The 288,358-nt window shown below is 43.1% G+C and overlaps 1 protein-coding gene across 2 annotated transcripts; it reads right to left on the bottom strand.

Moving 5' to 3' along the window:
- Window positions 1-46,670: 46,670 nt before the first annotated feature.
- Window positions 46,671-280,287, bottom strand: NEXMIF (neurite extension and migration factor). Of its 2 annotated transcripts, XM_079961208.1 has the most exons (6): window positions 279,362-280,287; window positions 147,505-147,613; window positions 129,711-129,769; window positions 101,093-101,249; window positions 53,055-53,179; window positions 46,671-51,710 (listed from the first exon to the last, which is right to left on the bottom strand). In XM_079961208.1, exons 5-6 carry the CDS (start codon window positions 53,140-53,142, stop codon window positions 47,425-47,427), a joined length of 4,374 nt encoding a protein of 1,457 aa, XP_079817334.1. In that variant the 5' UTR covers window positions 53,143-53,179; window positions 101,093-101,249; window positions 129,711-129,769; window positions 147,505-147,613; window positions 279,362-280,287; the 3' UTR covers window positions 46,671-47,424. The 2 variants fall into 2 exon arrangements, with proteins under 2 accessions (XP_079817334.1, XP_079817335.1); XM_079961209.1 differs by lacking the exon at window positions 101,093-101,249.
- Between the last annotated feature and the right edge of the window lie 8,071 nt (window positions 280,288-288,358).

Genomic DNA, 288,358 nt, shown 5'->3' with positions numbered 1-288,358 from the left:
TGGTTGAAAGACTGGCTACTTCTTGAGAACACTGATGTTTTAGATTTGGAAGGATTCAACAACGCGTTTGGGTGGCATGCATATCTGTGGTATGACAAGGCTAAAATACATAAGAATTTCAAGAACCATGTTGTCAGAAAAGCAGTATTTAATGTCTGGTTGAAATATAAAGACTTATTGGAAAACAAGACCCCAAGGTGGTTATCACCAATGGAGGCTAAGGCTGTGAAAAAACTCAATATGGAGGCCAAATGGCCGAAATATTGGGAAATAATAGAAAAAGATGGAGATAACTGGAGGTTGCAGAGTATGGATAAAATAAAAGATAAAGTGCGAGATTGGCTACATTATGCTCAGATTAAAGAAGTTTTTAAGTTGGATAAAAAGGTAGGATTCCAGGTGGAAAAATCAAAGTTAGAAACTGAACTGTTAGAACCCAGCTCTAAGATACTTTCAAGAATGTATAATTTGCTGTTAAAATGGAATACACAGGATGAAATGGTCAAATCAGCCATGATAAAATGGGCACAGGACATAGGGTACAACATCATGTTTGCTGACTGGGAAAAGTTATGGACCACAGGTTTGAGATTTACGGCATGTAATGCCTTGAAAGAAAATATTATGAAAATGATATACAGGTGGTACATGACCCCAGTCAAGCTTGCAAAGATATACCATGTGTCTGATAATAAATGTTGGAAGTGTAAAGAAGCTGAAGGAACATTCTTTCACCTCTGGTGGACTTGCCCTAGAGTGAAGGTTTTCTGGGAAATGATGTATAATGAACTGAAAAAGGTATTTAAGTATACCTTCCCTAAGAAACCAGAGGCCTTTCTCTTGGGCATTGTTGGTCAGAGTGTGCAAAAGAAGGATCGAACCTTTTTTATGTACGCTACAACAGCAGCAAGGATAGGTAAAGGTAAAGGTAAAGGTACCCCTGCCCGTACGGGCCAGTCTTGACAGACTCTGGGGTTGTGCGCCCATCTCACTCAAGAGGCCAGGGGCCAGCGCTGTCCGGAGACACTTCCGGGTCACGTGGCCAGCGTGACATCGCTGCTCTGGCGAGCCAGAGCCGCACACGGAAACGCCGTTTACCTTCCCGCTGGTAAGTGGTCCCTATTTATCTACTTGCACCCGGAGGTGCTTTCGAACTGCTACGTTGGCAGGCGAGCAGCAAGGATACTCATCGCTAAAAGCTGGAAAACCCAAGATCTACCCACACTGGAAGAATGGCAGATGCAACTGATAGACTATATGGAACTGGCGGAGATGACGGGCAGAATCCGAGACCTGGGAGAAGAACTGGTGGAGGAAGACTGGAAGAAATTCAAGGACTATCTACAAAAATATTGTAAATTGTACGATTGTTAAGAAAGATGTAAGATTAGTAAAAACATGGCTTCAACAAACTAGTTATAAAGAATATAAATTTAAATTCAATCGGAAGATGAAAAGATAAATTTGGGATAATTAATACTTTATGATTAAGTTTCAATAAGAGTATGTTAAATCCCAAAATTTGAGACATTAAATATTGGAAAATTATATTATATGAATTAAATCAAGTTAATAATTTGCTGGTAAAATTTATGTTTAGAAAGTAGGAACAAGAGATGTGAGGAAGTCCAAAGTTGAGAATGAAATGTGGATAATGGAAAATATTATGTTATTATGAATGTCTTTTATTGGTTATATAAAATTTAATAAATATTATTAAAAAAAAGTATAATTTTAAATCTGGTAGAGAGAAACCTCCTCTGTCTTTAATGTCAGTAAGAAGTTTCTATTTTATTCTTGGTTTCTTCCCTTTCTAGATAAATCTTATAATATCCTTTTGCCATTGTCTGAGATGCTTTTATGACAGGTCCTTAATGCCTTGCTGGCTTACAAAAGGGCATCAACCAGTCATAATTACAGCACCACCAGCTTACCTGCCTTGGTGTTCCCAGTCTGAAGTGGATCTTACCTTACACAGTATTCATTATTTTATTCAGTTTCTTCAGGGGGGGATAAATAAGGGGCCTGGATCTGTTGTCTTGTCATCTGATGTTTAAACATTTCCTTGCGGGGGTTGTGTTGAGAGCGTCAGTAACCATACGGATGGGGTAATTCGATACAGGAATGTGCCTTATATCAACTCAGACCAAAAGACTAATTTTTTTTTTCTAATTGGAAGTATATATAATTATACCTAACTGAAAGTGTAGTGCTCCATAAGTGGACATATTCGAGATTCTGTGCTATTCACTAAAGGGGTTAAGCAAAGTCACATTTTACTTCCTGTTTGTCCAATTTGTGTGAGAATGATATAGTTCAGCTTTTATCATCTCGTACTTGGCATGCTCTCAAATGAGCCATAAAAGCATTTCTGTGTTGTTTTGTGCAGGTGAGGCTGTTCATGCTTCCCAGACAAAAGGGGGCTTGAGCTGATTATTGGGAGGCATTTTCTGAATATGGTCCAAAATAACTCCTTACGGAGAATATGCCAAAGTTTGTTTGCTTGTTCCTACCCAAATCAGTACATTGGTGTAGAGAGAAGGCAGCTGGCTTGTCATGCTGTAGCACCCTGCTTGTGGTTAACGCTTAGCTGGAATGAAATATTCAACGCAGCAATACAGAAATTAAAATAATAATTTATTTGTCAGACAAATAAATGAGAGGCACAGTGGTATATGGTTACCAAGCTCTGGCCTGGCCTCCTGCCGTTATGGCCAGCACTTATATTTCCTTAATCCAGCCCCCTTGCTCCTCCTGTGGCTGCCTCTGTCCAATCAGCCTGGTTGAAATTCCTATTGGCTGTTTGCTAGAACCAATCACAAAAGATACACCCATTTCCTCTTGTCCTTTTATGGGAAACAAAAAGATATATATTCTTCTATCTATAAATGACAAATAAGTAGTAATATATCTTACATGTGTCTCAACAAGGAACCTTAATTACCAGCTCACCTTGCCCTATTGCCCTCCAAAACAGATGGTTTAATCTTAAATTTTTATCTTAAACAGATGTCAAGGATCTTGAGTTCACATCATCATTGAAAGATCTCCTTCTCTTGGAGGTCTTTTAAACAAAGGCCTGACAACCATATGTGTGCTCTAATGATGTTTCCTGCTTGGCAGGGGGGCTGGACTGGTGGCTGATGGCCCCTGTGATCTCTTCCAACTATATGAAATAAGAATCTAGCATAAGGATTTAACATTTCTTAGCTTCTAATTCCTTTGCATAATTACATTTAAGCCAATATATTTAATACATAACATAGATAGCTTTTTAGAAGAATAAACCTTTTCAAAGTAAAAAAGGAAGGAACAGTTTCCAGCCTCAAAATAAGATAGAAAGAAAACCTCTTCTCCAGCCAAGCCAGTTGCCTTTTTCACTGCTCTTGACCTTTCAACCTTAGGAAAATATGGCTCAAGTTTAATGGGAGGCACATGGTTTTATTTTACTATTTACCCACTCTTAATTATGTTTTTCTCTTTTTTTATCTTCTGTAATATGTAGGGTCAGTGTAACCTTGGCTGTCAGCCTGTAATTCCCTTTTTACAACTTTGAGAATTGTTTTCTGCCATAAATCAGGGGGCCCCCTTGTCCAGGAGAATAAACATCTTGCCAAGGTTCTTAGGCAGCTGGTCTTCTGCCTGGCATGAACATTTGAAAATCTTTAAGCTCATTTTAAAATACAGGCCCTGATCAAGCCTTAATAAAAATGCAGGCTATGATTAGATGTCTCAATGCAACAACCATCATTTGTGAGTGTCCAAGAGCCTGAACTTTGTGTGTAAAAGTAAAAGATAAAAATCATCACCACCTGTGAGCGGGAGAGCCTCAATCTAATGAACTGGCTGCCTGCCTGTGGGAAGACCTTCAGATAATAAGTTCACGGCAAGTGCAGCATCTGATATAGGTGTTTGAAGGCTAGATTGTATTTAGAATTGCTATTAGGGTAATGATGTAGTTAAAGAAAGAATAGCTGATGAGTTAAAAACAACTAAAATTCATTAAATTTACATAAATGTTCATATAAATAAACAGAATTTAAAAGAAATTTGAAAAGGAGGCTAGGATACTTTCATAACTAAGTAAAAGGCAAGTATTAAGCCTGATCTTTATTGTTGCAACAGGTTTCAACCTCTAAGCATGAAAGAAGAAGCCCTGAACAAAAGAGAGCAACTTCTTTTTAAAAGTTCCATTTCCCCCATCATACTCTCCCCCAAAGGTGTATTACCAATGTCATGCCATGTCACAAAAAACAGTGTTGTGGTAGACTGATAGTTGAGTCTCTGACTTGTCACCTGTCAGTCAAGCTAGCATTTACGTTTACGGTACTTTGATATTACAATTGTGTTAGTTTGATTCACTCAGTCTCTTGTCCAAATAGCCCCTTTTTGTAAGTCATCTTTCTTTATTTTGTTAGGTTAGGTTTTGCCCATTGACAGTTTTCAGGGCGAGGTCCAAGTATGAGTATGTGCTGTTGTGCTTCAGGGATTATGACTTCCCCTCACTTTACCAGCACTACTGCTTGGGACCACTTTATTTATGTCTTTGAGATTCTTGTTGTACAAATAAAACAATTTATTCAAACATTTACAGTGCTTTTCTATTGATTTCCATTCACAGAATAGGGTTCATAGGTTTAACTGATGACTTCCACTAGGTGTGTGTCTCCATTTTGCCCCCCACTGTTTGATGGATGAGGTGTTGTATTTTGAAGTGGGTTTGCAGAGCTGCTACTCTGCAAGGGGATTTAAAATTTTAAGGGCTTCAGTGTTCTGATTGGATGGCTGTCAAAGGAGAAGGGATTTGATTGGTCAGTTTTCGGGGCTATGTTGATAATGGAACTCCAGTTGTTAAGCCTTATTTCTGTGTGTTGGTGTGAATGCACTCATGTGTGTGTATTTTATGAAGAGGTGCATTTATGCACATGCACCTAATTTGTCCATAACAATGTTAGATCCAAATTTTTCTGAGAAGGGTTGAAATATGAAGTACAGTGGTACCTCGGGTTACAGACACTTCAGGTTACATACTCTGCTAACCCAGAAATAGTACCTCTGGTTAAGAACTTTGCTTAAGGATGAGAACAGAAATCACGCAGTGGGAGGCCCCATTAGCTAAAGTGGTACCTCAGGTTCAGAACAGTTTCAGGTTAAGAACAGACCTCCGGAATGAATTAAGTTCTTAACCCGAGATACCAGTATATGCAAAAGAGAATAGTTACAGAGAACAAGCAGGCATGCAAACACCCTCAGCACAAAAATTTAAATAGGAAGGTTGTACATTGTAAAACTCTTCATAAAGTGTTTTTATTGTATAAGGAGTAGGAAGAGAAAGACAGTTATAACACCCCTTAGCAGTGGATGTAATGTGTTTTCTTTCCAAGCTGGCATCATGAATCTGTTTTTCTATTCCCAAGGGGTTTTGCAAAACTGTTTATTTAGTATTCAGTAACAGATGGAGAAACTACGTATTTTTCTTCTGTCCAAAAGTGGATCAACATCCTGGGACAGCTCTTGCACTCTGATCCAAAGCAAATGTACTTAACAAGGCCTGTTAAGAAGAGCCCTGTTGGGCCAGAGGAAGAGTCCAACTAGTCTGGCATCCTTTCCCACAGAGGTCAGCCAGATGTTTTAACCAATTGAATTGCCTCAGCTGGTTTCAGTAGAATTTACTGCTGTGGGTTAAACCACAGAGCCTAGGACTTGCCGATCAGAAGGTTGGCGGTTCGAATCCCCGCGACGGGGTGAGCTCCCATTGCTCAGTCCCTGCTCCTGCCAACCTAGCAGTTCAAAAGCACGCCAAAGTGCAAGGAGATAAATAGGTACCGCTCTGGCAGGAAGGTAAACGGCGTTTCCATGAGCTGCTCTGGTTCGCCAGAAGCGGCTTAGTCATGCTGGCCACATGACCCGGAAGCTGTACGCCGGCTCCCTCGGCCAGTAAAACGAGATAAGCGCCGCAACACCAGAGTCGGTCACGACTGGATCTAATGGTCGGGGTCTCTTTACCTTTAACTGCTTCTAGAACTTCAAGGCAGTTGTCATTTTATCAAAGACATCCTTTTTATTGTGCAGTCAATAATTTGTGGTCATGATAGTATTGGTATCAGTATCAGTTATGCATGATTTATTTGCACCTTCAAAAGTTTCAGGGTGGAAACACTATTTCATTTCTAATCAGTGCATGTGCTGTAACTCCTTGGGTGAAATCTTATACAGTCGTACCTTGTTTTGTGACTGGGATCCGTTCTGGAGCCCCGGCCGCTAGCTGAAAAGGATGCAGGGCAAAGTACTGCGCCCGCGGAACGGTTTGCACTTCTGCGCATACGCGAGCGGCAAACCTGGAAGTAACCCATTCCAGTACTTGTGGGTTTGCTGCGGATGTTCACCGGAATAGAAGCTAGATGAGGTGGACGTTCGTGCAGGTATTACTGTACAGTATAATTTTATGCGATAAATGGGTGAGGAAAGAATGTTGCCCTGTTTTTGTGGTGCTATAGTGTAGGAGTGCCCCTCCAGACAGCAAATTTGTGGTAACATTGTAGAACTAATAATGGAGAATGATGTATGGATGGTCTGGTATAAATCCACCACTAATGTGCTAGTCAATGACTTGTTACTGAATGAATCAGTCTGGAGAGGACCGTGGTGATAATAATTCCTAAAATAAAGGGGAGGAGAAAGGGGATGGACTCAGGCCATACTGGGATAGCTCAGTTGGTAGAGCATGAGATTCTTAATCTCAAGGCTGTGGGTTCAAGTCCCATGTTGGGCAAAATATTCCAAGCATTCCAAGCTGTACAGCACTATGATTCTATGGTTCTCTTGTGAGCTACAGAGGCATTTTTTTTAAAAAAAAAAACTCTCAAAAAGTCAGAAGCAAGCTTGTTGTTGTTGTTTAGTCATTTAGTCGTGTCCGACTCTTCGTGACCCCATGGACCAGAGCACGCCAGGCCCTCCTGTCTTTCACTGCCTCCCGCAGTTTGGTCAGACTCATGTTTGTAGCTTCGAAGACACTATCCAACCATCTCATCCTCTGTCGTCCCCTTCTCCTTGTGCCCTCCATCTTTCCCAACATCAGGGTCTTTTCCAGGGAGTCTTCTCTTCTCATGAGGTGGCCAAAGTATTGGAGCCTCAGCTTCACGATCTGTCCTTCCAGTGAGCACTCAGGGCTGATTTCCTTAAGAATGGATCGGTTTATTCTTCTTGCAGTCCATGGGACTCTCAAGAGTCTCCTCCAGCACCATAATTCAAAGGAATCAATTCTTCGGCGATCTGCCTTCTTTATGGTCCAGCTCTCGCTTCCATACATCACTACTGGGAAAACCATAGCTTTTACTATACGGACCTTTGTTGGCAAGGTGATGTCTCTACTTCTCAAGATGCTGTCTAGGTTTGTCATTGCTTTCCTCCCAAGAAGCAGGCGTCTCTTAATTTCGTGGCTGCTGTCACCATCTGCAGTGATCATGGAGCCCAAGAAAGTAAAATCTCTCACTGCCTCCATTTCTTCTCCTTCTATTTGCCAGGAGGTGATGGGACCAGTGGCCATGATCTTCGTTTTTTTGATGTTGAGCTTCAGACCATATTTTGCGCTCTCCTCTTTCACCCTCAATAAAAGCTTCTTTAATTCCTCCTCACTTTCTGCCATCTAGGTTGTGTCATCTGCATATCTGAGGTTGTTGATATTTCTTCCGGCAATCTTAATTCCGGCTTCGGATTCATCCAGCCCAGCCTTTCGCACGATGAATTCTGCATATAAGTTAAATAAGCAGGGAGACAATATACAGCCTTGTCGTACTCCTTTCCCAATTTTGAACCAATCAGTTGTTCCATATCCAGTTCTAACTGTAGCGTCTTGTCCCACATAGAGATTTCTCAGTAGACAGATGAGGTGATCAGGCACTCCCATTTCTTTAAGAGCTTGCCATAGTTTGCTGTGGTTGCCACAGTCAAAGGCTTTTGCATAGTCAATGAAGCAGAAGTAGATGTGTCAGGGACTCAGCGGGAGCGCAGGGAGGAGAGGAGATGGAGAGCGAGGGGGAGCAATCCGAGGGCAGCGTAGGAGAAGATGACAGCAGCCCGATAGATTCCATGAGCCTCTCCAGCGAATCGGAAGATTCACAGAAGGGGGCGCCGATGGGCAGGGCAAGGGGGGACCCAAGGGGGACACCCCAGAAGCAAGGGGCCAGCGGGGACTCCCAGAGCAGCAGTTGGAAATCAGGACCAGCTTCCCCACCAGAGCGTAGTGCACCACCAGCGAGAGAAGATGAGTCAGGGTTGGCCACGCCTCCATCGGAGAGCGAGGGAACGGTCAAGAGGAAAGTTGCAGGCTGGGCGCGCGCGCCTAGTTCAAATGTACAGGCGAGCGGCACAGAAGGTAGCCCGGATAGGGAACCAGGTCCTAAAGCCCGCCGGAAGGAGGGGGAAGAATCATCAGGGTCAGCGTCAGAGGAGTCCAGAAAGGATGAAACCCTAGCGGGCAGGAGGGCCCAGAGGAGAAAGGAACTTAGGAAGAGGTGGAGCAAAGCGAGAGTGTTAAACTGGTGTGGAAGGGGCGGAGACTCAGACGGGACTTCGCCGGTCTAAGGTCGAGACGTAGAGCTGCGCGCTGCGGCTTTAAAATGGAAACTGAACCTCAATAAAGACTTTTGTACATAACTACAGCCTAGCGTTGGTCCTCTGTGAGCTGGGACCTGGAGGCAGCTCTGACAAGATGTCTTTCTGGAACTCTCTAGCTTTCTCCATAATCCAGCACATGTTTGCAATTTGGTCTCTGGTTCCTCTGCCTCTTCTAAATCCAGCTTGCACTTCTGGGAGTTCTCGGTCCATATACTGCTTGAGCCTTCCTTGTAGAATTTTAAGCATAACCTTGCTAGCGTGTGAAATGAGTGAAATTGTGCGGTAGTTGGAGCATTCTTTGGCACTGCCCTTCTTTGGGATTGGGATGTAGACTGATCTTCTCCAATCCTCTGGCCACTGCTGAGTTTTCCAAACTTGCTGGCATATTGAGTGTAGCACCTTAACAGCATCATCTTTTAAAATTTTAAATAGTTCAGCTGGAATACCATCACTTCCACTGGCCTTGTTATTTGCAGTGCTTTCTAAGGCCCATTTAACTTCACTCTCCAGGATGTCTGGCTCAAGGTCAGCAACCCCACTACCTGGGGTGTACGAGACATCCATATCTTTCTGGTATAATTCCTCTGTGTATTCTTGCCACCTCTTCTTGATGTCTTCTGCTTCTGTTAGGTCCTTACCACTTTTGTCCTTTATTATGGTAATCTTTGAACGAAATGTTCCTTTCATATCTCCAATTTTCTTGAACAGATCTCTGGTTCTTCCCATTCTGTTGTTTTCCTCTATTTCTTTGCATTGCTCATTTAAGAAGGCCTTCTTATCTCTCCTTGCTATTTTTTGGAAATCTGCATTCAATTTCCTGTATCTTTCTCTATCTCCCTCGCATTTTGCTTGCTTTCTCTCCCCCGCTATTTGTAAAGCCTCGTTGGACAGTCACTTTGCTTTCTTGCATTTCCTTTTCATTGGGATGGTTTTCGTTGCTGCCTCCTGTATAATGTTGCGAGCCTCCATCCATAGTTCTTCAGGCACTCTGTCCAGCAGATCTAAATCCTTAAACCTGTTCCTCACTTCCACTGTGTATTCATAAGGGATTTGATTTAGATTGTATCTTACCGGCCCAGTGGTTTTTCCTACTTTCTTCAGTTTAAGCTTGAATTTTGCTATAAGAAGCTGATGATCTGAGCCACAGTCAGCTCCAGGTCTTGTTTTTGCTGACTGTATCGAGCTTCTCCATCTTTGGCTGCAGAGAATATAATCAATCTGATTTCGATGCTGCCCATCTGGTGATGTCCACGTGTAGAGTCGTCTCTTGTGTTGTTGGAAAAGTGTGTTTGTGATGACCAGCTTGTTCTCTTGACAGAACTCTATTAGCCTTTGCCCTGCTTCATTTTGCTCTCCTAGGCCAAACTTGCCAGTTGTTCCTTTTATCTCTTGGTTCCCTACTTTAGCATTCCAATCTCCTATAATGAGAAGAACATCCTTCTTTGGTGTCACTTCTATAAGGTGTTGTAAGTCTTCATAGAATTGGTCAATTTCAGTTTCTTCCGCACCAGTAGTTGGTGCATAAACTTGGATTACTGTGATGTTAAAAGGTCTGCCTTGGATTCGTATCGAGATCATTCTATCATTTTTGAGATTGCATCCCAGTACAGCTTTTGCCACTCTTTTGTTGACTATGAGGGCCACTCCATTTCTTTTACGGGTTTCTTGCCCACAGTAGTAGATATGATGGTCATCCGAACTGAATTCACCCATTCCCGTCCATTTTAGTTCACTGATGCCCAGGATGTCAATATTTATTCTTGCCATCTCACTTTTGACCACCTCCAACTTACCCAGGTTCATGGTTCTTACATTCCAGGTTCCTATGCAATATTTTTCTTTACAGCATTGGACTTTCCTTTCGCTTCCAGGCATATCCGCAACTGAGCGTCCTTTCGGCTTTGGCCCAGCCGCTTCATCAGCTCTGGATCTACTTGTACTTGCCCTCCGCTCTTCCCCAGTAGCATGTTGGACGCCTTCCGACCTGAGGGGCTCATCTTCCAGCGTCATAACTTTTATATGCCTGTTGTCTTTGTCCATGGAGTTTTCTTGGCAGGGATACTGGAGTGGCTTGCCGGTTCCTCCTCCAGGTGGATCACGTTTGGTCAAAACTCTCCACTATGACCTGTTCATCTTGGGTGCCCTGCTCGGCATAGTTCATAGCTTCTCTGAGTTCTTCAAGCCCCTTCGCCACGGCAAGGCAGTGATCCATGAAGGGGCAGAAGCAAGCTACCATACCATACAAGGAACTTCCAGTGATCCATTGATGCATCTCAGAAGCCCTCAAGGAAGGCTGAAAGGCAACAGACCTCTCCTGTTTTTTTTATCCTCTTCACCCAATGTGGTATGTATGACTGCTGAAGATAAGTTCCATGAATACAGCTGTGTTAGCTGGGTCTGATGGAAGTTGGAGTCCAAAATCCCTGGAAGACACCAGGCTAGCAAAATCAGCCACAGAAGGAGAAAGTGTCTGAATGGGGAGGTGGTGGGGAGGGACTCATTCAGGGCATTTTTGCCAGGGCCACACAAATTGTAGTGCAGGCATGACCTCAAGAGTTCATGTACGATTATAATTGCGTGCTCTTGAATGTTTGTTTTTTTAATGCAATTTTGTGACTGTCTGTACCCACCCTGATGGCCTAATTCAAACACTGTTGCTGCATGAGGTGTGTTATGATCTGCTAACACCAGGTTGTATCTTTTGCCAAGCTAACAAAAACTACTTAGCTTTAAAACCAATGGAGCACAGACTCCTACAGTAGTGGAGAAGAGTCTTTGACCATGTGGGGAGGTAGGCACCAATCCTTGGGGTAGCCAGCATGCCTTTATTTCTAGCTGTAAAATGCTGGGTGAGTCTGACAGGGTGGCCAGTTGTATCTCACAAAAAAACAAAAAACAAAAAACACACACACACACACCAAAAAAAACAAAAAAAATTAGAGGCCAAGAGGTCATATAACTGGCACATTAATTAATTAATAAGATTTGCATGAAATTGGTTTGTGCTAATTTTATAGGTATATAGATAATGAATTGGAAACAATGGCTCTAATTCAAGTAGAAATCCTGCATATCTCACCCTAGAGGGGAAGACACTGACAAGGTGACTCATGTGTCTGATCAGTCTGTTCTCCAATTGCTGCTAACTGTTGATGGGCAACTTTAAAGCCCACTGCCCCCCACCCTCCTCCATTCTTGGACTGTGCAGTTCTTCCGCTACAGAGCTGCCCTTTGCAAATTAAGGTGCATATTGGCCACCTTTGGGCATGGTTATATCGTTCTAACTTTCTACTGTATTTTTATTGGTCTTCTGCTAAGAGCCTTGAATTGAAGTGTATCTTAGGGCAGTCCTCCCCATTTTGGTACTTTCCATATGTTTTGGGGCTCCAACTCCTGTCAGCCCCAGCATGTATAAGCATTAACCGGGCATTTGGAGAGCACCAGTCTAGGGAAGGCTGGCCTAAATATTTACAACATAAAAGCAATGGCTACTTCTTTTTTAAAAACACACATACACTTCCAGGACTGAGAATTCCCTATGCATTCCCCTTGTCTCAAGGATGCTATTCTACACGACTCATTTTTAGTGCAGGGTTTGGTGCTTCTGCAAAAATCAGGACTGGATTTTTAGATGGAAGCATTATGGTGGTTATTATATTAATATACATTATGAGCAAAAACACTGAAAGATGTGCTGCTATTACAAGTGTGATTCACAAACAACCTGTTAAGCCTGTGATCTTAGCCATAAAGTGATTTAGCCTCAGGGACATAACAACTCTGGCTCAGCTGGTTCAGCTTTAATGCTCTCTAGCAATTCTTCTGCTCAAACCAACAGCCCAAAGCTTTTCAGGCGGTGTCATATTTTGAGCTGGCAGCTTTGGGGGGGGGGGAGAGAGGGGGGCTGAGGGTGGTCTGTAGAGGAACAGATTATAATTGAAATGTGACTAGATATCTGGGTAAGTACACTAATACCAGGCTGCAAAGTGCTGAGAAGAGAGCCTGCCTCTGCTGTCATCTGCAGCTGTTCCATCAGAAGCTAATGATCTCTCTCTCCATTTTGTTCTTCCTGGGAGCATAAAAATAAGCAGCCTAATGAAGCAGCACCAAGTGTCTAAAGACATAGGAGTGAGATGCTTCTACTCAGCATGCATAGGCATTTGGGGTTGGGTGGCAGGTATTCAAATTAATGCCGAAAGGCATAGCAGTCCAAAAGGAATGGATGCTTAAGGGCTCATGGTTGCTGGAGGAAGCACAAGAACGAGCTCTATTAATTAACTTTGATATTAATGAGTCCCTGTTAAGGAAAACACTCAGCAAACAATCTGTTAATATGTTTAACTGCACCCCCCCCCTTGTGATTTCTTTAATACATGGAAAGGGTAACTGGATCATCTAGGTCCTTGCAGATTGTCCACTTTTTCACAAACTCTATAGGAATACAAGATACTGTTAATCCCTACCAATGACATGCTCTCACTGAAGCTGAAAGTTTGACCAAACAATGGCTCCAAGGATGGAAGTGTGAGTACAGGTCATGCAAGTCTTTCTGGAACACATTGAGTTTCAATATCATGACAAACTGTGCTTTCTCAGTATAGAAACATACTTCCTTTCTTGTGGCTGCAGACAGGAGATTAGAAGCTTCTGCTTCCTATTTCGGTTAACCGCAATGTAGCATTATGCCCACATCCTATGCTGTAGTTAATTATGCATTGTTGAAACTAACCAGCTTCATAAACCATTGGCTTTCTTCATGATTCAAACGCACGCAGGATTGCCACCATGAGCTGGGCATCAGCTGAAGACGCTCCAGCAAGGAGCCCACTGACAGAAGCCACATGGATCTGCACCTCTTTACCATTGCTGCCTGGTTGCTTCTTCACCCGTCTCTTCTTACTCTGGTGCCACTATCTGATTGCCCACTGGCTCTCTGCCAGGCAAGCAAGCAGGTGAGGAAGAGGAGCATTGGCAGCTAGTGATCATGGCAGGGAGGAAGCAGACTCAGGCCACATTCTCACCACACATTTAAAGCACAGTGATACTATTTTAAACAGTCACGGCTTCCCCCAAAGAATTTCGGGAGCTGTGGTTTGTTAGGGGAGCTGTGAGTTGTCAGGAGGCTTCTGTTCCCCTCCCAGACCTATAACTTCTAGAGCAGGGGTGGCCAACTCCCAAGAGACTGTGATCTACTCATAGAGTTAAAAACTGACAGTGATCTACCCCCTTTTGTTAAGGGAGGCGGAAGGCCCCCTTTTTAGGGATTCACCAGGGCAAAGTTGTTGAGCTTCTTTAGGGTGAGCCAGTGATCTACCGGTGATCTACCACAGACGTCCAGTGATCTACCAGTAGATCATGATCTATCTGTTGGACATGCCTGTTCTAGAGTGTCTGGGAAGATGGAACGATTGTCAAACCACTGTGAGAACTGTAGCTCTTTGGGGGAAATAATACAGGGCTCATAACAACTCACAGCACCATTAACAAAACACAGCTACAAGAATTATGGGGGAAGCCATGATTTTTATAAAACCCTGAATCAATTTAACAATAAAACATCAATACTAAAAATATATATTTTAAAAACAATGTCAAGTCCAATAAAAAATATAGATTTGTTTTCACTATGGAGCAGGATAGCAAGTCAGGCATAGCATAGTTTTCAATTATGAGTGTACTAAATCCAGCTAAGCAAACACACACCCTCACCTGGGAGATTAGTCAAACAGCTGCCTATGAATTTCATATAAATTCCTACATTTTATCTGTTCATTCTTCTAAATAGCCAATATCTAAAATACAAGATTGTACAGATATTACAAGCTTAATACACAATGAATAAAATATATAGTAAATAGGATCTAAAAATATATACAAGAACATTTAATATCCTTTTAAAATATTTGCTTGTGTTATAACAGCATCATGTCCACTAGAATCCCTCTTTTTATATATAGCACAGCTGGACTCCAATCACCCAACCTTTCTTTAAAATTTCGGTGTTCCTTTAGCACCATTGTCAGTTTAACTATGCCCATCTGCTCCCATAAACATCAAACCAGTTCCATTCATCTCTGCATGTCTCTCCAAATAGAATCCTATCTAATGTTAGTATGTATAGGACCTGAATGCAAAAAGTATTTAGTGTCATTTGGTCATTTACATGATTGTAGCAGGTTAGTAATCAAACACAGCTGAAATATTTCATTAATTACAACCTGAGTAATACCCCTCCCCACCTTCTCACTATATAGAAGGGTCTGGTGACTTCTGTTTCAGTGTATCTGAAGAAGTGTGCATGCACACAAAAGCTCATACCAATAACTAACTTAGTTGGTCTTTAAGGTGCCACTGGAAGGATTTTTTTTATTTTGTTTTGAAAATACAACCACTTTCAGCATTTCCACCAGATGTGAATAAACATTGGGAAACCAGTGTTTTCAGTTACTATTGTCCCCCTGCCATTTTGCTTTTCCATGTAAAAGGTGAAAGATTTATACGATCTGAAGAGAAACCAGAGAGATACGTGGAAGACCTGCAGAAAGGAATTGTAGAGGAGAAAGAACCACCTGACATTGCAAATCTATCATTTGGACTTTTACCACCACCATCGGAGGAAGAACAGAAGCTTGGAGCAGTCGGAGGAACAGGCACTTAAAAACAAAATGTCTCTGCAACTTCTTAATTGGAATTGTAATGGTTTGAACCTTCCCCGGAAAAGACGTCAAGTTTTTCATATTTTGAAAAGAGAACAATTAGACTTAATATGTTTGCAAGAAACCCACATTGCCAGGATACACAGGAAATTGCTGATAAACAAGAGACTTGGACAGGAATTTATTTCATCAGATAAAGTGAAGAAAAGAGGTGTTGTGATTTATGCAAAGGAAAAATTGGCTCCAAAAATGATATTTAAAGATGAACAAGGAAGGTACCTGGCAATTGAAATACAAATTCAAGGAGAAAAGATTTTGATAGTTGGAGTATATGCGCCAAATGAAGGGAAGGCCGAATTTTTTAAGAAGCTGCATGAGACTTTAATCAACTTTTTAGACTATAAAATCGTAATGATGGGAGATATGAATGGAGTCGTCTCTACAAACATGGATAAAGCACAGAGACAAGTGATTTCAAAGGAAGGGAGACTACCAAAGACTTTTTTTGAAATGACTGAAACTATGGACCTGATTGACATATGGAGAACAAGGAACCCTCTTGAGAGAGAGGGAACTTTTTTCTCTGAAGCAAAAATGACATGGACAAGAATCGACCAAATTTGGATTTCTAGTAGCCTGGCGTCAAGAACAAAAAAAGTAGAAATCTGCCCAAAAACCTGCTCCGACCATAACGCTGTGAAGATGGAGATGAAACTAACAACAACTGGATCCTTTAGATGGAGAATGAATGACACCCTATTCAGAGATGAAGAGATTTATAAGAAGGCCCTCAAAACATTGAAAGATTACTTTGAGATAAATTTGAGAACAGAAGTGGAGAAAAGAATAATTTGGGATGCGAGCAAAGCTGTGATGCGAGGTTTCCTAATTCAACAGAACTCTATAAAGAGGAAGAAACAAAATGAGAGGAAAGAAAAAATCTTAGAAAAAATGAAAGAAGGAGAAAAGAAATTGAGGTCTAAACCAAAGTCCCATGAGATCCTGAGAGAAATAAAGTTTTATCAGATGCAATACATGGAACTCATGAATCAAGAGATAGAATGGAAGATAAAGCAAATGAGACAAAAGACTTTTGAATCAGCTGATAAATGTGGGAAACTTCTGTCATGGCAATTGAAAAAAAGACAGAAATTGAACACTGTGACAAGTCTAGAAATGGATGGGAAAATTATCCACAAACCTAATGAGATAAGTAATTGCTTTCAAAGTTTTTTTAAGAAACTGTATGCACAAGGGCCAGTCAACGAACAAGAAATAGAAGAATTTATTAGAAAATATGGTTTACCAAAAATTTCAGAACAAAGTAAATGGATCTTGAATGAGAAAATAACAGAACAAGAAATAGAGGGTGCCATTCAGAATATGAAATTGGGAAAATCACCAGGACCAGATGGCTTGACGGCTAAATATTATAAAGTGCTGAAAGAATGGCTAATACAACTACTGAAGGAAGTTTGTAATGAAATTCTGGAGGGGAAAAAGGCACCTGAATCGTGGAAAGAGGCTTTCATCTCACTTATACCGAAAACAGAGACTGAGAAGAACCAGGTTAGAAACTACCGCCCTATATCTTTACTCAATGTGGATTACAAAATTTTTGCAGACATTCTGGCAAAAAGATTGAAAAGAGTGTTGATAGGGGAGATTCATAAGGACCAAACGGGCTTTCTCCCAGGGAGACATATGTCAGACAACGTGAGGAACATTATAGACATTTTGGAGTTGTTAGAAGTCGATATTAACAGGAAGGCTGTTTTGATTTTTGTGGACGCGGAGAAAGCCTTTGACAACATTTGTTGGAGTTTTATGAAAAAGAATCTCCAAGGGATGGGGGTAGGCCAAGGTTTTGAAAACGGTATAGGTGCAATATATTCTAAACAAAAAGCTAAGTTAATTGTAAACAATGTGGTAACGGAAGAAATATTCATAGAAAAAGGTACACGGCAGGGATGCCCAATATCCCCTCTGCTTTTTATATCAGTCCTGGAGGTTTTGTTAAACATGATTAGAAAGGACCAGTTGGTTAAAGGAGTTCAGGTCGGAGTTAGACACTACAAACTAAGAGCATTTGCAGATGACCTAGTATTGACTCTGCAACAGCCAGACACTAGCACTAAAAGAGTATTAGAACTAATTGAAATATTTGGTCGAGTAGCAGGTTTTAAATTGAACAAACAAAAAACGAAAGTGTTGGAGAAAAATTTAACAATGGAAGAAAGAGAGAGATTTCAGAATGAAACAGGCTTGGAAATAACGAAAAAAGTGAAATACCTGGGGATAAACTTAACGTCTAAGAATGTGAACTTATTTAAGGATAATTATGAAAAATGTTGGTTAGAAGTAAAGAAAGATCTAGAAATATGGTCAAGGTTGAAACTTTCCTTGTTAGGCCGAATTGCTACTATTAAGATGAATGCATTGCCCAGAATGCTATTTTTATTTCAGACGTTGCAGATTTTGGACAAGATGGAGTGTTTCAAGAAGTGGCAGAAAGACATATCAAAATTTGTCTGGCAGGGCAAAAAGCCCAGAATCAAATTTAAGATTTTAACTGATGCAAAAGATAGAGGGGGGTTTGCCCTGCCGGACTTAAGACTCTATTATGAATCGGCAGCCTTTTGCTGGTTGAAACACTGGCTACTTCTTGAGAACACAGACATTTTGGATCTGGAAGGGTATGACAATAGTTTTGGTTGGCACGCATACTTATGGTACGACAAGGCAAAGGTGTATAAAGGCTTTAAAAACCATATTGTAAGGAAAGCATTGTACAATGTTTGGATTCGATACAAAGATTTGTTGGAAAGTAAAACCCCCAGGTGGGTGTCACCAATGGAAGCTAGGGAAGTAAAAAAGCTTAATATGGACTCTAAATGGCCAAAATACTGTGAAATTTTAGAATATGATGGTGAAAGGGTTAAACTTCAGAGTTACGAGAAATTAAAGCCCAAAGTTCGAGATTGGTTGCATTATCATCAGATAAATGAGACATTTAAACAGGACAGGAAAATAGGATTCCAGAAAGAGAGGTCAAAACTAGAAACAGAATTGTTAGAACCCAATACTAAGAACTTATCAAGAATGTATAACTTGCTGTTGAAATGGAATACACAGGATGAAACGGTGAAATCAGCTATGATTAAATGGGCACAATACATCGGTCATGATATTATGTTTGCTGACTGGGAACAGTTATGGACTACCGGTATTAAATTTACTGCATGTAATGCTTTAAAAGAAAACATTATGAAAATGATCTATCGGTGGTACATGACCCCAGTCAAGCTTGCAAAAATTTATCATCTGCCTAATAATAAATGTTGGAAATGTAATGAGACTGAAGGCACTTTTTACCACCTTTGGTGGACCTGCCCAAAGATTAAAGCTTTCTGGGAAATGATCTATAATGAAATTAAGAAGGTCCTTAAGTGGACTTTTCCTAAGAAACCAGAGGCTTTTCTCTTGGGCATGGTTGGCCAATTGGTGTTAAAGAAGGATAGGATTTTCTTTATGTATGCCACCACAGCAGCAAGAATTCTACTGGCGAAGTATTGGAAGATGCAAGAACTACCTACTCTGGAAGAATGGCAAACAAAGGTGATGGACTTTATGGGACTGGCTGAGATGACGGGCAGAATCCGCGACCAGGGGAAGGAGACAGTGGAAGAGGACTGGAAGAAATTTAAAATATACCTTAAAAACTATTGCAAAATTGAGGAATGCTAAGATGTCATGGGGTAAGAAGCAGAGAATTGCAGCTGTAACCAAAAAACTAAAGGAAATTTAATGAAAGGGAATCAGGATAATTGACCAAAGGGTTGCTAAAGAATCACTAAACAAGGATGCAGGGATGGGGAGGTATGGGGAAGTCAAAAGAAAGAAGGGTATGAAAATATAATTTTGAAGCTATATTGGTTTAAATGTTTTGTATGTTTTTGTTTGTGTTCTGATTTTTTGTTTTCTGTTTTGTTTTGTTTTTATTATGTGTTTGAAAAACGAATAAAAATTATTTAAAAAAAAAACATTTTGCTTTTCCATGGTGAGCAGTGCCACTCTAATGCCATCTTAATATAATTTTCTCAGTCATTTGTGGCTGTTGTAAAATTTGAGCAGAAAATGAAAGCAGAAAAAGAAACTCCATACTTCTTTTGGGATTTCCATTTGTAAGCCATTTCCCCACATACCTATATTTTTGTGTTCTTGGGTCACATACGATATAATTTAGAGACCCATTCAACTTGCTTATACCTATGCTACTTACAGCAAAGCTTTCCAAACTGTGTTGTAACACATTAGTGTGTCAGCTGCAGTGTGTAGATGTGTTACACGAATGCTCTCTGCACTCCTTCCGGGGCTGGAAAGGGGTTAGGTTAACCTCTGGTTTGCTAGTAAAACTGAATTACTGTTTCGTGAAATGATGCATGTCCAGAAAGTGTATCACCAACATGAAAAGTTTAGAAAGCTCTGACTTACAGGGTCTGGTTTAAGCCACAGATGATCGATGCCAACTCCACCCAGTAGAGGGCAGTGTGTGAATGCATAGTAGCAAATATATTACCCCATATAAAGGTAAAGGTAAAGGTACCCCTGCCCGTACGGGCCAGTCTTGACAGACTCTGGGGTTGTGCGCCCATCTCACTTAAGAGGCCAGGGGCCAGCGCTGTCCGGAGACACTTCCGGGTCACGTGGCCAGCGTGACATCGCTGCTCTGGCGAGCCAGAGCCGCACACGGAAACGCCGTTTACCTTCCCGCTGGTAAGCGGTCCCTATTTATCTACTTGCACCCAGAGGTGCTTTTGAACTGCTAGGTTGGCAGGCGCTGGGACCGAGCAGCGGGAGCGCACCCCGCCGCAGGGATTCGAACCGCCGAACTTTCGATCGGCAAGCCCTAGGCGCTGAGGCTTTAACCCACAGCGCCACCTGCGTCCCCATTACCCCATATATTGTTTGCCTAATTGCATGGGTCTTTAAAATAGAACACCTCCTTGTGTTGGCCACCACATTAATAGTTCATTTGATTCCATTCTTCAGAGCATCTAGCAAGACAATTGGGACTCGTTTTCCATCCAGTTAGGATGGCATTGGATTAACAATGCCAAATCTTGCACCAGGATAAAGAGCTGGAAATTAACAGCATTTATTTGTGCTGGGCTGATTTGCCCTTTCTTGGGTGCCGTTAAAAATGCTGTCCTCAAGGAATCTGCCATTAATGGTTCAGAAATGGAGGAGATCAAGGAGTTGGTTTTCAATACTTGGCAACTCCAGGTAGGTCTGGAATAGAACCCTCCCTGAAATCCTGTTGCTGCCCGCCAGTGTAGACAATATTGAGCTAGGTGGACCAGTGGTCTGACTTAGTATGTCCCTGTGTGTGCCCCTATTGTGCCTAAAACAACATTTCAAAAACAGCTGGCAACATTGTTGAGGGGGAGATGAGACAAGAATGAACTAGCAGCTAGTTTAAAGCAGGGTTGGGTCAATCTGTGGTCCTGCAGACATTGTTGAACTCCCAGCTCCCTGTCAAACAACATTAATAGGGCCACAGATTTCATATCACAGTGAATGTTCTAGTGCAGAACATAGCTGTCAACTTCACCTGTTGCTGCCTCACCTGTTCCAGGTACTCCAGTCTTCCTGTCCTCCTGCAGTCTGGTCAAACTCATGCTGGGTAGCTTCAAGAACACTGTCCAACCAACTTTGTAACCAGAGGTTCAACTGAATAGAATCTGAATCACATGCACCACAAGGCCTATGCAGCCTCAACTTAAGATGGCTCCCCGGCCTGGCTTTGCACTGGAAAGTTTGCAGCAGCACGTGCAACAAAATGGCGTCCAGCATTCAAAACCCCCCTCAGCTTGCATTAACTAGCCACATACAAGGCATGCAAGCTGAATCCCCCAGTCGTTCTTAGACTTCTTACTGGGTGAGCAACACAGCCAAGCAACACAGTTGGAGCCTCCCTCCTCCCTGGCCGGCAGGGAGGGAGGGAGAGGAGCTGCTTCCTTTGAAATTTAAGGGACATCATTTAAGGGACATTTAAGGGACATCCATCAATAAGGGACAGCAGCGGGACATGGCGCTGGAATAAGGGACTGTCCCTTCAAATAAGGGACACTTGACAGCTATGGTGCAGAAGAGCCACAGCTCAGTGGTAAAGCATCTGCTTCACATACAGAATGTCCCGTGTTCAGCATCTCCAGGTAGAGCTGAGGATGTCTTCTGTCTGAAACTGTGGGGTTTCTGCCAATTATTGTAGGCAACAGTGAGCTAGCTGGACCAATGCTCTGACTCCGTTTAAGGCAGCTTCTCCTGTTCTCATGGCTTTGGAAGGACTGACACCCTGTGGATAAAAGCTGGAACTACATTAAGCATTGGTAAAAACGTGCTGCTTAGACACTCCTGCCTGTGATGTTGTTCCTCCAGTGCCACCCCTCCCCTGTCCCCCTCTCTCATATGATTTCATCCTTTCTCCTTTGCTGCTCTGTGCACTTGGAGCTGTGCCTAAGCCTTAAGATGTGTAGCTGAAACAAATGCATATCCTACAGCCTTTTAAATGTGTCTGTGGGAAGAGGGGGTTATTGTTTTGTTTTGGTTTAATTATTTATTTGCATTTACTTTATTCTGTATTTTACTCTGTGAACCACCCTGAGATCTTTTGATGAAGGGTGTGTATATTATTATTATTATTATTATTATTATTATTATTATTATTATTTCTTTCCAAATTGTCTATGCATCTATTCTCTCTTTGCCTTTGCTGTATCGAAGTTTATATTCTAAGCCGCCTTGATGCATGGACCTGCCCTCTTGTACACTTTATAAAGCATCTTGCACATTCATGGCATTATCTAAATAAACAATATCCCCCCTAATAAAGCAAATGAAAAAAAGTCAGCCTGGGGTAGGAATATCCAATGCGTTGCCTTCCAGGTGTTGCTGGAGTTCCAACTCCCAGAAGTGTGACTGCAGACTGCAGACTGCAGGCTGGGGGAACTTCTAAAGCTATTTTTATAATTCTCACACTATCAAAATTCACTGTGTCTTGCAGAATACAGAAGCATGGGCCTCCTGCCCAAAGGCACTCCCAGGCCAACGTTTGACACAGGGGAACACATCAGAGGGAAAGGCAAGGAGACCGAGACCTCCTCACTCTGGCTTCATAACACATCTTCCCTTCAGAGCTGCTGCAAGTCATCACTTTGGTAGCTGAAAGCATGTGAGTGGGGAACCTCCAGTCTATGGTTGAATCCACTCTGCAAGACACCCCTCTCTCACCAGGCCCTGCCCTTCACCAGCCCCCCTCTGCACCCTCACTGAGTGCTTTTGCCTTAGTGGAGTGTGTGCTCTTGAACTGAGATGCTTCTTGCCAGTAGGATGGGAAAATGTGGGAGGGTATGTATGTGTTGTAGGAACCCAAAGTGTGTGGTACTGCCCCGGGGTGTGTGTGTTAATCTAGGGAGTACTAAGAGGCAAGGGGGCGCTGGATGTATAAATGTATATCAGCCCTTGAATAGCTGGCATCACTGCATCAATGCCATCTGCTTTGTTGAATTAATTAAATTAAATAGAGCTAATTCGATTTTGAATAAATATGCAGTTGTTGCTCTTTTGAACTCCATTGTGTTATTATCTTCCTTAGTGGGTCATGCTGACAGCTATTCTGAATACAGTGGTACCTCGGGTTAAGAACTTAATTCGTTCTGGAGGTCCGTTCTTAACCTGAAAATGTTCTTAACCTGAGGTACCACTTTAGCTAATGGGGCCTCCTGCTGCTGCCGTGCCGCTGCCACACGATTTCTGTTCTCATCCTGAAACAAAGTTCTTGACCCGAGGGAATATTTCTGGGTTAGTGGAGTCTGTAACCTGAAGCGTCTGTAACCTGAGGTACCACTGTAATGTTGTTTATAAGGTAGAGTAGGGGGCCCTTATGGAACCAAGGGGGCAGTGGCCTGAAAAAGTTTGGGAGCCACTGCTCCAGCATTGGCGTGGCTGCAATGTAGTGCCCTTTATGAAAGAGTTGCAGCTAGTGCTCTGTCCAGTTTTTCTCCTGGCTCTATCCATTCGAGACCTGGCCCTGGCCCTGTTGGGATGTTCCATTCCACTGTAAGGAACAGACGTGGGACTGTTGTGTGTCACTTGTCTGTAACACATACCAGCATTGCACGCTGGGAACTTCCGTTTGTGTATAGCTTTCTGTTTTGCTTTGGACACGACGGAGATCAGACATGTTTCCTTTTGTCATGATCTACGCTGAATAAAACCTGCTTGTCAATATGCTCACACAGCCTCTTGTGCCACTTCTGTTTGCGCAGCGTTTACTCTGCTGAGTAGCGTGCTCAGTCTTCTAAAGCCCGGGTTGCAGATTTATGCTGTACCAAGGACGGGAGTTTGTCTAGCACACCGGCCGGTGGGCTGGAGCCAGCTGGGGACCTGCCAATTGCCCCCGTTCATTGGATGGTGTATTTTTTTTTTTAATCAGTTCATTCTGTAAGCAGTCATGAAATGTCATCAGCAGCATTTCCATAAAACAAAGAAGCTTTATTCTCCTGCTAACACTGCCAGCGTGAATGCCCACTGAGGTGTAGCCATGCCCTCTTGCTCAACACCCTTCTTCCTCATATCAAGGTCTGCCGGGCTCTAGCTAGAAACCTGCCTCTCCTCTCCTCTACTGGCTCACATTTTTGCATCTTGCAGATCTGTTCACTTGAGTCCCCACCCCCCTCAAGCAACTAATACATTACATTACATTAAACCAGTGAGTGAAATAAGTGGTGGTGGGAATCCGTCCTTTCCGTAGACAGCTCACAACACAGAACTCCTCATGGGCGATGACATGGCATGTTAGATTCATTAAAATATGTGGAGGAAGAGGCAGGCACTGATGCACTCACAGGAACCTCAGCTTACTTATTAAGAATGGCATGTGATTTATTGCGACATCTTTTCCAAGCCCACGGCTTAAAGTCTCTGCTCATAAACCCCCAAGGGAAGAATGCAGTGCAAGGAAAGGAAACACATTATGGGCCTTGCTCAGAGGTGCTGCAGCAGACTTCTCCAACCTGGTGCCCTTCATCATTATTTATTTATTTATTTATTTATTTATTTATTTATTTATACCCCGCCCATCTGGCTGGGTTTCCCCAGCCACTCTGGGCAGCTTCCAACTGAATATTAAAAACAATACAGCATCAGTCATTAAAAACTTCCCTAAACAGGGCCACCTTCAGTTGTCTTTTAAAGGTAAAATAGTTATTTAGTGCCTTGACATCTGCTGGGAGGGCGTTCCACAGGGCAGACTCCACCACGAAGAAGGCCCTCTGCCTGGTTTCCTGTAACCTCACTTATTGCAGCAAGGTAACTGCCAGAATGCCCTCGGTGCTGGACCTCAGTGTACGGGCTAGATGGTGGGGGTGGAGATGCTCCTTCAGGTATACAGGACAGAGGACGTTTAGGGCTTTAAAGGTCAGCACCAACACTTGGAATTGTGTTCGGAAACGTACTGGGAGCCAAAGAAGATCTTTCAGGACCGGTGTTATATGGTCTCGGCGGCCACTCCCAGTCACCAGTCTAGCTGCTGCAATCTGGGATAATTGCAGTTTCTGAGTCACCTTCAAAGGTAGCCCCACGTAGAGCACATTGCAGTAGTCCAAGCGGGAGATAACTAGAGCATGCACCACTCTGGGAAGACAGTCTGCGGGCAGGTAGGGTCTTAGCCTGCGTACCAGGTGGAGCTGGTAGACAGCCGCCCGCCCTGGACACAGAATTAACCTGCACCTCCATGGACAGCTGTGAGTCCAGAATGACTCCCAGGCTGCACACCTGGTCCTTCAGGGGCAGCTACCCCACTCAGGATCAGGGAGTCCTCCACACCAGCCTGTCCCCTGTTCCCCAAGAACAGTACTTCTGTCTTGTCAGGATTCAACTTCAATCCATTAGCTGCCATCCGTCCTCCAACCGTCTCCAGACACTTCAGCTCCTTTGGACTGCACCTCTCATCGTTCTCAGTTCAAAACATCTGGAGGGTGCCAGGCTGGGGAAGGCTGTGCTGAAGAGGCACTGTCCCCACTCTAGGTTTTTGAACCCACGGAATGTGCATGCAGCAAAGAGGATCACATAGAATCACAGAATTTTAGAGTTGGAAGGGACCTCAAGGATCATCTAGTCCAACCCCCTGCGGTACATGAATCACAGTTAAAATTTTGAAAAAACACTGGCTGTCACTATTTAATTACAGTTGTACCTTGGATCTCAAACGTCTTGGCTCCCGAACAAATCGGCTCTCGAATGATTGAAACCTGGAAGTGAGTGTTCTGGTTTTCGAATGATTTTCGGAAGCTGAACATCTGGCGTGGCTTTCACGGCTTCTCATTGGCTGCCGGACGTTCCTCCAGCCAATCAGAAGCCACACCTTGGTTTTCAAACGGTTCCTGGAGTCAAAATGACTCCTAGAACACATTCTGTTTGAGAACCAAGGTATGACTGTACCAGGCATATAGCCATGATTTTATGACACTTGTTCTTCTATTCTGACTTTTGTGGACTTATGTTTGTGGACTTATGTTTTAAAAACATAGATGTGGACACACCCAAAATCTTCTGGCATATTTGTTATCCTTCTGTCCTGAATCACTAAATCTTAGAATATCTCACTTCTAATGTGCATTCTTGTAAATGAATAATAAAATGTCCCCCAACCATCCAGAGAGGCAATGTTGCTAATGGATCGAGCCTATTATGATTGTGGTGAGGAGGGTCTGTGGCAGAGCTGCCATAGTTCCCTAAGCTTGGTGGGACCGCTTTCTCTTACATCCTCGATTTTTCTTCTCAATGGGAGAAGTCAATGGGAGGGAAATGGGGAAATGGTTTCAAAGAAACAATGGGGTTTAGGGACCCACTTGTCCTCTGCCATCCCCGAATGTCCTGTTACCTTGACCAACTATATCACAGGGTGCGTACAAACAATGATCACAGCCACAGATAAGGTGACTAGAGGGCATGGTGGCCTGGAGGGAGCAGGCTATGCAGAGCCACCTCAGTCTGGTTTCAGACCTAGTTTTAGTTCAAAAATAGTCTTGGTCCTCCTGCTTAATGACCTTTATTTGGGAGGAGACATGGGGCAGAATCTTATTAGTTCTATTTGTTCTCTCAACAGTTTCCAACAAAATTTAGCATGATGTCCTTCTGGAATGACTCAGTGCGCTGGGAGTTGACGAGTCATTTGGTCCCTCCCAGAAGCCACTAATGGACCATTAGACTGCCTGAATATCCTTGGAATATATTAAGAGTTGCACCTTCTAGGAAGTAGTTTCTTCAGAATACAAGACTGAAGTTGGTTACTAGTCCCCAGTTACTCATTTGGAGGAACCTTTAAACACATTCAGTAAATCAGAGACAGAGTGATGTAGTGGTTAGAGTGTTGGACTAGGAACTGGAAGAGACCAGGGTTTGAATCCCCACTCAACCAAGAAGCTCACGGGGTGTGACCTTCGGGGCCAGTCAGTGCCTTTCATCCCAAACTACCACACAAGGGGGATTGTTGTGGGGATTAAATGAGGACGCGGGGAGAACTAGGAGTGCCACCTTGAAGAAAAGGTGGAATATAAATGCAAATAATCATAATAACAACTTTATAACAAGTTCATTTCATGTATCTTAATGTCTGGGGAACTAGCCTCGTCAGGACGGAGAGCAATTCTCTCCAGTCAAAGCTGTCATTTTTGTGCAATGCTCATTAATGTGCCATACGTACCCTTGAGAACCCCCGGGGAAAAAGCACTGTATATAGTACATATAAAAGAATCAAGACCCATTCAGTGCTATATTTCTGCAGCACAATTTTTAAAGCATAAATACAAAAGTATTTTTATACAGTTTTATGCATTGCTGTATTTATTTGTTCATGTGCTGGTTTCTTTAGGGAACTTGGAGTGTATTATATTGTATGCACAGTAATTTGTGTGAGTGGCTCTTTTTTTGTATAACTGGTAAAAAAGTAAATTGCTTCTCATTGAGATCACAGAATGAGATGGGATGGGATTGTTTTTTTTAATTAAAGATTTTCTTGGTTTACAAAAGTATGTGCAATCTCTCTCTCTCTTTTTTCAAGTAACATTTTTTACAGATCAGTAAGAAAAGGGGGAAAGAGGTGGAGGGGGGAAAGGTGAGCGGGGGTGGGGTCGTGTGACAATATTTCTATTATACTTAATATATGTGGGGTTTTGTGTCAGCTTTGCTTGTGCAGGTTCTCTGCTATTCACTTGTGTTTCTTTGGTGGTGAGAGAGGTTGAGGTTGGCCTAGGGTATGGTTGTTTGTTTGTGGTTGGCTGTGGTGGTCTTTGTTTTCATATGTGACTGGGGTGGGTGGGTGTTTTGAATCAGGTTAGCCATATTGATTTGTATGTTGTTGGTGGATTTTTGTCATTGTCATTTTGGGCTGTGTATGTGATAAAGGGGAGCCATACCGGGGTGAAGACGTCTTCTTCTATTTGTTCCCGTGTCAGTTTCAGTTTATCGGTTAATTTTTCTAGTAAGGTTGTTTCCCATACTATTTGGTACTATTGGTCCATGCTTACTCCTGACAGGTCTCTTCAGTGTCTGGTTATGATGTTTCTGGCTGCTGAAAGTAGGTGGGTTATGAGTTCTTTGTGGTGTAAATGGGCATTATTGTCTTGGAAGATGTTTAGTAGAGCCAATTCTGGGGTGATTTCTAATACTTGCTTAGTTATTTTACATATTTCTTGTATGGCTGTTGTCCAGAATAGTTGGATTTTGGGACACTCCCACCACATGTGGGACACTCCCACCGCATGTATGTGCCTGTGGAGGTGCACCCTCTCCAGCATTTTGGTGAAGTTCCTGGGTGTATTAGCACTAGTTTTCTTGGTGTTAGGTACCACTTGTAGGTGAGTTTCCAAGTGAGTTCTTTTCTTTTCGTTGATATGGATTTAAAGGGGGGTTTAGACCACATTCTGGTCCATTGAGTGGGGTTAATCTCATAGCCTATGTCATCCTCCCATTGTTTTTTGATTGCGTCTAGGGGGTTCGTGGGATTTTGGAGTAGTATTTTGTATATTGCAGATACCATCCCTTTACTGTGTCCTTTTGTTGTTAGGAGGATGTTTCCGAAGGTGATCAGGGGCCTAGTTGCTGCTTTTACTGCTGGATTGTTTAAGAGGGCATTTAATTGGTGTTGTGCTAATCAGGGCATTTGGGTATCTTTTAGTTTGTCCTGTATTTCTTGTGTTGACAAAGGTTTGTTATTTTTATAGAAGTCTATTAGGTGATATAAGCCTTTGGTTTGCCAGGTTTTTATCTGGAGGTTTTGTGCTGCATGGTGGAATAATGGGTGGTACGCCAGGGGAGTTAGTGGGGATGGGGTTGGGGATAGTTTGCCTATTTCTGTTTTCCATGCTTTGAGCTTGGTCTGTGTGTACCTGTTAAGTGTTGTGGGAGTTTTCCTTTGTTTGTTTGGGAGGAGTGGGTATGCTGTGGTGCAGGTATTTTCAATTGTATCCCTCTCTAGGTGTATCCATTGTTTTGCCTCATCTTCAAGTATATATGACGTATTTGGTTGGCAATGTATTATGCTTCTATGTTGGGGATTCCCCATCCTCCCTCTGAGGTGGGGAGGTGCAGGTATTTGGGGCTTATTCTTGTTTTTTTCTGTGAGAAGATAAAAGAGTGTAGTTTTCTCTGCTATCTGCGGAGTTGGGTTGGGGAATCCAGACTGGGAGGGTTTGGAATAGGTAGGTTAGTTTTGGGAGGGTGATCATTTTGATCATGGCTATTTTGCCTGAGAGAGTGAAATTCATGTCATTCCACCTCTTTAGGTCTTTGTTAATTTGTCACCACAGGGGCTTGTAGTTGTGGAGGTACAATTTCTTGAGGTTTCTGGTTATTTGTACCCCTAGGTATCTGAACTTGGTGTGGCAAAGTTTTATCTTGGTGACATTAGTGAGTTCTTTTTGGGTGTGAGGAGGGGTGTTGAAGCACATAGCTTCTGACTTTGCAAAATTTACCTGTAGGCCTGACACCATTGCAAAGGTGTTGAGTTCTCTGATTAGGGAGGTTGCTGTGCTTATGGGGTCTGGTGTTGTGACCATTAGGTCATCTGCAAAGAGCCCTGATTTATAGCTTCTGCCTTTTATTTCCACTCCCTTGATGTCTGTGGCTGCTTGGATTCAGATTGCTAGGGGTTTCCAGAGCCAAGATAAATAAGAAGGGAGACAGTGGGCATCCTTGTTTCATGCCTCTTTGGATTGCTATAGTATTAGAGTCCATATTGTTAGTTCTGCATTTTGCTGAGGCTTGGGAGTATATTTGTTTGAGGATTTGTAGGAAGGTGAGTGTATGATTTTGAGTGGCCCAAAGCTTAGTTTGGGGACCATACCTCCAGCTCCTTATTTGTAATTTTCACTTGGAGCCATGTGTTAAAAGAGTTTTGTACAGAAACAATCCTTTCATAAAACTGGAGATAGCAAGGACTGAGTCAGGGGTCTTCTGCATGCAAGGCAGGAAACTTACTTTCTGGGGACATGCTGTGGGGAAGACGGCAGGACCCCAGTGTTTGGGGTTTGGATAAGGGACACCCTAGGCTTAGCCATGAAGGTAACTGGAGATTACTGAACCAGACCTTCTATGTTCAACCTACCTCACAGAGTTTTTGTAAAGAGAAAATTAGGTAACCCTCTCATCTGTCCACTTTGTCGCACTGGATACAAATTGAACTAAGAAGAACAGCTGGGGCAAAAGAAGACATACAAATCATCATTTGTACATTCAAAGATATTGCTTCCTTTTTGAATGAGAGTAATCTTAAGAAAGAATGTGAAACTGTTTCATTCTGCTGGGGTATGGCAAATATTCATAGTAGATGGGCTCGCTGGGAGATGAAGTGCTCCATTTGAATTCAGAATGGCCTGTTGTCTGTATGGTTCATGAAATTAAAATACCAAGAGAGAAATTGTTCAGTTGTTCTGCATTATATTTGAAGAAGTTGTCCAGAGCCCAAGTGAATTGGAAGAATAAATTTTAATAGGAAATATCGAGAGGCAGAAATTAAGAAATGAACTCTTTTAATAGAAACAGAGAAAGCACTTTATTCATTCCCCTCCCCAGCCCTTCTCCCCCCGCAACCCCATAACTTTTAAAGTACACCAATTGAACTGTGTTTGCAAGAAAAATAGAACCTCTCCTCTTCCCAAGCAGAGAACTCGTATATGACACAGAGTCTAGCAGCTGCTCCACAAACCTTCCCTAGCTGGGCAATATTGACAGAGACACGAGCTGCAGGAATACATTTGTAGGTGCTTTTGTGGCCAAATCCAGGCACTGCCTAAGGGGGTTTACATATAGGAAAATAAATGGTGGAAGATAAGGAAGGGGATATAATTCAATAGCAGGGACCTATTGCCATTACCTGGAGCACAGGCTTCCAAACACCTTATAGGTTTAGGTGCGTTCTGTGCACCTGTTCATATTCACCATTAAGCATCTGCCATCTCTTTTGATCTAATATTCAGATCACAGGGTCTTATGCCAGTGAGACTGCACATCTTGCTTGCTTCTTTCTTCCTTTTTCCTTGTTCTGAGGACAAGAATATTTCAGCCCTGGTCAGAGAGCAAGAGAAGGAGATTTCACACATCCCATTTGCTAAGCATTTAAATAGATGCATTCTCTTTGGTAGGCAGAGCATGGAAGAAAACCATTTCTCATCTTACAGAGGCTAGGATTATTAGAAAAGGAATTAAGGTAGCTTTGAGTAAAGGTACAGCAGAGTAGCCTTTAAGCAGAGGTAATCTCATAATGGGAAAACAGTATGGGGAATAGATGTGAAATTTAATCCTTCCTGGGATATGATGGTGCCAAGATTTAACCTGGAACCATTCAATATTCAGCCACCTGACCTAAGGGAAAAAACTAAATACTGACTAGGAGACGTTGTGTATTTGTTACTTATTAAAAATCTCTCCCCCTCCCCACCCCCGCACCCCGGTTGCTTACCGCAATAAAGCAAAGCAAACAGGTTTTTTTTAAAGATGGAAGCAGAGCATTTAAAAAGAAGCAACAATTAATTATCTAAGGGACCAGCAAAATAACAACAGCTTGGAAGGCCAGGATCATCTTATTATTATATATTGCACTTGTTAGTCACTTTTTAAAAAGATGAAAAGGGACTTAAAGGGACTTACCCCCCACAAAAAGCCTGCCAAAAAAGCAAGGTATTTTCAAGAAAAATGAAACATCTTTATGAAAATAAATCTAGTCTTAGTCATTTAGCTGACTGTGAAAACCAACAGTTCTGGCACAAGTTCCACCTGTTTTGCTATCTAAGAAAATGTTTTTTAGTTTAGATGTTTTTAAAAAATAAGATGAAAAATGCGTGTTCTTTGTAATTTTGCAAAATATGCTCATTAACCACATGAAAGGTACTCCCTGATGTTATTTTTTAATTTAACTTCCTAGTTTTCAAATGACTGAAGATTTTGACGGATATTTCTGAGCACTTGGGGTCAAAATTATTATTATTATTTATTAAATTTGTATACTTCCCTATACCGTCAGATCTCAGGGCAGATCAAAAGGTAAAATCTCAATATAAAAACACAAAATACACAATCAAAATAAAAACCAAAACAACCCAATAACACCCCCCCACCCATTTTAAAAGGCCATTGGATGTCAATCAGCTAAAGGCCTGGTTAAAGAAGAACATTTTTGCCTGGCGCCTAAAGGTGTGTAATGAATGCACCAGGCCAACCTCCCTGGGGAGAGCATTCCACAAACGGGGAGCCACTGCTGAGAAGGCCCTGTTCTCGTGTTGCCACCCTCCGGACATCTCGTGGAAGAGGCACATGAAGAAGGGCCTCAGAGGATGATCTCAGGGTCCAGGTAGGTTCATATGGAAAGAAAGCGAAAGAAAGCAATTTAAAACAACCGTTGTCGAGACATTTCATTCCGAATCTGCTAGATAGAGCCAGACAGAGGATAATAACAGGTGGGTGCTTTGCCCTCCCCCCAAACATAAATCCTGGCTATGTTCATGGGCCCAGATAAGCAACAAGCAAACACAGCTGGCACTGGAGCACCAGCCCTGGAGAATGGGAATGGGCAAAGGTGGGAGGGCTTCCTCCTGTCCCCTCAGCAGTTGCTTCTCCACTCCACCTAAAGGGAGGACCAGCTCTGTGGGATTGTTAAATCTGACGTAGCTGATTTTACCAAACACACATTGTTTTGCCTTTCAGTTTATATTTTTATTCAGTTTTATGAAGCAAACACACATATTTTAGCAGGAAATTAATAAAAGGAAAATTGGAAATATAGTTTTTAAAAATATCATCTCAAATAAATATTTTGGATCTTAAGATGGTGGGGTTTTTTACGCTAATACTCAATAAACATTGTCCAACTTGGCTTAAATGTGTTAAATTTCTGCCTTCCTTTCCCACTTTTGAATAGCTTGTAAACACTGCCATAACGGTGTACTAATATAGTTCTGCTTTATATTTTGTTGGATTTGAGCCTTTATGCCATTATTAACCACTATACAATACAATCTTACTGCCAGTTAGACTGGATATCCGTTCTCTAACAGAACCTGATGTTAAAAGGATTGTTTCCTTTTTGTTAGCAGTTAATAAAAATAAAACAGGCTCTAGGTCAAATTGCACACTCCTTATTCTCTCTAGTCTGTTTCACTGTGGAGATCAACATCCCTTGGCTACTGTAACTTGGCCACTATATGTGGATTTAGCTTGCAGTACTTTTTCTCAGTTAAGTTCCAGTTATATTAGGAAGTCTTTCAGAAGGCAGATACAATTTGGTCATCATCTTGGTCATCATTTTATTATAATAACATTTGAATATATTTTCCAAATATACTATTGTGTATTAAACACTATTAGAACTCCTAAACGTGACTGCATTGCAACATTTCACTCTTTACTGGTTCTTCCACACAATAAAATGTAAGAAAGGTTTTATAAAGATTTTACATAAGAGGCTTTCTGCAGCTAGAAAGATGTTTTAAAAACTTGTACAGCTTCTTAGATCGAATTATTTACATCTCAGTTGTCTATGACATTATCTCAGCTGCAGATATTCATAACGGAGAGGGAATAATTAGTATTGAGTAATCATTTTATTTATTCAAGTGACTGAAAATACATGTCTGAATAAATCCATATACCCCACCTCTCTCTCTCTCTCTCTCTCTCACTCTCTCTCTCTCTCTCTCTCTCAACAGATAGCAGTTTCCTAACTGAATATTTACTGAAATCTATGGGTTCAGCTATACAGCTGCAAATAAAACGTTTTACCGGTGTGTTTTAAGTGCAAGATACAATGTGACATTACATGGCAATGGTGAGCATTATGTAAAATTCGATGTATTTTTAAAAAATGCTTTTAAAAAGCACATGTTTAGAATGGTTTTTATATGTGTATAGATTCCACCTATATCATACATAACTACCGCTACTGGAAATTCAGCAAGGCTAATTCTTCCAGAATTGTCCCAGACCCTGAAAAATTTGCTAAGTACAAAATGCTGTTCTATATATTTTAATTTCTTTACTTTCTACCAAGTTTGCCATATTACAGCAAGGTTCCACAGGTATTCTTTATTTTTGCTCCTCCTCCACCGAATCTGTTATCATCTCCCTTTGTAATGCATTGGCTGACTATGGGTTATCCAGCTTAAAATCTTCCTGTTAAGTGTACTCCACTACGACAGCCAATGGGTTAGTGGGGATGAAGGCTTTTAAGAACACCTGTCTTCTCAGATAGCCCTACCTATCCTTCTAGGGGCAGAACTGCAGAGGAGGTGAGTAGAACCAAGTGTAGCTGTGCATGTGTGGGTGGAATGTCTCCTGTGAATGTAGGAGCCAACTCCCAGGGGCTGGGGTCCCTTTGCCCCTCCTCCAATAAAATAATTGAAGGGGCCAGCCCACTAAGTTGATGGGCATTGCTATTCAAATGGTGTTCGTGCACAGGATCATGTGATCAGTTATGTGGAACGGGGCTTACCCCCAATCTTTTACTCAAGGTGGCACCCCTGCTTGCAGAGGTGGGAATCTCAGAGGGCACTCCTTGGTGAGAGGAAGGAGGAACAGGGAGAGGGTACAGTTCCACCCATCTCTGAGTGGGCATTGCAACCTGGGTGGAAGTCAAATTGCTGCAAGCAACAATGAATGCTTTCATTCTCTCCTGGTATTGCAGTATCTTTTCAGTAGAGTGATTGATAGTTTGGCAACTGTGAGGGAGATAATGGATTAGGTGGATGGTATGTGAAGTGAAGGAGTAAAACGGAATGAGTTTGCATTGGATGAGTGGCAGCATTGTATGAATTGTGCAGTGTGATGGGGTAGGAGTCAGCAGGCTGAGTGCTGCATATTCCAAGTCTGGATGTGACTAGGCAAGAGGGAGGCTGAAGAGGGAAGAGTTCCCTGACTCTTGAGATGTCTTCAAATGGGCCGCTATGAGCTGGGGGAATCTCCAGATTTAATTACTGAATGGCTAAATTATTCAAACTAAAAATGTAATGGGGTCACTGCTGACAGAGAAAGCCAGCTCTGAAGCTGTACAGGCAGCACAGAATTATCTGATGAGTGTAGTGAAAGACAATTAAAAGAAAAACACATTGGCTGCATTTGGGCATGACACCACACCAAGCAAAGCCACTGTGGTACTTTCCAGACACTATTGGACTCTTGACTCCTGGCAATAGCTGGACCCAGACCCAGCCAGCATAGCCACTTGTCAAGGAAGATGGGAGCTGTGGTCCAACAATATCTGTAGCATACCATGCTGGCTATATCTGTACTAAAACATAGCTGAATATAACTTGAATGAGCCACAGTGAGGTTTGTGCACTCCGCACTGCCCCAACAGCTACAGGGAATGTGGAAGCTTTGGCTTCCATTTTGGCTTGTCGTGAAGTTCAAAGTTTCAAACTCTGGCTAATATTAACTATGGTTTATTTGAAGCAAGTCAACTTCAAACCACAGTTTGGATGACACTGCAAACTGTGGTTAGGCAGAAATGGAAGGAGAAGCTTCTAAACTCTTCCTTGTGGATATGCAGGAAGAAGATGCCAATCCAAGGCTCACCATAGCCTGCTCCGTTCATACTGAAGTTTGGTTTTCTAAGGGGACTACATACAACCAAATGTGAGCGATTTTTGTTCTCTCCCTGCCCCCTGCCATGAAAAGGCATTGCTGTTGCTGTTTTAAATTTAGAACTGGGAACATTTCGAACATGACCCCAAGCAAAAGTCTATGAAAAGAATGGATAACTCGAGCCAGAGACCACACCATGGTATCACTCACTTTGCCTTCTGATACTCAATAAATGAGAGTTTGATTTCTTCACATACATCATCTTAAAATGAGATTTTTATTTGTATTTATTCCATAAACAATATAACAAAACTCAGCAAGTTAACAGTATGACGTTTCCACCGTACAGAGTCAGTCACAAATATTTAAAACCTTTGCAACAAGAACAACGAAACCAAAAAAATCTTACAAGAATAATTTACAAGAGGATCTATAAAACAGCAAAGCGCTCACAATTTTTTTCCAGTTTCCTTTACACAATATCACTACACTCTTTCACGACAATTTCTTTTTTATTACAAAATTCCCAACAAAAAGTTTTAAATTTTTTTTCCTTTGTATTTTGGTTTTTAAAACCAGAAACCTTTTAAGTGTACATCCTTTTATTAGCACCCGGAGGGGGTGCCAAAAAGGGGAAACCTCACACATACAATCACTTCACAGCACTTTTCTAAGAAAAATATACACTTACAAAATATTTTACAAATTGGCACACTTAAAAATATACAAGATTTTGTAGGCGTCTTAGAGTGATCCTTAAGAATTATACTTCAATTCACTCTACAGAATATTTATAAAGCTCATTCTAAAAGAAGAAGAAGAAGAAGAAGAAGAAGAAAGGCAAATTATCCCCAAAACATGTTAAATTTGCAGTGTGTACACTGTTAAAAACAGAAATGGATATGTTACATTCATTTCAAGGGCCATATAGGGCTTCCATAATACTCAAGGGGAATAAAAGTTTTCTTTAGCACCATAAAACAGTAAGCAACTGAATAAAGAGGTGCCTCTCGTTCTATGGAAGTTAAACTTAAGGAGCAGTACATTCAAATCTCTGTAGGCAGCAATTAAAAGTGCCCACAGCCAGGGCTGTGGGTTACGAAACAGAGCATCTCCTTAGATTTCTACCCTGCTTCCTACTGGGAGTAAAAGACAAAAGGGAGTTTTAACTGGGTCTTCCCTTACCTATCTCACAGTTTCTAAATACACCCCCTTTGTGCTTCTGATTCTGTCTCTACAAGGGTAGTGGTAACTAAAAAAAAGACTATTTCTTTCTTCCCTTTCCCCGCACCGTGTTCAACATCTCAGTAAACTCACCTGCTAACTCTGCTCTCTCTCTCTCTCAAACATCCTTCTGCTTTGCTTCAGCTCCAGTTTATCCCCACCCCCCACCCCCCAATGGCTCTTACTCCATTGTCATTAGTGTCACTTAATTACCTGAGAAACAGATTTTTTTTGTTTTTTTAAGAAAAAGCCTTTGTTCAGCCAAAGATATACCATACTTTATTTTAATTCCACCCCCCCTTTTTTGCATCTTTTTATTTTTAAAAATGGTTAGCTCATTGAAAAGAAGAGAGGGGCTCATTCTCAAACTGATATTGTGGAGGCTCAAGCCACCGTTCCTCAGAGGTGCTTGGGGGAATTGCATCATGCAGAGCTGAGAATGCAAAGCTTTAAATGCTATAATCTAATGCAACCTATAGTTCATAGACTTGCCTCTTTCTTAAACACTGATCTCAGTAGCCTTGGTTCAGGCATAATGCAAAATGATTTTCCGTAGTTCCACTGGTACAAGTAATGCTCAGAGGGGCGGGGGCCAAGAAAAGAGAATGGGTGGGTTATATGACCTTTATTTATTTATTTAAATATTATATAAGAAAGTAGTTTTGCCATATGGGTGTGGACCCAAGCTTGTGGTGTGGATACTACTTCCATGTTCCCTTCTGGTAAACAGCTTGGAGTGTGTTTCACTGTTTGACCACAGGTAAATCTGGGTCAAAAGTAATGTGTGTAAGCCACCAGCAGGAAAGTCTCTCTCAAGCCACTCCTATCTCCTAAAACTACCCTCTCTAGCTTTGTTGAGCATTTCACATTTGGCAACCTGCTTCAAAGCTTCCTGGGGATTTGGAGTGTGTGCTAAAATGCCTTGTGGTAGCCACAATAATGACAGTTGTCACATTATAATGTTAAATGTGTCAGAATGCCAGAGTCCCTGCTCTTTAAACAATTCTGCACTCTGGCTCTCTGACATCTGCATTGAAAAAACATGCCACAGGGCAGCAGCTTTGAAGGGTCCACATGTCTACATTTCAGCTTTCCCTTCAAAACACTCACAATGGGTGGCCAGGAGTAGGTTGGGCTCTTATCTGCAAGTATGTAGAGGGGAAAGGGCATGGTTTTATATGTATGCTGCAACAGTCAAAATGGAGATGAACCTTGCATTTTTGCACTTGGATCCTAATACCAAAATCTTAAAAAGTGGCTCTAATCTTCACATTTGGAGGTTGAAAACACATGGTAGTTTTGGCACAGAGCTGAAAAAGGGACCACTGTTGGTGGTTTGTACACTTATACCACTTCTGCCTCTGGGAAATAAGTTCAGTAGGTTTTTGTATTCCTTGAAAAAATCTGTTTGAGCAGAGGGAACAGTGGGGAAAAAAGAAATGTGTGTACATATCATGGGGAATTCTATTTCTTTTCCAGCCCCTTTGAGCCCTTTTGAAAAATACCTGTCCAGCTTCAGTATAAAATTAGGTGGCCTCTCCTGTTTAGAGGCAAACCTCTCCCCAAAAAAGCATGGGAATAAATTCAGATGCTCTGGACTAGGGGGGCTAGGGGCAGCTTGCTTGAAAACAGCATCAATTTGGACTTCCAGCAGACAAAAACATTGCATTCTCACCCTCTACCTCATATACTTGTTGGCTTTTAACTCTGTTTAGAACCCTGCTTGACATTTGGTTTGCAAACAGTTTTCAGAAGGGTTGCTGGCCTGATAATCTTTGTATAGACATGCCAGGATTTGCTCTCACTTCATGTATAAATGCCACAGGAGTTTTAAGAGCAAGAACGAAACAAGAGCCAGTGGAAACCCAGGCACCACTTAAGAAGAGTTGTGAAGGAGAGCAAGTTAACCAGTTTATACCAAGATGTGGGGCAGCCGATACAAAAGGAAAAAAGAAAAGGAGAGGACACCAAGAAGCACGAAAGGATGTGTCATTGCAGGAATAAGCCAGAGGGTGGGCATGAGGGCTTCATGGCAAAGCAACAGGGAAGGAAAGGGAGATGTACAATGGCAGCAGACACCATAGCTGCAATGTTCCAGATCTCTAGCTTGGGGGTGGACAATGCAATGAAACAGAAAACACCAAATTGAGCCAAGTGATGGTAGAGATGGGGATGAGGTTTTTGGCAAATGCAGGAATGAGAAAAAAGGTGCTTATGACAATGCTAAATTGAGGTAGCAGTAAGGAAGGTGCACAGCACACAGGTTGGCTGTGCACAAATATGTTTGTTTGTTTGTTTGTTTTTCTAGGGGGGTTTCCAAGGGAAGGGGTGGAGAGTGAGTCTGAGAACTCTAGCAGTGCAAATGAATGTGGGGGTGTGAGAATTGAGTACAAACAACTTTTAACAGGGTGAGTGGTAAGACGACAAAAGGCTGAGAGAAATAGAGTGTGCATGGGAAGGCGGATACACAAGGAGCTAAGGGAGCAGAGGAGGCAGCACCTGTCTGAACTAAAAACAGGGAATGGGAAGAAGTTGCCAAGTGGGGAGGGCGACACCTGTATTAAGAGTGCAGGTTTGTCAATATGCTGCGAAAGAGAGAGCCACTGTGTCCTTACATCCTGTATACATGTCCTATTGCACATTTAGGAAACACAGTAAATATTGCTGCATGTTTCAGTACAACATACCTTATTAGGTGTTGAATGTATGGATCATGATACAGGTTTATGTAGGAACATGGGGTGCACTAAACATCGGTTCAGGGTCAGAGTGGAGGGAATCTGTTTTTGGCAAAAGACCTCAGCCATAGCAAGCCAAGCTTTCCACCATGAGGGAATCCTCCCCCCCTCTTTCCTCTCAAGATGCCCAACTGGAAGCAGAGCTGAAAAAGCACAGCTGTGTCACATTCACAGGACTGGGCATTTACTTCTCAGAAGGCTCCGCAGGTACATAATGCCAACCTTCCTCAAATCTAGTGCCAGGTTTGTGCAGGCTGGAGAGCAACAGTAACCAGCTCATATCCCAGGGCTGTCTCTGCAAAAGGTGTAGGGTGGCACCTTTGCTCACCTACACCTGCCTGCCCTGTGCAGGGAGTGGAAGCCAGCATTACTTCCACACATAGCATACAGGGTCAGTTTACATGTTAAGGCTCAGCTCCCCTGTGAGGTGACCACTTTAAATTAGGCAGAATCCACATATGCAGCGGAATGAGGTGGTAGAACAGATTTACCACTTCAGATTGCCAGCTGGGAATACTGTTTTGGATTGTGGGGGTTAGAGGTGGGTAGGAAGTGCTTCTTTTAATTTAAAAAACAAACCCTAGTGCATGATGTTTAAATTTCTACTATTTCTTGTTGTGCTTGTTTTCTACTTGCAGGGAGCTTTTCACATTGGGGAGCGTTAAAAAAAAATGTAATCCCTTCCCCACCTGTGGCCTGTAATGGTGCCATCCATTCTACCACCTTGTTCCAGGCTTTTATACCTCACTAGCTTTATGTTCACCAGCTCCCCATGCAGTCTGGGCCACACAGTGTTCTTCAGACCAGTGTAAACTTTTAAACTATTTTTAAAAATGAAGCCTGTGCAGAAGCCCCCACCCTGCACCCTGGTGCCAGCCATGAATGGCAGTGACACAAAGCAGTGTCCACATGCTTACTATATGTGAAGCAGCATCGCAGAAGTGCACTGTGACATGTTAATGGGCATGGGGAGGAGTAAGTATTTCAGGCAAGGGGTTGGACTAGAGGGGCCCTTTGGGTCCCTTCCAACTCTATAATTCTATGATTCTAAGTAGTTTTTATTTTATTTTGCAGTTGTAGAAATCAAACCACAGGGTCTCTCACAGGTACGTGGAATAAAGAGGAACACCTAGCATGAAAGTCAAGACAGGGTATTGGGTGGGTGTGGGTTTGTGCAAGCTATTTGATCATGCAGCAGCTGCAACAACACATCACAAGCACATCCCAAGACAGGGATTCAACATGGTCTGGCTCAATGGTTTGTTTCAAGTACATAGCAAGTCTTGAACTTGCTATGGGCCAATGGTGTGTTTGAAGCATCCACATCATCAGCAGCCATTGGCCCCAAAGAAATCCACTCTGCGATGGCATCAACATTATCCAAATCCCCCCACAGTGGGAGATTGTGCTGTGGAGTAAGACATGGGGCCAAGTATGTGGGCTGTGGTGGCATCTCCTGTCTACCCTGGCCAAAATTGCAGCCCAAGAATCAGAGGCAATCTCTCTCTGCTTTCAGTCACCGCAGAACTGAACTGACTCAGGAATCAGGGGAAGGGAAGTCACTGGAGCCAAATGAAAACTAGGTGAAATATACAAAGATTCTGCCAAAACGAGCACAACCGGTAGCAAGGGCTACTCTTTGAGTTTGCTTGTTAACTCTGTATTTTACAGCTGGGAGGAAGGTAATAAACATCAGTGGGGTTAGGCAAAGGGAGAAAGAGAAGCGCCTGCAAAATGCAAAATGCAAATTGAGATAGAGGATGTTCTTAAAACAAATAAATTTGCTGGTGGGGGGCACTTCGTATATGCACCAGTGAGATCCTGCCAGTGGAAAGGAGGTGAAGGTGGTGGAGGTTTTTAAACAGGTGGGGTGGCCATCTGTCAGGGATTCTTTAGTTGTGATTCCTGCATTGCATGGGGTTAGTTTAGCTCAGGGTTTCCCAAACTTGTGTCTCCAGATGTTTTTGGACTACAATTCCCATTCTCCATGCCTAGCTAGCAGGACCAGTGGTCAGGGATGATGGAAGTTGTAGTCCAACAACAGCTGGAGATCTAAGTTAGGGAAACCCTGGTTTAGCTGAAACTTGGGAGTCCCTTCCAACTGTACAGTATCATGATCATAGCATCCTACCAGAACCAGCCCACCCATTAGGCCATGTGAGACGTCCACCTCAGACATCAGGATCTGTCCAATACACAGGGGCAGCAGATCTACACCGCCCAACACATAGGTGCCACTTCTGCTTAAAACTACCTTCAGCTGCTGCCTCTCTCCTTCCTTGGCCTTGTCTTCTGGCTTGGCTCATGCTTCCTTTTCACCCAGAAGCCCCCCGTGAGGCAACAACTCTGCTGACTTTTCACCGAGGTCAGAGAGGGGCAGTAGTTGAGAGGACCAGGAAGGGGTGGAGGAGGAGGAGGAGAAGTCTAAGCCACTACTTTACCAGTGTTGATCTTCAGCCCTGCTTCTCCCCTGTGTGGATCTCCACTCCCTCCGCAGATCATTAAATGTATAAAAACCAGGTATGAAGACCGAACAGCTTGCCCTTGCTACCGGTTGTGCTCGTTTTGGGAGAATCTTTGTATATTTCACCTAGTTTTCATTTGGCTCCAGTGACTTCCCTTCCCCTGATTCCTGAGTCAGTTCAGTTCTGCGGTGACTGAAAGCAGAGAGAGATTGCCTCTGATTCTTGGGCTGCAATTTTGCCCAGGGCTTTGATTCTTATTGAACATCCATGGGGTTTCCTCTTCCTACCCTGCATGTAATTTGACGGGCCATTTGGATCTCGCCTGTTCAAAAATGGATTGGGCAGATTCCCTCTCCAAATACAGCCAGGCTGGTACAAGACATTTTGACCCTTGAGGAGGACTCCAAAACGGTGCTCCCTCTCCTCGCCAGGGAAGAAGGAGTCAGGGAAGATCTACAGCCGGAACAAGGGAAGGGTTGGGGGATAAAGATCAACCTTGGGAGCTGCTGCCCTAGGTGGATCCTGCCACCTGAGGTCACCTCACCTCACCTTTGCTCATGGACGGCTTGGTCCCACATGCAGCTGCCAAGCAAAGTTGTTTCTCCTGTTAAACTTAACTCTTTGCCCTCTTCCTGAAAAGATTGGTAGTAATGGGCTCCCCCCCCCAAACACATATACTAGGGAAAGTGTGGGACTTACAAGTAAACATGCACAAAAGTGGGTTGCACATGCAATCAAAACATTGCCTTTAATGACACTAACACCTTCATGCTTAATTAAGAGTATCATCTCATGTAATTTGATGGGATTTACTTCTGGGCAAGCATGCATAGATTTGAGTAAACCCCATTGATTTCCACAGAATTTATGTTTTTGTTTGTTTGTTTTGTTTATTGCACTTATATCCCATCTTTTTTTCCAAGGAGCTCAAGGTGGTGTACATGGTCCTTATTTAATCTCCTTATTTAATCTCCACAACCACCCTGTGAGGTAGGTTAGGCTGAGAGGCATTGGCTGGCCCAAGGTCACCTAGGGAGCTTCATGGCCGAGCAGGAATTTGAACCCTGGTCTCCCAAGGTTGCAGTCTGGCACTCTAACCACACCACCTTGCTGGCTCTCTACTTCCAAGTATTAGTTGTGGGTTAGGCTGTGAATTTAATTTAATTTAGAGGGGAAATCATGACCATGGCAGAGGCAAATTGGTTTCATTTTTAAAAAAATGGTTTTTGGTTGCTTGATGCTTATTTTAATTTTTCCTTTCTATGGTTGCTCTGCTTAGCAGGCATGTTTTTTTGTTTTTTTAAAAAGAAAACCTCTCATTACTGGGTCACCCTTAAAACCCTTGATTTCTAAACTTGTTGACAGTTCTCCATACTGTATTCCACAGCTGGAGCTAGCTTGGAGTGGGGAAATATATCCATTTCCCTTTCAGTTCTTGATAATCATGCAAAAGGTGGAGGCATGTGGATGTAGGAAACATATAGAAAACCATGTCTTGTTCAAATATTAGCGTCCATTATAAAATTTACTACATGCTAGCCAGTCTTCAGTACTCACAGCAAAAACCTATTAATCTCAGGGTGCATTTGATATCTGTGTGCACATATGTTGATGGGTGTGCACAGCAAGGCACCATGCAATGCAAAGGTGGCCATTTTGGATACTATGGGAAGATTATCTTGTTTTGAACTGTATATTGTATAACAATACCCCCCCCCAAACTATACCTATTTTAAATCTATTTCATCCCATTTATCTGTTGAGGGTGTTGTACACAATCCCTTCCCTCACAAATTTCTTTCCTCACAACAATCCTGTGAGGTAGGCTAGGCTGAGAGCTGAAGGTGACCATGTCAGCTTTATGAGAAGGTTGGGATTTGAAGTGGATATTCGAGTGTTTTACTGTATGCATTGAGCAGGCAGGGTGGGGGAAATGCAGGGCTCACACAATGATTCTTGGCATCGGAACTGAATGTTAAAAGCAGGTAACGGCTTCAAAGTTCTAGAGAGCACAAAACAACTTGATGTTTGTGTGCATCAGTGGGTGGTGGCTACAGTCATGTGCATTGGAGTTGTGCTTAGAAGTCTGGTCTTGTACTCTACCCCCCCCATAAAGTAAAATTTATTCCACAGCTAAACTGGCAGGAGAGGCACCATTCTGTGGTTTGCCTCAGGTGCCAAAATGTGCTGGGCCAGCTCACCCATGAGGCAAGATGAGGCAATTGCCTCAGGTTGCAGAGCCTACTTGTAGGGAGGAAATGGAGGAGGCTACCCACTTAGGCCAACTAGAGTCTGCTCCTGCCAAGCATAATTCCAAGCATGCCTCACCTCCCACAGTGATAGCCTTTTATTCACACCTCAACCTTTGTGTAAGGTTGTTTTGATTCTCCCCCTTGTTTCTGATACTGATCTCTATTCCCCTCTTATTCCTAATGTAAATCTTTATTCTCCTCTTGCTCCCAGTGTAGATATTTATCCTTGCCTGCCCCTGTTCCTGATATAGATCTTCACTCACTCCTTCTTCCCTGGTGTGGAAGCACCATTTTGTGGTTCACCTCAAGTGCCAAAATGTATTGGGGCAGCCCTATCAGGCTCCTATGTGATCTTAGAACGAAACCACCAAGTAGCACTAAGACTGACCCAGAGTCAGCAATCTGACACTTCCTTCTTCAGAATGTAAATCAGTTAGGGCTGATATCTCCAACCTGGTGCCCTCCAGATGTTTTGGACCAACACAGCTGGCTGCGGTGATGGGAGTTGTCAACTGGAGGGCACCAGGTTGCAGAAAGCTGTGCAAGTGTATTGCTTTCAGGGCTGCAGCAAAGCAGTCTAATGGTTAAGGTATCCTTTATCTTCCAATTTACAGGAAGAGGAACTTGGCTAAATATTCAGACAGCCCCAATGAATGTGAAAGAAAGGTCAGGTGCCAACCAGGCCAAAACAAACCTCTAATTACCCATAACTTTCCTGTATAGAACTATTAAATCACCAGGTTTTGTCTTTAATGCTCTTTCCACCTTTGCTATTAGTTGATCAGATACAATATCTGCCTGAAGGAGAAAGATATTAAAATAGGCACCACTATAGGTGCTTCCACATGGCAGCTTGTTGTGCTCATGCATGCAGGCTTTTTTTTTGGGGGGGGGGCAGAGTCCACATGATGGGACTCAAAAAGCAACCACCACCTTGCCCTTGGAATTTAATTCAGATTTCAATTTCCATGAGGTTTTTGTTTTTGTTTTACTTGCTAGATTTGTTGTGGAAATGGTAAATCCCGATTGAAATGTGAAGCAGTATGGGATGGCATCTTGATGAAAACGGTATTGCAAAATGTGAGCAGCAGCATTTCCACAATCAACTGCTGCATGGAAGCATCCTATGAGCCCCAAGGATATAATCTGGAGGAGTGGGAGTCATGACTGTGCCACACTGAAAGGAACAAAACAGGACTTTGTGATAAGTAGCTGAAGACCCTTGGTCACTTCAATGCTTTCCTTCCCTCTTTGGAAATGCCCTTAAACCCCTAGTCACTTTATCATTTCCCAGTGCAGCAGGTCCTAATCTTAGCTACATCTGCTTCCGAAAGGCTACCCAGCTGAGAGGCCTTTTCCATTATCAAGTTTTCATAAAAATCAGTAGCAAAATGTACAGGCTCAGGTTCACAAATGTATTTTTTTTTTCCTTCGAGGAGACTTGGGGTGGGGGGTAAGATTTGAAATAAGGCCTTTTGATAAAGTACATTGCCATTAAGCAGCCAGCACTTATTACTGTCCCCAGAATGCACTTACCCCCCTATATCTAGTCCCCAACTTGACAAGATCATAAAGAGTTCCACTTCCATATTTGTATGATATATGACGTCAACATACAAATTCGTAATTGCATTAGAAATTGTTTTTTAAAAAAACAAAACAACCCTTCAAACAATAATTTCTTTTAATCGTTTAGAAAACACCAAAGCTTGGAGCAGAGAGCTCTTCTAACAGGAGAAGCGTAGAAATGGCTACGAAACAGCTCAAAACAAAATACCAAAACAGTGTATATGAAATGCATTGGTTCCCATTTTCCCCCCATCACTATTTTTTTTTTTTTAGAATCTATCCCAAGTCGTATTATAAAATATAGAAAACTGAGTTACAAATATGAACAATACAACTTTGCTTTTGAAATAACCTTCAGCTACAGGTTTTGCTTGAAAGAAAACAGGCGACGGTTTAACTGTTGCTCTTCATTTCACTGACTAATGTACACACTTGAGTTTCCAGTAAATTTACCTAGAGTGATTTTGTTTGATGTCTAAAACCCTCCAATCAAACACTCACAGAATGAGGTTTAAGTATTTCATCAATACTTTCCAGAGGGCACTGTAATTTCCCAGTTTCCATTTTAAAGTCCTCCTGGCCTCCCTACTAGAGGGCAAAAATTCATGAAATGAGGTAAGTTATTTTGGCACACACATGTTTAGTCATGCCCATAAAACTTTTGGTACATTACAGTAAAAGTGAACATCATTTTCATAGTGGTTGCTTTTGAAGGGGGTAGCTAATCGTATCAGTGGAATGTTTACAGTAAATCAGAAGGCAAAAGAAAAATCAAGAAAGAAAGAAAATAGCTCCAGTAAACACTCACAACCCATTGTTGATAAAGAGTTGTAAAAATATGTACAGTACATCAATTCTTCAGAGTTTGGCACAATTTGTGTGGTTGTTGTCAGTAATAGTGCATCAACAACTGTACAACAGTATGACTTCTGAAACACAGGGAATACTATGTTAGATTTGCTGTTAAAGATGAAAAGTCCCACAATTTCAAAGTTTTGATTTCAGCACTTAAACACTTGAACATATTACAAGGCATTGTTATATATATATATATCTTTCTTGAGCAAGGAAGTGGTGGGGGGACAAAAAAGAAAAAAGGGAGGAACCCAAGCAAGCATCAAATGTCTTTCTAGAAAAAGGTGTCTCTTCTCCAAATACAGGTTTTAAAAAAATGCTCTCTGCTTTAAGAAGAATGTAGTCTGTTTCCCTGCAGAAAAACCAAACATTTTATGCCATCTTAGTTAGGTCAGGTGGTGTCATGTATGCTCTAACTTGGATAGATGAAGCTTTATGGTGCCAGTTAGGATATAAACAGCAGGAGGCTAGAATGCATACCCAGAAGCCACATGGTGCACAACTAGGAATGAGTTGTCATTTTGCAAACTAAATGCTGTGTTTGTTTGGCTTTTTTAGGGGGAGGGGGGATGCACCACCTCTCTTTTCTCTTTATTTTTCAAACTGAAAAGTTAAAAAAGTCTTTTCCTTTTTTGAAAGCGTAAGAAAAAGGGAGAGCACAAAACAAGCCCTTAAAAATAAAACAAATGAATACAAACTGAAGAAGCCAAACAGCACGAAAAAAAGGAGTAGCCTTGTTAATTTGTTTTTAACCCCAGCCAAGCCAGAGGAAAAAAAAGTTTGGTCATTCTTTTAGGTAGCTTGCAAGAAATAAGTATTTTCATGCACTTTTGAGAACATAAAGGAGAACAACCACCAAAAAATATTAGCAGGTAGTAGGGGGAGGGGGCATTCCAGCGAGTTTGGTGCAGCATTACCTCAGTTTCTCAAATGAAGCCGTCGCAGACGGGTCCTTACGGACCTGCTCACGCTCCGCTTGCTTTGCTTTACAGTTGTCATCTCTCAGTGACTTAGAAGTGGATTTATGCCGATACAGCTTTTTATGGGTGGGCTCGTTTTTGGCTAAAGTGCTCAGGTTACTATAGCTTTTATCAAAAAAGGGAGAGTGAACGTCTGGGGAGTACCCAGCTGAACAGTTGGGACGTCCAGGATCACAGGAGGCAGCTCGGCCGCTGGCTTTGTTCAAACCCTTGTTCCCTGGCTTGTGACTCTTTGCCGTTGCAGAAGAACCACCATTCACCTTTTTCTTGGACTCTTGTGATGTGCCAGCCAGGATCTTAAGAGTTTTCAATTTCAGGCTGTTTGATTCAGGGGGCTGGAATACATCAGAGGCATTGTTATGAGAAACGGGCCCCCACAGTGGCTCAATGGAGACCTTCATGAATCTCTGAACATCTGCCATTCCAGATGCTATGTTTGACAAAATGTTGGACGGCTCCTCAAATTCCCTTTGATCGTCATTGAGGAGGCTGTTAGCATTACCTAGGCTCACTTCAGACCAGCCTCCGCTGTTGTCCTTCCCCAGGGCCCATTCCCCAGGGAGCCCGTTAGGCTTCCCTATCTGGATGGAGGTTGGGCCACCACGGTGGATGGATTCCACCAACGCTTTTGTCGCTGATGCTGAGTTGTTCAGTGGAGCTGCTGCTCTCCCACCAACGCACAAAGCCTTTTCGTCATGAGCTCCAGCCACATTCTTCCCTTTCCTTGTTGATTTGGGAGGCTGTCTAGAATTTCTGCTTTGCCCCTTCTCTGTCCCTTTGCTGGCTTTGGGTGCTTTCTTCCGTACGGTTTTCTGTGGAGGGTTTGGGGTTGCACCCATATTTTTATTGGATGAACCTTTCCTCTTCGGTTTTGACACTTTAACGTTGCTGTTAATTTGGCCAGATGGCTCATCAAATGTTGACAGGCATGGGCCCTTTTCAAGAAGGCCGACAGAATCTTCGTCATTAAACATATGGAACTGGAATTGGTGATTATTTAAAGTAAATCCATTATCAGCCTGATCTTGGTGCGTCTGGAGGACCCCACATCCCCACTTGACTTTCTCAGGGTTATTCAGCACAGCCTGGGAGCTCTCCGGAAAACATTTCATTGTTCCCAGTGGTTTGACTTCCGACCCAGTTATCTGCGGGGAAAGGTTAGGGGTATCTGGGGGAGACATTTCTGAAAGAGATGATTGGCGGAACTTGTCAGGAGTGAAGTTGGAGATATCCAAAAGGTCCGTAGACTCTTTCAAAGGTGTTATTTCATCTATGCTTTGCTGAATCACTAGTTTGGGGCTGCAGTGGGCCAAGAAATCATCTGCAATGTCATCTTCACCATCCTTTTCACAGGACTTTAAACTTAGGGAACTGAAGTTGCTGGAACTAACCGACAAAGAGCCCACTGAATCAAAGTTAATCAGCCTCCCGTCATCTGTGCTTAGTGCACCTTGCTGGAACTGAAAATGCCCCTCTCTATTATTGAAATGACACGACTGGAAAGATTCCTCTGACTGCGACTGCTGGCTATCTGACATGTACTTTTTTTGGTATGGCAGTTTGCTACTATTCAGGTTTACTTGACTGTATCCAGAGGCTGGAGGGCCATCTGCACCTGCACAGCTCCCAAACTCTGCAGCCGACTGTGCAGGAGCCTCCTGCAAATCACTCAGAAATTCCTGGCTGCTGCCACCGGATGCTTTGCTTGCTGGCCAGAGGCCTCCAAAGCTGCTGGGCTCCATCTCCAAGTGGCTTGGTGACTGCTGCAGCTCTGACTCTGGCGGGGACAGGACGCAGCTCTGGGCAGGTTGCAGAGTGCAGAACGGCTTCTCTGCTTGAACAAGGCCAGGGAGGGGCTCCTCCTGCTGCTGCTTTGACTGCTGATGACTGAAGTAAGAGATCCCAGTGTTGTTTGACAAATCAGAGGCATCTAAGAGTGTCTGCAGATACCCTCCAGGGATGAGGGGCACACTGGCAGCAAGATTAGCAGATGTAAGGGCCTTGTCTGAAGAGCAGGCGGTAGCTAGGAAAGCCGGGGGATTTTTAGCAACCTTATCCTCCTTGTGCTCGGTAAGGCGAGAGCCATCTGCAGGGCAAGGACCACTTTCATCCATTGGAAGAGGCTCCTGGTTCTCCAAGGCTGGGGAGGCCTCTGCCAGGCTGGCCTTAATCTGCTTGCACTTCAGCCTGGCTTCGCTTTTGAACTTGATCCTGCGCAACACTTTCCTCTCGGGCCCTTTGAATTCCTTTGGTGAGGCAAGGCTCGCGATGTCACTCAGCTGCAAGCCATTTGCACAGCTGGGTGTTGCAACAGCCAGGGTCTGCATCCCTCTCGGGCCTGCATCACTATCTCCAATTCTGCGGCAAACCTGCCTTGGGTCTGAAGAACAAGAGCCAGGCTTGGCCATGGGTTGCTCAATGGCTTTGATTCTCTGAATCCTGTGCCTATTGGCCAATTTGCCTTTTCGCTTCCGTGGGTGAGGCAAGGAGGAGACCTCAGAGCCATTGAGATATAAACCTTGTTTGCTCTGAAGTTCTGATTTCAGTCGGTTCTGCCACTTCTCTTGCCAAAAGCTCTTCAGGGGGGCCATCTTGGCATATTTTTTCAAACGTTCTTCATTCAGGGTCACTGTCATTTCGCTGGGATCCACTTTGGAAAGCTTGACAAGCATTTGTTTCTGCCCTTTAAAACGGTTGGTAATGATGTATTTTATGATGACTGGGGGCTCCTTGCGAGAAACTTTTCTCCTTTTCTTTGGGCACCATTCATCATCATCCTCCTCCTTGGGTCCATCTGGGTGCCCCTCCTTCTTATCCACAATCTTCTCACTCTCAATGGAATCCACATCATATAGGTAATCATCGCTGTATCTCACTTTCCTCTTTGCTCGCAGGCCATAGTTCTGTTGTATGAAGGAACTGGAGTGGTCTCTGGGCAGGTACTTATTGCAGTCCCTAAGATTTTGGAGAACATCAAAAGAAGATTCGGTACAAGTGCTGTCATCACTGGAGTCCCCGGGATCCTCTGTGGAATTAACAAGTTCCAAGAAGTGGTTTCTTTTGGGAGAAATGTACTGTACCACTTCTGTACTGGTGCAAGATTTGTTTAAGGCAACTTTCTCACTCTCCTCGTCGTCATCCTCCCTTCCTCCATCTGTCTCCTCTTCCCCCCAAATGATGCTCTCCTCAGATTTGAACTGGGAAGTATCAGTAGCCCCTCGAGGCCCCCTCTTCAAGGCCATTCGGCCTTCCTTCTTAGGGCATCCACTGAGCACGTTTGGGAAGAAATTAAGCTGGGCATCATCCTGCAAAGAACCTGCCTTCTCCTTCACACTGTCTTGGAAGGACTCATACCGAATTTTTAAGGAGCAGACGTCACTTCCCAAGTTTGAGTCGTCATCAAACATGTAATTATCCACATCTTCCTCAGAAAACAGGTTCACAGAAAGCTCATTTTTGGAGCAAAGGTCAAGCAGCTCAATTTTGCTTTCACTGATGAAAGATTCAAAATAACCCCACTCCTGGCTGGGATTTGTTAGTAAAGGTTCCTCCCCATTGCACTTGTCTAAGAGTAATCCCTCATAGTAATTTTTCTGAGTGGGGTCCTCTGAATCGCTGTCAGATTTCTCTGCATCTCTCTTGTCTGCTGCCCTTGATTTATGCGCAGGGAAGCTTAAGAGTTGGTCTGAAAGCAGTTGATCCCCATATCTCATGGTTTCCCCTGTGCTCATGCAATGAATCCCTATATCAGAGACTGAACAGGTGTCATAATCCCTATTTATATCACCCACTTTCAGGCTTATTCCTGGCTCTGAATCAATGCCATCCTTTGATTCGATAAAGTAGCCCAGGCAGGTCCGGCTCGGCTGCATCAAGCAGTCACCGGTGAGGGCTGAGATGCTCCCAGGTTCCATAATGTTGAATGGAGCCTTCTCACAGTCTCCGGGCAGGGACCAGGTGCTCATGCCCTTGGAGACGCATGATGTGAGTGAAATGGCGTGTACAGAGGAGGAGTCATCAGAAATGTGGTCAGTTACATCAGCCAGCCTCAGGGGAGAGGGAGGGTTCAGCCAGCAGGACTTCTTTGAAGCCGGGGCCTGCTGGGTGCGGCTGCCCCCTTGGCTTTCTTTCAGAGCACCTGGGAATGACAGCGGTGGAGATGGAACTGCGGCCTCTGCATCCTGCGAAGCCTTCTCTTCCCCATCCAGGTCTTGTGACTCTGAAAGAATGAGAGGGAAAAGGAGGGGTGGAGAGAAAAGGGAGCAGGAAAAATAAGACCCTCGGAATTTTCAATCTGAATCTTCATCCCTCCATGGAGGGTGGAGCAAATGGTTCCTACGAACCAAATGATGTGAAAAATAGCATTATTATTATTATTATTATTGCTGTCAGTATACCGATGTTTATTCACTTAATTTATTTGATGTTACATTTAAAACACACACGCATATACACTCTCACTCACAAATTAAAAACAACCCTTAAACTAGCATATCGTGGCCATGTACCCATGAAGAACAGCACAGCTAATCCCTGTTTGGTGTTTAAATTTAAAACATGCTCTAAATTAATATTCTCACATCAAGCTGGCCACAGACTAGGTCACTGTACAGAGAAATTTTAATAACAACAACCCAGCTATTAGTTTGAAATTTAATTTCCATGTAGACAGACTCATGAACAATATTAATTATTTAACCTTCCCCTATAATGCTTGTTGATCATGCTCTGCACCAAAATTTCACTGTGGAGGAGGCTTTTTAATATATATATAACACCACTTTCAAACTCTCTTTTTTAACTCACTAAGCTTTGATGCATAATATGCAGCTCAGATCATTTCAAAGCAGACAGCTCCATACACAAACACATTGGGGGGAAAACCCCTTTTCCATCCCATTCTCCAGGGCTCTGGTGCTTTGGCCTATGTTTACCTGATGGTCAGGCTAATTACTAACCAATTGTCAAATGAAATGGAATGGAATGGAGTGAAAAAAGTCATAAATAAAATATTATGCATGTGAATTCTGGTGATTCCTGTGAGCATCATTGTAAAAAAAATATATTCAGAGCAAAGAGTACAATGTACTCTTCACAAAAGCTTTTTCACAAGCTGCCTGTTAACCCCAACCACTCTGCTTTTAAATCCTGCCAATTATGAAAATTAAAAATCGAAACATAAGAAAGAAGCCCAAACTTCCAAGCTTCCTAGAGAGTCTGGCGTAGCAAAGTGACCGAGAGACATAGCTACAAATGAAAAGGGCTCTGGTTCAAATCTTACCCCTGACATGAACTCATGAGGGATCCTTAGAAAAACCTCCATATGGTGATACTGATAATAATATTCACCCACCTTACAGGGTTATTGTAAGGAATGCAACTGATAATAAATGACTCATGGATAATGTGTGCACTCAAAAGCATTGCATGAACATGAAATATTTAATCTTATTAAGAAAATGTTACAAGGAAAGCAGGCTGACGTTCAGGGACAGATCTTGGAGTAAATCAGTTTCCATTAGGAGTTGGCAGTGGGTCCCTTGCTACAAATAGATTTCCTTACCATCCTCTTTCACCCCATTAATTGGGATTGGTTCTGGGTCTTCTGAGGCACGCTTATTATCTTCTTGGTCACCCATCAATTCAGTCATGAGTTCATGAATCCATTCTGAATTGAAGTCGGCCAGCCTACACATGTACAAAAAGAAAATTACAGGACATTAGAACCCCCAAACCAATTTGCAGCCCTGTGAGTGGAAAAAAAGCTCAGTTAAGAAGACTGAAATGTGGAAGCACAATAACTGGCCTATCTTGATGTCTACTGTATTTTTCAATCAGGTCAGAAGCAAACAATGTCTACCACAACCGCACAACACTTATACAGCCCCAATTGTGTGCAAAGCACTGCCCAGAACCCAGAGGCATATAATTCCAGGGCAATTATATTCTACACTGGGGATGCCTCCAGACTGGCTTTTATTGCAGGATGTATGCATGCTCATTTTCCATAGCATCCACACAATGCTGTTGGCATCAGAATTTCAGCCTGTATCCTCGCCAAACATTTAATCTGGCTTTACCCTTTCCAGAAAAAAATATTCTAAATTAAACAAATCAGTTGCCTAAGACACATTTGTTATATCTGAACGATGCTTTTACAGTATTCAGCCTCCACCTGGAAGAATACTAGGTGGACGAGACTGAGATGATCAGCATAGACTGGGAACTGACAATGGTTTGGTTTAGATGTCACAGCGAAACCATAGTTTGGCCCTTGAGGAAGGGATAGGCCAATCTGGCAATTTTGGCTTCTCTCAGTTTCTCAATCTGAAGTTCAGCCCTCCAGATTGGTTCACAATTTTCTTTTATTAATAACCACCAGCATTTTAGAGCAAATTATTCATTATATACAATTTTTTGTGTACAATTTCCTCTAATACACAGATTTGTTGCTTATTGTTTCAGAATGTACAAATCACCAGAATTTTAGTGCAAATTATTCATTATATACAATTTTTTGTGTACAATTTCCTCTAATACACAGATTTTTTGCAAAATGGTTTCCCCTAATATAATGCATTTTTTGTATGTTATCGTCAACATATGGATTTTTATGCACACTTTAGCCTAGTATATACATTTTAGTACACAATCCCGTGACCGTATTAATAAATTCATTCATTCATTGAATTGAATTTCTCTTCCATCCCTACCTTGGGGCTGTTCCTTAGACTCCCCCATCCCATCTCTCTTTACAAACTCCAATTCATTTTCTCAGTTATTGGTTCAAGTTGCATATTATTTGCTTCCACTGTTATCCAAAGTTTGTCTCCAAGCCAGAATCAGAAACCATAGTTTGGACTGGGTTCACGTTCTGGTCTGGAGGGAAGCTGCAGTTTATTTTAAAAATGCTTTATTGCTTCAGTTGTAGCAAACAACAAGTACTGCAAACCAGGAAGGAACTGAATCAAAGTATGGTGAAAGAAGCATCAAATGGCAACAACAGCAGGAAGGGTGGTTTTGATTTAAATCAAATCAATTTAAATCATGATTTAAATCACTAGTCAGTAAGACTTGATTTAAATCATTTTTACAGAAAGGTTCAACCTTGCTGGCATCCTCTTAATATTTACAACCAGAGGAAGGTTTCATTTTTGGAATAATAAATTTTCAGAGTACTTTACAGTTATATTAAAAATTACTGATTTGGTTATACTATCAGAAATATATAGGCAGATAATTATGAAATTATTGTTTATATTTGGACAACTTTTCTGCTGTAATTTATTGGAAGAATAATCATTTCCTTAGCAACAATTTAAACAATTTATTAAACTAAAACAATAACATTATCGCATATGTATCCATGTTTGTTAACCGATGTGGTTAAGTGACTTTCTTTTAAAAAAAAAACTTAGACTGAGTTTTAGCACACATGAAAAAGTTTAAACAAATCCTTATTTCCCGATGAATAGCCTTTGGACTATAATGTAAATTAAATAGAAAACTGTCTTTAGAAAGTTTTTTTTTCCTTCAAAAGCATTTTATTTTAAAAATCCGATTTAAATAAAAAAACCTGATTTTAACAAAAAAAAATCCAACTTTTTTGATTTTTTAAAAAAATCATTGATTTTTATCCACCCCGACAGCAGGTGGGGTGAGGCTAAGGTGAGCCAGGGATGCAAGAAGGCATCATATTCCATTCTGCTTTGAATTTTTTTGCATGTAGTACTGTTTGGATTCTGCTAGTTAGTCTTTCACTTATGTTATTTATCTTGCTGTCGGCTTTGGCAAAATTATGTAACTTATGTAACCAAGTTACATGAATTACATTGTCACTACGTTGTTCCACCCCATTCATTTCAATGCAAAGGAAAGAATGCAAATGGAGGCGAGGGGAAGCAATCCATTATGAATTGTTTGTGGTCCCAATCCCTTGCATTGTGCCCAGAAAGCAGTTGCATTGAATTCTTCTAGTACAACTTTACAGGGTTCAAATGCCTGGCTACATGTTAATCACTTCATAGCAATTCAATAATGATAATGAAATTTCAGTTCATAGATACTATACACAAAGCATAAAAGTGTAGGTTATAGTAGCTGAGACATAGCTAGAAACCCAAAAGCAGCTGGAGGAGGAGGAGGAAGAGGAGAGGGCAGAGGATGAAGAAAGAGCTACACATGGAACTGGATGTGGAGAGTGCAGTTGAATGGGACACAGCTATGGGCAGCCTAAGAAAGTACCATCTACCTTGGGCCTGCCCATAAAAAGCAAGTCTAGCACGAGAAACTAATGTGATGTCTGCTGCTTCCAGAAACTCTTCTTATTGTGAGACTTTTGTGGGTGAGCTGAGAGTTTGTCTGGACCCTGGGTGAGAACCCAGAAGCTGAGAGGGAGGGTGTGTGCCAGATGGAAAATGAAGTGACATATATATGTATGTGTATGGCTTTGTATTAATGTAACCTTTTTATATGCTACTGTGTATTTTTGTAATATTTTGTTTAAGTTGTCATTGCTTCAGTTTTCTATACACCGCTTAGAGATATTTTAAAAGTTTTAATAATCAATCAATCAATCAATCAATCAATCAATGTATGCGTGGAAAGTATGGAAGAAAGTGATCCTATTTAAAACTATTTTGTGCAATGCCCACTAAGCAGAGTAAAAAGGCAATCATGTCATGAACAAGCAATTCCTCACTAACCACCAGGGAGTGCCAAAGACCTCTTGGAAAAACAACAACTGTCTTATGCAGCCATCTAAAGACACGGAGCGAGGCTGCGTTAAGGAGCTTCTTCTGAGTGAGAGGTCCATAGTCTTGGTGTCACTACAGAGGAGAGCCTGTCTTGGATACAGAAGTCCCCCAGAACTAATGTCCTAGGATTCTCCAACACCATGGCAAAGACCTCCTTTGCCAGCTCAGTCAGGAAGGTGGTTGGGCCACAGGGTAGATAGTCCACCAACGAGATCCCTGTCCTGTCTTTGCCTCCCAGCACCGAGTACAAACCACCAAATCCATCACCCAAATGGACTGGCCTCCTGGTGAGGACGATGGAGTTTTTATGAGTTACTGCCATGCCCTCTCCTCATCCCTATGCCCTCAGACTTGTGCTCCATGGGATACCCAGTTGGGAAGGCTGGGTAAGAAAACACACACACACACACACACACACACACACACACACACACACACACGTGCCCAAGTCTCTGCAATGCACACCAGATAAACACCTCATCCACAAGCAATTATTGCTCAGTTTTGATGCAGCATGTTGACAACATCTTAAACCAAATATATCCTCCATTCCCTTTCAGGCATACCGTAAATAATACATCATGCAATTATCACAGAGTGGGGTGGTGCTGGTATCCCAGTTCCCAGATTAGTGTAGACTTCTGAACTAACAAAGCCAGTTGCTTGCATGCAGACCCAATATGATTAGGGGCCTCAATCTCACAGAAGTCTAGCCTGGATGCCAAGGCTGGATCTATGCTTTGGGGCCCTTGGAATTGTACCCTCTGTGTGCATCTTCATGTATCCATATCCCCTGCTCCTGTGGGTGGGATTCCCTGAGAGTCAGGGACTCTTCTGATTGGCACCAGGTAGCTGCCCCTGTAATCTGTGCTGGATTTTCACCCGTTTTCAATTTCCCACAATGTTCTGTAGCAAAAACTACATTGAGGCTTTGATGCATTCTGGAAAATTTAATATGGTGGCTCTTCATATCCCACCACTTGGTCATGCACCCCCAGGGACAGGTGGGGCCCTGTCAAGTCCTGGAACCCTGGCAGCTAGCCAGGGAATCCAAATGCTAGCACCAGCTGTGCTGGACACAACCGAAGCTGTGTGATGGTGCTCAGATCTGACTTCTCTAGGAAGGTTCACAGTGGACGCACCAACTGCAATTGAATACACACAGTCCTGCCCACAGTCACAACCTGCCTCTCTAGGAACTGGGCTGGGTCCAGACACATTGCCACATTGTGAACCTGGTATTTCAGAGTGAGTGCATCATCAGCCCAAACAAGGTGAATTTCCAGATGGGCTTTTCCAATGGCCAGAATCACCTCTGTTTTGTCTGCCAACATCCAACCCATCACTGCTTCCAAACCATAGTAATTTCCTAGAATCTGTGACGCAGCGGATTAGCTTGGCATAGGTGGGTTCCAAACTCTTATCCCATACTGGGCAGGTAATATTGAGTGTAAATGGGGACTAGATGTGCAGTTTTCCAGCCTGAACCAACAGCCAGAACTCTATGCATACTAGCCCTTGCAAACAAACAAAAAGCTAGACTCCTGCAGGCCAGCTGCTCAGGAGGCAAATAGCTGAATGTTTGAATTACAGCCTTTTGCTATATGCAGGCAGTCTTGGCTGCATCTTTGTATGCAAGCACTTTGTTGGATCAGAGCCACTACCTCCCTTCCATTATTTCCTTGCATGCACAGCCAACCTGCCAAATTTGGCTTGGAGGGCTGATTTAAAAAGAAATAAAATAATTCCCACTCAGCTGTGTGCACAAATTTGCACATTAGCAATTCACCCAATTAGCTGAAGGTGTCATCATTAGACATAAAGATGTATCGTTTAATTGCCTATTTAAAATAAATCAAGTTCAGTCATACTTTAAACTCTTATTTGTAAGGCGCAAAGTTCTGTGCTTGGAAGAGTCACTTGTAAGGCATATTCGGCTTTCTTTTTAAACCTGTATCCTGGTAACAATGTTAATGACAAAAGTATTTAAGGAGACCAAAGGCAAAAAGAAAAGAAGACACTATCTGGACATCTTTCCTAACTCCCAGGGAAAGCCATGTTTGCTTAAATCTTGGATAATCACTGACGGGAGATGTCACACTGCGGCTGAAGCATTTTTCTGAGGGCTGAATTATTCACCCATGAAATTCAGCTGTATAAGCCAAGAGCTCCCATTTATCTCTGGCTTCAGAAGTGTCTGACTACATTGTATGGCTCCTGGTCCACCTCCATCCTCTCCAGGAATATTAGTGAATGCTGGTACTGAATCCAAGAGAAATCAGAAACAAGTCATTATATCATAATGAAGGTAACTGCAAAACGCACAGCTGGGCAATAACATTAATGGGACCAACTAAAATGTCCCAAATAATTGACTTGCCAGGGAGTCCTCTGGACAATTTACTCCTTGGAAGGAAAAAGTAAGCTGACTGTGGCAAAATGCTTCCAAAATCAGCCCCACTACCTTGCAAAATGTTGTCTTTGCCTTCAACCTTGTTATCAAACACACATACCTGTTTTCCTCTGAAAAGAATGGAGTGAATGTCTCAAACGAAGGTGCCCGTCTGACTATCCTGCCTAGCTTCACTCGGTCAGAAAGCTCCAACACCTCTGCCTCCAATGAATTAAGACAGGTGTGTAGAGCCTTTTTCTGGATCAAAACTCTGCTGTGCTTAACCTTGTTATCTTCCATAAGCCGGAGGTAAAGGGCTGTGTGTGCTGTCAACACAGAGCTTGGGAGAAGGCTATCAGCTTTCTCAGATGCATCCTTGGCCAGCACAGCATCTGCACTTTTGTGTTGGTGGTGAGTGAGAGGCTACCAGATGATCTAGCAAGCAGCCTCAGAGTCCCCTTCTAATTATACCACCAGTAGGTTGCAAGAGGCTTCAGGAATATTGACAGCTAACACCGATATATCATTGGCCTTGAAACCATTCAAATAATATTCAAATAATAGATTTTAGGCAGAGGCAGATTTAGGGGAGTACGACCAATTCGCCTGCACTGGGGCCCAAGCCAAGAGGGTATTGCAGGGGGTACCACAACAACGATAAGCTACGGAAGGCAAGAGGGGGCACCAAATTTTTGTGTCACTGAAATTTTAAGGCCCAACGCCCACCACTGTTTTAGGGGGGTTGTGAATTTCTTTTCCTATCTAAATAAGGATGAAAGCAGCGGCATCTCACCACTCTTTTTACCTAGAAAAGATTCTGGCGTGGGTAAGGGGAACACCTATGTACAAAGGCATTAATCACATTGTGCTGGAGGTACTCGCTTTTGCATATTGAGCGGCTCAGCTCTAATTGTTTCATTAGAACGATTCTGGTTCTGCCCAAGGCTCCAGCAAACACAGAAGGGAGGCGGGTAGAAAACAACAGAGGAAACCCTAATGGGCAATACTACAGCAAAGATAATAAATTGATCAACGCTCCACATCTGACATTAGTTAATTCATCACAGTTTTGCTCACTTAAGGGCAACTACAGAACCAATTTCTCAGTAAAAATGAGCACAAAACACAAAGCAATAGAAATTTGTGCAACACTGTTTTCACAGTATAATGATAATAAAAGTGAAAGCTTCAGTTATTTAGAATTTCTGATAATCTTTGTTTGATTTTAGGCAGAGCTGGAGCCACAGAAAAGCCTGGTTCACTCATAATGCAAAGCCAAACTGTGGCTTAGCAAGTAAGCTTTGTAGGCACACAAAGAAAAATATGTCTTTTATGCCTCCCCTGGTTCTGCTGCCAACATCTTACCCAGAGCTAAGCCATAGTTTGGCTTACTGTTACATGGGAACCCAAGGTCATGGTTTATCTCACTCCCAAACAAGTTTCTGGCTGAAACCAAGGTGTGTTCTGGATTTAGTACTCATGATTTGGGGAAGACAAACCACAAGCCTGGGTTTGGACATAACACTAAGCCAAACCATCGTTTAGCTCTGGTTAGTGTGGCAGCAGCAGAAGTGGGGGATGATTCAGGCAGCCTTGATTTTGCCTCTGGGTTCCTACATGCTTGCTCATTCTCACAAAGCCATGCTTCTGCTTTAGTATTATATGCTAACAGGCTGAAAGAATGACACCATCAAGAAGGGCATAAGTTTTGCTAGTTTTCCTTAAGTGCTCTTTGACCTAAGCATGGAAGCGCTGAGTCAATAAGTTACATCACTGTTTATTCATGCCCTCTGATGAGAGCAGGCTGTGTTTAGCTTTCTTGTCAGGTACCATGACAGACCCTCCAAGTGTCCCTATTTTCTGGGATTTACAGAGGTTGTCCTGGTTTCTGATTTGATCGTGGAATGTCCTGCTTTTCCTTAGGATGTCCCTATTTTCATCAGAGAAATGGTGGAGGTTATGCCATGAAAAATAAATATTGAAATGCCAATACCCATTAAACTGAGGAACACCCAGAAAAGACTATTTAATATCTACCGTTGTCTCTGTAGACAAGACGAAAGAGAGAGGGAGAGGCTGTCTTTAATATGATAGTTGCTGGGAAAGGATCCTGTGAAGAGTCAGCTATGATGGGGAAATGAACAATACGACATCTTTAATTACAGTTTCTCACCAGGTGAGGGGGCTGGGTGTTTTCTCCTTCCCTTTCTCTTTCACTGTGGCAGAATTCACTCACTCACCCAGAATCAATGTACTTCAAGGGATTTAACGAAGTCCACCTAGGACTTTGATCTCTTCAAACTGCCTTTTAGACATATATTCTTGTTCCCCTCTCCTCGGTTAAAAGGCCTGTGACACTTATTGGAGGGCAGGGTGAGAATACGACAGTCGGTGTTCCACTTTATATAAATACTGCACCAATAGTTGAGGCTGTGAACCAGATTTCTTTTACAGCCCACTCACACAAATGTTTTTGGACAGGAATAGCAGGGTTTATGGGGGGGGGGGTATTCCACCTCACACATCTAGAGAAAGGTGATTGGCAAGCATTATTATTATTATTATTATTATTATTATTATTTGCAGTGGAAATCTAAAGATGAAAACAAGCCATGAAAATTGTGCAATTACAGTGAAGCTGGTAAGATTCCTGCTGCTGTTACAGACAGATGCGCATAAAAAAACCCACCTTTATATGGTCTATACAGGCACATTATGCCTACTGGACAGGGTGAAATGGGGGCACATTAAGTCAGGAGAAAAGGACACAGTTGGGCAATCAACAGCTAACCTTTCCTACGGTTCTTAAAAAAAGTTTAAATTTTATTTTTTATTATGCTTTTATTTTCTTGTAAGCTGCCCTCTGGACCTGATTTAGGGCAAAATTCAGAAACATCTCAAATAAACAAAGCAAATGTGATTACTTAAAGATTTAAGACACAAAGCAACCAAAGCTAAGCACTCTGTTGCTTTCGGTTTATGAAACAGGTAACACACATGTTAATCACTCCCAGTGAAAGTAATGAAACATAAAAGTGCTTAACTTTGGCTCAAACATTCCCTTTGTTAATTAACTTATTAACTAAGCCCCCTAACCCTAATTTTCCTGCTATCTAAATGTTTTAAATTTATTGTTATTCAGTAATACGTAACAGGGATGCACTAACAGATATTATGACTGGCAGCAGTTACTGCCTGGAAATTTCCTCACATTGATTGTGGCTTCGAGCCTCTTGCCAGGGGTTCATTATGTGGTCTTAGGAAAGTCTCAGTTTGTCACCTGTAAAATGGGAATGCCAACAACCTCCCTTACAGGATTGTTGCGATGGCAAAGGCAATAAGTAGTGTTTACCTTTGCAAACTGAACATCTCAATTAGTTAAACTAATTAAATAAAAATCAATTATACAAACATTATTATTAGTGTTAGCAATGTCACATATATAATATACACTCCCAGAGGGCCCATAATGTGGGATGAAACAATATATTATATACAACTCAAAGACATGTAAACATTCATATCAAGCTGAAAAGGAAACAAATCCTAATGCAATAGTGAAGCCCATTCTCAGTGTAAAGCACATGTGTGGACAGTCACTTACCAACAATGTGTCTGAAAATGTAATAAAAGAAGCAGGATGAAGAATTATGGAGATATTTACCTGAGTTGCTAAGCTGCAAATTCACTTCAGGTGTTTCAGTGCTTTTCAGGAGCGTGTATGCTTTTGTATTTTAAAGGACAACCTTGTTCTTTGTGGGGGTTTGTAATAAAAATTGCAAAAGGACTCTACAAAATTCACTCTAAGCCTCTGTGTTACCTTATGGCTTGACCTTCTGACATCCATCTTTTATTTGCCATGAAACAGGCTGGCAGGAAAGAAAAGCCTCCGCAAGAGGTGCTACTTTCAGCCAGATATAAATGCTACCGGTTCAGAATTACTATCCAGCTCTAGCCAAAAAAAGAAGCACTCGTGAAAAAATAGGGCAGCTCACCAAAAGAGGGCATATCTCAAGAACAGACTTCAGCAGTCATCTAATGGAACTGAAGAGCCCCATCAAACAATAGATCCGGCAGTTGTAGTCTCTCCTCTCTATACGGAAGGGTTGGCCTGACATTAAAGCCCTTACCGGATGCATCCTGACTGGTGTCAAAGCTTGCTATGAGGCCAAAGTTGGTCCCTGATTCCCAGTTCTTTACTTAAGGGTAGCCAGAATAAGAAGCTGACATTTACACACCATTACATCCCTAAATAAATAAGCTTTCCATCTGAAAATTAGAAAACCATGACCTGGAGACAGTACACACCAGCATCACCTCCATTTTAAAACTTGGTTCTTGCACAGTGAGCAAGAGGCCAAGATTTAGGAATAAGAAAGATAAGGTATGCACTGCCTGAACTGGAGTAGCCCAGCATTCATTTTAATGCTCAAAGTTAGGTAAATTTGTGTTTCTTGTTCAGGCAATTCCCTTAGTTGAGTGTTCAATAAGGAACTGGGTATCAGGAACTACTTCCAGCTGCATATTTTAGCTCAGTGGTTCCCAAATCTTTCGGGGTGCATGTTCCCTTGGTTTTATTCCCAGTGCTCCCTTCCCAACCTACCCTATAAAAAGCATTCAGAATGGTGGTTTGCAAAACCAACTAAGCAAGTGCTATTTTTCTAGAGAAAGAGGTGCTGGAACTCACCATGAACACCTCCTTTGTTCTCTTATAATGGCAATGGTGCCCACTTGAGAGGTGCCATAACTGAGTTCTGGTGAGTTCCAGCTGAAAAAAAGCCCTGCAACTAAGGCCGATAATAACAGAATAACTGGGGGGAACTGAAATTGACACATTTCTTCATCCCTAGTTGTTTCCAAGGGCTTGAATATTAGATAATTTTGAAATTTGGAGGCTAAACACAATTAAGGGTATAGCCAGTGCTGAAGAAGATAGCTTTACAGCTCTCTTGAACAGCAGAAGTAACCCCCTATAACAAATTGATGTGGTACTTATTTCCAAAGTCACAGCATTTCCCTATGTTTTGGAGTGCCAGTGGACTTCAACAAACGGAAAACAAATAACCTCTCTGCCTTCTTCAAACCACAAGATAAAGGTAAACACAACAGAGGCCTACCACAAGATCAACTGCAAGTTGTGCCTAATATGGGATACACTTTATAAAATGAGGGAGACTTTGCATGAAATGGCGATCCTAATCTTATGGATGAGTTTGCCACCCAGCTGCCCTCCATAAGAAACATAGTCCAAGAGACATGGAAACAACTTATGTCTGTAATGGAGGACAGCTGGGTGACTAAGTGCAAGACTTAACATGCTCACTGAGATGGCAAACTCTGCAAAGGAAATGGGCCTCAGGCACAAGAAGCAAGTACAATGCATCTTGAGATACAAGCTCAAAGAAGTTGAGGACATAGTCTGAAGGGCAAACCTGGAGGGTGCAGAGCTTAAAGATTTAGCCTCCTTTGTTATTGATTGGTTCAAGCTGCTGATACCTGACCTAGTTATGGAGACTAATGATTTGGAATGTATCCACAGGGTCTCCGTGTAATTATTGGTTGGTTGATATTCTTGCTATTTATTAAAGAAATATATACTGAATTCAGATGGAAAGGATCACAATTTCTAGCCAATCAATGTCAGGAGCAAAAAATAATAATACAGTATAATCTATCAGGGGGAAGGATGGAAGGAAAAAATACACCCCTAAAGGTATTTCCGCAGAATTGGCTTCCTTCTACAACTCCACAAACCCAGATACTGCTCAGATTAAGAACTTTTTACGATAACTGAGGAAGATGCATCCTTTTTGGACAGTAAAATGTCCTCCATAGAAATAACTCAGGTGCTAAAAAGATTACATTCAAGTAAAGCTCCTGGGTCGTATGCCTCTACAAATTGTTCTATAAACAATTTAAAGATTTTGATGCCTTATTTTCTTTGATTGTTCAATGATATCAGGGAGGTGGCATCTTTACTCACAACATGGCTTGAGTCAAAAATAGTAACTATACCCAAATCATACAAGGACCCCCTGTTGGTGAAATCATACAATCCAGTATCATTGACAAATCATGAATATTAAGCTGTTTGGGTGGACAGAATTAAAAGCTATTTGCATAAATTAATTAGTTCAGATCTAGCTGGTTTAGTCCCACTTCAGAACATTGCTGACCCATTTAGAAAATTATTGAATATTGTTTTTTCACTCCAGGTAGTTAGGCTCCCCTCTTACAATACAGTGGTACCTCAGGTTACATACGCTTCAGGTTACATACGCTTCAGGTTACAGACTCCACTAACCCAGAAATATTACCTCAGGTTAAGAACTTTGCTTCAGGATGAGAACAGAAATCGTGCAGCAGCGGTGCAGCAGCAGCAGGAGGCCCCGTTAGCTAAAGTGGTACCTCAGGTTAAGAACAGTTTTAGGTTAAGAATGGACCTCCAGAACAAATTAAGTACTTAACCCGAAGTACCACTGTAATTATTTAAGGCCTCTGACTGCCTGGAGTAGAAATTTTTGTTTGAAGCTTTGGAAAGGATGCAATTTGGCCCCAAATTTATTAAAACAATTCAGCATATCTATTCTATTTCCAAAGTAACAATTCAGACTAATAATAAATCGGAACTGATGGATATCCAACAGGGCACAAAACAAGTCTGTCCTCTCTCTCCCTTTCTTTTTATTTGAGCAATGGAACTGCTTATATGCATCACCTGGGTATTCATATTAACCTTCCTATGTTCTGGGTCTTTACGCAGACTATATAATGGTTACCACCTCCCACTCCTGTGGAAGGCTTTTAAAATGAGAGATGGATTGATATGCACATTTAAGGGAGTCCGTGGGTCAACTTTCCAAAATCTCAAGTAATGTGCTTTAATATCCCTCCTTCAATCCAGAATAAGGTATCAGTATTCCTCCAAATTAAATTGTGTCATCTACATTTGAGATATTTGGGTGCATATATCACAATGAATTTTAATAAGATTTTTTTAATGATAATTTTTATAAAACATGGTCTTTGTTAAATAAAGATATTAAAAGATGGGAAATGGGAACCTATTTTGTACTTGATAGATTGTATTGTTCTTCCTAAAATTACCTATCTTTTTCAAACTCTCCCTGTATGGCTCTCTCCAGAACAGCTGCAAAGGTAGCAGAAAAAAATTAATTCTTTTATTTTAGCACAAAAGAGACAAAGGGTTGGTAATAAATTGCTTTATTTTTCTATTAAAGAAAGAGGATGGGGGTTTGCCTAATTTAGAATTATGTTATTTGGCCTCTCAATTGAGACAAATACTTAAATTGGTATGATAAACAATAGACCCATATAGAGGCTGAGAAAATAGAGATTGGGTTCCCTTTAGCGTATTCTAATTTTCCAAAAAAGGATCTAGAGAGAATGGTATATGGTTCAAAAACAGGCCTTTTACAAACAATGTTTCAATGCTGGAACAGAAAATGTACATTAATAGCTCTAGTACATTCTCAATTGCCTTCCACCCCCTTTTTTATACTAAGAACCACACATAATATTATAATAGGGGAGGGTCAGGGAACTTTAATAAATATGCAAATTTTATTTTGAGAATGCTTCTAGTATGGAGTTGGAAAGGAAACACAAATTAAGAAACATTAATGTTCCATGGTTGTTATGGCGCTAAATTTCCACCTTTTAAAATAATAAAAAAAAACACCAGCCAAACTGCTGCCACCTATAAATTAACTGAATTTGAGAATTTAATTACCATCACCTTTAAAGGTGGTAATAAAATATACAAATTCTAAATACATAAACTTTTAAAATAAATACATTTTTACTTTTAAGGTGAACCTAATGGCCAAACAGGTCTAAGACTGTCATGGAGCTACTGTAAGATCTGGACTGGAACGTAGAATCATAGAGTTGTAGAGTTGGAAGGGACCCTTGAGGGTCATCTAGTCCAACCCCTGAAATGTAGGAATCTTTTGCCCAACGTGGGGATCAAACCCACAACTCTGAGATTAAGAGCCTGATGCTCTACATACTTGAAAAATACTTACGGCAAAAAAAGTGGCTTAAACATCATTTTCATATCATTTAGGCAAGATACAAAGAAATCATTCTACAGTATATAAATGCTAAATGATCCCCAGATGAACGCCATGTTTTGATGCATCCACCTTCCCAAAACATTAACGTGGATGTTCTGATATTGGAGTGCATTACCATTTGTGGCGGGAGTTGCATGAAGGTTCAAAACTTTTGGTCCACTGTTTTTTTCGAGAAATTAATGCAATTATGGGTTGTAATACTGTCCCCTCCCAATTTGCATTATTGTCCATTTATGAAGAGGCTGCCTTAAATATGCACATTAGTTAATTCTTCATTTATTAATTGCTGCCAGGGTTAATATAACCCATTTTCGGAAAGCCCAAGCTAGAGCCAAACATATTTATTGGTTCGTCCCATACCATACTTATTGGTATGGGACGTAGCTTAGAAAAAGTAGTAGTCTTAGAAAAATCGACACATAAATTACAAGTTGCAATAATACATTGTTTTACTACATATGAAAGTAAGAAGGGACACAGACAAGCCCCACCTACTGCTTATAAGTGAATTTGGTTAAGTCATTAATATAGATCCTAATATTTCTTTCAGGGTTAACCCCCCCACACCCTTGACATAAAAGGGACCTGTATTATGTTTAGTTACCAGTTTACAAAATATCTGCTATATAGATTTTGTAGTACTTTGTTATACCAGCCTTCTGTTTCTCTGTTATTACTGTATCGTCACAACAGACTTTTATTTAAACGGAGCTATAGAAACACCAAGGATTATATCTTGAGTATTTTAGAAGAGGGTGTTTGTTTGTTTTTAAAAAGTGAGCCTTTTAAAATATAATGGCCCAGCGGACTGAGACCATTTTGGCACCACTGTATTTCAGCTGCACAAGGACTGACAGCTTGAACCAAGTAGCAGTCCAACGAGAAGTGCCAGATCAAGATTAACTGTAGTGTTGCCACTAGTTACTATAATGATTTTAATCAAAGAGTATTGTGAGAAAAAGGAACTCTGGTTTGGCTGCTGCGGGTTTGTCCTAGTTATCACAATGTTCAGATTTCTCATTAGGCATTAACAACGATAAACACTTTTGACCAGAAAATTCCATACTGAATCTTCAGGTCTTGTGTCTGAGAGTAAAGAGCCCATATGCATAAAGTGCATTCTTCTCTGCACCACTGAAAATATTCTTTAACACTTGTAATGGGGGGTGGGGTAGAGGAGAAATAAATGAATGCTACTAGGAATTGTCAATCCACATTAAATTTCATAGGGAGCACTGCAAACAAAGATGGCTTTGTGTTCATTATCTGCGCTGAAAATATACCTTCACATTATCTTCTTTGCATTGGATACTCAATTGGAAAAAATATGAGGGGTGGGAGAAAGAAATACTGTATCCTTTATGTGGCATCATTTCATTCAAAAGCCAGAACTAGTCTGCCACTGGAAAGTGAGATTAAATATTTATTCATGTAGCCAGGATTTCACCATTTTGCTGTGGCTACTGAAATTACAAGATTAGAGGAGAGAGCAAAGGCAGAAAAAAACGGTACAACTGAGCTGTTTTGGGTATTTTGTACATCCATATTCTCTGTCATAATTCGGTGTCACCCCCTCCCTGTGCTGCACCAAGACTTTGAATATAGTTAAAATGTAATTTCATATGGCAGTGGAAAAACCACTCCTCAAAAAACCTTTCCTGGACTTGGAAAAGCTAAGTAACTACTGGCCAGTTGCTAATCTCCCCTCCTTGGGCAAGGTTGTTGAGCAGGTGGTCGCAGACCACATCCAGGTGCACTTGAAGGAAATTGGTTTTCTAGATCCATTTCAACTGGGGTTTAGACCTTGTTTTGGCACAGAAACTGCTTTGGTAGCCTTGTATGATGACCTCTGTTGGGAGAGAGGCAGGGGAAATGTGATGGGTTGTGAAGGGCACCGTTTAAGGATCAGGGACTACTTGGCCACCTCCACAGCCCATACTGGAGACCCCCAAAGCACGCATGAACCCATACATGGGCTACAAGTTGCCAGCATGTGCTGCAGAGTACAATGTCTAGACACACTAAAAGGCAATGGTTGTTACAAAGATCTGATTTATGAGAAGGCACAACAGATGGTACAACAAACAGATCCAAACGAATGTGGGTGTTTGAAAAGGAGTATCACTGATCATAATGTGTTTTTACATAGACTAGCTATGTGTATTGATTGATGGCCTTGAGTCATTTAAATATATTGGTGCAATATATAAATAAGTCAATATTTAATAATACCAAAAGCCCTCTAATGATGCTATAAAGGGAAGCAAAGGGGGGAGGGGGAAGATATCGAATGTATTGTTTTTAAAAAAATAGAAGTTAATTTAAAATGGAATTCCTGAAACTGTCTCTATTATGCAGCATAGTAGCACAATAAAAATGTTTATCATTTTACAAGTGTCCTATCAACTATTGACATTCTTGCATTGAGGTTTCTTGATTCCCCTCCCCCTGTGAAAAAACAACAAAAGCTCTGATTTTCGTGATTATAAGGTTTGAAAAAAACATGCAGAATCACATAAACTGCATGTTATCACAAGGAACTGACACTCAGCTGTGCATACACCCACACTCAAACACCTGTTTTTGGAATAATCATCACAGCATGGGGAAATCACTAACTGATCACTTCACATTCTACACCCTACATGCCCACTCAGATCTAGATCACAGACACAGGCTATGGCCTGCTTGACCAGACCAACAACCCATCTAGTCCACCCTCTTCCCACAGTGGTCCACCAGCACAAGAACCCTCTCCCTTCCTGTGGTTCCCTGCAACTTTTATTCAGAAGCATGACTGCTTCTGACCATGGAGGCAGAGCACAGCTACTGTGGCTACCAGCAGGTAGAGAGAAGCCCAAACAGATCCAGCCCAAGCCACATCCATCCATCCACCCAGCCCGTAATATCTATTATGGATCATGGCCGAGGGGAGAGATCTGCCATCCATCAAGTCAGGCCATAAGTCCAACTAGCTCACTATGGTCTGCTCTCCAGGTGTTGTTGGACTTCAGCTCCCACCATCTCTGACCATTGGCATTTCTGGCTATGGCTGATGGGACATTGGAATCCAACAGTAGACCATATAGTTTTCCCCGTGCTACTGACATCTATACAGAAATTATATTTCCCCAAAATCCTGGGAGACAACTCTATTCCTGCAGCTGTAATTTGTATCAATTGTTTTTAATTGTGAATTTTAGATTGCCATAACCTACCATGGGACCTGCTGGTGAAGGATGTTGCGGAAAATAAATATATTATTATTAATAACAGGGGTTTAATCTGGGGCTTCTTGTACACAGAGCATGTGCTCTACTACCAAGCTACAGAACTCAGAATAGCACAAATCAGCACTTTGGGATGGGGACCAGGAAGCCAGATTTAATCTCCTCTCTTGCATAGCCTTTTTTGTACTATTCAGAATAACTACCTGATCTTATATGCATGCAGTTCAGGCAGCTGCACACACTTGGGTTTCGACTAAAGCCATTATGTGTAAACTAGGAGTAGGGAAACTTCTGTTCCTCTAAATGTTGCTGAACTATGATGCCTGTCTGTTCTGGCCATTGGCCATGCTTGTTGAGGCTGGCATGAGTTTCACTTCAGCAATATCTAGAGGGCCAAAAGTTCCCCATCCCTGATGTGAATGGAATCTGAAGCACCCCTGAGGTATTTCAGAGCAGACGTTTTCACAACACATTTACTACTAAGAACCTGTCCCAGCCTTCCCTAACAGGGGGAGATATTTTGGACCACAACTTCTATCAGTCCTAGCCAACACAGTTGCAGATAGTTGTAGCACAAAACATCTGGAGGGCACCAGGCTGGAGAAGGCTGGACAAGACAGTCCTCTCCTTGCTCTAAATGCAGAAGCTGACTGAACACACATTTGAATCTTGCTTCAGGACTGAGGATGGGACAGCACCCCCACCATACCTTAGGGCAGGGTTTCCCAAACTTGGCTCTCCAGCTGTTTTTGGACTACAATTCCTATCCTCCCTGACCACTGGTTCTGCTAGCTAGGGATTATGGGAGTTGTAGTCCAAAAATAGCCGGAGACCCAAGTTTGAGAAACTCTGCCTTAGGGCATCAGGTGCAGGGCAGGTGACCTGGCACAGCCAGTTCTGTCATCTTGAACACCAGGCCACTGTTTATTCTCCACTCCACCTGGTGCCAGCTTGCCACCCACTCAAACTAAATGACTAGGTTGAGGAAGGTTAATTGCACCTCCCCCCCACCCAAGAAGTTCAGAGTTATATGAAGAAGGTTCCCAGAGTCCCCCCATCCAAACTCAGGTGACATATGGCATTTAGTCAGGTACGTTTCCTTGATTGTTGTTGTTATTATTTTATGAGAAGCACATGTGAGAGGCAGCAAACTTCAGCAGAGCTGGAGGGAGGTTCTTAACCCATTTATTCTCTGACTGATTTTTCCATTTAAAAATCACCTAACCAACTAAAGATGAGGGGAAAGATTCAGGATATGTGTTAGCAGCTTCGAAGGTTTTGAACCATTACCTGTAGGGAATGGACACAGCACATTGCACTGCTTCCAGAAGGTCCCAGGTTTGACCTTTGGCATCTCCAGATAGGTCTGGGATTGTCCCACCCCCTGATGGACCAATGTTCTGACTTGGTTTAAGACAGGTTTCTATTCTGTTACTTTCCATGTTAAAAGCGATGCCTTGCAACATATTTTGTGGCCTGAGACAGGAGGACAGCTTTGCTTTGCAGAAACTAAGCAGCACTCAACATCCACAACCAGCTTTTACAGACTGCAGCTGTGTATTGAGCTGCTCATCAGCTTCAAAATATATACAACACACACACACACCATCAAAATCTGTCTCAGTCCCCACCCTTAAAAAAAATAAAAATTCTCTGCAATACTTTCAGTTTCAAAGCCCAAATTACAGCCTAGTGCTTCGAAGTGATTCTGGATAGAAACTGACAGGCATCAAAAGAGGAATAATCAGCCCAATATTCATTCTCCCAACCCAATGAAGTGGAAATATAATCTATTAGCATCAGTGGTGAAAAGTAAATTAGATTTTTAACCTGTTCCAGTTGTTGTTGGGTTTTTTTCTTTTAAAGTATTTTGATCTTTAAAAGCTTGATTAGATGAATAGAAGCACATAGCCCTATGGAAGGCAGGAATTAAACCACAAGGAAATAAAATCCTAATAAGCGTTAACAAGCATGATTCATATATGACTAAATTATGCACCTTTCCCCCTTAATGCCTTTTCTAAACAAGTTTGCCCATTTTATTTAAATTTAAATATGTCTACTACATATTATAGCATTATTTAGTGCCAACAAGAGGAATGGCACAGAACAGTGTGCGCCACACTGGTTTGCTTCTTGCGGGTTTTTGACCCCATTTGAAACAAGCCAGGCTAGGATGGATGGAGGATTCAGATAAACCACAAGGGGAGGCTAGGAGGCAGTGATGCAGCTAAAGTGGATGTAAAGATAAAGCAATGCAGAAATGGCTAGCCTTGAGGACAGCAAAACAGCTTCTTTTTCCTACCTGGCGAAATCCAAGGAGCAGATAGGAGGGAGGGAGGGCCTGATGAATATATTTAGCTTACACAACTTCATTCAGGGTAATGGAAGGACCAGTCAGACCCAAGAGATCTACAAAGGCTCATGCAGAGCTAGGACATTTGCTTGTGCTCTGTCCAGGGTCCTGAATGACACCTCTAGTTGCATTTGTTCTCCAAAACAGAGTTCTCAACCCATGACTGTAGAAATCCATTCCTGCTCTTTCTATTTATTTCCTGCTCTCGTTGTCTGCATCCAACCCCTGTTGGCAAGCTTCTTCCAAACCCTGCCAGGGCTCAGTCTCCCTTTTAATTTTCTCATATTTTTCTTACGCCAGCCTTTGCATAAGAACATAAAAAACTGCCTCATGCCAAGTCAGATCACGGGACCTTCTAGCTCTGCATTATGATTCTCCAAGTCTCACTCAGGAGGACTTTCCTAGCTCTACCTGGAGATGCTGGGGATTTTCTGCATGCAAAGTGTGTGTTGCAGCAGATGTGCTGAGCTACAGCTCTTGGCTTTACACCTTCAGCAAGTAAGGAACATGCTAAAACAGGGGTGGGGTAACCTATGTCCACCTCCTTTAATATACCTACACAAAGAGCTCTCTTAGGTGGAAACAGAGCAGTGGCTTCTTTCTGGGACAACATGTAAGTGGCTAAAGCTTTGCTAGTCTGAAAGGAAGGAAGTGGGGTACAATAGGGCACATGAGATCAAGTGTCGTCATAATTGAAGAGCACCAGCTCATTTATGGTACCCAGAGTGGGCAATGGAGAAGAGAACCAAAGATGCTTAAGTGGCATGATAAAGAGCCTCTTTGATGGGTCACCTTTTAGCACAACTCTGCTGCTATGTGGATCTGCTGCACAGGATGAAGTTGCGCCCTCTAATTAGGAATCATATTTATAAACTAGCTACATGGCAGAATTGTGGAAGGATGCAGGGCACTGCCTCCTTTCATTTATTACTCTGCCATAAATCAACAAGACCACCATAAAAATGAGATTACTATAAAAATCTACGCCTGCACTTAAAAAGCCCTTCTTACAGAATTCAAAAGCTCAAACTGAGAAATGGAGGGAAATGGCTTGTAGCACCTCATATATCAGCAAGGCAGCTCTTCAATGACACAAGGACACAGCAAAATCCATTAAACCAAAGCCCATAGCCACACACTTTTACTATTATGCACATAGGTGTTACAGTGGTACCTCGCAAGACGAATGCCTCATAAGATGAAAAACTCGCAAGACGAAAGAGTTTTTCGTTTTTTGAGGTGCTTTGCAAGATGAATTTCCCTATAGGCTTGCTTCGCAAGACGAAAACGTCTTGCAAGTTTGTTTCCTTTGTCTTGCAAGTTTGTTTCCTTTTTCTTAAAACCGTGCATTCAGGGGGTGCAGTTGCGACTTGACTTCGAGGAGCAACTCATAGCACGCGGTGTGGTAGCCTTTTTTGAGGTTTTTGAAGACTCTGGTGATTTTTGAAGCTTTTCCAAAATCCGTGCTTTGCAAGACGAAAAAATCGCAAGACGAAAAAACTCGCAGAACGAATTAATTTCGTCTTGCGAGGTACCACTTTACTTGTATGGCTCAGACATGCTTCCCAAAAGCAAAACGTGGGCATTTACAACACTCCTCATTCTAAACTATGCTTATTATGGTCCTTGGAGGAAGGAGAGGTTAAAATCTTATATGAACAAGGGTTCCACAAAGATTCACCTGGTCTGAATCAAGCTGTCTCAATGGGACACCTGGAGACAAGTGTTGAGTATACAAGATGTGTGTGTTTAGCCTGGGGAAGAAGGCTCCACGTGTTGGGACAATGGTGAGTAGTCAGAAGGAGAAGAGGGAGCAGAGCAGGAAAAGGAGGTGTTGGAAGCTGAAGAGGTAACAGAGTTTAGTGAGTAAGAAGAGGCTGTAGCAGAGAGCAGAATTAGGCAGAAGTGGAGGCTGCAGAGGAGGGAGGATGGGAGGCAGAGTGGAGGCAGGCTGTGGAAGAAGACAGGGAGTCTCTCCCTCCTCCTGCTCCCCTCCTCCCTAGTCACCCAGAACATGAAGAGGAATGAAGAGGGTGGAGCAAAGAAAGAGACGAAGGCGCCTCAGATTGCTGGGGGGGGGGGAGTCTTAGAGAGCAGTGGGAAGGAAGGGGCCTTCAGTCCTTGCAACAGCCTCAACAGGGCAAGACCTACTGGGTCTTCCTACTGGGAAGAGTTGCTGTGATCACTAGTCCTGAGCTGTTTTTGTTTCTTTCAATGAAGTTTAATTTTATTATGTTTACATCCTGCCTTTCCTCCAAGGAACCAAAAGCATCCTACATATGGTTCCTAAGCAGCCTCTCATGTAGGCACTGGGTAAATCTAGACCTGCTTGGTTACAGCAAGGTGGTTGCATCAGGAGCATTTGGATCAGGTCTTTTGCTTGAAAAGTGGCTCAGCTCCATCAGGATTTGTTAGACAGCAGACGATAATATGCACAAAAGAGGCATCTTCTCTCCTCTTCCCACCATAACATCTTATGCAGCTTACAAAAGGGGTGGGTCAAAAGCAAAAGTTGGGAACTACTCGAAGACCTTTGCATGGTCCGCAGCAGAACGCCAAAGATTTCCACTCCCCGCCCCCATTTCTTAACAATTACAAGAACTGTTCTTCCAAAATAAGACTGGCGAAATGAAAAAAAAAAAGGCAGGGATTACTCACAGCTCTGTCCACCACATTACTGCTTGCTCAAGTGTCTGTCTGCTTATTGCTCACTGCCTGTTTAAAGAAGTGTTGCAAGACAGCAATGGTATCACCAACACGTGTCACACGAGAAGAGCAGTGCCTCCAATCACAGCCTGGGTGTCTGCCGTTCCATCAGGCGCTTTTCTCAAGTGTGCTCTTCATGAAATACTGGGAGAAAGTGAGGAGGTGAGATATCCAGCTCGCCCAATAACAAGTAAGCTTTAGTTCCTGCTTGCAGGCTTCCCATAAAGGGCATCTAGTTGGCTGCTGTGAGAGCAGAATGCTGGACTAGATGGGCCACTAGCCTGACCCAGCAAGCTTTTTTGTTCTAAAGTAGTTATTGTTGCAGGGGCACCAACTCAAGAGGAGTGGAGTGGGATGACCAATGATAAGTCTTAGGTGGAAAACACAGGGGCTGGGCTATCATTGCTACCACAGCCTACAGCACCTGTTACCAGAGATGGCCATGTCACTGCCTAATGGTAGGGTTGGTCTTGCACTTTGAGGAAGATCAAAAGAAGCAGGCACACTAAAATGGGAGCAGGCAATTTTTGCTATATGATCTTGTCAACAACTGTTTATGTTGCTTGTGCAAATGAACAGGTCCTGATGCAAGACTGGAAGTAAGTTTCACACTGAATGACCACAGCATCAACACAGACCTGTAGGCTTGTGTTATTTACTAAGTAAATCCCATTGATTTTCATTTGACAGTATGCCATTTTGAATGGCATTTGTTTATCATAAATAGTGTGCATGGGATTGCATCCTTAATTGCACAGATGCCATTAGCCAATCAATTTTAGCATTCTCCTTCCAGTAATTGCTTATCATGTTTAAACTCCTGAATGACACAGCCCCCAAATATCTGAATGACCACGTCCTTCCCTGCAGATATACTGGGTGCTGAGATTGGTAGAGAAGGACCTCTTGGTGGTTCCTCCACCCTCAGAGGCTCAGTGGGTTGCAGTCCAGGAAAGTGCTATGGAACTTCATTCCCACAGAGGTGTATCTGGCAAGCTCATCATACAGATTTGGAGAATGCTGAAGACACACCTCTTTGCCCTGGATTTTGATACTTGGCATGTATATTTTAAGGACACACCTTATTTTTGTGGTTGTAAATTGTTGTAAATTGTTTTTAATATTGTGTTGTAATTCTTGTAATTGTGTTGTAATTCATCATCATCATCACCACCACCATAATCTTCAACTTAAAAAAACTGTGCAGTCTGATCACTTAGCAAATGCAGGAACTGAATCTGAAGTATGCAATGCAATAACTTTTATGTAGGATTATTTATTACAACAGCAGTCATAAAGAAGAAATGTGAAACACAGAGAAAAAAATGAGATATACAGGTTAAATTGCTGTGTTGGCACTTTGCGATAAATAAGTGGGTTTGGGGTTGCAGTTTGGGCACTCGGTCTCTAAAAGGTTCGCCATCACTGCACTAGGCTGCTCCACTTGTGAGGCCCCTCCCCACCCCCCACCCTCACAACTAGAAGAAAATGGAAGAGTGTCATAAACAAAATTGAGTGAAGCCAAAGATGATGGCGGGTATTTAAAATTCTGCAATTCACAATTTCTCCTCTAAAGGACATAAGATGTTATTGTTAAAAATCATGGTGATTTTTTAAAAAATGCATAAAATTAACACTGAAAAACATTTGCAATAACTGAACTTTGTAAACCTTTTGTGGAATAAGCATTAATTTTTAGGAAAATAAAGTTGTAATGTTATTCTTAAAAAAACACACCTTGAGTTTACAAAATATATTGCCCGGGAAGTGTAAATAATATGACCATGATTATCTGACAGTGTGGCAATTTTAGAATCTACTTTATGTTGCCATTAAAAAGTCAGTTTTAAAATACATATTAAGAAGTAAACTACAACCCTCAAACACAGTAAAGCTAAAAAATTTTTTTTCTAGCCTTCCTCATAGCAAAATCACCCAAAACTTCATCAAAATTTGTTTGTCTAAGTTTGTCACTTTCAGTGTACATAATGCTCAGTGCGGACAACCTCTCTTGAGACATTGTGGCCCTTAATTCATTTTTAATTCTTTTGAGTCTTGAAAAACTCCTCTCTCCTGAGCAGTTAGTGACCATAAAGCTAAGAAATAGCTGCAATATTGTTTCCACATTAGGAAAGGCCATCTGAATTTTTTCCTTGTATATAACTTGATAAAGGCAGAGAGTGCTCTGTTGTAATCCTGTTGAAATAGCCGCAATATTGTTTCCACATTAGGAAAGGCCATCTGAATTTTTTCCTTGTATATAACTTGATAAAGGCAGAGAGTGCTCTGTTGTAATCCTATGTCTTTGTCTCACATACAGGTGAAAGTGCAAAAGTTCATCAAGACGTTTCAGGCCAGTATATTCTGAGTATGCTTCCATCAACAGTTCAACACCTTGCTTAATTTCTTGCTTAGATGCTGTCAAATTAGCAAGAATGGCAAACAATTGTGCAACATCACTTTACACAGTACTTTAAAAAAAACTGGGTTCAAGTGCATCTGATATAGGAATAAAGGATCTTATTCTAAACCTGTCTCTTGAAGATAGTGTATCTAAGGAATCAGGTGCACTTCTGTCATTTCTTTGCCGTTCCCTCACTCTTTGTCTCATTGTTTTGTAGTTGACATTTGGCAAGGTGGCTTTTGCTTGTTTCTCAAGCTCATCAAAATCATCTCTAATCTTCCTTTAAAAATCCAGAAGTGAACTGTACAAACTTGCACAAGAGCAGGTCTGATTTCTGAAGGGCTTTGTTGACCTTGTGAAAATGACCTAGCACACCGGTCCAAAAAGGCAGCATAAACACAGATTCCAGTTCTTCCATTTTCTGCAAAAGATTGTTAGCTTGGAGCCTGGTCTCCCCCTTCCCATTAACATCAGAGTACAAATGACTGAGGGCATCAGTGATAGCACTGTAACTTTCCAAAACAGCTTCTGTGGCTTTTGCGTGTGTGTCCCACCTAGTGTCTGACAAATATTTAGGCACTTTAGACTGAGGAGGCAAAAATGATTTTAGAACTGCCCATCTCTTTATGGAGGATGAAAAGAAGCTATAAATTTCATTGACAATGTCAAAACTGTTCACTGCATCAAGGCAGCAATCCACAGTTGAACGGCCCACCAGATTTAAAGAGTGACCTGCGCAAGGAATAAATTTTGCAAGTTGGTTTTTCCCCGATGATTTTTTGCTGCATACCATTGTACTTTCCAGCCATGTTGGCAGTGTTGTCATAAGACTGCCCACGGCATTTTCTAAAGTCTATTCCAAGCTCAGTAGTGAAATACCGTATTTTTCGCCCTATAGGACGCACCAGCCCATAGGACGCACCTAGATTTTTTTTGGGGGGGGGGGATAAAGGAAAAAATTATTTCCCCCCCCAGGCGCGGGGCTGGGGCGGGGGAAGCCCAAGCTTTCCCCGCTGCCAGCCCCCAGATCGGGACCCAGAGCGATGCCAAAGCTGCGTGCAGCTTTGGCATCGCTCTGGGAGCTTGCGGGGCTAGAGGAGGGGGAAGCCCTCCGCCAGCCTTCTAACCAAGTCGGGGGGCAGCGGGAAAGGCGCGCTGTGCCTCCCGCTGTCCCCCGAGTTTGCGGGGCTGGTGACGGGGAGGAGCAGGCTTCTCCCCCCCGCCAGCCTTCTAACCAAGTCGGGGGACAGCGGGAAAGGCGCGCTGTGCCTCCTGCTGTCCCCCGAGTTTGCGGGGCTGGCGACGGGGAGGAGCAGGCTTCCCCCCCCCGCCAGCCTTCTAACCAAGCCTTCTAACCTGAGCTTGTGGGGTTGGCGGTGTGGCTCTCCTGAAGCCTGGAGAGCGAGAGGGGTCGGTGCGTACCAACCCCTCTCACTCTCCAGGCTTCAGCGAAAGCCTGCATTTGCCCCATAGGACGCACACACATTTCCCCTTCATTTTTGGAGGGGAAAAAGTGTGTCCTTTAGGGCGAAAAATACGATAGTTGAACACAAAATCAACCATGCTTTCTCCTGAGTTGTCTTTTGGCTCAAGGAAAGTTAAAAATCCCTCAGTTGGCAAACATCTTCAGATGATACATATCTGATAATTAAAGTCAACTGATCAGTATGTGAAATGTCAGTAGTGGAATTTACTGAAAAGCTGAAATATCCAGGCAGAATTGCATCCTTAACTTTTTTTGCCATGAGTTGAATAATTTCCTCACATATAGTTTTTGACAAAGAAGAGGGATTGCCTGATCCACAATGTCCATATTGATATGAGCAAGTAAAAATGGATCAAATTTTGCCACTAGTTCTAAAAGACCAAGATAATTGCCATTATTTGGAGATCCAAAGTGTTCATTGTCTCCCCTGAATGGTAAGCCTTGTTCTACAAGAGTGCATATTACAGCAATAATTCTTTCCATGACATGCCGCCAGTATAGTTGCGTTGCTTTTATTTGTTCCTCTAGCTTGGAAGTTAACGTTTGCCCACACTTCCTTGTTAGCTAGGCCAACATGGCATTCCTATGGTTCTCTGAGTTTTCATGACTTTGGGTAAGACGGGTATTTCCCCCCCCCCCCAGTCATCAAATCCACAGCTAAAGCTGTGGAAGAAGATGCAAGGCCTGGAAAAGAGCTCTTGTACAAAACCTGGACTGCTTTTTGTACACTTGTTTGGAATCTGAAAATGGTCCACAATGATGCAGAACTTGAGAGAGACCCCTCTCTACTCAATAGGATACTTCCTCATGTGATAATTCTGACCGCAAACCAACATCTGGTATAGTAGGTGTATATTTGGCACCATCTTTATCTGCATTCGGAACACCTTGGACTTGGCCTAACTTACCAGGTGTGAACTGCAAAATCTGACTATTCACATTCTTTTCTTGTGGCTCTTTAGCCTCTCCCTGCCCAGTAAGTGACTCTTGAATTAGTTCTATATTTTCAATTTGAGCTAGCATCATGGCTGCCTCCTCATAATCAGTTTGCTGTTCCACATCCTGCTTCACTGTTTCTCTTTCAGGGAGGTTTTTGTCTGGTTGAATGCTTGTAGTTGGTTCAGACCGAATAGCTTCAATGAGTGGTTTATGCACGAAAGCAGTGATTGGTCTTAATTTCATTGTCATAGCATTTTCGAGTCTCTGTCTCTTGCATTTGCTATCACCACTTTCAAATCTTTTACTCATGCTTAGATTAGAATCTAAAAATAAAAATTAATCTTCAACTGGATAAACTTGGGCTTCTGTCACTCTTCAGTAGCTGCCACCACTCGCTGAGTTCCCTAAGCCTTTCTTGGGGTTTGGAGATGAAAACCCCTAAATTTGGGTTTCTCCTGGAGGGTTGGCACCTGCACATTTTTGGGCTTTTTTCCTCCCAGGACCTTCTTAAGGCACTGGTAGTGGGCAAAGTGGAAGAGACTTTGGTCACAGCCCAGACTGGGCTTTTAAACAAAGAACAAATATTTTCTTGACTATCTACAAGTAACAAGATTTTAAACACAAAAGGCAGTTTAAATTAAACACAGAAAAGGAAAACACCACCGGGCACAAATAAAATAAGACAAAACGCATTTCCTCTGACCCTGAACTGACCCCTATACAGTGGTACCTTGGTTTAAGAACAGTCCGGTTTAAGAACGATTTGGTTTACAAACTCCGCAAAACTGGAAATAGTGTCTTGGTTTGAGAACTTTACCTTGGTCTAAGAATGGAATCCGAACGGTGGAAGGGCACCGGAGGCGGGAGACCTCATTAGGGAAAGCGTAGCTCAGTTTAAGAATGGTTTTGGTTTAAGAATTGACTTCCAGAACAGATTAAGTTCGTAAACCGAGGTAGCACTGTACTTATTTTCCCTTGGGAAGAGGTCCAGTTACCAACCTGCAGCCTGGTCTCCTGCCTTCTACAGGTAGTCCTGGATCCCTCCGAGGATCCCATCCTACTACTGGTGGAGAAAGGGGGTGCGGTGGAGGCGGTCCCCCTTGGGTGTCATCCCTGAGAGGCGATTGCTGTGGGTGACGCCCCCCTGGGAAGCTTGCCACCACTGGTGCACCCATGCGGGATGCTCGGCGGTGGCGCACCCCTGTGGGACACTTGCCACTGCAGGCGCACCCCCGCAGGCGGCTAGTCTCAAGGACAGTGTTTCCGGAAATGATACTATTGTTTTGTGATAGTCTTCATCAGCTGAAAACACTGTCCTTGAGACTTTTGGGATGCCTTCTGTTGGAACTTTTGAAAAACATTTGAGAAAACCTTACTTTTTAGTCTTCTGAGACGTCTTTTGTTGAAACCTCTGAATAACCATTGTGAGACTGACCTTTGATGTCTATCTTGAACACATGGCTTGATGTTCTGTGCCACTAGTCTGTTACATTGTCTATATGAACTCCAATAGATTTATTTCTACCTTTTGATTTATATCATTATTCTATTACATATGATTTAAAAGTTATTAGCCTACGTGTTGTGTCTATATTTCTGTGATTGGTTACCTGCTTTCAGCAATACGGGTCACTGTTTGGTAGTACCCAATTGGTTAGCTGTCAGATTCTAGAGCTCCCTATTGGTGGCTTTTTGGTAATTCACAAAATACAGAGTCCATTCATAAAGCAGTAACATAAATCCCCATTGGTACATATTGGGTGTATATTTCAGCGGCTGAACGTACAGTGGCACCTTGGGTTACAGATGCTTCAGGTTACAGGTTCCGCTAACCCAGAAATAGAACCTCTGGTTAAGAACCTTGCCTCAGGATGAGAACAGAAATCGTGCTCCGGCGGCATGGCGGCAGCAGGAGGCCCCATTAGCTAAAGTGGTACCTCAGGTTAAGAACAGTTTCAGGTTAAGAACAGACCTCCGGAACGAATTAAGTTCTTAACCCAAGGTCTCAACTGTACAGGTTTATGGCCATGCTGTAGTGTAATGCTTATGCGACTGTGAATAAAAGGTGGCTAGGCTCATTGTCCCGGGATTTTTAGGAAAACTGATTTCCAATAAGTGCCCCTCCTTTTCCATAACAAGTCCTTGAGTCTGTACTCTGAATAGTGGCACCAGGGACCTAAAGGGGCAGGACTTGTCAGTCCAACCCCTGCACAGTCTCATCTGGGCTGGCCTTAAGGCAATTGGGCCAAATTGGGCCCCATGGGCCGCTCCTAAGGGGCCCCCCTCACCGGGGCAATCTAGATGGATTTTATTTATATCTCTAAGATTCTGCAGACTTCAGCTATGAACTGGACCCTACAAAAAAAATTCAAGTTGGGCCCAGAGTCTCATAGTTGTTGGCCCTCGCATGAAGCCTTGGGTTTGCAATTATGAGAGAGGGGAGACTGTGGCAATGGGGAGTGGGTGGGCTGGGGAGGCCCCCTAGATTTAGAGGCCCGAGTTGCCCTGCCCTCGCATGAAGTCTTGGCTTTGCAACTTTGGGAGAGGGGAGACTGCCTTTGGGGAGCGGGTGGGCTGGTGACGCCCCCTAGATTTAGAGGCCCTAGGCCCTTAGCCTATACATAAATCCAGCACTGCTGGTGGCAACCAAGTCTGGAACCAACCCACAGTGGCTGAAAGTTTTCTACCCAACAGCACTAGTTCTTGGACAGCAAATGAAAAACAGCAGGCCTAGAGAGAAATAGCAGGACTTTTATGATAACATGTGGCTTTGGGATTGCATGTAATGATCTTTCTTGAGGTAAAGAGAATTCAAGAAAGGAAAACAAGGAATCATTAACACACACACCCTGCCGCCCCGAAAAAAATCCTGCCTGTTTTGAAGCTAAACATCTCTGCAATCATCAGCTGATATATTAAACAAACTGCAAATAATCATTTTGCTATTTGCCTCATTAAATCTCTCTGCCCACAGAAAATGCCAACACACACACACACACATTTATATGTAAGAGAGAAAAGAAGACACAAAAAGGATGTTTAGAGGGAAATTAGGTATTTGGATTCAAACTGATTCTGTAGGTGTCCTAAAATCTTCCCCCATCAACTGAACTGCTAGGGGTTGAAACCAATTTCATTACACACCATGAGAATGAGTCTGCTTTCTTCTTCTTTTTCCACCACTAGAATTTGAGCCTAAAATCTGAGTCTGCAGGCAACTTCCAGTAATGCAATGCATTTTTTGTACATTGTTTTCACTGATACGTGCATTTCTGTGCTCACTTTCCCTGAATAAATGATTTTTTTCCTGTACAAATTTTTTGATTGTTTTGTGAAGTGTAAACTAAGTGCTTTTGCACTGAGACATCAATCAAATTTCTCCCTCCTACCAAAACAAACAGTGTGACCTGGCATAAGGCAGTCTTTCCATCTGCTGCCTGCATTCCAACTCCAGGTTTTCTTGATATGCACTTTAAAACACACACACCAAAAACTACCCTGTATTTCAGTCAGGTATTTTTATGGTATCATACAATGTTGTTAAAAACAAACCCCCCATCAAAGAAATGAGTTACAGAAGCACAATAAGAAAACAGCAGAGAGCAGCCATCAAAGCAATACCAACTGCAGGGCAACAAAGCAGCGCAGCCCAAAAGGCATGAGAAAGGATGAATAGATTTGCCACTTTCTGCCCCTTTACTCTCCTCATCAGTTCACTCTGTTCCACTCCAGTTTAATGGGGATAATTTCTAAAAAAAATTCTGGAACTGGAATTTGCACTCCAGTTCAGGGCTTTTGGGGTGAGGGATGGGGGATGGGGGGGGATAGAGGGTATGTGTACCCTGGCTCTGCTCCCAGTTGCCCTCTAAGAGCTGGGAGGATACCTGTCTGCTGCAGGTAAGCTTCCTGTGCTTTCGGGGGGAGGATGTTCCCACACAATGCAGAACCCCAATTCTACCTTGCATGGGAAGCAGAGGAGGCTTCTTTCTGCAGACAACCATCCTCCATCCATAAGACCAGACCATGTCATTATCGAGGAGGCAGCTTTAGTCGTTGTTTGAAGACTATCCCTGCCTCCGTGTCTGGCCTTGACCGGATGGATACTGGAATCAACAGGGGAAACCCACATGACCTGAAGGTGTTGCTGTGTAATGCCAGGTCAATGATTCATAAGACCACTGCCATCCACGACCTGATTGTGGTTGGAGGATTTGACCTGGCATGTGTGACAGAGACCTGGTTGGAGGAAGCAGATGGGCCTGTCCTTGCCACTGCTTGCCCACCAGGTTTCTCTTACGCACAGCAACCCAGGTCATGTGGGCGGGGAGGGGTGATTTTTAGGAAGTCACTAGCTTCCACCAGGCGTCCTACTGGGAAGATCCAGTTTTCTGAGTGCATGTTCTGGAAGTTGGGCAATAGGGGCAGTACAGGATTCCTTTTGGTGTACCGACCTCCCCGCTGCACCAAGGATTCCTTGTCTGAGCTACTTCAGGTTGTGGCGGATTTTCTCCTGGAGACACCTAGTTTGGTTGTCCTAGGGGATTTTAACATCCATGCCGACATGACCTTACAAGGGGCTGCTTGGGACTTTGTGGAAAGCATGGCCTCCATGGGGCTGTCCCTGAATAAGTTTGGCCCAACTCATAGTCATGGACATGCCTTAGACCTGGTGTTCACCTCTAGTGACCTGGGTGATCTGACACTAAGTAAAAGTGAAACAAAAGAAGTGCCATGGTCAGATCACTTCCTGGTGCAACTGGACTTCTCCGCGACCCTTCCCCTCTGCAGGGAGGTGGGACCAATTCGGATGGTCCGCCCCCGCCACTTAATGGATCCAAATGGTTTCCAGAGAGTGGTAGGGGATGCTTTATCCCATGTTGATGGCCTTTCAGCTGATTCCCTGGTGGCCCGCTGGAATGCGGAGTTAACCAGGGCTATCGACTGGCTCCGAAGCGCCCTCTCTGATTGCATGGAGCCCGGACAGCCCCGTGGTTTTCTTCAGAGCTGAGGGCGATGAAACAATCGCTGAGACGGCTAGAGCGTCGGTGGCAGAAAACTCACTCCGAATCTGACCGGACACAGGTTAGAGCTCAACATCGAGCCTACCAAGTGGTGATAGCGACAGCAAAGAAGACTTTCTTCACCGCCTCTATTGCATCTGCAGAAAATAGTAGCAGGAGACTCTTTCAGGTGGTTCAGAATTTAACAGAACCACCTTTACCACCGGGGCCTTGTAAAGACCCCAAGATCTCCTGCAACGATTTTGCAAAGTTTTTTGCAGATAAAAATCACTCATATTCGGAAGGAGCTAGACACCACCGTGGGAGCAGGGCTGGGGCGGGAGAGTGCTAGAGCTCTGTCTGGTCAAGTTGCATGGAATCAATTTCAATCTGTTACCCCAGAGGATGTGGACAGGCTGCTTGGACGCGTGAAACCAACCACCTGTCTCCTGGATCCTTGCCCATCCTGGCTAATAAAAGCAAGCCAGGAAGGGCTGTGCGATGGCCTCTGCGGGGTGGTGAATGCTTCCCTCTGTGAGGGAACATTCCCAGATCCGCTGAAAGAGGCGGTCATTAAACTGCTTTTTACAAAACCATCTTTAGACCCAGCCAGTATGGCCAACTATCACCCAGTCTCAAATCTTCCATTCTTGGGCAAGGTGATTGAGCGTGTGGTTGCTGAACAACTCCAGCCACGCCTGGAGGATGCAGACCATTTGGATCCCTTCCAATCAGGATTCAGGCCTCATCATGGGACTGAAACTGCCTTGGTCGCGCTGGTTGATGATCTCCGGCGAGCTAGGGACAAAGGTGAGAGTTGTTTCCTAGTTCTGCTGGATCTCTCAGCGGCCTTTGATACAATCAACCATAACATCCTTCTGGACCGTCTAGAGGGGCTGGGAGCTGGGGGCACTGTTATACAGTGATTTCGCTCCTTCCTCCTGGGCTGTGTTCAGAAAGTGGTGGGGGGGATGAATGTTCAGATCCCTGGGCCCTCACTTATGGGGTGCCTCAGGGTTCCATCCTCTCCCCCATGCTTTTTAACATCTATATGAAGCCACTGGGAGAGATCATCAGGGGGTTTGGACTGGGTGTCCATCAATATGCAGATGATACCCAGCTCTACCTCTCAAATCAGAACCAGTGAAGGCGGTGAAGGTCCTGTGTGAGTGCCTGGAGGCGGTTGGAGGATGGATGGTGGCTAATGGATTGAAGTTGAATCCTGACAAGACAGAAGTACTGTTTTTGGGGTGGAGGACTCCCTGGTTCTGAATAGGGTAACTGTGCCCGCGCAGCCTGGGAGTCATTTTGGACTCACAGCTGTCCATGGAGGCGCAGGTCAATTCTGTATCCAGGGCAGCTGTCTACCAACTCCACCTGGTACGCAGGCTGAGACCCTACCTGCCCGCGGACTGTCTCGCCAGAGTGGTGCATGCTCTAGTTATCTCCCGCTTGGACTACTGCAATGCGCTCTATGTGGGGCTACCTTTGAAGGTGACTCGGAAACTACAACTAATCCAGAATGCGGCAGCTAGACTGGTGACTGGGGGCGGCCGCCGAGACCACATAACACCGGTCTTGAAAGACCTACATTGGCTCCCAGTACGTTTCCGAGCACAATTCAAAGTGCTGGTGTTGACCTTTAAAGCCCTAAACGGCTTTGGCCCAGTATACCTGAAGGAGCGTCTCCACCCCCATCGTTCTGCCCAGACGCTGAGGTCCAACACCGAGGGCCTTCTGGCGGTTCCCTCATTGCGAGAAGCAAAGCTACAGGGAACCAGGCAGAGGGCGTTCTCGGTAGTGGCGCCCGCCCTGTGGAACGCCCTCCCATCAGATGTCAAAGCGATAAATAACTACCTGACATTCAGAAGACATTTTCAGGGAAGTTTTTAATGTGTGATATTTTAGTGTATTTTTTGTTTCTATTGAAGCCGCCCAGAGTGGCTGGGGAAACCCAGCCAGATGGGCGGGGTACAAATAATAAATTATTATTATTATTATCCATCTCAAGGAGGATGGGACAGCTTGTGCACACGTTCGTTCTCCCTTTTGCCAAAATACGAAGTCTAAACAGGGCTTACAACAGCACGTGTGAATTGATAAAACTGTGAAAAAGGCAGTCTTGTTGCAATTGTTTGTATGGTTGCAGCAAGATTCTTTTTGTATGTAATTTCATCGATGCACACGAAAAGATGGACCAAAAGAATGGATCAAAAGTATCTCTGCACACCTGTTAATACAATTGCTGAAAGGTTGGTGGGTTGGGTTGTTTTTTTATAGCAGTGTACATACATTTTGGCAATGTTGGGATGAGGCTAGGTGTTCACATTAACTGAAAGCTGTGGCCAGATGGACACATTTTGTGCTCTGTAGAAAATTTAAGAACAATGACAATAGAAGAATTACAAAAATTCTATCACATGAATTCAATTTTGAGAAAAAAGTATCCATTAACATGAAGCTCCTTATTCCTACTGCTCTTTAGCTTTCAGTGCACCGTGGAGGCATCCCTAGTCTTGAGCAGATAAACACCTATTTACCTTGCAGCCATGACTCTTAAGATTATGTGCCAGGCAAAGAACCCCACTGAGAAAGAGCCTGACCTAAAGGCAGTACATGCCTAACTTTCCCCGGCAAGGGTACCCAAAGAACGGGGTCTCTAGATGATCTCAGAGTGTATAAGAAGATTTATGTGGAAGCAAGTGCTTCATGGTAGGATTTTTCATATCATCACTACTAAACCAAAGCATTTTTACAGCTCTTGGATGCACTTAATATATACACTGCTTTCAAGCAAGAGTGAATTGCTGCATCAAAGCTACTGGGGCCCAGAAGCCATGCTTTCCCACTGTGCAAACAAAACTTGGGTTTGCATATTCTCTTCTCTTCTATTCCTCTTCTGTGCATCAGAGGAAGATATAAGAAGCTTCCATTTCTGATTTTAATCAAGCTGCAGTTCCCCACTACACCTGAACTCAGGAAGCTGTGGTTTGTTTAAACTCTGGTTTGTAATCAAACCAGGATCTGAAACTCCTACCAGCCCTAGCCAACCCAGCACTAGGCAACCCAGCAGCCTAAAAGACCTGGACAGCATCATGTTGTAAAGGACATTCAAAGAGGCAGAGGGCACACTCATGGGCGTAGTCAGGAGAGGCAGCTGCCCCCCAAGTCAAGTAAATAAATAAAAATACTTAACTAACTGACAAATTGCATTGCCAATAACTTGGTTCTGGCCCCCCTGACAAAAAGCCTGTCCCCCCAATAAATCCTGGCTATGCCCATGCATACATTTTCCCTGATGCAGCTAAGGCTAGGATTTTCTTACATGAAGCCACATACATGGAGCTAAAAGTGCGAGCAGGATGCAAGCTGGACTGGCTTCCTGTCAAGACAGTGAATTTCATCACACCTGGACTCTAGATTTGAAGTTAAAGCCCACTTTGCTTTCTCTGTTTTTAAGCGTCATTTAATGGCTTTGGCTGGATTGATTGTGTTTAAACATTTCTAAACTGTATTCTAAACTGTATTGAAAATGTATTTGTAGGTTTAAAAGTGAGGGAGTCATTTTTTGGGAAGTGAATTCCATTATGAAGTATGACACAACTTAATGCACTAAGGGCAGCATTTTTTGTATCGTGCAATTATAATTTCATGTGACAATGGGGCATCTATTTGGTAATATGCCCTGCAACAAAGGGACTTAATTGCATTTGACCATAGTCTAAGTTGCGTGTGGTTTTTTGTGTGGTTTTTTTTTAAAGCTTACATCTTATAGATGGCATGGTCATGATTCCTGTCTGCAGTGTTATATTCCATGCAGATGATGTTTTCTTGCCAATTAGCAGGCTCTGGGTTTTTTCCCCTCCCCCTTCTGGTCATCATGGATTTTAATGAAATCAGTTCAGAGGGAAATCAAAGCTTCTTCTGCACCCTTGCCTTACTAACTCGAAAACCACCACCACCCTCTATTATTACTTCTTCTTCTTTTAAAAGTGTTAGAAATGCCCGATTTTTGCTGCCTTAAGAACCTGTTCATCCATCTATTCAGCTGGGCACATGCAAATTGCACTGTGAAACCTGCATATTCAAGTTTGTGCTAACAGAACCAGTTTTATTTCCACCCATGGAAACCTCTCCCCTCCCTTTGATTCTAAAAGCAATGGTACAGTCCACCACCTCAACTCCCCTCCCCAAGAGAATTCTGCAGTTGGGAAAACTGGTTGAATTTGATTAAACTTTTGGATTTCCTCCAATATTTTCAGCCATTCCATCTGCAGAAAAACACTCTACTGGCACTTGGCACATTGATAGCATTAACCGCCTCCTAAATCAGCAGCAAGTCTTGCCTAATAATTTGGCATTTGCAAGCTGCTTTGTAAATTGTAAAATCCTCGCGTCCTCTGGTGGAAGGAGGGATCCTTCCCTCAACAACAACAAAAATGGAGGCATAATCTGTAAACGTTTTGGAGAAAGAAAACATCTTCCTGTAAAAATGCCTCTCTGCCATGTTCAATGAAATGGAGGTGGGGAGAGAAGTGTAAGAATAATAAAGGCAGAAATGAGATACAAACCTAATTTTCCACCTCATTCAGGGAAGGAGTATATTGCACAATGAGACTCTCTGGCTACAGAAGCTGCACTAAGCAAACAGGAGCTCTTCTGATGTTGATGGCTGTTGGAACAGCCTAAGAGAGGCCAGAGCACAGCAAGCAACCCACCAAAGCACCCACCAAACAAAAACAAATGGTGCCATTTTGTGCATGTATTTCTTTACTGCACAGCAAAGTCAGTAGGTGGAGTCCAAAAGCAGCTCCAACATCTGCTATCAGGGGGAAGTTTACTTCACATGTTATAAAATTCTTTCCAGGAAGGTATTTCCATGTCAGAATGCACATTCAACCTGCAAGTTAAGTCATCTCCATGTATGAATATTGTGTATGAAGGGTTGTTGTTGTTGTTTTACTCTAAGTGGTGTGTGTGTGTTTGTGCACGTGTGTGCGTGCGTACGTGCGGCAGTCATTTCGGCAAAGGAAGAGGCAGGTTTGTGACCAACCACCAGAGGGCATACAGTGGTGCTTTGAGCTACTATCGCCTCAGATTACAAACGCTTCAGGTTACAAACTCAGCTAACCTGGAAGAGTTACCTCGAATTGAGAACTTTGCCCCAGGATGAGAATGGAAATCGTGTGCTGGCAGCACAGCGGCAGCAGCAAGAGGCCCCATTAGTGAAAGCACACCTCTAGTTAAGAGCAGTTTCAGGTTAAGAACAGACGTCCGGAATGAATTAAGTTCATAACTAGAGGTACCACTGTATTAATTCCTGCAGCAGAGTGCCCTTCACATAGGTTTTTGGCAATGCGATGGAAAAAGCAGCGGAAACAGCTCCAAAAGCTTAAAATCACTATTTTGGGAGAGGTTTCCCCCAAAAAGATCAACAATGTTGGGGTCAGGAATTTTACTTTTTGAAATATGACAACCCTACTGTTAAAGTGGCCTTTGAGGATAATTTATGTTATAATTCTAGCGGTATCCTCAGACCACATAGACATTAACAGATTAAAATATAGTTAAGTTGGTTATTTTCCCAATTCAGATCCAAGCTTCTATGGGAGAAACAATATAAAAACACAGTATTTCATAAGAAACAACATGGCACAAGGCTAACACCTTGTGCACACTGGTTCTAAACTAGGGATGAGAGAACACTGGATGCAGAGTGTATACAGAGCGTGTACTGTGGTATATGCTTTGATAGACAGGCTACATGTGAAAATATGTAGAAACTGTAAAAGAAAGTATGAAAGGATATTGTTGGGAGGATCTGCTTACTCAGAGTGTATTAAGAATGTGTTGATAATGTTTGTGCAGGAAAAGCTCAGTCTTGAGCTAGGCTGAGAGAGGAGGCATCCAGCTCACATAATGCAGGCATGCTTTTCCTCTGCAAATACGACTTAATTCAGTCCCTCCAAGTGTCCCTATTTTCCAGGGATGTCCCTGATTTAGAGAAGCCATCCCAATTTCTGATTTGATCCTGGAATATCCCGCTTTTCCTTAGGACGTCCCTATTTTCATTGGAAAAATGTTGGAGGGTAAGGAGTAATGTGACCCCCCCCCCAGTTTTTTTAAATGAATGTTTCATTATGTTTTTATATATGTTGGAAGCTGCCCAGAGTGGCTGGAGCAACCCAGTAAGGTGCGTGGGGTATAAATAGTAAAATTATCATTATGGAATGGGACGTCCCTATTTTCATCAGAGAAATATTGGAGGATATGCTTATTTTGATGCATTTATATAAAGATAAAGGGACCCCTGGCCATTAGGTCCAGTCATGACCGACTCTAGGGTTGCGGTGCTCAAGCTACTTGGCGATTCATGAGTCGTCAAGCTACTGCAATCTCTTCTTCCTTTGCAATTCTCAGTGGGGTGGGGAAAAGGGACAGATCTACAAGGCAAACTACTTTACACAAAACTTTTCACGAAGCAGCCATAGCTTGGCTGGAGAACCAACATTTTGCACCTAGTAAGGTAAAGGTAAAGGGACCCCTGACCATTAGATCCAGTTGTGGCCGACTCTGGGGTTGCGGTGCTCATCTTGCTTTATTGGCCGAGGGAGCCGGCGTACAGCTTCCAAGTCATGTGGCCAGCATGACTAAGCCACTTCTGGCGAACCAGAGCAGCACACGGAAACACCCTTTACCTTCCCGCCGGAGCTTTACCTATTTCTCTACCTGCACTCTGATGTGCTTTTGAACTGCTAGGTTGGCAGGAGCAGGGACCGAGCAACGGAAGCTCACCCCATCATGGGGATTTGAACTGCCGAGCTTCCGATCGGTAAGTCCTAGCCTCTGTGGTTTAACCCACAGTGCCACCCACGTCTCATGCATTTATATAAGGCTGTGTAATTTATAGGCTTGTGAACTCTACTTCTGTAGGTTCCCCAGTAGCCAGTTTTATGACCAAGTAAAGTTGTGTTAAATATCACTATGATGTGGTTATTGAAGAAACCCACCACATTACACAGCCTAGCATCAGCTGATTTACATACAGCAGCAAGTTTTAAGTGAAAACTCCTAATTGCCTCTTCCCATATTTCCACTACTACCGTTAGTCCAAGCATCAGTTTATATCACAAAGAAACTATACAGGAACAAAATGACATTCTAGAGCGGGGGGCTGGGGGCTGGATTGAGTGGGGAGGACAGACCAATTCTGTGCTCCTTACAGTTTTTGCATTTATTCATACCCTCTCTGACTTCATATTGAATAAAGAGAAGCCACACTAAGCATGAAATTAATCAAATAAAGAGTAGGCTGCAGGCTCTCCTGTAGAAGCCTCTACAGAGTCATCTCCCCTGTTGCGATCTCAGATTATATTTGCTCCTTGCACATTAGGCAATGCAGTCTTTTCATCCTTATGCTGCCGCTGCTGTCCTGCTTTACCTCTATGCAAACCCTTTTCACCCATCAGCCCATTCTGCAGCCATTATTGATTTTGATGCACCCTCAATGGTTTTCAGGCAGCAACAGAGCCTCATGGCAAATGCAGATTTATTAAGAGCTTTATGGGGAGAATTTGGTGGGAATGCTGAAGAAAAGGAGTCAGGTCTTTGAGCTGCTAAAGCACAATTCTTACCAAAGCTAAGTGAAGAGAATGTCTTCTGTTATGCAACAGAAGATTTGTGGTGCATAGGAAAAATGAACTCCAGAAGAATCATCATAATCTGTATCAATAAATTAATGGCACAAGCACATTTGCAAGTTTTTATCTGTTTTTAGCTTATTACTATTTTAACTTTCTGAAAGTCTTAAGTTCTTCTTGTTAATTCTTCTTATTGATAATTCTATTGATCTTTTTTTAGTAAAACCGCTTTGAGGTTATGGGTTGTTGTTTTTTGTTTTTTTACAATACAATGAAGCAGTGCATATGTTTTATTAAATAAAACTCCCTGTCTATATTTTAATACTGCAAGAACAGCAGAGCTGCCTTATAAATGTTGCCTCTGACTCAGGATGCAGCTTCTGACTATGGGGTAAGGTGAAGTGCTACCCCCTCACAGCCCCTCTCCCTGTCGTGCCAGGGTACTTGAACTCGGGTTTCTTTTTCTGCACAAATCTGAGTGATCCATAAGCAAGTCAAGGGTTAAAGGCACAGCAGGGAACTGCATGGCTAAGCACGAGCTGAGGCACTGATCCAAGAACCTAATGCCTCCTGCCTCTTTCTTTTGAAGGAACGGTTGGACTGAAGCCTTAACATGGCAAATGACAGGCATTTGTGCTCTGGGTAAGTAAACAGGAGTTTCTACTAGCGAGCAGGGTCTGCTGATATTGAATGTACATGAATCTTTTTGATAAAAGCTGCATAGATCTTGAGAACAGGGTGTAATTCCACAGTCAGCAATGAAGCTCACTGGGTAACTTTGGACCAGTGACTCACTCTCAGACTAACACACCTCACAAGGTGGTTGTGAGGATAAAACGGGGAGAAGAACTATGTGTGTCACCTTGAACTCTGGGGGAAAGTTGAGATATAAATGCACTAAGCAAGTAAACCAAAAGAAGATGGCCACTCATTGCCACTCTCTTCCCCCTAAGATTCTGAACTTCAGTTTTGTGAGTAGTGTCAGGGATCACTTACATGCTAAGCAACACAACATCTGGAGAGCTATAGGTTTTCCTCATCACACTTGGGTTAATGCTGCTTTATAATATATACACAGAAGCATACATAGCTCATTGAGGAGGGAGTCACACAGATATTAGCTAATTGCTACTTATACCTGTCAGGCAACATGACTATTGTTATAAAACGATAAAACTCTAAATTACGAAACTACATCAAGAATCTGAAAGCAACATTAAGAAATGCATGCGGTCATGAGTGAGTGTGTACAGGTCAAAAACAGAGAACATAGATGTATTTTCTCTGGCTCCTTCAACCTTGCTGAACAGTGGCACTGGATGTTTATCAGCAAAAGACAATAGACAATACTCAGTTTCCACCAGGGTGGAATTTTCTGAATGATTTTCAAATGCAACTGTTGAATCACCAAGTACTTCTCTGCATTGCCCCCCCCCCCCCCGTCACCACTGCATTCAGCACAAAGACACAACTTACAATATGAGGGTCTTCATTCTGAATCCTCAGATGCAGCATCCTTACACAGAAAGAGTCCTTGGGCAGCAAACTCCTCAGGAGAATATGAGGAACCTTCTCCAAAGAAGCTTAAACCCTGCTGCCTAGAAGTAGCCTAAGGCTACTGGAAAAGGTGCTGGTTTCTAAGTGCTCAGGTGCCACACTAAGTGGGTCTGGCAAACAGTCATCACTGATCTTGCTAATTTAGAGCTCTGCTTGTTGTTCCATGACCCTGCTTGGGACAATCTGTTCTTCCTACCCACTGGTAGAGGAAGAGGGGGACGGGGGGAGCACATCGCCCCTGGCAGTGCGATCCTGGTAGGGTGCCATTGTGGCTGGCCCCCGCAGGCGGCACGCCATGCCCCCCAGTATGCGCACCACACCCCTGTGAGCAGTGTGCCACGCCCCCAGGACATGTGCCAGCCACGCCCCTGCCTACTCTCCGCCCCTGGTGCCGGAGCATGAAGCTCCACCACTGTTCCTACCCCCATTGAATGACACTTGTCCAAGGTCCTGCCCGTCCCTGAGATTAATTTTCCATTTGCTGCAACATCATCTCACCTTAGTGGAAAATGTCACCATGGATCAGGGCAGTCTGACACTATATTTATTTGACGCAACACGAACGCATGTTGATGCACGTATATACCCCAAAAACTGCTTAGAGAGGTTTTGCTTTGGCATATAAAATTTTATACACACACACACACACACACACACACACACACACACACACACACACAAACATTTCCTTTCTCTGGTTATAAGATTATGGGGGGGGGGCATAAATGGAATGGGAGAGTCCCTGCCCTCATTAGGAAACACCAGTCTGGCTTCATATCACATGCAGACATATCCAGGACTGAACTCAGTGGGACCCCACTATAGCATTAATGTTCCCAACTGGCAAGTGAGCTGGTAGCCTTTACTATCTGATGCTCAATTTGGTACATGCATACACACACACACACACACACACACACACACACACACAGTGGTACCCCGCGTTACAAACCCTCCAGGTTACAAACTCCGCTAACCCAGAAGTAGTTACCTTGGGTTGCGAACTTTGCCCCAGAATCAGAATGGAAATTGTGCACCGGCGACACAGCAGCAGCAGGAGGCCCCATTAGTGAAAGCGCACCTCAGGTTAAGAACAGTTTCGGGTTAAGAACAGATCTCTGGAGTGAATTAAGTTCATAACCTGAGGTACCACTGTGTGCATGTGTGTGTCTCCCTGGAGGTAATGCGGGGCTATTGGGTCTTTGGTCCCTGCTTTCTGGGCTGGTTTTTAGGTAAATAGGCACCGTTATTCGTAACTTAGTCCAGCCAGATCTGGCTCTGTGCCCTGCTCCCTACATTTAAAATCAATGACGCCTCAATAACCTCTGTCCTTTACCTTGTGGTGGCAGCCTGACCTGATAGAGCCCAAGGATAGAAAGATGGTTCAAATTTCCAAATAAATAATGAGCTTTAAAAGGTTGCGAAGGTGGTTGTTATGGAAAAGCTTACACATCCTGTGGGGTACTGCAGAGCCTGGGGATTAGGCAGGTGTTTGGGCGGTATCTCTATGACCTATCTCAATAATTGTCCGCATCTCAATATAGTCTCAGAATAAGCACTGATTCATCTGGTATAAGCTTCAACCAGAATTTTCCGGATTTGTTTTCCTCATCCATGGTTTACCTAGTTTATCTATATTTCCCCCTTACAATTAGATCTTAGTGCACTTTCATTAAAAAATAAATAAATGTGCCTTATATTCAGTACTTCAATGTCTATATCTATGCTATTTTTTCAACGTATACTTAACAAGTCTATGATGTGCATTATCCATATTGTATTTTTCCCAGGGGCACAAAGGGTTCCACAGACATTATCTTAGGCATTGTTGCAAGAACCTTAGGCTGCAAATGCAAAATATGAACCAATCTATATCGGTATTTCATTATTAATTTGATTTCTTATCTGTTCTCCACCATAAGGTCCCAGGGCAGGTTACAGCAATTTAAAAATACAATATTAAAATAACTTTTTAATATGAGAACAAAAGTGCGCTCATTCTGCCAATCAGCTGCCATTTTATCTCCCCTGGTATGGCAGTGCTTTAAGAACTTGTCACGCCTTCCATCTGCAACAGATTGCATGAGAGGCTGAAGAAAATTAACATTACAACAATCAAATCTCTTTGCTAATCTTGAGAGCCTTTCAAAAGAAACAGAGCACAAGTCTTAGACCAGTGGATGCTCTGCACCACACTCCAATGGAGGAAGAGGCTTTCTACTGAGTCAGACCACTACTCCATTCAGTTTGGTGTTGTCTGCACTAACTGGCAGGATTTCATGCAGGAGACAAACCCAGCCCTACCTGCCGATGCAAGTTGTGGACCAAACTTGTGGCCTTCAGCATGTGAAGCAGATGCTTTACCGCTAAGCTTGCCCCTCAGATGTCCAAAATGACTTTATTTGCCAAGCCCTTAACAAAACATCAGGTGTCATTAGAGGCAAACCACAGGGGTTGCCACAATCAGATTGGCCAACCTTGAAACTACACACCCTGATCATGTGGCCTCAAATTATTTAAGCTGCTGATGTGATTATTGTTCCTTTCTTTCTGTGCTTGGCAAAGAAAGGTTTCCACCCTTTTGCCCTCATTCCCAAGCATCATAGTCTGTTTAAGAATACACTTTTGTATGGCAGAGACAGAACAGTTTCCAAACAAGGAGGGAGGGAAGGGAGAGGGCTCTCACAGCAGGGATTTGGGCAAGAAAAAGAGGTGGTGATCAGAAGCCAAATTGCTGTGATTCACCCAAACAAGTAAGGGGGGGGGAGGGAAGGAGGGAGAAAAGGAGTGAAGCTCAGGATGACCAGAATTGGAATAAACCTGCAATATGTCCGCTTCTGTGCCAGGTTCCTGGGTAACTTCTATCCATCAGCATTACAACAGTCTTATAGCTCACTGGAGCTATAGCCACAGTACATTAGTGGCATCCTCAGTGAAGAGAAAGTGCAAAACACATACTCTTTTCAGTCCACAGTGGAGAATGCATCATGGCAGGGAGGGAGGGAGGGATCGAAGGAGAAAATAAGGGCCGTTACGTTACGATTTTCCTGCTTGGCAGGGGGTTGGACTCGATGGCCCTTGTGGTCTCTTCCAACTCTATGATTCTATGATTCTAGTATATCGGGTCCTCCCTTAAAAAGGGCACGTATTGTGGTGAGACCCGCCCACCTCTCCCTACTTTTAGGGTTTTGCGCTTGACCTTGCTATGCCGTTGTGTGTTGTCTGTTGTTGGGACAGGGGCACGGCAGGAATCTTCCCCACTTGGCTGACTGGCTGTTGCCATTTGGGTTTCGCCTGCCGCGTAGCAAATCATCACAACTTGTAAGGTTGCGGATAGGCTCTCATTCAGGTGATAGGGATGGGAGAACGCTCTCGTCCATCCCTATGTAAAGGGTATTCCGTTAAAGGAATCCAGGGATTCAATGGTTTGGTCAACCCCTGAGAGGGGGTTGTGCCTGTGCCTGAGTCCAGGGGGACATTTGGGTGGTGGAAGAAGAAGAAGAAGAAGAGTTTGGATTTGATATCCCGCCTTTCACTCCTCTTCAGGAGTCTCAAAGCGGCTAACATTCTCCTTTCCCTTCCTCCCCCACAACAAACACTCTGTGAGGTGAGTGGGGCTGAGAGACTTCAGAGAAGTGTGACTGGCCCAAGGTCACCCAGCAGCTGCATGTGGAGGAGCGGAGACATGAACCCGGTTCCCCAGATTATGTGACTACCGCTCTTAACCACTACACCACACTGGCTCTCTCACTGGTGGAGTTAGCCCATGTCCGACTTTCCGCTTATCCAGGTGTTCACCCTTGGCTGACCTATGCTGGAACCCTGGGTCAGTGCTACCTGCAAGGCAGGGAGCTAGTCAAACCAGAGTCTATGAAACCAGTCACTTTCTGTAATCAATAAAGTTGTGGCCTAAATTCTGCCAAAAACCAAACCAAAAATTTGAGTCAAGTGTGGATTTATTTAGGGGGGAGGTTTCTGGGTCTGAACACGCAACTAGAGTTTTTCTCAAGTATCTCTTATACAACTATCCGAGCAAAAGTGGAAGAGAAAAACTACCCAAGCCTTCACCAGGGAAACAGGGTTAAAGTAGGTCACTATGCAGTCCCCATTCAATGAGAAGACCCTGCTTTGGAAAAACAACAACCTAACTACAGGGAAAAGGCATCTCAGCCATGTACTTGAGTGCTTTTATTGAAGAAACAGGTTTAATTGGACCCAGAGTTCATTGGGACACAATTCTGGGTGAGTGCATCTACGGTTACAGCCTCTGCTGGAAAAACAAGGAAGAAAACAAGATCAGGGCTGGCCCTGCCACATACAAGGGTGCAATCACACAGAAGATTTTGGGATGGCATTACAGGGCAGGAAACGACCCACTATTTATATTTTTAAACCCCATTTGGCTTCCCCGTCTCAGGATGCCTCTTATTTATAAAGTTTACATACAAATATTTGCATTCCAACTGTAAACCTCTGCACCAAAAGCGGCATATATCGGTAAGTAGATTTCACTAACTGCCATTACCCCGCTAATCCAAGTGGCATTTGCAAAAGCACACTATGATCTAATGTTGGGATTAAGCAGTGTGCAACTAACATGGAGAATGGGGGCAGGGGAGAGATTACACTACCCTACCCCCAAAATGCGTTTTCCTCAAAAATTCAGCCGGCTACCACCAGCAATGAGGTTCCCACCAGGTACCAGGCAAGCCTGTCTTTCTCACGTTCCCCAAACTTTTCCCTATAGCTCAAGAATCTTCAAAATTTCTGATAGCTGAGGCACACCCTTTTGTCTGAATCAAAATAAGAGACATAGTTCACTCCCAAAAGTATGTAAGAGAGTAAGAATGAGCATAGCAGGAGTCCACCAAGCAGCCTAATCTGCTTGTGTGATCTGATCTCTCTCACACACACATCCCCCCCCCCCCCCGAAGGAAAGCAGAGCAGAAACAGTTATGCAGACAGGTATAAAACAGGCAGCCTGCTCTGAAGATGGGGACCTTGGACTTAAGAACATAACAGCTGGATGGATCGTTCTGGTGACCCATCTAGTTTAGTATCTTGTTCTCACTGTTGTTGACCAAATGCCTGTGGGAAACCCTCAAGCAATACCAAGCAGAAGAGCCCACTCCCTTTCTGTGGGTTTCCAGCAACTAATATTCAGAAGCCTTGCTGTTTTCAACTGTGGAGGCAGAACATAGCCATTATGGCTAGTAGCCATCAATAGTCTCTGCCCCATGAATCTGTATAGTGTTCTTTTAAAGCCATCTAGGTTGGTGGCCATCACTGCCTCCTGTGGGACTGAGTTCCACAGATTAACTACGAACTGTGTAAAGATGTATTTCCTTTTATGTTTTCCTGAATCTTCCAACATTCAACAATTCCCTTTCATTTCTCACAGCTCAGTTTGGGAATACTCTATCTTGTGGAAAATATGTCTGGCAAACTAACATGAAATAACAGAAAATTGTTTCCTCCCTCCCAGGAATCAAAACAAGCTCAGTCAATCAGTAAGAACACGATGCCACAAAAAGATACATAAATGATATTTTAGTATTGAAATGCATGTTGCAGATGGCACACCAGATGAGGGTCGATTCATTATTCACTCTTCTTGCAATGATGGCATCTCTCATTTTAGCTCCGCTATTTCCTCTCATTTTACTCACAAGCAAAGTTCTATGTTGTCTCCTGACTATGAACCCTGCATGAGCGAACTTTGCTAAAGTGACACTTAATGAATGATGCAGCCATGACTTGGTGTGCACTCTGCAGCATTAGCCAGGATCAGCAATCCTTGCAGTAAACAAGTAAGGGGCCAGTGGCAGAGCAACATCTTGCAGCCAAACAGGGCTAAATGAATACTGGCCAAGAAAAAAAACACAATATATGTAGTATATCATTAAAATTAATCAGGACAGAAATGATCAAAACAGGCCACACTCATCATAATCCAAAGTATGAATAAGATGTAAAAGTCAGCATTTGTCTAACTTTCCATCTGATTTCATAAGATTATCATCATTATTGCTATTAAAAGCATGTATTAGCTGCTTCTCCAATGCTTTCAAAAATGAATTCATTGAATGCAAACACATTTCAACAGCAGGTCAAAAGAAGGAAAGACAGACAGACAGACAGACAGACAGCAGCAGCAGTAGCAAAGAACACAAACCATTCAAAACGGAAGGCCAAGAAATGCACTTTGCACACGTGCACTCACACGCACATGCACACACCCCTCTGGAGAGCCAGAAAAGGGAAAATATGCTCTGCTTAATATTCTCTCTCTCTCTCTTTCTCTCTCTCTCTCTCTCTCTCTCTCTCTCCTTATATACAGATAATTTTGATATTGCAGGACAGATATAGCTTAGCCACCGTCATAATTTTCCTTCCCATTTTTGAAACAACTCTTGTCATAATGTGAAAGACAGTTGATTTGGAGAAATGAGTTGGCTGGATGAAATTAATATGAAGTCCATCAGTGCAAAGACAAGTTAAGTTTTGAGAATCCAAGTAAAGTTGCCTGTGTCATTAAAAAAAAAAAGTTTGTACAAGGCCTGGAAATTTTCATGAATGGTGGTGGTGGTTGGTGGTTGGTGGTTGGTGGTTGGTGGTTGGTGGTGATGGTGGTGGTGGTGATGACAACAACAATGGCAGTAAATGAAATGGGCTTGCTATAGTATTGAACCTAAAGACTGCTTCCAAACCTGCCATTTAAGAACCAGCCCATTCCCTTCAATTACAACTTCCTTATTTATATAGGTAGGTGTCACAGGTACAGCATGTAACTGAGCAGTGAATCCTGACCACATGGGTAGACGTTTTCAACACACTGCTGCAGCAATCATGGAGGCGATGGCAATCACGCCACTCAGAGAGCATATTGTCCACAAAAATGATGTGGATGGGTGGGGAAAATGGATGTTCTGTGCTGCCCTTGGGGTTCCCAGAAACTCTCAGGATATGACCTTCTTCATATGCAAGGCCTCGCAGAGCTATTTCAGTTGGGTATACATGCTCTCCTTCCTCTTACCTTTTGAAATAATTTCAGCACATTTTTTCTTTCTCTCCACAGTTGCGTCTGCAGACCTCTCTCCTCCCAAGGTTCACTCTCCTGGCGCCCGTCTTTGGGCAGGCAAAGAGAAGAGTGGAAGGATTTTCAGCAACTGACGTAAGAAGGCTGAAGATGACTGTAAAATAAAGGCAAGCAGGTTAGCGCAAAAATGCCCGTGCTCTGCTTACATATCAAGCTAAATTAAATTAGTGGCATCTACATAAGTGCCTCCTACTGTTTTTATTCCTACATACAAATACCGGATCTGTCAACTCAAGTGCAGTTATCATGGAAGCAGCACCAGGGGGGCTGGGGAAGAGGAGAAAAGCCAAAGTAATTTGTAAAATTAAAAAAACCATTAAATAGCAAAAGGATTCCAGAATGCTATCCTGGTTTCATTCAGGAGGGAAGGTGATCTACCCACAGCATCTGGTGGTCAGAAGCAGCACTGGCTCTGACTGTGGAGGCAGAATATAGCCACCATGGCTAGCAGCCATGTTGGGTTTCAGAACTTACTGGGTTAATTTTTGTTCTGAGTGTGCCTCCCATTCTCTGACGTTTGGAAGGAGGGAGGAGCTCTAGTTGTTGTTCTCTCTGTGTCTCTGAGAGAGACGGACGGAAGCCATGAATGCTAGCAGTCCAGGAGATTTTGGGAAATGCTGAGCTGTAAATATTTGCTACAATAAAGAACTGTTGAATTTGGACATACACAGTGCTTGGTGTATTTGGATCTGAAGCAGACTGCGACAGTTTTGATCCGCTGTGTTTTTACTCTGCTAGACGAAACCGGAGAAGAAAAAGGTCTGCGCAGCTTGGCTGGGAGCGTGCCGGACCACTGGGGCTAATTGGGGCCATAAAGCAATTAGATGGCCAGTGCAATTAAGATCTTATCAGATCTTCACAGGTTATGGAGGACCTAATTACCGCTAATAAAACTGTTGCTAAGAGTCTGCCGGTGAGCTTTGAAGTTTGAAGTCAGCTTGGCAATAGCTGGAAGACGCTACTGAGGCGGCAGAGGTCTGCGTTCTGTGTTTTGCCTGCTGCAGAGAGGCAAGAGTTGCTGAGGCAGAGAGCTGGAAAAGCAGCTGAGGAATCGGGTGCCGAAGAGCTGACTGGTGAAACGTGAGTACAGCAGCTGGGGCCCCGGGGAAGAGGAGAGAATGGCAGACAGCCAGGTTCTTGAGGACGTTCCGCTTGAAAAGCTCACTTTAAGAAGTTGGGCAACCTGGTCCAGAAGAGTAAGGGGTTGGTTCCTGGTTACTGGGCTTTGGAATGTAAGCCAGAGAGAACCACTTCCCTTGAATCCAGGTCCTGAAGGGACAGACATTACTGGCTTTGAGGCTGCGTTGCCTGAAGATAGCCAGCAGAGAATGCAAAGAGAGCTTGCTATGCTAAAAGCATGCGTACATGCATCACTTTTGCCCAGTTTGGAGGGCGTAAAGTCAGCAAGGGCTGCCTGGGAGGTGCTGAGAAGTTTGTGTGAAACTTCAGCAGGATGCCAGAGCCCTGGAGGAGTCATGCAGAGCCTGGAGATGGCTGAAGCCCCAGTCCCTGAGGTGCAAGTCGGGGGGGCTGAGAATTCCAAAGGCAAGTTTCAAAAGTTTTCCACTGTGAGTGCTGAAGTGAAACGCAGTTTCAGCGAGGGCAGGGCTGGCACAGAGGGCTCTTCCGGAAGAAGGGGGGCCAGGCCAGCTGAAAGGAGCCCTGGGCAGTATTTTTCCACTGGTGATCGTTGTCATCATGCAAAGTCTGGAAAGCGGCGGAGAGCTAGACGCTTCAAGGTCGGCCACCTGGACAAAGTGAAGATAAGGCCTAAAGAGTCGCGTGGGAACGCAGAGGCCAGGCCGGTCTCCAAGGCAACGGAGGAGGCTACTTCTACGGAAGCTGCCAAGGTCCTGAGCAAGGGGTAGTTGGTTGCCAAGACAACCAGACAGAACTACTGCAAAAGCCCAAAGAGGGGGGGCAGCGGGACGTTTGTTGCCAGTATGGCTTTGTTTGAGGACAGCTCTGAGAGACACACTAATTTTCGTTTTGTAATCGACTCAGCAGCTAACTGCAACCTGATCCCAGAGACCCCTGCAGTCGAGATGTGGAATTGCAAGGCAATTCCGGCTGGAAAAACTGTTCAGTTTGCAAATGGGACAAAGAGAAATGTGACTAAAATTGTAAATGTGTTGTTTTCTGTTTTGCAGGAGCAGATGGAAGTTTGCATTGTGCCAGGAGTGCAACACTGTATTTTATCTGTGCCTTATTTGTTGAAAAAGGGGTTTAAGGTTTGCTTTGAACATGATGTTTGTACAATCTCCAAAGGAGGGAAGCAACTGGTCAGAGTTGCAAAGGGGCAGAATGATCTCTTCATTCTTAAAACGTCTCTGGAGGGTGAGGGGAAGGTTGAGAAAGCACAAGCCCTGCGTGCTACAGTTCCCACTCATGTTTCATGTTCGTGTGTGTGGCATAAGAAGACAGCCCATGCCTGTCTTGAAGAACTACAGGTGCTACCTGAGGTTTCCAAAGGTTGTAGAATTGCGGAATGTGCAAGAGTCCTAGATTGTCAGGCTTGCAGACGGGCAAAGGTAAGAGGGTGCAGTTACCCCAGGGTGGAGAGGGTAACCACAAAACCTTTTGATCTTGTGCACATAGATCTGTTGGGTCCCATGAAGGAACCAAGTTTGGGAGGGGCCAGGTTTCTGCTGACACTGCAGGATGATTTTTCGCAGAACACCTGGACACATGGTCTCAAATCCAAGGAAGATGCAGCACAGCTGATTAGGCGTTGGATTGAGGAGGTGGAACTAATGTTCTCCACCAGAGTCAGGGAAATTGCTAGTGACAGAGGTTCACAGTTTACTGGGTCTGCTTTGCAGAAGTTCTTTCACAAGAAAGGGATAAGTCACACAGTGACTTCTCCTCAACAGAGGGGGGTGGCAGAGCTCAGAAGTGAGGCTCTGGTTAAGGCTGCACAGGTGATGCTGTTAGATTCTGGGTTATCTCCAAAGTTTTGGATGGAGGCAGTTAAATATGTGAGCTTCACCTGGAATCGGTCCTACAATTCAGTGGTAGGAGACACACCGTTTTTCATGCTTCACGGGAGGAAACCGCAGGTTCACTTCCTCCGTGAGTTCGGATCAACGGCCTCGCTGCTGGTGCCTGAAGCTTTGCGAGGGCCAGGTGAACCCAAGTTCCAGAAAATGATCTTCTGTGGGTATGAGCCAACGGCTCGTGCATGGAGGTTTGCATATCCGTCAGGTGATCAGAGTAAGCTGCTGATCAGTAAACACGCTGAGTTCTGTAAGCAGGAGGAAAGGTCAAAGACCCCTGCCAGACGCGATATTCTTTCAGAATGTCTTTCTGATTCAGAGCAGGAAGGTTCTGATGAGGAGGAAGGAGAGCCAGGGGCTGAGTCTGCTGATGACGATCAGCTCACTGACCAGAGTCAGGAGCAGGATGGGGCATCTCCACAAGTTGTAAAAAGAGAGCCCAAGAGTGAGCCTAGTTCTCCTGTGAGGGTAATTCCAAGGGTTCGAAGACGTGTCAAGTCAGAGGGGGAATCCCAGGATGCAAAGGACACACCTGCTGACCACAGTGAGTCAGAGGAAGTGCCTGAGTTTGTGCCCAGGAGGTCCAGTCGCACAACGAAGGGAATTCCACCTGAGAGGTATCAGGCCACAGGTGCGTGGGTAAGTTTCGCACAGTGCGAATCTGAAAGTTGTGAGGATGTTCCACAGATGCCTGACAGGAACGCCAGGAGAGGGCGCAAGGCATTAGGGAAGGGATTGATCTCACAGAGGTCTGCAAAGGTACATCCACAGGTCTTGTCAGGAATGGAGGCAAGAGGGGGTGTTGGGTTTCAGAACTTACTGGGTTAATTTTTGTTCTGAGTGTGCCTCCCATTCTCTGACGTTTGGAAGGAGGGAGGAGCTCTAGTTGTTGTTCTCTCTGTGTCTCTGAGAGAGACGGACGGAAGCCATGAATGCTAGCAGTCCAGGAGATTTTGGGAAATGCTGAGCTGTAAATATTTGCTACAATAAAGAACTGTTGAATTTGGACATACACAGTGCTTGGTGTATTTGGATCTGAAGCAGACTGCGACAGTTTTGATCCGCTGTGTTTTTACTCTGCTAGACGAAACCGGAGAAGAAAAAGGTCTGCGCAGCTTGGCTGGGAGCGTGCCGGACCACTGGGGCTAATTGGGGCCATAAAGCAATTAGATGGCCAGTGCAATTAAGATCTTATCAGATCTTCACAAGCCATTGATGTCCAACCCTCTTTTAAAGCCTTCACTGCCTCCTGTGAGTATGAGTTCCATAGTTTAACTATGCACTGTAAGAAGGGTCCATGGAAGAATTCTGTAAGAATTTGAACCCCTCTGTCATTCCTTGGGGTGGAATGTATCTTGACTGGGCCAGTAACTTTTGCCCATTATTCTGTTGACTCCCAGTTTTATGCCTATTCAGTGATGAAGTCATCTATTTTCTTATTGAAAGTTATTTCACAGCAAGTGCTGCTCAACAGTGGAATGGACGCTTTCAGAAGGTGACGGGCTCTCCTTCCTTGGAGGTTTTTTAAACAGAGGTTGGCTGTCCATCTGTCAGGGATGTTTTAGCTGTGATTCCTGCATTGGAGGGGGGTGGATTACATGACACCTGGGGTCCCAACTCTACAGTTTGGCGTAGCTGTCAATATTTCCCTTTTTTAAAGGGAAATTCCCTTATTCCGAATAGGATTCCTCTCAAGAAAAGGGAAAAGTTGACAGCTATGCAGTTCGGTGATTTCATTTTTCTCCTGGTCCACCTTCTTCTGATCTCTCCCTCTTTTGTCATTATATTTGGGGATGCAGATTATGGCAAAGTTTGAAGAAACATGTCACTGACAGGAGCAGCAGAAACAAGTATTTACGAAGCTCACTGGGTGATCCTGGGCTGTTCACTGTCCCTTAGTCTTCACCTTCCTCACAGAGTTGCTATGAAGATAAAAAGGGAAGGGGTAAGCCATGTACACCACCTTGAGCTCCTCAGAGCAAAAGGTGAGATATAAATGTAATAAATATTCAAAATGAGCTAAAATTTCAAAGTGAATTTTCACAATGAAATTCAAATATAATTATTTATTCAAGTACTTTTCACAATGAAATTCAAATATAACCCCAAGGCCACATGTGGCCTGCAAGGCCTTTTTTGTGGCCCCCAGCAACATTTGACACACACCCACACACCCTGCAGCCGTCATGCTGCCTTCCCAAAGCTGGGTAAGCAAAGCGCTCAGTTGTGGGAAGGAAGCATGAGGGCTCTGACAGTGCCCTAGAGTTCTCCAGCTTACTTCCCAAAGCTTAATTAGCATATATATTTTTTTTTTGCTTGAGGTAAAGGACAAAATGTTACCCGCCCAATACATGTTCCTAAACTGACCTGACACATTTCCCCAAGTGGTGGACAAGCCACATTCACACCATACATTTGATACCACCGTACATCTATGATACCACTTTAAACAATCATGGCTTTCCCCAAAGAATTCTGGGACCTATCAATTGTTACAGGTGCTGAGAGTTACTAAGAGACCCCCTGTTCCTGTCCCAGAGCTACAGACTCCAGTGTGGCTTAACAGTCAATGCTTCTCTCAAGGAACTCTGGGAACAGATTTCCCTTGATCTGGAAACTATACCTCTGTTGAAGCAGCCTAGATTACTGCAATCTAATTTTTGTAGATGTTTCCACAACACAATTAGGGTCTCTTATTTGCTCCTATAATTTGGAATGGATACTATTTTTGATTGCAGTTATGTATATTTTTAAAAATAAAACAACAACAAAAATCCTCACCAAAGCTTCAGTGTTCAAAGACTCCAAACCAAAATTTCCTACCTTTCTGACATCTCTTGCTAATGGTTTGCTCCCTTTGTTTTTGTAGGGCACTGCAAACATACGTAATCAGGCTCTCTGTGCAGGACCCTGTGATATCCCTGTTGAATTATGCAGAACTGGAGACTCATAAATAATGGTTCGCTGCAGCACAAACAGTGGCGATCTGTAACGTGCCTACATAGTTCTCTGAAAGAGCTCTTGAAATTCTCCGCAAAGCTTGGAGCTTCAAGCAGCTACTTGGCATAAGCAAAAGCCAAACCTGAATGATGACAACCCTGGTTGATTTGCTCATGACCACTCAGAAAAGTAATGGGCAGAGCTGGGAAAAGAGCCCAAGATGCTTTGAGAACAACAGCTAAGGTGCTGTGCAGATGCACCCTGGCATATTGCTGGTTGCCTTTAAACAGAAGTGTTATTAGCAACATCATCACTTTCTACTCTTGCTGCAATAAATGGTGTGTATTTGGCTTTGCATCTACCCTGAGGTAAAGACAATGCTTGATGGTATGTTTAGAACAGCTTCCCCCAACTTTTTTTAGTTTAGAGAAAAGGCAAATAAAAGGTGACAATGACAGAAGCTGAAAAACTGGTGCATAGGATGGAGAACGGAGATAGAGAAGGGTTTCTTTCTCCCTGCCCCCCCCCTTCTTTTGTAGCACTATAACTCATGGTCATCCAATGAATATGATTTTTGGAAGATTCAGGACAGAGAAAAGCAAGTACTTCTTAACACATCACATAGTTAAACTATGGAACTCACTCTCATAAGGCCACCAACCTAGATGGTGTAAAAAAAGGATTAAACAAGTTCATGGAAGGTAAGGCTCCATCAGTAACTAGTAACCAAGATGGCTATGTTCTGCCTCCATGGTTGGAGGCAGAAACGCTTCTGAACAGCACTTGCTAAAAACTACAAGGGGGAGAGTGGTCTTGTTCTCGGGTCCTGCTTGCAGGTTTCCTCTTGAGGTATCTGGTTGGCTACTGTGAGAACAGGATGCTGGACTAATGGGTCATTGGCCTAATCCAGCAGGCTCTTCTTATGGTTTTGTGGGATTTTTTGGTAAAGTTTATTATTATTTCATGTTATAATGTATATGAAACAGAGAACAATTATAACAAATGAAAATTAAAAGATGAAAAACAGGCATTTAGAATGAGTAGCTGCATATGAATTACAATAACGAAGCCCAAATAAGGACTATCATTATCTGATTATTAAGTATAGTTCCAGGTTTGCCAGGTCTTCTTATGTTCTTAACCTGATTGCCCTGCAAATGCATTGGACTACAGCTTGCATCAGGCCCAGCCAGCATGGAGAGGAAGGCAGACTTCACTAGCAAAGAATCCCTCCTTGCCAACGGTTGCCATGTTGTGCTGCCAGCCAAGTCCAGATGCTGCTGAGTGTAATCAGAAGCCTCTGGACCTCATGGTGGAGCAAGAACAGGTTCCTCATGTTCCAAAGGGATTTTCTGGAAGTAGCTCAGGGAAGGTTAACCTTTTGCCAGGTAAGGCCAAGTGCTTCTGATAAAAGAAGGAAACAAGGACCTAGCTCAACCTTGAGCTGAACCACCAACTCACTAGCAATGCCCACACTCTCAGTCCCCCTCTTTGTAAGATCATAGAGCTGTAGAGTTGGATGGGCCCAAAATAGAAGGGGAAGCTCAGCTCTTGTCCAATTCACCAATTCAAAGTCCTCTTCCTAATTGCCTGGGGCAGATTCTTTAGTCTCTGTGGGTGATCAGGACAGTATCTGTTTAGGAGTCTGAGTTAGACAACCAGATGCACAGCCATTCTGTGTTTATACAGCACCAGAGCTGAAAAAAATAGGTGCCCCAGCACATTTTAGATACATTAGTTTTATTTTACTGGTGCACAAAAATGGCTCCAATTTTTTTCTAGACTGGGGGCAAAATTAGCCTCCCAAGCAAAAGCTAGAAAGAGCTGTTGTCATGAAGAAGCAGGACCTCCAGAAGATAGAGACAACTCAAAAACATCCTGAGGTTTAAGCATTCTGTGTCAGCTCAACACACAAGGGAAATAACCCTTTAATCCTGTGCACTGTGTTTCGTTTACTGCAGTGTTATCCTGCATGAAGACATTATGAAGGATATCCCTAGAGAAATTTAAGGCACAAAAAACATCCTGAGTTTGAACTTAATTCTACCATTCCAAAAAGGCTGTAAGCAATGGCAGATGACCTTTAACATCACTCACTTGTCAAGAGCTGCTCTGCTTCATAATGCCACACCAAATTATATATTGCTCCCTTCTCACTCTTGCAGGCTTTGCTTTTGGTTGGGACTTTAAAATATTTATTTTCATTCATCAGGAGTGCCTGCCATTGCTGTTATTGACAATGCACCCCCCCTTTTAAAAAAAAGTCCCCTCAAGTCCCACAAAGCGGGGATTAGATCTTTTAAAAAGATAACAGAAATAATTTAGCAAGTCACTAAATTTATTTCCAAAAGGGGCTCAACCTGTCTTATACTTCTGCATGCTAATGTGAATAGCTAACTGCAGTTAAAAATCGTGAGCTGTACACTGAGTTGAAGAGAGAAAGTGAACCTTTCGGGTTTGCAGGGAATGGGATCTTGATTCAAGTGATATTTGCATTTTGATCCTAAATGGGATTGCAAATATGCTTAGTAAAAATAAATTAAAATACACTGTAATTATCCTATGACAAGTGCTTGATTGCGCTTATTCCATCATCTAAGCGTGATTTTTGCTAACCTTCTTGTAATTGTTGATGCTGGTGCAAAACCCTGAATGATTACTCCCCAGCCTTTTTTCTTTTTGTAGGGCTCTTATGCTCATAGTTCAAGATTAAAAGGTCCTAATATTGAAATGTGTTGAACATCTGGGGGCTGGGGCTGAGCACCCTCAGCTCCCTGCCACCCCAAATGCTGTCATCATTGAGAAAAGAAGGGCACTCAACGTCTCAGAGCAGCAACACCACCTAAATGCAAATTAAGGACAGGTGGAAAATTTATCCCCTTTGAATGGAAGATGATATCAAGCCATATTTCCTAGTGCCAAAACCCCTCACCTGTGGCTGAGGATTCAAAAAGGCACGGGTTAGCAATAAGCCAAGAGCAAAGGAGATGACAGATGAAACAAACAGAGAGGAGATTGCAGCTAAAATGTCATGGGGCCATGACTACCAGTGGCATAACAAATTAATATTTGCTGGGATTGAGGCCAAACCCTATGCTAAGGGCAATTAATATAGAATTACAGGACAACAAAAGAAATTTAAAACAGGTCTACCATCTACTTCAAACTGGCCTAAAGACCATGAAGCCTCTAGCTGCCCTATTTCTGCATCCTGCCAAAAACCAGAGAAGAGGATGCAGTTCAAAAGCACGTCAAAGTGCAAGTAGATAAATAGGCGGGAAGGTAAATGGCGTTTCTGTGCGCTGCTCTGGTTTCGCCAAAAGTGGCTTAGTCATGCTGGCCACATGACCCGGAAAAACTGTCTGCAGACAAACAGACTCCCTTGGCCAGTAAAGTGAGATGAGCGCCACAACCCCAGAGTCCTTTGCAACTGGACTTAACTGTCAGGGGTCCTTTACCTGTACCTTTTAATTTCAATATGAGTAGGAAAATGAGAGTACCCCTAAACATTTTTTAAAGGAAAAAAGCACTATCCAAACCTAAATAGGTTTCCCCACATCCCTCAACACCCTCCCGGATTCTAGGGGCAGGTCTAGATGTTATATTCACTATGCAGATTGGAATGCCTGAGGTGAGCTTCCCACTCTGGATTTGTAGGATTTCATTAGAATTCACCCTCTCAGTTCTGCCCATCAGCTAGCAAAGATGAGTTCAGCAATACGAACTGGCAGCAACTCAGCTCTTTAGCAATAATAATAATAATAATAATAATAATAATAATAATAATAATAATATTTATACCCCACCCATCTGGCTGGGTTTCCCCAGCCACTCTGGGCGGCTCCCAACAGAACATCAATAGCGATAATAAAAAAGCAACAACATCAAACATTAAAAACTACCCTAAACTTAAAGCATATGAAGATGGTTGACTAATTTGTGTGTTTACAGAAGGGTCTCCACAAGTTAAATTGGGACCTCTAAGGAGCCTCATACGGTCCCACATCCCTTAAGTTTTAACACCTCTGAGGTGTTAATATGTAAGGGATGTGGGACCATATAAGGCTCCTTAGAGGTCCCAATTTAACAGCATCAGTGTGCAGAGCAGTTTACAGAGTACAGAATGTGTTCAGGGTCAGTTACGCTGACAATTAAAACAGCAAATTCAACTACAAATCAGTGACAGGTAAATTCAACAACAATGAATAATCTTAAAACACAATGTGACACTCATTAGGTATGAGGCTAAGAAATACCAAAAGCTGGAATACATAAACAGATTTAAATTAGAAGCCAGCATGAGTACATAGTGACAGGGCAGTGGATTTTGTTTCGTTTTTTGCATACTATTGAGTATACTTGTTACCCAAATTCTAAGAAAATCCAAGTCAATAGCGATACCAACTAAGCATGAGGTAATTTCTTTATATTGAATAAAATGTACCCCTAGACTCAGGGGAAGAGCAGGAATAATCCGCAGCCACATTCTTCAGTTTTCATTGCTGCCATTCTGGATTTATTTATTTTTTACATCAAGGTCAGCGCGCAATTTTTGTGAGACACTAAACTGAAAGTTAAAATTAAATGCCCCCAAATATGAAAAAGAGCAGACGATTTCTTCACAAACTGCCTAATAACAACAACACCTCCCCACTGTAAAAAAAACATCCTTCCACTGTCCAAAAATGCAAGTAGATATATAATGGCTATTCACTGCATCACCATGTTGCACATCAACATCAAATTGTGTATGGTTTTGCACATTTATAATCAAGTTTTATTGATGATGATTCCATAAATTTTATCTAGTTGTTCACTGCAGCTATTTGTTTCCAAGGTAACAAATGCACTTCGCTCAAGAGACACAGTAAATCATGATTGTTCTAAATTTGGGGGTCCTTGGCCCTTTGCACTGTGGAATAAATGTATCTCTCACTGCAGAAAATGATGCCAACATCACTTAAGACTGCAGCAATTAGCTTCAGTTTTGTTCAGATTTTTATAATTGAAAACACACATAGACATGAAGCTGTGTCATTGGAAAACAAATGCTGCAAAAACCACAGTTCCTGGATTTCTGGTGCCTTCATGAATGTTTTTATTCGTTCCCCCAACAAATGGCTGGTCAGCCATTGCATTTGTTAGGAGGCCCACTGGGTGCCAAAACCAATCATTTCAAGTCCAACCCTCCAAAATTGTTAGCTAGTAAGTTTCGTAGCCACAGAAGCACCTCCACACCACTTTTGTCTCCGAGTTGGTGAATCAGGGGCCAGGAACCTCCTTTCAGGGGCCTAGATTTGGAGCAAAGTTCTTTAGTTGCTGACCATTTATGTGCACATGTCTATGCTATTGATGACTTTTTTTAAAGTTCTTGAAGTCAGGTAGGCAATTGGGTTCACCGGTAAATCCAGTTTTGGGTATGTCTCCATCCATATTATCATATGAGAGAATTTAGCATGACTGTATTGTGCCATTTATGACAGAGTTACGGACTGTGCAACTGCAATCTATGTGACCCCCTATATTTACAATGAAGCCTATGCAAGATAAGTTCAAAGCACCAGAACCTGAATTCAGTATCAGGAAACACATACTGGACTAAAACATGGGATTTCGACAGAGCAATAGCGTTATGCCTGTCAAAGAGGTTTAACACTAAATGTTATAGTGGGATGAACACAAAACTTTTATAAAGCTTTGTTTCTGTGGTATATACACTGGAAGGAAAGAATTAAGGGTGGGTTTCTGGGAGATGTCATGAGATTGACATTGGATTTTTGCACGTCTGATTTGGTGCTAAATAATACAGTGATACCTCGGGTTACATATGCTTCAGGTTACATACGCTTCAGGTTACAGATTCCGCTAACCCAGAAATAGTGCTTCAGGTTAAGAACTTTGCTTCAGGAAAAGAACAGAAATTGTGCTCTGGCGGCACGGCAGCAGCAGGAGGCCCCATTAGCTAAAGTGGTGTTTCAGGTTAAGAACAGTTTCAGGTTAAGTACAGACCTCCAGAACGAATTAAGTACTTAACCCGAGGTACCACTGAACAGAATTTGGGGGTATATATATGCAGGTAATTGGTGTTGTGACTGGAGATATGTTGAATTGCACTCCACATGCTGGCCTTCCCAATGATTTAAGGCAGGATAGTTGGGGCTGAAACTGAAAAGTGAGCAGGCCAGAGTTATTCCCTCCCCCGCAACTCACCCCAGTTACACAGAATACAAAAAATCCCACAGTCACATTTCCACACAAATAACCCCCACAAGAGCGAAAGAGGCAAGTTTCCAAATGTTTATGTTAAAATTGCTAATATTTAAACAAAAAAAGGATCACAAAAAGCCAACCCTAAATTGTATGCCTGCTGAAAAGGATAAAGGTAAAGGGACCCCTGACCATTAGTTCCAGTCGTGACCGACACTGGGGTTGTGGCGCTTATCTTGCTTTATTGGCCGAGGGAGCCGGCGTACAGCTTCCGGGTCATGTGGCCAGCATGACTAAGCCGCTTCTGGCGAACCAGAGCAGTGCACAGAAATGCCACTTACTTTCCCGCTGGAGCGGTACCTATTTATCTACTTGCACTTTGACGTGCTTTTGAACTGCTAGGTTGGCAGGAGCTGAAAAGGATATTAGTTCACAAAAATGTATGTATAATAAATATGTTAAGTCTGTAAAGCACCACAAGACTCCTTGCTGTTCTTGCTCTAATTAAAAGTTCTGATTTTGTCCTATAAAGCCTTAAATGGCCCAGGGACTGCCTCTCCCCATATGAGCTAACCCAAACCATGAGATCATCATCTGAGGCACTTTTTTGTGTGCCTCCTACATGAGAGGTCCAAAGAGTGGCAACATGAGAACGGGCCTTTTCTGTGGTGGCTCCCTGCTTGTGGAATGCTCTCCCCAGGGAGGCTTACCTGGCACCAACCTTCCTTTTTAACCAGGATTTTAACCTTTGCTTTTAACTATCTATGGCCTTTTAGAGTGGACTGGATGTTTTAATGTATTTTTTTCCCTTCTGGTTTTAGTATGCTTATGTGTTTTATTTTCGTAAACCATTTCGTAAATCATGGTAAAAAAGTGACTAATTGCCATGAGTTGCCACAGCAAAAAGTGACTAATAATAATAATAATGGCACTAGGGTGAGGAGGAAGAGCGTAAGATCATATTCCAAATCCAGGTGCAAGGCATACGTGCTGAGTTTGCATTAAGGATATGAACTTTGGTTTCTGGGATTAGAATTTCTGTATCCTTTCAGATGCTCAGATGATGCCATGCCTTGTTTTCCAGCCAGACCCCAGGAAGAGTCAGGTTCAGGCCCTTGCACAGACTCCTCAGATGCAAAGCTGTGCAAGTGCCCTGCCAAAATTGCAATGTGACATCAAAGCTACAAATGATAAACACCCATATGTTTTAGGCATATGGTCTTAATCATTAATGATACACCCTAACCTTGATCTCCTAGGTAACTTGGATTTTAAAGTGCAAGGTTACAGGAAGAGGAGGGGAGTGCTCCAGCTTTGGGTAAGAGAAGCAATTAAAAGAGAAGAAATGTAGCAACTGTATACACCGATAGTAATCAGAGATGACAGTCAACATTTCCGAAGGCTTCCTGACCTGCAATTTCAGATATTAAACTGCTAATCCTATGAGAAAATAATTACTTATGAACAGGCGTAGGTTTTTGGTGTGTTGTTTTTTTATATGTAGCAAGAAACTTTTTAGCCCATGGAGGCGGAGCATGGGCTTGGCATTCACGGGTGGATGCACAAGGTCTTTCGCCCACTATATGAATACAGCTCTGTGACTTCTCTTTCACACATGCAAACACCTGAAGGGCTGCACTATGGAAGACGGAAAAAAGTTGATCCTTACTGTTCCAAAGCCTAGGACCCAGAGCAATGGATCCACATCGCAAGAAAAGAGATCACAACTCAACCTTGCGGACAACCTTTTGACGGTAAGAGCTGTTTGACAGTGGAACAGGCTACTCCCCTTCCTTGGAGGGTTTTAAACAGAGGTTGGATGGTTATATGCCAGGGACCCTTTAGTTGTGATCCCTCCATTGTAGAAGGCTGAGCGAAATGGCCCTTGGGGTCCCTTCCAACTCTACAGATGTATGATTCTACATGTACTGGATCAGTCCACTGGTGTTGCCTCTCCCTTCGTGCCCCAAGTGAACTTGTCACCATATATGCAGCGTGTATGGCTTTATCCACATTTATGCTTATATTTCACCTGAGCAAAAGAAATTGGTCTTAAGTTGCAAAATTGATTTGTGGATCGGGGCAAGGTATGTGGCAAGTAGGTGGATGGGTGCTTTTTACAGCAACGTTTCAATAAAAAGTAGAGGTACTGTAACAAGTAACGCCTTGCAACTAAATTGCTGGTGCACAGAGTGCTTCTGCATGTATTCCCCCTGTTAATTTGGGTGGTTTGGGGAGGGGGGTGGCATATTTGGGTCCAGTCCCTGTTCTATTTGATTTCTTCATTGGTTTTCAGCTGTGCCCCTGGAGATAGTTAAAAATCGCTTCTCAGTGTGAACTAGGAAGTGGCAGCCCATGCTGTTTGTGCGCAAGCTCTGCATCAAAACTGCAAAGCAAAACCAAATCCATCCAGTGCACCTTTTTACTGTGCAATATGCTTCACTGTAACAGTTTGGAAAAGGTAAAACAACAAATGGCACTAGGGGGTTGTTGTGCCATCTCCTGAGCCACCCTGAACAAGTAAGAGCCAGGCTGGCTCACTCTGACCACAGTGCCACTGGTTGTGGGGTACTCTCCTGCTTGGTGGGGAGAAGACTGATTGCTGTAGACTGCAGCTGCAACCATGTCTACAAAAGTTGAACTATTCCAACACCACTGCAGTTACTGTTACATAAAGCAGCAAAAGCGTAGGCTTATCTTTCATGGCTGAAATCATTCTTTGATGGGGAATTTTGTGACCTACACAAGAAGCAGCAGGGGCAGGGGCAGGTCTTAATTGCATTTCTTTTCGGCTGAAGCTGCAGAAACCAGAAGCGGGTAATGCCATCTGCTGGTTGCAATACTTTTCTTCTAGAAGAAGAAGAAAAAGAAGCTGGTACTCACCATGAAGTTGGCACAGTACATGCCACACTTTTAACCAGTGATTTTCTTTTAGAAAAGAAAAAGGTCTTATCGAGTAATATGGGAAGTCACAGAAAAATATGAATGGTAACGTATGATGTTCTTAAGATGTATTATGTGAAAACCTAATAAAAATTTGATTTTAAATTTTTTTTAGAAAAAAGGTCCTGATACTGCGTACCCATGGTAAACCTGATACAGGGTACCCTGATACTGAGTACCCCCAGGAAAAAAGCACTGGCTGGTTGATATGCACCCAGACTTACAGCTGTCACCTGCTGGAGAGGTTTCTGTATCTCCATGGAACATCTCCTTGGCCACATCCTGGAACTACATATTTTATTTCATAAAATTTATACACCGATTGTAAAAACAACAACAACCAACAACAACCCCCAAAGCAGTTTACATAAAAAGCTAAAATAAAATTATCTGTAGGAGGAACTGATAACAATTTAAGGCTTACAAAAAGTTTGTTTAAACAAACAATAGACTAACAGAAGATTAAATCTCGCATCAATGTTGTGAACAACTTTTTAATTTGAGGATTCAATATTTCACTGGCACAGCTAAATCGTGAGAGGAGGTGAACTGTTTCAACTTTAGGGGTTTGCCGTATGTTATCAGTCAGTAGGCGCTACTGCAATTGTTTGTTGACTTGACTTGATTTATGGGCGGGGTGTGGGGTGTGGAACTGCCTGCAACTGGAAATAAGTTTTCTGTTTGTTAGGTTCGTTGGCAAAGCAAGTGTAGGTGTAAACAATGCATGAATTCAAAAACTTGTGTCAGGTTTTATGGCTTAATTTCTAAATAAGAGATATGGAGTCCATCTTGTCTGAAAATTGTGCTTGGACCCACTTACACGGAAGCTCTTTCCCAGTTCACAGATGTGCAGAGAATAATTAATTTTTCTCTCTCTTTTCAGGGAGAGGAGAAGAAAACGACCCTCTGCACAACAGTAACAGGACACATTACTATGTAAGTGCTGTACAAGCCCTATTGTGATGAAAACAGGTTAAAAATTGCAGCAATGTTAGGTTTAGACTTTGCCTCATCTTACCATTGGTGAAGGGTCCTATTTTTGAATGTTCCTTACCAGACATTAAACTCCCCCACATTTAGTAAAGCAGCACACCAAGAACAGAATATACACTAAGACTCTCTCTTCTGTGTGCTAGTTTGCTACAAGCAATGTGTTTAGGGGTTACAGATGGGGTGCAGAATTAAAAAAAATTAAAAAGCACATAGTAGAAAATTATGCCATTTCATTCTGCACAATTATTTTACTTATTTAAAAAGCTTATACCTTGGCCTGTCCTAAAAACAGTCTTAACACCAGCTCTTATTCTGGTGCCAAGATTGATCCGGAATCTAATCTACTGCATTTAATCACTTACTTTCTACTGCCTGGTCTAGTTTTTATTTTATTTTCCTGCTGCAGACATTATTCCCCAAATAATTAACAGAGACAATATTCCCAAAGTCAATACCCACTTTTTTATAATTTGCAAATGCACACAAGAAAACGAAGCTTTCTGCTTTGATTAGGGGTGCAGGTGCACATATATTAAATGTTTTGCAACAAGTAATTTGCAATGCTCAACTAGCGCAATGAAGTCAAGCACCTCGCCCAGTACTCGGCTGTTATGCCCATTGATTTGAAAATGTCTCCCTAATGCACTTATGCAGTTCATAAATGCAAGGACGCTTCTTTAACCCCTGTAGCTATTGATCAGGTTCCTTAAGCTTGCAGTCTGATCATGCGTGTGAATAAACCTTATGGTGAACAGCAAGAAAGAGGAAAAATTAGAAGCAAAACAAATAATAAAAAGATAACCAAGCAATAAGCTTTTTGTAAATCATGGTTATTTTTTTAAAAGGCCATATTCCTTATTTTTAATTCATCAAACTTTTTGAGAGTTCTGAGTATCTGATGCTTGAAATCATTCCCTGCAGTAGGAAATTTGGTTATCCAGCCATTTAGAAACACTTTGGGCCACCCAGAAAAGGGGAGTTGTTTCTACATACTCAGAGGGGTTTATATATGTACAGTGGGACGGAAGTGCATAAATTGCAATATCATCCCATCAAAATTGGCCTGACAAGGGCCCATGAATCCCCAGGGCTTACAGAAGGTTGAGGGAACAGAGCCAGTGGGAGGGGGTACACCTCCAACTTACTGACCAAATCTGGTCTGCAAAGCTGTTTTCCCCAAGCCATGGTCACCTGTCGGGTGCGGAACAAGTACAGGAATGGCTGGATTTGCTGGGGAACACAGCTGTGCAACCAGAAAGCAGGCTTGAAGTCTCTTCCTGTCAGCTGATAAGTGATACTTCAGAGCTGCTGATCAGTGACACCCTTATCAATGCATCATAGATCTCTTTGGAAGCTGTGTGAGGTGCTTTGAAGTCCTGATAATCACCACCTGATATCATTGTAATGTTAGGGGATTGATGGGAGGATATGAAACCCACCCCCCAATTATTCACCTATTCTACCACCCATCCTTGCCATTTTCAATGTTATTGTACCAGAAGGAGCAGGAGGATGAAAAAGAAGAGAAGGAGAAGGAGAAGTAGAAGGAGAAGGAGAAGGAAGAAGAAGAAGAAGAAGAAGAGGAGGAGGAGGAGGAGGAAGAGGAGTAAGAAGAAGAAGAAAATGAAGAGGAAAGGGAGGAAGAAGAGAAAGGAAGTTGTTATGGTGGTGATACTTTAAGATGGGTATTGCCAAGCAACAAGTAAACATAACTTCAAGTCTTAGATGAATCTGAAGACACACAGGAACACAATTATGACAATCCTCTTTTCCTTTAGGATTACATTTTCCCCTTACCCAGCTTCTGCCTTGTGCAAAGAGAAATAATGCAAAAACATAACATGATGGCACTTATGGCTCCTTGTGAATGAATCCCGTGGCATATAATTACTTTGAACTAGTTCTCAGGCAGTAGGTCATCATGGTATCAGGGCTAGGGTGCCAGTACAATCTGCTACGGTTTACTGTCCATAAGGGTGGGGTGCGGGAAAGACTCTCCCGTGGTGCATTTTAAGCACTCAGAAATCTTTAGACCAAGGCAGCAGTAGTCTTTAGGCTGCTGTTTGATTTTTGGAGACAAAAGAATTTCCTGACCAAGATCAAAAAGAAACACAGATAGGTCTTTGAAGTGTCAGGAAATGATTGCTTCTAATCATGGTTCTGTCACCAAGCTTTTCCTTGTAATGATCCTTGACTATGATCCCTAACCTTTGGAGCCAAGCCCTCCCATCTATAAAACATGACCCAATAATTCGAAACCAGCCACAGTTAAATGTTTGCAATGATTACTGCAGGAGGGAGCTCCCTCCCCCCTTTAAGGCCACTGCTTAACATTTCCTGTCCTATTTATTTAGTCTGAATCCTATCTCTCAAGTTGGAACTCAAGTTGGTGTACTTGAAGTTCCCAGGTGACATACCACCCAGAATGAGGCCCACTTAACTTCAGCAAGGTGGCTGCAACATGCCCACTTGGAGGGACCATTAGAAAGTCTTGGAATCCCAGGACAGAAGTGGGGTTGCAGGTGAAAGCAGCACTGCCACAACCACATAATCAGCATTCCTCTTCTTCCAAGGCAGTGGTAGCCAATGTGGTGCTCTCCATATGTTGTAGATTGCAACTTCCAACAGCCCCAGGGATGGTGAGACTGCAATCCACAACATAGAGAAGGCACCATAATAGATACCCCTGCTCTAAGGAGATTAATTTGGGTATTGTAATGTTGTCAAGGGCTACTAATCATGATGGCAGTATGCTACATCCAGGATGGACACTATGTCTATGAATACAGCAGTGGGAGAGGGCTTGTGCTGTGTTCATGCCATTCTCCTGGGCTTTCCAGAGGTGTATGGTTGGCCACTGTGGGAAACAGGAAATGCCAGGCTAGATATCATTCATTACATTTACTAAGGGCTGTGTCCCTGCTCGCTCTACTCATGAACCCCCTGGCCAGTCGCTCCATATTAACCACCTAGAGCTTTCTGCTTCCCCACAACATGCAACTATTAAGCTTGCTTTTCACCTCCCCAACCCCATTTTGGAAGTCACTTCCCTTTTCTGCTCTGCAGTCCTACTTTGCACCCATTTTTACCTTCATCCCCATGTCCATGCCTCCTCCTTTTGTGCAACCCACCCCCATGCACAGACCACCCTCCTGGTGACCTCCTTTGTGTTCCTCCTGCTATGAGCTGCAACTACTAAGCAAACTTTTCACTTCTGCCAAAGTATGTAGCCACCACCCCTTCCTATCCTGCAGTTCCTCCTTTCAATCCCATGCTTCCTACTCCCTCCTTTTTTTTTAATAAAAAATTTCTTGTTTTACAGAAGTATGTGTAATGTCTCTCGTATTTTTTCCATGTAACATTTTTACAAATAAGTTTCATTTGTTGAGACATTGGGGGGGGGGAGGGGGGAAGATGGGGGGGCCGGGTGGTGATGTTTCTATTTTGCTTAATATATGTAGGGTTTGGTGTCAGCGTTGCTTGTGCTGTTCATTTGTGTTTCTTTGGTGGTGAGAGAGGTTGGGGTTGGCCTAGGGTGTGGTTGTTTGTTTGTGATTGGCTGTGGTGATCTTTGTTTTCGTGTGTGAGTGGGGTGGGTGGGTGTTTTGGATCACGTTAGCCATATTGATTTGTATGCTGTTGGTGGATTATTGTCATTGTCATTGCCTACTTTTTCAAAACTCCATGCCTCCTCCTCTCTCCTATTATGCAACACCCCTTTGCACACACACCCAGGAGGATATATGTTACATTATATATGTTACTGTATCTTTGAAATGAACAGAATGTTAAGAGCTAGGCTGCCAGTTACCTTGTTCAGTTAAGAGAAGGTTGAGTTCAGCTGATGTGTGTTGTGCATATATGGTTGTTTGCTTGCAAATAAAATACCTTTGCTAAATTACTGCATTGGATCTGGTACTTCCTTGATTCCAGGAGTAAAACACACTATGTGGAGCATCTCTCCCACAATTTTAACCCCCCCCCCAGCGTCCCTCCCTTAGGCCATAGCCACCGATGTTGTGCAACCTGCCTTGTCTTTTGTTGCTTTCACCCCACTCCACCCCAAATTTGTGCAGATACAGGACTATGATGAGCCCCTGCAAATCCTCTGATGGGGATTATGTAACAACACAATTATTTTATATTCTTGACTAAAATGAGACCACTCTTGCTTTACTCTGTATCAAATGCCTGCTTAGGGGAGAAGATCTTACATGACTTATGTGGGTCATTTAATAAAGCATTAGCACATCACCTTTGTCCTGTGGCTTATAAATCTACTCAGCATCCCTTCAGGTTCACTGGGGACCTTGCTGCCTCGGAGGCGAAAGAAATTTCACCTCCACATCATGGGTGGGAACTGTCAGGCATCGCATCACAATGGGCACAGAATGATGCTTTTTGTTAACTTATTATAATTATATATTAGATGCCTTTCCAGCATTGAAGACATAGTACAATGATAAATCAAAACAAAACAAAACCCTAACTCAACAACCAAAAGATGAACAGCAGCAATGAGAACCAACAAAATCAGCTGCCTGAACCAAATGCCAATGGTTGGTGGGCCCTGTAGGAAATGCTTAGGAACCATTATCCTGACAAATGTAGCTGACACTTTCCTAACAAAATGCAGTCACCTGTGTTATGTTGCAAGAACATAGCATTACACTAGGAGACAAGGGACAGAGGATCAGGTGGGTGGGCAGGGGAGGCAGCAATAGTTATCAGAAAAGCAGAGAAGTTAAGAGGAGGAGAAAATAAGACCCCTGCGCTTTGCATAAGAACATAGGAAGCCCTTGCTGGTTCAGGAAGCAGGTCCATCTAGTCCAGTGGCCTGTGGCTAAGAACAGACAACCAGCTGTTTCTCAGAAGCTTACAAGCAGGGCTTGGTGGCAACAGCTCTCATCAACCACTAGGACTGATAAATATATTACTAGTTATTAATTTATATTTTGCCTTCTATATGTGACCTCCCACCCATTGCTTTGTTTACCATGATGCCTGATGAAGGAGTCTGGACAACTTGAAATCATGCAAATAATCAATGTGGCATTTAGGTGGGCCAAATGAAGAGGTTGCCTTTAATAACCTTTAATTATTATTATTATTTATTTATTTATTTTTAATTGTGGGCTGACTTTGCCTTTCATTTATGACACATTTTTCAGGGTTTAGTCATAGATCATTTATACGCTGCATTTCCCACAGATGCATTTGTTCTCAAAGCAGCTTACAGGAAATTATTGGTCAAATAGTGCAGTAGACATAATACATTTTAAAAAAATAGTATCACTATAACACTAACAATTCAAAGTTAACAATTCATACAAATGACATTAAAAGGAAACTGGGAGCATTAAAAAAAAGATTTCCTGAAAGGTCTGTTGGCAATACTCCAAAGAGACCCTGAAGCTGATGGAATGAACACAGTGGTACCTCGGATTAAGTACTTAATTCGTTCCAGAGGTCCGTACTTAACCTGAAACTGTTCTTAACCTGAAGCACCACTTTAGCTAATGGGGCCTCCTGCTGCCGCCGCGCTGCCAGAGCATGATTTCTGTTCTCATCCTGAAGCAAAGTTCTTAACCTGAAGCACTATTTCTGGGTTAGCAGAGTCTGTAACCTGAAGCGTATGTAACCTGAAGTGTATGTAACCTGGGGTACCACTGTACCTAGCAACCCCCTTGCCACTTTTATACATAAACTCAGAAAGCTGGAACTACTGTGTGCAGCCTTCTTGCGAAGGCTCCTAGGTAAGAAAGTAAGCGGCTGTGCCTTGAGGGCAAGCACAGTGTTTCTCCTGCATCTCCCCCTACCCACCAGAAGATGTCCCCTCAGGCCCAGGGGACAAATGGCCCACTATCTGGCTCCCAGAACTCTCTACAGGCCACACCTGGGAAGTGTCCCTGGGCTCCGATAATGCATCTCCCCCTACCCACCAGAAGATAATAATAATAATAATAATAATTTATTATTTATACCCCGCCCATCTGGCTGAGTTTCCCCAGCCACTCTGGGCGGCTCCCAATCAGTGTTAAAAACAATACAGCATTACATATTAAAAACTTCCCTGAACAAGGCTGCCTTAAGATGTCTTCTGAATGTCAGGTAATTCTTTATCTCTTTGACATCTGATGGGAGGGCGTTCCACAGGTCGGGCGCCACTACCGAGAAGGCCCTCTGCCTGGTTCCCTGTAGCCTCACTTCTCGCAATGAGGGAACCGCCAGAAGGCCCTCGGCGCTGGATCTCCCCTCTGGCCCAGGGGACAAATGGCCCACTATCTGGCTCCCAGAACTCTCTACAGGCCACACCACTGTGTGGCTGGGAAGTGTCCCTGGACTCCGATAATGCCTCTTGCTTTCCTGAATGGCTCAATTGCTCTACCAATACAATGCGTCTGAATACCAGCTGCTGGAAATTTCAGGAGAGGACAGCGCTCTTGTGCTAGAATGCCGAACTTGAACGTGGTTCAGCAGCTAGCAGGCAGGCAATGTCAGTATTTTAACACTGGTGTAATATGCATAAAGCTGGGTGTCCCACTCATCACCATAGCATATATGTGCCCTGTTTACATAGAAAGCAAGGGGGACACAGGCTCAGGTAGGAAGGTGGTTTATACTGTGTCATACTAGCTCAGTTTTGCCTAAACTAACTGGCAGCAGCTCTCCAAGGTTTCAGACAGGGAACATTTCTAGTCCTACCTAGAGATGCCAGGGATTGGCCTGGGAATCTTCTACGTGCAAAGCAGATGCTCTACCACAGAGCTATAGGTTCTAAGGCATGGAAAGGAAGGGTCCAGCTTCCCTCACCTGCACACCCCTTTTGATATACAGTACCCTTGTTTCCGGGGACGCAGGTGGCGCTGTGGGTTAAAGCCTCAGCGCCTAGGACTTGCCGATCGAAAGGTCGGCGGTTCGAATCCCTGCGGCGGGGTGCGCTCCCGCTGCTCAGTCCCAGCGCCTGCCAACCTAGCAGTTCGAAAGCACCTCCGGGTGCAAGTAGATAAATAGGGACCGCTTACCAGCGGGAAGGTAAACGGCGTTTCCGTGTGCGGCTCTGGCTCGCCAGAGCAGCGATGTCATGCTGGCCACGTGACCCGGAAGTGTCTCCGGACAGCGCTGGCCCCTGGCCTCTTAAGTGAGATGGGCGCACAACCCCAGAGTCTGTCAAGACTGGCCCGTATGGGCAGGGGTACCTTTACCTTTACCTTACCCTTGTTTCCAAAGGATTTCTATAATAAATGGACTGGCTCAGCTACTCATTCACAGGGGCTTCACAATGTTCCCAGTCACTGTCTGTATAACTGCTCCCCCCCTTTCTCAGGGGTTCTGCAATATTAATGTCTCAAGTGGCAAGAAAACAGAGATAATAATCCTGGTTTGGCCTTCCTTCTGTTGGGCGGGGAGTGGCGTTGGGACTGTGCATGTCTTTCTGTAATTGGGACTTCTCCCATTTATCTGTGTGAGAGAATGCAGAAACTAATGCAGGGCTTTGGTAAGATGAAAGGGGAAACTTAATTAAAACAAGTTTTGAAGTCCATCAAGATGATTTTTTTTTATCTTGTTCAGATTAGCAGCCATCTGAAATTACACTCTGAATATAAATGGGGTGCCTAACACTGGACTAGATGTTTGGCTTTGCACATGAAGCCCTTACTTTAAACATCAAAACTCACACCAACTTCCTCTATTTTTGACAGTGTTAAAAAGTATTAAATGATTGTGATGATTTTAATGCAATGCCTAAAAATTATGCATACCAGATGAAAGTAAACATCGATTTTAAGTGTCATGTTGATTCCTTGTAAAGTCAATTAGTTGCAGGACAAAACTTTCGATATGAGAAATAGGTAGAGCCAGCATGGTGAAGTACTGTAGTTCCATATACCTACCCCCATTGCCCCCTACCCTAATATATATATACATCTCTTGGCATACATCTCTAAATAAACAATTAAGTCTGAATTTCAGCCATTTAAAGGCAATGGGTACATGAAAGCAATAAATAGGCTGAGGCACCTGCTCTCCACAGGCTGGACCCACCATTGTTGCTGCCTTGTAAGCTTGAGGGTTGTGGGGGGGGGGACGACAGTGGGAAGCTTCCAAGGCAGGGGAGAAGATGGAGAAAGGAGAGACATGTCTGTAGGTACACCTGAACCATCCAGTCAAGGTATTCTTAGAAGTCTTTACCAGTAATGTTGTCTCTTTATCTCCACCCGCTCCGCAAGAAACCTGGAGACGGTACAGTGGATGCTCAAGTTGTGAATGTGATCCGTGTGGGAAGAATGTTCACAACCCGCAGCATTCGCACCCTGCAGCGCCACTTGTGCGCACATGCAGGTTGCGATTCGGCGCTTCTGCGCATGTGTGACCACTGAAGCCAGGAAGTAACCCGTTCTGGGTTTTGGCATAACTAGTTCTGGGTTTTGGTGCGTCCGTAACCCAAAAAAAAACACAACCTGAAACATCTGTAACCCAAGGTATGACTGTAGTTTGTTAAGGGTACTGAGAGTTGCTAGCAGTCCCCTCATAGTGCTACCATTCCTTGCACTCTTAACATGGGAAGCTGTTCAAGTGGTATAAAAGTGCTTTAAACATATGTTGTGCATGTGATGTGTGAGAGAGTGGCGGGTCATAGTGTGAGAGAGATCATGTGTATGTTTCGGACTGAGTGACAAAAGGTGTGTGTGTCTTCGTGTTGAAATAAAAGGTATGTGCAGGTGGTGGTGATTTCTAGGAGGAAAAGAGAGAGTGTGCTTGGTTTGTGGTTTGGAGAGGAGGAGGAGATTGGAGTAGGTGGAAGTTGGCTTGAATGAAAAATGAGTAGACTGAAAATTAAACAGGAATTGACTTGGTTATGAATAAATGGGAAATAGATTTGGGGATGGTTTTCCTATTAACCTGAGGCAAACAAATACATTTTTGAAGATTTTATTCAGAAGTGTTTTAGAGGAATTGCTTGGCATGTTTCTGTGAAATGGGTTCACTGATGGAGCAGATAGGTTCCATGTGGTTTTGTGTTTTGCAGTTCACAGCCACCTTGCCTTGCACTTAGGCTATTAGGCAAACTACTTGTCTTTTATTCTCGCCAATTTGCCTGATGTTTTTGTGACTTGCCTCTCCTACCGCAGTGGCCATTTTGTGAACAGACACACATTCACAGCAATCATTTTGTGGCTGCGTCCACAAACACACACTCAGAATTCCAAATATGCTGCCAAATGTTGGGAAGCCCTGTGCTAGTGTGATTGAATATTGGGAATGAGAACAGACAACAAAACTGACGTCGATCTTTCCTAACAGTTACTTGTGAATACTTCCATTTGAGATGGCCATATTGCTGCACTGAAATTCCACTGTATTAAGGCTTTTGTGCCCTATGGCCCAAGTTCAGTTCTGTATCAGCGAGCAAATGAGTTTTGCTGCCAGCTGAACCCTTAAGTCCAAGCTGACACTAACACCTGCCTGCATGTTAGATCAAGGCCCTTTCCAAGAATAAATTTTTATATATTGCTGCTGCTTTTTAAAAACTGGGCTACTGCACAAACAATTCATTCTACTGAGTGGTAAGTTCCACACCAATGCCATTTCTTAAGACGTAGCTCTGGATCCATAAACCAGCATGTCAAACTGTTAACGGACAGCACTGACAGAAGGCACTTCCGAAAGCCTCACGTTGCAGTGCTTGCTCCAGCTTTCTGACGATGCTGGCATTTAGACCTAGTCCATTATCTGTGCCTTGCACCGTGTACTATGAGTTTCATATTGAGCTTTCTTTAGGAAACAGAAGAACTGAATCAATTTCTTGGGAGGATAAACTTGCAGCTACAAGGAGGTGGTGTTGGGGGGAGGCTACAATTATACTTTTCATCCATGAAAGGCAAATCAGATGGTACTGAAATCCCAGCAGAAAACACAGATTAATTAAAGTCTGCATTTTCTAAATCTGTTATTCAACTCAATGCAGCTGTTTGGTGTGTGTGTTTCATAATTATTCCTTTGCTGTGATTCTCATTGTATGTTCTTACTACTGATGTGCTGTTAGAAAAGGACCTTGCACTAAAGGGTCTTGTTGGTTGCTGAGAACATACATGTGAGAGGATGCACAAGAAGGCATGACAATTAAATTTGTTTTCCTGTGTCACCTCAAGCTACATGACAGCAAGGTTTACCATATTAGTGGGTGCTTGAATGCTGCAATTCCCTTTTGCAAACTCATGGCAGCAAGAATGTCTCACTAATATATTTACCCTGATGCAGTTGTGTTAAAACTAGCATTGTAATTTTGGAAATGGCTGTTATGCGAAGGTTTCCATATGTCTGAAATTTCCCAGACATAGCTGGAATACTGCAGTCGGAAACCGATGTTTAAATGTTGGCATTTCCTTTGCCAAAAAAAAAGCTCAACAACTTTTGTGTTGTTATGCAGTTGTGTCAAAATGAACCTAACCAGGGGTCAGCAAACTGTCTAGGCTTGGTAACCAATAAGCATTTCTTCTAGACAGTGAGAATAGAGTAAAAGTGCCTGACTGAGCATGCACAGAGTGCCTTCCCTTTCCTCCATCCTTCCCTCTCTAAGGCATGGACAGAAACTTGTAGGACAAAAAAAGCATGTCTCTTTTTAGAGATTAAACATTGTGTCTTCCTCCTTAGCAAGTATACTATTCTAATTAAATTAGCAGTGTCAATGTGCACATCACCAAATATGTTTAACTTACTGTTGTTTTGTTGACCATCATGGTCATATCAACCACAGAAAAAAATATATACACTAACACAATATTAAAGAACAGCACCAACCAAAATATAATTTTACATTACTCTATACTCCTACTGGGGACGCAGGTGGCGCTGTGGGTTAAAGCCTCAGCGCCTAGGACTTGCCGATCGAAAGGTCGGCGGTTCGAATCCCTGCGGCGGGGTGCGCTCCCGCTGCTCAGTCCCAGCGCCTGCCAACCTAGCAGTTCGAAAGCACCTCCAGGTGCAAGTAGATAAATAGGGACCGCTTACCAGCGGGAAGGTAAACGGCGTTTCCGTGTGCGGCTCTGGCTCGCCAGAGCAGCAATGTCACGCTGGCCACGTGACCCGGAAGTGTCTCCGGACAGCGCTGGCCCCTGGCCTCTTAAGTGAGATGGGCGCACAACCCCAGAGTCTGTCAAGACTGGCCCGTACGGGCAGGGGTACCTTTACCTTTACCTTACCAGCGGGAAGGTAAATGGCGTTTCCGTGTGCGGCTCTGGCTCGCCAGAGCAGCGATGTCACGCTGGCCACGTGACCCGGAAGTGTCTCCGGACAGCGCTGGCCCCTGGCCTCTTAAGTGAGATGGGTGCACAACCCCAGAGTCTGTCAAGACTGGCCCGTACGGGCAGGGGTACCTTTACCTTATACTCCTACTGGGAGGGACATGGGTGGTGCTGTGGGTTAAACCACAGAGCCTAGGGCTTGCCGATCAGAAGGTCAGCGGTTCGAATCCCCGCGACAGAGTTAGCTCCCATTGCTCTGTCCCAGCTCCTGCCAACCTAGCAGTTTAAAAGCATGCAGTGCAAGTAAATAAATAGGTACCACTCCGATGGAAAGGTAAAGGGTGTTTCCATGTGCTGCTCTGGTTCGCCAGAAGCGGCTTAGTCATGCTGGCCACATGACCTGGAAGCTGTACGCCGGCTCCCTCGGCCAGTAAAGCGAGATAAGCGCCGCAACACCAGAGTCGTCCATGAATGGACCTAATGGTCAGGGGTCCCTTTACCTTTTATACTACTACTACTACTACTACTACTAATAATAATAATAATCCATGTTTTTTATGGAGGGAAGCATGGGTACGCATACCCCTAAACATTTTGTGAATCAAGAAACTGAATCTTTTTTTAAAAAAATAGTTTCTTCTCTAGAATGGTGAACCATCAGTTCCGTTGCTACCCCCGATGGTGGCCTCATTTCCTGTCACAGTGTTTCCTGAGTTTCAGACAGAAGTGAGTGTTTAATGAGAGTACCCCTAAAACATTTTTTTTAGGGGGAGGAAAAGCACTGATGATGATGATGATGATAACAATAAAGGTTAAAAAATGAGAAAATATCTAAATATGAAAGGTGAAAGGAACCAACACATTAAAATAACACACATTGCAATTCACAATATTAACCTTACTAAAATTTCTCCTCAGTTTTTGGGCAGCTGCTGCAAATCTCACGACTGTGTCACCAAATTGTCAGAATCAAACAACAAATATGTGATTTCCCCTGGATCACCACCACTATGAGATCATAATACTTAAAGTCAGAATAAACCAATTAGAAAGCAGACAACTACTCTCAAAAGCCCATTTCTAGTTTTTCCCTAAATCCCACCTAGCTCCATTTGGGGCTCCTTCCACCTGGGAATGGGTGAGAAATTTCATTCAGTTCACATTTCTAATTAACACTTTCCCAAACATTGTGCAAACACAGAGATTTGGCAAGATGAACTCCACACCTACCTAGAATGTTAAGCCTGTCCGGATTGTATCCTGGGACTATGATGATGCTTCTTGATTACCTAAATTAGGAGAGAGGGAGAGAGAAAGATGTGTGTATTTAGAAATCTTTTGAGTTTTGTGTGGCTAAAATGCAGCCTACTGTCAAAGGTGAAAGACACACCTGTTGCTCCTCCCACTTTTCCTTCTAGCTCCACTCACTTTTGCCTTTGGCCCCGCCCACCACTGGCATGTTCCCCTTAAGGAAGTGTGATGCTCAGGATGAAAAAGGTTCCCCATCTATGCCAGTGGTTCCTATACTTTCTGGGGCCACTGTCCCCTTGGTTCCATAAGCTCATCCCCAGTGCCTCCTACCCTACCATATGAAAGCCATATTGAGTTCCAATTGCGAAAAAGGTGTGGTATGTATGAATAAATAAATAAATAAATAAATGCATTATTTAGAATAGCAGTTTGCTTGACCAAGTAAAACTCAGAACTGTAACACTTAACTGCACATTTATTCAAAACCCAGTTAAAACTATTAGGTTTAATTAATTCAACTAAACTGATGAACTTGATCCAGCGATGCCAGCTCTTCAAAGTCTGATAGTCATTTACACCTTCAGCGGCCCCCTGCTGCCTCCATGCCTCTTAGCAGCCTCCCCAGGTAATCTCACCTCCTGCCTTCGGAACCACTGTTCTACATTATCAACCTTGCTCAAACAGGAATCTTTCAACTCATTGTTTAAAAGCAGCAGAGTGCTGTTCATAGAAAAATATCATCATCACCAGGAATGCATTAAACACACACACACACACACACACACACACACACACACACAGACACACTTTGAACCAAAGCTCTGTCTTCTTTCCTTCCTCTTTAAAATAAAATAAAAATATACATCCATGATCAAAGTAGAAAGCAGCCTGTTCTGTTACTGAAGGAGGTGAAATTGCCACAATGTGAACATTGCCTCAGATGCACCCAGTAATTCAATGCTATCACTAGCCCTGACACAGCTGTTCTCCCCCTATGGAATGGAAGACTATACTCTAGCACACATCTCTCTCTCTCTCTCTCTCTCTCTCTCTCTCTCTCTCTCTCTCTCTCTTTCTTTCTTTCTTTCTCTTTCTTTCTAGAACAGGCAAGAAAGAAGAGCACTCGCCTCATCTCCTTTTTTCAATCCTCTTAGTGCAAAATATAATCAGCATTATCTAATAGCAATGTTAATATTAACAATAAAATTACTTCTCGGTGTAATATGTAACACCTATTAATTATCCACGTACTGAGTAATTGCATAACCCATAAAGGATGCATCTCCCAAAAAATCCCCAGCTTCTTCCCATTGGGACAAAGTGCCAACTGGGATGGGGGGGGGGGAGGTCTGCACCTTGAGCCAAAAGCTAACAGCTTGGTATTGTTATGAGTCGTGTGTGTATGGGTTTGTAGGTGCCAGATCCTCTTAAATTCCTGGGTCCAATGTGAGTTATTTTATTTATTTATTTACTGAATTTATATACCGCCCTATACCCAGAGGTCTCAGGGCGGTTCAGTGTCTGGAGTGTTAAAATTGGTTGCCAGACACTGGATTTTGCAAAGTGTTAAAATACAGGTGAAACCAGCTTCTTGTGTTCAGGAAATCACCTGGGGAAATCAGCCAAAGACAAAGCCACAGGGAAGGTAATGGGCCATTAGGAAAGCCAGAGAGAGGAGACTTTGCCAAGGGCTCCTGGGAGGCGTCCCTCCTCCAGCTTTGAGTTTGTTAGCAATAGTTTAGAATTGCAGGTGGCAGGATGAGCTTGAGGTGGGGAGGTGACAGTCTGTTAAGCACAGCAAGATGGAAGCAGAGAAAGAGAGCCATGGCCGGTGTCTGATTGAATCCAGGGCTACAACTATGGGAGAAGCAGGAACCTCTTGAAGTGTAATGCTATAAACCCCTTCAACTTAGGCTCAGGTTGTATATATAACCAGGCCGTAAATAAACCATAAAGACACAACAGTCTCAGCTATGCCTCATTTTCCAAAAGGAAACCCTGGGAAACCCTGGAACCCCTGGAATCTCACACCGCTCAGAGATTGGGGTGGCATGTACCAATATGTTGGACTGAAGTCTGCAGTCTCTACGGCAATGGCTAATCTACACAGAGGCAAATGGCAAAAAGAGCACAGCACCCCATTGATGGCAGCAGACCTAAAACCCAAACAACCGTGGTAGCCCAATCTGGGCAGCAAATCTGGACTGGGAGGAACAGGCAAGAACAACAGAGGGAGAGAGAACTGTCATCCAGAGCAAGGGGAAGGAAAAGATCCAGGAGTTGCAGAATGGAGCCTTGGATCCAAAATAAGATATGTCTAGGGGGCTGCACATAGGGAGGGCATACTACTCTACTGACCAGGAAATAAGATTCAACCTGAAGAAATCATGTAACAGGGACTATGCTCATTTAATTTCTGGTTGGGTCATTTGACTGACAAGATGTTTGGTATCTTATATATTTGTAAATCACTTACAAGTCCTGTGAAGATGTCATGGAGGGGATAGGTGGGTCCCAAGGAGGAGGGGGAAGATGTGGAGCTAGATGACCTAGCAGGGCGGTGCATGGAGGCTTGAACAGGGCTTCTGTTCTAGAGCAGCATGAGTTTAGAGTGTTGGACTAGGGCCTGGGAGACCAGGGTTCAAATCCTGACTGTACCATGAAGCTCACTGGGTGACCTTGGGCCAGTCACTGCCTCTCAGCCTAACCTACCTCACTGGGATGATGTGAGAATTAAAGGCAACCTAGAGCTCCTTGGAAAAAAGGCTGGGATATAAGTTCAATAAACAACAAATAGAAAACAACATTCTGAAAGAGGCAGGCCAGAGCAAAGGAACAGAACTGAAAAGCAATGGGGGAGTTATGACTGTAAGGATAGAGTACTTTCCATGCAGAGAACCTTCCATAATATTCTATTAATGCATGGTGAAGTTTTAATAAAATGAATCATCAAGCAGTACCATTCTGATCTCTTTCCTCCAGCCAGAGCTAGTTTAATTAGCTCAAGATCATTATACAAAATGGGGAAGGTGGGTGGATTACTAATACAGCCATTCCCCACCCCGTTTACTGATAAATGACATAGGCTTGTCACCTAAGTTAATCTCTTACAAAAACTGAACTGGGCATGATTTTTTATTTTTTCTCTCCTCTCCCCTTTAAATTTTTTTTTTATAGTTCTATCTCACCTACCAGGTTGGTAAATCAGAAAACTTACAATCCTCATCTTCATTATCATTACACACTTCTGAAAGAACCTAAAATGCATTGTATAAGAATTACAAACCACTTCACATATGGCCCGTGTACAGCTGTTTGCCACGATTGGGGGGCCTGCATTTCCTCTCTCTCCCTCTTTCCGTGACATTCAGTGACACAAAACATGTGAAGCCATCTCCACCTGCAGGAGCAGAAACCAATTAAAGGTGTCAAAATGCATGATGAGACATCCTCAGATCACACCACTAACCTTGATGGGTGTCATGTACCCAGAGGCTGGCAGTGACCAGAGAACAGTGTTAGAGGCTACGGTGTCACCAGTTAAGAAGCCAGGCTGGGTACTTTGATCTGAGCCTGGTGCTGCTGAGCAAGGGACCACTGAACCCAAGGCTAGTAGGCAACAGTCTACCAAGCCTTATTCCACAGAGTATCAAGGTCTGTGTAGGACTGACGTCAGAGCCCTCACAAATGCCTTCCATTCATTGTGAGGAACTGAATGCCTTCTATAGGACACCACCAATCTAGGGGAACAGGTAGCATACCAGAGATGCAGAAGACATGCTCATCTTCAGGCCAAAGGGTCAACCCTTTAAGGCAGTGGCCCCCAAATTGGGTGATAATGCCCCTTGAGAGCAGTGGGATTACCAAGGGGTACTAAAAGGAAAGGTGGGCAGGGGGCACTGGAGGTATAAATGTCTATCAGATTTAGAAAAACTGGTATCATTGGATCAAGTTCACTAGTTTAGTTGAATTAATTAAACTAAATACTTTTAGCTGGATTTTGACTAAATGTGTAATTAATTGCTACTGCTTTGAATTCTATTGTGTTATTGCCTTCCTTAGTGGGTTGTGCAACTCACTGTTCTGAATAATGCTTTCTATAGGGTAGGCTGGAGGGTGTGGGGGCATGGGGATTGAGTTCATGGAACCAAAAGGGTTCTCTGAAAAAAAATTTAGGAGCCACTGCTCCAAGTTCCCCATAAGGGGGCACAGTCTAGGCGAAGAGATGGGAGAGGCTCACAAGTGCTCAAGTCACTTCCAGCGCTAGTTGCTGTCCATGGTGCTGCAACAATAGATCTGCCTTGCTCTGTGGGCTCCTCCACAAGACCAGACCAGGGCAATGCAGGAGAATAGAGCAAGTGCACCAAACACACTGGCTATCATATAATTCATGTTCCCCGATAAATCAGGGCATTACATCTATGTCCCAGATACCTCGATATCTGTCTACTTTATCGGCTGCGTCACATAGATTCGCATTTGTTAGAGCCAGATTTAATGTGTTCCCCTCAAATGTTCTGAGCAATAGATTTTCTAACGGTAAAACCTCTGTTTTATGCGCATGTGACAACAAATCAATAGAATCCCTCTATCATATCTTGTTTAATTGCCCCTTATACATTGTTCCCCGATCAAGGATCCTGAGTTCAATCATTCTGGAAATTGCTGCTAAACCACCTGAATTACATCTAGCTTATCTACTCCAGGACATTGACTCTTATAGAACATTACAGGTTGCTAGATTCCTGATTTCAGTTCTTTCATATAAAAGACTTCATGGAATGCTGCATGACTATTAAAAATCCAGTAAACTCTATGCACCATCTTGATCTTCAAGGCCATAACACGGTACATCTAGAGATTGTAAATAATGTGAAAGAGATTATGCGTTGAAATATTTTAGTTGATATTTTAGATTGTAAAATGCTATTTTATCTATTGATTTGTTTTACCTTGTGGGCTTATAGCCGAATAAAGTATTATCTAAGGGAAGCTAGCTAGACAGCAAGAGGACCACAAAATTAGAAGAGGGATGAGAAGAAAATCTAAAGTATGCAAAATTACTAAATTGGGAGGGAGAGATAAAATGAGTTGTAATAGCAGGATTCTCAGGAATCTATGTTTGTTTGCTTTCACCTTCAGGGGAAAGAAAACAATTATTTGATTAAGTTTAGCTATTACAATCTGATCTCTGTCTGTACATTTATGTGCCACACAGTGCACTATTGTATTTGAGCAGCCTGGTAGGCATGTATAATATGCATGCAATGTGGGTACGAGTCAGGGATAAAGACTAACTGAGGAGGGGGGCAGAGAGAGAAAGAGACTGTGAATCAGACGACAATTAAGGTTCAGCTAATGTTTGCATCCAAATGCCAGGACTATGGAATGAAAAATCACATGATGCAGCAGTGCCTGGTGGGGCAGGGAGAAGAGAACACCTGGGAATTTCACTTACTTGGCCCTTGAGTTTCATGATGGAAGAGGGGTGTGTGTGGGGTGTGTGTGTGTGTGTGTGTGTGTGTGTGTATGAGAGAGAAAGGAAAAAATGAATTAATGCATGTTCTGGGAGAACTCTTATTTAAATAACCAGGAATTCAGCAGCATGAAAGCTCAGGTTGCAAAAGCCCTATCCTGGCCTTTCCCTAACGTAATGTGGGAAAGTGGACTCAAGCACAATAGCTCCCCCCCCCCCCCCACAAACATCTTCCATTACCATCTCCATCACCCTCCAAGAATTGGAGGAATTGCTCCTGAAGCAGGGCACCCTTTTTACATGCATAAGATCCTTACAAGATCTAAAGCTCTGATCTTCTGCATTTCTCAAATATGCAGGGAGCCTACACAACTCCTGCAACACCTTTGCCTCCAACAAAGGGTTAACCACTAGGGTTGCGGGGAGTAACCAAACTTGGATTCAGCTGAGAGGGATGGATTTATGAGAATAGTGACACTCCGGACACTCATTCCTGGTCGCTCATTCTCAGATAGCAGGCAGATTTACAGCACCTGCTTATCTGGTTGGCAACCCTTCAAAGCCATTCTAAGACTTCAGCAATTAAAGCAATCATCCAGCTGTGCCATAGAGAGAGAGACACACCTCCCTTTTTATCATTTCCTGCTCTGGGTCATGGGAAGTTACAGCTAAGGAGTCTCAGAGTTGGCTGACTTGGACAAAGATGTCCAGCTGTATAAAACCCATTTGCATCAATCAATCAAGGTCCCCGGCTAAATCCTAACTAGCATTCTGCTTCCCTTGTTCGATACTTACAGCTAGACTTGGACTCTGCAGCCATTTCTCATGGGGCAGTGGGGAGAGAATGATGGTGAAGTATTAGGGTTAGTTAAAATAGATTGTTTTATTGTACCTGCTCTTCCCCATCAAGATGTCTAGAGCTTGCAATCTTTTATGTAACTCTTTTATTCTAAAAAAATTATTTGGGTTTATAGAGAAAAATACAAAACTTAATATCAAATATCTTTTTCCTCCTTTTTTGGTCCAAACTAAGCCTATTTCAAATCTTTAAATAAATATGTATTCTTTACCTGCTGGTTTGGTCATGGTTTGACTTGCCATGATCTGAATCTAGTGTCTGGGCCTAAACTTGGGCTATTGCACAACAAGTTAGTGTTGAAGAGTGTTGAAGAGTGAACTTCTGGCTCGTGCCTAAGAATCTCCTAATAATTGGATCTATTGACTGGGCTTCCCTCAGACTTAAACTGGAGAAGATGGGCAGCAGCTTTCAAACAGGGAAAACAGGAAATGGATGTCACCAGCATCCTAGTCTGACAACCATGGATCTAAAGATCTGCAAAGGATGGGTGGGCCAGAATGTTGAAACAAAGCTATTATACTTGCAAGGAATGAAAGAAAGCACAGCAGAGGTAACTAACATGGTGCCCTCCGATTCCCACCATCTTTGGCCATTGCCCATGCTGGCTGGGGCTGATGGGAGTTGGAGTCCACATTGGCTACCTCTGCTAGAGAGCAAGTTCCAGTAAAACTGTGGCAGTTTTAGGTCAAGATCCTGGAAACCTTAGTAGTTGAAGTTCTGGATATATATAACAACCTGTAAAATTCAGGAACAAATTATAAGCCTTAGTGTAACTTCATTAAGCAAGATAAACTCGCTTTGGTGATCATGTGTTAAAGGAGTTTCTGCCTCTGAATGCCTTAATGAGAACATAAAAGGCATCTGCAATTTCCACTGCATTCTATCTCAAAGTCAACTCGGCAAATGTCACTATGCTAACACTGTTTCTCTTTATTGGGTGTGTTATTTAATAATGACAGCAAAACGCTTCTTCGTTCCAACTCTACAGAATATAAGAGCACACAGTTGCAGAGCTACAATGGATTAATTTGCACAACTATTGCTTTTTTGTTGTTATCTGACACATATTCAGAGTTGATTTTACTAACTGATTTAACTGACTTAAAGGGGACTTGCTTGTCAGATGTATAAAAGGGGCTTAAAAACACAAAGAGTTGCTTTCTAAAAGACATACACACAGAGAAAGCTTGGTGCTGTTAAATGAGTACATTCCAGACCTGCAAGCACCTGGTGCAGACACCTGCTGCTGCTGCAAAGGACAGACTAAAACAAGTGCAGGTGGGTTGACCAAACAATGGAACGCCACACAAAGAACCCATACAGTTCAGTATCTCTTTTCTAGTGGGTACTGATTAATCCAGTTTACTACTGGTGTGAAGGGTGGGAGGGGCTTGCAGTTAGGGAAAGCCCAAATTGTATATACACTATATGTATCAACCATTTGGTCTTAAGGCTGCAATTTACCAAATTCAATTGAAAAAAATCTCGATGAACAGTGATGAAGACTTGGAAAATGGGCGTACATGAACAGAAGATTTTGCTCACTGAAGCAAACATACAGATCCTCCAAATGATGGAGAATGCATATAAGCAGGCAATATCAAATGGGTAATGTGCACACTGACCAGCAAATGAACCTATTTTCCCCTTGGGGACTATCCACATTTCCTGGTCAATGTGTGAAACTGATACTGAGGCTATGAAGATGAGTCAGGCACCATCCAAGGCATCAAGTCACATCCTTCATCATCCATAATGACTAGGCAATATTCAGAATCCTTTGTCAATGGTGCCATTTCATACTTATTAGGTATTAGGGCATGTCATTTTAGGGGGTGTAACTTAAGTTCTGCAATTTTTTTCAGTGATAGGTCTTAAAAATAGGTTTTTTAGGTGTGAGGAATTCAAATCTGCTATCATGTGCTATTTTGTGATTGGACAACATTTAGCTTGGTAAGTCTATGTTTGATGAAGAATAAACTGCTTTTGGAAAATCAAACAATTTTAATTTCTGAAAATGTCAGGTAATGCTTAATAATAATGATGATGATGACTTGGCAATAGTTTTTAACAATTTACTGTACTTTTCCATGTATAACACGCTCCTTTGTGTATGACGCCTACTTGGCGGGACTCCAATTTCAGAAAATGGCCCAAACGATAGGAGTTGTTGAGCTTTTGGGGGTAGAATTGCCCAGAGTTATTGAGCTTTTTTTGGGGGGTGCAGCAAATCACTAACCTGATGGTTGCAATTGCTTGCCCCGCTCGTTAACGATTGCTCACGTCTGCTACAAGCGTCTACCCGATCGCCAACAGTGGAAGTCTACAGTAAGCACAATTGCCGCAGCGGCAGCCAATCCTCAGCAGTCTCTGACACACCCATTTCCCACAGCCAATGCAAAGAAATTCTTGCTGCAGTCACCAATCACACTACAAATCGCCAATGACAGTCTGCAGCTCACGGCTGCAACCAATCACCCATCACCCATACCCACTACCTGTGTATAAGATACCCCAGGTTTTTAAACCTTCTTTTTCAGTAAAAAAAAAACACCTAGTCTTATACACAGAAAAGTATGGTATATGCAATTTCACATACATTTTACTTACCAAGCAAAACTAAATTAATTTAACCATTTTTTTCAATTGCCAAGTCATACTACAACTTTTTAGCAGCCTTCACACCCTAATTAGACATGCCTTCATGAAAACCTGCACAATCGTTAGCAATCATACACATTTCACCAGGCAACCTACATGCATTAGGGCACTGGGGATCTAGATTCTCAAAATAATAGCTTTATTCTTAGCTACTAAGAGTGTAACAGGGCAGTGGTCTGCTGAGTTGGGGTCTGGTGCTTCTACTTTCTCTGTTCAAAACTGCCAGCACTATTAAAATTCAACACCACACCACTGAACACAGCATGGCATGTGAGGCTGTGGAGTGAGGAATGATGTATGGCCATGGAGTACTGGAATAAAACACTGGGTAATTGCATGAATCCATAAATGGTTTGAAAGTTCTCTAATACAACTCAGCCCAACTAACCCTTTAGATCATTTCACACAGACCACTGGCTTTGACCCTAGAAGTCTTTGGTGACCGTTATGAATGCATGAGCTGCATGAACAACTAGATAGTATAAGACAGCTTTCTGTGCTCCTGAGTCAGATACCGTAATTCATCCATCTTGCTCAACAGTGTTGACACCAACAGGAGCAGTTCTTCAGGATTTCTGGCAGGAGCCAACCCTATCCTTACCAGGAGATGTTGGGAATTAAACCTGAAGCTTTCTGCACATGAAGCAAGTGTTCTACCACTGAGCTACAGCCCTCCCTCACCAACAGAAACTCTGTGCTAAGTGACAAAGGGAACTTTTGCTGTTTGAGACAGAGGGCATGTCCTGCCGGTCACCCAAGGTTGTTGTGGGGATTAAATGAGAAGGGGAAATAACAACGTATACTACCGTGAGCTCCTTGGAGAAAAAGGTGACATATAAATGCAATGAAATATATAATAAATGTTGTTGTTGCTGTGTTGTTGTTTTAAAAAACTTAGGCTGCAGCTTTCGCAATTATTGTGACGGAGCCTGAAATAATTTTCTCAGGTGGTTAGTATATGCAGAGTTAAATTTTCCCATCAAACCTGATTTAATTCAAGTTTAAAAAGGAGTTAGCAGGCAGCTTGTGCGTGTGAATAATTTGAAAAATGCTTAGATTCTTTGTAACCCAAAATTAAGCAGGTGGTGCCATACTCCTTAATGGAGAGGGGAGGAGAAGATGTAAAAACGAAAGGGTTGCACTATGCCTGGTTTTATGTCTGGAGAAGGGGCAAATGTGAAGGAAGAACACAGAGACAGACAGAACAGAAGAAACTATTGCATTTGGAGCATTATTGCAGTGGCCAAATCCCCCCCCCCTTAGATTATGCAAATCTAACAAGAATGACATTGCTCCAGCTGAACTCACAAAATGTACCCTGCATGGGTCTTGGGTACGCTATGCTTTCAAACCAAAAGGCCCTTTTAATGTCTACATTTCTGTTTTTTTTTTTCGTCCCGCATTCTCCACCTTCATTTTTAGTATAAATATTCTTTTTCCACCCCCATCAATTTCTTGATTTACATAAACACAAAATAAAAAAAATAAAAATGATACAAGAGTACTGCAGAAATCAAGAGCAATTGTCTTTCTATCATCAATCATCACCATTTCTTCTGTCTCTAAATTGGATTTTATTTCACAGGGCTGTATAACCTTATGCGCCCCCCCCCATCTAGTCCAGCATCCTGTTCTTACAATGGCCAACCAGATGCCTCTGGGAATCCTTTATTACTGCTCTGGGATAACAGAGTTAGGGGGTGCTCGAATCAGGAAATTAATGAATGGTAGAATTTAATATTTGGAGTATGGGAGAGAAGGTGCCAGGCCAGGTATAGAAGTTGGTAAGAATGACAAAAGGTGCTGGAAGCAAGTCATTAATACATCAGTGGAAACCATAATAGCAGCAAGAGGTACTCTGCTGGTGAGGGGAAGGTTACAGGAGGCGAGATGTCACACAGGAAAAATGTGCCCTTTTGAAAAACAGGCATCTGCATAAGGGGAGCAAGCAGATGAGGGGGTTGCTTGGAAGAAGGGTTCTTGGGAAACAGAAAGGAAGTAGGAAGAACACTATGCACTGCTGTGAAGGCAGAACCAGGGGTGTGAGAAGAGGGGCAGGCCGCCCCAGGTTCCATGATGGAGGGGGTGACAAATTATCAAGAAGCAATTACTGCCCTACTAGGGCAGTTCATAAAAAAACTTTTTTTTAAAAAAATGCCTCCTCCAAAGGTCTCCAACCAGGGCTGATATTAGGCTTTATTTCACCCGGGTAACAGACCCCCACCCCATGCACATTTGCGTACACACACAGAGACTAGAAGCCTCAATAGTAACCCTCTGGAGGCTTCACCTAGGGCAAAAATCCTGGCTAGCCCCCCCCCCCCAGCTTCAATGTGAACCATTCACAGTGGGATCAGGTGTTAAACAGGGTTGCATTATTGCCCCAACTCTATTTATTATTTTCTCTATTTATTATGATTCTACACTTTGTCAAATGGAAACTCCCCACATCCAGTAGAAATCATATATCGAAAAGATGGAAAGCTCCTTAATCTGAACAGGCTGAAAGAAAAGAGTAAGGTTACCTTAACTTCTGTCATAGAACTTCAGTATGCTGATGACAACATAGGATGACCTCCAAACCATCCTAAATAGCTTCGCAGAAGCTTACAAAAAGCTTGGTCTATCACTCAACATCCAAAAAACCAAAGTGCTGCACAAACAAGCATAAAACAATTGCTCTGCAGTGACACAAATCCAACTCAGTGGTGTAACGTTGGAAAGTGCTGATCACTTCTCCTACCTGGGTAGCTATCTTTCCACAAGGGCCGACGTTGCTGCTGAAATCCAGCATTGCCTGAGCTCTGAGAGTGCAACTTTCTCCCGATTGAAGTGTTTGAGGACCGGGACATTTGCAGGGAAACCAAAATGCTTGTTTACAAAGCTATTGTACTACCAACCTCACTGTATGCTTGTGAAACATGGACCATTTATAAACACCATCTCTAACTCCTTAAAAGATTCCATCAATGGTGTCTCCAAATTTTTTTACATATCACTTGGGAAGACAGGCAAACTAATGCCAGTGTACTGGAAGAAGCAAAGATCATTTTGTTGCGGGTCCCTGCTATTCTTAAATTCCCAAATATATACCGGTATATAATAAAATTTCCAAAAAAATAATAAACATGTACCAAATACTTTCAGAGTTCCCCAGCTATTAAGGTTGTCCTTAAAGATGACTTCAACTGGTTAATAATGCAGCAGCCAGGTTGCTGATTGGAGTTCCATTACGGGTGCCCTGGCGCCACCAAATTCTGTTACCCCATATCTGCAACATTATGGCAAAAAGAGGAAGGAGCAATATTGTGCTGTTGGGCCATAGCTGGAATGATCCTGCATTTATTTCCCTCTGCCATGATGAAATCATGACATGTAGAGTGTTAATTGCAACATCTAATAAGGTAGATTAGGACTGTCAGTCAACATAGTTTTGTTTGGTTGTTGGTTGCAATCTTCGTTAGTTTTCTTCTTTGTTGTAAAATAATCAATTCAGTTCTGCTTTTAAGATATATTTAGAACAGGTATTCTGAGAGAAAAGATTTCTGTAAAATATGAAGATGCATTTCTTTGTGCCATTGTCTATTTGCCTGCAATTTCCACTTCATTTACTCTCTTTTTTCCTATGTCTCTACCCTTTTGTTTAGTCTTACATTTGGCATTCCTTTAATTTATATTTAGAGTTACCCGACACCTTTACATTAAAATCCGCAATTCACATAATGCATGTTTCTCTGAGAGAAAGGATGCCTTAACGCTAATAACTGCAGATAGGACAGAAGGAGACAATAATCCTTGCTCCCCATAGGTTCTGTAAAAGGGATTTCTAAACTATTGACAAGAGAGCCTTTTGAGGCATAGTGATACTGGTAGTCCCCAATTCTTACCATTCTAGGATGTGGGAGTGGATTTTTTTACAAAGCCTCCTTAGATGACCTGGTCAGTATGGGAACCTCCACTCCCACACCCCAGCTATCCTCAAGATTGATATTGTAGATACCATATCAAGAGGGAGGCTGTTCTGTATGACAGGCCTTTAGTTTGGTGGCATCTGTCCTCTAGAACTTCTTCCCACTGCATATCAGACAGGTGCCATCTCCATTATCTCGTTGGTGCCTGCTGGAGGTCTTAGTTTCCCAACAAGCCTTTCCAAGTGCATATATACATGTCTGTCTTTCTGTCTGTCTGTCTATCAGACATATACATGTCTGTCTGTCTATTTATCTATCTATCTATCTATCTATCTATCTATCCATCCATCTCAGTCTGGATTTAAATTTGTTTTTAAATCTGCTTTTTGTTGTTGGTGTTTTTCTTGTTAAATCATTTTGGAAATTATTCATAAATTAAGTGAAATATATACATAAAGGGCAAAGCCATTTAAAGGAAGAGGAAACTTTTGGGCATCTGACAAGAGTGCCACAGGCATGCCAGAAGTGGGAGTAGGGCAAGGGGGGAGGGGCTGAGCAAAATCAACATTCTGCTTCACTGTCAGAGCAAGACTGGTTTCTCTTTTTTCATATTTGGCTCCCTCTATAAAAGAAAAGAGGGGGTGCTTCATGCAACCTTCCATTTATTCTACCCTGCTCTCCTTAGAACTGCACCAGCTGTTCTGTTTTATTCCCCAGGCAGGCCAATCTGCCCATTTTACTTAGCTTTTTAACAAAGCAGGGCGGGGGGATGGGGGACACAAAACAGAAACAATAATATGGTCAAAGACAGCATCCCACATGCACACATTTCCTTTATAAATATTATTTTTTTGGCCACAGTAAGGCATTGAGAAATCCCATCTGTTTTGGTGTGTTGTACCTGTTAAGCGGTTCTACCTAAGTCCACACATGGCCCAAAAAGATATTCCTGGAGAACCAAACCCATCTCTCTCTGTAGAATTCTCCCCACCCTTTCCTTTGTATCCCTCATAATTCCTGCCCAGAATACAACACATGGATTGCCTCAGCCAAGAGTCTGCCTATTCTGAGGGAAGGCAGACTTGGTTTTCAATCTACTTTGCTAAATTTTCGACTAATTGCTTTTTAGCACACTTCCTCTGCCAGTATCTTCACAGCTTAACATGGTCATTCCTCTGGGAGTCCCCCCCCCCCGAAAGAAAGTAAAATCTAAATACATTCCTGTGATGTAATTGCTATTGGCCTTTGTAACAGACACTTCCTCCCCCACCAACAACTGCTTTAATCAAAGTTTTAAGATTAATGAAAATCAGGAGGATAAACGGAGATTCTATAAACATTTTAAGAAGCCAGAGAACTGGGCATGGTATAACCCATAAATAGTGTAGCTAGAAAACCCATTGTTCTAGGACAGTTCCCACTGTATTTTTCTCTATGAACATCAGATCTGGAAGGCACCCATATGGTGCTCTGTGGTGGGTGGACACTTCCATATGGAAGTATGGTGGACATACAAATGAACCACAATGGAAAGAAACTGGGTGTGACTGAAACACAATGCTCCCCCCCCCCTCAAAAAGAGCAGGTATGGTGGTGGCAATGGGTGCAGTTTACTAGTTTTAGCTGGCACAGCAATGATGTGATGTCTTTCTTCCGGACAAAGGGCATCCTGATCATTCTAAACCCTAAAAAGGCAATGGTGTTGCACATCCTAAGTTCTCACATCCAGGAGATGGGAAAGTGGCCTGCCCTGGATGGATGCAGTGCTTCATCCTTCCTACACCAACCTATTCACTCACCTCCATGCAATTCAAGTTTGCCTATGGTTACCAGGCTACTAAAGAAAAACAAGTTAGGCTTAAACAGAGAATAATGCACCACTTCTCAATATGCATATTCTGAGCAAAGCAAAGCAAAAAACAACACAGTTGTGTCACACTCCACAAGTGACAGGACACGTAAACTTTATATTTTCCCTTGAGAACATTCAGCAAGCTTCATGGTTCCTTTCTTGAATCACCTGGGATCTTCAGAAGCACACATTTCAGACATCAGCTATCTTTGTTTAACTCCAAGTCAATTGGATATCATAAAAGGGATTCCAAGTTCTCCAGAAGCTTTCTGCACAAACATCTTTTCATTTTGGCAAATCCAGCCTTGGCCCCAGCATCTCAATCTCATGACTCACCCAGAAATTTCAATCAAGTAGAACTGGTAAAGTCAACAACCAAAATTTCAGTGTTGTGTGACGTGTCCCACGTGTTATCCATTAAAGGCACTTTATAGAGTGTTTCTCTGCAAACCCCAGTTCACTCCTCTCTGGAGGAAACTAAGGCCTCCAGAGAAAAACCTTGATGCAGAGCTTGCAACAGTGTGGAGATGAATTGCAATTGTGGAACACTTTGGAGATTTTGTGAAGAGTTGCAGGACTTTGTAAGCCACTGAACTCAGGACTTGGCATGTGGAGCCAAGCACAGACAGGACTTTGTATAAGCTCAGAGATGACTACTTGCAACATCTGTAAATAGTGTAAGTATAAAGAGATTTTAGTGTTGGCCTAGTAAAGATAACTGCTACACACCTGTTTCCTGAGGTGAGCTTAACCACTTTACTCAGCTTCTGTGGTGCGCACACACAACTCAAAACAAGAAATATAATATTGAGTACCGTAACTGGTCTGGGGAACTGAGGCAAATATAGCAACAGTTAAAAGATTAAGTGCCCATCTCTGAGCAGGCCCTAAGTTCCCTTGCACATCATCTCTAACCCCCCTCCCCCATTTCCTTTAACCCAAACTTCAGCAGAGGGTCACCCCAAAACAGGGGGATGACAGATTAGTGCTGTCCTCTTAAACTTGCTCTCAGAAGTGAAGTTTTAGAAACGGTTTTATGAGCCAAACTACCTATGGGTAGTCTTCTTGCATGCTTGAAAAGCCACTTCAGGAGGACAGGACTGAGAACATTGGGTGGGAAATGGGTAACTCTGGCCACATTTCCACCATCTAAAGTCACCCCTATCTAAAGTACATAAGAACACAGGAAGATGCCTTCTATTAAGTCAGAGCACTGGTCCATCTAGCTGAGTATCACCTGCAATGACTGGCAGTGGCTCTCCAGGGTTTCAGGACAGGAGCATTTCCTTCTCTACCTGGATATGATGGGGATTGAACCTGGGACTTTCTGCATGTGAATCAGATGCTCTGAGCTACAATGCTTCTAGGGCCAAAATAGTCGCTTTTTGAAGATGAAAGGTATGTCAAGCAACAGTCACAGGTGCTTCGTCGTTTGCTTTCTGTTACACTTCTATCCCACCCTTTTCTCCAAGGACACCTTGGAGTACATGTTTCTCCTCTCCATGTTATCCCCACAAGAACCCTGTGAGGTAGTTTAGACTGAGAGGTGGTGACCAGCCCAAAGACACCCAGTGAGCTCATGGCTAAGTGGTGATTTGAACCCCAGTCTCCCAGTACTCTAACCCAGCACTCCCACCACAATGGCTCCCATGCAGTGTTCACATGTAATGTGTAGTTTAACCCAATGCCAGCATAACTGTCAGCTTGACACAGATAGAAAAAGACCCAGACAACCAGTCACAGATCTAATTTCCTTAGATCTACTGGAGACCTATTCCAAAAATACACATTTTTAACTGAATAATAAAACACTGCTTGCAGGAGCAGAGCAAAGTGACTGTGATTCTCCCAAAACAATTGTAATCTTCAGATTTAACTGTCAAGGCACAAGAGCTGCAGGTATCAATGCTCGAGAGAGACAGCGCAAAGAGTGCAATTATTATTCCCTGCTCTCCTATTTGAGTGCACTGGCTCCCAAGTACGCCAAGGTCAGGAGAGAGATGTGGCAAAAAGGTTTTCCTTTTCATTAGGGAGAGGCAGGAATACCTCACATTGTAACAGCAAAAGGTCGTCACAGTAAAAAGACTGGCAAAGCAAAGATGAATGCAGCAGCTGAAGATCAGAAAAGAGCTGAATGAAATTACAATAAGTGAAATCAACATGCATCTCTCTTAACCAAATTATCTCTTCATTCCTAGAGTCCCACTGAGCATCTCAGATATTTCAATTCACATCCTCTCTTCATTAGCAAATATTAACTGCCTGTGGGTGTCAAGAGTTAAAAGAGTATATACACTGCATTTCTATTTCTTCCTTTCTTCCAAAGGGCTTAGGGCAGTGTGACCGCAGCTCTGTTCACCACTCCTTTTATCCTCACAAAAACCCTTGTAAGATAGGATAGTCCAGTGGTTCCCAAACTGGGTGGCTCTGCCCCCAAGGGATGAAGGGGTGGTGGGATTATTGGGGGCTGCTAATAAGTAAGAGGGACACGGGTGGCGCTGTGGTCTAAACCACCGAGCCTCTTGGGCTTGCCAATCAGAAGGTTGGCAGTTCGAATCCCCACACTGGAGTGAGCTCTCGTTGCTCTGTCCCAGCTCCTGCCAACCTAGCAGTTCGAAAGCACAAAGTGCAAGTAGATACATAGGTATCTCTGCCAGGAAGGTAAACGGTGTTTCCATGCGCTGCTCTGGTTTCACCAGAAGCGGCTTAGTCATGCTGGCCACATTACCCGGAAAAACTGTCTGAGGACAAACGTTGGCTCCCTCAGCCAGTAAAGCGAGATGAGCGCCGCAACCCCAGAGTCGTCAGCGACTGGACTTAACTGTCAGGGGTCCTTTACCTTTTTAATAAGTAAGAGGGGCAGCAGGGGGAGCTGGAGGTACAAATTACTATCAGGCTCTGCAAAGCTGGCATCCCCAGAGCAGAGTTTGTACTCCAAGAGCTGTGACAGCAGCAAATCCAACAGGAAGATACTATGCAAGTGTGAAATGTATGCAACATCTTTGCCGACTTACCATGGAAGCAGTCCTCAGTAAGAAATACTCATAGGCTTGTTTAGAAGCATTCCCTTCTCCCCAGCTGGTCTCTAACACTCCTAGGAACAGTGCTAGGAACACAGGAGATCTGCAAACAACATCAAGAGAAGGAATGGATTAAGAACAAATAATGCAAAGGCTTGGGTGGGTGAAGCAACATGAGAGAGAGATCAGCACCGTGGAACAAAAGCAGTTTGCAATTAGTGACTGCTTCAAGCAAAGAGGCAAAGCCCCAGCTCCATGATAACAGAATCTGTGATCTTCTCATTCTAACTTTTAAAACACTCACTTGGTGTGTTGATTTGTTTAGGTTAGAAAGCAGGCAAAGAGAATCCAACATAAAAGCCTCAGTAGTGAGCCTTCTTTGGGCAGAAAAGGACATGATGGTCAACACAGTATGCCACTGAAAATGGCAGCCCTGTGTTGGGTTCTCCCTCTCTTTGTGTAGAATAGGTGCCATGGACTGGCTGGACACAGAGGAATAGTGGGAGAAACCAGCTGGGGTACCCTCAAGGGAAGAAGGCTCAGAGCCCAAGGAGTGGTGATAGGACAATGATGAGTGGTCAGAGGGAGAAAACTGGGAAGAGGAGGTGTCAGAAGCTGAAGAGGTAACAGGACTTAATGGAAGAGTCTGTGGTAGACCGAAGTCAAGAAGCTGAAGCAGCAGAGTAGGATTAGGGATGCCAAGAGTCAGGCTGGTGAAGAGTGTCTCCCCCTCCTGATGAAAAAGCAGGAAAGACATGCATGCAGGCACAGTCTCCAATTGCTTGGAACAAGCCCTGGAAAGAAGGGGACTTAGCTAAGGGGACGTGGGGACTTTCAGTTTTGGAGTCAGACCCACTCCATTTCATAGAGTCAGACCCACAGGGAATGAGCTGCTGTGCTCATTAGACCTGATGCTCAGCCAAGTCTGTGGAGATTGTGTTTTTGCTGCTGAGGAGTAAATTCCAATTTTGAACTGTGCGTGATTTACTGACTGGCACGCTGTGACAGTAGACTGATCCAGGTTGTGAAATCAAGACATGGTGCCTTTTTTAACACTCCACATTACTGGTGTTGTGACCTGCCACCTGTGCTGCTGACTTGCTCACCTGCCTGCTCTGTCATCACCCTGGAGTTTCTGTGGCCACCTATTGGCAGACACGCGAACTACAGCATGGCAGCCTTACAACAGCAGGATAAGGTGGTATAGAAATACTTTTATAAATAAACAATGCACTTAAGGTTGTGAACTGAAGCCTGATGTCAGAGCATGGGAAGCTGGCATGCACAGACACTGTGGGTTAAAGACACAATTCTGTCATATACACAAGATCTGCTCTCAGGAAGATACATATCCTGCATTTCATACCCTCCCAAAATTCTGAATTCTATCATATGCAAATTTAACACATGCTCACTTTGCAGTTCCCATTATAGCATGAAGAGAGAAAGCAGAGGACTGCATATGATGTTTTAAATGCATTATACAAATGTGACACTAGATGGTGATGGTGAGCTTATGGCAAATTTTCATAGCTTTTGTGTATGTCTAGATTCCACCATAATCAGCCATCATTGCAGGGGTTGGACTAGATGACCCTTCGGGGTCCCTTCCAGCTCTACAATTCTATGAGTCTATGAAAGGGGGAGTACCATTGTACTCAGGTCCTTGCTGGGGGATTCCCATGGACCTTTGGTTGACCACTGTGGGAACTAACTAGATAGGATTTAGTCTGACTCAACAGGGCTCTTCTGGTGTCTTTAAATGGCAGCATGAAGCAAGTAAGGTTCTCAGGGGTCAGTGCAAAGGCAGTTAAGGCAGAGAACAGACAGAAAGGCCACTGCTGCCTAGGCAAAGTTCCAGTCTGAGCAGGAGGCCCTTGTAGTCCTTCCTGTTAAGGAGAGCCAGTGGCTGACCTGGATGGAAACCCTTCCACTATCCAGGGAGATGTTCCAGCTTGCAGGCAGGTATAATGCCTCACCACACAGGGCAGTCAAGGAGGGAGATTCAGACTTCCCAGTTCTTCCAGCAGCTTTGGACAGCTGCTATCTTTGGAAATAAATCAGAATTTGCAAAGCTAAATTTCTCACAGCGCCATTTAACAAGCCAGACACTAAATTCTGTGTGCGGTGTGAGAATGGCCACAATAAATACATGCAACCCTCTCTGCAGCCCATGAAAACACTTCTTAGTTCTGAATGTGTTTTATTTCCTCAATAACCTGGGGAGTTCAAGGCATCACTTTTGTTTTACGGAGGAGTAGTTCAAGTACAGATGTAATGTTTGAGAGATCTATTCAGATAGTGGGATACAAAGCTGAGCTCCAGTTTAAATGCAGCCCTCTTAGCTTAAAAATGGAAAGGAAGAAAAAAGAAACCTAGCACCTTACCTAGGGTTGCTATATTTAAAAGGGGTGTGTGAGAGAAAGATTTGGGGATGTTTTGTTCCTGTATAGAGGGGGTCCTGAATTCCTGATTCGCCCATTGTGGAAACCAAAATATGAAAAGGCAGCTCTTGAAATCCCAATTATTTAGCCCATTGGACTTATTGGTGGGAGAAACAGAAGAAACATAAATGGCAATTGTGCATTATAAAGCAGCAAGTGCTTGTTTATTGTTAGAAGGGGGGGTGCTACCTCCTCAAAATAAAATGCATTTGCCAATTTTTACTGTGTATGGAAATGAAAAACAGGTTTAAAGGAGGGAGACAGAGCAAGAGAGAAAGAGAGCAATAAACCAAAAGTGCCTAATTATTTATATAAGCATCTTAATCAAAATGAGGAAACCTGCAGTGTCACTTTCTATGTCGATTGATAAAGCTGGCTCCCACCCTCCCAAAAAGAGGATCTACACCAGGTGCCCTAATTAACAATCCCGGAGAGGATTTCTGCACACAAACACAGACAGACACGGCTTTATGAACACCTTTTGCACTCCTATGCTGTGTACTCCCATTAACCCTCTGCGCTGCTCTATTTACAAGTCATTTCCACTGTGCATATTTCCCAATGCCTCGGAGAGCAGGCGCAGCTGTAATGCAGCACTCAGAGGCAAAATAACTGCTAACTGAATGCAGGGCTGGGTGGATAAATTCTTCTTTGGGGAACTTCCTCCCGTCCCACTATGTCTTCCAGTGAGAGAAGGAGGGTGCAGAAGGGTGTGGAAAGCAGGCTGCTTCTACTCAAGCATGCTACATGTCACTGCATGAGGACATCATTGGCATTAATAGATGTTTGCATTAGATTTCAGGGAGTCTTTTCGCTGCTCCACACTAAGAAAGCAAGCTTTACCAATGTATTTTGTCTTGTGTTACAACATGGGCTTCAACTGATCAAACTGCTGCCCGACATAACATATGTGACCAAACTGCCTAATGTTGAGCTATCATCTTTTATGACAAATCAGTGCACATACCTTTTGAAAGCCTTTCAGTGCAGCATCAATGCCTTGCAGCAGGCACTGCATGCATGTGTGAGAGGGAGAGAGGGAGACCCTGTATGATTTTTATTCCAGCTTCTTTCTCAAAAGGAGAGAGGTTTTCAGCCTTTCCTCTCTGCAGACAAACACTCTATTAAAATACATTAAAAGCTACTGCCTACTAATTTGCTTCTGCCTTTAAAGCATTCTTTAAAAAAAAGTCAACACACAGAAATTTCAACAGCTGGCACAGAAGTGCTAAAGTAACAGTTATTTGTCTAGCAGCAACACTGGGGAAAGGGCATGGTAATAACATAATGCACAATTGCAGGGGGGGAGGGGGACCTCTATAAATTTCATTATGGACCAGAAATATCTACTTCCAGCTTAGCACATCAAAGATGTCACAAACACCTTGTATAATCTCTTCCATCAGCAGCACTAAACCTCTCCAAACCTCTCCTTTGGCAAGCCATTATCTCTCTGCTGCTCCCCAAACACCACCCCACCCAAAAATCAATTTGTTCATTATAATTACTTTATTAGTACAGATGCTTTGATGACTTGATTCCTTTACCAACAGGCATTCAATGTTAGTCCTACTCAGAGTAGACACAATGAAGTTGATTCATTATTTTCATTGGGTCTTCACTGAGTAGAACTTAATTTAATTGTATAGGCTATAAATTGTATAGAGGAAACAGCAGAATATCTCTATCCTCTATTTCCAACCTTTCTTGAGGACCATTGCTTTTCTCCGAAGAAGCAGGTATCTTTTTATTTCGTGGCTGCTGTCACCATCTGCAGTGATCATGGAGCCCAAGAAAGTAAAATCTCTCACTGCCTCCATTTCTTCCCCTTCTATTTGCCAGGAGGTGATGGGACCAGTGGCCATGATCTTCGTTGTTTTTTTTTATGGTGAATATGGTCTGAAGCTCAACATCAAAAAAATGAAGATCATGGCCACTGGTCCCATCACCTCCTGGCAAATAGAAGGGGAAGAAATGGAGGCAGTGAGAGATTTTACTTTCTTGGGCTCCATGATCACTGCAGATGGTGACAGCAGCCACGAAATAAAAAGACGCCTGCTTCTTGGGAGAAAAGCAATGACAAACCTAGACAGCATCTTAAAAAGTAGATACATCACCTTGCCAACAGAGATCCGTATAGTAAAAGCTATGGTTTTCCCAGTAGTGATGTATGGAAGTGAGAGCTGGACCATAAAGAAGGCTGATCCCCGAAGAATTGATGCTTTTGAATTATGGTGCTGGAGGAGACTCTTGAGAGTCCCATGGACTGCAAGAAGACCAAACCTATCCATTCTTAAGGAAATCAGCCCTGAGTGCTCACTGGAAGGACAGATCCTGAAGCTGGAGACTCCAATACTTTGGCCACTTCATGAGAAGACTCCCTGGAAAAGACCCTGATGTTGGGAAAGATGGAGGGCACAAGGAGAAGGGGACAACAGAGGACGAGATGGTTGGATGGTGTTCTCGAAGCTACCATCATGAGTTTGACCAAACTGCGGGAGGCATTGGAGGACAGAAGTGCCTGGCGTGCTCTGGTTCATGGGGTCACGAAGAGTCGGACACGACTAAGCGACTAAACAACACAATGCAATACAGTAAAAGCTTTAATATTTGTAATTTCCAGACTACTTATTTAAAATGCCTTTCTGGGTTAACACACATACCACATGAGTATCCTCTCTTTTTTAAAGTCGGTGTTTAGCTGCTAACCTAAAATGTGATTTTTCAGGAGGAATAATTCACACACAAGGTAAATTCCTTCAATAACAGCATACCTTCTATGAAATTTAGAAACATTTAAAACAAGTAGGTTAATGAAGCAACAATATGCAAACTAGCTGATTAATACAAACTTCCAAAGCTCAGTGAGACAACAGCTATTTGGAACTCATTTTTAAGGCAGAGAAATTGTGCGCACAAATTTATAGGAAGACAGGAGGCTGCTACGGCCCTTGCCTATTGATTTAGAACAGAGTCATTGTTTAAAATGAAAACACAGAAAACCCCATACACTTCCAAACTTACTGATAATTGCTTTGGAGAAACAGAGGTCACATTTTCCACAAGCTAGTGTAAAGGACAATATCTGGATGCACAATATATGGAGTTGCCTTGCAGTGGACATTATTCTCACATTGATCTCATTTTCCATTTCCCTTTTAAAACTCTCTTCCAAAGTCCAACAATTCAAAGGGGGGGGGTGAAAAAAAGGAAGGAAGGAAAACAACTGAGCATGGCCAGGTATAAAGTAAAGAGATGAAAGTGTGTGTGTTTTTGTTCTCTTAAAAAAAGCTCTCTTCCAAGCCAAGCTGCCTATACAGTATCAGGTAAAGGGGAGAAAGAGACACAAAAGGATAACAGAATGAGTGAAATGGTGACCATTTACCCAGTGCCAACATACAGCCGTTACAGATGACCTCGAGAGAATGCAGCCTAAACAACAATTTTAAACCCCCATTTTAAATTCAAACACAATGCTTCTTCCCCAGGACTGATGGTGGCAGGCTTCTCAAGGTTTAACACACACACTCCCACGGAAAGTTTGCATTAACTATTTTGAAATCTGGAAGAAAAGGTGCCACCAATTACGGTACATTTTAGAAGGTATAAAAAATGTGAGTTGGGGGGGGTGGCAAGGAAACAACGGGTAGTATTATGCAACAAGCGCTTGCTTTATTTTTATTTTATTTCTAAAAGCAATGTTAACTCCATAAGAACCTGCTTGTTTTAGAAACTGGAGCTACAGAGGGTAAATGGGGACAGTGCTTTTAGCGAAGCTACAAAGCCCTGCAATTTGAAGTTGTTTTCTCAGAAAGGACACAATAAAAGCTGCAGCTGGAGCTAGTAAGAGTAAACCCTGATCATAATGGCAGAGGTTCAGTTGCTTCTTCATGGTTGCTGCATTAAATCTAACAAATTGCGCTCCTGAGATTACCTGACATCAAGGTCTCTATTCCCAGCGTCCAGTTTCAAGACTGTTTCTCACTGACTTACATACGCAAGAAATGCCGCGCTCTTTCTACTTCATAACTTGCAATGCTACCAAGTTCCAAAAAGGAAAGCCCAGCAAAATTCAGTATGTTCAAGAATAGAGGTCTTATGAACCAGGAGCAGGTAACGATAGCAAGGCTCAATGCATACCAATGAAGAAATGGGGAGAAACAGTACACACTAACTGCTCCCAGACTGCAAGGCAGCAAAAGCAATTATTATCCATCGGAATAGAAATTAGGCTCATTTTCTCCTAAGGCTTAAGCAAAGTTCCAGTTCAGAAAAGTCTACCAACACTGACTCAAGACAACTCAGACAATCTTCCAAAGCAACACCTGCCAACCTGGTGCCCTTCAAACATTTTAGACAAAAACTACCCAAATAACCACACCAACTTGTAGAACATACATTTATAAATAACAATTAGATTCTAAATATAATAATTAGATATTTAGATTAAATAATTTAGCAGTATAGCATGAGCCTGTTACCAAATATGAATAAAATAAGAAACTTAAACAGCATAACTTCTTACCGGCATACCTTGGCCCCTCAGAGAGATGTTGCTCAAGGAGACAGAAAGTAAGAAAAATGCGGCAAGAGCGGGCACAGCTGTGGTGTTAGCTGTACCATGTAACTGGTAGCTAATCAGAAGGCGCTGCTAACTTTTTAAAACTCCCAGCTGGTGACGCCCACTTGACTTTCGAATTGAGGAATGCATTACCAATTAGCACACTGGTCAGGGTTGGCCTTGAGACCCTGATAAGGCAAGTGCTGATGCTAAGGTCTGCAAACTGTTTTCTTGTGATCTTCCCAGTAAGGCTAAGCTTCTGACTGAACAGAAGTTTGATATGCAGACTTGGTACAATAGGGAGTTGTAGTTCAAAACATTTGGAGAGCAGGAAGCTGCCCAAAGCTTCTCAAAACCGTATCTCACATGTTCCCACAAGCTCTAGTGGCCAGCCAGATGATTCTGGAAAGGACACTAGCTGGACATAAGCACAACAGTCCTTTCCCACTCACGTTTCTCAACAGGCGGCATTCAGAGGCATAGTGTCTCTATGTTGGGGGCTATCATGAAATCTTCTGGTTAGCAAAGTTAATAGTTGTAGCTATGCCATATGTGAAGAACTACTTCCTTTTGTCTGACCCCAGTCAGTTTCACTGGATGAGCACAAGTTCTAGAATTATGAGAGAGCTCTAAACCATATTCTGCCATGGGGTCCAAATCAGTGAACTATGTTTAGCACTTGCCTTCCAAAAAACCACCATCTGAAGTGGGACTGGAGAAAAAGAGCTATAAAATGAATGAATGAATGAATGAATGAATGAATGAATTATGAAAGAAATAGTTCTAAGACCAAGAGCTTAGCAGGAGGATGTGATTAGTTGTTAACGAGAAGCATATGGAGCATGCCCCATGCAACAAGGTTGGAAGAAGCACCTTTGCAATTTGCCTAAGTTCCTCATGTGGCTTTAACGAGCATAGGAAAGGGTGTTGCATGCAGCCATTTGTGGCTAATGGGCCTGGGAAAGTGGCTATAGGGATGCATAACTCACAGGTGAGTGTGCCTAGGATTGCAGATTTGGCTGCCTTCTCTGAGTTTCTGTAAAATTAACCAATTGGGCCAGGCATAGGCAAACTCAGCCCTCCTGATATTTTTGGCCTACAACTCCCATGATCCCAGCTAACAGGACCAGTGTTCAGGGATGATTGGAATTGTAGTCCCGAAACCTCTGGAGGGCCGAGTTTGCCTATGCCTGAATTGGGCATTGGAGGCAACTTTCCTCTGTGTGTTGATGGGCATGCAATGCGAGTCACAATGAAAGGCTTGTTTTGAACTATATATTGTAAGATAATAATGTGTTTTTTTAAAACTGTATCTATTTAAAAGTTCAAAATTGGGAAAGGAGTACGACAAGGCTGTATATTATCTCCCTGCTTATTTAACTTATATGCAGAATTCATCATGCGAAAGGCTGGGCTGGATGAATCCCTAGCCGGAATTAAGATTGCCCAAAGAAATATCAACAACCTCAGATATGCAGATGACACAACCTTGATGGCAGAAAATGAGGAGGAATTAAAGAACCTTTTACTGAGGGTGAAAGAGGAGAGCGCAAAATATGGTCTGAAGCTCAACATCAAAAAAACGAAGATCATGGCCACTGGTCCCATCACCTCCTGGCAAATAGAAGGGGAAGAAATGGAGGCAGTGAGAGATTTTACTTTCTTGGACTCCATGATCACTGCAGATGGTGACAGCAGCCACGAAATTAAAAGACACCTGCTTCTTGGGAGAAAAGCAATGACAATCCTAGACAGCATCTTAAAAAGTAGAGACATCACCTTGCCAACAAAGGTCCGTATAATAAAAGCCATGGTTTTCCCAGTAGTAATGTATGGAAGTGAGAGCTGGACCATCAAGAAGGCTGATCACCGAAGAATTGATGCATTTGAATTATGGTGCTGGAGGAGACTCTTGAGAGTCCCATGGACTGCAAGAAGATCAAACCTATCCATTCTTAAGGAAATCAGCCCTGAGTGCTCACTGGAAGGACAGATCCTGAAGCTGAGGCTCCAATATTTTGGCCACCTCATGAAAAGAGAAGACTCCCTGGAAAAGACCCTGATGTTGGGAAAGATGGAGGGCACAAGGAGAAGGGGATGGCAGAGGACGAGATGGTTGGACAGTGTTCTCGAAGCTACCAGCATGAGTCTGACCAAACTGCGGGAGGCAGTGGAAGACAGAAGTGCCTGGCGTGCTCTGGTTCATGGGGTCATGAAGAGTCGGACACGACTAAATGACTAAACAACAACAAATTTAAGAGATATATTTAGGCCTATTTTAATTATATATTTTAAAATTTATTTCACTTCATTTATCTGTTGGAGATCTGTACATGATACCTTCACACATTTTTTCCTCACAACCTATAATGTAGGTTATACTGAGAGGCTGCAAAAGGCTCAAGGTGACAGTGTGAGCTTTATGGGAATGCTGTGATTTGAGTCTGAAATCTTAGTGCAGAGGTTTCCTTGAGAACTAATTGGCCAAAATATTCTGAAATTCTAGAACAAGAAGGTGGTGAATTTAAACTACAAAGTTTTGAGAAAATAAAGTCCAAGGTACGGGATTGGCTCCATTATTTTCAAATAATGGAGGCCTACAAACAAGACAGGAAAATCGGTTTCCAGGTGGAGAAATCGAAATTAGAAACAGAACTGTTAGAACCCAATACTAAGAATTTATCAAGAATGTATAACTTGCTGTTGAAGTGGAATACAATAGATGAGACAGTGAAGCTAGCTATGATTAGATGGGCACAGGACATAGGTCATGACATTATGTTTGCTGACTGGGAGCAGTTATGGACCACTGGTATTAAATTCACGGCATGTAATGCCTTACAAGAAAACATTATGAAAATGATTTACAGGTGGTACATGACTCCAGTCAAGCTCGCGAAGATTTATCACTTGCCCAATAACAAATGTTGGAAATGTAAAGAGACTGAAGGTACCTTCTTCCACCTTTGGTGGACCTGCCCAAAGATTAAGGCCTTCTGGGAAATGATTTATAATGAGATTAAGAAAGTACTTAAATGCACTTTTCATAAGAAACCAGAGGCATTTCTCTTGGGTATGGTCGGCCAGCTGGTGCCGAGGAAGGATAAAAATTTCTTTTTGTACGCTACTACGGCAGCAAGGATTCTTCTAGCAAAGTATTGGAAGACACAAGAGCTACCCACGCTGGAGGAATGGCAGGCGAAAGTGATCGACTTTATGGGACTGGCAGAAATGACCGGCAGAATCCGCGACCAAGAGAAAGAGACTGTGGAAGAAGATTGGAAGAAGTTTAAAATATATCTTAAGAGCTACTATAAAATTGAGGAGTGCTAAAATGCTAAGGGAGAGGAAGACGTAGAATTACAGCGGTAAATTTTGCTTAGTTTAGGGTGAAATTGAAAAGGAGAATGAATTTATATTTAATTGGCTAAAAGGGTTGTTGAACAATTGTTAAAAAAAAAAGGATGCAAAAAGGGGAAGGTATGGGGAAGTCCGAGAAAAGAGGCTTATGGAAATAAGGTTAAGAAATTATGATTTTTTGTGTTTGTTTTCATGTTGTTTTTGTTGTGTTTGTTAAAAATTGGAAAATTAATAAAAATTTTATTAAAAAAAAAAATCTTAGTGCAGAGGTTTCCAACCTTTTTGGGTCCGCGGCTCCCTTGATCAGCTACATTCTTTCTGTGGCACTCCTGTGGGGCTCAGGAGCCCAGTTAAGTCACCCCTTGCCTGCAGAGCAGACAGCCTCTCACACTTTTTTCGAACATCCTACCTTGTGGAGTATTCCCTCAGCCTCCTCTCCTCTCTTCTTGGGAGTCATCAGGGCAGCCATTGCTGCCTACCAATGCCACATCCCTCTTCCCTAACTCAAACTTAGATGGGGGCCAGGGAAGCAACAGGGGCAGAAGTGGCAGTGAGTGCTTCAGAAAGTGTTTCTGTGCCACTGTGGGAACATGCCTCCCCAGGGCCTTTATCTATGGTACTTATTTATGATACTAGGATTGTTTTCAGCACTGGTTCCCTGGCTGTGGAATGCCCTCCCTAGTGATATGCACCTGCCTCTATCATGATTAACTTTAAAGAGGAAATTGAAAACATCCCTCTTTACCCAAAACATTTGGTGACTGAAGAATATTGTTTAGGGCACCCTGAAATAATTAGATGGGGGAATGTTTTTAATTGTCAATTGTTTTTAGAATGTTTTTAACAGTAGCTGCTTTCTGAGGTTTTATAATTACAGTTGTTTTTAGCAGTGCTTTTTTCCCAGGGAATGCAGGGGGATGCATATCCCTAAACATTTTGTGAATCTAAGTTTGGTCACATTGAGGGGCAGTATTTCAATGAGTAGGAAAATGAAAGTGCCCCTAAGCTTTTTTTCTCCTTTTTTTAGAATGTTAAATCTGATTTAGAATGTCCTTTGCTTTGATTTTTTTTCAAATTGTATATCTGTTTGCCACCCTGGGCTTCACTAGGAGGAAGGCTGGGATACAAATTCCTATGATGATATAGTGTGTGCTGCTATAACAGGTCACTGGGTCTTTGGAGAAGAAGAAGAGGGGGGCAGCAGCAGCAGTGCCAGGCACTTGCAAGACTGAGAAATGCAGGCTGCACAACAGGACACCCCCTCCTCATTTAGAGCATTTTTGCAGGCATCTGATGCTCATTTTTGGAGTGCCCCTATTCAAACGCTTGTGATGCTATTTGTTTTGCCTGCAGTAGTAAATAGCTACACAAGTGACACATATTTGGGGGCATACTGTTAGCAGGATTTATTCCCCCAGCTTCCATATTTGCTTTTGTAAGGGCAGATATTAATCAGACACACCCCTACAGCTAAAGGGGGCGGGGCAGGAGGGATTTGAAAAGTCTGCTGTCTTACTGCATCATTTCATAGATCTGTCTGCACTAAAGGAACCAGACTCAAATCCTCAGGTCAGCCCTGAACTGTCGTTTTTCTTCCTAGTGCTTTGAGGAGTAAAAATAGTCCACAGCGAGTTTTCCAACTGTCAGGCGGCTTTCCTGTGGAAGTGCAAGCAGTTGCCAGGGGAACCACGAGGTTCCCCCAGGTCACGTTATAACAACCAGCTCTAAACAGGCAGCATCACAAATGCTACCATTGCTTGGGCAATCTTGGGATTACCGGAAGCTGGACCTGGACTACAGAACCTGCAGCCTAAGCAAGCGCTTCCTTTGAATGTTACAAGACTTAAAAGTATCGCACCTAGTTGAAAAAAGTCTGAGGGCTGACTGATAAGTACAAATAAGTAGAAACAGGTAGAAGTACAAATAAGTACAAATAAGTAGAAACATGCTTTTCCTGGAGTGTATGGGGCAGCAGCAATAGAGGAAGCTGCTCCGGTGCCTGGGACGGTGCACCCAGGGGCAGGGTGCACCATGCAGCCTCCGGAGTCTGCCTGCCTCCTCCCACTCAACCGCCCTACAGCAGGGGGGGAGGCAGCGGGCAGACCGTTTGGGCAGCGCGGAGCCTGCGCATGCCCAAGCCACCGCGTCTCTCCCAGGAGAGAAGTGTGGCTCGGGCGTGCTGCAGGCCCCGTGGTGAGCACCACCCAGCATTTTGTTACCCCCTTCTGTGGTGGCACCCGGGGTGGCACCCGGGGTGGCCAGCCCCCACCGCACCCTCTTTCCTCTGCAGTGCAGGTGAGGGGTTGCATGTCTGAACACTTCCAGGATGGGGAAACAACAGCTCACTGTACACAAATAGCTGGCCCTAAAGAAACAAGGTTCTCCCTCACAATGCTATTTTCTGTGTATCATTTTTACTTGGGGTATAAATGAATATACAATAACAATAATAATGGGCCTGCCCTCTGTATAGAGATGAAGAGAAACAAATCTGATCGTTCCTGATCACAAGGAGAAGAAAGGTTTTATATTTGTCGAAAACTACTCTGAGTGGCTGGGGAAACCCAGACAAATGAGTGGAGTACAAATAATGGTGGTGGTGGTGGTGATCCCAAACCCCAGATATTTCCAACAGTAATTCTGAGTCAGACAAGGTCTACATGGCTGTAGGGCAGTGGGACTCTGCCTCAGAGATCTTAGGGCCTAAGGTCCATCCTGAGGCCCCATCTGTAAACAGACAAAATACTGGGAAACAGGGCTCTGCAAATCACCCTGGATTCCACTCCTGGGTGGTCCATGAATGTTTTGAACCCCTCAAAAAAAGTTCTTTACTCCATCACATCTACAAAAGTCCCTTTCTCCCATGGCACTTCCTGGCAGTGAGGGAAAGAGTGATTCTTCCAGAGGCCATACAACCCAGAATGCTGCAGTAATTCAAGGCTGTGAGCAGCACTATTCAAGGCTGTGAGCAGATGGAACGAGGCCTTAGGACAGATCCAAAGAGATATATAATCATAACCTCCCCCCCATGTAAATAATCTCTCTCTCTCTCTCTCTCTCTCTCTCTCTCTCTCTCTCGGTAGAGTGTGAGATAAAACACAGTAACAGGAAAAAACCCAACTTTACACCAAATCAGACTATTGGTCCATCTAGACTGCCTACATTGGCTGGCAGTGGTTCTCCAAGTTCCAGGCATGTATCTCTCCCATCTCTGCCTGGACACGCCCAAAACAAGGGACCTTCTGCATGCAAGGCAGATGCCCTACTGCCAAGCTATTGCCCTTCCCAGGGATGAGGCAGAAATTCAATTTAGCTCACATTTAAAGGCTAAACTACAGTTCTCACACTTTCCAAAACAATATGTGAACCATGAATATGTGAACAATATGTGAACACAGAACCGTCCTTCGAAAGTCACCCTGATCTGAATTTTGCAATGCAGTTCTCCTGCCAAGTGGCATGCACACAAAAATGTATTACTAGAGTAAAAGTGCACACTAAATTAATATACTGGTGAGAATAACATACCAAAGTGCAACATAAGGGAGAACTGCTTTGCAAAAATGTGTATATTAGGTAAAATTGATTTTTTAAAAAGTTTATTAGACAAAATTCATACAGGCAAGGATACGCAATTGTGTAACTAAATCAGTAGCAAAGTTTGTATCCCAAGCTATTTGCAATACCTACACATCCAAACTCACACCCACAAAGAGTTTTCAAAGCAGCTTACAAAAAAAATATGCACAATGCAATCCCATCCAAGTGTAGTATCAATAACAGAAATAGCAGGATGTCACAAAAGTACCAGGTTGATTCAGGCTCAATAAACACACGAGACGTATCCAGCTGTGTTCTTAGATAAATAAGGTATACTATTCATTGTATCAATTTTCAACAGAAGTAATTCATAAAGTTCAACAAACGAACAAAGCAGAAGACCCAGTGGATCAGATCATTCTCTAGTCAGTTCATGCATAAGGTCCATCCATGTAATGGTGTCTATTCCACCTGTTTGTTCATAAAGTCCAAACAATCCACATGAGAGGTTGTTACAGTTCCACAAAATCCTTTCCAGAATATTTGTCTTGTTCCTTTCCAGAATATTTGCCTTGCCACTGTCCTGTAATATCACATATGTGTTTTAACTACTGATGAAGCCCAGGATGGCGAAACAAGGCCAATATTCCGGAAATCCTTGTCTAGACTCTGTGAAAGGACCATTACATGGATGGACCTTATGCATGAACTGACTAGAGAATGATCTGATCCACTGGGTCTTCTGCTTTGTTCGTTTGTTGAACTTTATGAGTTACTTCTGGTGAAATTTGATACAATGAATAGTATACCTTATTTATCTAAGAACACAGTCAGTTATGTCTTGTGTGTTTATTGAAGATGCTTTACATGACCATAGGTTTGTTTGTTGTTGTTTTGTTAAGGTTGATTCAGGCAGCATTTCCTGCCTTGGTCCCCTCATAGTGCTCAGACAGCGGGCCCAACAAGGACCTGGAGTAAAGGAACCCAGTCAGTCCATGATAGAGGCAAGCTATAAAGATTCACAAAGAACACTTACTGAGGAGTACTGGTTTTAATTTTGTCTCAGTGCTGTTTAGATTTTTAATAAAGAAGGATGCATTGTTGGCATTTTTCATGTATTCTTTCATTTGCTTTCCTCTTGCTGCATGGAATAATTTTTTAAAAAAATAATAATTTGTAAGTCAAGATTGAAATGAACAAACTTGAATATCTGAATCAGTCATTTGTGATACTCTGGTTTCTCTTCAGATCATATAAATCAGTCATTTGTGCAGCAAGATTTGGGTATAATTCATTGTGTTTTGGTGGTGAGTATTCTGATAATGGGACCTGTGTGTACTGCTTTCCTCCCATGCTAGGGAGGCACAATGATTACATTCAGTCTGATTTTCAAACAAACAAACCCAATTTCAATGGAATATGGGCATCCTCCTGTTTTCACACCTGCAAATTTTCTAGTACAGTTCTAACCCCAACAAAATATACCAAGGAGCGAGCATTTTAGGAAGAACTGCATGCAAAAAGGTGAATTTCTGTGCAGTTAAAAAGAATTGCAGATTGATGCCAGAAGCAGAACGAAATTGACTTATGAATGAATAAAGACATGTGAAACTGACACAATCTAGAAGACTGAATCCCCTGCTGCTGATGTTTGAATGATCCTCTTACCTGCTAGAATTTCCTAGAAGCCTACAAATGAGGTCATGATTCAATTAAATTTAGGAGTCAGGGGCAGGTGTTGTAGATTTCAATAAGGCCCACCATCTTTTCCCACCCCATCCACTGGAAGAGGATTCAAACACTAAAAGCTCTGCATTTTGGGTGCAGATGAAATGTAAGGTTTTAAGAACAAACATAGTGGATTTTTCATCCACAGTTTTGTAATTGGCACAAAGGTACATTCCACAGTGTTGAGTACTAGATCAGCCATCAGGCTTGCTTGTTCACACATTATCATGGGAGCTGTTGACTTTTTAATTTGCATGTCTATCCCCATGCCCCACCCAAGAGTAAAAAATTAAGCACATTGCTGAAAACTTGCCCCAAGGAATTGGAGTCAGGAGAGGTGGGCAAGATATATTGGTAATTTCCACCAAGGCAATAATCAAAATTGCACCCCTGGGTTCATTGTAAAACACACTTTGGGTGCTTGTGCCTTGTTTCTTAGTGTCCTGAAAGGTTTCTGATCACAGGCTTTTTTTGCTGGCTGAACCAGGGCTTAAAATGCAACCTTTGACTTCTTTCTGCCTCTCTCCATCTGCAACATGGCAAAAGCTTCGAGTCTCAAAGGGTCTTGTAGAAGAGCCTAAATTCATTCACATTTGTAGAGCGATTTGGAATTCATAGTGAAAACTGCTATGAAAGTGCTAAACATTCTTAGTTCTCTTCTTCCACTCAAAAGATCTGTAATATCTGAACTCTCAGAGTGCCTGATGTTCCTCTCTCACTGTGTCTTAACAGCCATTGATTTGGACATGCGGGGGGAGGGGGTGGACATGCGGGGGGAGGGGGGGAGAACAACACACACACACACACACACACACACACACACACACACACACACACGAGAAGACTGAACCAAGAGGCAAAACTGAAAATCATTAGGAGTCCACAGCATTCTGTTCCTAGAGAACTGGACACCATCCAGCTTTGAAAACAAGAAAATTTTGGGGTGGGAAAGACACAAGGCTGTGGCCCCAGCAGTGCTAACTTCATGTTTTGTGATGTCCTTAAGCAAAATGCCCTGAATATTTCCCTTCTTCCTGACCTGTCTCCTTCTGGGCCAATATGCTCCACTGCCCACAAGGAGATGCTAAGGCAAGTAGAACCTGCTGCTCCATTTCCCTTGCTCTTGCCACTTATGGAGAGCATAAGAAGAAGCCTGCTGGATCATGCCAGTGGCCCATCTTAGTTGGCAACCTTTTGATGATAAGAACTGTTCAACAATGGAAGGTACTACCTTGAAAGTGTGGACTTCACAGGAGGTTTTTAAACACAGGTTTGGGTCCCTTCCAATGTTGTAGTTCTATGATCCTATGATTTTTTATTACTATAATTCAAGATTTGGACAGTATTGTATTCATTTGTTGTGGTCCTTTATTGATAGTCCTAATGAAACTATGGGGGACACTGGTGGCGCTGTGGTTTAAACCACTGTGCTGCTTGGACTTGCTGATTGGAAGGTCAGTGGTTTGAGGCCCTGCAATGGGGTGAGCTCCCGTTGCTCAGCCTCAGGTCCTGCCAACCTAGCAGTTCGAAAGCATGAAGTGCAAGTAGATCAATAGGTACCACACCAGCGGAAAGGTAAACGGCATTTCCGTGCACTGCTCTGTGCTTCGCCAGAAGCAGCTTAGTCATGCTGGCCACATGTCCTGGAAAAACTGTCTGCGGACAAATGCTGGCTCCCTTGGCCTGTAAAGCAAAATGAGCACCGCAACCCAAGAGTCGTTCGCAACTGGAATTAACTGTCAGGGGTCCCTTTACTTTTGCCTTAATGAAACTATAGTGATTTTTCTTTCTTTTTCATTTCAGAGCAGAAAAGGATTTGAAATCTCCACGAAGCTGTGATGTCTACAGTGCCCTTGGACAATCACTATCTCTTAGCCTAAGACACAACAACCTTGCTGCGAGAATAAAATGTACAAAGAGAGAAAATTGCTACCAAAAAATGACCAAACCCCTTTATCTGTTTATATCAGGAGCACCAATCCGCCCCAGCAACCCCCATGGGTGGGACAGCAACCAATTATTCCTCCCTATAATACAGCAAGGGACGCAGGTGGCGCTGTGGGTTAAAGCCTCAGCGCCTAGGGCTTGCCGATCGAAAGGTCGGTGGTTCGAATCCCTGCGGCGGGGTGCGCTCCCACTGCTCGGTCCCAGCGCCTGCCAACCAAGCAGTTCGAAAGCACCTCCGGGTGCAAGTAGATAAATAGGGACCGCTTACCAGCGGGAAGGTAAATGGCGTTTCCGTGTGCGGCTCTGGCTCTGGCTCTGGCTCTGGCCAGAGCAGCGATGTCACGCTGGCCACGTGACCCGGAAGTGTCTCCGGACAGCGCTGGCCCCTGGCCTCTTAAGTGAGATGGGCGCACAACCCCAGAGTCTGTCAAGACTGGCCCGTACGGGCAGGGGTACCTTTACCTTTATCTTTATAATACAGCAAGAGATGGGGAAAATAAACACAGGCAAAAAAGAGGTGAAAGGACACTAGGAATAAAAACATACACCAACAGCCAAGAAAGCAGGCATCTCTACACCTCCATGCTTTGATTGCTACATGGTTTATCCATGGAGGGGGGGCAGTGCTACCTCTCCCCAGAATCCTAAATGCATTTATTCATGTTTAGGTTCACGGACACAAGAGGTTCAGAGTGATCTCTGAGTCTGTTCCTAATTGAGTGTGGCTGCCAAACTCATTTTTCTGAAGGACAGTCTTACTGGGCCAGTCAGCAGCTCAGCTGAATGCTGTTTGCTCTGATCCAATGATGCCAATTTCACAAGGCTTGGAAACCCTAGAAATACAATGATAACATAAACCAGTGGCTCCAAAACTTTTTCAGCCACCCTTTTCCCCTCAAACTCATCCCCAGTGCCCCTTGCCCTATCCTGTAAAAAGCATTAATCAGAATAGTGGTTTGCATGATCCACTAAGGAAGATAATAACACAATAAAATCTAGATGCAGGTAGGTAGCCGTGTTGGTCTGCTGTAGTCGAAACAAAAATTTAAAAAATCCTTCCAGTAGCACCTTAGAGACCAACTAAGTTTATTCTTGGTATAAGCTTTCATGTGCATGCACACTTCTTCAGATACATGCACACGTGTGCATGAACATGAAAGCTCATACCTATAACAAATTTAGTTGGTCTCTAAGGTGCTACTGGAAGGATTTTTTTTATTTTGTTTCGACAATAAAATCTAAAACAGTAGCAATTCAGCCTGGACATTGAGACCCGCTTCTGAGGGCCTTCTGGTGGTTCCCTCACAGCGAGAAGTGAAGTTACAGGGAACCAGGCAGAGGGCCTTTTCAGTGGCCTGCCCTGTGGAACGCCCTCCCACCAGATTTCAAGGAAAAATCAACTACCTGACTTTTAGAAGACATCTGAAAGCACCCCTGTACTGGGAGGCTTTTAATGATTATGGGTTTTTTGTGATTTAATATGTTACTGGAAGCCATCCAGAGTGGCTGGGGCAACCCAGTCAGATGGGCAGCATATAAACAATAAAATTATTGTTATTATTTATTTATTTATTGCACATTTATTCAAAATCCAATTAAAACTCTTTGGTTTAATGAAAACTGTTGAATTTGATCCAGTTGTGCCAGATTTTCAAAGCCTTATCACCATTTGCACATCCAGCACCCCCTTGCCATCCCAACCCACCCTAAGTAATCTCCCCTCCGGGGGGGGGGGCGTGTTACCACACACTTGGGAACCACCACTATAAACAATGGAGTTGTGGTGCATTTTTGTGATCAGATGAAGAACTTGAGGGTGCTGCTGGACCCAGCCCTGCTTTTTGAGGAGCAGGTGTGTGTGTGTGTGTGTGTGTGTGACCAAGAACAGAAACCAAATGCAACCTAGTGGAGTAGGAACCACAAGTGCTAACAAACTTTTCATGTACTGTAATAGGTAGCGAAAAACCTTTTACTGAGAAACAGAAACTTAGTTTCTGAAATAAAGGCATCAGAGTTTGCTAGATGTAATGAAAGTGAAAGAAAGGCACTGAGGATTGTCTGAGAGAGAAAGCAAAGAAGCACCACTGTTTCTATTTGTTTAGCTATGCATATCTGCAAAAAGCAGAAGACAACTAGTGAGCCTGGGACATGTACCAAAGATAAAGCTTCATCAGACCAGTGCTCCCCCCCCCCCCAAAAAAAAATTATGTTTAGGGGTACTTTCATTTTCCTATTCATATTGAAATACTGCCCCTCAATGAGGCCAAACTTAGATTCACATAATGTTTAGGGGTATGCGTACCCCTGCGTACCCACAGGAAAAAACAACACTGCATCAGACATTGTGCAAATTACACCCACCGTGCCTGCCTTAAAAAGAGATGGAAAATATCCAGCTACAGGTCTTGAGAACATCCCAACAGTCAGTAATCAAGCTGACCTGCAAAACCTGACGTTCTTGGTGTAATTCAAGTTTGCAATCCAATTCCGAATCTGTTTCCACCAAAAAAAATACTGAGGCAGGCTACTAGTACAGTACAACTTGAATGACTGTGCCATGTGTAACATGGTGGACTCAAAAATATAATAGAATTGGTGTGTTTGTGAAAATTAGACAAGTATTGTCTCACAATTCAAGCTATCAGCAGAATCAAGGAAAGCCAAGGAAAGCAACTTATGTAACACTTGTGTGTAATATGGACATCAGCTGTGATCATGAGCAATGATTCTTCAGTGCTAGAGCCACTCAGCCCACCTCTGTGTTTTGTGAAGTTTTGCCAAGTTAGATATAATGGCAATAAAAGCAATATTCTCTGGGAATATTGGAACAATACAGAGAATTATTATTTATATATTTTATAGTCTGTTTCACCACATAAAGCCATCAAAGGAGGGAAAAACAGAATAAAAACACAGAAGCACAACCTCTAAGAACAGGAAAATCAAGCCTGTGAGGTAGGTTAGGGCCAAGTTCTTTCTGTTTTTACTGAAAGATCAATCCCCTTTGGTTATATTTTTTTCTTTAACAAAAAAGTCTGACTAGTTTCATACCTTGTTGTTGTTTAGTTGTGTCCAACTCTTCGTGACCCCATGGACCAGAGCATACCAGGCACTCCTGTCTTCCACTGCCTCCCGCAGTTTGGCTTCATACCTTATGTCCCCCTTAAAAATAGTTCCTGTTTTTTGCTTTCAAAGAAGCACATGGATGTGAATAGCTAAAACATCTTGCTACTCCATCTCATTTTAATTGGGTCTGCCTAGGCATCTCAGCAGCTCCCACAGTTGGGAAATGCAAGGGAGGGCAGGAGAGCCATGCCTCCCCCACCCTTAGCTAAGCCCAGCTGCACATCAACCTCCCAGCAAATGTAGCTGGGAAGAGGAGTTCAGCAGGGGAGGGGGATTCTTTAAATCATTTCTAAGTTATGTCACATTGTTGCTCAATTCCATCTTTTTACATTTTTATTCATGTATTGTGGTATCATATGCATTGTAATTTTGCTGTTATTTTTATAGATCATAATTTAGTAACGATTCACCATAATAGCTGAGAGTGAATTTCTGTTTAATTGTGCACAATTATATTTTAACAAATTAATGAATATTGCTTTATTGATGTAAGTTGTTTATTTTAAGTCATTTTTTTTATCATGACTTATTTGCCTTGGGTCTGATTGTTGTAAGGTGTGTGATCTTGTATATCTTGTTGTTTCTTCAGCTTCTAAACCGCCTTGTGTATAACAATGTAAAAGTGAAATGAAAATAAGATTGTTTTTTAACACAAAAATGTAACTGTAAGCTGACTCCAGAAAAAGAGGCGCCAGAACACATCATGAACACCTCCCTTGTTCTCCAACAATGACAATGGAGCCCACCTGAGAGGTGCTGGAACTGAGTTCCTGTGAGTTCCAACTGAAAAAAGCCCTGTCTTTAGATATTAATAGCTTTTACTGGAGAGAGAGTGTTACAAAATTTCACATTTTGTTTTTCCTTTATATGTATCTTCCGATATACATGAAAATGTAAAATGTCATCAACTCTGCACCAACAGACACTGGGAGTAGCTCTGCCTGCCCAGAGGGGATGTTTCACTGGTCCTGGCCACCTCTCAGGGGACAGAGACACCTGCGTGTCATGTGTAGGTCATGTGACTTTGTCCTGCACTCAGCTCTCCATGATCAACCAGTCTCTCACTCTGACAAAGACACTTTCCACCATTCTTTCCTCTAAAATGTGTGAATCTGCAGCCCCCACTGTTAACACTTACTTTTTAATGGGGAACCCAATTATTTTTACACATATGCAAACACTATATCTGGCAGAGTATACAAGCATTTCACACACTTGGAATATCAACATTTAAATAGCGACTAGCATGTAGGAAACAGCCCTACGATGCAGACATGGCAAAGGAAAAAAAAATAAGACGAGAGCTAAGCCCCATGAGGAGAGATTTCGCAAAATGCAGTGGAAAGAAAACCAATTATTGTTTCCGCAAAGTATTTGTAAATCCATTTCAGAAAAGCAAGAGGGAACATATAATACTGCATTACCAAGCTGTTCTGAGTTTTGCTTATGTACATTTTAAGATCTTTTAGATATCTTTTCCCTATAACCCCCCCCCCAAAAAAAAATACTGGCAGGCAGATATTAATTGTTCAGAATGTAAAATGCACAAATTTAATGCTTTTGTCAGCTTTAACAACTGTAATCCACAGCAAAGTGGTATTAGTACAGGAAAGTGTTGATGCCTCTAAACTGGGACTAATTAGTCTCTCTCACATGGGAATAACTAGCTTTTGCTGGACTAGTAAAATCAGGCTTTTACTCTGGGTAGAGGCACTCCAGCAAATGTAACGCCAATGTGATTGCAGGAAGAATGTGAGGTGGAAGTCTCTCTCTCCTTCCCTCCCAATTCCCCACCCCCTTTACTTACCACCACCCAACATTTAGCAGCAGTGCAAGTTTCCAGGTCTAGAGTTACTGCCATATCTCTAGTCTGGATGTTATGGAGATTTATTTATCTTTGAAAAATAGTTATATATTCATTAAAAATATCAGAATGGTTTGCAACAAATATATATATATAGAGAGAGAGAGAGAGAGAGAGAGAGACATTAAGGGACGCAGGTGGCGCTGTGGGTTGAACCACAGAGCCTAGGACTTGCTGATCAGAAGGTCGGCGGTTCGAATCCCCATGACAGGGTGAGCTCCAGTTGCTCGGTCCCTGCTCCTGCCAACCTGGCAGTTCAAAAGCACGTCAAAGTGCAAGTAGATAAATAGGTACCGCTCCGGCGGGAAGGTAAACGGCGTTTCCGTGCACTGCTCTGGTTCTCCAGAAGCGACTTAGTCATGCTGGCTACATGACCCGGAAGCTGTCTGCGGACAAACGCCAGCTCCCTCGGCCAATAAAGCGAGATGAGCACCGCAACCCCAGAGTCGGTCACGACTGGACCTAATGGTCAGGGGTCCCTTTACTTTTTTATATAGACATTAGGTAACTATTATGCATGTATTCTTAATTGCCTGCATAGCCCTGGCAAAATAGGAAAGTTTTCAGCAGGGATTTAAAAGTTGGTTCAGAAGGCTCCTGCTGAATCTCTGTTGGCAGAGAACTGGGCCAATGGCTCTACCCTGATCTAAGTTGCTGAGGGCTTTGCATATTAATACAAGGACCTTGATCTGAGCCCACCATGACTTCCCAAGTTATTGCCTGTGTTTTGATTTTTTGATTTCTCACACACCTTAATGCAGTAAAGCTTATGATTAAACCCAGCCCTCTCTCCACCACCCACACTTTGTTGTTTCCCCAGTTTTTAATTTTAGAAAATATACTCCTCTGGGCATCTTGTACGCTGCAAAGGGACAGACTGCTGGACCCATCAAGGAGCTCCAGCTTTTCCACCTGCCTTGATCCACACCCTCCTGGGACCCTTTATAAGGTGAAGAAACCACTTAAGTATTCTTGTCTTCTCTTAACATTTTTATAAGCAATGCTCCTGGCCTTTTTGACAGGAACACAGATGGGTTTGATTTTTAATGCTGTTGATGTGTTTTGAATTGCTTTGTATCATTTGCATTGTCTGTGTTTGCATGATTGTATTTGTATGTATCTGTTTATTTGGGGGGTGAGTCATCTTTTGAGCCTGTTTGGCTGAAGCTGGTGGCGCATAACATAACATAAGTCATTGATGGTGTGTTAGGTCCTATGCAAAGCAAACACAATTTAACTGGGCGAGTGGGGCAGAGGGAGGCACCAGAGTCATTCAACTAAACCTGAGAAAATATGAGGTTGGGCAGAGTTAGGTCAGCAGAGAGAGGATAACCACCACCTAGGAAAAACGGGCCCTAAGCCAAGTTTTAAAGGAGGAGATAAGAGACTGGAAGAACCCTGGGCTCCTTTGGGAGGAAAGGCAGGATATAAATTGTATAAATAAGCAGTCGTTTTGATGGACTGATGGAGGGAGATGTTTCATGCACAAGAGAGAAACATGGCTGAAGACATGGAGGGCGGAGCGACAGAAAGAAGACAAACAGGGAGCAGAGAGAAGATGATTTGCTACGAAGCAGAAAGAAATAAAAGAAGGGGTAGGGAGACGAGAGCAGAAGTTGATATGGAAGACAGGAGCACCTTATTAAAGCACTCATGTGCAAGGAGTGGGGGGAAATCCTGGTGTGTAACGCACGTACACACGCAGGTATGTGCTCAGAATAGAAATGGCTTCCCCGTTAGGCGAATGCTACAAAAATGCCAAGGATTTCAGGATTTTGAATGGCATTTGTTTTGCACCGAGCATTATGTTTTACAGATTTCCACCATGGTATGACTTTCAGTGGCCCCTCCTCACAGCTCCGACTCATCTAGTGGCAGAAGATTGAAGCAGACAAGTGTGAAAGAATCATATCGGGCTCAGCATCATTAGTCTCGTTTTAAAAGCACAGGAGTTGACAGCTCTGAGGAAGCCCAACTTCCTATTTGCCCCCCAGGGCCCAGTTTTGGGGTCAGCAAGGTTATGGAGGAGATTGTCTGCTCAAGAACGTATCAAAAATTAAACAAGAGGGAAGGTTTGGTTATTCTTTTTTTTTTCTTGCAGAATTACAGAAGCTGTTTATACAATAAGATGGAAAGGATGAGAAAAGCTTAAATGCTCATGTTGAATATAGAGCAAAAGAGCAATTCAAGTTTACCTTGATAGAAGGAGTGTATTATATTTATTTTATTATATGTATAATTACATTATTATTATATTATTATTACAACATTTAAAAACATAATTATAAAATATACACATGGAAACAAACTAGTTAATACGATAGTAAAAAATGCATTAAAACACATTTAAACCCAGAATTATAGTGTGCTTAAAGTAAAATACTGATTATAGAACTGCATCATTACACACACAGTTCTAAAATTGGGAGAGTGAGAGAGATAGAAATCTAACAATATTCAAAATTGAACTACAATCAGTAAATTTATTCTTCATATAGCCTATCATTAGCAGGAAAGAAGAAGACTCCAGCCTGGCAACTGTGTCTCAGATCTAGGAAGCAACAGCCAGGCAGAGTAATGAATAGGAGGCTCACAGAGGCATTCAGGAAAATGTGATGAAACAGCAAAGCAGTCATACTGGGAAAATGGTGAAATATCCAGAGGTGTTCCATTGCCTCCAAAGTACACTACATCAGGGGTTTCCAAACTGTGGTCCATAGAACACCAGTGGTCCATGAGTTTCATTTAGATGGTCCACAACATGCCCACACGAAATATTCATATTGATTTTTAATTGTACTTTATTGCTTCCTTTATTTATTATATTATATTGTATTATGATATGAATGCTAGGGAATGCAGATTGTAAAAAAAATAAAATGCAATATAAGAAATAAAATAAGCAATGAAAATTAAATTAAAAATCATACAGCACCTAGCACAGCACATTACAATTGCTAAAACAGGCAGAAATATCATTAAGCATTCTGCCAAGACTACCAGCAATTTTCAAGTGGTCTGTGCAGGGGCAGGGTTGTTTGGGAACCACTTTGCCACTGTAAATTTATTTATGGGCTCAATATATTTCCAGAAATAAGCAACGAAAACTTAAAACAAAACAAAACACATGAGCATATCTTAAGCCAAGCATCTACTTTCTGTGTATTATCCTGCACTGTGGTGGTATTAAGCTTTTGTGATGGTATTGGCTGCTTTTGGACACATTATATGGTTTAGCATAATGTGAGTCTTAGGTTCCCCAGCTCCACTTCCTCCTTTAAGCCTCTGATCACAATAAGATTTGAGGCTTTTGTTATGTCCAAACCAAGATAATTGTGATTAATCTTAACTATAGTTTATGGAAACAAGCCTAATTAAAGATACTGTGTATGTAGCTGTCTTCTTTCAACAAACCACTGCTAAGGTTAACCATAGTTTAGGGTTCGGAACCAATGCTGGGGTGCAGTGAATTCAAAAAGGATGCAAATGCTCCTGATCTTTTTGCAGCCACACCAATGGAAGAGGGGGGGAGGGGGAGGACACCAAGCTAAAACTGAGCTTAACATCCAGAACAAACCATGATGGTGCCAACTTCACAAAACATTGTTTAGTTAATCTTAAGAACTTGCATCATATCTATGACCTCTCCTGCACTTTACTCATCACTTTGATCACAGATCATTCAAAACACAGTTTCCTGCTACTCAAAAGACTAGCTGGGAAATGCTGTTGCCTCTGACCATTCACTTGCCTCTGGATGCACACATGAATAAAATCATGTTTCCTGGCAAGATGCCATTGATTGGTTGCATTCTCTGGGGAGCAGGCTATGTGGTGGTTCAACTACAGCACCACTTCCTAAAAGGCGAGAACAAGGCATGCAGCAAGTATCCCTCCTTTCTCTTTGCCTGTCTCACAGCTTGCTTGCTCAGAGGGGGCAAAAAGAATATGCAATAATACTACAGAAACTTCAGGGGTTGGTAGTCAATCCCTTATTGTGAAACTGATTTTTTATGGGGATCTGCTGTGGAACCAGGACTCACCTTAGCAGACTAAACCCGACCACACGAAAAGGCAGCAGTTTTCCATAAAGCTTACTTATGCCCTGCCTAGGAAGCTCCATGCCAATTGCTGTCATTCCTCTCGGGTTTTTACACAACTGCACAAGCACAGTTAAGTTACATGGCTGGCGCTGTTTCTCACTGCAGCTACGACGCTGATTTTTGCTCTCACTTGCAGCTACAATGCTGGGGCAATCCAGTCAGGAGGACAGGTTACAAATAATTTATTATTATTATTATTATTAATTGTTCATTGTGAAATAACAGGGCAGTCAGGTGCTCTGTGTTTTTAAGATCGTTATTTCTTTATTTCATCTGTTCTTGTTTCATTACTGTAATGACTGTTGAAATGTATTCTTATAACCCACATTGAGATCAATTTATTTGTTATTTATTTATATGTAAAAAAAATATTTACATGTCATAAAAAGAAATCAAAGCAGTTTACACCAGTAAAACATTAAAAAAAACCATTCCATAAAAACCATTAAAGAGTTAAAAACAGACACCAATTAACTATTGTGGAAGGATATATTCTTAATTGTGTACACAGCCTTGGAGGAACAGAAAAGTTTTCAGCAGGCGTTTAGAGGTTGACACAGAGGGTGTCTGTTGACTGAGCAAAGGACACCAAAGGCTCTATTTTGCATTGATGTCAAATGAGCCTCATGAACAACAACGAAAACAATGCTCCTGCAGGTTATCTCGGTGAATTGGGATATAAGGGTTAAGGCGACCCCTTTGATGTAAGGTGGAATCAAAAATATGTTAATAAACAAATAAATAATAACAAACAACAATACAGGAGAGAAAAATGGATAATGCTGGATACAAAGAATTGTATACAGTCCAGAAGGTCTTCCTTTCCACCTAGGAAATACTTTCTGCATGGCAAAGAAAGTTATTTGATGGCTCTCAATTACACACCAGTTTCCTCCTTCCTACCACTAACCCCTCACATGTTTAGTTTACCTAGAAAACTATCATTAAAGGATATGCTGGTGTTAGTTTCGTTGAAGATCATCATGCATCCCCTGGACTTGTAATATGTTTTCTGTTTATTATGCACTAAGTCCAAGCCACAGAATCCAACGCTGCTCATGAGCTGAAGATTTAGTCTGTCTTTAGAATATGCAACATAGCAAAAACGAGCTGCAGATGAGGGGCTCCGAACTGCAAACGAATGTCAACTTCATTGATTAGTGGTACTGCCAGTGTGAGGAGGTGCAGTGCCCAGACTAGTGTAAATTAGATTTAAATTGCCAGCTCTGTGTAAAAAGCAGGCCTCACATAAAGGATTATGTGAAGGCCAAGGTTTCACAAAGAGTCCACTGGCACATTCACAATCCAGCTTTGTGTACTCATTAGAACACGGAGCTAATCACTGCTGTTTGCAATGGCTTCAGGACTACAAATTTTTCAAGGCTGAAACTCCCCTCCCAGAACTCAAAGGGGCTTGAGGAATGGGGAGGGGGAGGGACACACACAACATATATTCCTTTTCTACAGCTTCTGGCATGCATAGATTTGGTTTCACCTCCCACCACCAACTCCCTTCAATCCAGTGATCTGAATGAAATGCAGTCTTAAAAAGAGGAGGGGGAGCCCTCACTAAAGCAAAGGGAAGAAAACACTATTTCATTACTTTTGTACAAAATTAGGCATATTTTTTTTTTGCTGGGAAGTGTCTCCACAGTGACCTACTTCTTTTCCACAGTGAGTGGCTCATTTATAAGGACACTGCAAGGCATGTGCACTGCAACAACAACAAAGAATTCCAAATCCATCTCTACTGGTAATAAAAACGAAGGAAGACCTTCTCTATTATAAAAGTAATGAAGACAGACAGACACAAGCATATGTTTACAAGCTGGAACGTTAAAGAATACTCACACCAGCAGAGAGAGAGAGAGAGAGAGAGAGAGAGAGAGAGAGAGAGAGTAATCGTGTAAGCTGGATTTTCTCTTCTTTTTACTGCACAATGGGCTACATGAGGAAGAAGACATTAACCTAAAAAAATTACCTAACCCCCTTCATCAATAAACAGCTGGTGTGGGCTCCTAAAAGTTGGCAAGGAAATAAAGGCACATATAATCCACTTATGGATTTTTATTTTTATATAGAAAAATAAATTATAAATGAACCAACAAATCTTCTGCGGCTGCCTCATCCTCCAATTAAGAACATCCTAATTAGGGTTGCCAGGTCAACAACAGCCCAGACCTTAAGATTTCAAGGCCCAAACATGAGACTTAGGGGCAGCCCCTTGTGATGTCATGAGGAGGGTCCCCGTGATGGAGACCAAGGTTAACTGGGAATAGGGAGCAGAGAAGGTCAGACCCTTCAGAGTGTCTGTGGTATAATTTGCAGCCAGCTCCTGGGCTGAACTGAAGCCTGCAAGCTGCACACAAAAGCACGTGTGTGTGTGTGTGTGTGTGTGTGTGTGTGTGTGCGCGCGCACACACGTGCGCACACGTACCCCCTTCTTAAAACCCTCCAAGGAAGGAGAGTCCCTCACCGTCATGGAAGCCTGTTCCACTGTCAAACAGCTCTTACTGTCAGAAATTTCTTCCTGTTTAGTTGGAATTTCCTTTCTGGTCTTGCCCTCCAGAGCAGGAGAAAACAAGCTTGCTCCATCTTCCATGTGACAGCCCTTTAGATATTTGAAGTTAACTATTATATCTCCTTCCTCCTCTTTTCTATGCTAAACATACCCAACTTCCTCAACCGTTCTTCATAAGGCTAGGTCTACAGATCCTTGATCATTTTGGTCAACCTCTTCTGCACTCATTCCAGCTTGTTAATATCCAGATGTGGTCTAACCAAGGCAAAACAGAGTGGCACTATTACTGCTCTTGATCTGGATACTAACTTCTGTTGATGTAGCCTAGAATAGCATTAGCTTTTTTGCTGCTGCATCACACTGTTCATTCATGTTAAACTTGTGGCCTACTAAGACCCCTAGATCCTTTTATCATGTATTGCTGTCAATCTTCTCTAGTCACCAGTCATCTTTTAGTATTTGTGCACCCTATTCCAACTATCTCTCGGTTGTGGAAGTACTTTAATTTTCATATCCTTCCACTTAGTGAATCAGAGAAACCAAAGTCTCTCTGTTTAAGTAGAGAATTTCAGGGATACAATATGCAAGAGATGTCTGCAGCTGTGTGTATTGTATCTGCTTTCTTGTCCTGCACTGAGCACACTTGGTGCTAAAATAAATTGTTTAGGAGTAGGAGTAGAAGCAGTAATACAGAAAACAATGCAGAAGTTGGCATAACTGATTATGAGAAGAAGAAAAGAAGAAAGCACTCTAAATACGGAGCAAGGCATTTGTGTTTGTCCTTGCTTTATTATTGTTCTTTAAGAATCAGCCAGAATCACAATGCTAAAGAGACGTTAAATAACATGATGTCTGCATGGTGCAACACCCACAAACTGCTACTGAAACTTTAAAAAAGACAATGAAATGCCAATCATTCCCCCCAGCCTTTGTGGTCAGAAACCAACACTTTCCAATGTATTTTCCAAGAAACAGAGAAAAGAGGAAGATACTTTATTGAGAGCCAGACCATTGATCCATTGGAGCACAATCAGGTCCAGTTTTGCAGCACAACTACCAGCTTCATCACAAACCCACAGTCTAACCCAAGCTTCCTGAAGGTTCTCCGTTCCTAAGTTCAAATGCAAAATATCACTTGTTTTTTTACCCCTCCCCAAACAAATGTTATTAATGAAAGGAAATACCTAACTAGTACATCTTTAGCACAAGAACCACTGCAAAAAGATTGCAAAATAGCTGGAACAGGACCAGAGTGGTCAATAGGTATTATTATTATTATTATTATTATTATTATTATTATTATTATTATTATATCCTGCCTTTCCCCCAGACTGGGACTCAAGGCAGCTTACACAAATGAAAACAACACAGATATTATAAAAAAAGCTAAAAACATATAAAAGGCCATCACTAAAAAGTAACCAAATGCTAGATGGGTATTTGGCCTCATCCAGCAGGATCTTCTTAATTTCATATTCCTACAATGTATATAGCAGGCTTCCTGGTAAGATGTCACCTGCAGGCTGACCTCTCCTGCAGAGTGCAGTGATCAGTTGGGTATATTCGGTCCTCCCTTAAAGAGGGCACATGCTGCGGTAAGACCTGGCAACCAAACCCTATGTTGTGGGTGGGGATGATTGGTTAGCCACAACACCCAATTGGAAGTTCCCTTGATGCTGGGTTTAATCAGGCCAATGGGATGCAGGCTAAACGGATCAAGGGACCTATATATACCTATGCAGGTAACCCAGAGATTCCTCTTTTGGTGTGTGCATCGGAACACCAGCAACATGTCCACTGTGAGCCAAGAGAGAGAGCGATCTTCCTTCGACGATTCTGCTTGGTGATCTGTTTCCATTATTCCACTTTTCTTTTTCCCTGCTTTTTCCTTTAGTCATTATTCCCTCCCATTAATCCCCATCCTTGCCTTCCTTTTCCCTTCCCTCCTTGAGGGGCTTTTGCCCCACGGGGCTTTGGCCCTTCGAGCTTGGTGAGCTTGCTGCTGCCGTTAATTGGCCAGACGGCTTTGTGCAGTGGCTCACCCCTTTCCCCGGCTGCGGCTGTAGCAGCGGGGCTTGGAAATTCTTGGAGCCAATTTTAACTTGCAGAGAGTCCCTCAAATTTAATATTGTGTTTTCTGCCCGTTTTATTCCTGGCACCAATAACAATATCGCTGATGCCCTATCCTGTTCTCAGATGGAGCGCTTCAGATCCCTGGCTCAGGTTCCCCAGCGGTTTCCAGAATATTTCCCGGTTCAACTTTGGAACCTTGGCAACAGCTAGTTTTGCAGGGAGTAGTAGCTTCTATTTCTCCTTCCACCTTGAGGTCTTATAAGAAGGCCTGGATGCTTTTTAGCTTTCAGAGCAAAGTTCACGACCAGTCTTAGCACACAGCAAGTGTTGCAGTATTTGGCTCACCTACATTTTATGGGTCGTGTAGTGAAGTCCATCCGAATTCAGTCGTCTGCCATTTCGTTTTTCTGTAAGTCCCTTTATTCCAGGGACCCTTGTACAAACTTTGTGGTGGGCAAGGCTCCGGAGGGCTGGGCCAGATCGCAGCCACCTAGGGCTCCAGGCAGGAGGCTGGTCACATTTTATATTCTTCGTGCTATGTGCAGCAAGCTGAAGCTAATTTGCTGGTCTACTTATGAGGCGAGACTCTTTTCAGCAGTGTTTTCAATTGCCTTTTTTGGTGCACTGCGTGTGGGTGAAGTGGTGCTGGAGTCAGCACGGGGAAGGGCTCCCAGGGGCTTGCTTTTGCAGGATGTTCAGCTGTCTAATGCTGAGCTGGTGCTCACTATTCGCAATTCAAAAACTGACCAGTTGGGCAGAGGTGCCTTGATGAGACTGCCTGCCACTGGTAAGCCCGGCCCTTGTCTGGTTAAGGATGCCAAGAAATATCTGTCACTTTGCCCGCCTGGGGATGGTCCCTTCCTGGTTCATGAGGATGGGTCATTGCTAAAGAGGCATCAATTTGCTGCAGAAATGTGCAAGGTGCTGGCAGCGTGCAGCCTGTCGGCCAGTGAGTTTGCACCTCACTCCTCTCGCATTGGGGCAGCTACTACCGCTGCACATTGGGGCCTGTCCGTCAACAGGATTAAGGATCTGGGTCACTGGAAATCTGAAGCATATAAGAGTTATGTTCGGAAGCGGTGCTGAGGGGCAGTTCCTAATGTTGTTTTGTTCATTCCTAGGTTCGCCCACCTTGCACGTCTGGATAGTCGGGCACAGCATTGTCCACTGGGCCAGCAAGAGGGTGGAGGAGTCTGGATTCAGACGCAGGCCATGTGAGCGTCTCTTGGGTGTCCAGACGAGGAATGCGTTGGGAGTAGCTTCTCCTGACAGTGCGGGTGAAGATGTCTGGGGAAGACACGCCTGCGGTGATGGTGGTGCAGCTGGGTGAGAACGATTTGCCAGAAGCTCCCGGCTTAAGCCTGCAGACCCACGTGCAGGAGGACTTGGAGGAGTTGAAAGCAGCTCTCCCTGGGCTCAAACTTTTCTGGTCGCAAATCCTGCAGTGTTGTGAATGGAGAGGAAGTCGTTGCCCAGCTGCCACTGAGAGGGCCAGGAGGCACGTGCAGAGCGCAGTGGCCAAGAAGGTTCTGGCCTTTACAGGCTTGATGGGGTTCATCTGTCTGTGGTTGGGAATGATTTTTGGCTGACCTCCGTGTCAGCGGGGTTAAGGGATTGTTTACAGGTGTGAGTGGTTGGTGGTGAGTGCGAGTGCGGGTGCTCGTGTGGTGGATAGGCTGTGGTTCAGGTGATACCCTTCCCTATGTGAAGGGTATTCCGTTAAAGGAATCCAGGGACTCGATGGTTTGGTCAACCCCTGAGAGGGGGTTGTGCCAGTGTCTGAGTCCAGGGGGACATTTGGGTGGCGGAGATAGCCTGTTCCTGGCTTTCCACTTATCCAGGTGTTCACCCTTGGCTGACCTATGCTGGAACCCTGGGTCAGCGCTACCTGCATGGCAGGGAGCTAGTTGAACCAGAGCCTATGCAACTATTCACTTGCTGTAATCAATGAAGTTGTGGCCTAAAAACCAAACCAAAATTTGAGTCTTATCTGAATTTATTTAAAGGGGAGGTTTAAAGGTCTGAACAGACAAATGAGAAAGTATGAGCAAGATTGAGATCATTTATGTATGTTATAAAATGACATCCTTAAGGTCTTGCAAGGATAGCTACAACTAGTGGACATCTCATCCTATTTACATAATGTATGACCTAATTCGTATTCTGTGAGTTTTTAATTACAGCTAACTGAAAGCAAAAATTACTCAAAATATAGTTCAAGCCCTAATTAATGTTTTGTCATTATCCCCCCTTCCTCACTGCTATGGGCCAGATTTGGCTTTGTTCCTCCTCATCACCATCGCCTCCCCCCCACCCCCAGAATTACCTTTTTCACTTAAAACAAAACAAAACAAAACACATTACTTTCCAATATTTAATTGAAAGGCACTTTCTCAATTAGTTGCTACCTTTCCCACCCTCCTCTTCATCCATTAGGGAGCCTTGACTTCTACGCAGGATTCACTGAATTATTGTAATTAGCCAGTTTTTGCAGAAGCTGCATCTCCTGTCAACATGGCTTATAAAGGTTCTGTCCCTCCATTGTGTGTCAACCACACAAGCGCCATCCACTTTCACCTTTGGGCACAAGAGGAGAAACAACTGTGTTGAAAAGGATTTGAGCACAGCTGTTCAACAACTCCCCTCGCAGAACATTGGAAAATGTCTGTTTGAGCAGCAAAAACTATTCATCAGTTTATAAGGCATATAATGGGTATGTTCTTAGCAAAGTATGTTATTTTGAAGCCACTGTTGAAGCATGAGAAAATGACAAGGGGGAAGAGTGACTTAACAAGAACTACACAGACACAGACACACACACACATGGACGGGGCAGCAATAAAGTTTACAGTGTATACATGTCCCCGGATATGAGGGCCCATATTCACAGTTCCAGTTAGAGTAGAACTGCGGCCTTGGGGTATTCAGGGCTTGGCAGGGGTGAGGGAAAAGGAAGATTGCCGCCACACACTCCTGAAACCTTTGTTTTCTGTGCTGTATAGAGCTAATGTGGTGTAGTGTTCTGAGGCATTGTTTCTCAAACTTCGGTCCCCAGCTGTTGCTGGACCACAACTCCCATCATCCCTGACCACTGTTCATGCTAGCTAGGGGTGATGGGAGTTGTAGTCCAACAACAGCTGCAGACCCAAGTTTGAGAAACACTGGGCTAAGGCATAGGGGACCAGAGTTCACACACTCCCTAGGCAATGAAGCTTGGGACAGTCCCTCTACCTCTCAACCTAATCTGCTGCAAAGGGTTGTTCTGGGGATAAGAGGGAGAGGGCAGAATCATCATCTGTCATGGGCTGGCTAGATACAGAGGAGTGAGGGGAAGCACCAGCTAGGGAACTCCTAGGGAACCCCCAGGGGAAGAAGGCTCAGAGCCAGTAGATTGGTGGTGGGACAACGATGAGTGGTCAGAGGGAAGAGAGAGAGCAGACCAGGAAGAGGAAGTGTCAGAAGCTGAAGGTGCAACAGGGTTTAGTGAGCAGGAAGAGGCTGCTGCAGAGAGCAGTCAATAACCAGAGGCAGAAGAGGAGGCTGGAGAGTGGGAGCAAGGTGGAGAGACAGAGATCCAGCAGGCTGCTGAATAATCGAGGGAGTCTCCCCCTCCTGCTGCAACCAGCTCTCCTCCCTCTGGTCTCTCAGAACACACAGAGAAGTGAAGAGGGCAGAGCAATGAGAGGCAAGGTGAAGGAGCCTTAGGCTGCTGGGGAAGGAACTGGGACGGGAGCCTTAGAGAGTGGTAGGACAGCAGGGACCTTCAGTCTTCATAACTGCCTCATTGGGATAAGTCCTACTGGGAAGAGTTGCTGAGACCACCAGGACAGAGCTGTTTTGTTTCTTTGAATAAAGAGTTAACTTCACTGACATTGGGTGATTTGTTGTTTTATTGCTTACCTCCCCCTGATTCCAGCTCCTGACATCATCCAGTCCACCAGTGCACATAAGAACCTGCTGGATCAGACCAACTACCCATCTCACCAAGCAAAACCTAGATGACCCTTTGTGATCCACATGAGCAGTACCTGAGTGCAACAGCATTGTCCCCTCCTTTGGCTACATCCTTATCTGCAATGAATTTGCTAAAGCTTCTTTTAAAGCCATTGAATTTGGGTGACCATCACTGTCTCCGGTGGCAGCAAGTTCCCCAGTTTAACTGCTTCATGAAGAAGTACTTTCTTTTTTTCTGTCCTGAATCTTTTCCAACACTTAGCTTCATTTGATGTCCACAAGTTCCGGTGTTACGATGGAAGGAGAAAAACTTTTCTCTAACCATCTTCTCCAGTCCATGCATAATTTTATAAACTTCTATCATGTCACAAATCTCTAATTTCAGAATGCCACAACACAAAGGCTATGACCCAAAACAACTGTGCAACTAATTCTGAATGCCCATGGTGGTTCTGGAATTGTGTTTCTCAAAATACAGCTCAGCCCTATGCTCCACACAGCAAACTAGTTCCAAGATTCAAGGAAGTTTTAAAAGGAGTTTATGATCTTGGGGTAGTAGTGGAAGGCATCACGGTTCAAAGCAGTCAAGAAAGAGATTGGGTGTGTTTCTGGTAGCAAAATGGATCCTAGCCAGAGTGCATCTTCTCATCAGAAACCCAATTATGGCATCTCCTCTAATGCAACCTGCTACACAACACCCCCCTCCTCACATTTCAAAGTCATCATTCTTTGCCTTCAAAGTATTCAGCATTTTAATGAAATACTTACTGATTTGCATTTTAGGGCGTAATTATCACTGCAGTCACTGTTTAGATTGTTGTTATTACTCTGACAAGTGATTCCAAAAAACAGTATCTTGGAATTGCATGCTGTTTCAATGACTTTCCAACCATATATACTTTCTCTGCAAGCATTGAATGTTGTTGGTTTTTCATGACCCCAACAGCAAAATGTTTCACCAACCATGACAGAGTTGAGAGAATCTCCTTTCTGCGGGCTATTTCAGTTTCTGCTTCAGCAATATACCAAGCCAGTTTGCTGGGTACACAGTATGGTCTTCATCAAGTGTGAAATGATGTGTTACAGTAAACGTTTTCAACGAAAAATTTATAGGAAGATAAGAAGAACCTGCAGCTAGATCAGGCCAAAGCTCCATCTAATATAGCATCCTGTTCTCAAAGTGGCCAATCAGGTGCCAGTGGGAAGCCCAAAAGGAGAACCTGAGCTGAACAGCACTGTGGCTTCTGGAAACCATGGAAGGGAATAGTGCTCTTGTGCTTGGAACCTGCTATTGAGCTTCACCCAGGCTTCCAACTGGCCATTGTGAGAACAGGATGCTGGGCCAGGTGGGCCATTGGCCTGATCCAGCAGGCCCTTCTTAAGTTCTCAAAATGTCTTCCTATATTCCTATACCTCTACCTGCTGTTATGCAGGTGATCATTTAGAGACCTCCTGGGCTGTGGGGCCCTGGACTCTATCTCTAAGGCCCATCCCAAGCTTTGCCACTGCGTACAGAGAGAGCTAGGATCCCTTTGGTGCAGAACATCTTTTTTCAAGGATGTTGGGCTCTCTTGCCAGCTTGTTTCTGCCTGCACCAGCCTCTCGTTTATAATTTAAACAGGCCTTTGTGCTTACAGCTACAAGTCACCTACAGAACCAGCCCTTCAGCTACTGAACATCTTATTTGTCCTTTCTTCTGCAATAAGCACTCACATCGTTTAAAACTGCAAAGATGAAACTCCCTCCAACAGGTGGTCTATGCATATAGATTAGTCTATATTTGCCTTTTCACAGAAAGACACCCTGCAGGTTTTAAGCTCCTCGCACTGCAAGAGATATTCTCAAGCAACAATGCTGCCTCACATAAGCCGATCTGTATCACTGAATTCCACCTTTGTCTCCAGCTTTATTCTTATAAGGTGACTAAATTAAAGCAAGAAAAAAGTAATTTTGAGCAACTTGATCAGGGGAGCAGCTTCCCTCCAGAACTATGAAAGCTAAATAAGATTAAGACCACCACTCAGCTAAATAATTGGCTTTATTTATTTTTATTATTTAAAAAAACCTGCCGGGGGGGTATGTGTTAATTGTTTTGCTGTTTCTGTTTTAACTATTGATTTGAACTTTTATCTTGTGTTCCTATATTGTGAGCCACCCTGAGATATTTTGATGAAAGGTGGTATATAAATCTAAATAAGAAGAAGAATGAAAGCCAACACACACACCAAGATCTGAACAGTAGCAGGAGTTTCAAAAGCTGAACAAGTGACTTGATTATCTACCTCACAACCATTTATTGTTCAAAATACTGGGTGGGGGCTTAAGTGCTTGAAGCAACAACAACAAATTCATGTAAAAATGAAATGATGTTATTTCTGAGGAATGGTTTTGACCCTGGCAAGCTGTGCTCCACTTCATATGCTCCTTGGAGACTGTGGCAAATATGATGTTGGAATGTGAATGGGGAATTGCTGTTATCAGTGGTGTGCGGTGAATTTTTTTGTAGGGGTACAGTTAGGGCCAGAGGCAACTGCTTGCAAGGGTGATGGGGGGGGTGACATCGCGTGTCTGACATCTTGACGTCTTGCACATGAGCATCGCGTCTCACTCCCTAAGCTGGTCAGAAGCTTCCTGGGATTTCAGAAGGTGGTGTCAGGGGAACATTTAGGAGACTAGCCTGGCCCCCCATGTCCACTGATAGCATGCCACTGGCTGTTATGAATACTGACCTAGCCCACAGCAATGCCTTAAAATCTAGTTTCTAACCATATTTACTAATTATAATCCCCCTACATACATACATACATACATACATACATGTTCCAAATTACTAGCTTTACTATTTTGTCATTTTTGTGTGCATGTGGGTGGGTGGGTGGGTGAGAGAGAGAGAGCAAGAAAATTCATTTGGGTTTTAATTCACAAGACACAGAGACTTTTTTAATGCTTCCTCACAGCCAATGTTTCACTGTTGGACTATTAGGAAATATTTGTGAAGATGTATTGAGATCACATAATAATATAGTGCAATGCAATAGATGTTTATTATGATGGTGTTTTATATAAGGATAAGTGGCCAGCTGAGGTTAAAATGAATGTAAGAACCCTTCTGGATCAGACCAATGGACCATCTTGTCTAGCATCCTGTTCTCACAGCGGCCAATCAGATGCCTGTGCAAAATATGCAAGCAGGATCCAAGCACAAGAGCACCCTGCCCTCTTGTGGTTCCCAGTAATTGGTACTCAGAAGCATTTCTGACTCATTGAGTGTTCAGGGAGGGCACAGCCACCATGGCTAGCAGCTATTGATAGCTTTATCCTCCATGAGGATGCCAGCCAAGCCCAGTCAACTGCAAAAAAGAAGCCAATGCTGTGAAAAGCACAAATAAAGCCCACATATTCAAGATTAGGTGAGAGATAAACAATTCATTCTTGCCTGTATATGAAAGCCAAAATCACTGGCGCATTTGCAGCTCAATATTCTCCTAGTCCTGCCTTTATTTTTTTAGTGGATAAATAATGCTTAGTACAAACAATTTTCTTCAGAAATCTTCTAGCATTCCAAAGCAATTCATGATGATGATTTTAATTGTTTTTGTCTGTATATCCTTGACACTCAACATAAACAACAAAATGGGGGGGGGGGCTCAGCAAATCATATTGTATTCTCGTTCTTCAACAAAAACTGTTCTAGCATAGCTAAAAGGTTCTTCAGGTTGGCTGCTTTTAATATATATGCAAGTTCAAACACATGTGTAGTTGCAACTGACGTGTATGTGCATGCATGTAACGCACCCGTATACAAAAACCAAAACAAAAATACATAAAATGTTTTTCACAATTTTAATTAAGTACAAGTCAAAGTAAGCTATCTGAACATGAAAGTGGCACACAACAGATCAAATGATAAAATGCATTATTAATATTAACCTGAGTGCATTTCATTTGTACTGTATCAATAATGCTTGGGTATTTTTAAGGGACCAGAGCTCTTGTTCCATCTCTGTTCCTTTGATCCGCTTGAACCGAATACCAGGGGATGCATCTACAACAGAACCATGTGGCAGATTCTCACAACCATGTTATCTGGTTGATCACTGCAATTTTCCCATAACTGCCTGGTCAAGTTAAAGCTTTCATCAGATCAAGATGCAACACAGGATGGCCTTTTACCAACATAAGAGGAGTAGTCTTCAATGGGACTGAAGCTCCCTGGTGAGAACATGATTGCCATATGAACAGGCTTTCAAAAGGTCATTTTGACCCTTCCCTGGGGAGGCTTGAACAGGCATTGACTAAATTTAGTGCAGAAAAGTTTGAGAACATCGGCCTTCAAGAATGTTCCCCAGTAGGGAGACTGCAAGTGACAGACGCATGCAGGAGCCATCTGGATAGCAGAAGATCTAACTGTAATGTTCTGCCTGGTGCTATTTGCTATTACAATAAGCTGTTTGTGGGGGTGGGGGTGGGACACCAACATTCCCCTGCTTTATAATGTAGTCTATCTTACAAATGATGCAAAGGTCCAGCACGCATACCAGAGAAGAAACTGGGCTTGTGACTTTAGGGCTATCTTAGAATAAGCCGTCTAAACACTACCTTTCCTTTGTGTGCTGAACAAACTTTGGGTTTTGAATCAATGTTCCAGATTAAATTTGTTATAAAAAGAAAGAACACAATTCATTTGTAGCTTTTAGATCGCATGGTTTTTGCGAATAGTTGTAAGCAATCAAAAGATTTAATATTGTCTACAAAAGACAATCTCTACTTTGCACCTTCATTTTTACCTTCCTTCTATATTTTTTTGAAAGCTGCCCAGAGTGGCTGGGGCAACCCAGTCAGATGGGCGGGGGTGCAAGGAATATTATTATGAATTATTATTATTATTATTATTATTATTATTATTATTATTATTATTATCCTTTTCTTTTTCATGAAGCTTTGCAAAAAGAACCAGTGCATCTTGCAAATAAGCATGCTAATAAATGTGGCCTGGGGGAAAGAGTAGATATATATATATTAACACCCAGGAGATATATGAAAAAAGAGACATCTCCCCCCACCTCTAGTTTTATGTTTCTTTGGGGAAAACTGGGGGGGGGGGGAACACTTGTGTTTTCTCCTTCAGAATGATAAATATTTTTTAAAGTAATCTTTGTAAACAATAGCTACACACTACCAATTAACACTGCTGCAAATTGCTTTGACCAAATATTCAAATGTAGCAATGTTAGCAATAAAAGTATTACAATTGAGTAGGACTAGACTATTAGACAAGCACCGCCCTTAGGACTCAATATCGGCAAAAAATACTTTGAAACCCATTGAAGAATACAGAACACCTTCAGGAGTGCATTCTGGGAGTCTAAATCTGATTCCTATTAATGGAGTTAATTTTAGTTATGCTATTGTTTTCAAGCATATTTTCTTTCCTAGAACTTAAAGGTAAAGGTAAAGGTACCCCTGCCCGTATGGGCCAGTCTTGACAGACTCTGGGGTTGTGCGCCCATCTCACTTAAGAGGCCAGGGGCCAGCGCTGTCCGGAGACACTTCCGGGTCACGTGGCCAGCGTGACATCGCTGCTCTGGCCAGAGCCAGAGCCAGAGCCAGAGCCGCACACGGAAACGCCGTTTACCTTCCCGCTGGTAAGCGGTCCCTATTTATCTACTTGCACCCGGGGGTGCTTTCGAACTGCTAGGTTGGCAGGCGCTGGGACCGAGCAGCGGGAGCGCACCCCGCCGCAGGGATTCGAACCGCCGACCTTTCGATCGGCAAGCCCTAGGCGCTGAGGCTTTAACCCACAGCGCCACCTGCGTCCCTTCCTAGAACTTAGCCAGATATAAATGTAACTAAGGAGGCTTGTTAATTTCAATATCATTTCTTCCCATGGATGCTAGGAGAAAAGACAGCATTCTGACATGACAAAGCAATTGGTTGCCTGCCTCCAACAATGAAAAGTGAAAAATGGGGGCTAGGAACCAACCCTCTAAAAACAAGCCAGGGCAGGTACACAGTGATTTCTAAACCATTTGTTCCCATAATTTCTAACATATTCCTTTCAGACGTTCCAGCTGTCCATCTTTCCTGCTAAACAAGCACAGAGCTGGCTGCAATTTGGGGAGTCCATTTGTTTTACCACAATATATCACAAGACACTTGCCAACAAGTATGAAGACGCCTAAAAACCTTTGAAATTCTTGGCTTTGGAAATGAAGGGTTTTCTGTTGTTGTTTTTCAAGGCTGCTAATTTACTTTGGCTTAAATCCTAGATTACTGGTTGCACTTGTGGGAGGTGTGGCAGTGAAAACAGCCCTTGCAAGTAATTAAACATGTAGTGGACAAGTAACGGGAGGGTGGGGGAAGAGAGAAAGAGAGTGAGAGTGGAGTAGAAAAGTGTGCACTGTCTTGTCACATCTTACTGAACTTTCCTCTGCTGCATCCCTGATGAGAAAGTTGTGCAATAGGGGTGCAATTTGAGTTCTAATTGGATAATTAGGGAAGGAGGATTGGTGAGCTTTTGCTAGACACGGTTTCATATTGTGTTTTAAAATTAGCAGAAGCTGCGCCAACTGCATATAATGTTCTGCAGGCAATTAGCAAAATTTACTGCTTACTAGAATTCAAGGCAAATCATTATGAATTTACAAGCAACAGCCGAATTTCTTCTCGTGGCAACTCCTACCCTTTAGGACTGTAAAAATGACTCACCATCACAACACACCTGCACGTGCAATTCTCCTTGACACAAAGAGGGTGGGGGGACTCATTTCCACTAGGGCTGTAATCCTATGCATGCTGCCCTGAAGTAAGTTCTATTGATCTCAGCGCAACTTACATCAGGGTGGAGAGATAGGACTGCAGTACAGTATTGAAAATAAAACGGTCAGTATTATAATGCCATTGTCCAAATCTATGTTGTGACTTCACTTGGAATACGGCATGCAGTTCTGTTTGCCTCACCTCAGAAAGGATAAGAGAAAAGTTTCAGAAGAGGACAACCAAAGCAATCAAGAGAATGGAGTCACTCACCTATGGAGAAAAGTTGAGAAAGGTTGTAGCATTCGGGACTTGTTAATATAGATAAAAGAGAAGTAATAAATGACATATAGAAGTTTATAAAATTATGCATGGCACAGAGAAAATTGATAGAAAAATGTTTTTTCCCCTCTCTCATAACGCTAGAATTTGTGGGCATCCAATGAAGCTAAATGTTGGAAGATTCAGGACACATAAAAGGAAGAACGTCTTTCCGTAGCACATAAACTATGGAACTTACTCCTATAAGAGGCAGTGAGAGCGACCAATTTGGATGGCTTTAAAAGAAGTTTAGACCAATTCAAGGAGGAGAGGTCTATCTATGGCTACCAGCCAAGGAAGTCTATGCTCTACCTCCATAGGGACACGGGTAGCGCTGTGGGTTAAACCACAGAGCCTAGGGCTTGCCGATCAGAAGGTCGGCAGTTCGAATCCCCACGATGGGGTGAGCTCCTGTTGCTCGGTCCCTGCTCCTGCCAACCTAGCAGTTTGAAAACATACCAGTGTGAGTAGATACATAGGTACTGCTGTGGTGAGAAAGTGAGAAAGTGAGCGATGTGTTATTAAGCAATGTTTCTCCAATACCCCTCACACACCCTGCTTGCTTTTCATCAGTTGTTTGATGGAGATGTACAGCAAAACTGAAGCACACTGCTGCATATGTAGCATGTTCAGTCCTGATCATTTTCTTTTTTATTTAAAAGCAGCATCCGTTTCATATCAGTAGCTATTTTAATGTTTCCTCTGTCTTTGTGAATGTCAGTATCAGTATTCATATTTTTGTTTTTAATATTTTAATCTTACTGTTTTACATGTTTTTAAATAAATAATTAGCTGTTATTCCACCAAAGGCCCATTCACTGGGACGGAGGGAACGCAACACTTCATTAGAACCAGAAGCTCTAGGCGTCCCAGTCCAGGCTGCAAATGAGGCTAAATGCTTGGGACTTGTATTCATAGAATTATAGAGTTGGAAGGGACCCCAATGATCATCTGGACAAACTCCCTGCAATGCAGGATTCTCAACTAAAGCACCATTGACAGATGGCCATCCAGCCTCTTTTTAGAAACCTCCAATGAAGGAGACTCCACCACCTTCCGAGGGTGTCTGCTCCACTGTCGAGCAGCTCATACTACCAGAAAGCTCTTTCTGATGTTTAATTAGAATCTCTTAAACTTATTTTCTTATATTTACATACTGTTCCCCATAATGAGATTTGCTGGAGCCAGTCATCTCAAGCTGTATATGAGAAAGGCAGGAGCAGCGTGGGCCAGGGCTTTTCAAAACACAGAAAATGTAATATCAGAATTAACTGAAACTTTTCATTCACAGTCCATAAGGTTGCATGGGATGGGATTGTATGTGTATGGGAGGGGGCCCTTGTGAAGAGTTTGTATTGTGCCATGATTGCTGTGGGTATGGTGCAGGGGTCACCAGGGGTGGTCTAGGTAAAGGTAAAGGTACCCCTGCCCGTACGGGCCAGTCTTGACAGACTCTGGGGTTGTGCGCCCATCTCACTTAAGAGGCCAGGGGCCAGCGCTGTCCGGAGACACTTCCGGGTCACGTGGCCAGCGTGACATCGCTGCTCTGGCCAGAGCCAGAGCCAGAGCCAGAGCCGCACACGGAAACACCGTTTACCTTCCCGCTGGTAAGCGGTCCCTATTTATCTACTTGCACCCGGAGGTGCTTTTGAACTGCTAGGTTGGCAGGCGCTGGGACCGAGCAGCGGGAGCGCACCCCGCCGCAGGGACTAATGTAGTTTAAGCTTCAGAGTTCCCAATCCTGGAGATATCCCAGAAGTGACTTTATTCATGCATGTATGTAACACTCCCCTAATTTTAATTCCATCAATAACTCAAAAAAACTGTAAGGCATAGGAATTTTTATTCACCCCAAAGACTTGGGCATGTACAGCATCCAGTGCAGTAGTTACCCATACCTCATTGCTGGTTGCAAAAGGGCCCCACAATAGTTTGAGATTCAGGGGCCCCAAAATGTAGGTCCACTACTGGGGGCCACATCTGGAACCAGCTGCCATTTGGCTACTCTTCTCCCAGAACAGCTAAGGTGATACCTTAAGCCCTATTCTATCCTTTCAGCTAGGACCAAAGGGGGTCATTTTGCTCCTCCTCTATTGGAACTGCTTTTCTTGGTGAATGTTCCACCTGGTCATTAAACATCTCTGTAGTAACTCAGGCATCCCCAAACTCAGCCCTCCAGATGTTTTGGGACTATAATTCCCATCACCCCTGACCTGTTAGCTAGGGCTGATGGGAGTTGTAGTCCCAAAACATCTGGAGGGCCAAATCTGGGGATGCCTGTAGTAACTTATATTAGAAAAGATTGCTTGTTTTCCTGTTCCCTCCACTTTCCTTTTTTTATGTTCCCTTATTATTTTGAGCCTGCAGGCAGGGACAGTATTTTTAAACCTTGACAGAGTCTCTAGAAAACTTTAGGTACTTTAAAACTAAGCACATTATTACTCATTTCTTTGGCACTTGTAATGTACAGCCTTTCTCACATTGATCATAAAAACAAATAGGTTGACAAGGAAACCAAGGCTCAGATATGGTATCAGTCTGAGGTCACTTCCTGTGTCATTACACAGGAAGATTAATTGGAACCCCCATCTTTAAAAAGCTGCTTCATATATCTTTCCCAAAGAGTGGGATTCCATGAGGGTGCAACCAAGGTTTCTAAGGCAAACTAGCTATTTCATGCAGTGTCTCTGGAGCTACAAAACTGATTCCATGCCCTCATCTCTGACACCGATTCTCAGGCAGAAAAGCAAGTACAGCAGTTGCAGACCAAGGGGGAAGTGGAAGGCACAGTGTACAGAATGATCCCTGCCACTCCCCAGAAAAGAAAGAGATGTGTGGTGGTGGCAGGTGACTCCCTACAGAGGAAAACAGAGGCAGTAGTGTGCAGAGAAATGACTCATGGTTTCTCTTGTCGCTACATGAATGCACAATGTATGGGAAACAAGCAAGAAGAAGTTGAGCTCTTAATAAAGGATGACAAATAACTGGAATGTAGAAATTGAGGGGTACAACCTGCTCAAAAGGAACAGATCAAACAGGAAGGGAGGGGTAGCATGTTATGTAAAGGATGTGAACACTAGTGAAGAGATCCATGAGTTGGGAGCATTGAAGGCAGACTGAGACCATATGGGTAAAAACTGTAAGAGAAAGAAACAACAGTGACCTTACTGTTGGTGTCTGCCAGGCAATGCATTCCTTGGAGACCAGATCTGTCGCCTCTGTGGAACATACTACCTGAAGCTGGTTGCTTCACTCTGATTCATGACTAGGCCAGACCTGAACCCACCCCCACTCCCACCCCCAAAAAATCAGTCTTCTTGGCCGAGCTAATCTCAACTGTAGTGATGGAGCCTCCTGGGCTAAATGTCCTGGGGGCTTTTATATTCACACTGATGTTGACTTGGTAGGATTGCCTCAGGACATTCCAGCAGCCATGACAGCTATGGGGGGCTGTCTCATTTAAATCATAGAGAGATTCAAAGCTTAGCATTGTTTTCAATGGTGTGACTGTGGCATGGCTGCTAATCAATGATATGCTATAGCATGAGTGGGGAACCTTAGACCTGGGGCCAATGCAGCCCCTCCAGGACTGTCCCCAGGCCACAAACCCCCCTCAGCCACACCCTCAGCATCCTTACTTCCACATCCTCGAGTGGAATGTGTCCTTGAACTCTAATAGTGCCTCTTACTACCCTAGAAGATAGAGAGGTGTGTGTGAATGACTGTGTGTGTGTGAATGCAGGAACTAGTCTACTTTATAAAGGAAACATTGACCACTATTGCCTCTGGCCCCACCCACCACTAGCAAGCGGCCCCTGGGAAGTTTCCCAGAAGAGAATGTGGTCCTATGCCTGAAAGGTTCCCAACATCTGTGCTAGTCGCTTGGCCAGCTGTGCCATACCTGCCTTCTTTGCTCAGGGAATGAAGAGGTCTGTGGTCATTTGTCCAAGATGGAAGAGGGCCACAGCAGTGGGACACTTTTGTTTTGCACAAAAATGGCAAGCAAGCCAACCCTATCCTCACACAATTCCTCTTTCCCCCTTTTCTCACACACAGGGAACTTATTTGCAGCAGCCAGTGCCACCTGCTGATGAAAAATGAAGAGCTATTTTCCATCTGAGGAAGGAGATGGCCCCAGCAACAACACAGGAGCCAGCTAAGTGATTGCAGCACAGCAGCTGAGGATTCACTGCTATACTACTGTCCCGCATACATTGAAAAGTGGTCTCAAAGGCCACCCGCAGTGCTTTGAGCTGTTTTTATATATGCATACACAGAGAGTGGGAAGAAATTCAATTCTGTTTGCATTTATAGGTGAAGTTACATACTTTGCACTTTATGAAAGAGAGCCATCCTTCAAAATCCACACTTCTCAGAATTCTGAAAACAATCCTTCACCCAAGTAATGTGTGTTGGGGGGAATACATGTACTGGGACAAACTGTACATAAAAAGGCACGTATTAGTGAAAATGGCATACAAAAGTGTGTTGTATTACAGAAAGTTGCTTTGCAGAAATGTGCATATTGGCAATATTGTATTACAAATGTGCAGATTTTGAGAAATGCACATTAATATGCTGGTGAATTTTCATAAGGGCTCTGTTTTTAAAAAAAGAAAAAAGAAAAATTGCAAACTGGTGAGGAAATGCTGAAAAATGAATTTAATGCAGGAAAAATGAGAAGCTGAGAGAAACCCAAAGTGACAGATTTGCCCCTCCCTATCAGTCACTGTAGTTTTACGCCCTTTAGCAGGTGGTCAAAAGTCAGCAAAGGACAAATTCTGAGAATCCCAACGGTCAGGAAATGCCTTCAAATGATGACCATCTAAAACTGAAATAGGTAAATAAAACGTATACATGTTAATTTTCTACACCAGGGATATTAAAGTTCTACATGATTACTCAAGCACTGGTCTCAAAACAGAAGTCAGCATAAACCTGAAATTTTCCCCTCCCTCTTTTTAGCAGAGGTGAGTGCACAATCCAAAAATAAAAACACTGCTTAGTATTACTCTTGCTACTATGCACCTGAAGTTAGAAAGGCCCATCATTTAACATGCACCTGCAGATACAAAGATTACTATTGTGGGGGACATTTTTTTTAAATGATGCCAAATAAAAGTGTTTCACCACTTGTTTATTCTATGCTGGCATGTACAAGAACAGCCACATCTGATGTTGCACACATCCCATTCCCGCCCCCCAACCTGAAGAATACCTGATGGGAGCTAAACATTAATTACTACGCAACTGGCACAGATGGGATAATTATATTTCCCATTTCCAGATTTCACTGAATCCAGCTGTACTGCCACTCCACAGGAAGAACAATAAGCCCAGCCTGTAATCCCCCTCCTCACAATATTACACAGTACTACTACCCTAGCAGACCTCTGTGTTACAATCTACAGAATCTACAATAGCAATTCATCTGCAAGGCCATTTGATGGAATATGTGAAATAAAAGGAAACGGTAATAAAATTGTAAAACATTAGAAGGGATGGGCTACAAGTGAGGCTGAGGAATTTTGTTTTAGCTATCAAATGGCTCAGCGCTGTGAAAAGCAGCATGCTTTCAAACATATTCTCACAGCCAGTGCTAGGGTACCATGTTGGTGTACGGTACGATGGGGGATGGGGGTTCAGTTCCAAAGGTTCTGCATACACACACAAAAGTGTACAAGCAGGCCCTGCTATCCAAACACTTGTTATATGAAAATTCACTAATCCAAACATGGAATTAGTCCCCAAACCTTACTATGGAAAACCAACAGATTCAAATATCCACGCAGCCAGATCTGTACATAGTACTGAGATCAAATAAGCAACCTTAAGGAAACCTTTTTTGTGTGTGTTTTGCTGCTCTGCAGCAGTTGTTTTGCTAGATACCATGGTGGAAGGTGGAGGAAGGGGAAGAGAGAGAGATCGGAAAACAAGGGAGCATTCTTTTCCTCCCTTGTTCTCCTTTTGCAAGGTTTCAGAGGGTTTTCCTGGGGAGGGAGGTTTCCGTCATTCTGGGGTTAACATTCCTTGGTCGGGACCAGATTAGAAATTTTCCCATAAGAATCTATAGGAATCATCAACTTGTTATGAGTATGCTCATCTAATGAATGATTCCCTGAGAACACACTGTGTTCAGACAGTAAGACCTGTATGTATACCCAAACTCTTGGAACCACCTTGCAGCTAGCAGGTGACTGGGAGCGGAGAGTATCCCCAGCACTCCCAGAACCTGCTTGCTTGCTGAGTGGGCCTTGCCCAGCAAGTAAGGCAGAGCTTAAAATCACGTTATGTGTCAGGAAACCCCAAGCAGACCCAGGGCAAAAATATTATTTAAGCTCCCTATTTTGCACAAGTTAAATGCATACAATCATACTGTACTTCTAGCAAGTATTTTAAAAAATAATAACTGTAATTGGATCCTAGTGCATAGAACTTGCTGATTGTCTCTCATCTAAGGGAGCCCCTGCCTTCAGGCTTACAATCTAAATAGACATGACACACAAGGAAAAAGGAATAGGAGGGAGGAGGGAAAAGCAAGCTGAATCACAAATTCTTTCTATAAATGATAGTGGCAGTTCTGCTGGCCTTGTCCTTGTTGAACAGCAGTCCCTCCCCTGTTCAATTCTTCTCCATCAGTCCATATCAGATCCAACAGCAGAGCTGATGACAGACATCCAACCAAGGAAGAGAAGGCAGTTCCTAACCCATAATTCTTTGATCAGAAAGCTACCTTCTTTGTTTTTAATAGTAGTTATGAGAGGACATGGCAGGAGGGAGGACTCACACAGATGGAGGAAAGGGTTAACTTCCCCTGCTTGTTCACTACAGGAAAGCATGGTGGGGAAAGGGGCACATCAGTGACTGTTAACAATTATTTTACAAAACCTTAAATTGTTGTGGCCTAGAGGCAGAGTTCATGAGCTAGCAGACACAGCTTTTGCTGCAATGTCACCCTTAGGCACAGAATTCCTTCTCCAAATATATTAATCAAGTGCTAACATTATTAATTATTATTATTACTAATATTTTAAGGCATGAAAATTGCAGTTTTAGCAGCATGTGTTTGGATTTTAGCACCTTTTTCATCTTTTGCACTTCATTTAAAATGAATAAATGGTTTATTATGGCTTCCACGCCACAGATGCCCAATAATACCGCGCCCTGGCACAGTACAACTTTGGAGCCCTTTTCTACTTATTATCTCTTTGACACTCTGGAGCTGAACGCTCTGTGTGCACATTAATGTATGGGGAGAATTGAAAATAGATATAGACACGTGTCAAGTTGAAATGCTGTCAAGAAAAAAATAACTCAGAGCAGGAGTAGCCAATGTAGTGCTCTCCACATGACGGCCAATGGTATAGGATGATGGGAGTTGTAGTCCATCAACATGTGGAGGGCATTAAGTTGCCTACCCCCAGACTCAGAACAAGTGTTTCAGCTTTGCTGCTTCTACAACTGCCTTCTCTAATCTGCTACTCTATCAGATGCTTCAGACTACAAGTCCCATCAGTCGTGGTCAGCACACCCCTGACCCCATAAGACTCACCACCATAAAGCCATGCTAGCTATGGCTGATGGGAATTGTAGTCCAAAACATCTGGTGGGCATCAGTTTGGGGGAAGGCTGTTCATAGAATCATAGAATTGTAGAGTTGGAAGGGACCCAAGGATCATCTAATCCAACCCTCTGCACTGCATGGAACCTCAACTAAAGCATTAATGACAGGTGGCTGTCCAACCTTTGCTTAAAAACCTCCAGGGAAGGAGAGTCCACCATCTTCTGATGGAATCCATTCCACTGTCTAACAGCTAATACCTACCAGATGTTTAGCTGGAATAGCCTTTCTTATACCTTGAATCCATTGGCTCAGGTCCTATCCTCCAGAGCCAGAGAAAACAAGTTTGCTTCATCTTCTATGTGACAGCCCTTTAGATATTTGAAGATGGCTATTATATCTCCTCTCTGTCTCCTCTTCCCCAGGCTAAACATACCCAACTTCCTCAACCATTCCTCATAAGGCTTGGATTCCAGACCCTTGATCATCTTGGTTGCCCTCCTCTGCACATCTTCTAGCTTGTCAATATTCTTCTTAAATTGTAGCTCCCAGAACTGGACACAGAACTCTAGGTGTAGTCTGTCCAGGGCAGAATAGAGCAGTACCATTACTTCCCTTGATCTGAACACTTTTGAAAATACTTTCATAGGACAACCACCTTGAGAAGGAGATGAAGAGCACTAAACTGGGTTGGGGTGGGAAATAGCAGGGGTAAGACCCTTAAAAGCTACTGCCATTCCTTCAGTGCTCCTTTCTTGGCTTGTGTTTGGCATTTGGTGGAAGGGTGATTGTGGTCACACAGCTAATATTCATGATATGGCACTGGTGCCTCAAGTTGCTAATCCTATTCTAGAATGAGAGCTGTTCAGTTCAAAACAAACACACACATTATTTCCATGTGGTTTATGAAGACAATAAAACACAACTTTGACACAAACCTGTGATGCAGCAAGGAAAGCTGTGAAACTGTCAATATACAACAAAGTGATGGCGGTGGGAATCAGGTTTACCTTTTGCTAATCTCGTCCAGTCAAAGCTAAGGTGTGTATTACTTATAACAACAGAAAATGAACCCACCAGAGTTGGGAGTTTTAACTTGACTAGTGTTTATCTAGTTACTTTTCTTTTTTACAAGTGCTATAACTGTGGTGGCAAAAGATTGACAGCTGAAATGGAGGGAGAGTTTTGAATGGTATCCTATCATTTATTTTCATGAGATAAATCAGAAGCCAAAAGAAAAAAAGTGAGACATTATAGGATATCCAAAACAAATGCCACCTCTCTCTGATTGCTTTTTGCAGAATGAAGTGGGGGTGGCTGGTTCTGCAAAAATAACAAGGGAGCTTTAAATGCACTCACCACAAAATAGCGACTGCAGTCAGAATTATAACCAAGCATCTACATTTTATGACTAGCATTGTTGCTCTAACTAAAAATAAAATGGTCAGTGTGTGCGCACCCATCACAGCATCTCCAACCAACTCCTCTGACTGGAAGCACCCTGAAAGTGCTTTCGCAGGGCAGCATCTAGAACCCCCTACTTCTCCGCTGGGCTTGATGCCTCAAGGAAAGACTAGTGGGAGGTGTGCAGTCTAGCTTGGACATCCCTGGGAGAAAGTGTGATGTTCTAATGCATATGCAAAAGATATTGTGTAAATATTAGAGTATTTGCTGAAAACTAAGGTGATAATAAGGGACATGGGTGGCGCTGTGTGTTAAACCACAGAGCCTAGGACTTGCCGATCAGAAGATCAGCAGTTCAAATCCCCGTGATGGGGTGAGCTCCCATTGCTCGGTCCCTGCTCCTGCCAACCTAGCAGTTCGAAAGCACGTCAAAGTGCAAGTAGATAAATGGGTACTGCTCTGGCGGGAAGGTAAACGGTGTTTCCATGCGCTGCTCTGGTTCTCCAGAAGCGGCTTAGTCATGCTGGCCACATGACCCGGAAGCTGTATGCCGGCTCCCGCAGCCAATAAAGTGAGATGAGCGCCACAACCCCAGAGTCGGCCACGACTGGACCTAATGGTCAGGGGTCCCTTTACCTTTACCTTAATTGCAGTTGGGTATGGAAGAGAGTCTTTGGGTGGTTGCAGCAGGGTCAGTGAGACAAAGTAAGGTCAGTGTGTTTATTGGTCATGGCTTTTGGCTAAATGGAGAGGGAGGATTTAACTTAGGTACATCTAGAAGGGTAGAGTAGATGGGAGTGTTTCTATGAAGCAAAGTAAAGGGCTAAGACACAGCCCAAACCTTATGTTTCTCTACACTGAGCTAGAGTAAAACCTTTTAGTACAGTACTTCCATTATCAATAACATTGTTTCACAAACACACGACTTTTGGCTGACCACACAGTGAGTAGGACTCATTCAGATACTTGGTATCTGTGGAGGTGGAAAAATAAAGAGAGTTTAAATTAGCAGAAAGCTGGTTCAGGCCTTTGCACCTTAGAGGAAGAGAAGATGGCACCAGAGATCTGAGGGTGGTGCCTGAGAACAACACAGCTGAGAAGAAAACTGGGTGAGACAGAAGGCGCACTGGATGTCTTTAGCTAGTAGCATCCAAACAAACCTTTCCTGCTCTGAAAAACTGCTAATCCCAGTGTGGCCACAACACTCCAGGCTATGCATTTTCTAAAGCCTTCCCATCAACTTTGAAACTAGCAGGGATCACTGCACAACTGCTGGACAACCTGTCTCCACTTCTACAGTTTCATAGTTGGGCACTTGCAGTGCTGAGCAGGAGACTCTGTTGAGGACAAGTTTCAGGCTACTTTCTGAAGGGAAGAACTGACAGCATCTTACCAGTTGGCACACAAGTACTGCAGCTATAATCTTACTCAGAGAGGCGAGTCCTTTGCAGTACTTCTTCCTCCCCAACCTCAACAAAGACTGCAACATATAGCAAAGGCCTATTAAGCTTCCAGCCAGTTCTCAAGGCAGAGCTTAATACACTCCAGGTCTTTGTCAGCCTGCATAAGGCTTCAGGTGGCTCAAGCTCCCTGCAGAGAGATCTTCTGTAGCTGCCTCTAGAGGAGTATGCTTCAGTCAGCAGAGTCTTAAAACCCAGGGGTGCCAACTTGAATAAAATATTGTGAGGGCCAAGGTAAGCCCTGCCCAACATAATTGATCACATGACACAGGGCGCACACAACATTTGAATGGGAATGCCCATCAATTTTGTGGATATTTGTGGCCCCCTCAAATATTTTATTATGGGTGCTGAAGCCTCAAGGTCCCTAGGAGGTGGCTTTTATGCTAAGATCTATCTCTTTTTTTATTCACCTGAGGCCATACTCTATCCATTTTCCCTGCAAACCTCAAGTTCCTACAAGTCATACTCACCAGCGGGTTGACATGACAAGCGTAACTGTTAAATCCTGAGTATAACAGAGACTGGGTGTTGGGCACAATTCCACTGGAGTGTAGGAAAAATGCACAATGTGGAGTTGGGAACAGACTTCAGCTTTCTGAGAATTTCACCTTTAACTATTTTTTAAGCAAAAAAACAAAATCTTCTACATGTTAACCTTGAAAAGGCGTGTTGTTGGTAATGCCTGCTTAAATTTCAGAAGTGAGAGGAGATTCAACAGTATTTCCTGAAGTGCCATGCACAGTTTATTGTCAATCTCAATGATTAGCAAAAGTGCAATAAAACATGCAAAATGGGAGGGGAGGTGCAGCATTAGGTAAATTAAGTGGCTATATACAATTACATACTTTATGCAGGTCACAATATTCAGGTTCTGTAAGAGCCTGAGCACAGTTAGTATGGCATATACCCAGCCCTGGGCATGTTGCTGAAGACAAGATGTATGTGATGGCTCAGTTCACATGGAATGCTGAACCTTGGGCCTGAATGCTCCCTTTTCCCCATCCCCCCACATACCCCTGCAAACTCAGTTAAGCTTTTTATTTCAAAGAAGCTGTAGTTTAATGCTGCATCTGAACTAGCAAACTATGGTTTACTCTTACCCTCCAAACCAGCTTCAAACTGTGTTTTGCAATCCTGCATTAGAAGCAAATGCAAGCTACAGTTTGTCAGTTCAGATGAAGCATCATGTTACAGTTTCTGTAAAAGAGAGGCGAAAAAACACTAATTGATTGTGCACAGGAAGCAGGAAAGGAAAATGGGAACATCACCAAGCTCATTCCTACTGGACAAGAAAGTTTCCTGGTACATGTAAACTGGCCCACTGCCTTTTCAGGATGGAAGAAAGAAGTAGAAATATATTACATTTATGCCCCACTTTTGTATACCAGAGTATTCCCTGGACATCACTGCAGTGGTACCTCGAGTTACAAACGCTTCAGGTTACAAACTCCGCTAACCTGAAAGAGTTACCTCGAGTTGAGAACTTTGTCCCAGGATGAGAACGGAAATTGTGTGCCGGCGGCGCAGCAGCAGCAAGAGGCCTCATTAGCGAAAGCACGCCTCTAGTTAAGAACAGTTTCAGGTTAAGAGTGAACCTCCAGAATGAATTAAGTTTGTAACTAGAGGTACCACTGTACATACCCTCCAACATTCTGAATGAAAAGTAGGGACATTCTAAACCATACACCACAGAGGTGTTTGTCAGCTGATGTTGACAGCTACAACTACACAGATTTTAAATCATTTATATACTCCACAGGCTTTAATATTAGTGGCAGATCAGTAATGTGTGAACACTTGACACATCTGGTTGTGTAAAGAAGGCCTAGGTACAGTGGTATCTCTGGTTATGAATTTAATTGATTCCAGAGGTCCTTTCTTAACCTGAAACCATTCTTAACCTGAGGTAACACTTTAGCTAATGGGGCTTCCCGCTGCTGCGCCGCCGCCACGCGATTTCTGTTCTCATCCTGAAGTAAAGTTCTTAACCCGAGGTACTACTTCCAGGTTAGTGGAGTCTATACCCCGAAGTGTTTGTAACCCGAGGTACCACTGTATTCCTTTGAGGTAGCTTTCTAAACACCTGCAGACCTAAAAATGACCTGAGATATTGACATTACTAACATTGTGGGTTAAGTTTTAAGCCACCTACCGCCCTTTGCAGATATGATGATCTGAAAACTGGTTCATACTGGCCAATAGCCAAGCCAGTCAATCAGGTCAGCCTCCTGACTATGGAGGGGAATTCGAGTTACTCCTTTCTCTTGCTTTCCCCATAGAAGTTGAAAGCAGCTATAGATTACAGGCCCTGGAGGTTTTTAAATGTTGTGGATTATGCAGAACTATGCTTCATGAGAAATAGTTGAGCCTGTTAAACAGTTAACTGAATCTCCAGGCAAGGCAATTAAAGGAAATTGCTATATATCATAGTTAAATAGTGCAATGTACACTTACACTTCTGTATTTGGGAGGTAGCCATGTTTGTCTGACACAGTCAAAATAAATTAATTAATTTAAAAGTTTAATATATTTTTTTTAAAAAATTAAAAATCTGAAGAAGCGTGTGTGCACATGAAAGCTTATACCCATAACAAACTTAGTTGGTCTCTAAGATGCTACTGGACAATTTTTTATTTTTATTTATTTATTACATTTCTGTAGTAACTATCCAGGACCATCAAGTTACCGGTAGGTATTCAGCAGAGAAGTTGGCATTTTGAGGACCTCAACTGTTATTTAAGCCAGCTGAATTCTAAGCCACTTCAGTTTGCAGATTTATGCTTTTATGAAGCACTCTTCTACTATAAACTCATAAAACTATTTACAAAAACTGGATCCCAATTAATCCAGCAATTAAAAATTAATAATAGTAGGCATCAGATTTCTTGCTGCAGAAATCAAGCCACAGTAGCACTGAACTTTTAATTATTTTATTAATTAATGAAATAGATATGAGGAAGCTGGTCCATTGGTTTCCCCTACAGAAAGTACAATGCACGTACTTGACACCAAACATGTATAAATACTAAGAATGTGCACTGAAAACAAGGTTTGGGTCAAAACTTGCTTTGGGCAGTGATTTGCCCCACAACTGAAGTAGAACCTCAATTTAGAAGACCTGGTTTCATGTTTCCCTTCAATATTATGTAGAAATGGCAGGCTAACTGGTGACGACGGTGGCACTTTCCCAAGGACAATTCAGACAACAAGGTGCTTGTTGGTGGTTGGGTGGGATTTCCCCACCAGCCATCTGGTCAAAAAAACATTATTTCAGGAGGTTTTTGCACCCTGAATGCCTTTCAGACATTTTACATGTTTTGCAAATTTTAAATTTATAAGTCTTTAAGTTTTGGAGTTTTAGTTTATGTTTTACATTTTGTATACAGTGTACTTTATTACTGCACACCACTTTGAGAACTACATGGTAAAAAGTGGAATATAAATCTTTTAAATAAATAAATAATCTTTGGGGCTGCAGGCTCTCCCCCCCCCCCCTTCTCTATGCAAACCAAGGAGGCATCAGTGTGTCCACTGGCCTGCCTAGTACCCTCAAACATGGCCTGATTCTGAAGCAAAGCCCAACTCCCACCAAGTCCATGCCAGCATGTATGGCTATGAAAGTGTGTGTGTATCACGTCAGCTGCCCAAGTGCTGCTGCCTTCTTTGGAGCAGTGCTTGTAAACTGCTGAAGGAGCACGCTGGGCTTTTATCAGTTCTCCTGATACCCTCCAAAAGAGGTCTGAAGCTTTGGGACCTGCCCACTTCACTTTGAACTGCTTTGAGAAAGACCGCCTTCATTTCAGAGGTGATCAAATAACCTCCAAAGTGTCTCAGTTTGGTTTTTGAATTTCAGCTGAAGCAGATGCACACCTCTAATATATATGCATACATATGAATGTGAAATGGGTTTGTTAGAAGTATGATTTAAAACAAAAGAGAAAGTTTGTGGATTTGATGGCAAGCAGGTGGGGGAGAGAAGAGAGAGAGAGAAATAAGTCACACAAGTGTAAGTGTGAGACTGAGTGTCTTTGCCTCACATTTAATTAATACCTTGATGGAAAAGCCCCTAGAAATATTAAACAAAAAGCACACAAAGAATGGACTTGACCTTTACTGCTTTCTTTATGAAGTATGAAAGACTACATCAGAGTTGTTCATTTTCACTCCATTAATTTTTTCTCTCCTTGCTTCACATCACAACATCAGATTCAGGTTTCTCTTTCTTTTCTGGAGAATCTAAATGAGGAAATCAGCATAACAGCTTGTTCATAAAAGAGGCACTTACCCCATGATAACACAGCCCAAGTCCCTGAATCAGTCAAGAGAGGATTTGGTTTAGTCCCACTGAAGTCAATTAACACCCTCATACTATAAATGTGCATTAGAAGGTTGAGCCAAGAAAATCCTACTTAAAACTTAAAACTACATTTTAGCTGCCAAACCCCATTACTAGTGCCAATGGAACTTGATTAGGTTTGGTTGTTTATTCATTAAATTTGTACACCGCCCTTCGACTGAAGATCTCAGGGCAGTTCACAGCATAAAAGCAACAAAATACATAATAAAAACAGGAACAAAAACAAAACAAATCCAGAATCCCCCCACTCGCCACACAGATGGTTCCCCAATAATAATAATAATAATAATAATAATAATAATAATAATAATAATAATTTATTTATACCCCACCCATCTGGCTGGGTTTCCCCAGCCACTACATAAACCTCAAAGGTTTATGTAGCACAAACCAATCTCCAGCCACACCCTTGTTCCTTTTTCCTTTACTTAACTGGATTTTGTTTTCACATTTTATTTTCTGAGGCAGTGCAAATGTGCAGCTAACCAAATAAAAAGTCAGAAAAGGTCTACTTTACACATTGACCACATTCACACACAACACTAAATCAAACCAAAGGACTGCGCAAACATTCTGGCTCCCAGGGAGAGGAATGCAGCTGCTTGGCTCCACCCTCATCCCGATAGCTCACTAAGCCATGTAAATCAGAATTGTTACAGTTAAAGACATTATTCCAGCCAGTGATCTCAAGGTTGTCAGCCACCCTATTGCCTGGGGTTTTCAACTTCCTCTTGAAAGTTAATCATGATGGAGGCAGATGCACCCCACTAGCATACCATCCAACATGTTGCTGCGAAAAACTGGGAGGTGCATCTTCCAGGATGTGCTTCCACTCAAGTCACATGACCTGTGCAAGATAGCAGAACTCCAAAATGGGATGTCCGAATTTAATCAGGGCAGTTAAGGGGTATGCACTAGCGAGGACATTCCATAACCAGGAAAAGGCCCTCTCGTGGGTTAGTGCCAAGCTGGTAGCCTCCAGTGGCAGCACCAACAACTAGCAGTTCTACTGCTACACCTGTATACGGAATCATCCAAGCTCCACTGTCATTAATTGTGGGTGGTGACAGGGACTAAGGAAGGGGGACTCAAAGGAATGCTACTTTACCAGCAAAACATGGATGAGTGTAACATGAGTGTTCTCCAAAATGAGTCTAGCTAAAAAGTAATACATTTGTGCAACAACTTGAAACAATTAAGGCTACTGATCACACTGTCCCTAGAATATGTAGTACACTATGTTTTCATTTTCTCTAAAACATGAGCCATACATGCACACCAAAGGAAATAATACAGTGGTACCTCAGGTTACAAACACCTCGGGTTACAGACTCCGCTAACCCAGAAATAGTACCTAGGGTTAAGAACTTTGCCCCAGGATGAGAACAGAAATTGTGTGGTGGCAGCAGCGGCAGGCCCCATTAGCTAAAGTGGTACCTGAGGTTAAGAACGGTTTTCGGGTTAAGAACAGACCTCCGGAACGAATTAAGTTCGTAACCAGAGGTACCACTGTATACCAATACCTCCATTTATTGCATGCATGCACAGAAGGCACCATAGCAGCCATGTGCAGATAGACAAAAAATTAGGAAATGTACAGGTTGGCTTCGCTGCAGTATAAAAAAGGGAGGATTAATAGAAAGGCTGATGGACTTGCCTTCTAATTATCCTAAGAGCTCACTTGAAAATAGCATGTTTCATATTTTACATATGGCAAAATTAATGAAATTCATTTTCTCTTTAGAATAAAAGCTTTTCTCTGCACATATTATCAATTGTACATGTTATACTTTGCGAAACATTTTTTTAATTGAAAAACTCTATTTGATGAGGAGAGCAATGAACCTAGTGTCTTCAAAGGTTAGGTTTCTTCTGTACTCTCTCCTCCTTTTTGGCTGAAGAGCAGCAGTTCATAAGCTTCTGCTTTTCCTTCCATATTAACTTTGGCTTCCCATCTGACCTAAACCAGAGATCATGGTTTAACCATGACTATAATTAACTATAAATCAACATTATATCACAGATTAACATAATATTACACCATGAACTTGCTTGTTGAAGTTAACCACAGCTAAACCTTAAACTAAGGATGACAATGGAACCAAAGAGAGGAGAAAAGTAAAAGCTTTGAAATTCTTCTTCTTGGCCAAACGGAAAGAGGAAGTGGGAGTGAACAAGCCTGGGAGTAGGCCAAGCTCATCCACATACAAAAAACCATGGTTTAGTGTCATGCTCCAATGCAACTCATTGCTCATTTCAGATATCATGCCCAATACTGCCTTTTCTATATCATAAAAAAATGTTTTGGCTCTTGCTTAGATCAATATATAAACAAGAAACACAACTTACTGTGATGTCCAAACACAGCCAATATATGAATTTATTTGAACACCTTTCACCACACAAAATATGCTACATAAACATGCTATGCAAAATCTAAGAGCAACAATTGTTTTATTGCATTTCATTCTCCAAATAAATTTGCTTCAAGGAAACTGTACAGGAGACTCATGATGTTGTCATTATTTTCATCACCATCATCATCATTTAATCAGGCACATAAAAATACAAAATTATAACAATGTTTGATCTTTTGCTACATTATACAAAAACAAAAGAAGAAAACATTACCTAGTCATGCAAACCTATATTCTGTAAGAAGCATGTAATCAATTCCCATTTCTGAAATTCTGAGTTCCCTCTAAATATATATGGGCCAATGGGTTTCAACTACTTTAAACTTCTTTATAATGCTCTTGATTTTTCATCATCACCATTGGTTTGATAATTGCTAGTTGCTCCCATAACTTCCTAATCAGCTTGAAATGATTTTGTTTACGACTTGCCTTCCAAAGTCTAACACGTAAAATTTTGGCTAAAGCAAATAACACCTGTATCTAAAGGGTTAGTTGTTATTCCAATTTAATACACCACATATATAGTAATAACCTTTTTGCCCACCTTATAATGTCCACTTTCCATTCCATTTTACCCTTCCACAGTGTCCACACCCCTTTTAACACAGTTCTGTTGATGACATTTGTGGCAGCTTGTGTGTTTTCGTAATACCGTATTTACAAAAATAAATACTGAGCCTGGAGAAATGACAATGCCGGTCTTTAAAACAAAATTAGTTCATTTACACTAGAAGCACACTGTTGGAGTATTTCCCCACCCAAGACTCCTTCCAGCTAGCCAGCTTCAAAATTTAGACTTATTTTTCTCCTTAGTTCCTAAACTGTTTTTCTTCAACCTCATCCCATCATGCTTGGAGGTATGTGCCCAGGAAAGGATCAAGTTCCATTTATACAAGCCTCTCCAGTGAGAAAGCCATACAGAACCTTTGACATAACCTTTTACATAACCAAAAAGAATGCTTGCTAGTTGCTACCATGGAAAGAAACTAAAATCATTGTTCCAAAGCCAGTGAGTAGATATTTAAAGGACAATGCTTTGACACATCATCTTCTATGTATAAGAACTGCAGAGAATTGCTTCCCTAGACACATGGAGAATTCATAAACTTCCATTCTTTCCTCCCACCAAAACATTTCTAACCACAGCTACTCTTAGGGCAAAATAACTATTCAGAAAAAAGCAACACACAACTCTCTGTTTTCTTTCAAGTACAGTATTTAAGCGCCATGCTTTGCTCCTTATAAAACAAATGCCTTTACTGCATGCATAACCACAAAGCATGTATGCTCTAAACAATTTAGCTAACAAATAGAAGCTGATTTAATGGAAGTGTTTTCAGAAACACACTGCAAGATGCCCCCCCCAAAAAAAAACCCCCAGAAACAATTAAGCATTCACTGTAATTTGCATTTGCTTTCTCTCCCCTCCCCACATTTCTAAATCTATGTGTTCTGCCTTCATATGAGCCCCACATGCTCATCAAAATACCTTGCAGGGGAGAGGAGGAGAAGGATTTAGCCACACTACTCCCATTAGAGTCCATGGGAGCAATTAAAATCTGCAGTGAAAAAATAAAACTGCATTTCATGAAAATTTAAGAGTTCAAAGCCTTCTTTTCTTAAACTCATAGTCTTTCATGTTACTGTAAATTTACTTTAATACACTTCTTCCATGTGCTCTTTTTATAACTGTCTACAAGGCAAAGGAAGATAGTCAAATTTGACCACTGAACAATTAGCCTCCTGCCTCCTACCCACATTAGAAAAAGGTCTAACTAGCTTATTATCCAGAATTCTCAGGTGCTGTTAGATTATTATTATTATTATTATTATTATTATTATTATTATTATTAGCTTGTCTGAAATACCAATACTGATACAAATAGGACCTGCACATGTGCAGTGAATTGTAGTTTTATACAAGCACCCAGCTGTATAGGATAGTTTTAAAGCAAGTAAGAGGGCACTTGTCCAAAACCATAGGCTTTATCTTATGAGCTAGTAAGTAGAAATATTTTTAGCACCGTACTTCCATATAATTAGCAGATTGCTTATTACAGGTGCAAAAATCTGCTGGTGTTAATATTAACGTGGATGGGCACTTGCTCACTCTCCATCAGGCATGTCCAACGATCTACTGGTAAATCACTGGACATCTGTGGTAGATCTCTGGCTCCCCCTAAAGAAGCTCAACAACTTTGGCTCACCTAAAAAAGTTCAAAAACTTTGACCTGACCCACCCCCCAAAAAAAACCAGGGCTTCCCTTCCTTAAAAAAAGCTCAACAACTTTAACATGAACTCCCAAAAAGGGGGTAGATCCACTGCCAGTTTTTAATTATGTGAATAGATCACATTCTCTTGAGAGCTGGCCACCCCTGTTCTACATAAATACCTTTTGCCCAACAAAGCTACCCAATGACCAGCTTTATACTCTACGTTTCCCAAATAATTTAAAACATTATCTGGAAACTAATATGTGTCCAACAAGGTTACAACTATTCTTCCACTGGCTATTTGCCAATAACTACCGGAATCTCCAAATGAGGTGCTCATGTGGACACTCTGGATTCATTTGAATTGGAGTTTCAACCAGTTTTGGCACCAGTTTTTGGTTGCCTTGTATGAAATGTGTTCCTGTTGATATCCTGAACATCTCAGTGGTCTTTGAGATAATCACTCATGATATAATTCTGCAGTGGCTGTCTGAGTTGGGAATAGAGGACAGTGAAGGCAGTGGTTCTGCTCCTACTTGAGTGGTCTCTTTCAGAAGGTGGTGCTTGAGTGTTGGCATTTTTCAGCACTAGGGAGCCTCTAGTGTGGGGCTCTGTAGGCATCAAGCTTATCTCCCATGCTGTTTAACATCTCCATGAAAAAACAGAGTGGTCATTTGGAATTTTAGATTGTGGTGCTATCAGTATGCTGAAGACACAAAGCTCCATCTCTCCTTTACTTCATAAGCAAGTGTGGTGGACTTCTGAACTGGTGCCTCACCTTGGTAATGAAGGTTGCCTTTGAGTTCCATGGTCTGTTTTAATTTGTTTTTTATTCTGAATAGTTTAAAGTCAGTTGGCTCAGCTGTTAATGTTAATTGCAGCATACAGGTAAGGAGCATATCTGCTTTATCTATTGTATTTTTAAGTGGGCTTAAAAGCCATGTATTTTAATTGAAGGACAGGTACTGGGAGAGCAGCTGTTTTAGCTCATCTGATAAGGAAATATTAGAAGCTCATCTGAACTGAAGAAGACTCTGCAGTTTTCACAGTCTTAATATGCTTAAAACATGAGCATGGACCCGCAATGCTTCTGATAAATCGTCCAGAATTCCATTGCCAAATTTAGGGCAGAAATCTACGCTGAACTATTATGAATTAGCAGCTGGAGCAAGGGAGGCAGAGGTAACTGCAAAGCATTTGCAGTAAGATGCAATTAATTTATCTTATATGAACAGCCCTCGTTCTTTACATGGGAAGTGTGCAAGAAATGGGGCTGGAAGTGCCTTCTCTCAAATAAGAAGTTTTGCTACATTTTTCTCTAAAGAAAGCTTAGCTAACTGGTCAATTGATCTGGGCTTGTTTGGAGCTGATACATATGATCCGAGGCAACCTCAGTTTGCTTCATATAACAAACTTCAACAATGCACAATAATTTTGGCATAATAGACTCATCCACAACAGAGAGTGGAATTCCCTCAATGGAAACAAACAGTAGACGGGATCTTTAGCAGAATGGGCACACTGGAAAAAGCAGTTCAGTGCCATAATTGGTCCACTGGCTGGGTTAGTGGAGAAAGGAATTCTCACTATAGCCCTACAGACAGGTCCTACCAGCAAAGACATTGAAGCTGATGACAGTTTGGATGTGCTTCAAGATCTCAAGATAGGTCTGAGCTTGCTAAGTCCCTATCAGATTCAGTGGCTAATCAATTAAATTGCATTCATCAAGATTTGAACTTGAACCCAGGGAATTGTTTTTACATCAGTATGAATGCTCAGGAGATGGATTTGAAGTTGTTTTCCATTATTGACCTAACCCCTTCAGATTCAATGCTATTGCTAGTGCAGGCATAGGCAAACTTGGCTCTCCAGATGTTTTGGGACTACAACTCCCATCATCCCTAGCTAACAGGACCAGTGGTCAGGGATGATGGGAATTGTAGTCTCAAAACATCTGTATGCATAAGAATGTATAAGAAATTGGGGGGATTGCAAAGGAAGAATATACACGAATAGCCAACAGCTGCAGAGAGAAGATGAGCCAAAGCTCAGAATGAACTAGGTTAAAAATAATTTAAAACCATTTTCTTTAGCTATGTCTGAAGCAAGAGTAAGAACAAGCAAGTAGTTGGTTCCTAGTAGGCATGGAGAAGAAGGAGAAATGATTTTGGGTGACAGAGAGAAGGCGGAACCCAAAAGGAAAGTAGTGCCCAACCTGGTGATAACAGAACAAACTATGCAAAGAAGGAATTGAACCCCAAGACAAGAAAAGAGTCTGATGACTTCAAAATGTTTTATATTATAACTACCATCATCCTTGACCATTGGCCATGCTGATTGAGGTTTATGGGAGTTATAGTCAACAATATATGGAGGGAATTGGAAGAAGCTTGACTTAGAGAGTTGTTGAAGCAGCTGATAAAAAAGACCCATTACTTCATACTTTTTAAGGGTTATTATGATCATTTATATAATATTTTGGCCAATATTTTTCACATTTTGCAGCACGGAGTGAAAGAACCAAGTCTGAAAAAAAGTAATGACTTAGTTGGGCCAGAGATAGTCAAGGTGGTACACTCCAGATATTGCTCAACTACAACTCTCATCTTCCCTGACCACTGGTCATCTTCTGCAGAGCACTTACCTGGCCTATAAGGGGTGTGAAAGTTAGCTTTCTGACCCATAGATTAATTGCTACATTTCTGTTCTATCACCACTAGTAAAGAAAGTCTGGACGCACCAGTATAAAGCTAGGGGTGTTTACTAGAGGCATATAAATGCATAGATATTGAAGGTTAGAATCATACATACAAAGAGCAAAGAACAAAGAGTGAGTGTGCTGTGATAGTCCTTGTACTAAACACTGATCAAGAATATTCAGGTTAAAGATCCTGCTCAGTCACAAAACTTACTGGTTTTACCTGGGCTAGTCACACTCTCAGACTAACATGTTCTTTGCTCCATAGAGGCAGGATGGGACAATACCATTACATCAATATCGTTATCACTAAGGGTAAGGTGAGACAAGCAAATCCCACAGCACAATGAAAGATGCAACTGCAACATGGTGCAAAATACGGAAGCATAATTTGAACAACGGCAGCAAAACCATTGTTTCACAATTATTTTAACCCAGGCATTGTTTGTTTTTGGTGTTTTACATTATTACAGATCAAAACCTAATTTTGTAAAATGTATCTTATACAGATGAATCCCCATGGATAAAATGCAAGCTGCCAAATATTACAACAGTGGCAAAGGGGGAAAATAAAGTCTTCAACAGCAAAAAAAATAAAAAATAAAAATACTAAAACTGTCAGTGTTTTTTGATTGGTGAATTCATTTATTCTCTAGCAAAATTGTCATGCTGGGAAAATTATATTGTATGTGTAAACCAACAGAGCTATCAAACATGTGCACCATAAAAGGAGTAGAAGGTTTAATGTCTCTTAATACACAACTCTGTTCCTTTATTGAGCATTACAGAGATAATCAGTAAGCTCTATTCTTTTGAATTGGAAGATCATCGTTCAGCTCCCTGATGCACCACAAAAACTCACTGAAAAGGCACATATGAGTTTACACAACGAATCAACCCACACTTTCCTTGGAAGTGGAAGTTCCCATGGTCAAAGTGCAATGACAGGTGAGACAGACCCTTTCCCAAGGCATGATTAATTTGCTGGCAAATCAGTGGGCACCTGCATTCTACACTGCAGCCTCTGGGAAACTCAAGAAAAAAATCCAAAAAGATAAACACGGTTGTGGGACAGAGTGGTTAGGATAATGCCTACACATAATACACTATTCCTGCTGGGGTTATTAAATGGTATACTTTCTACACTGCCTTGATTTTCAACATGTGTAATATCCATATACTTCTTAAAATATTTAAAGGATACCAAAGATGCCATAGGCATTCAAAGAAGGCACACTGAACATAACACATCAGAGGTACTAATATTTCTACAATGTGGTCAGTTGCCAGTGATCTTGGAGAGCATGTTTGAGACAAGAAATGGCGGGTGGTGGGCTAGGAGCCCTGAAGTGGTTGAGCAGTAACTTCTATTGCCACAGGTGCCTCTCCTCACACCCTTCATGCGCTTCTAGGCTGGCAAATGGAAGGGAACAAGCAATACTTTTCAGGGGGACAGGAGGGGCTGGCCCAGGAGCATTCCTTTGCTGAGCTCTACTTGTGCACCTAAATTGGTTTTAATATTGAGAGCCAGTATGGTGTAGTGGTTAGAGTGTTGGACTAGGACCTGGGAGCCCCGAGTTTGAATCCCCACTCAGCCTAATCAACCTCACTGGTTTCTTGTGATGGAAAAATGGGGAGAACCATGTACGCCACCTTGAGCTCATTGGAGGAAAAGCAGGTACAGTGGTACCTTGGGTTAAGTACTTAATTCGTTCTGGAGGTCTGTTCTTAATCCGAAGCTGTTCTTAACCTGAAGCACCACTTTACCTAATGGGGCCTTCTGCTGCTGCTGCACTGCCGGAGCACGATTTCTGTTCTCATCCTGAAGCAAAGTTCTTAACCTGAAGCACTATTTCTGGGTTAGCGGAGTCTGTAACCTGAAGCGTATGTAACCTGAAGCGTATGTAACCTGAGGTACCACTTTATATAAATGTAAGAAATAAATAAAATAAAAATGTAGTGTTATGCCCCTCTTCCCCCCCCCACAAAAAAAGTTTCAACTCAGAGCAACTTGACAATAACCACTACATTAAATGGCATTCTAGTTAAAATAACAAAGCAATATAATAAAAAACACATCAAAATCTGTAAAGAAAATAATGACAAAGCAATTCTCTAAAATAAAATACGGAGTTAAGAAAGTCAACAGCAGTGGAAAGAAACAGACAGTTGACCTCCTCCCTGTGCCCCCAACTCCTCTCCCCCAGAATCTGAATCAACACACTTTCACCCATATATATCCCTGGTAGTGACTGAGATGACAACAGTTTATGGGTGAGAAAATGAGAACAGACATGACAGGAAGGTAAAGAAGACATGTACACACACACACAAAAACAACACACACACCTTTTACAACAGTAAGGTGCAAACAACTTCTCCATCACAGCATTTTCTTTTTAAAAGAAGTCATCACATATTCATAATCCTAACTGATTTTCATAAGAGATTAGTGGATGAGGTCTCTTTGGGAACTGCCTGCTACTTTTCTGCTCGAAAGGAGATCACTGCTGGTGTGCCTCAGCTCCTCCATAAAAAAATAATTAACAATATTTCCAGGAACATAAACCACTGTTAAGGTTCTGCAGCTATTGCATGGCTTAGCAGCACTCCAATACAGAGTGACAAATTGTAACCTGAAGCAAATGACACCTGGCATGCACCCTGCACCAAGATCCATCAGCATCCCTGCAACTTCAGAGGACAAGCCATGGCAAGCAAGGACCACACACAAAATACATTGGGAAGACATCGAGAGACAGATGTCAGTTGCACAAGCCCTGCAGTGATGATTCCATCTCTCCTACCTGCCACTTCACATGGCTAAGTATTTCTGTTTGGGATCAAGTCATTATGGTAGATCAGCAAAGTTTTGACAAGCCATTATCTGAGTTTACTGCAGATTAGAAACCAGAAGAATGTGTTGGAAGTCTTTTGCTCTTAGATATGCAATGAGTAATTTCAGAATCTAGAACTTGCATACCCCCTGGAGGAGAATAGTGCTAGCCTCTACAAATGGTAACACTGGCAATAGAAAGGTACCACTGAACTCTTGAAACACTGTCCAAAAAGTGTAATATGGGCTGGAGAAAGGTTGATACTATGCTTGCCTCTATCATAGATCTCCCTTGTCCCTTAGTAACCTCAAAGTTTCTACCCCAAAAGGTTGGGGGAGGAGATAGAAATGGAACCACCATGTGGGGCATTAAGCTCAGAATGCAACATCAAGAGCAGCAGGTTCTATCACTAAACTGAAAATGATGTGTATAATGTTTCTTTGTATTAGCTGCATAAACTACACATAATCAACATGAGGAAGTTTATAGCACCGGTTCTGAAAAATTAATCTGAATTTCACAGTCATTACCACTGATTTGCGTTATGTTCTAGGGCTTCCACTGAATATCATCTGAGGACTGTATTTTTAGCCTTTGTTACGATGATTTTTTCCTCCCAAAGCTTGCATCACTACACAAAGAATACCAACCAAAAGACTTGATTTATTATCAATAATGTCAAACTTGAAAAGGTTAACCACCATATTAGCTGTCAGCGAAAATTAAGGGAGTCTGAGTTTATCACTTGAATACCCAAGACAGCGCAAGGACCCAGATTCACAAAAGATGGGTGGCGGGGGGGGGGGAGAGAGAGAGAGAGAAAAGAGTGAGGCGTTTGGGTGTAATCATTTACATTCACCAGATGGCAGAGTGAATTCCTTCCAAGGCACTGCATCCCTAAGCAGCAATCCTCACATCATAACTGAATGCAGCTGAAAACACAATCAGAGTAGTGTAGAAAGATTAGAAAATATCAGATGCCCTTATGAGGTGAGGAATGCACAAAAAAAGCACAGAATATGTTTACAGGGGCAAAAAAGTTAGTGCTAACATGAGTCAGGATTGGGCCAAAGCCAATGCATGGTGCTAAAAAAGGAAACCCGACATACACCATCTTTCTTTCAGAAGATGCAAAGCAGATGTCCTGACAACTAGTGATGATTAAATATCTCTAATGTATTTGCCAAATAATTTTTTTAAGATTTTTAAATTTATTTTTAAAAGATGCTGATGATGACAGCAACAACAATACATACAATGCAAAGCATCTGTCAGGAACTCAGATCATAGCAGGTCTTGAACACACCTTTACACCATCCATAACAAACTTGTTACCCTGTGTTTTCAGTTACAATTTTCATCAGCCCAAGCCAGGTGGAAATTGTAGTCCAAAGCATATGGAGGGCATCAGGTTGGCAAAGGTTACTCTGCTTCATCCTGCCTGAGTATCACACTCTCTTCCTCTTGCAGTGAGACAAGCCAGTCAAAGCTCCATACTCATTTTTTATTTTACTTATTTATTAAATATAAATACACCGCAGGGCAGTTCACAAGATAAAAATACAGTATATAGCACAAATAGTTAAAACAAAAATAAAACAACAGCCAGGGCTTTTTTTCAGCTGGACTTCAGTTCTGGCACCTCTCAGGTAGGCACCATTGCCATTCTAAGAGAACGAGGGAGGTGTTCATGGTGAGTTCTGGCAACTGTTCTAGAAAAATAACACTGACAGTAACACTCCCTCTCACAAATACATTTTAAAGCCATAGAATATTAATCAGCCAAAGGCCTGGTCAAAGAGGACCATTTTTGCCTGGCCAGATGAACCTCTCAGGGGTGCCAGATGAACCTCTCAGGGGAGAACATTTCACAAATGGGGAGCCACTGCAGAAAAGGCCCATTCTCATGTAGTCACCCTCTGGACATCTTGTGGAAGAGGCACAGGAAGAAGGGCCTCAGAGGATGATTTCAAGGTTTGAGCAGGTTCACATGGAGAGAGGTGGTCCTTGAGATACTGGGATCCTAAGCCATTTAAGGCTTTGTAAGTCAAAACCAGCACATTGAATTGAGCTCAGAAGCTAATTGGCTAATTGGCAGCCAATACAGTCAAACCAGGATCAGTAGTAATAGGCTCAAACTGTCTTGAGGGGGAGAACCAGGTAACCCAGCTTGACCAAGCTTTAAAGTATAGGCCTGTACCTGGAAAGAGTGGGGCAAAAGGGTAATTGTGGATAAGCCCTAAGGGAAAATTGTAAACCCATCATGTACATTTGGTGGGAATCAGTGTTTCTTCCAGTATTCAATAAATTTAATTCAATTAGCCATGAAATCATCCTGCTTTTGCGTTTGTTCTTTTAGTCTATTATATCTTGCTCACTACGGCAAACTCCCACACTTTCTCAATATATTATTTAATAAATGGTACAGTTATCAATCACCATTTTCTTCTGTATAAAATTCTGGCTGCTGCCAGTTTATAGAAAAATCTGTTCTTTATGTTCTTCCTTCAGGAGACCTTTCATATAATTCAGTAAGAAAGCACTGGATCTAGAGGTAGTTCATATCCTAAAATCCTCCTTAATTGAATTACAGGTAACTTGCAACAGAGGTCTGCTTAGTTCAGATGTTTGCTTTCACAAAAAGTCCAACATCTACCTACTGGAGTAAAAGCAGGCCAGGATTCATGAGGGGCATAATGTTAAGAGTTATTCTTAATGAAATTTGTCTAATCAATGACTATTCATGTTTAAAAGGTATGCATTAAAAGAACATATTACCTCTGAGCAGCTGTTGAGTGAGCACAGGAACTAGTTCTAAGCACAATCTCGTTGAACAAATTCCCCCTAAGAATTAACTTGTGGGCTTGTTCATTCATGAGCTTTACCACCTAGCTACATCCTTTCCAAATCTGGCAAATTTTGTGTGAAGAAACTACAGCTAAAAGATGATGCTCCCTGCATCCACAGTGGGGAACAATCTAAGCTATTTAGTGATCCATTTTGCCACATCACCTGAGGATGTTCGCCTGCCACTTCATATCACGAAAAACATCATCTTTGGCCTTGCAGAATGCTTATTTCAGCCAAGGCCCAGGCACTGGCTACATTCATGCAAATTTTATACAAATTGCATATGAATAAAATATGTAAATGAGTTGTTGCCCTACAGCTCCTGATATATTTCAAATGCAGCCTTCGGTGCTAAGCTAAACACACTGCTCGCTGCTGCTGTGGTGGAATGCTGCACCTATTCATCTATTCAAACTGGTTAAAGCCATGCCATGGAACCAACAGAGAAGCCCTGGGATTTGGACCTGAAAAACCAACTGCTCAATTGCAGTTAGTTCCCTTCAATTCCTCAGCTTCTGTGAGCTGTCTTGAACTGTGTGAAGCTGTTAGTTTATCTAGCTCAGTGCTGCCCATATTGATTGGCAGCAGCAATCTAGAATTTCAGATAGGAGGAACTCTCGGTTCTACTGGGAGAGGCCAAGGGCCTGGGACCTTTGGCGTGCAAAGCAGATGCTCCACCACTGAGCTACAGCCTTTCCCCACAAAGCCAGAGGATGCAATTCCTGTACATGCACAGGCTTTCACATGCAGAACTACTATACTCAGCGGCCTGTTCACAACTCCATGTAAGTCTGTGCATGAACCTCCATATGTGAACCTGTGCATGAACCTGTGTCCTTTGCTAGGTGCCTCCTGCCAAAGAAGGTAAGGAAGGTACATTGCTACTAAGGAGAGGGCTTTTCTCAGGAGTGGATAAACCCTCCCCAGAAAGGTCTTTTCATTGCCAGATGAAAATCTCCTTATCTTCCCAGGCCTTTCAGTTTCAAAAAAGATATATGAGTGCTTTTTAGAACTTGTCAGTTACTGGTTCTGTAACTTGTATTAAAACCAATTTTTAAAACTTTTTGGGGTTTTAAAAGCTGTTCATACACTGCCCAGAGAATGTAATTGCTTTATGGGTGCCATAACAATGATGTAAATAAAAATAAAATAAGGTACACTAGCCTGTGGTTGCTCTCACCATTATCTAAAGCTGTCAGAGTCCTTAACTTTACAGTGGTACCTCGGGTTAAGTACTTAATTCATTCTGGAGGTCTGTTCTTAACCTGAAACTGATCTTACTCTGAAGCACCACTTTAGCTCATGGGGCCTCCTGCTGCTGCCACGCCACCGGAGCACAATTTCTCTTCTCATCCTGAAGCAAAGTTCTTAACCTGAAGTAATATTTCTGGGTTAGCGGAGTCTGTAGCCTGAAGCGTATGTAACCTGAAGCGTATGTAACCTGAGGTACCACTGTATACTTGATGTGGCTAAAGGGGGGGGGACTGGAGTTTTGGGAGATCATAGCTAGATGAAGGCTAAGGGGCCTCTCCAGGTGTCCTTTTTATTGTGCATTCATGGTAGCATCATATGTGATCCCTCATTCAATACTGTTTGTGTATGCAAATGTTTCTGGTCAGTATATGCCCCATAACTTCCTGTAGAAAACCTACTTCTTCCTTTAAAATAATATTTATTAGCCGTTTAAAGATTACAAAAAAAGAAAAAGAATTAAACAAGACGATACAGTACAATACAATACAAAACAAAAACAAAACAAAAACACCCCACAACCCAAACCCTAAAACATTAAATCAACCAAACAAAACAAAAACAATTAAAAATACATCCAATAATTTTGATATCATAACTTTCATTCACTTGTTTCAGCGACCTCCTCACACCTCCCTTTTTGTATTCCATTTCAATTAACTGTTTCAGCAATTCCTTTCCATCTTCCTCTGTTTTCTGTCCTGTAATTTATCTTAACATATTCTAACCTTATTTTTTCCCTTTAATACATTTACAATCTGTCTGTACCTAATTCCTTATAACATTTCTGCTAAAGCCATATAACTTCATTCCATCATTTTTCTAACATTCATTAATTTTACAATATTTCTGTAAATAATCTTTAAACTTTTTCCAGTCTTCTTCCACCGACTCTTCTCCCTGGTCTCAGATTCTGCCAGTCATTTCCGCCAATTCCATGTAGTCCATCAACTTCATCTGCCATTCTTCCCGGGTGGGTAGATCCTATGTCTTCCAATATTTTGCGATGAGTATTCTTGCTGCTGTTGTTGCATACATAAAAAATGTTCTATCCTTCTTTGGCACCAATTGGCCGACCATGCCCAGGAGAAAGGCCTCTGGTTTCTTCAGAAAGGTATATTTAAATACCTTTTTCATTTCATTATAAATCATCTCCCAGAATGTCTTAATCCTTTGGCATGTCCACCAAAGGTGAAAGAATGTACCTTCAGTCTCGTTACATTTCCAACATTTATTATCAGGCAAATGGTAAATTTTTGCAAGCTTGACTGGTGTCATGTGCCACCTGTAAATCATTTTCATTAAGTTTTCTCTTAGGGCATTACATGCCGTAAATTTAATACGTGTGGTCCATAACTGTTCCCAGTCAGCCATCATAATGTTATGTCCAACATCTTGTGCCCATTTAATCATAGCAGATTTCACCGTTTCATCCTGAGTGTTCCATTTCAACAGCAAGTTATACATTCTTGATAAATTCTTAATTTTGGGATCTAACAATTCTGTTTCCAATTTTGATTTTTCAACCTGGAAGCCAACTTTTTTGTCCAAATTATATGCCTCCATTATTTGGTAATAATGGAGCCAATCTCGCACTTTGTTTTTTAATTTTTCAAAGCTCTGCAGTTTTACTCTGTCTCCATCTTGTTCCAAAATTTCCCAATATTTCGGCCATTTGGCCTCCATATTGAGTTTTTTCTGTGCCTTCGCTTCCATTTTCTAACAAATCCTTATATCTTATCCAAACATTAAACAGTGCTTTTCTAACAATATGGTTTTTAAACGCTTTATGTGCTTTTATGTGCTTATCATACCACAAATATGCATGCCAACCAAATACATTGTTAAAACCTTCTAAATCCAGCACATCAGTGTTTTCAAGAATCAGCCATTCTTTCAGCCAGCAAAAAGCAGCTGATTCATAGTAAAGTTTAAGGTCTGGCAGGGCAAATCCACCTCCTTCTTTAGCATCAGTTAATATCTTAAATTTTATTCGAGGCTTCTTGCCCTGCCAGACAAATCTGGAAAGATCTCTCTGCCACTTCTTGAAGCAATCCATCTTGTCTATAATTTGCAACGTTTGAAACAAGAACAACATCCTTGGCAAGACATTCATTTTTATCGCAGCAATTCGACCTAGCAATGATAGCTTCAAATTTGACCATATTTCTAAGTCCTTTTTCACTTCAATCCAACATTTTTCATAATTATCCTTAAACAGGTTCACATTCTTGGCAGTCATGTTAACCCCTAAATATTTCACTTTCTTGACCAATGTTAATCCTGTCTCCTCCTGGAACGTCTCTCTCTCATTCACAGTTAAATTTTTCTCTAAGACCTTAGTTTTCATTTTATTCAACTTGAAGCCTGCTACCTGTCCAAATTCTTGAATCAGTTCCAGTACCCTTTTGGTACTAGATTCTGGCTCCTGTAAAGTCAATACTAAGTCATCAGCAAATGCTTTCAGTTTGTACTGTTTAGCTCCCACTTGTATACCTTTCACTTGTATACCTTTAACCTCTTGGTCCTTTCTAATCATATTTAACAATACCTCCAGGACCGATATGAAAAGCAATGGAGAGATTGGGCAGCCTTGTCGTGTTCCTTTCTCAATCTTAAACTCTTCTGTCACTACATAGTTCACAATTAATTTTGCCTTTTGTCTGAATAAATTGCACCTATACCATTTTCAAAGCCTTGACCTACCCCCATCCCCTGTAAATTCTTCTTTATAAAATTCCAAGAAATATTATCGAAAGCTTTCTCTGTGTCCACAAATATCAAAACTGCCTTGCTATTGATATTCACTTGTAATTTTTCTAGAATATTAATTATATTCCTCATGTTGTCAGACAAATGTCTGCCCGGGAGAAAGCCTGCTTGGTCTTTATGAATTTCTTCTACTAGAACCTTTTTAAATCTTTTAGCCAAAATGTCTGCAAAAATTTTATAATCCACATTAAGCAGCGATATGGGGCGGTAGTTCTTAAGCTGTGTCTTTTCAGTCTCTGTTTTTGGTATAAGTGTAATGTAAGCTTCCTTCCACGACTCTGGTGCCTTTCTCCCTTCCAAAATTTTGTTACAGACTTCCTTCAATGGTTGTATTAACCATTCTTTCAAAGATCTGTAGTATCTTGAAGTCAAACCATATGGTCCTGGAGATTTACCTAATTGCATATTCTGGATGGCCCCTTCCACCTCCTGAACCGTTATTTTATAGTTCAACATTAACTTATTTTCCTGAGAGATTTTCTGTAGTCCCTTTATTTTCAAAAATCGATCAATGTCCATTTCTTTCTGCTTCTCCTGTGTATAAAGTTGTTTAAAGTACCTCTGGAAGCACTTCCTGATCTCCACTGGGTTCTGTACATTCTTTCCTTCCACTTCCAAATTTGTAATAGTATTAAGTTTTTGTCTTTTTTTCATTTGCCAAGCCAACAATTTTCCACACTTATTTGCCGATTCAAATGTCTTTTGTCTCATCTGTTTAAGCTTCCATTCTATTTCCTGATTCATCATTTTCATATATTGTACTTGGTATAACTTTATCTCTTTCAGGATCTCCTGTGACTTTGGTTTTGCTCTCAGTTTCTTCTCTCCTTCCTTTATTTTCTCCAGGATTTTATCTCTTTTTTTTCATTTTGGGTTCTCTTAATTGCATTCTGTTGTATCAAAAATCCTCTCATAACCGCTTTACTTGCGTCCCAGATTACTCTTTTTTCCACTGTAGTATTCATATTTATCTCAAAATAATCTCTCAAGGTTTTTTGGGCCTTCTTGGTCACTTCTTCATTTCTAAATAGAGTATCATTCATCCTCCATCTAAAAGAACCACTTGGCGTCAATTTCAATTCCAACTTCACAGCATTATGGTCAGAACAAGTTTTGGGGCAAATCTCGACTTTGCTGGTCTTCGGAGCCAGTCCTCTAGTTACCCATATTTGGTCAATTCTTGTCCATGTCATTTTAGCCTCAGAGAAGAAAGTTCCCTCTCTTCCCAGAGGATTCTTCACTCTCCAGATATCAACTAAATTCATATTTTCAGTCATGTCAAAGAAGGTTTTTGGTAGTCTACCATCTTTGGTAATTACCTGTCTCTGTGTCTTATCCATATTTGTAGACACCACTCCATTCATATCTCCCATCAAAATCATATTGTAATCCATATAGTCCAACAGAGTCTCATGTAACTTCTTAAAAAATTCAGATTTTCCTTCATTTGGTGCATAAGTGCCTACTATCAAGAATTTCTCTCCTTGTGATTGGATTTCAATTGCAACAAATCTTCCTTGGTCATCTTTGAATATAAATTTCGGTGATAGGCTCTCCTTTGCATAAAGAACTACACCTCTTTTTTAATTTTATCTGATGAAATAAATTCATGGCCAAATCTTTTATTACTCAATATCTTCCTGTGTAGCCTTATCACATGTGTTTCTTGTAGGCAAATCAAGTCCAATTGTTCTTTTTTCAATAAATGAAAGACTCTCCGTCTTTTTTCCGGGGAGTTCAGTCCACTGACATTCCAACTCAAAACTTGCAACGCCATGATATAATTACTCTGATTTTCCTCCAACTGCACCCAATGCTTGCTCTTCTTCTGTTAGTAGTGTTGATGTCACATTCACTGGGGAGTCCAGTCCAAAGGATAATGTTGCTATATCCACTATTCCTCTATTTGATGATCTTCTGTCCAATGCTCTTTGCTCTAGTCCTCTATCTGGTGATCTTCTATCCGATGCTCTTGGGTCTTTTCCAAGTTCCTTCTGCAGATCTTCTTCGTGATTATACAAGAACTTTACTTTGTCTTCTACTGATCTTATTTTTATTTTCCTTCCTTTGAAACTGAAAGATAGACCTTGGGGAAATTCCCACCTGAAGATGATTTTATTCCTTCTCAATAGGGTCACCAAATCTCCATAGTTAGATCTGAGATCCAAAAGTTATTTCGGGACATCTTAAAAAAATTCCACTCTTGACTGTTGTATTTCCAAGGTCTTCTGGTAGTGCCAACCCAAAATTCTGTCTCTCTCTTCTTTAGTTCGGAGGGTGATCAAACAGTCTCTTATTCTATTCTTCTCTTTTTTCCCTCCTCTTCCAAGTCTGAAGGCTCTCACAATTCTGAACTCCTCTTGCTCCAAGTCCAAGTCCCAAAAGTCAGCAAATTCCTGCGTAAGAAAGTCTATCAAACTATCCTTCTCCAATTCAGGTAAAGCTCTGATCCTCAGATTTGTCTGTTTTTCTTTAAGTTCAATCATAGAAAGCGTCAGCTTACGGTCATCAAGTTGCCTCTGTAGGGCTGTGACTCTCTCTCTCTCTCTCTCTCTCTCTCTCTCTCTCTCTCCAGTTGTGTTACTTTACATTCCACAGCAACAGCTTTTTCCCTAGCTTCCTCCGCAGTCTGCCGTATCAAGGTAGATTCCTGAATCAATTTCTGGATGGTTTCTGTATTGGTATTCACCTTTTGTCCCAGTTTATTTATACTTTCTGTATTTAAATCGATGTTAATAGTTGCCGCATCCACTTTCTTGTTAAGCTGTTCCAATGAGTCATTTATCTTACTTAATGCCAGCGCTAAAGTCTCTTCTGTTGACATTACTCTTGATTTAGAATGTAATGGTACAGCCGCAGAGGAAGCAGGGGGGCCCGGTGTTGAGGCCCTCCTAGGTTGCTGCCAGGTCTTCCCAGACCTTGTTGTTTTTTCAGGAATTGACTGGTCTATTTTTTCCTTTCCATCTGCCATAACACTTAAGAAATTCAAGGTCAATTCCACAGTCACACAATTTTTATCTTGCAGCTGGAGATTCCCCCAATCCAAATCTTGTAACAGTTTCAAAAACTTCCTCTAGGGGGAAACAGTTGCTATTTGTATCAATCCATAATGTTCCCTTTTAGAACACAGTTCAAACAATAAAGTTAGTTTCAGTTTTCAGTTACTTTTACTCCTTTTTAAGGTCAGACGGAGACAATTGAAACAATGTATCTCTCTTATTTAGCTAGCTGTCAGCAAGCTTTCTATTAGCAATCAATAAACAATCCAAAGCACGTCAGTCTTGCTAGCAGCCCATTTCCAGGTTCGGAGCGGTGGTATTTTAGCTTCCTTCACTCTCTCCTGCAGGCATATACAATCCAAAACTTCCCCCCTCTTCTCCTGCTTCCAAGGGGGGGGTTAATATTTTTTACTGATGGAAATTTAGTCCTTTACAATAGGCTTTCCAAGACTCTAGCTTGCAGCCTCTTTGCTTCAGTCTATCTACAAAAGGGGAAGGCGGACTTCCTGTTTTGAACCTCCCCGTTTTGATGCCAAATTAAGACGTTTAAAAATCCAATTCTTCACTCTACTCATGGGTAGTTGCTTTAAGATCAAATTGTCCACAGGAAAAAGTCAGCACTCTCTGGCAACAGCTATGCGGCTTCGCTCCGTGGAAAAAGCAGTCGATTCGAAGCACCGCGCCGCTCACCCCACGTCGCTCCGGATTCCCAAAACCGGGTTTCCCCGCAAGTAGGGGAGGCGCAAAAGGTGCCCGCCAAATCTCACATTCACAGGCTTCACCCGCCTGTGATTTTTGATGGGTCTCCGCCTTCGCCGTGGCGGCCAGACCCGGATTTCCACGAGGCAAATTCCTCCCGGTCAGAGGAATTCTGCCATTGCCGAAGGCACCAACCCGGAAGTCCTGAAAACCTATAACTTCTTATACCACAGATGTTCAGGGTTGTGTGTGTGTGTGTGTGTGTGTGGTCCTGCACTATTTGCACAGGTGGCAATAGTGCAGTAACATTGGGAAAGCATCCCAAAACAACTAATACAGTGAAACCGTATGTGGTAGTTGTAGTCGTAGTAAGGTAAAGGTAAAGGTAAGGTAAAGGACCCCTGGACAGTTAAGTCCAGTCAAAGGCAATTATGGGGTTGTGGTGCTCATCTCGCTTTCAGGCTGAGGGAGCTGGTCTTTGTCCACAGACAGCTTTCCAGGTCATGTGGCCAGCATGACTAAACCTATTCTGGCACAACAGGACACCGTGACAGAAACCAAAGTGCACAGAAACGCTGTTTACCTTCCTACCACAACAGTACCTATTTATCTGCTTGCACTGGCATGCTTTTGAACTGCTAGGTGGGCAGGAGCTGGGACAGAGCAACGGGAGCTCACCCAATCACAGAGATTTGAAACACCAACCTTCTGATCGGCAAGCCCAAGAGGCTCAGTGGTTTAGACCACAGTGCCACCCTCGTCCCATTGTGTCCGGGGTACCTCAGGGACCACCCGAACCCTTATATCCCACCTCAGTCACTGAGGTCATCTGTAGTAGCATTGCTGGTCATTCCCCAGGTTGGGAAGAAACTGATCCTTGAGTGCCATTGGTCCTATGGAAGTCTCTGCCAAGAGAGATTCAGCAGGCGCCTCCAATGCCATCTTTTAAACACCTTCTGAAAATGTTTCTATTCCATCAGGCTAATGCAGGCAGGCAAGAATAAATTGCCACACAATGTTTAGGGGATTACTGTTTCTAATATGGTTATTGTTACCTGTCTGATACAGAACCATAAAATTGCAGAGTTGGAAGGGACCCCGTGCAATGCAAGAATATGCAGCTGTCCCATACGGGGATCGAACCTGCAACCTTGGCGTTATCAGCATCACACGCTAACCAACTGAGCCATTCGGGCTCTTATTGTGTTTTATGTATAATTGTTGTAAACTGCTCTGGTTTTTTTAAATGAATGGTGATAAAGTATACACTTTTTATAAATAAACCATAATAATTTTCATAACAGAGCCACACACACAAACCTACCAGCCGTGGGGCGGGGCTAAGAAACCAAGGATGGAGGAATTCCCCTGCTCCTGTGCCCAGCACAGAAGCCAAACGGGATGGTAAAGAAAGAACAGGGAACTCTGGCCTTCGCCAGCAGCCTGCTACATTTCCATTCAAAAATAGGTTTGTTTGTTTGTTTTTAACTAGACTGCCTTTTAGTTCTTTCCCTCCCTCCTCCTTCAGCAAGCTAGCCTTTCTTTTTTTCTTTTTACTGGCTAGTACCTTTCAAAGCTTCCATAAATGCACTGTCACCTTTATTCCTGCAGCTTTGCAAGTGAGAACAAGAGAGACTTATTTCCCAGTCATACTGCAAGGTTAAATTTGGGGATGGGGGGGTGGAGAGAGAGAGAGAGAGAGAGAGCAGGGAAAGAGTGGAAATATTATGTACATGAGCAAGTAATATGGGTAGCTGCTCAGCAGATTGCATTGAGAAGGATAGATGTACACGACACACAAGCTTTTAAATATTCAGTACTAAAAATAACATAAGATCCAGTGCTGACTTAATATGTTTTGTCAGTAACATTCTATTTTCTAAAAAAAAAACCACACAAACAAACCCCCCCCCCAAAAAAACAGTATAAACTGGATTAACCTTTTCAAGCTGGGGTGGGGAACATCTGCAGCCTTCTAGGTGGTGTTAAGAGACTCTGACTCCTATCAGTCCCAACTGGCATGGTCAAATGTCAGGGATGATGGGAGTGCATGGACCAGCAACATGCAGGGGCCACAGTTTCCCCACCCTCATTTTAAAGCCTTAATCCACTCAGGTTAGCCAGTTCATCCAAATGCCTCCAGGTTCTCAAAATCCCACGATCCTTTGAGAAAGGGCCAAAGTTTAGTGGTAGAGAATCTGCTTTGACTGAAGTAAGTTCCAGGTTCAATCCCCAGGCAGAGAATGCCCCCTGAAGAGTTGCTACCAGTCAGTGTAGAAATAATACTGATCTGGATAGACCAATGGTATGATTCAATGTAAGACAGTCACCTAAGTTTCTATGATGTTTCGGAGAAAGCCAGTCAAATCAAATTCTGTACACCATTGCTAAGCAACAGGTCCTGCCTATAAGTCACATGACAATGTTTATCAAATGTCAAAGGGCCTTGATTTCCCACATGGAAGTGCAAAATTCTTCACCTCTAGCCTTCCATCCTATTCCAGCATGCACCATGACCACCAGAGATTCTCAGCCAGAGCAAACAGCCGGTTTCACAGCTGGCCAGGAGAGCTTTGCAGTTAGCCCATTGGCCTTTCCACCTTATTACTGGAAGCCACTAGTACATGTAGAGACTGTAGAAGTGGAATGAGAAAAAAGGCAAAGTAATGCATCTGCAAATATCACTCTCTCATGTGCTCTGCAGAAGATTGGTAAACATTCTGTTTTCCGGGGATACAGTTCAGCTTGCTACTCATTATTATAGCCACCAAGGCTTCCTTAAAATATGCCTTCTGGAGACAAACAGCAGCTAGCTAAGTAGCATTCTATCTGATATACAACATCTATTTGTCCCTTGCAGGGGACACATTTAAGCCTTGAGTGCCAGTGGTGTAATTTCAGCTCTATGTAAACCTATGCGTCATATGGAATTCTGGCCATTTCCCTTGATTTAGCTCAGGTAATCAGCAATCTTAAAATTAGCATGACAACTCGATGAAATAAAAACTGCATCATGACTTCCTAAGAATTAAGGATGAAAACATGTAATGCAAAATATTCCTAAAATGTACTTTGGATAAAAAGGCTATATATGTCTTTCAACCTTACTCTAGTAATTTAGAGAGAAATTGGGGAAACGAACTGTATGTCGTGTGTGTTTGTTTAATATTATGTGACTGAAATTAGGGCAATAAAGAGTTAAGTCAATCCCCCACCATAACTTACCTTGTTATACCGAGATTTTGCTGGGATCTCAATGAAGAGGGAGTTATTCTTACATACCATATGTTCCGTAAATCCTCATAACACCAAGCAGAGGGTGAGAGGAGGATGAAATTCCACCCTCAGATCCTGCTTTTGTATATTTAGGGTGTGCTTTGAAGTTATAAAATTAAATCCAACACAGAGCCAACAGCTGTCTTGCATGGCAGCAGCTCCCAAGTTCCGCATCTGCTTGGGGGCACTAATCCACCTCAGTTATTTTCAATACAGACCCACCTCAGCTTCTACACCTGCATACAGACTTCCTTTCTTAGTGCAACTGGACTCAGGCTCCACTATACTAATTCCAGCCTGAAAATTAGGGTGCACAGCTGGTACTGAAAAGGACGTCCCCTCTCCATCTACTCCACTTCCCTCTTTCTCCCCCAGTTAACAACAACATTCTGATTATGCATTAGGAAGAACTTTCTGTCTATGAGAATTGTGTGGCACAGGTGCCCCCTCCCACCATGCCTGACTCCCAGATAAGCAGATAGGACAGCAATACTTTGGGTGAAATCAGGCCACAACTTTATTGGTTACAGATGTAGAGGTTTGGCCTAGGCACTGCGTATATCCATTAAACCACCAACCCGCATGCTGGGATGTATATATACATCTGTTGGGGGTCAACCTCAGGCAAAAGGATCCTATGACACACATCAAGTAGAAAGCCTGTCTGGGTTTCTGCATAGAAGCATCTCCTTCTGGATCCCTTTAAGAGGAAAGCCCTGAATACTGGAGGGGTAGGCAGAGGCTACAACCTCCCCCCTTCATTTTACCCTGTGCCTAAGCTGCCAATGTGGTGACAATTGCTATGAGGTAGAAAAAAATGAAAGGACAGGGCCAATTAGTCCGAGGGACAAATTCCTGCCCAGTCACGAATACAGCAACCAACAAATAGTACATAACAAGGTTAAGCACAGCATAACTGCCAAAATCTAAAGATGGGGGATGGGAGATCCAATGAGGAACTGCATGAGGAGGTGGAAGCTGGTCCAATTTAAATACCAAGGGGCAGACTGGAGTGAAGCCTACAGGCTCAGTCTGGCCTAACCCCAGTGTGGAGCCAGCCAAGCAGCCTGTCCACGATTGGCTAATTTGTGGGCAGGCTGCAATCCACTTTCCTGGCCTGCGCAAGGACCATTTAGAGGTTGCGCCAGCCAGGAAAACCCCTCTGAGTCACAGCTCCCCATAAGATTATGGTGGGGTGGAAGGTGCTGTCCTGCAATGCCGCCAGTTAGGATAAGGGGACTTGTGGGACAAGCTCCCTTGGGTGGTGGTGGACTCTCCTTCATTGGATGCTTTGAAACAAAGTTTGGCTGTCCATCTGTCAGGTATTCTTTAGCTGCGATTCCTGCATTGCTGGGAGCTGGACCAGATGACTGTTGGGTCTCCTTCCAATTCTGTTATTCCTTTCCATTGCATTCTCATGACAGGTAGGCACTGAAGCACAGCTGGGTGAGGAAACCACATAGGATAGGAATGCAGGAAGTTGCCTTGTCCTGAGTCAGGGCACTGGGTCCACTTAACCCACTAGCATCTACACTCACTGACAAAAGCTCTCAAGGGTTTCTTAATGGAGCCTTTTCTGAGCTCTACCTGGTGATGCTGGGGATTATTATTACAGTGGTACCTCGGGTTAAGTACTTAATTCATTCCGTAGGCCCATTCTTAACCTGAAACTGTTCTTAACCTGAAGCACCACTTTAGCTAATGGAGCCTCCTGCTGCTGCTGCCGCACCACCAGAGCACGGTTTCTGTTCTCATCCTGAAGCAAAGTTCTTAACCTGAGGTACTATTTCTGGGTTAGCGGAGTCTGTAACCTGAAGTGTATGTGACCTGAGGTACCACTGTACAACTATTGTTATTTACAGTATTTAAAATGCTTTTTAGGCGGACCTCACAAAGCAGTTTACATAAGGTTACAAAAACAAGCATCAATTATTTTATTTTATTTTTTAAGTTACAGTAGAATGGAAAAGACAAGTTGTTTCTTTAGAAAAAGCTGTTACTGCTTCTTCTTCTTTCCACTCAGGGCAAGATGGTCCTTCAGATGCTCCTGTGGTGGCAATTGTGGGGGAGGGGGGAGGGAGATGCCGCTATGAGAGTTGGAGCATGACCGTCCCTTAAGCTTCATTCCTCTCCCTTTTGTTGGCAACATACATGCTCTGTCACTGAGCTAGGACCATTCCCTGGTGTTTGAAAATAACAGTCTGGGGCAGAGGCAACTTACAACCCATGCTTCCCTCTCCTCCTGTCGCCCATTCAGAGAACTTCTGTTATGAAGTTGGCGTATAAATAATGCAACTAACTAAACAAAAACAAGTATACCTCTGACTAGCACAGCAAGCTCTGGGCTCTCCCCCTCACTGGCCCCACCTTCCCACTGTCATCTGACCCACTTTTCCTGCCTGAGCCAACAAGCTTGCACCAGGATTCTGATCCGCCTTCTTGGCCCAGGTGCCTCTCATTGGCAAGGATGCCTTGGCACATGCACTGGGCAGGGTGTCCCAAGAATTTGCTATCCCCCAAGCAATGAATGAAGCAGAAATTCTCACCCTCACCCATTCTCCTCACCCACCTGTCCCATATACACAGTGTGCCGCCACTTTTGCAAGACTCTTGTTGCATGTCTTGTGTGTGTTTTTCATCCTTTGGAGACCTTAAAAAAAAAAAAAATAGGGGGAAGGCAAGAACACAGCTTTCCCCTCCCCCAATACTGCAGTATTGTCGTTGGATTGGGTTCAGACCTGCTTCTGCCTAATTATATGGAAGGCCCTTACTGCTGACACATTTCTGTTTATGTTAACAGTGCACATAAAAAAAAAAATGATGCAGGAAGCTGTGTTTGGGGAGGGGAGTCATCTGAACTGTCCCTTACTACCCAGCACAGAGCACCATTACCTTAAAAAGCTTGTTCAGGAAAGCCAAATTTTGCCTTTGATCTGCCCTCTTTGCCATTCCCCCACCCAAATACCCAGGCCCCCAAAAAATATAAGAATAAAACCCCCAGTAATCACTGCAATCAGAATGAAGTAGTTTGGGAGTTCTAGGGTGCTACGAATAAAAAACCTAAGCTGCTTGAAATCAGTGATGGTCCATTTCTGTAGGAGTTTAAAAAATGCTACCTGACCTTTTCCAGAGTATGTGCAGATTAGAGAGGGTTTACACCCTACAATTAAAAAATAATAATGCAAAATCAAAATCGAGAAAGGATAATGGGCTGGATGCTGGAACAGAGAGTGTGACAAAGGGAGGATAACGCACATTCTCCACTTGCACATGCTAGGCTCAAACACTGTTTATCAGACAGTAGCAGCACTGCGGCATCCAGTCGCGCAGATCATGAGCTGCTGTTTTGTTCACATTTTTAATGTGCCATCTTGCAGTAGATGCCTGTACAGCAAAGTAAGTGTAATCTCTATATATACCCTGTGTGGGTGTAAGGGGTTATTTCTAACAGTTCCCATTGCCAATTTAAAAATGCACGGGGGGGTGGAATTAGAGAGAGATCTAACTGCCTTCAAAAATTATAATAATTCCATATTGATTTCCCTCACTAATTCTTCCCAGAACCTTTTCATTATGCAATTTCTACTGCTCTCCAAAAAGCTCCTTCCTTTCAAAGAGCCATCCTTGATGCTAGCCAAGGGAACCAGACGAAGCTAAGCTTTCTCCCTCCCCTCCTTTGTTATAAACACAGACGGAAACATAATTCAGAATGTTTAGCCCCAAGTATCGTTTCAACAATGCCACAGCTCGCTTTTATAGGACGGGAGTAATGGAAAAGAAGCTAAAACAGCTTAATATGTGCAAACATAGAGCTTCGCTTGAAATAAATAATGCTGAAAAGGAGAAATTTAGCAAAACCAACCCTTCTGAATGAAGAGGCTTCTGGTAACCCCTCAAGCTAAATTGAGATTACTTTCCGCTACCCAAGTCCCTTTATGTATTTCTGCAATGCTGTGCTATGTCCACTTTCAGGTATATGCACAGCTTTTATTATTTAATAGCTTGTTTTAAGGCTAACCCAATATATAAAGGGCCAGTGGCCTCTTTGTGCATGTTCTTTAGCTATTATGCCTAAGAGTTTGGACGCTAGTGTATCACGCAGGTACACTACTCAGGGAGCTGGGATTCAGCTGAGGTTCCCTGGTGGCAAACCTAAGCAAGAAGTTTGTTGTTGCATAACACGCAAAACAGCCCTTGCAATTCCACTAAGGTTGCCTATGAATAAAGAGAGGGGAGTCTTTCGAATACACATGGCATAAAACCAATCCAGAAAATTGAGAGTAACCTGGATGTAGGCTGGGAAGAGTAGGCCAATTTGCACACCTAAGCGAGACAGCATCCCTTTGCTCTATAAAAGTATTTCACAAACTTTACCCCCTTGGTTCCATGAACTCATCCCTATTGTCCCTTACCTTACCCTATAAAAAACATGGTTCAGAACTGTCATTTGCCCCAGCCACTAAGGAAGATAATGGCAATAAAATTCATTGCATGAAAAATATTTTTACGCAGTCTTACTAACTAAAACATAAGGTTGAAGGAAATGTATAGCATAACTTGTTTATACATATATATAACTACTTAGCAAACATGCACAAACATTCAGCTTCAACAAATGTACAATACTGTAAATAATTTATAATCAATAGCTATTACCAATAACTGGTTGTCTTGTTGCTCGTGACGACTCAGAATCGTTAATACAAACAAATGTTACCAAATGAAATAGCTTTGAAAGTGATAAGAGCGGTTAAACTTTAAATATGAAGTGAGGAAGGGGTTTCACTCCAGGCTCTAGCCTAGTCAATTGCAAATCAGCAATTAACGTGCTTGGAGGGGCCTAGCTCCAGCACACCCCTGCCACCCCTTGCCTCTTAGCACACCCCTGGTAAACCCCTTTGCTACCCAGGAGGCTATACCACACACTTTGGGGACAGAGGAGAACTGCTCAGGTGAACGAGAGAGCCGTTGGTTCTTCATTGACTGCTGTTTTTAAAGGATGCCTTGCTGTTTTTAACCACTCAGGCTTCTATTTATTGCTCTTTTAAACTGTGGGCAGTTTGGGGTTTGCTTTGTATTTGGGCATAAGCACCTAGTTCAGGTGTAGTTCATGCTTATGGTGGACTCGTGAAAAGTCATGCTGAGTTCCTATAGCCTGACACTCTTTCCAGCTTGGCCAATTGCTTTAAAAACAGTTTCACACAACTGCAGATAGGGCTGGGTGATTGTTTGATTGTGTGCACAACTGAACACAAATAAAGCGGCATCCAAAGGCAGTTTTGAGAGTTTTGAAAGAATGCAGCAGAATCAAGGAACCAAAGGCTGAATACGTAAGAACTTTGCAAGCTGAAAACATCTCCTCAAGTACATAAATGTAAACTACAGCCAAAATCTAAATGTGTGCGGGGGAATTAGTTAAACCTGGCTCAAGGCCATAGGCCATAATTGCTTGTGTGGAATTATTTAAGTATGTAGGTAACAAATGGAAACCAGAGACTTCAGCACCATGCATGAGAGGTAATCTAATTTCAGTGCAACAGGCAACTGAAAACAGGTCTCAAAGGAATAACAGCATATTTTTTCAGAAGCCAAAAAGAATCATGAAAAACATGAACAAAACTTTGTCTACTAAATGCAATGGGAGTAAGTGCCATTAAACGCAAATGAGGCTTAATTGTTCATTTATAGAAGTATTAATACACCACCCTGTGGCAAAAGGTTGTTGTTGTTATAATATTTTTATTTACATCCCACCTTTTCCCCAGACCACGACTCAAGGCGGCTTACACAAATTAAACCAACACCGATAATAAAAAGCTGAAAACATATACAGTGGTACCTCGGGTTAAGAACTTAATTCATTCTGGAGGTCCGTTCTTAACCTGAAACTGTTCTTAACCTAAGGTACCACTTTAGCTAATGGGACCTCCCGCTACCACCGCGCCTCCACAGCACAATTTCTGTTCTAATCCCGAAGCAAAGTTCTTAACCCGAGGTACTATTCATAGCTGTCAACATTTCCCTTTTTTAAGGGAAATCCCCTTATTCTGAATAGGATTCCTTGCATGAAAAGGGAAAAGTTGACAGCTATGGTACAATTTCTGGGTTAGCGGAGTCTGTAACTTGAAGCATCTGTAACCTGAAGCGTCTGTAACCCGAGGTACCACTGTAAAAGATCATCGTTAAAAAGTAACTGATCTCTAGTTCAATTAAAACAACACAGAAAACAAATGTATTTAAATACAGATAATAAAAACAGCACAGCACTATTAGAGGACTTTCCCTAAAAGCAGTCAGTTCTCAAAGGCCTGCCAGAATCAAACAGTCTTCACCTGCCAGCGGAAGGACAAGAAGGAAGGAGCAATTCTGGCCTCTCTAGGAAGGGAGTTCCAGATTCTGGGAGCAACAATTGAGAAGGCCTTCAGGTGGGCACATCAGGGCCCAATGTTTAAATGACTGGCTACTCAAGGAAAATTTCAGAGAACTGTGTAGACCTGCCAAGAGAGCCTGAAAGTCAAAAGTGAGGGTGCCGGATGATTTTCTGTCTGCTGCAAGATTGCTTCACAGCATGGTACTGGTAATGCTAAATGCCTGACGCCTACTGGAGGCCAATCAGGCTCCTGTAATATGAGGGACAAGTAACATCTCAGTGATCAGGATGGGGTATGAGGGCTCAGACAGTTGTTTAGGGCATCCTAAGCCCATGTTGTTCAGGGCTTTGTATAACACAAGAACCTTGAACCTGGCCCAGTAGGATATCAGCAACCAGTGCAGATGTTTTAGCAGAGCTGTCATATGCTATCAGCTGCCTGCCCCCATTAGCCACGGCATTGTGCATGGCTGGAGCTTCTAGATCAGGCCCAAGGGCAGCCCCATGTACAGCACATTGCAGCAATCCAATCTTGGGGTTCCTGCTGTATGGACTATAGTGGTCAAGTTATCTAGATACACCCATTGGTGGCATACCAGCTAGACAGTCCTAGGCACTGAGATCACTTGGGCCTTTAATGACAAAGTTGTGTGCAGGAGTATCCCCAAGCAACAAATCTGCTCCTTTAGAGTAAGTCCAACCCTATTCAGAGCAGGCAGCTTGCCTACTCCTGGACACAGATCACCCACCTAAAGAGCCTCCATCTTCCCAGGATTCAAACTCACGGTTATTTACCCTCATACAGTCCACCACTGCATTATAAGACACTGGTCCAAATCTTGAACATTATCTCCTGATTCAGAGCTGCATACCATCAGTGAACTGGTGGCACCGTTCTCCACAGCTCCCAGAGGCTTCATGCTCTGTGTAACCCCATAGCACAGTCAAAGAGAACTCACCCAATGCTACTCTCTGGACTGAACTGTGCAAATAGGAATGGAACCTCTATCTTACCATGCCTCCAGCACCCACCCCACACAGTTGATCCTGGAGGATTCCATAGTTGATGGTATCAGAACCTGATGAGAGACTGAGTAACATGGTTATACTCCCCATGTCCCTCTCCTGACACAGGTCATCCATCAAGGCAGCCAAGGCAAATTGAAGCAGATCCAGATATCGTCATCCAGCAACACCTGCAGTTGCTTCACCACCACCACTCCACCACCTTTCCCATCATAATAATTTTCCTGTCCTTCACTCTAAGGTCCCAGGGTGGGTTACACCATGACGCCACAACATTAAAAAATGGTTTAAAAGTCTTGCTGCCACGGGAAAAAAGTGTGTCCTAAAAAAATACACCTCAGCTGTCAAAAGTTAGGGTAAAGATTTGTGTCTTCAGCATTCACTGGAAACAGTATTATGAAAATGCCAAATGTACCTCTGTGCAAAGGAAGTTCAACAACTTAGGGGCTGCCACAGAGAAGGCCCTTTCCTGGGCCGCACACACCCTGAGCCTCTGAGGGTGAAGTAACTACCAAGAGGGTTCCTTTTGCTGATCTCGGGGCTAGAGAGGGTGTAGGGATTGGCACGGTTTTTTAGGTTTTCGCAATAGGCTGGGAGCTGTTGCACACCACTGGATCTAAGGTGGGCTTTTAAAGGAGTGGTTCTATCACTGCCTCTTTATGAGTGACGCATCTCTCCATCACACTATAATGCATTCACAACACCCTGGACCTACCAAGCCATCCCACTCAGCCTAGCTTAACTAGCCAGGAAGGGGAGGGGGCGGGCGGTCAAATGTATTACTGCAAGTATTCTGTCCACATCATCAGGTCACCTCAACTGGAAATGGTCCCAAAACACTGGGCCAGGCATTGCACTGGACACCTCAACTGCAATTGTTGCAAATTATTGTTGGAAATATTATAGAAAGGTGTGGTATAAAAGTCTCAATGCAATAAAAAGAAACAGCAGAAAATAAATGTCTGCATATTCCTACCAAAGTCAGGAAAGTATCTCCAATTCTTCAGAAATATTTCTAGTAAACTGATCATTAACTGTAAATGAGACCCTGTCATTAAAATCCATAGATTCACAGTGGTAAATGACACATCACATTTACCACTTCCCCTAATACACTATTCTTTTTTTCCAAGAGTATCTGGAGGGTTTGTTTCTGCTCTCCGCAGTGCCTCAGATATTACCTGTAGTTCTGGCTGTGGGAGACCTGCCACCCATGAGCATCTCCGGCAAAACAGTTTGTCACGGTCTGCTAAAGTCTCCTTTTTTTGCAAAGGAATGGAACAGAGGAGCACAGGAGGTTGCCTTGTGCTGAGTCAGGCCATTGGTCTGCCAAGCAGTGTAGTCTACACTGACTGGCAGCAGCTCTTTGGGTTTTCAGGCTGAGGTCCCTCCCAGCCCTTCCTGAAGATGCCATTGGGGACTGAACCTTGAGTTTTCTGAATGCAAAACAGAGGCTCTACCACTGAGCCATTCCCCAATAATTATTCTTTGCTTCAGAGTGGGGCATCAAATGTCTATTAGAGTTCAGTTTGCTTTGCCTCCACCAAAAACAAAGCACTTATTTTTGGGACAATGAGGAGAAACTCAGAAATGGAACACAGATCTTGAGCAGATTCATACGAGAAGGAAGGCCTGATTCCTAAGATCTGATAGTCCTGGGTGTCCCAAAAGGCCATAGCCAGCATCCCTAACATTTGACTAATTGAGCACACATATTGAGAAATATATCATTTATTTGACATTATTTTATTGGAATTTTTTTTACATTTAATAACAAATATATAACATAAAACATTCCATATTCCATCCCCAGGTATCAGGTTGTACATTAACATAATTTAATCTTTTTAATCCATACATGTTATGCAAATGCCTGTCATATAATGTCCCAGGGATAACACAAAAGTTGTTTTATTCATGACAGAAGAATATACACCCAGGTTCCACTATCAGAATGCTTGTAATCTGAAATCTCAGTTACTCAAACACAAAGGATTATACCCAAACCTTGCTACACAAACGGCTGATTCAGATATCTGAACAGCCAGAGTTTGCCCACTTGCTTACTTGTTTGTGTTTTGCTGGTCGGCGGCAGCTGTTTGGGGCATAAACCATGGAGAGATTTTCCTTCGTTTGGCTGTTGCTGGTTGGCTGCAGCAGTTTGGGGCAGAAAGAGTGGTGGGTGGGAGACAGAATGGACAAATCACATATTAGAAATGTTTCCATAGGAAATAATGGAAATCACCAGCTTGTTAAGTGAACAGTTTCCTGGGAAAGCGTGTTCTCAATAAAGAGAGAGCACGTGTTGCGGATGGGGCCAGACAAAACATCCTATAGTGGCCAGCCAGGCTGGTGCAAGGTATTTGGGCCAGATTGGTGGCTGTTGTTACTGGGGAGAAATTGATGTTGCCAATTTAGGGGTGGGATCAGAGGGTATTTATTCTAGGTCCACAGCTTGTTCCTTTCTCTTTCGCTGTGGACACCGGATCATCAGCATCGGAGTGATTACAGCGAGAGTTTGGTTGTATACTCTTTCCTAGTCTTCCCCTCGCTTTTCCTTTCCTCTCAATTTTATTACGTCTATTCCTCCTTAATTTATTTTTCGTTTTTTCTGATCCCTCCGTTTTGTTCCTAAGTTTGGTTCCCCCATAGGGCCTGAGGGCTCCGGGGGGCGCCCCGCGGCCTATATCGGCCCGGCGGGGGGGGGGCTTTTTTCCCCTCTCTTTTCTAATTATTCTGGGGCCCCGATTTCGCCCGGTTGGGCTCCGGGGGCGCCGGGGGAGGCCCTGATCCCTGGGCGCGGTGCGCGCCCGGGTTAGTAGGCCCGCGGCGCGCGCGGCGCTCCGGGCCGCCGGCCCGCTGCTCGGGTGGCTGGTGGGCGCCGGGGAGCGCCGCGAGGCCGCCGGGGATCGCCCCGCGGCCCGCCTTGGTCCAGTTGGGCCTTCTCTCTTGCCTCCCTGCATTTGGCGCCTGGGGGGGGCCCTGATCCCCGCGCGCGACGTGCGCGCGGGATTGTTGGGCCCGGCGCGCTATTGGGCCGGGCTGAGGCTTGGCGAGGCCTTTTCGCCCTGCAGCCGCCGGAATCGCGCCGACGGCCTGCTCTGGCCTGGTTGGGGCCTTTTCCTTCCCTTCTCTTTGGGCGTGGGGGGGAGGCCATCCGTTCTCCGGAGGCCGCTTACCTCCTTTCCTGGGTCCTTTAGTGGCTGCCCGGGGGGCTGCTGGCTGGCTGGGGACGTGCTGGAAGGGGCGACTGTAGGCCTTACAGCCTGAGGATTTTGGCGGGAGCGCCATTTTGTTTCCTGGTTGGGCCTAGTGGCGGCATCTAGTGGTCAGGCCTTGCAATTGCAGGCCTGGCCTGGAGCTCAGTAGGGACCTCTAGTGGTCGCCTTGGGTAACGACGGGGCATTAATTGCTCTCTTCCTCTTCTAGTGGTGGTGATATTTGCTGTTTGCATTGTACTTACTGCTGGAGATTTAATTCACTTTATTTTATATTGTTCTTCCTTTCACCTATTAGCTTCTGTTTCCTTTATTATTAGTAATTTGTGTTAATTCCAATCCTTGTTTTGATTTTAATTTTATTTTGATTTTACCCCAGTAGTAGGTATGGCTCCAAAGAAGGCAACAAGGAAGTCTGGTTCGGCCGTCTCTGCGAAGCGACCGATAAAAGGCCCGTCTCAGGCCTTACGTTCTCCTGAGCCCGGCCAGTCATTAAAACGCATTCAATCCATGGTTTCTAGTTTAGCCGGCGATCCGAGGGCACTGGCAAGGGTGGAGGCGGAGATGGATGGCTTGATGCATCGTTGCTCTACCCCGTCGACCTCATCGGCGTTGCTGGCTCCCCCTGCGTGTGCCTCTTCTCCAGCTTCGTCATCTAGTGGAGAGGAGGGAGTATATTTGTCGGCTGAGGGCTTATTACCTGTCACGCAACCGGCCCCGTCCCCTGTCCTGCCTGGGCCACAGGTTGCTACGCATAGGGGGCGTGGGCGTGCAAGGCTTGGAGCCAGAAGAAGGGCATCGGCGCGGGGCCGTGTTGGGCGAGGTTCCTCTGCGCAGTCTTCTGTGGCGCCACTTTCTACCGTAGATCGTTCTCAGGTTGTCTCTTTTCAGTCACTTCCAGGCACTGTGCAGCATGATGAGGTCTCTGAGTCTTCTGTGGAAGACAGCCTTCCTCCACCTCCGAAGACATCTTCTGGCGGTCACCGGCGCCACAGGAGGAGTTCCAGGAGGCGGTCTAAGAGAAGGCGGAAGCACACTTCGTCCTCTTCTTCAGGTACTTCTTCCCAGAGTTCCAGTAGCAATGATGAAGCTTCCCTCAAACTTTATTGGGGCTTCGGGGAGACTTCGGGGCTCCCAAAGTGGGTGTGGGAGCGGAGGGCAAACTCCCATAGGGCCAGGTATGGGGCGGTGCAGGATTGTAGAGAAGGGGTTTTGGTGCCTGACATAAAAGCCTCCACCAATTCGGCTAGGGATATTATTCCTGGTGCCCACCTGTCTACAAGGTTACGGTCCAGGATTCTGAATGGCCGTTATGTTGATATATTTAGCCTTGCCCCACCACTTGACGGTCAGGAGCCCTTAGATAGGGGGTTTCCTCCCTCTAAAAAACGAGTCATCGTGCCCAAGGCAGAGAGGACTTTTGAACGATGGTTAGACAGTTTCCAAGTCTTTGCTGGCGTGGTTTCTGCAGCCTATCCGCGGAGATCTTTGCATTTATGGGTGTATCTGTCTATAGTCCGTTCGGCCTTTACGATGGCTGGAGAGGCGGCTGCGTTGTCTTATGACCAAAATTTTAGGCGTAGAGCAGCCAAGATTCCCACTGCCCGCTGGGACCGAAAGGACTTGGATGTCTGGACCACTTACGTGGCCCCACGTATTGATAAAAAGGCCTCTGATCTGCAAAAACTCAAGGCCTTCCCTCAGAAGGCGGGCCGCAAGCTGTTCTGTTGGGATTTCAATAAGGGTGTCTGTCAACGACAACCCTGCAGGTTCTCACACTTGTGTGAGAAGTGCTCAGGGAATCATTCGGCATCCGTGTGCGCCGGGGGCGGCGCCCCTTTCGAAAAGGAGGGGGCTTTCAGCAGCCCCCAAAAGCCGCTACCCAAGTGCCAGCCGCCGGAGCAGGAAAGTAGTATCCTATACTCATTAGCTTATACACCGGTTCGGCTGCAGCCGTTATTGTCCTTATTGAGTTCTTACCCTGACAAAGAAGCAGCGTCCTATTTGCGTGATGGTTTTTCTTTAGGCTTTAGGATTCCGGTGGCTTCGGCCCCCACTTCTGGAAAACCTGTTAACCAGAAATCTGTTAAGGATATGCCAGAGGTGGCACGCAGGAAAATCGGTAAGGAACTGGCTTTACATCGTATGGCCGGTCCTTTTTCCGTCCCTCCTTTTCCTAATCTGCATGTTTCTCCCTTGGGTATAGTACCCAAGAAAGCCCCAGGGGAATTTCGCCTCATTCATAATCTCTCTCATCCTAGAGGCACGTCAGTAAATGACGTGATTCCCCCGGAGCTTTGTTCGGTGAAATATGCTTCTCTTGATCACGCGATCAAGATGATACGGAAGTTTGGGCCTGGTGCCCTATTGGCCAAATGCGACATTGAGTCGGCGTTCCGGCTGCTTCCAATCCACCCCGATGATTTCTGGTTGCTTGGTTTTCAGTTTGAAGGTGGATTTTATTTTGATAAGGCTATGCCCATGGGCTGTTCTGTGGCCTGTGCAGCTTTTGAATGTTTTAGTTCCTTTTTGGAGTGGGCCTTGCGTAATAGAACTGGTTTGGGCGGAGTCACGCATTATCTCGATGATTTTTTACTGGCCTCAGCGAACAATACAGGGGACTGCGTGGTATTGTTGCAGGCTTTTGCTTCCTTAACAGAGGAGCTGGGCGTTCCATTGGCGGCAGAGAAGACTGAGGGTCCCTCTACGGAACTCACTTATTTGGGTATCTGGCTGGATACCGTGGCCCAAACCTCCAGCTTGCCGGCCGATAAGATAACCACTTTGAAAAGGGTCATCGAAGAATTGCTTCCCTTAAAGAAGGTCACCTTGCGACAGCTGCAGTCGCTGTTAGGCCATTTAAATTTTGCTTGCAGGGTGGTCGCCCCTGGGCGACCATTCTGCTCCCGTTTAGCCAGACTTACCGCGGGATTGCGTGCCCCACAGCATAGGGTGCGCCTTTCTAGCCAGGTGCGTGCTGACCTTCGCATCTGGTTGGAATTCCTGGGGGAATTCAATGGGGTGTCGCTGTGGCAGGACACCATGAACCTCCATAACGACTTCCAGGTGCACTCAGATGCAGCGGGGTCCCTTGGGTTTGGTCTGTTCTGGGACGGGAGGTGGTGTGCGGAACGATGGCCTCCTGCTTGGCGTGGGGAGGCTATCACTCGGGATCTAACTTTTCTTGAGTTCTTTCCCATTGTAGTGGCCGTGCACTTGTGGGTTGAGCATTTCAGGGACCATCGTGTTTGCTTTTGGTCCGATAACCAGGCAGTGGTGAATGTACTAGCCAAGCAGTCTTCACGATCTCCTAGGGTATCAGCCTTGCTACGGGCTTTTGTTTTGCATTGTTTGCGTTTTAATATTGTATTTTCTGCTCGTTTTGTTCCGGGCATTTCTAACGAGATTGCTGATGCTCTGTCCCGTTTTCAGATGGAGCGATTCAGGTCCCTGGCGCCACTGGCTCGAGACCGTCCGGAAATTTTCCCGGATCATCTCTGGAACCTTGGCAGCACTTAGTTTTACAGGGAGTAGCTGCATCTGTTGCCCCGTCTACGTTGAGGTCATACAAAAAGGCCTGGGCAGATTTTTTGGTATTTAATGGGCAGACGGTCGTTGGGGAGGTTACTGCCCCCCATTCTACCTCTCAGGTCCTCAAGTATTTGGCGCATCTATTCCAGATGCGCCGGGCGGCCAGGACGCTGCGACTTCATTCGGCAGCAATTTCCTTTTTTAGCAGGGCTTATTTTAATAAGGACCCGTGTGGGAAGTTCGTGGTGCGCAGAGCTTTGGAGGGATGGGGGCGACTCACTCCTTCTAGGCCTATTCCCAGGCGGCCCATTACATTGGAGTTGCTGGCACGGATGCGCAAAAAATTGCGTAGCATCTGTTGGTCGAGTTTTGAGGCTCGTCTATTCTCCGCAGCCTTCTCGTTAGCTTTCTTTGGGGCCATGAGAGTAGGGGAGGTGGTCCTTGAACCTAAGAGGGATGGAGGTTCCAGGGGCTTGCTGATGCAGGACGTGAGTTTGTCTTTGTCCGACCTGCAGGTTACTATCAGAAACTCGAAGACGGATCAGCTAGGCAGGGGAGCCGTTATCAGGCTCCCGGCAGCTGGGGAAAGGGGCCCTTGTCCGGTAAGGGATCTTAGGAAGTATTTGGCGCTGCGTCCTGCGGGAGAAGGGCCCTTATTTATTCATGAAAATGGGCACCCGTTAGTACGGCATCAATTCACCAAGGTGTTGCGTAAGGTCATTGTGGCTTGTGGCCTTGAGGCTTCAGAGTTTGCTCCTCACTCTTTCCGGATTGGGGCTGCGACGACGGCTGCCCATTGGGGTTTATCTGTAAAGAGGATAAAAGATTTGGGTCGGTGGAGGTCGGATGCATTCAAAACGTATGTGAGGAGATAATGTTGTTGGTATACTTACAATTCTGTTTTACCCTAGGTCCGGGCACTATTCGTATCTGGATAGTGGGTCACAGTATTGTGCATTGGGCCGCTGACAGAGCTCGCCAGTCTGGATTGGGAGACGGCCTGGGCTTTCCACAGCACGTGCAGGTGTCCTGGATCTCCAGAAGGGGGATGCGTTGGAGTGAACTCTTACCACTCTTGCATAGACGTGTCCTTCTGGTTGGCCCTCCTTCAGCGATTGTGTTACAGTTGGGGGAAAATGATCTGGTTTCCACTCCCTGCTATGTGCTGCGTATGGCTATGTTACAGGACCTGAGGGACCTTGCGGCTATGGTGCCTAATGCTAAATTGATTTGGTCGCAGTTGCTTCAACGCCGCGTTTGGCGGGGTAGTCCCAGCCCAGCGACCGCTGAACGAGCCAGGAAGCGGATTAATTCCGCAGTGGGCAAGTTGGTGGTGGGCTTGGGCGGATTGGTGATTCCTCACCCTCTTATTTCCTTTAAGGCTGCGGTCCTATACAGGGCTGATGGGGTTCATTTTTCTGCAATGGGGAATGATGTTTGGTTGGATGCAGTGGTGTCCAGGTTGAGGGTGTGGCTTGGTAGGTGAGTGGTTGGCGGCGAGCGTTAGGGCTCGGGTGGCGGTTAGGCATTGGTTAAATTGGTTGGTGGAGGGGTATGGATTGGCTGTGCCTACCCCTCCAATGTTGCTGCTGCATGGGAATTCCGTTAAAGGAATTCTGGGGCTTACCATCCCTTTGTCCAAACCCCTGGAATCGGGTGCGGGCCGCGTAAGACCCCAAGGAGCATGCGGGGAGGAACTGAAGGGTCTGTAGCGCAGCCCCAGTTGCCCTGATCTTGTTCCTCCACACTGACTCTCGCTGGAATCCGGGAGTCAGTGCTATCCCCAAGGCGGGGGGGATAGCTAGTCATAACCAATGCCTAAGCAACCACTCACAAAAAATTGTATGATAATAAAGTTGTGGCCAAAATTATGCCAAAAACCTTAAACAAAATTATGTGTGATGTGTGAGTTATTGGGGTAGGGGTGTTTTGGGGACCTCAGCACGCAAAGCGTGTTCTCAATAAAGAGAGAGCACGTGTTGCGGATGGGGCCAGACAAAACATCCTATAGTGGCCAGCCAGGCTGGTGCAAGGTATTTGGGCCAGATTGGTGGCTGTTGTTACTGGGGAGAAATTGATGTTGCCAATTTAGGGGTGGGATCAGAGGGTATTTATTCTAGGTCCACAGCTTGTTCCTTTCTCTTTCGCTGTGGACACCGGATCACCCGCCCGCCCTCCCTTGAAAGGGTTTCTCCTTGACCTTGCTATGCCTGTCATGGGGTCGTTCGCATTGGTGCGGGGGCCTGGTAGGAATTTACCTTTTGGCTGATTAGTGTGTGCCAATTGGGTTTTGCCTACTGCGTAGCAAATCGTCACAACTTGTAAGGTTGGCGGTTAGGCATTGGTTAAATTGGTTGGTGGAGGGGTATGGATTGGCTGTGCCTACCCCTCCAATGTTGCTGCTGCATGGGAATTCCGTTAAAGGAATTCTGGGGCTTACCATCCCTTTGTCCAAACCCCTGGAATCGGGTGCGGGCCGCGTAAGACCCCAAGGAGCATGCGGGGAGGAACTGAAGGGTCTGTAGCGCAGCCCCAGTTGCCCTGATCTTGTTCCTCCACACTGACTCTCGCTGGAATCCGGGAGTCAGTGCTATCCCCAAGGCGGGGGGGATAGCTAGTCATAACCAATGCCTAAGCAACCACTCACAAAAAATTGTATGATAATAAAGTTGTGGCCAAAATTATGCCAAAAACCTTAAACAAAATTATGTGTGATGTGTGAGTTATTGGGGTAGGGGTGTTTTGGGGACCTCAGCACGCAACACATTGTGTTCGGAAACCAGGACCCACGTGTGTGGTTCAAGCTGTTTCCTTTCCCTCCCCTCCCTACGGTAGCCATATCTGTAAAGATGCTTTGGGGAGTTTATCTTTAAGAGCAGTTTCATTTGCATATTGAATCAATAGCCAAAATACTGCAAAACAATTGCCCATTGTTTTCTGTACCTTTCATCATTTATAAGTTGTGAGTTTATTTTCTCAGCAACAGCCAATCACCAGACACTTTTATTGGTACCTCTGGTTATTAACTTAATTCGTTCTGGAGGTCTGTTCTTAACCTGAAACCATTCTTAACCTGAGGTACCACTTTAGCTAATGGGCCTCCCGCTGCCGCCACACCGCCGTTGCACAATTTTTGTTCTCATCCTGAGGTAAAGTTCTTAACCCGGGGTACTACTTCCAGGTTAGTGGAGTCTGTAAAGTGTTTGTAACCCGAGGTACCACTGTACATTATTGGGCCTCTCCATTTTATCCTGTAATGTGGTGGGGGGAGGGGGGAGAATGGCAGGAGAAAGTGAGGCTGCTGCACCTTTTTGTCTTCCCAGTCAGCAAGAGAGGTCGGAAAGTACAGGTGAATCAAGTGCTGGAAATAGAATGATCCCAAGAAGCAAACAGGAAGTGGAAGGTAGGAAGTGAAATTACACACACAGAGACACACACACACACACACACACACACAAAACACACACCCCTGTTATCAGAGATCCATCTGGGATGACTGACTAGCAAATGTTTCCATAGTACACACCTTGGATTCACCATCCAATGAATAAGCAAAGCGATTTTAAGACACTTGAGGGGAAACCACATCAAAATAATTTGAATGTAAAGAAATCAGTGTGGCAGCACCTACACAGACATCAAGCAGGCGCCTTCACTGCATTCTTTCCGGCTCCTGCTAAAAGCATTTTTGTTTTAACAAACCCATCCAGACATGTAGAATGTATGTGTGTTTATTTGTTTTTAGTTTATTTCTCATTTTCTGTTTTGAATGCTTTAGATTTCTTTTAAACTGTTTTTACTGATAATTTTATTCTCTTTTTAAGTTTTGTTTGTTTTTTACAATAAAGCAGTGTATAAATTTTATGAAATAATAAAAAAGCAATAAAACACAGTTTCGAAGAGAAACTCCTGCAGATGCTGGCAAGTGTTAGATGTGCTCAGGTTTTTCTTTAAAAAGCAGAGGTGGGAAAACACTGGAGCCAGATTAACTGCTGCACAGCCTTAAAGTCAAAAGCATTTCAAATGAACTTAGAAGAAGCATCACAATCCACAGAAATGTGTCTAATGTCCATTTTATTTATTTAATAAATTTATATCCTGACCCGACCTCCCCAATTTGGGATTCAGAGCAGCTTACAACACTTTAAAGGATCATTATAAAATGCACAGTGATAAAAACCTCATTAAAAGCCATAGTTAAAAGACCTTAAAACACATTTAAAACCAGCATTATAGTTTGCTTAAAGTAAAATTGCTTATAGAACTTCAGCATTCTAAATTGAAGTACAACCAGTAAATTTATACTCCAAATCACCTATCATTAGCAGGAAAAAAGAACACCTCACCCCTGCAACTAGGCAAATGTATCAGACATCTAAGATGGTAGCAGCCAGGCAGAGGAATAAATGTGAGGCTCTCAGAGGTGTTCAGGAAATTGTGTAAGACTGAGTGTTGGATCAGGAGGTCAAGGGAGGCTGTGACTCCAGCAATTTTTCAAGTCACCACCTGTCACTGTCATGCTGAAAACACAAGATAAAAGACTTGGGATTCTCTACAGTTATGAGGCATGCAGGCCACTCACCTCGCATCATGCTGAGGAGATTCAACTGGATACTCCAGACTACACACACACACACAACCTCTGCAACTAGGAAAGCTGGTGTACCTATAAAGCTGTGTTTCCTTTTGGAAACTACTTTCATTGCCTATCAAGACCTTGGCCCAAGTAGAGTGACAGCAATACTACAATGCAGAGACTGTGTGTGTTGGTGGGACCGTCAGAAATGTTGGGTAGTTCCAATGAGTTATTTCATTTACAGGATTTAACATCATTTATATGCCACTTGATTGTAAACAGAACCTCTAAGCCAGGTATTTCCCACATTTTCAGACTCGGGACCTACTTTTAACCAAAACATGCATTCTTAACCTCTTGTTTGCACAATGGTAGTGTTCCTGTTGTAGACTCACCTTGGATAAGACCACATGCCAGTGAATGTGGCACAAATACCTATCCTCTCCTCTTCTCCCCTATATCCCCCCATGGGTGCCAAAGGATACCCCTTCTTTCTGAAGCAGATTTTGGGGTTGCATGGGAGCATTCAGAGAGAGGGGAGGAAGGGTAAATCATGTTTATGCAAGAAGTAGTCCACTACATAAATGGGACATCATAACTTAGTGCCACCTAGTAAGTACCACAATCTTCATTTCAAATCCAACTTAACTATAAAAATATATATACCGCTATGTCATAAAAGGGACGTGGGTGGCGCTGTGGATTAAACCACAGAGCCTAGGGCTTGCTGATCAGAAGGTCGGTGGTTCGAATCCCCGCAACGGGGTGAGCTCCCGTTGCTCGGTACCTGCTCCTGCCAACCTGGCAGTTCAAAAGCACGTCAAAGTGCAAGTAGATAAATAGGTACTGCTCCGGCGGGAAGGTAAACGGCGTTTCCATGCACTGCTCTGGTTTGCCAGAAGTGACTTAATCATGCTGGCCACATGACCCGGAAGCTGTCTGCGGACAAACGCCGGCTCCCTCGGCCAGTAAAGCGAGATGAGCACCGCAACCTCAGAGTCGGTCACGACTGGACCTAATGGTCAGGGGTCCCTTTACCTTTACCTTTATGTCATAAAAATATATCAAAGCAGTTTACAGGAACTAAACATAAAAGAGTACAATAAAAACCATATTAAAAAGTTAAAAACAGACATCAGTCAGTCAGTGTGGAAGAGTGTATTCTTAATTGCCTGCACAGGCCTGATAGAATAGAAAAGTTTTCAGCAGGCATTTAAAAGCTGGCACAGAAGGAGCATGCTAAATCTCTGGTGGCAGAGTGTTCCACAGGACTGGGCCAACATTAAAGGTTCAGCTTCTTGTGGTTGCCAAATGAGCCTTGCCAACTTGGGGAACAATCAATGATGCTCCTACAGGTGATTTCAGTGATCTTAATGACATGAGCCAGCTGACAGACGCACAACTGTTTTTGTACAGAGGGGCCTCCAGTAGGTCTATTCTGCTGCCCAAATTAACTATTACAAGTTAGAAAAGAAACAGTAGATAAGGCTTCAATGCTATGAATTCATGTTCCCCAACAGGTGAACCTTAATGACTGAATGTCTCCTCTAAACTAGGGCTGCAATCAAATAAAGTTTACTTGATTAATGTGAGGGGGCTGATTTTAATCTACAGGGGTCAATTATAATCAGCACGGTTAAGGGCAAATTTGGCTCATTGTTTTTTAAGATAATTTCATACTGGTACTTTATGGTAATATTCTCTCTTGTTCCCTTCTGAAGACTGTCTCTCCTTCTGAGGAGGAGCAGAAGCATTGGTTCATTAAGCTGAAAGTTGATTAAACAAATGAAAGCTATCCTCAGTAGGAACGCTTAAGGAATTTGTTATGGGGAAACTCACTCCTGGGCAAACTCACTTGAGTCACACCTCTTGAACTAATGTTCAGATCAAAACACAGGTCTGAGGAATCTGCACAACAAATTGTACAAGGAGGTTTGAGGGCCGGAGGAGAAGAAGAAGAAAAAGGAGGAAAAGCAGGAGGAAGAAAGAGAGATACTTTTTAAAAGTAGCAGTTGCCAGTTGGAGCAGCCAGAATGCACAGATCCATGGTGATTTTCCAAGGGCAAAATGTAAATGTTTGGGATGGCATGTTATGGCGTTCCCTCACACCCAGGGGCACCTAAAGCCTCAGTCCTCACATTTTCTAGCTAGTTATTGCTTGCTTTTAAAATAGTTTCTTTAGAAGAAGAAGAAGAAGAAGAAGAAGAAGAAGAAGAAGAAGAAGAAGAAGAAGAAGAAGAAGCACTCTGACCACATTGTCAAATTTATTTCTTTTGGAGTTTGAGGGGGCAGGGGGGGTTCTGATTTTGGTGAACGTTTCATTTCTTTAACACAAATCTGCACACTGCTGCAGAAAAAGGATAGAACATACTCCAAATGACACAAACTGGAATGGCACTAATTTGTGAATTCATGCATCCACCTAAAGCGAATAAAAGTAAGTACCTGTATTTTTTAAGGTAAATAAATTTTTTTAAAAAAATTGTTTTTTAAAGAAGACGCCTAGCTATAATACAATTGTCTTTTTGAAAAAAGCCTGGTTCAAAGAGAAACCTGAACTTCCTCCTAGGATATGATTCTTCAAACTGAACTCATGGTCCTCTCACAAAAGCCTCCTCTCCTCTGTAAAGAACTGCTGGAGAAAGATCTTTATTATTCATCATACAGCACAAGTATTAATGTACTTGTCTGATAGCTCAATACTAGGGGGCCAAGGTCTAGGAAGTCATCACAGGCACTAGAATCCAGGCGATGATGCACTTATCTTACCAAGGGTCATCCAACTTCACCATATGACTGTACTCTGTTTTATGCCCATCTACCAGATCTCTGATATGTGTTCAGTTCTGAAGCCATTAATATTTATAACAAGCTGGGACTTCAGAGTATCTCAACCAGGTCACTATGTGAGTGGAGTGACTTCCACTTACGCAATGGAACTATCTTCACCTTCCTCTCTTTCTCCTGCATCTCTCCCAAATCTACTCTGCAGAGTTTGGAGGAGCCCCAGAGCATATTGAAGGAGGTACTGCAAGGTGGCACAGATAATAAACATATAATATGCCCCCAAGTACCCATGGAAATAGAGGGTGTTGGACTTTTAAAATATGCCCTTCCAAGTTTCTTCCAAAGTTCTCCTCTTCCCCTGACATAGAAAAAGATCACGTTTGATAAGTTTAAAATGTTTTACTTACGAATGCTCCAAAAGACAGATTCATGCACTGTTCCATATAGTAGTAGTAAGAAAAAGTTGCACAACCAGTAAGACCTGGCTTAATTAGTAAGGGAATGCAAGAGTGGCTTGTGAGAGTTAAGCAGTCTGAGCTTGGAGCAACCCCCTCAGACCTCCTCACATGTTGAGCTTCTCAGGTAGACTAGGGGAACAAAGACTTGATGGTCCTTCCCAAGTTGAACTAAGCTTGGCCAGACAGCTTACTCTATGGTCTTAATCCCTTCATTAGACTTAAGTATGTTGGTTATGTGAAACTGGTTATCACATACAAACAACATTATTAAAATGGATGTGATCACCCACCAGCTATGACTGCAGTCATCTTGTGTCCAAAGCCAACATCCTCTAGTTTTTAAGAACTAGAATAGTCAGCCATAATTTCTGCCGGAATATCTCCTACATTTATGATAATGGAAAAACACACACATACAATTTTCTTTTCTTTCTATATACATAAAAATGTAAAGCTGTCATCACACAGTCCCCATTGAGGGATTTGTAGTGCCTCATCACAATCCTGTTAGCATGGGGCAACAGATTTCAGCTCAGCTGCCTAGTGGGTGAAGCATAGACTTTTTGAGGTGCTGGGTCCTAGTGTGAGTCCATGTGTCTGGTTTCAAAGTAGGTAGCCACAGCAAAGTAAGGAGACGCCACATAATACATCTAGATCAGTATTGTCTTCCATTATGACCAGCAGCGGCTCTCCAGGGTCTCAGGCAGGAACCCTTCTGAGTTCCACCTGGAGATGCCTTGGGCTGACTGTAGGACCCTCTACATGCAAAACAGATGTTTTGCTTTGCAGGGAGCTGCTTTAAGAAAAAATCAGTATGGCAACTGGTTAGTATTGCCACACTGGCTCTCCAGAGCTTCCCAGCTCTACCTACAGATGTCAGGGATCAAACTTCAGGACATTTTGTATGCCTATCACGTGCTCTGCTGCTTCCTTCCCAGCCACATTCCACAGTCTTCAATACACCAGTATAAACACATTGAAAGAGATCTTAAGTACCTGTAGAGATATTCTGGTAAAATACAAGTTTGAGTAATTTTGAACGTTGCTTACACAAGACTATATTAATATCTAAGGAAGGTCAAAAAGCTTCATACCATGATTCACCACATCAAAAGTACTGAGGGGGAGGAGAAATCTAAACATATTAATCTCATCCATGATTCTCTTCACTTTCAGAACGGCCTTAGTGACCTCTGCCAACTCATATTGCACAGGTAACAACTTTTAAAAAGCAATTTTGAAAAGCACTATTTGTAGAAATGGTGATCTGACAGCATCCCTGATTCAAAAAGTCCCGAGGACTTTATTTTAATAAACAGCTTTTTGAAAAGGTAAACACAGCTCCTGCATGACTCTGAGCCTCACACTTTCAACAAATATTTTCAGCTATTTCATTTCGGCCAGGGAAGGGAGGGGACTGTTCCATTCTTTTAGCACCCTCTTCACATTTATTTCCTCAGGATCAATGACTGAACCCAAATGGAGGCAATTTTTAATGGTTATTTGTGCTGAACATGTTTGAACATGGTATTGACTGCGGTCAAGAGGCTAAGCCATACTCACCAACCCACATAGCAAAATGACTGCATATGCGCAGCCTGCTGCATGGACAGAATTGGCATGCGGAAACGATGTAAAGTCTTCTTCATGCAGTAGCCATTTTGCATACATTAGACCTCAGTGCAAGAGTGAACATACGGTATTTGTGAGAAGTCAGAGTAAGTTCATAGCTTATGTTACTCACATGGTGAATGTCCAATGACATGGTAAGTTCAGTGCATGGGCATTATTAACATTTACATTCCACTGAATACCACAGAGGGCTATCATGGCAGTTTACAAAAAAAAAAACCTAGTATGATAAAAAAATAATGTTTTCTGGATCATGCCTAATGCATCTTTCCCAATGCAAGCTCTTAAATTCTGTTGTATTCAGATCAATAATGTTGCAGCAGCAGTAATCAATGGCTGTGTGAATAGTTATAACAAATCAGGAATTAGCCCAAAGTGTGGGTCATTTCACACATTTACAATGCTTGCTTCCTAACAGAACTATGATTATTGTTGTCTTTGGAATTATTGTCTTCCAAAGCAACTACTCTATTCTGAACTTTAAAATGGAAAGTGTAATGCTTGTGGTCAACAAAAGAGGTTTAAAGACTGTCTTAAGGCAATTTTTTAAAAAATGTAGTATAAACACCAACAATTGGGAAACACTGGCTTGCAAGTGCTCCAATTGGAGAACAGCCTTTACCAAAGGTGTCATGGGCTTTGAAGACACTTGAACTTAAGACGAAAGGGAGAAAAGTGCTAAGAGGAAGGCACGTTTGGCAAAGCCACACATTGATCAACTCCTTCCTGGAAACCAATGTCCCCACTGTGGAAGGACGTGCGGATCCAGAATTGGCCTCCACAGTCACTTACGGACTCATTGTTAAAATTGTGTTTATGGAAGACAATCTTACTCGGCTACAAGTGATTGCCAAAGAAGAAGATTGTTGACTATTCAAGTTTGCAGTCTTTTAGCAATCTTTGTCATTTAGCACATCAGTTACCCAACAGGAACCAAACTGAACAGTTAAAAATATACTGCAATGGAATTCTACTCTTGAGCTTTATTTTTAATTGTGAAGGTTGCATTCAGAACATTTTTGGGAAATCAGTCATCACAGATTTGATAATCAATGCTTAATCAATCAAGATGAGTAAACTGGCTAATCTCCCACATGGTTTCAACTTTGGATGTTCATAGTGTGAATTTATTTCTGTTGAGATTAGTAGTGTGCTTAAAGTGTATTTCAAGTATATAGTTCCCTGTAGGGTGGGGGCAAGAATTATTGGCTGGTCCAGTAATGTTTTTATTATTCCTGCCGAACTGTTTAACACCTTTAGACAAAGTCAGCACTTTCTTTATCTAAAGAAAGAAAATGTAATACAACCAATACCACCCATTTTGTCTTATAAAGAGCCTATGCCTAGGGCCGAGCACATCACCTTAATTCACCCTTCACTTTTAACAAAAGGAGGACTACAAATTTTCTTCAACTCTCTGCTTTACTGTGAGTGCTGATGAGCGGTAGGAACAGAGTCAGAGTAACTGCTGACTTTTATATTTTCACAAGGTAGAACAGCTCCTGGCTCTTGTTCCCAATACACTCTACTGCTGCCTTCATCAGCATGGTGGCCTCCAGATGTTCTGGACTACAACTCCCACCAGTCCCAGCCAGCACAGCCAATGGTGAGGAATTATGGGAGTTGTAGGCTAAAATATCTGGCAGGCACCAGGTTGGTGAAGGCTGCCTTACTGCAACACAAGGTATTTGTACACGAGGCAGTTAATGAAGGAGTATACAACAAACCCTGCAGTCTTCCTGCAGAGATAGTGGCAGACTTTTAACTTGAGAGAACAGAATCAAGTGAAGGGAGCAAGATTACTACTATTTATTAATTTATATACTGCTTAATGCCTAAATAGGCTTGTATTTTGTACTGTACTCTGCAAGTTGTTGGGAGGAGACTATCATCTGAGTAAGGACTTTGAAAGCCTGTGATGGTTTGCTAGCTAATTATCTGCACCTCAAAACCCCCTCCTTCTCCAGCAGTGAGAGAGCTGGGAAGCTTAGCTCATTCTGTTGGCTCTGATGTGACGGACCAGCTTCCTCTCCCCTCAACTGCTGCATGGGGGCAGCCATTCCAGTAGCGAGAGAGATGGGAAATGGGGCTCATTCAATTCTCTCTGCTGTGCTACTCCAGCTCCACCAGACTGTCTCAGGGGGAGCGACAGGAAGCAGAAGGACTCCTTCCAGCTCCACCAGGCACCTCCTGCCCCTGAGCTGTGCCAGGTGGGCATTATAAGAACAATTTCTTATATAAGAACAATGTCTTCCAAAGCAACTACTCTATTCCGAACTTGAAAATGGAAAGTGTAATGCTGGTGGTCAACAAAACAGGTTTAAAAACTCTCTCAAGGCAAAACTAAATAAATGTAGTATAAAAACCAACAACTGGGAAACACTGGCCTGCAAGCACTCCAGTCAGAGAACAGCTTTTGCCAAAGGGCTTTGAAGACACTCGAACTCAGGATGAAAGGGAGAAACATGCTAAGAGGAAGGCACGCTTGGCAAACCCTCACCATGATCAACTCCCGCTCAGAAACCTATGTCCCCACTGTGGAAGGACACGTAGATCCAGAATTAGCCTTCACAAGTCACTCATCAACTCACTGTTAAAATTGTGTTTATGGAAGACAATCTTACTCGGCTATAAGTGATCACCAAAGAAGAAGAAGAAAAGAACAACTGTGTTTAATAATTGGTGCCTGTGTTTGATTTCTATTTTCCTCTTCCCTCCCTGTCCCCTTTCCCTTGTGTGTCATGTGTTTTTAGGTTGTGGGGCAGGAACTGTCTTGGCTGAAGAGAGCAGTACAAATTTGCTAAGTAAATAATAAATACCATTAATATATCATTGTCATAGATGAAACAGCAGAGACCCAGGTCCAATTAAATGCAGGCATTAAGAACATTCTTGCAATCTCCCATCTGCTGTATCCTAAATAACTGCAGGTTGTTTGGGGTTTTTTTTTTCCTTTCTGCATTTGGAAGACTGCCCCTCAGGTGCTGAAACTGACTGACTCTAGCAAGCAACTTCCCAGGATGCTCAAAGAGAGAGTAGAGTAGAAGAACAGAAGAAAAGGGAGATGCAGTACATCAGAGAAGGGGTTCTTTGAAATGATTTTGGAAGAGGGGGAAACAGCTCTGGTTCTCTCTGGTGTACTATCCTTCTTGGAAACAAATTACAAAGCCCAACAGGTTCAGAGCCTGATCACAACAAATACTGGTTGAGCAAAATGACCTGACAAGAGAAGAGTGAGGGAATGTAGAAAGCTGCCTTGTACAAAGGCAAGCCTAATGGTCCACCCAGCTCAGTACTGCCTGCACTGACTGGTAGCAACTCTCCAGAATTTCAGACAGGGAGTCTTTCCCAAGCCCTTCTTGGAGATGCTGGGAAGTGAACCTGGGACTTTCTGCATGCAAGGCAGATGCTTAAGCCATATGTCTTCCCAGGGTCTTGTTCCTGGCACAAAGGGACAGCTGCCACAATCTAGGACTCTGTTGCAGTACTGGTGAAGTAGCAAATACTTGTGTGACTGTACACATGCTCTCCCAACTGCTATTCAAGCAACTTAAATGTTTTGGGGGGGCGGATCATTTTCAACCTCCAAACTGCAAAACCCACAGTGGGAAGAAATCACAGAATTGTAGAGTTGGAAGGGATTCATAGGGTCATTTAGTGCAGCCCACTGAAATGCAGAAATCTTAGCTCAAAATCCCTGACAGATGGACTCCCAACCTCTGTTTAAAGTCCTCCAATGAAAGAGAGTCCACAACCTTCCAAGGGAATTGTTTCCACTGTCAAACAGCTCTTATGGTCAGAAAGTACTTTCTAATGTTTAGTCAGAATCTGGTCCTGGTCCTACCCTCTGAAGTAGAAGAAAACGAGATTGCTCCATCTTCTATATGGCAGTCCTTTAGAAGATGGCTTTGAAGATGGCTGTGGTATCACCTCTTGGTCTCTTCTCCTCCATGCTAAACATACCCAGCTCCCACAACTGTTCCTCATAAGTCTTGGTTTCCAGACACTTTATCATCTTGGTTTCCCTCCTCTGCATACGTTCCAGCAGGTTCAAACAAGGATCACTATGCAGAAATGGAAATCAACAGGGTGGAGGCAAATGCTTATTCTGTTTTTTGGGCACTAGAAAAGCTATTTAGGGATGGAGAACCTATATCTACAACTCCCACCATTCTTGACCATTGGCCATGCTGACTACGGCTGGTGGGAATTGGAGTTAAACAACACTTAGAGGGTCGCCTTACTTTTTTAGGACTACCAATCTTATGAATGAAAGCACAATCTTATGAATGAATGTTGGGGGTTTTGGTAACACGTGTGTGTGCGCGCGCACACGCACACAGCGCCTTTTCAGCTAAAGAGTTTTATTCCACATTGTCATGCTTGACTGGGCTGACTATACAGGGTGCTTTTCATTCCTTTCAACACACTTAAAGCGTTTGACATTTCAGGAGTATTAATAGTTACAAGAGTTGATATGATGGCTTACCCAGTTCTTGGCTACGTACAAAGTTACAAAGCTCTTCAAAATACCCTAGAAGCCTGCAGCCAAAATGATTAGCTGATGTAGCTTGAATCAGTACATGAAATGTAGCCCAACTGGGGCTTGACCCTCATTGGGTTTTCAGACCATGATGCTGCATTACAGTAGAATGCAGAGCTGACGAAATTCACCTTCAGTGCTTTATGTAAAGGAACAGTGCTCTTGTCAAAATTTTAAGTTTAGAAATCCCATGTCTTTCTTGCTCAGTATCTCAACACCTCCCTCTCCTGTCCACTTCATAGGAGTGCATTTAAAAGAGAAAAAATCCTAGGCAAACTGACAACTTTGCTGTCAGTCACAGATGCCGTAATGCAGATTTCCTCCAGCTTATTCCTCGAGCTGTTGAAATATTCATTAACATTCTGTGCCATTACACCAGCTCAGCCACTGTCAGAGGCTTCACCTAATTCTACAGCTAAGAAGCTGGTAAGGTGGCAAGAGTTCACCTTGAACCAGAGTAAGACACCAAAAGCTGTGAAGTATGCAAGTCCCTCAAAAACACTGTCTGAGCATGTACAGAACAGATTTTCACCACAAGCCAATAACTGAAACCTGCTTCTCCATATCAAAGTTCAGGAAAGAAGACTTTCAGGAAAGATATTTCCTTAAACACTCTTGCCTTTCCCTCCAGAACAAAAATTTCACAAGAGCTTGCAATTAGCAATACACTAATTAACAACTGCTGTTCATACAGCACTCTAGAAAAGCTCCCCCACAGTAGGGCTGACATATGTCTGGACATTACCGGAATTTCAAAGATGGAATTGACGGGGGGGGGCGGTTCCAAAAGGCGGCACCAAGTCCTGGATCTTAGGCAAGTCAATCAAAAACTCACTTTTTTTGTTTTGGTGTTTGTGTTTTGTTTTGGTGGTTTTTTTTTTTTTACTTTGGGGATTGTCTTTAAAAAGTTCAACCATAGGGGTGTACTGATTTTTACTTTTTGAAATATGGCACCTCTACCCCACAGGCTCCCACCAATTCTGCTTAGGTTGGAAGTGGGACCATTTCAAGTGCTGTTTATGTATCACAAGAACCTGAAGTCCAACACACACACAAATGTGTGTACCTATTTCAGACCCAATTAAAATACTTTAAAGTCTGGGTGGGAGACGGATACAGTCACAGTTAAAGCAAGACAGAATTTTGGTGGCTGTGTGCTAGACTCTCACCTTGACCTGTTCCACCCATGCATGGGGGTGTTATTGTTATTGTTTGTTTCTATGGTATGCATTTTTATATATATTTTTACTGTAAACCAGCTTCTTATCCTCAGATAAAGAGTGATACAGAAATTTAATAAACACATCAAAAAATGTCTCATTGCTTTGGGTTACTCAGCAATTAGGCTCTGTTGAAAGAGTGATACAGCTGAAATGGATCTGACTGTTGAGAATAAAAGAAGAAGCCTGCTGGATCAGGCCAATGGCTCATCTAGTTCAATGTCCTGTTCTCACAGTGGCCAACCAGATGCCTGTGGGAAACCCACAAGCAGGATTTAAGTGTAAGAGCCCTCTTCCCTCCTCACACACTAAACACCAAGCCAGAGGAAATGTGTTCTTGCAATATCATCATCAGCAGCAGCAGCAGCAGCCCCTTCCTTAAACAAAACAAAACAGTCAGTTCCCAAAGGTGTGTCAGAATAAAGCAGTCTTCATCTGCCAGCAGAAGTACAAGGAGGAAGCCAGTCTGGTCTCTCTAGGCAGGTAGTTCCAAATATTATAACATGGGAGGAAAAATGACTATCCAAGCCAAAGGCCAAAACGTTCATTTAGGCTGCTGTCCTATACATATTTACCTGGGAGTATGTCCCATTTAACTCAGCTTGGCTTACTTCTGAGTGAACACATATACGACTCAACTGCTAATGATACAGCAGAGAGAAGCCTTGCTGATTTATGGAACTAAGCACAGCTAAAATACTAAAAGCTAACCCCAGTTTTGGAGGGGGGGGTTAAGCTTCAGTAGCACTTCTGAAGACATTTAAAAAGCCTTGGGAGCTTTAGATTTCAACTCTCACAAGTTACTTATGAAAAATGCAATCTCTGGAAGGATGTGGGGGGAGGGAGAGAACTTCTGAAGATTTAATATTCTTTCTCTGGGCTCTTCCATAGCTGCTAGTGGATACTGAAGTGACTAAAATATTTTTTTAATGCCAACAAATAAGCTTCTCGCAAAGTTATTACTGCATCAAAGACTTGTCCTTCCTTAGTAAACTGTACCAGGCACAAAACTCTGCTTAGTTTTCCAAGGTCTGTAGTTGCCATGAAGCCACTCGAAATGCCTAGTGCAACTTCTGAGGCATTGTCCAGAAGTATGAAAAACGTTTGTTTCATTTTTCAGATGTACTCCTCAGGAAAGCAAATTTTACTTTATTTTTTTTAAGGGGGGGGGTTAAAAAAAAATACATTTATAACTTTCTGACAGTAAGAGTTGTTCAACAGTGGAATGGACTCCCTCGGAAGGTGGTGGAGTCTCCCTCATTGGAGGCTTTTAAGCAGAGGTTGGGTGGCCATCTATTGGGGATTCGTCAGGTGTGGTTCCTGCATTGCAGGACTAGATGACCCTTGGGGTCCCTTTCAACTCTATCTCATCTTTCCTCCAAGGAGCTCAAAGCCTGTGAGGTAGGCTAGGGTGAGAGGCAGTGAGCTTTGTGGCTGACTGGGAATCTGAACCCTGGTCTTACTCTCTGAGCACTATGCCACACTGGCTCTCACTGGCGCAAATACATCTCAAACTTCACACAAACCTAATGAGGTCAGATTATGCTCAACAGAAGCCAAGGTATGGTGATGGTTGTGAACTTAGATAGCTTTAATATGGACATATTTATGGAGGAGAACAGGCCTATCAATGGGTATCAGCCATGAGAATTAAATCAGACCTCCATGTACAGAATACCTTTGAATGCCAGTTGAAGAGGGGAAGTGCATAGGGTTGTGGAAATGAAGCCTGCACAGAAACATCTCAGAAGACCACTATCGGAAATGGCTAGACAGGACTTATCCAAGCCAAGTTCTTCGATTATTTATATGTTTTGGGAGAGCTGGCCTTATTTGAGTACTCAAAAAAGATTAGTACAGGGATCGCCTGCCAGCAACAAACAGGCTACATACAACTTCCCAAGGCAATTCAATTGTTGTGGAACTCTACTACTTTGGAGTTATTATTTAATTATTATTATTTATTTATTACATTTATATCCCACCTTTCCTCCAAGGACCTCAAGGCAGCATACATCGTTCTCTTCCTCCTCATATGACTCTCACAACAATCCTGTGAGGTACGTGTGGCTGAGAGTGAGTGACTGGCCCAGGGTCACCCAGTGAGAGCTTCATGGCCAAGTGGGTATTTGAACCCTGGTTCCCCAGATCTGGTCCAACACTCTAACCACTACACCTTGCCACCTTTCAGGTAATACAGGTCCAGGAATCAATGTCTGGTAGAAGATTAGTCCACAGTTGCATTCTGAAAGCAAAGAACATTATTTCTTAAAAGTTGTGAGGACTTCTAATGTTTAATTCCCCTCTTCGGGTTTTGTTGTTAATTAATGCAGCATCCATGACCCAAGATGCCTGAAGAGCATGTGAGGCTGCCTTATATCAGACTGTGCTAGCTGGGGCTGGTAGGAGTTGTCATTCAAAACAAGTGCCTTCCTTATACTGAGACAGGGAAGGGCTGTAGCTAAAAGGTAGAACATTTGCCTTGCATGCTGGGCTAGGAGAGACCCACCCACCCCCCAATTTGGAGAGACATTTCTAGTCATGTAGACACAGAATCATAGAACTGTAGAGTTGGAAGGGTCATCTAGTCCAACCCTGTACAATGCTGGAATCTCATCTAAAACATTCATTGCAGATGGCCATCCAACCTCTGCTTAAAAACCTCCAGGAAAGGACAGTTCACCACCTCTCATGGGAATCAGTTGCACTGTCAAACAGCTCTTACTGTCAGAAAGTTCTCCCTGATGTTTAGTCGGAATCACCATTCTTGTAACTTGAAGCCATTGGTTTGTGTCCTACCCTCTGCAAAAGAAGAAAATAAGCTTGTTCCCTCCTCCATGTGACAGCCCTTGAGATATCTGAGGGTGGACATAATATCTCCTCTCAGTCTCCTCTTTTCCAGCCCAAACATATCCACCTCCCTCAAAACCTTCTCATAATGCTTGGTTTCCAGACCCTTTATCATCTTGGTCTCCCCGTCCTCTACATATGTTCCAACTTGTCAATATCCTTCTTAAAGTATGGCGCCCATAACTGGACACAGGATTCAAGGTGTGGTCTGACCAAGGCAGAAGAGAGCGGGACTATTACAGTGGTGCCTCGCAAGACGAAATTAATCTGTTCCGTGAGGCTCTTCGTCTAGCGGTTTTTTCGTCTTGCGAAGCAAGCCCATTGACAGCTTAGCGGATTAGCGCTATTAGCGGTTTAGCGGTTTTTTAGCAATCAGCTGATAAGCGGCTTATCAGCGGATCAGCTGATAAGCGGTTTAGCGGCTTAGGAAAAGGGGGGGAAGGGGGGAAACCCGCAGGAACTCGCAAGACATTTCGTCTTGCGAAGCAAGCCCATAGGGAAATTCGTTTTGCGAAGCGCCTCCAAAACGGAAAACCCTTTTGTCTAGCGGGTTTTCCGTCTTGCGAGGCGTTCGTCTTGCGGGGCACCACTGTACTTCCCTTTATCTGGACACTATACTTCTGTTGATGCAGCATTAGAACAGAATAGAGTCAGGGTTTTTTGGGGGGGGGGGTTGTTTGTTTGTTTGTTTCCTCCTCCTCCTCCTCCTCCTGCTGCTGCTGCTGCTGCATCATACTATTGACTCATGTTTAGCTTGTGGTCCACCAAGACCCCTAGATCCTTTCCATATGTACTACTGGCAAGCCAGGTGTCCCCCATGTTATATTTGTGAAGCTGGATCCTTCCTGAGTGGGTGGACCAAGGTTCTGACTCAGTATAAAGCAGCTTCCTATGTTCCTAACTGGGGCACCTAGTGCAGTGCTGCCTGCTCCAACTGGCAGCTGCGTTCCAGAAACCCCCTCCACCCAATATCCCAATGACACAGACCTTCTACATGCAATGCATGGGCTCTGCATGAGCTCTGCTAATGAACAACAACCTTTGTGTTCTATAATTGCAAAATCTTCATTGCCAAGTGGCACCAGTTTAATTACTAGAGAGTAGCTCTGCATAAAGAGAGAGAGAGAGAGAGAAGCAGGAAAAGCACACCTGGGAAAGTGCCAGGATCGTACTGGCACACACACAGTTATACACATATTGTAATGCATCTGCTGCCCCTGTCCCAAAGTGCTGCCCTGTTTACTCCCATTCAACAGCACATTTGTGACCTGCACATACAGAAGGCCGATGACTGGGAATGTCCTTTCCCACTTGCACAGCAAAAATCTAGCACAGGTTTTCAGGCATGAAACAAATGTTCTGCACATTAAAAAAGCATAATGTACTCAGAAAGCAACCACTAGTCTTGGGCAACTCTGTAAACTGCAGTTTACCAGCTGCAGTTCTTTGGTTTGCAACTTTTATCGTATTAGTAAATAAGATTCCTGTGCCTTACTTAAATCTACACAAACATACAGATGGGGGAAAATATTATACAGGTAACTCGCAAGTTGTGCATGTTTTAACTTGTGCACATTCAGCTTTACGCACTTGGGAAAATAAAATTAAAGGGAGGGGCAGAAAGGGGGCGAGCATGTGGGAAAAAAGACTTTGGCAATCCCACCTGCCATTGAACCCCGTGTGTTTTGACTATATGCTGCTATTTGACTTCACACACTATCCAAAGAACATAATCCCTGTGTAAGTTGAGAGTCACCTGTACACTAATAGGAAACACCTGTACACTAATAGGAAACCCATTCTCCAGGTGTAGATCATTACAAAGTTGAAAAACAACAACAGTTGTGCACAAGAAAGAAGTATCAGGGGTTCAGGGAAACACCCAAATTTACAGATGTATAGAACGGGGGACATAAAGAGGGAGGGCTCCCAAAATAGCCTAGTGAGGAATGTGCATGCTCAGGGGGTACAGAATACTATGAGGAAAACAGAAAATGAGGTGGGGTGAGAACGGAATGAAATATCATGAGGAAGGGAAAGACTGGCAGCCCACACAGCAGTATTCAGCGCTGCAACATTTAGTTGCTGTCCCTACACCCCCTCTCTTTCAGAGAGAAAGAATGAAATGTACGTCATATCAAACCAAAAAATTATTGCTTAGCCAAGAGCCATCATCAGAATGAGATGTACGAAGTATCAAATTCAGAACTACCACAAGGAAATTTGACTCACGAGCAGCTTTTAGAAATTCCTACCAAACAACACAGTAATGGCTCTTTGCTGCTCAGAAGTGCCCTTAAAAAAACACGCTTTCACAGAATATTCTTTAAGAAATGGGATCACAGACAAAACCTTGAGTGAAATACATGCAGGGGTACAGAAGTTCTCATTAGAATGTCCTGGAAACTCTTTGAGAGGGTCGGCAGGCTACTGTTCCGAAGGACAGAGACAAAGGGGCAAGAAAGGAGAATAAAGAGACACAAAAATGAAGGCTTAAAATGGAGAGATGAAGTCCAGTCAGGGAGTGGGAGTAGGACGTGGTTCACACTGAAGACCCAGCCTCTCAACTTGCCAGAATGAAGCAATTCCATACTGTTTGATTTATTTGCAATTCTTTCATCTTTTTGAGCCCTGATCTGGGGGAAAGACAGGATATAAATAAATGTTTACTTCATAAAAATTATACACCAATTAGTTTTTTTAAAAAAAAAATTAATCTAGCAGTTTACAAAAAAGATAAAGCAATAAAATGACCAATAAGAGAAAAAAAACCCCAATAATTTAAGATTTTTTTAACAGCTAAATTTAAAAAATAGACAGTACAGATTTAAACTCACAGCAACTTTCTAGGCTTCTGGGTAGGCTTGTCTAAACAAGATTGTTTTTAGCAGGCACCAAAAAGAGTACAATGAAGGTGTCTTCCTGATATCAGTAGGCAGGTAGTTCCAAGGTATAGGGCTGCCATAAGTTCTTACAAGTGTGGCATGAGTATTGTTACACATCACCCCAATCTCTGAAAGGTGAGAGATTCCAGGGCTCTGGGCACTCACTCACTCAAAGCTCATTTTTCCTTTGGAAAATGAGGCACAGTGGGGACTGTGATGTCTTTGGGATATATGGTATTTACACATATATACAACTGGAGCCTACAATGGAGGGCTTCACAGCATTAACAACCCAAGAGGGTCTTGCTTCCCCCAGAGCTACGGCCCTGGATCCAAACAGAAATCCAACATGGCTCTCTGACCCTCTGCTCTAGTTTGCTGCATATTAAAGAGTGCAACTGTTTTCCTCCAGCCGGCATCATCTCCAGCTGCAATATGAAACTCTCCACTCTGTTTTGTCTCTGCTAACTATCTAACAAGCTCAGGGTGGGAATCCACCCATTTGCTGGCTGGCACAGATATTTTGCTTTGCCATCCATGTTTGTGGCCATCACTCCCTGCTGTAGGAGTCAATCCCATAATTTAAATAGACACTGTGAAGAAGTCTTTCCTGAATCTTCCAGTATTCAACTTCTTCAGATGCCCATGAGTTTGTCTTATTGGGAGGGAGCTCTTCTCCATGCCATGCATAATTTTTGAACTTCTAGCGCGTCCCCTCTTTCTCACCTTTTCTTTAAGCCAAAAGGTCCTGAATGCTGCCACCTTTCTTCATGGGGGAGTTGTTCCATTCCCTTTATCATTTTGGTTGCCCCTTTCTGAATCTTTTCCAACTCTACCATAAGCTTTTACAGGTGAGGTGACCAGACCTGTATTCCAAGTGCCACAGATTTGTATAACAGCACCATGACACTGGCAGTTTTATTTTCAGTTCCTTTCCTGGTAATCCCTGATCACCTGCTCAGATCAGGGCCAGGCAGAGCACTGGAAGGGGATGGAGCCTCCCACTCCTATATAAACACTCAATGTGAGCTGTTTCATTGCTGAAGCAACAGATCTCTTCCAACTCCTAGATCTGGTGAGGCCGACATGCTTATAATAACCCCATACTGCACTAACGAAAACATAACTGGGACTACCAGAAGCCACAGTGCTTTGCAATGCAAGTAAACTAAAGCAATTGGTTTCTGAGGAAGCTCTATTATATATTATTTCTGGGCCAAAGATCCCACCTCCTCAAAAAATAAAGCATAGAACAAATGAAATAGTATCCAGTTGTGTCTTAGGTTATCAGCAAAGACAGATATGCTAGCAGGCATGAAATTGAAGTTAGCAACACAATTTCTGCAAAAGCTCTTAAGTAGTAGATATGATATGCAAAGCTCCATTTCCGACACCCTGAAACGTGAAATAATCAGTTTCTTCAAGACTGTTATATTTACACTGTCCAAAGATAGCTCATCTTGCTATTCAGCTGAACTGCAAAATAACTTTAGCAAATATCCTTAAGAATGTGGTTTTCACAACTATGCTGTGGAGAAACCTGGGATTCCTTGGCTACTTACTGGGGGTTCCTCAGGCCGCTCTGAAAAGCTACGCTCAATTTGAATGTAACTCCTAACCAGAGACTGGAGAAAACTGTGACCCTCCCTTTGTTGTTAGGACTCCAACTCCCATTAGCCAGCATGTCTAATGTCAGGGATAAAGGGAGTTGTAGTCCAGCAACATCTGGAGGTCCCCCACAGATTGTATCCCTGCTGTTGCATAGCTTAACTACGATTTAACGTTACTTTATCCAGCCCTCAAACTCTCCCCAGACCAGTGCCCCTGCTTCACCCACAAGTGTTCCCCTGCCATTTCGGAACTGTAATCATGCCTTTTACTTGTGTAGATGGAAGACAGAGAGAGGGTGTATATGTAGAAACTAGCCTCCTGCCCAAAGTTGAAAATTACACTTGTTGCTCCAGACATATCTGCTGTCACTGGCATGTGGCCCTTGGAAGGTCAGCCAGAAGGGTATGTGGCCCTTAGTCTTGCAAATGTTATCTGCCCCTGTTTAGAGTCATGTCCAAGCTTGTCCCACATCCCTGCCATAATCAGTCGGGATAGGATGAGAACCATCAAACTGAAGCTCAACCAAACACAATTAATAGGTTGTTCCTCTGTCCAGATGAGTAGTGTTTAACTGGGGTGGGATGGGGCTAACTCCCCCTAAAGCTGGGTGGGCAATCTTTTTGGACTTCCTTTCTTTTTTACTACAACCTCAAGATTTACCGGGACGTGGATGGCGCTGTGGGTTAAACCACAGAGCCTAGGACTTGCCAATCAGAAGGTTGGTGATTCGAACCCCCGCGACGGGGTGAGCTCCCGTTGCTCGGTCCCTGCTCCTGCCAACCTAGCAGTTCAAAGGCACTTCAAAGTGCAAGTAGATAAATAGGTACCACTCCGGCGGGAAGGTAAACGGCGTTTCCGTGTGCTGCTCTGGTTCGCCAGAAGCGGCTTAGTCGTGCTGGCCACATGACCCGGAAGCTGTACGCTGGTTCCTTCGGCCAATAAAGTGAGATGAGCGCCGCAACCCCAGAGTCGGTCACGACTGGACCTAATGGTCAGGGGTCCCTTTATCTTTACCAAGATTTACCAACCAGAGCCAGGGCAAGGAAACACGGGTCACACCAGACCATACACTTAAAGCATGGCTTCCTCCTCTCTCACAAGCATGATTTCCAGCACCCTTAACAAACTACAGTTCCAAAGATTATTTAGGGGAATGCCATGCACATTAAATTATGTGACCACAGCTAAAATTAAATAGCAAGGGGCCCCTAAGCACGTTCTGAGCAGAGGAATCTGTTTTCAGAACCAAAACTGAATGGAGCTCATAGTTTCTCACACAAAAAACCCCACTGCTAGGAAAAATCATTTTGTTGCTGCTGTTGTTAAAAAACCCTAAGAAACCCTGACCAGTCCTGCAAACCACCTACCATAGATAGAGATCTACCAGCAGATCCTGAGCTATCTTCTACCCAACCCTGAACTGAAGGATTAAGTTCATAGCTTCAGAGTACTCTTGAATCCAAGACAGACACTCAAGGTGCAAGTGGTCTCAGTGTCACAGAGTGCCTTAGACCTGTGTAGCTCAGCTATGCCCCTTTATAACCAAATAACCTGGTTTCTGTGGCCCATGCTCAGGTAAATATCCTGTTTAGATTACTACAGTGCTGCCTTGGAAAACAGGGCAGAAACTTCAGGTGTGCAAAATGTGGCAACAAGGCTACTAACTGAAAGCATCCATCATGCACATATCACATTGGTCCTTCACTGGCATTCAGTTTGCTTCCAGGCTCAGTTAAAGTACTGACTGTAACCTATACAGCTTGGTACACCCCTGTACCTAATGAAATGCCTCTTCCTATGAGTTCCTAATGGAGCCCCAAGATAATCTACACAGGATCTCCTCAGGGTGCGCCCTCCTTCTGAAGGTAGCAATAAAAGAGAGGGCTTTCTCAGTCATTCCTACCCCCTGTTACAGATAGGTAGCCGTGTTGGTCTGCCATAGTCAAAACAAAAAAAATTCCTTCCAGTAGCACCTTAAAGACCAACTAAGTTAGTTCTTGGTATGAGCTTTCGTGTGCATGCACACTTCTTCAGATACACACAGATACTGTGTATCTGAAGAAGTGTGCATGCACACGAAAGCTCATACCAAGAACTAACTTAGTTGGTCTTTAAGGTGCTACTGGAAGGAATTTTTTTTATTCCTACCCCCTGTTACATAGACTTCCTACCCCCTGTTACATAGACTTCATACAGGTTTTTGCCATACAACCAACAAGGCAATTGGGATCTTTCATAGGTGTGATTATCTGCTGTATTACTTCCATGCAGGAATTCCTACACCAGCCTTTGCCAACCTGGTGTCCTCCATATGTTAGGACCACAACACCCATCAGCTCAGACTGAGCACATGGGAATCATAGTCCAAAATTTAGAGGGCACCAAGTTGGTGAAGGCTAGCCTACCCATAGATCAACAGCAATTGAGTATTCATACATTTTACTGTGCACACTGTATTCTGGGCAGCTTTCAACAGTTTTTAAAAAGATATAACCCAACAAAAATTTAGAAGCAAAATTATGGCATTTCTCTCAGTTCCCTTGAAAAAATTATGACCTGGACTCAGCTAAGCTCTCATACAGTCTGCAGAAAATCCTTTGTTTTCTGGTCTTTTGTCATCTCATCTTGGCCTTCTGATCTCTGTCCAGTACCCTGATGCCAAAACCAGTCACCTCTCACCTCCCTGCACCGTGCTGCAGCCTTCAATAACCTCCAGAGGAGCTTACAATCTAGGTTTTGACACAAGAGAAACAGGGGCAAGGACCTATTCTATTGCATTAAGAACAAAAACGCCTGCTGGATCAGGCCAATGGCCCATCTAGGCCAGCATCCTGATCTCAGTGGCCAACTAGATGCCTGTGAGAAACCTGCAAGCACAAGACTACTCTGCCCTCCTGTGGCTTCCAACAACTGTGCACAGATGGTGCTGGATAAAAGAATAATACCTTTTTAAAGAAGAAGAAGAGAAGGCAGCAGATTAAGCCAACCTAAAAACACAGAAGTTCACCACAGGTTCCGCAGCCGTAATTCCAAATGAAAAGGAGCACATGGACACTGCCGACTTGCTCCCTCCTATAGGTTAGTCATGGCTCCCTGCACTGTTCTCCTCCAACACGTTAGCCACCAAACAGCTAACTTGGTGAAAGGCACCGGGAATTAAAACAGTGTGGGGTATTGTTAGGGAGTGTTGAATTAGCAGCAGGGAATTCCAAATTCCTACTCAGCCACGAAAGCCCACTGGAGTTACTTGAGCCAGTCACTTCATCTCAGCCTAACCTACCATATAGGGCTGTTTGGGAGGATAAAACAGAGAGTGCAAGAACCATGTCAGGAACATTACATCAACCCTAGACCACGACCAATCTCATATATATATATATATATATATATATATATATATATATATATTTGCCATATTTCAAAAAGTGAACATCAGGACATAATAATAATAATAATAATAATAATAATAATAATAATAATAATAATAATTTATTATTTGTACCCCGCCCATCTGGCTGGGTCTCCCCAGCCACTCTGGGCGGCTTCCATAAAAACCAAAAATACACTAAAATATCACAGATTAAAAACTTCCCTGAACAGGGCTGCCTTAAGATGTCTTCTGAATGTCAGGTAGTTATTTATTGCTTTGACATCTGATGGGAGGGCGTTCCACAGGGCAGGCGCCATGACCGAGAAGGCCCTATGCCTGGTTCCCTGTAGCTTTGCTTCTCGCAATGAGGGAACCGCCAGAAGGCCCTCGGCGCTGGACCTCAGCGTCCGGGCAGAACGATGGGGGTGGAGACGCTCCTTCAGGTATACTGGGCCGAGGCCGTTTAGGGCTTTAAAGGTCAACACCAGCACTTTGAATTGTGCTCGGAAACGTACTGGGAGCCAATGTAGGTCTTTCAAGACCGGTGTTATGTGGTCTCGGCGGCCGCCCCCAGTCACCAGTCTAGCTGCCGCATTCTGGATTAGTTGTAGTTTCCGAGTCACCTTCAAAGGTAGCCCCATGTAGAGCGCATTGCAGTAGTCCAAGCGGGAGATAACTAGAGCATGCACGACTCTGGCGAGACAGTCCGCAGGCAGGTAGGGTCTCAGCCTGCGTACCAGGTGGAGTTGGTAGACAGCTGCCCTGGATACAGAATTGACCTGCGCCTCCATGGACAGCTGTGAGTCCAAAATGACTCCCAGGCTGCGCACCTGGTCCTTCAGGGGCACAGTTACCCTATTCAGGACCAGGGAGTCCTCCACACCAGCCCGCCCCCTGTCCCCCAAAAACAGTACTTCTGTCTTGTCAGGATTCAACCTCAATCCATTACCCGCCATCCATCCTCCAACCGCCTCCAGGCACTCACACAGGACCGTCACCGCCTTCACTGGTTCTGATTTGAAAGAGAGGTAGAGCTGGGTATCATCTGCATATTGATGGACACCCAGTCCAAACCCCCTGATGATCTCTCCCAGCGGCTTCATATAGATGTTAAAAAGCATGGGGGAGAGGACGGAACCTTGAGGCACCCCACAAGTGAGGGCCCAGGGGTCTGAACACTCATCCCCCACCACCACTTTCTGAACACGGCCCAGGAGGAAGGAGCGAAAGCACTGTATAACAGTGCCCCCAGCTCCCAGCCCCTCTAGACGGTCCAGAAGGATGTTATGGTCGATTGTATCAAAGGCCGCTGAGAGATCCAGCAGAACTAGGAAACAACTCTCACCTTTGTCCCTAGCTCGCCGGAGATCATCAACCAGCGCAACCAAGGCAGTTTCAGTCCCATGATGAGGCCTGAATCCCGATTGGAAGGGATCCAAATGGTCCGCATCCTCCAGGCGTGCCTGGAGTTGTTCAGCAACCACGCGCTCAATCACCTTGCCCAAGAAAGGAAGATTTGAGACATAAAAGTTGTTGAGCATTTTTTGCCATACATGAAGTTGCCATACATCCCAGACATTTTTGCAATTTCCAACTCCAGTATTCCAGCTATGTCTGGGAAGTTCAGTGCATTCTAAAAAGCACTGTTAAGAAGCATGATCCATACTTGGTGTATGGAGGAGCTGAACAGGACCTTACAGAGTGAAGATAACACATGCAACAAACCCTCCATCACAGGTACTGTACAAGCCAACTACAAAAAACTTTTTTGCAAATTAATCCTCATCTTCCACACAAACAAGCATCCATCAAACATCATCAGCAATCCATCTATTGATATCCAGACAGTGTCACACCTAGTCCTGGCCAGGCATCAGATACTGGCTGACCTTTGGGTCTCTTCCAACTCTGCAATTCTATGGAGTTCACAGAGGTCAAAATAGACAGCCCACAGACTTTGATGAGTGGGCAAGTTCCCATGAAATCTCTGTTGGTGTTGAGACCTGCTGAAGAACCCTTGGAGCTGGCAGGGGAGGAGGCAGACTCATTTCCCAGTCCTCAAGAACACCAGTACCAAAAGGTTCAAGTCCAGGACAAAAAACAGCAACATAACATACTTCTATGGCCCCAGAGTAGTCACCCCACTGATAAGCAATATCTAGAATTGGTTTGGGGAGCCTTTGGCCTTCCAGATATTGCTGAACTACAACTCCCATCAACCCTAGCCATTGATGATGTTGCTGGGGTAGGTGGTAGTTGTACTAGTTGTAGTGTACTAGTTTACTCATAGTTTGCAGCACAGTCTAATTGTTCTTGACACAAAATGCCTTTTACTTATGGTGACCTACGGTGATCTAAGCAATAGACGTTACTATACATCATTTCATATCTGTAACAAATTGTAATAACTTTGAGACAACTTAGTTGATATATTCAGGAACATTTATCTGCTTATTGTTGTTTTATTTTCAGTTTTATGTAGCTGCTGCGTGTCATATGCTTTAACAAAGATATATCTAAATGCAACCACATTAAATAACTTAGAGATGAAAATGAATAAAAACGATGTTACCAAATAAAAAACACAGCACCTTAAACTGGGGCCAGAAACAAACAGGCAGCCAATACAACTGATGCAGACCACGTGCAGTATGGTTTGAGCCCCTGGCTCCTACAAGTATTCTGGATACCTACATTCTGCACCAAGTTTCTGAACTGTCTTTAAAGGCAGCCTCATGTAAAGCACGTTATGTAAAGCAACATAAAAACTGCCCTGTTGGATCAGGCCAATGGCCCATCTAATCCAGCATCCTGTTCTCATAACTGACTGAACAGAGGTCCTAATGGGAAGTCTGGAAGCAGGATTAGAGCACAAGAGCACTTTCCCTTCTGTAACTCCCATTCAGAAACATTTACTGCCTCCAACTGTGAAGACAGAGCATAGCTATCATGCCTTGCAGTGACTGACAGCCTTATCCTCCTCCGTGAATTTATACGATCCTATTTTAAAGCCCTCCAAGTTGGTGGCCATCACTACAAGGCAGAAAAAATAGCTCTTTTTCTCTGTCCTGAGTCTTACCACATTCAGTTTCACCAGATGAACCAGGTTCTAACACTGAGGAGGAGAAAAACCTCTCTGCTGTCTCCACGCTATACATAACTTTATGAAGCTGTACCATGCTCTCCCCACCACCTTTTACACATCTTTTCCCCCAAACACGCCCAAATGTAACATTTTCTCATTGGGATATTTACTAAAACCACCAAATGCACGCACGAACAGCTTGTTATCTCTACATCCACTGAATGAGGATCAACTGCAAGTAACCTCACAATGATTAGTCTTTCTGAACTCCTGCAACAGCATAGAAATTATTGTGATAAAACCTTGTCAAGAAACCCCAAAACAGTGCTTTGTTCTCAAAACCTTGCATTGCACAGCAATAAAGTGTTCCAAAAAACACACAATGGGCAGCATATGCCTTTCATGTGGAAGGTCCCAGGTTCAATCCCTCTAGTGAACTGGGAAGGGGAGTTAACCAAATAAGTTGCTCTAGTCTGAAGGTCATCAACTTGATGCCCATGGGTGCACATGCACTCACAGAGCCTTGTCTGGTGCCCACATGTTCCCCTCCCTGCTCTGAAACTAAGCTGCATTCTATAGGAGTCAATAGGAAATGTGCTGGGCATTTATTTGTTTTATTTCACCAAATTTATATACCTCTTGATTGTAAAAACAACACAAAAGCACCCTCAAAGCAGTTCACAAAAAGAATAAAACAATGATAGTATCAGGAGAGAGAAAAAAATCAGTTAAAAATGACCTACAACATTCAAATCATTAAAAACCAATATCAACACTCTATGTACCTGGGTTGGCTTGCCTGAACAAAATGTTTAAAGAAAGAGCTTGAAATAAGACAGCGAAGGTGCCTTCCCTTTGGAAGAGAGTTCCAAAGTGTGAGGGCTGCTAAAAGACTGATTTATTACAAATGCAGAGTGATCGCTGTATGGCACCTGTAACAATGCCAGTTCCACAGATGGAAATAGTTGAGTGGGCACATGTGGGGTAGAGCGTTCTTGCAGGTATGTACTTGGTCGCAGTGTGTGTGGTGCCCACAGCATATTCTCTGGCTTGTAGATGTGCCCATGGGCAAAAAAAGTCTGGCAAACTCTAGTCTCTTGATCATTTTGATTGCCCTTTTCCTACACATTTTCCAGCTATACATGGTTTTCTTTGAAGTATGGAGACCGAAACTGTACACAGTACTCCAAGAGCGGCCACAACATAGATTTGTTCAACAGTGTTATGATAGAGGCAGATTTGTTTTCGGTCCCTTTTGTAATGATTCCTAACAGAGAATTTGCCTTCCACAGCTGCCACACTTTCGGTCAACATTTTCATCAAGCTATTCACCATGATCTTGATGAATAGTCATGACAACCAAGATTCCTGGTCAGTCACCTCAAATTCAGACCTCATTAGCAAAATATGTTAAGTTAGGATTCTTTGCCGCAGTGTGCAGCATTTTACACCTGCTTACACTGAATTCCATGTGTCTTTACAATGTCCCATTACAATAATGGACATAACCAACTGAAGTGTCATTGAGTCAAGACTGGAATTCTTGAGATACAGTGGCAATTGACAAACTAGCTAAGGCTGGGGAGGAAATCACACCTATCCACCAATAAAACCTGCATCTATGTAATAACATTAGAAGCAGCCTTATACAGAGTCAGGCCAATGGTCCATGCAGCTCAGTACTGCCTAAACTGCCTGGCAGCCACTCTACAAAATTTCAGATAGAAGGAAATCTCAGCCATACCTGGAGATGCTGGGGACTGAACCTAGATCCTTCTGCATGCAAGGCAGGTGCTCTGCCACTGAGTTACAGCTCTTCAGGAAGGAAGCACATGTCCAGATGCATCCCTAAAGCGCACAGCTAGCCCTTAAGGGACAGTGCAATGCCATCCAGAAACATTTGTACACCTCCATGCATATCAGTGACCCGCAACACTTCCTCCACTTTGTATTGGTTTAATTGCAGCTTGTTTGCCCTCACCCACACCAAAATGCCTCCGTACACCTGCTCAGGGTTTCTGCCACCCACTTGGGATTGGAAGATGGAAAGCACAACCAGACACTTCTCACTAAACAGAGGTGCAAAGTACGGCCCAAGAGAAGTTAGTATATGTGGCTTTAATTGTGCAAACTCGTACTCCCAAGAGCTCTTGTTCTTCTCATCTCCCAAATGCTGCAGCTACGGTTCTGCCTCCTATCCCCCCCCCCTTTTTTTTCCAATGGTTCTCTTCTCTATCCTTTCGTAACTGTGTGCAGTGAAGGAAGACTAAATGGTGTAGCCCTTGCAGTGAAAGAGGGCTAGAAAAAGAAAATGGTTCGCTCAGTGTTCTGTAGTGCCTAAAGGTGTTCAGGGCTTCCATGCAATGAGATACCTGAAAATGTTTGTTTGTTTTTGGCGAGACTTTCATATACGGCATGGAGAAGATGCACGAAAGATTGAACAAGCTTGTTTCCTGCTGTTTCAGAGGGTAGGACCCAAACAAATGGATTCATGCTACAAGAAAGGACAATTCGATTAAACATTAGTAAGGACTTTGTGACAGTGAGAGCAGTTCAGTAGTGGGATGGAGCCTCCATCACTAGGGTTTTAAAAGAGAGGTTTATCAGGGATTCTTTAGTTGTGATTCCTGCATTGCAGGGGTTTAGATGTCACTTGGGGTCTCTTCCAACTCTACAATCCTAATAAGTCTACAGAGAATGACTTTTCAATATTTTGCATACATAAATGGGATTAGATTTTTTTAAAAAAAATCTTCAAGGTTTAGAGACAGCTCCCACTGCAGCATCTATCCCCAAAACTTCACCTTCAGTAAACAAGAACTGATTATCACCTTTTGAAAATTTGACTATATTGTGAATGCTAAACCCCTTTTGAAATGCCTGGCACCACATACATGGTTACCTTCCAGATGAAAATAGGTACCACGTTAGATTGAGCTGCTTCCCAGTATTCCTTTAGTCGTATTGTCTAAAGCCATGAATGGGCTGTAAATTGCAATTGCTAATCAGCAATGGCATTCTGATTGCTTCACACACCAATTTTAAGGTCTTTAAACTGCTGCCACCAACTCACCTGAAGTGCAGACCCAAAAAACGATAGGCAATATGAGGGGGAGTTAGTTTTGTGGAGCCTCCAAGTCTTCTGCTTCTTCATAGTTACATAAATTTTCCTTGAGGCATTGATAGATTTTGGATCAGATTATGCCCACCAAGTCTTCAGGAAGGAATACAAAAAGGCACTTGGGAGTAAGGGAAGCAGATCAAAATTTAATAAATATGGAACAATGGATATTGTATTTCCAAGAAAGTAGGATCAGCTACATTCTGCAAAGATTTGAAAATCTGAGCCTGCAACTCTAACTGAAATTACCTGGGAGTAAGCCCCATTGAATCCAATAGGACTTACTGCTTAATAGCCATGGTCTTCATTACCTTCTCTTAGATACAAATGAATTTCAAGAAAGGGCAATGGACATTTGCAGCTTGCCCGAATAAGAGGATGAAAAATTTAAATCCTCTGGTTAAAAGAAATCCTTCTACTGAATGCTCTCATTCCAATAAAATTCTACATATGAAACATGCACCATGGCAATTAAAGCATAATATAGTTCAAGATCCTATTGGCATGGTCAATATCATGAATAAAATGTTCTGAGCAGCATCAATAATGAAAAGTCACACAACAGCCTTTTAAACATAATAAACACTTTGTAAGGAGAGTCCCAAACAAATGGAGAAACAGGCAAACCTCTCTGGTACTATCTCATTTTGGCTAGAAAAAGTACAGTTGAACCGTCTTTGTTGTAAGCCAGATGTATGAAAAGATAATGCGCAACTGACTTCCTCAATGACCATCCTTTGGCTAACGCTTTGAGGATAATTATTCACTGGAACTGCCCCTGCAAGCCAAGAGCCCCAAATATATGTAGCCTTGCACGGCCCATTGCCATTTTCAATGTCAATAATCAAGACACAGACCAATGGAGAATGACTGTCAACATGAATTCTAAAGCACGTGTGTGTGTGTGTGTGTGTGTGTGTGTGTGTGTGTGTGTGTGTGTAGGATAGGCACTCCTTTCTCCAAAGTTAGGATTTGGGGGTAGAAGACTCTAATACAGGTAAGAGAGATTCAGAATGTGCAAGTTAAGTTTATTCTCTCCTAGAAATGAAACAAAAGCAGTGGTGCATAGCAGATTTATTCACTGAACAGGTTGATTCAACAGAGACGCAGCACGTCAGACCCTACTCATGTGCTTACATAATTGTTGACTATTTAACCAGTCTGTTCTTTTGTCAAATATTTGTTTTTAAAAAGCAGTGTGCTGATGATTGCCATTTTCTGCATTGGCCCATATATTCAGTCCCACTATATTCCAGTCAGCTCAAAGTCAAAACTGGATCTTCTCTGGATTTTGTTACTGATAAATAACATAAGATGAGGCCTGCTGGATCTGGCCAGGGGCCCATCTGATCCAGCATCCTGTTCTTATAGTGGCCAACCAGATCCCTGTGGGAAGTCCACAAGATCACCCCTTCCCAAACTCCAATACATATATTGTATGAAGAAAATGCCAATTCCACGCCATACATTTAAAGCATTATGATACCACTTTATAGAGTCATGGCTTCCTACAAAGAATCCTGGGAGCTGTAGTTTGCTAAAGGTTGAGCATGGCGTAGCTCCCATGCAGCTACCCCCCCCCCCCATCAAGTAAATATATAAAAAATACTTAACTAACTGACCAATCAGGTCACAGATAGCTCAATTCTTCCCCCCCCCCCACCGCCAACATAAATCCTGGCTACGCCCATGGTGCTGAGAGATGTTAGGAGACCCATTCCCCTCAAAAATGTACATTTCCCACAATCCCTGTGAAGAGGGGTTGATTGTTAAAGCACTCTGAAAACTGTAGCTCTAGGAACCTAAGAACAAGTTTCTTCTAATAAAGCATTACCGGGACACCACAGTCAGGCCTTTGCCAACCAGGGGCCCTCCAAATGTTTTGGACTCTCATCAGCACCTGCCAGCACAGTGGCTTGTACTGTTTGTAGTCCAAACCACATGCGGAAAACACCAGGTTCAGAAAGGCTACCTTTTAGGCAATGATAACTCGTCGGAACGCAATCCATTGAATGGTTTCAGAACCTTTTGATGGAAAACAAACAGAAGTCACTCCCTCCATAGGATAGGTATTTTACATGCATCACATACTCCAAGCCCATTGAAAAGAGTAAGCTACAAAACATAAAATACCACCTGCCCCCCACCAAATATGTATAGTTCACTTACTAGCAATCAGGCTGGCACACACAAACACACACACAGTTGGCTAGGTGACTACTACAAGGCAACACTGAAGTTCTGTCAATAGGTGCCTAAATAACATAGGAAGTTGCCTTTTACCAAGTCATCCCCTTGGTCCATCTTGCTCAGTACTGTCCACCCTGACTGGTAGCAGCTATCCGTGGCTTCAGGCAGAAGCCATTCTCAACTGTGCCTAGAGATGCCAGGGCTTGAACATGGCACCTTCTGCAGGCAGAGCGGATGCTCTGCCACCAAAGCAAGGGTTTTTGTAGTTAGGAAGGGAACGTGGCTATGGAGAAAAGCTAGCAGGGCACTGGGGAAAGGGGTAGAAAAAGCTATAAAAAGAAAAGTGAAACATGACCACAGAACGAGTCCCCCCCCCACACACACACACCAAAAAAATATCACACACATATCTTCTGGCTCTCTGCACAGTTCTTCAATTAATGTGAACATACAGAATTCGCTGGGAGCAGAAAGAAATATCTTCAGTAGGAACTACATTTATCTAGGTGGCACTTAAGACAATGTCTGTGAACCCTTTACTGCATCATTAAGCTTCTGCAGAGCTGCTCTGACATGCTGTTATCATATCACCTGAAATTAGTACTGTATAGTTAATAAAACAACCACACCAAAAGTCCATGATCAATATTCACACAGGTGAAATGCACTTTGCAAGCCAAAGCCCTCTTCTTGTGTGGCACATGTGCACAAGCAGTCAATAAATTTAGGCATCAAACTAAAGAACATGAAGGATAAAAGCCCAATTTCGAATTTCTCACTGGACAGATGGTTAATTATATTCATAGCTGCGTTTCTCACTTGGGAAGAGTTTCAGATAGTCAACCAGCATTGTCCAATTACCCTGTTTAATATGGGAAGTGACAATAAACTTTAATGTTTTTAGGGTCTCATGGTAATTCTTTGGTCACTACACCCCCCCCCCCCCCATAAAGTAATTCTCTCCCTCATTAAAACCTTATCTGCAGTAAACAAGAAGCACAGAGTCATGTGCTGGCCAGTGTGTAAAAAGAATAAGATGGCAAGGAAGGATCACTTAGTGACCTCTTTCCTTTTCATAATGTGGAGCAGTTCTCAGTTGCTACCTAAAGCAAATTGCTGACCAACAGAGGAGCAACCCCTGCAATAGGGAAATCCACTTCCAGCCCCCTCCCTGCACTGAACACACACAGTGCTTTAATTCAAAAATTTAGCAGAACAGTAAATTCCTAAGCATGAGCCATGAAATAAATAATCACACCCCTGGCGAAGAACCATCTGATAAACATTTTTCTCTGCACACAAATAAAGTGGGCATTATCCTTCTCAAGAAATGGCTTAAAATGCTGCTGCATTTAACTTTTGAAAGCCTACAGGATGTCAAGAAGGAGGCATCTTGAAATCTTTAATTCAGGGGCCTATAATTTCATCCCCAAATCAGCAGATTCCATGCATCCACGCACAGAGAAACATCCAATTTGGAGCACTCATTCACTTTTTAGCAAGCCAACATTTTCAATGCCATGCATACACATGCAGACACAGTCTCTCTTTTTTTCTACCCTCTCCCCACCCAGGGGACCATACATTAAAATAGCTGCTAATTAATTATGGTAACCTCTGGCTCCTGCATTCCACAGAAAACCAGCAAGGAGGATTCAGGTTTTAAAGCAGCCCGCATTTAACAAAGGGGGGGGGTATGTGATTTTGATTCTATTCTCTTCCCCCCTTCTTTTTTGACAGATTTTCTAAAAAGAGATGTATGAACTTAAAACACCATGCGCTCCCCCACCATCTTCGCACGCTCCCCCCTCCTTTCCTTTCAACCCTTTACAATCCCCCTCGCGCTCACCGCCCTGGATCGGAGGTATTTTGATTGGCACAATTTATGCTTCAATTCTGGCGGACACCCCCCACCCAGCAACCCAGACCTGAAGGCTCTCTCCTAAGAGAGAGAGAGCGAGAGAAAGCAAAGCCATTCCTAGCCATCATCTGCCCCCACAAACACGCGCGCGCGCGCGCATCCCTGCAGCTTATTTGGCCTCCTCTCCGTATTAAAAAAAGAGAGCCGAGGTGGGGGGGCCCTCCCTCGAAGGATTGCAGTGCTCGGGCTGCCTGCATCAGCGCTCCCCTCCCCTCCTTCCTGGTCTGATGCAGCTGCAGCGCCAAGCAAGCCTTAGAGAAGAGCCGCCGCTGTCCCCGCCGGATTCGCACAAAAGGGTCTACCCACCCTAAGTAGGCGACGCCTTGATACGAGAATGGGGAAGGGTGGAAAAAAAGCTTACCTTGGAGCGAAGGAGGCGGAGAGGCCTGCCCGGGCAGGGGCTGCTCCACAGCAGGCGTGAGAGCGCGTCTGTGGTGGCGGCGGCGGCGGCTGCTGCTGCGGCACTCAGGACTGCCGCCGCTTCTCCATGAGCCCGGCGCTCCAGCGCGTGCAGGTGGACGCGCCTTCCTCTCCTGCTGCCTCTGCTGGTGCCTCTGCTGCTGCCGCCGCCGCCGCCACCTACTCCTCCTCTGGGAGGAGAAAAGGATGGAGATGGAGATGATGGAGCCGCCGGCGCGGCTCGTGCGGCACAAGGGTCCCCGCAGTTGTGTCAGCCGGCGCCCGCAAGCTTTGGCCCCGCGCAGCTCCCGCCGGCCGGGCAGGAAGGGGGGCGCGCCTGCTCCTCCTGCCGCTACTACTACTGCCGCCGCCGCCGCCGCCGCTGCCTCCTCCTCCTCCTCGCCGCCGCCGCCTTCCTCCTCCTCCGCGGCTGCTGGGGCTTCCTCGCCTCCTCCGCCTCCCCCACCCGGGTTGCTTTTGCCCATTCAGAAGGTGCCTAATGCGCCGCCGCCGCCGCCGCCGCTGCCATTGTTGCCTCAGCCGCGCCGCTCTCCGTCTCGCTCTCACGGGCAGATGAGGCTTCCCTTCGCCCGCTAGGCAGGCAGAGCTGGCGCTCGCTTTTCTGCCTCTCCCTCTCTCCCCACACCCCCTTAATACTATGAAGTCTCTCTCCTCTCTTCACTCGCAGTCTTTCCTCCTCCTCCTCCTCCACCCCACTGAAAAGCGGCGCGCGCAACGACGCGCGGCCACCTGGCATATAAAGGGCGCGCAACCCCCGGCGCTCTGGAGGCGCGCTTGGAGGAGGCTGCGGCGCAGACAGCGGTAGCTGCACAACCGAGCGCGCGCCAGCGGCGACCCTGCGCTACCTGCTCTCCGCCGCCGCTCCCGTTTCCCGCGAGTTGCATCGCCGCCGCCACAGGGTATTGATCACAGAGGAGAGCAGAAAGTTCTGAAATTGGAGGGGCCGCTCCTAGGAAGGGCCCTTTTCCTCAAAGCCACTCGAAGCAACGGCAGCGTAAGGCGACGGCAGCAACTACGGCGGCTCTTTCGTCTCCAAGCGCATCTCCTGCCTTACCTCGTATTTATATTAAAATGGGTTTAGGAAGCTATCTCGCTCGTGCCAAGTTAGGACGCTCGTTCATCTAGAATTCTAGATCAGCGTTACCTGCGCTAACTGCAGAGCCTGTGTGGTGCAGTGGTTAGAGTGCTGGACTATGATCTGAGGGGCCGGGGTTCAATCCCCACACGGACATGAAGGTCACTGGGTGACCTTGGGGCCAGTCATTCGCTCCCAGTATAACCTACCTCGCAGGGTTCTTGTGAGGATAAAATTTGGGGAGAGGAGGACCAAGTACATCTCCACCAGCAAGGTGGTATTTCTATAAATAAGGTAAATAAATAAGTGGAAGAAGCTCTCCAGGGAGATGGGGCAGGGAAATTAAACTAGGACCTTCTGCTTACAAAGCAAATGATATCCTCTTTGCCACATACATTAGAGCCAGTTTTATGTATCTTTTCTGTCTTTAGACTACAAAAAAAAATTCTTCATACATGTACTTCATGCTCAGGTGCCACAAGACTCAACACTAGCATGACTACCCTTTGGAACTTTTGCAATACCTAACCTATCCTTATGACAAGCCTATAAAGGAGATCAGTGCAGTCTCCACGTTGCTCCTAAAGTTGGAGGTATGAGAGAGGAGCCAAGCATTTTAAAGCTCCGCTTTAAGGGACTAATACAGCACTAATATCTTCTTAACGCATATTGCTGTGGCATCATAATAATGGCAGTGTGTGCAGAATCCACACCTCTCATTCAAAACAGGGATTGTAGTCCCATACCTGCTTTCCACTGCCAAATTGCAGATTTTAGAATCTCAAAATAAAGAGAACGCTACAAACACGCACAGAGTGCCCCTTGTATCCGGCTCTTTCCAAATAATGAGGAAAGGGAGAAACTGCTGGATAGGATGGCAGAATTTAATCTGTGTAACTGATACTTCAGTCAGCTAAACCTCTGAGTAATTAATTAATGGAGGCAAATTTAAATCATGGCAGGGAACTCTACAAACTAAAGGCATGCTTCACAAGTAACAGCCCGTGTTATAAGATACATATATGATATACCTATTGCATAATATCGATAAATTCTAGTGGAAGCAGAATTTTAGGTGGTTTGTCTCATTATTCTTCATCTGATATGTTGGGACTCACTACCAGGCCACTATTGTCTCATCCAAGTTGGATCACAATAACAGCATAAAGCTTAGAATTAGGCAGCACAAAATAACTTCCCCCAAGACAGCCATAGAAACATGATAGGAGCAGAATAAAATAGCACCACCACTTAGAGTCAGCAGCCCATTAAAGCAGCAGGACGCATGTGCACTCAGAGTCCACTTGAACATTTATGGGCAAAGGCTTGCCTAATCTTGCTTCGAAGTATTACCCTGGTGGCGGGACACTAGCATCTTCTCCCTGAAGGCCTCTTCCAAAGATTCTTTTGCCTCCCTCAGCTTCTCAGGTTCAGCTGCCTTGGACTCAAGGGACTGAATTTGTTCCATGGTATCCACCAAACAACAATTGTCCAGCAGTCATAAGGTGTGATAGGCCCCACAACCCTTTGTTTTTGTAACTTCATTGGGTTTAGGATATAACTCAGTAACATGTAATATAAATAAAATAATTAAATAGGTTCCTTCAGATATTAATAGATGGGAGTCAGTACACCTTGCCCTTTGGGGAAGGGTGAAATCTCCCAAAATGAATATTATTCCCAAATTAATCTATATTCTGAGGGGAATTCCAGTTCAAATATCTGGACAATATTTCCAAAAAATAAATTATTTGACTCCAAAAATATCTTTACAAAAAATGCAACTACAAATTAATGAAGGAGGATTCAGTATTATGAATCTGGAGCTTTTAGAATGTGTGTGTGTATATGTGTATTTGTATATGTATATGTCCTCCGGTTGGATGGACAGTATTAGGATCAAATATATTAGAACTTGGGAGCCTCTCAAAACATTTTTTTCAGAAAGATATGGAATATAATGTCCAATAAAGAATAATTTCAATCAAATTCTCTATGCTAAATTTACTTCACGAAGAAACCCAACTTCAGAAATTGGAAAAATATGGTAACATGGAAAAATTGGATGGAAACTGGTATACTGACTTTGAATCAACTGATAGATGAGGAAGATTAATTTTACACGTATGCTGTTTTAAGCAATAAACACCATCTATGAGATGTAGCCCAATGGCAATATTTGCAGCTGCGACACTTGTTAACAACTTTGTTTGGAGTGACAGCTTTTACAGCTTCTGGAATACCAGAGATATTAGAACAATTGATCAGATCCTTTGAAACAAAACGGCTATTTATTTTTTTAGCTATTTGTTATCAATAAATCAATCCAATATGAAGATTTTAAGAAATGGGTGGAACAAAAAAATGGAGGTTCATATATTACCTAAACTGTGGAAAGTGTTTTAGCTTCCATAGTAAATGTGACTATGGATCTTAAAGTATGACTTATACAACAGAAAATAATATTTAGAATTTACTGGCTATCATTACATTTATATAGATAAGGACTATCTAAGACAGCATTCTGTTGGAGATGTTAAAAGGATAATGCTTCTTTGAAGCACATGTTTTTTACAATGTCCAATGCTTACTAAGTTTTGGGAGAAAGTATTGGATTGTATAAGCATGACTGCAGAAAACAGTTTAAATTTTCAGAGGAAAATATTCTCTTGAATTATGTGCCTACTATACGGAATTTGACAACTAGACAACATAGATGGATTTTTTGTGCCCTTACTGTGTCCAAAAGACTGATATTGATGCACTGGAAAGATAATTTTAAAGGGGGATTTGACTTAGCTGACCCCACCCAACCTGGAGACAGCAACTTTTATTGTGTGAGTCAATAATGAATACTGAGTAAGAAGAGGATCTGGGCAAACTGAATTCCTTTGATAATGCAAAGGTCTAACCCCCTGTGCACCTCCCTTCATATGCACTTTTCAGTGTGCAACATATTTAAAACTCAACTAAAAAAACTAAGTTTTAAAACAGAACTTTTCAGTGTGCAACATATTTAAAACTCAACTAAAAAAACTAAGTTTTAAAACAGAACTGAATCTATATCTAAGCTTAAAAATTGCATATTAAGCCTAAAACTTTTGGCTTATAAGCTGGTTTCTCCCACTGGTTAGGTCTACGTTGTTGTCCTTGTCGCATTAAAATGGAGTCATAGTGTTAAGTTGTGGGTTGACATAGCAGACGACACAGCGATTTCTCCAAGTAGCTCTTTATTTTGTAAGCTGGAATAGAACTGACTGCAAACAGCTCAGCCGGCCTGCTTTTATAGGCAGCCGGCTGTCAACATTGTAGCAACAACAGCCCAGCGTTTCCCGCCTAAAATAACTGACGTGGACCTGAGTGAAAACTATCTACAGACCTGAGTGAAAACTATATACAGTATCCCCCTGCTGGCCCAGGGTGAAACTTCACTATATAACACATAGGATGAAAGTACATCTTCTACCCATTTTCCAAAACTAGGTTCCTGGTTGAAGTAAATTTAGATAAGCCACTCAAACAGCACAAACAGAGCTGAAAACACTCAAGTTTTTTCAAGTAAGGAAAATAAATTAAATGCATAGGGCTTACTTTCTTTTCAAAAGGTGCTGAACTCACCTGTTTGCTGAACTGTTTGCCATGAGAAATACTTCATGAATTTGGACTCCTCTCATGCTGGTTGAACTGTCTGGAAATCTAGGGGTGGGCACACCTGCCAATTTAGGTTTATCTCAGTATCTCATTTTTCCAATCTTAAATTGCAGTTTGCTGCAATTCCACCACTGCCCTGAAGGAGCCCTCATGAAAATTTGTAGCGTATTTGTGTGTAGTTTGTCTATGACACAGATTTTTGCAAGCAATTCCACCCAATATATTTGATTTTTCTGTTATTCTTACTAATTCATGGCACTTTTATGCTCATTTTTTTTCTGGAGAACTGCATCACAAAATTCAGAGAAATGTGACTTTTTAAGGATAACAACTTTTCTGTTTTCAAAACAAAATAAAAAAATTCCTTCCAGTAGCACCTTAAAGACCAACTAAGTTAGTTCTTGGTATGAGCTTTCGTGTGCATGCACACTTCTTCAGATACACTGTGTATCTGAAGAAGTGTGCATGCACACGAAAGCTTACATACCAAGAACTAACTTAGTTGGTCTTTAAGGTGCTACTGGAAGGAATTTTTTTATTTTGTTTTGACTATGGCAGACCAACACGGCTACCTATCTGTAACTTTTCTGTTTGTGTATTGTTTGCATATGTTAGGGGAAAGTGTTCATTTAAAAAGCATGTATTAGTGAAAATGATATATGCAGAAATGCATTATATTAGTGAATATTACATACAAAAATTAGGAGAAATAAACACCAAGGTCTCATCCAGACTTGCGTTTTGCCCCACACTTTGCAGGCACAGGTCTTCACTTTAAAGTGTCGTGTCTGAGTGCTCTTTTTTTCCCTCCCAGTGTTGTGCTGCCCTATCAAAACAAACGACAATTCGATTTTTCATTGGATTGTTGTTTTTTAAAAAAAGAAAAATAATAGACTGGTGTGGAAACATGACAGAAATGGAAACTCAGATATAACATTAGAGTAGTGATGGGGTAAACAAGCTGTGGGAGTTAACTCTGATGTAAAAATAACAATGTATTATGTAAGATGAAATGAAATATGAACAAAACAGTCCTTCTAGAGGTATGGTCTCCATTTGTCTTATGACATCTGGAAAGTTCAGTATGGTTTTGATATGTTGTTAAGTTTTGATAAGTTTTTTCTTTCTTTCTATTAATGTGATCATAGTTGTTTCCTTTAAAAGTAACCCTCTGTTCTGAGACAAAGATGTATATTGTATCCATCTTTATTGTAATTGTTTGTAAATGGCTATAGCTAAAAGTATTGTAGAATTTAAAAGAATACCACAATTCTCTATGGCATGCACCACATTAAGAACACATCCCTTTAAGGCACCTTCAGAAGCCAAAATAGTGTGTGTGTGTGTGTGTGTGTGTGTGTGTGTGTGTGTGTGTGTCCACATCATTGAGTGATTTAGTGATGACCTCTTAGAAAGAAAAAATGTGGCTCAAATCTTTAGAACAACCGGTTAGGATCATTTCTAAATTAACTCTTAAGAGTGCTTCTATCATCTTACTATTCATTTCTTTAGAGGCACATGTACACTGCAAATTGTCTCTATTTTATACCAATTTAACTGTCATGGCTTCCACCAAGGAATCCTGGAAATTGTGTCAAATGGCTGAGGATTCTCCCTTAAAGGTAAAGGGACCCCTAACCATTAGGTCCAGTCATGGACGACTCTGGGGTTGCAGGTCTCATCTCACTTTACTGGCCGAGGGAGCCGGCGTACAGCTTCTGGGTCATGTGGCCAGCATGACTAAGCTGCTTCTGGCGAACCAGAGCAGCACATGTAAACACGGTTTACCTTCCCGCTGGAGCGGTACCTATTTATCTACTTGCACTTTGACGTGCTTTTGAACTGCTAGGTTGGCAGGAGCAGGGACTGAGCAATGGGAGCTCACCCCGTGGCGGGGATTTGAACTGCCAGCCTTCTGATCGGCAAGCCCTAGGCTCTGTGGTTTAGACCACATCGCCACCCGCGTCCCATTAGAAATCCTTAATCCTGTAACATAGAGATGGGGAACCAACAACACCCCAGATGTTGTTGGCCTCCAACTCACATCAGCCTCAGCAGCATGGCCAGTGGCCAGGGATGATGGGAGTTGTAGTCCAATGACCTCTTGAGGTCTACAGATTCCAACACCCTGCCTGGAGATCCCAGGAATTGAAACAGGAGCCTTTTGCCCGCAAAGCATGGGCTCTACCACTGAGCCATGGAGACTTCCCTTAAAGAAGTGGGAACTCCCTGACAGGACACCAAACCCTCAGTGTCCTACATGAGAGATGGAGATACTGTCCACAACACCTGTCTGTCACACAAGCAGGGCATGGATGCAACAGTCTTCCCTAAAGGAGGGATCTAATGCAATTCTAACGATTCAACGGACACTTGTACCATTTTGCTTGGGTTCTCACTTCACTATTTTTAACAGTTCCTGATCTGATCCTTTCTCTTTTCGAAAATAACAGTTATTGATTTCTGAGCTGGCTGAAAACTCAATGAGCCAATAATTGCACATTGATGTATGCATCTTGCTATCAGGATTGCTATCTGTCTGCTTATGTGAGGATGAGGAGGTGATGGACTCATCAATCCTCAGTGCCTGTTCCTTGTCAGCTAACTAGCCTATTAACAGCTTATCTTGTCAAGCAAATGAGTGGCCTATGTCATTGACCCTTGGTTTGCATTTTGTGAAAACAACCACCACCAACTCCTCTTTGAGAAAAACACCTAAAGTATTCTGAGCTGAGCTCATGGTAGTTCTTGCTTGCAAATGGCAGCGCCTCCCAAAAGTTTGCAGGGCTTGGACTTGACACTGAAGTTAAAAGGAGGAGTTTGTGCAGCCAGGTCAGTTCATGGGCTACCTCACTGAAGCCTACACATTTTTTTTTCATGTCCCTTACCCCATCACCTCCAGAGCAACACAAACTTCCCTTTTATAAAGTGACCTGTAGAAATACTCTGCAAATGGCAGGGGAAATTGTAATAGCCAGAAGCAAAATCCAAAAGTGATAAATATAATGACCTGTGGACATGCTGGTGTCCATCAGGGAAGTTTGCAAATAGCATTACATTTGCAAATGCAATTATCTCTGTGTGGGGTTTTGATTGATTGGCTGTATAAATTACTGCCCTCGGTGCTTTGTAAAGCACAGCAGGTCGGTCACCTTCCTCCCTCCAAGCCTAGGTGGAGAGGAGACATTGCTCTGGCACTATTCATCCTCCTATCAAACCCACCCTGCCCTCCCCACCACAACATGAACTGAAGTGGTGCAGACTGCACTGTATTTCTGCAAAATAACACTATGCATAGGCCAGAATTAAAGGGTGGTATAAAAAATGTACAGTGGTACCTCGGGTTAAGTACTTAATTTGTTCCAGAGGTCCGTACTTAACCTGAAACTGTTCTTAACCTGAAGCACCACTTTAGCTAATGGGGCCTCCTGCTGCTGCCGCGCCGCTGGAGCACGATTTCTGTTCTCATCCTGAAGCAAAGTTCTTAACCTGAAGCACTATTTCTGGGTTAGCGGAGTCTGTAACCTGAAGCGTATGTAACCTGAAGCGTATGTAACCCGAGGTACCACTGTAGTTCAATGCTGCCAGTAATTCTCCCTCCCCTAGTCACACATGCTAAGCATGGGGACAGTGGGTGCTTTGTGAATTTATCGCAGCCGGTTACTTTGTTGTGCTGAGCAGAAAGAGTGACTGCCACTGAAGGTGGAGGCTCCACTGGGTGCAATTATTTTTAGTGGTACTGTTGAAATTGTAATGAATTGCAGAAGGAGTGGCTTAAGTTAAAAGGGTGGTTTGTAATAATTAATATCCGCTGAATTTATGCATAAAAATTATTGTACATGGAACCCCAGAAATGGAAACTCTCTTTTTTTTTTTTTTAGGATGAACTGGTGGGAAATGGGTGGTGGTGGTGGTAAAATTAATTTTATTTGGGTTTCGACAGGGCAGGGGTAGAACAGTGATGGGGTTAGGGTGATGCTATGTTTTCCCCAAACCATTAAATGCACCACTTAGTTCTAGAATGGGACAGATGTCAGGGCACTGTGTATTTATGATTCTGCAACACACAACCCCCAGCATCCCAAAGAAACCCAGTTCACATTATTCAAGGCATAGCTTGCAGTGTGTGCTTATGATTTCTCCCCAAACCCAGTCACACACTTTCTCCCAGAAAAAAAATTACAAAAACGATGGAAGATTTATAATGAAAAG

Source organism: Podarcis cretensis (genome assembly GCF_951804945.1).
Source record: "Podarcis cretensis genome assembly, chromosome: Z".
In the NCBI taxonomy this organism is placed as follows: Eukaryota; Metazoa; Chordata; class Lepidosauria; order Squamata; family Lacertidae; genus Podarcis; species Podarcis cretensis.
The sequence above is the reverse complement of the archived record's forward strand: the minus strand, read 5'-3'. Positions and strand labels throughout refer to the sequence as shown.

Coding starts and splice junctions, on each gene's coding strand:
- NEXMIF (XM_079961208.1), bottom strand. CDS start 53,142: ATGACTGAATTGATGGGTGACCAAGAAGATAATAAGCGTGCCTCAGAA. Junction 51,711..53,054: donor TAATGGGGTGAAAGAGGATG/GTAAGGAAATCT, acceptor TCATTCTTTCAG/AGTCACAAGACCTGGATGGG.